The following is a 225,428-nucleotide window of genomic DNA, read 5'->3' as shown; positions in this document are numbered from 1 at the left end:
GTCCGCTGTATAGAAAAGTGTAGTTTCCATAGTTTCCCCACAGCAGCAGACGCACATACATGACGTCCGCTGGCGCATCATAAACACGTCGGATAGTGAAAGTGCAGTCGGATTCTCTAAAGCACCGCAGTCTCTTCTCCTAAATCCTTTTGAATTCTCCTATCCACTATCCCTTAACCCCGTGACGTTTCACTCAGAGGTCAAGGAATAGGAGATAGGGTTAGAATTTAGGAGCTGATTTTTAAACTATCCGAACGCAACCCCGGTGTAGGTACCATATCTGCTCGGGGTACCATCTGCTCGGGTGTATTTCCGTCGCATCCGTAATCTGTCATATCCGTCATATTGTACGGCAACCATAGACTGTATATATGTGCTGAAGCACCCCCCAGGATTGCCAAAGCACCCCCTAAGCACCCCCAAGAAATATGTGTTTTTTTTTTTTTTTCGAAAATTATTATTATTATTTTTATTAAATTAAATTAGAAAAAATTATTGATTACATCAATGCAAATGTGAAACAAACACATTTTTGACCAAAACATAAAGCCAACACAGGTGATATGATTAGGCCAATGGCCAGCACCCATTCGATTTTTGACCTACCCATAGGCTAAATTACTTTGTGACACTTGATTGACTTCCTGTTAGCTAGAGCGCCAAATTATTTGCTAACAGCAAAGTGAAAAATTGATCGTTTTTTAGTCCTTAAACGTCCACGTGTGGACACTCAATCAAAACCACCTGAAAGAGAAAGGGATTCTGCACATAATAGCATAGCCTCGTGAGTACAAGTAGCTTACTTTTGGGTCTCTGTGTTTCATTCAAGCTCTGTGTGTGTGTGTGGCACGAGCCATTTTGTGTGCGGGCGCACCGGTGGGTATCTACTGGAGATCGTTGTGGTTAGCATCTGGTGCTAGCTAGCCAAGCTAACGGGTATAAGGAGCTTTTTCAACAACAAGGTGGAGGGAGAACTCTCTCCTGTCAGACGGAGAGTCTCAGATAACCTCAGCTCAGGTGAAGTAAAGGACTCTCAGTGTTTAGATAGTTAACTTTAGTCTAGTTATCTCATGGGTCTCAAACGGTTTGTTTTAAAAGGGGAGTGATTTGTAAAATATCTATAAAGAAATAGAAAATCTGTTTACAGTTCTGTTTCATATGGGTGTTGTTGAGAGATGTATCCATAGATCTCTTAATGTTGCTCTCAAAGTGCACCAGATTGATGCTTTTAACTTCAATATTTAAAAAAAATCTTCCCGGGAAGCATGCCCTCAGACCCCACTAGAGGAGGTGAGGTCCACCCCCCACCTGTAAAAATAGCACTTTACCCTTGCTTACACCTATATATGCCGTGAGCTGATTATCAAGCCTTCATTGTAACAGTCGCGGGTGCACTGTGTGTGCGTGTGGGGAGTGTTGCAGTAGAACATTCCACTGTAGCGCTGGTGCATTAATGGGAAACCCTTAATCAGAGCCATTTAATAGAAGAGTTACGACATCTCCGTTCACTCCAATGGACCACTTTTTTACAGCAATGGCGGATCGTGGAGCCTCTCAATCGTTCCCCGGAAGTTAGCGCCAAGGCTGGCAGAGCTGTGGAGTTGCAGCATAATAGACCGTTCGTGACGGACTTTTAAAGGTAAGAAGAAGTTTAAAGATTTATATTGCGGATATTATCAGTACATCTGATTCAAATAAACATGTGTATTAAAGGATGTCAGTGGATTATCCCTAAATTAATAGATTTAGGGAACGTTTACAGATAACAGATTAAGCTAGCATACCGAAGCAAGTTAGCAACACACGTTGAACAGCCTTTTAATTGTAAATTCCGTTCTCTCTATGTCATTTCGTCCAACATGTTGAATTAGAGAAGAGGGGCTTCTAAACGGGATTGTATGCGGGGGTGGAGGGAGTTAAATATTAGATAAATATAACTTTGGTGCTTGTAAGAGTGAGTGTTTTTTAGCAGAGCCATATTGTGTCCTTGTGATTCTGTTGATTATTACCTGTCTGTATAATGTTGCAGCCCAGCTGATTTTGGATTGATGGCAAAGGGAGAGGGACTTAAGTGAGAGTGAAAACACAAGGTGAGTTTAATACTACTGTTTTATATAAGTAAACACGTTATCTCCCCAAGGCAATAGGTGTGCTCAGAGCTATTTAATAGAAGAGTTACGACACCGGAAGTCCAAAAACGGTTATCGTCACGTGGTTCATGTAGACGAGGGATCGTTCCCCGGAAGTTCATGGCGGGCAATGTGAATGCATTGATAACAGGAGATAGAACTACGATTTTTGGTAATTATTAGTGAATAAAGGTTTTGATTTGCAATATTTATATACAACAAATCGATATGTGTATGTATTTACATCAATATGTTTTCAAAAATAAAATCGAATTTGCTAATATTAGGATTAGTGTGAACAACTAGTTTACATGTTACTAACAGTGCCTTGGTTAAAGAGCCTGTTGCTGTTTATTTATAGCTTTGAATTCTTTCAAACCAATATTATCTTCTTAAACTTGTATGGTAGTCAGGAGGATCACTTTCTAATGTTTATTGATACATTTAGAGGGAGGGGATCTAAAGTAATGCTTTAAAATTCAGATTGGATTCATTTCTACCATTTTCTTAAATTCATGGTAGTTTCAGTAATCCCCTGGTAATTGAGGACACAAGTTATCTAAATGACTAATGTCGTCTTTATGGCTTTCAGAAAGGACAGGAGACCGACAGGATATGATGATGATGTTAAATGTGTTGTTTTAGGAACATCCATTGCAAATACATGGAATTCAATAAACATTGAATAGCATATCATGCAGTTTGTCGGTGCCTTTTCCTCCGTGTTGTCCTGGTTTGCTGTGCTGCCTCCTAGTCGCCACCATGGTTTGCTGTGCTGCCTGGGGATGCTCAAATCGCTCAGAGAAAGGAGTACGAATGTACGGCTTCCCCACTGACACAGAGCGGAGGAAAAAATGGCTGGCTCAAGTCAGCAGGAGCAATTTCACGACCAACAGCAACAAAATATGTGATTTATATACAAACACTGCATTTGCACTTTTTCACAAAACGAAAACCACACCATTGGGAAAGCTTAATGTTTTGTTTAATACAAAAAAACAGGGAAAGGCTTGAAAAACACTGAGAGTTGAGACTCAGGGTGCAGGGTGAGGGTCTCAGTGCAGGTATTCAGGCTCCATTGAACCCCCCTCTGGTTCTTGTGCTGAGAGAGGGAGTAACAGACAGGAGAAAGGGTTATACACAGCTATATAGCACACCTATTGCCTTGGGGAGATAACGTGTTTACTTATATAAAACAGTAGTATTAAACGTACCTTGTGTTTTCACTCTCACTTAAAGGGAAATGGAAACACTTTTCAAACTGCTTTCCATGCGACAATATTACCATTAGGAAATGTATTTATCTAGTCTATTTCCAATGTAAACGATCGAGATACGCGAATTTACTTTTTGAAATACGTGCCTAATGACCATGGGCGCTTCCATTGCTCCGGGACTTTTCCAGTGACGTCACTGATAGGGTACGGCTTCCTGGGCCAAAGCTCAATAACAAACAACATGGCGTGCAATGCACCAGTAGTTTACATTACAAGAAAACGGTTGTCGTCAGGAGTTTATTGTATTGCCCCAGGCTGCACAAATGGATTTTATACAAAGAAGGAAGAAGTACATTTCCATAGGCTGCCACTAAAGGATGAGAAGCTGCTCAAAGTCCAGTCTGGATGCCTGGTTCAATACAAAACATTGGATTTGAAGCCAGGATCTGTTCCCACAATATTCGATTTCTCAACGTATGCAGTCGGGAACACCGACCGTCCCAGCACGTCGGCCGCGCAAGACAATGACAGTGTCAACAAACGTGAAGTTCGAGCCACCAAACGAGTTGCTTCAGCTGCCGAGAGAGAGGTAAATATTGCAGCACTACCAGATTACTAGCTCACACATGTATTTACTGACACAGTGTGACCTTATTAATTAACGCAATCGCGTCCAAACTAAATGGTAGCTATTATTATGACGCACAATAGAGAATTGGGGGTGTTCTATAGCTCAACTAATTAAACTGGCATACACACGCTCATCTGTCGAAAACAGCCCTAAAAAGGCTAGTATTGCTATTGATGGATGGTATTGCAGGACCCAGAGCGCACGGAGCACAGAGCGGACAGCAGATAACGGAATTGCAGTTGTATTGCTTATAGATTATCAGAACATTTCAAAGGGGACACAACCCCATTGGATATTAACCTATGGATTAACTACATCATCGTTTTTATCGTTGTAATGCCATTGAAGACCAGTTTAGACCAGACAATGAGGAAGGTAAGCCGTTAGCCTGGCGTATGTTAGTACCTAGCGCCACTTGTTTTGATGTACGTTTTTGTGGATAACCTCGCGAGTTTGTATCTTCCAGTGTTGAGGTGGGCACCGTTAGATTCTGTGTCTCCTTGCGATCATAAACGATGTGTTGGATGTGCGGCTAGTTTAAGTAATAAGGGAGCTATCGGTGCAGTAATAGGTTAGCATTTTCGCTCGGGGCTAATTCAGAGGCTCACTGTTAGCATTGTGTTTTTTAATTTTTTTATTCCGGATCGTATGCCACTCTATTCGACCGAATCGGTTCATAAGCATAGGCCATGGGATGCCTGGTAACTGTAGATGCTTCCACATCAATGTCATCTCCCGACGAATAGTCAAATTCATCGTTCAAAACGTCGATCTCATTGCAAAATTCCTCCATCGCTGCCATATCTGCTACGTTGTGTTGACTTTCGGTGGAGCGAAAACACAGCCAGTGACGTCACCATTTGGGACTCCCCTAATGGCGGCGGCCTGGTCCCGGAATTCCCCACCCGGCTGGCGGATAATTAATTTTCTTTTGGCGAGTAATATCATATACAATAAATATTACGATCAATATCCATTGTAAAATGAATAAACTACCGGAATATTATAACTGTAATTGGTGTTTCCTTTCCCCTTTAAGTCCCTCTCCCTTTGCCATCAATCCAGAATCAGCTGAGCTGCAACATTATACAGACAGGTAATAATCAACAGAATCACAAGGACACAATATGGCTCTGCTAAAAACACTCACTCTTACACGCACCAAAGTTATATTTATCTAATATTTAACTCCCTCCACCCCCGCATACAATCCCGTTTAGAAGCCCCTCTTCTCTAATTCAACATGTTGGACCAAATGACATAGAGAGAACGGAATTTACAATTGAAAGGCTGTTCAACGTGTGTTGCTAACTTGCTTCGGTATGCTAGCTTAATCTGTTATCTGTAAACGTTCCCTAAATCTACTAATTTAGGGATAATCCACTGACATCCTTTAATACACATGTTCATTTGAATCAGATGTACTGATAATATCCGCAATATACATCTTTAAACTTCTTCTTACCTTTAAAAGTCCGTCACGAACGGTCTATTATGCAGCAACTCCACAGCTCTGCCAGCCTTGGCGCTAACTTCCGGGGAACGATTGAGAGGCTCCACGATCCGCCATTGCTGTAAAAAAGTGGTCCATTGGAGTGAACGGAGATGTCGTAACTCTTCTATTAAATGGCTCTGGGTGTGCTATATAGGTGTGTATAACCCTTTCTCCTGTCTGTTACTCCCTCTCTCAGCACAAGAACCAGAGGAGGGTTCAATGGAGCCTGTATACCTGCACTGAGACCCTCACCCCGCACCCTGAGTCTCAACTCTCAGTGTTTTTCAAGCCTTTCCCTGTTTTTTTGTATTAAACAAAACATTAAGCTTTCCCAATGGTGTGGTTTTCGTTTTGTGAAAAAGTGCAAATGCAGTGTTTGTATATAAATCACATATTTTGTTGCTGTTGGTCGTGAAATTGCTCCTGCTGACTTGAGCCAGCCATTTTTTCCTCCGCTCTGTGTCAGTGGGAAAGCCGTACATTCGTACTCCTTTCTCTGAGCGATTTGAGCATCCCCATGCAGCACAGCAAACCATGGTGGCGACTAGAAGGCAGCACAGCAAACCAGGACAACACGGAGGAAAAGGCACCGACAAACTGCATGATATGCTATTCAATGTTTATTGAATTCCATGTATTTGCAATGGATGTTCCTATAACAACACATTTAACATCATCATCATATCCTGTCGGTCTCCTGTCCTTTCTGAAAGCCATAAAGACGACATTAGTCATTTAGATAACTTGTGTCCTCAATTACCAGGGGATTACTGAAACTACCATGAATTTAAGAAAATGGTAGAAATGAATCCAATCTGAATTTTAAAGCATTACTTTAGATCCCCTCCCTCTAAATGTATCAATAAACATTAGAAAGTGATCCTCCTGACTACCATACAAGTTTAAGAAGATAATATTGGTTTGAAAGAATTCAAAGCTATAAATAAACAGCAACAGGCTCTTTAACCAAGGCACTGTTAGTAACATGTAAACTAGTTGTTCACACTAATCCTAATATTAGCAAATTCGATTTTATTTTTGAAAACATATTGATGTAAATACATACACATATCGATTTGTTGTATAAATATTGCAAATCAAAACCTTTATTCACTAATAATTACCAAAAATCGTAGTTCTATCTCCTGTTATCAATGCATTCACATTGCCCGCCATGAACTTCCGGGGAACGATCCCTCGTCTACATGAACCACGTGACGATAACCGTTTTTGGACTTCCGGTGTCGTAACTCTTCTATTAAATAGCTCTGCCCTTAATGTTTGAGCACCCTCTATGAAACGTCAAGCTACCCCACAGCACCCCCGAGAGAAAATCTCTGGCGCCACCACTGGTGGGGTCCCAAAACTGACACGGGAAATAGATTTAAAAGAAATTAATAATAATAATATTAATAATAGGAACAGTGAAATACAATAGAAATGAATACTAATTTAAGTACACATTTATGTACTAATTTTTATTTCTTTATCTGTAGCTATTTGTTTGTCAGTATATCTCATTTACTTTCCCTATTCATTTATTTTTTCATATTTTTGCATGTATTTATTTACACATTCACTGTTTATACTTATTCCTGCATTTGGACCTTGTTTATATTTATGTACTTGTGCACATAAATAATGTTTCTAATTATTTACAATTAAAAAATATATATATTCTGCGTTACTTTAGCCAACACTTTTATAAGGCCACTAGATTAGATAATTACGAAATGTGTAGATAGAATACATATCTTTCAGGTTGTTATTTTGTCATTATGTTTAATGTTGTGGTGATTGACATTATTCACCCACGGATCTATGGGTTGGGGTATTGTTCCGCACGGACATTTGAGTGAACCGGACTTCCTGTTTCCGCCGGTCTTCGCTTCCCGGGCATGAAGTTGTTTACATGTGTGTTCAGATGCTAAATAAAAGTATAGCTTGTCACTTTGATACCCCACCTCCGACTCCCGTCTCTCGGCACCACATTGGTGACCCCGACATAAGTCTCGTTGAAGGATCCTAGACTGAACCGAGCATGGCAAGTAATGCCGTTTTTTTCAAACTGCCGGAGTTTTGGGAGACATCTGCGGCTGCATGGTTCGCTCAGGCGGAGGCTCAGTTCGCCCTCCGCGGAGTGACTGACAACGCAGCACGCTATTTTCACGTCGTTTCGGCGCTGGGGAGCTCCACTGCGACCCGGACGGTGGGCTTTATTACATCTCCTCCTGCCCAGGATAAATATGCAGCGTTCAAGGCTTTCCTGCTAAAGACTTTCGAGCTGTCACGGTCGGAACGGGCCCGACGCCTGCTCGCTATTCATAGCCTGGGGGACAACAAGCCTTCTGACCACATGGAGATGATGCTCTGCTTGGTACGGAGGAACCCAATTTTTTGTTCATAGAACAGACAGCGCTCGCTAACACGGCTATTACTGAGCCCCGCGCTTTGGCCGAAGAAGCCGACCGGTTCTTCCTGGCAACCCAGCGTTTTTCCACGGAGGTGCTGGCCCCGACACGCAGCGGCACCTTCCCTGGTACAGGCATGCCACCTAGCAGAAGCTCCGGGGCCGACGTCAGCAACTCCAGCCCTGGCCTGTGTTATTACCATGCACGCTACGGGGCGAAAGCGAAGATGTGCCGTCCTCCCTGCACCTACAAGGTAACGGGAAACGCCAAGGCCTGCGCTCGGTAGTGGCCGCGCGAACCGGCTCCTGTTCATCAGGGACACCCTCTCTGGTCGCAGACTCCTTTGTGACACAGGAGCCCAGCGGAGCGTCCTGCCGGCTACCGTGGAGGACGCTGCCGGTGGACACCATGGCCCACCTTTAACGTCCGCTAACTAGGGATGCCAGAAAATGACCATGATCAAAATCGAACAGCCCTGGCGGGAGAGAAAAAAACGGGCTGTTGTTAACGTCGGTCTGTACAACGGAATTGTGCCAAAACTACGCCAACCGGCTGCGGAGGGAGACTCCCCCCCCCCCCCCCCCCTTCACTGGAGAACTGCGCTAAAACGACACCCCTATTCGCACCTTGATGGCACAAAGACAGTGGACCTGTGCTTCGAGGGTCAGCGGTTTAAGTGGGATTTCGTCACGGCTGACATCTCCTTCGCTCTCCTCGGCGCAGACTTCCTGTGCGCTCACGGACTGCTGGTGGACGTCAAGAACAGCCGCCTGGTGGACGCACTGACGTTTGCGTCGTTCACGTGTACCCGCGGCGAGGCGTCATTCAGCGGGCTCTCCAGCTCACTCTCACAGGGCGACAAGTTCCAGCACCTTCTCAGTGAGTTTCCCGACTTGACGCAGCCCACCTTTTCCGCTGCCACTACCAAACACGGGGTAGAGCACCACATTGACACTGAAGGCCCCCCTGTCTACGCTAGGGCCCGGCGGCTCAACCCTGACATGCTGGCAGTCGCCAAGTCGGAGTTCGTCAACATGGAGCGTTTGGGCATCATCCGCCGCTCAGACAGCCCTTGGGCTTCGCCGCTTCACATGGTCCCTAAATCAGCCGGTGGCTGGCGACCGTGTGGTGACTACCGCCGCCTTAACGACGCCACTACGCCAGACCGCTACCCGGTCCCTCACATCCAGGACTTCTCTGCACACCTGGCGGGAAAGCTGGTTTTCTCCAAGGTGGAACTAGTGCGGGGCTACCACTAGGTTCCGGTGCACCCCTCGGACGTCCCCAAAACTGCGGTAATTACGCCGTTTGGGCTTTTCGAGATCCTGCGTATGCCGTTTGGACTTAAGAACGCAGCTCAGTCCTTTCAGCGGCTGATGGATTCAGCGCTCAGAGACATGCCATTCATCTTCGTCTATTTAGACGACATCCTGGTCGCCAGCTCCTCCTCCGAAGAGCACCAGGCACATCTCCGGGTCCTTTTCGCGAGGCTCAACCAACACGGCCTGATTATCAACCCGGCGAAGTGTCAGTTCGGGTTGTCCTCCATCCATTTCCTCGGGCACCTCATCAGCAAGGATGGGGCCACCCCCTCCCGTCGAAAGTGGAGGCCGTGTCTGCCTTTCCACGACCGCCTACAACTCGGGCAATGTCGACCTCGTAGGTCCGCTTCCCCCCTCTCACGGTTTCACCTACCTGTTTACGATGGTGGACAGGACGACCCGCTGGCCCGAGGCCGTTCGCCTCGCCTCGACATCAGCTTCCGACGTCGCCCGCGCTTTCATCGGCACGTGGGTGGCGCGCTTCGGGACCCCGTCTGACCTCTCCTCTGACCGCGGTTCTCAGTTCACCTCGGAGCTGTGGAACGCTGTTGCTGTGGGTTTGGGGGTCAAGCTGCACCGCACCACCGCATATCACCCCCAGGCTAACGGATTGTGTGAGCGGTTTCACCGGTCCATGAAGGCGTCACTGCGTGCCGGCTTGACAGACGGCAACTGGGTGGATAATCTCCCGTGGGTTATGCTCGGTGTCAGGTGTGCCCCCAAAGAAGACCTGCAGTCCTCGTCGGCGGAGCTCGTCTATGGCCAGACGCTATGGGTCCCCGGGGAATTCATTCCCACCGCCACTGTGCCCTGGTCTGTAGCCGGGCAGCGCTCCTCCCTGCTGGAGAGCGCCGGGACATTCACGCCCGTCCCCACGTCGCAGCACAGCAACCCAGCTTTCTGGGTGTCCCCTGGATTACGGTCGGCAGATTTTGTTTTTATTCGCCACGACGCCCACCGCGGTCCCCTGCGCGGCTGCGCCCCCCTTACGACGGTCCGTTCAGGGCAGTGGCGAGCGGTCAGGGCCCTCTAGGCCCTCTGTGAGGGCCTAAGATATTCTAAAAAATAATATTTAAAAACATTTAAAAAAAAAAAAAATATTATTTTTGTTATATTTTTCATTAGTTTTACCGAAAAAACTTGATTTCATTGTATTTAAAATAACATTTCCAAATAAATAAATCCTTCGAATCTGCCTGTTCAGTTTCTGTTTGAATGTGAAGCGTTAGTTTAACCGTTACATGAAAGAAGCTCGTCTGGCCCTCTCTGCGATTCACAGAGGGCCCGCTATAGTAAACTCAACGAGAGAGTAATGTCAAGTGACAGTCCAATTGATCAATCACATCTCCCCTCTAAATGGGAGGGCTTTATTATCGCGGACTTTATGACACGTTCCGCCCGCTGCGCTTCCAAGTTTATTCATGTGATATATCAACGGGTCAAGCTAGGAATTAGATAATTAGCATACGTTCATTCACGATGGCTCACGTTAGTGATAGTGATGACATCGTTGCGAAACTACTAACCGAGTCTTTTTCAAGAATGAGTTACACGGATAAATTGGAGTTAATTACCAAAGGGCGACCAACACCACAGCTTATTTTGGTTCAAAAAACCAAACGGTTCGAGAGGCATTTTAATATCGGCAATTACGCCAGATACAACTGGATGACCGGATCAACCAGGGAACAAAAGCTGTACTGCTGGGATTGCTTGCTTTTTGGAGCGGACAGTGGGTCATGAGCCAAAGATGGATATTCTGATTTAGGAAGTTTATCCAAATCAGCACATCGCCATCAGAATGCTTCAGGTCACCTCAGAGCTACTATTCGGCTTAAAACATTTGGGGACACCAGGATAGAGATCCAGCTGGATGAGCAACAACGCCGGGGTGTCATCATTCATAATGAAAAGGTGAAGAGGAACCGAGGAATTTTGAAACGCCTCATAAATTGTGTGGTGTACTTGGGCAAGCAGGAGTTGCCGTTCCGAGGTCACAATGAGAGTGTAACTTCATCAAACAAGGGGAATTACATAGAGTTGCTGGATTTAGTGGCAGAATATGACAGCGACCTGCACACACACCTCGCCACATCAACAGTCTTTACCGGCACATCTTCAAGGATTCAGAATGACCTGATCATCGCTGTCGCTACTGTAATGACGGATAGCATGAAAGAGGAGCTGAGGAAGACACCTTTTGTCGCGGTCATGTTGGATGAAACGACAGACATTAGCAACGTGGCGCAGATGTCATATGTGCTTCGATATGTCACTGACGATGGGATAAAAGAGCGTTTCTTCAAGTACAAAGATGTGACAGAGGACAAACGAGCAGAGGCCATAGCTACACGGCTGCTGGAGTTCCTGAGGGAGAGTGGCTGTATTGACAAAGTGGTCGCGCAGTGCTACGATGGAGCAGCTGTTATGGCCTATGGATTGAATGGGGTGCAAGCGAAAATTAAGGAAACAATTCCACAGGCCCTTTTCATTCACTGCTATGTAGGGATGTCCCGATCACCTTTTTTTGCTCCCGATCCGATTCCGATCATTTGATTTTGACAATCTGCCGATACCGATTTTTCCCGATCCGATCTTTATGCAATGCATTAAGAGAAAAAAAAGGTAACAGATAACGGCTGGTCATCCAACGCGATGAATTCAGCTATCTTGGCTGTTATTGTGTTGGCCTTTTCTCTGTTCTGTGGCAGTTTCTCTTTCCTTTTAAAAGTCTCTGAAAGTGTCGGTTGTTTCAGTGCCGTTACCTGAGTGGCCGCTGTGTACTCGCCGTGTTGTTGTTGGTGTTTGTTTCTCAGGTAGCGTATTAGATTGGTCGTGTTGAACGTAGCTCTGTTCTTTCCACCACGCGGAACCTCTGCCTTCCAAACATTGCATCTGGCTGTTACACTGCCTTCGCTTTCAATTTTATAATACTTCCAAACTCCTGACATTTTCTCTGTCCCGACTCCCGAGTCACCAGCTGAATGTAGCCTCTCGTTAGCTTACTGCTACTATTAGACACTGCGCCCACTCTGTTGCCAGATTTCAGAGAAATAAGCAACCAGGTCTGAAAACAAGCCCAAAGAAAGCAACACATACATGATGTTGTGTAATTTTAAACCAAAACTAAGTCCTCAGGATGACTTTAAGACGTGAACATGGTCATTTTTGTTTTGTAACATTAAATAAAATAAAAATATTTTATATAAAAATAAAAATTCCCGATCCATCTCTACTGCTATGCTCACATCTTAAATCTCGTCTTGTCAAAGGGAGCTTCCAAGATAAGAGAGTATAAGGTCTTCTTCTCCCACCTCTCTGGCTTGGCCACCTTTTTCAGCCGCTCAGCAAAGTGCACCAAGCTACTGGATGATATTTGCCAGCATAGGCTTCCACAGGCAGCTCCTACTCGCTGGAGCCTTCATTCTCGCTTGGTGTGCACAGTGGCAGAGAAGACCAGGGAATTGAGAGAGGTAAGATAATAATAACAATGAACGTAATGGAAATATTAACAATAATAAAGAAATGATTTAGTGTTGGAAACTACCCACTCATAAAAACATGAAGGTAAAGAACTATGCTAGTATTACATTAAATGAAAAGCTAATCTTAGTGTTTACTGGAGGTCTATAAGTTGTTTTTTCTAAACTAAGCATTATTCTCATACTAGGTGTTCGAGCACATCGTAGACCATCACACAGAGTTTGATGACGAAACTGTTCATTGCTCTGATGGATACATCACCCTCCTTACCAGCTTCGATTTCAGCTTTTGGTTGAAAACCTTCCACGCTATCTTCTCCTACTCGGATGTTGTTTTTGAAATACTTCAGAACAAAGGTTTTGATATGCAGTTCTGCTTGGCCAGAGTGGATCAGCTACAGCGACAAATTGAACAGGAGAAGGGGAACTTTGACAGCGTCTACGATGAAACCCAGGCTTTGGTTGGCCCTCCGCGCGGCCGTGGAGCTCAAGGAGACGTTCGTGCACAGGACAGGGAGCTCCATTGCAGTGTAATTTACAGCCTGCTAACCCAGATTTCCAACCGCTTCAGTGACCACAAAAAGCTGGAATTCCTGGCCCTTCTGGACCCGCAACAGTTCGGGCATTACTGTAACCATTTCCCAACTGCTGCCTTGAACAGTTTGATGGAGAGCTATGGCGGATATTTCCACCAACCTCGACTGCACACGGAACTCGCCGTGATGTACGGCATGTCTGACATTTTGGGGAAAAGCCCAGCTGACATTCATCAGTTTCTCCTCAAAAAAGGACTGAGTGAAAGCATGAAACAGGTGTACACCCTCTCATGCATCATCCTGACAATACCTGTGTCCACTGCCTCTGTGGAGAGGTCCTTCTCTGCGCTGAAGCGCATAAAAAGCTACTCGAGGTCCACGACTGGGCAAGTCCGACTGTCAGACTTGGCCTTAATTTTGATTGAGAAGGAATTGCTGATTGCTTTAAAAGCAAAGGATCAGCTGCATGACGACGCCATCAAGTTCTTCATCCAAAAGGACAGGAGGATGGACTTCGTGTTTAGGTGATTTGATCATCAAAGGTAAGCCAAAGTGATTTTCAATGTGGGCCGCCGTGCCGACTTAATTGATTTGTAATTGTTACTTGGCTGTGGGTGCTGAAGGATAAAAATAAGGCAAAAGTAACAGTGAATATAAGATATAGTAAATCCTATCATGGAAACGCTAAAAACATTGAGCTGTCTGAGTGGAAAAGTACTGTGTTAAAGTTTACTGCTGAGAAGCCTCAGCAGTTGGCCGGCTACATCCTGTTATCTTCAAGGACTAGAACACCATGTTACGAGTATGTGTGGCCCTGACCTTCAAAAGGCGCAACTGTCTTGTGAGCGAAAACCAGATAAAGCAGGTAATAAAGACACATCGAAATTAGGAAGAGGGAGTAGGGCCCTGGCCCTGACCTTGGCTAAAACTGGGTGTTGCTGGGCAGAAAAGGCAGATTACAGCAAGAGAGAGCACCAAAGGTGGGGGCTTCACAGCAAATACTATAAAGAACAAGATGTATTCAGGATTCGGGGCTCACTTCAACTGGGATCTTACACTGACGAGCTTGTCACGGTGAGAACTCAAGAAGGAGTCCAAGGCGCTTTGTGGTATAGTATCATATTGATGTATCTTTGTTGAACTGTGTAATAAAGTGCTTATTTGAAGAAACAATCCATTGGAGTGCAAAGTCTAGTTTTTGTACAGCTAACAGAGAATAGTGTCGAAGGACACAATTCCTTTTCCCTCAGAACTAAGAACGGTATAGCACAGTGTAAAACTAGGGGAGACCCTAGTATCTAAGGGAAGGTGTAAAACTGGTCGCCGTACCAGTAGCCATAGCACAGTGTAAAACTAGGGGAGACCCTAGTATCTAAGGGAAGGTGTAAAACTGGTCGCCGTACCAGTAGCCATAGCACAGTGTAAAACTAGGGGAGACCCTAGTATCTAAGGAAGGTGTAAAACTGGTCGCCGTACCAGTAACCATAGCACAGTGTAAAACTAGGCGAGGCACTAGTATCTAAGAAAAGGTAGAAGACTAGCAAAAGACGCTAGCAACCAGACAATCTAAGAAAGAAAGGTAAGGAAAAGTAGAAAATGGAAGGCGAATTTGCGAGAGAAGAAGCACTAGGCTTCAAAATCCCAGATGTGCGCCGCGAGGTTTGGAAAGAATGGGTGGAAGAAGGGCAAAAGGAAGTTGAGAAAAAGGATCACAAAAAATGGGAAGGTAGGGTAGCCAGAGTGTACCGAGACATGACAGACAGCGGACTGCTGAAAGCCTTCCGGGAGAAAGAGGTGGATAGTCTAGGTCGTCTATTAGGGGGAAAAAAGTCCAACAGAAATGTTTAAAAAGGGACAAGACAATGTGGAGGAGAGACTGACCAGACATAAAACCATAAAAGTAGGATGGACAGGGCGGTAAAAACACCAGGACCCCCAGGAGGGACCGGTGACATGTTTGACATGTTTGTATAAATCCATCAGCCGACAAGGACAATTTTTTAACATATTTTGGTCTCCCTCCACTGTCATAAGAAGTTGTTATGGTGGACTGTTCCTAAAGGTTTAAAGTGCCCTAAATCCCAGCGACTGATGGATTTATATAAATGTTGGGGAACAGACAGCAGAAAAGTATGACAGTGGTTATGTTACAAATGCTGTATACTGTATAAGTTGATTTCTGAAGGTGAGATCAAAAAAGGGATTAAAGCAAACAGATATTGTTCTAAACTGTATTAAAGTAAACAGGTATTATCTTAAACTGTATATGTATTATTTGGGACTGTTTTTTTAAGTAATCCTATATATATATATAAACCTTCTTACATACACTTTCCCAGACACCCTGACACACACACACACACACACACACACACACACTTTCCCAGATACCCTGACACACATACACTCCCTGACCAAGATATCAACACACATACATACACTTCCTCTTTACCAAATGCACACACATGTCCTTTTCAAGGTTCTTTTTGGGGCCAATGTTTGATACTAATATATCTGTGTACAATGTTTGATTGTTTGAGAAAGAATAGTTTGTGGGAAACCTTCCCTGAGAAATTAATAATTTGTGTGAAACCTTCCCTGGGAAATTAAAGGAGTTGTATTGATCTGTTTGTTGATTGTTCTGTCTGTTGGTTGTCATTGTTGATTCGTAAAGACCTTGTTTTATGTTGGTAAATGTTTTGGTATACCAATAGTTTGTAAAGAAGCCCCCCTTCTCTTGAAAAGGCTGAGAGCTCCAGCCGGAGCCAGTATTTGTACTTTCGGATTCTGTAGAAGAGTACTCTTTGTTTCAATCAGAAAAAAAGCAAGCTATTCATCACAATTGTATTTTTAGGTTATGAATAAAACAAAAAGTAGTAGCCTAAGTGATAAGCAGGAGGGTTTTTGAACGCTTGTCAGTCAGAAGGAATCTATTAATGTTTATATAACAGGGGAAGCTCATTTGTGGTCAGCTGCCCTCTGTTCTTCAATATTATAAGGACATTAAGAGTAACGACAATATTTGTCGAGTGTATTAATAAATACAAGTGAACACATATTAACCTAGTCAGATAAATAGATACAAAGTCATTCTTGTTTCAAGGAAGCCCCCCTCCTCCTGGAATGCCTGTTCCAGCCGGGGTGTCTGTGAGAGTACCCACACCCCCTCTCCTTCTTTTTTCTCTCTCCTGTTTGCTCTCTTCTTAAATGCATGAAGAAAGAGCGTTGAATTTAAAACAAGGAGTGAATAATCGAGTGGTCTGAAGTTAGAGTGAATAACATTGAAAATTAATAGATCAATGTGGGAGCTGAAGTAGTAGATATTGAAATAAATAAGAAACTATAATTTGCTGTTCCTAGCATAGTTTTTGTAGGATACAGTTACGTCACTTTGTGGTTTTATGAGAGGTTTTGAGAACTGATTGGTACCATTGCATTACATTGTGAATGTCATGGTATTTGTCATTAACTAAGGATTGTACTTAATTATATTTCAAGGAAAAAATTATATTACATACAGTAACGTTAAGGGAAAGTAAAAAGTGGTTCACGTTAAAACAGAGGATTGGTGGCATTTTCAGTTCATTGCTTACTTCCACACGCCTTTTCCCCTCCTTGTCTCTTTCATGACTTTATTTAATGCATTAAAACGATTGTTATCGTAACTTTCCTTGTTTATAGAATTCAAACTCACTGTTCACATTACGGAGTATATTTCCGGAACGGCCTTTCAAAATAAAAGCCACAGGCCGCTGTTCACCAGAGATGCCTTCACAATAAAACAGTAATTAGATTAACAATATATTTAACTTATATTACGTCCTTAAACATTGATTTTAATTCATTACAGCTTTCAAATACGGCGCGGATTGAATACAGTTATTTGTGTATTCTGTTACAACCTCACCATGCTTGTAACACAACTTAGATAAACAATTTGAAAATGAATAGAATTAACCAAGTAGATAAAAGATTAGTATAGTGGTTGGAGGGTGTCTTTGTTTTGCCTATTAACTTAGAACTGAAGTAATAAAGAATAGGCAGACTACTATCATTAGTTTGTTTTAACACTCACATGTTTCAGCATTCCTGACCTCAGCCGTTTTATTTTGCAACCCGTTGGGAGTGAGATTGAAATTGAGTTTTTCTCAGTAGCTGAATGTGATTACAGCAGCATTGGATAGTTCTGCACCACCTTTTGGGTTCTCTGAATCAGTGTGTTGGTGAAGAGTTGCTCACTGCAAACAGAAGAAGTGTGCAAAGAACGCATAGGAGATATTGACATTATGCTTGTGCCTCGTTGTCAAGGCAACAGTGGTGTGAAGAGGTACTGCGGTTTTGGGGGATTTCTGCTGTACAGAGGACAATGTGTGTCTTCCAAGTGATTCCTTCCCTCATCCCAATGCCAGGGAGAGTTTCCTTGGAGCCCACTGACCAGGGCCGGTCCTAGCTTTTTGGGGACCCTGCCACTGACTACAGCTGCATCACTGACTGTGCTCATTATGACAAGATCTTGAGACATGCTTGTCTCAGATGGTTCTGGAGGAATGATGCAATGATTTTACAGCATAATTGTGCAAGAGTTTCCCAGGGGGTGGTGTAGAAACCTTAATGCTTAGTGTTTAGATAAGAGGCTGCTTGTTTAAATGATGGTCTGGAATGCTGAAAAGATTAAAGTTTAATATTCTTGGTTAGCAAGCAGGACATGTCAACGGTCTGCGCCCTGTCATCAGCAGACTATCAACACCCCTTCTTCTTGGATGTTTCTGAAAAAGAAAACACCGTAAACGGCGTACTTTTCCAGAAAAAGGGGGATCAGAGTCCAGGCAGAAAATGTTTGCTGTATGCTAGCGTAGCACTAGATGCAGCAGAGGCAAAAGAACCCCCATGCATCAGACATGCAGCAGGAGTGGCTAGAGTACTAAGGAAAATCCAACACATAGTGATGAGACACCCACTCACAGTGCTCACAAGCCATAGCATTGTAGCCCTAGTCAACTCAGCGGCCTTCACCATGACATCAGCAAGACAGACCAGGTTAGAAAAGTCTCTGACACAGCCACACATAACCTACACACATGAAGGCACCAACATGGCAGACTACTTACCAGGAGAAGGAGTCCCACACAGGTGTGAGGAAAAAGTAGTGCAGGATGTAAAAATACGCCCAGACATGCAGGAAACGCCAGTAACAGGGGCAAGAGACATGTTCACTGACGGATGTTGTTACAGACACCCACAGGACGGCCTAAAAGGGGCCTACGCTGTGGTAGGACGAAGTAATGAGACAGGACTTTTTGAAAACATTGACTGCTTCCCCATCAAAGGAAAAGTGTCAGCTCAACTAGCTGAACTAAAGGGCGTAATCGCCGCTTTGAACCAAGGAATAGATCAAGACATCAATGTGTATACAGACTCAGCATACGTACACGGGGTAGTGCACCACGACCTAAAAAGATGGCTCAGGGCAGGATTCGTAACTAGTACAGGAACACCAGTGAAACACTATCACGAAATCAAGGCGTTAGAGGAGGCTATCATGAAACCCAACAGAGTAGCTGTAATCAAATGCAAAGGACACTCCAAAACCACAGGGTACCTAACCGATGGAAACAATGCCGCCGATCTGGCCGCCAAGCAGGCAGCCGGATACGAAGCCACATTCTCACAAATGGTTGTACGGGCTCCCCAAGAAGGAATACTAGAAGCCAGAACAAATGAGGAGTTGGCTAAAGAACAATCTAAAGCTTCCCCGCAAGAACTAACGGCCTGGAGAAACAAAGGGGCAAGAAAGGGAGCAAATGACATTTGGTAATCCCCAGACGGGAGGCCAGTGATCCCATCAGGGTGGGTAAGAGCTATGATGAAGGAAGCACACTCAATGGCACACGTAGGAAAGAACCAAATGGTTAGGGCCCTGACCCATTGGTGGCACCCTTACCTACCAGATTTAATAGCCAATCATCTTGAAGAATGCAGTATTTGTGGACGCTACAATGTGAGGGCAACCATCAAACCACATGAGGGAAAGTTTCCTGCAGTAACAATGGCAGGGGAGGAGATAGTCATAGACTATACAGACATGATAGACAGACATAGGGGAAAGAGGTACATACTCATGGTTGTGGATGCCTACACAGGGTGGCCAGAAGCCATCCCCTGTGCAAAAGAAGACAGCCAGTCTGTAATCAACTTCCTGGTACAAACCTACATTCCAAGACACGGGTTCCCCAAAAAGATTCGCAGTGACAATGGCAGCCACTTCAAAAATCACGATTTAGCGGTGGTGGAAGCCTCTCTTGGGCTAACCCACAGATTTGGAGCAGTGTATCATCCACAATCACAGGGAAAGGTTGAGAGAATGAACTTAAATCTAAAACAGAAACTAGCAAAGGCGATGGAAGAAACAGGAATGACATGGTTGGAGGCACTACCTCTCGCCCTATTGGCTATCAGGAGTTCCATTTTCAGGACCACTGGGTTCACTCCATATGAAATGACACATGGGCACCAGTTTCCAGGCCCAGGGGCGGGTGCCACGGTTCCACGGTGGGGCACCAGGCCTAATATAAACAACTAAAATGCCTCGTTGCAGAGTTCGCGGACGAATCCACAGCAGCCAGAGCCAAAGGACACACAGAGGAAGCTGAGGGCAGCAGGGACGCTGAATACGTCCGCCTGAAGACGATCAAACCCAAGTGGTGTGCTCCAAGGTTCTCTGAACCACTCAAGGTAACCCAGCGAACAGATCATGCAGTCAGAGTAGACGGAAAAGGAGACACGTGGTACCACTGGAGCAGGTGTGTGGAAGCACCAGCACCTACCAGGACCCTCGCTGACACCATCCAGGACCTAGGCCAACTGAACATCAGGCAAACAACCGAAGCCCCCCAACCCCCAAGTGTGGACATCGACTCCACTTCCGAGGAGGAGGAGACAACAGGAGAACCAACGGCAGCCCAGGAGATAACAACCGGCGAGGAGGCACAACAAGGGACCACTCCCCCAAAGTAGGCGGTACACCACACGCATCACATACACACACCACACAAGAGACACTCACCTACACTGATACACCAAAGAACTTTTACAAGAAAAACAAAGATGAAGAAGAACTCAGGACCTAACCAACACCTCTATTGCTTGGCCTTAACACTTTGTTTTTTCATCATTGTTGGAATGATCATTATCATAGTGGGTGAAAGGGGGAGGCAAATCATTGACCAAAGTAATAATCCAAATTCCCCACAAAATGAAACTACACAAGATACCCTTTCTCCTCCAAAAAACAGCCTAACTAGACACGTCCGCAATGTGGCCGGCACAGTAGATACGGCAAATTTCACCCAATGTAACGAAAGATGCATTAAGACACATCTCGCTGACACTTTGCCTACCCTCGGACTCAAGCACCACTACCCTCATCCCGTACACCAGTTTGTCAAACGAACTCAACCAAAAAGGAGGGTCGTGGGGAAACAAATACCAATGGTACATGACGCTAGACTTTTGGTTCGGAAAAGGCGATCCCAATGAAAGATATAGCTATGGTCGAGCGTGGACCGACTTGGTGGGAGAGACAGGGGCGGATTGGAGTTCATCGTCAACAGGAACAGCGAAAAAAGTAAGGCAAAGAGTACACCTAGCAAAATCCTCATCTGGCCTCATAGTACAGTTAGACTTAACGGGGGTACCCCAACCCAAGAAAGATGAACCCCCTTGCGCATCCTTTTATCTATGGCCCAAGACATCGCCAAGCCCCCATTTCTCTATATACGTATGCATGTCCAGTCGCATTAAAAGACCACAATCTGACATAGTATCCGTCCAAAAGGGGGTGATGATCCACTCCACTAAGGAGTGGACAACTGATCAAGAGTTCCAAGTAGCAACTGGAATCTCGGGACACTCAGCAAACAGCAACAACTGGTTACTGATGGCACAACAAGCCGCGCTAGACACAGGCGATGACTGCCTCGTTTGTATGGGAGCCAGACCCCTGCTCCACATAATTCCTGCCCCGGTAGAACCAATGTGTGCCACTGAAATAATGGGGACAGACAACCCTCAACACAATTGCTCTAAATACGACGTTTACTTCCCTTTAGCCAACGCGGAATTAAAAAAGCCCTTATTCTTTGCAAAAGTTCCAAGGTTGAATTACACCTGTTTCAACACCACAATCAGAAACACTGGGGGGTTCAACAAAACTCTCTGCGACCACATAGTGACACCTACTACACCTGGACGTGGTGTAATCCGAGCAGACATATGGTTCCACTGCGGTGGCAACCAACTCCACGATCGCGTCCCATATAATGCCAGTGGTCTATGTGCACTGGTCACTTTGCTTCTACCAGTGAAGACCTACAAATTAAAAGTAGGGGACATAACAAACCTGGCAGAACAATACCCCTATCATACTACGAACAGAGTCAAACGCGAAGCCATGATTGACCCAGATCCAACGTACATAGACGCAATAGGGGTACCACGGGGCGTACCAAGTGAATACAAAATAGCCGATCAAGTAGCAGATGGCTTCACATCCGTCATCTGCCCCTGGTGTGTCATCAATAAAAACACAGACCGCATCAATTACGTTCATTATAATGTCCAACGCATTAACCTCACACATGTCGGACTCAAGGCAGTTAGTGAGCAATTGAAAGCCACATCACTCATGGCCTATCAAAACAGAATGGCCCTAGACATGCTCCTAGCAGAAAAAGGCGGAGTATGTGCAATGTTCGGAGAGCAATGCTGCACCTTCATTCCCAACAACACCGCTGCAGATGGAACTCTACAAATAGCACTGGACGGTCTGAAAACCCTCAACTCCCGCATGAAAGATCAATCTGGTATCGACGGTAAATGGGACGAATGGATGTCAGTGTTCGGTAAATACAAAACCCTGGTCACCTCAGTATTGGTATCAATGGCCGTGTTTGCAGCAATTTTGACCTTGTGCGGGTGCTGCTGCATCCCATGTATCCGCTCAATGGTGGACAAAATAATTAGTACCGCCATAGCACCTTCTACTCCCCTGGGCCAACAACTCGCCTTGCTATCCTTAGAAAACAACCCAGACATTGAGGAAGGCGAAGAAGAAGCGGCAGCAATGGACACTTTCCCGACAGCACCACCATTACCACAGTATGGCATAATGTGGGAAAGAGAGACAGAAGCCTAAAACAGCTGACATAAATGTACATAAACAATAGCTTTGTTTTGTTGCCCCAATCATTAGAATGGGGCAAAAGGGGGATTGAAGGATAAAAATAAGGCAAAAGTAACAGTGAATATAAGATATAGTAAATCCTATCATGGAAACGCTAAAAACATTGAGCTGTCTGAGTGGAAAAGTACTGTGTTAAAGTTTACTGCTGAGAAGCCTCAGCAGTTGGCTGGCTACATCCTGTTATCTTCAAGGACTAGAACACCATGTTACGAGTATGTGTGGCCCTGACCTTCAAAAGGCGCAACTGTCTTGTGAGCGAAAACCAGATAAAGCAGGTAATAAAGACACATCGAAATTAGGAAGAGGGAGTAGGGCCCTGGCCCTGACCTTGGCTAAAACTGGGTGTTGCTGGGCAGAAAAGGCAGATTACAGCAAGAGAGAGCACCAAAGGTGGGGGCTTCACAGCAAATACTATAAAGAACAAGATGTATTCAGGATTCGGGGCTCACTTCAACTGGGATCTTACACTGACGAGCTTGTTACGGTGAGAACTCAAGAAGGAGTCCAAGGCGCTTTGTGGTATAGTATCAGATTGATGTATCTTTGTTGAACTGTGTAATAAAGTGCTTATTTGAAGAAACAATCCATTGGAGTGCAAAGTCTAGTTTTTGTACAGCTAACAGAGAATAGTGTCGAAGGACACAATTCCTTTTCCCTCAGAACTAAGAACGGTCATCGGCAGATCCGGACGGCGACCCCGCTCTGGCCATATCCAAACTATCTGCGCGGAGGACGAACCTGGTCCGGTAGACTCCAACAGTGCCCTGTCATGATAGGTGTTTATATAAATGGTGTTGTTTTGTGTGGTAGAGGAGGGTCGCTGTCAGGGTTCGAGTATGGGAGCCAATGGGAGCTGAGCTCCCATAAGGAGGGGTCTGAGCTCCCACGGACGCAGTGAAATCATACATCTTTGGGGGTCGCTAATACATTACCAACAATCATTATTTTAATCACAAATAATGCATGTGTCAATGTAAAGAGTATTATTTACGTTAACGAGGTAAATAGGCTAAAAGAAAAACATGTTTTCCAAAAGAACTACGCATCTCTTGAATGACAATATGCCTGCGCTGCACCTCCAAGGTGCGCAATACATTATTGCGCAATCTATGTCTGTCTGTGTGTGTGCTGCGCGAGCCGAGATGATGTGTGTGTGCGTCGTTGAACCTTTTCATATTTAAGTTTGTAGCAAGTAGAAGGCTGCTGCTGTGTGTGTGTGTGTGTGTGTGTGTGTGTGTGTGTGTGTGTGTGTGTGTGTGTGTGTGTGTGTGTGTGTGTGTGTGTGTGTGTGTGTGTGTGTGTGTGTGTGTGTGTGTGTGTGTGTGTGTGTGTGTGTGTGTGTGTGTGTGTGTGTGTGTGTGTGTGTGTGTGTGTGTGTGCGTGTGTGTGTGTGTGTGTGCGTGCGTGTGTGTGCGCGTGTGTGTGCGCGTGTGCGCACGCGTTAATTTTAAAGACCCCCATAGAGCTCAGTTTATAACTCGAACCCTGGTCGCTGTCATTGATGCGTTTTGCACCCCGGGCCGCTGTTTTGATATTCCGCTGAAGAAGTATACTATAGGCTGTGACGTAATAACATTTTTTTTTTTTTCGAGGGAAGAGGGGGGTGGGGTCAGAGGGCCTAGGTAGAAAAGTCACGGCTCGCCACTGGTTCAGGGTCATACGTCACGGGGACAAGAGCCTGGTGGTGGACGTTGGTGGCAGGCCTGAGACTGTGTCCGTTGATCGGATTAAGCCTGCTCACGTGGACATTTCCAGGCTGTTGGAGTTGGCTCTGCCCCCACGTCGGGGCCGCCCTCCCATGGCCCGCCCCCTGTGGGGATGCCCTCACCCTCGTTGGCGCCCCTGCCCTCGCCTGCGGCCCCGCCCTCCTCGGCCCCTGTGGTCCGTACGCGCCGGGGTCGGGTGGTACTTCCTCCCAGGCACGAGGATTTTGACTATGGGTGAATACTGGGGGGGCTTGTGTGGTGATTGACATTATTCACCCACGGATCTATGGGTTGGGGTATTGTTCCGCACGGACATTTGAGTGAGCCGGACTTCCTGTTTCCGCCGGTCTTCGCTTCCCGGGCATGAAGTTGTTTACATGTGTGTTCAGATGCTAAATAAAAGTATAGCTTGTCACTTTGATACCCCGCCTCCGACTCCCGTCTCTCGGCACCACAATATTTTATTTACCTTTTTAGTATTTTTATATAGTATCTGAACTTTGGAGAGGAGTTGGGACACACGACACATCAAATCACATCTACAGATCAAGACGAAGCGAATGGAAGTACTCCCATACTCCTAGCGTGAAAATATTTGTGAAAAACGTGTGCAAAGTCTCAGAAAATCCTAAAAATAAGCTCATATTTGAATTCCCCATACAAAAACACATCATTCAGTAAAAACAAGGCCCCACTGATCATCTACTCTCTGAGACGATTCCAGGGATGCCTGGCTTGAGTTTCTATCACCAGGGAAAGTGGACAAAAGTGCCCGAGATCAGCCTCTTAATTTACCCAGGGCCTAGTGCTTGGTTTTGGGCATGAAAATTCAGGAAACTCGCCTGAGTATTTTATTAAATATCTGAACTTTGGAGAGGAGTTGGGGGACAAACGACACATCAAATCACATCTACAGATCAAGATGAATCGAATGGAAGTACTCCTAGCGTGTGGAAATGTTTGTGAAAAACGTGTGCAAAGTCTCCGAAAACGGAGCAGTGGCTGTGATGATAGCTTTGCGGCTAGCGGTTAGTTGTTATTTTTTATGTTTGAATCTATGGTTTGAATGTTAAAAAATAACAATCGACAGTGTAAACATAATTATGTAAATAACCCAATTTGTGTTCTGTGAAACGGAAAAGGATTTTACATTGTTTTTGTTACTTTTGGTGCAGTGTCTTAAATGTAATTTAGGTTAACTTCCTGTTTGAAGGTGTTGCTATGGAAACAACATGACGGAGAAAAAAGTAATATCTTCTACATATAATAACGGACAAAGCAAAGAATGAAGTGTAGGCTATGTTTAAATGTTCGGAATTTGACCGTGTATGATGGCCCTCTTGAGTTGCCGTACAATATGACGGATGAAGGATGCGACGGAAATACACCCGAGCAGATTTTCTTTTTTTCTTTTTTTTATAAATGTTTTATTGAACATTTTTAAAACATACAAAAGCTCGGTGAGGATATCATCAACTTATCAACATAAGTGCAAGACATTCATTCACAATAAGAGACAAATAATAAATCCAATAAGAGCCAGGGGGAGAGAAAAAAGCATAAAGGCACAAAAACATTTGAGAGGCATTCAGCTTACTTAAAATAATAACCATTTGGAAATGTCATTGCAAATCTTTATAGACATGTTACAAGATTGAATTTTCCTAAGGGACAGAAAAAAGGACTTGAACTCATTTATGAAACAGGGAAAGGAGGGCTTGCCTCCTCTCCATTTACTACAATGTAAATGGTATTTACCAAAAATAATAATTATATTTACCAAATCAGATATGGGAAAATCCAAATTATCAATTATAATATAAAATGTGATATATTTTGAAGGCCGGAATGTTTGTAACAACCAATCTCTCACATTCGACCAAAACAATTTAGAAAAAGGGCATGAGAAAAATAAATGTTCCAACGATTCATCAGATAAATTACAAAAGGAATATGGTTCCACTTCAAATTTAAATCTTGAATTTAAAAAAGTAGAAACCGGGTAGATTTTATGAACAATTTTAAAACGAGTTTCTTTTGCTTTAGGAGAAATAGGCCATTTTATAAAATAAGATAGAGCTTTTTCCATTACAGATAAATTGTCTAAATCGGTCCCTTGTGGAAATAAGCCTCTGTTCAAATTGTGAAAAATGTGGGATTTCAAAGAAGCATTAATAGATTTGTTATTCTTAAGAGTATCGCCAATAAATTCCAAACTAGGTAAAACTGATACAACATTTGAGTACAGTAAAGTATTATGAATCATTTCAATAAGTGGTACAGGAATTGCTTTACAGACTTTGTTATAATCTTTAGCAGTACACATTATATTGTATTTCGTTGAAAAAGCCAAAACATCTAGCAGTTTACCATTGCAATCTAGTAAATCACTAACAAACAAAATACCCCTCTCATGCCAATCACTCCTAAACAAGGATTTTCTGTTTATAATAATCACTCTATTTTTCCATAAAGTAGATCCATGAGGAGACAAATTGTGGGTAAATATCATTTTCCAATAATGAAGTATCTGCTTATGAAAATTTGGTCGGAATCTTATTAACCTCAAAATCACATTTGAAAAGAAAATGAAACCCTCCTAGACATTTAAATATGGCCTTTGGAATATGGAACCACATGGATTCTGGCTGGGACAAAAAACCAACCATTTTTATTTTAATTGTTCCAATCATCGATTCAAAGTCTAAAGCTTTAATTCCGCCTTTATCATATTCTTTAACAAGCTGTGACTTTTTAATGTAGTGAGTTTTATTTCTCCACAAGAATTGGAAAATAATTGAGTTTTTTTTTTTAATATTGGCCGAAGAGACAAAACATGAGTGGCATGGATAAATAAGGTATATATAACTTCTGCTTTAGAACTCTGCCAAAAATAGTAAGATCTCCAACGACTGAGAGATTTCTTCATATCTGTGATACGGTTACAAATATTAAGATCTTCTCTCCTGATATCATTTTTAGATAATGTTATTCCTAAATATTTCACTTCAGGTACCACTCTAATAGAGTCAATAATGGAATCATCACATGAATGGATGGGGAGTAATTCACATTTTGAAAGATTAAGAGATAACCCTGATGCTTTTGAAAAAATTTAAATTGTGTTAAGAGTTTCCTTTACCATGGATTTATTCTTTAGGAAAATGGATGTGTCATCCGCAAATTGACTAATTTTAAATTCTTTGTCAAAGAAGGTAATGCCTAATATTTTCTGATTCTTTATAATAAGCGTTGTTAAAACTTGGGTGGTCAGAATAAATAATTTTGGGGAAATAGGGCATCATACTGAATAAATATTTATTGTGAATGTATGCAAAAATGTATGGCATATGGCTGTCTAACAGAAGTTAAATTCATTTCTCACTTATTCTGACAATGTACTTAACCCCAAATAAAAGAACCCAATAAAAAGAGTTGTTAAATAATAGTGAAGTCACGTTATAATAACAATAACTCATCTCTCTCGAGTTTTCTTTTTGAGCTTTGCCAAAAGCCACTGTGTCAAGTGTCCATCTTGGGTTGCCGTCCGGAGTTGTCCAATATGGCGGACCATCTCGCACATGCGCAGTACCGATCGGGCAGGGGGACGGATCGGGTAGTGACATCCCGAGCAGATATGGTACCGACACCGGGAACTTTTACCCCCATTTTTAGTGCCTGCTAGAGAGGTGGTACTATCCTGGGGGGGAAAAGTACCCCAGTTCTGATTGGCTGGGCGAATTGCAAACCACGCCCCGTAAAACTCTGAAAAGTTTTGTGAAGCCACCATTGTATTTGTAGCATAAGCATTATTAGCATTAGCATTAGCCCCGGGCACCAACGGAGAGAGAATAACTTATGGCAACACAAAAAAAAACATGGGAGCGGTGGAGTGATGAGGAGGTTAGTGATGGCAGTTTGACACTGAAGCTTCGAACGGAGCTTCAACCTTGGACTTCCTATTCCATAGAAGCAGTGCTTCGAAGCTTGCTTCAAATCACGTGACATATGACGTCCGAAGCATGGTCCGAAGCAGCAACTGCTTCAAATCAAGTGACATGTGACGTCCGAAGCAGAAACTGCTTCAAATCACGTGACATGTGACGTCCGAACCAGGTCCGAACCAGCAACTGCTTCATTTCCTGAATGAATCAACTCACTTGTTCACCGTCCAATCAGGTGATTCAATGCACTGCCTCGTCTAGATTCTGACTGGTTGAAACTGTTTGAATTTGAGCGCTTCAACACTTTATAACCGCTCTAAACAATGCGCAATGTGTGGGTTGTTGTCGTAGTTTGCGTTGTTGCTGTTGAGTTGTTGTTGGTATTGCATTTGAATTAGATCATTATAGAGCAAGCCAGGAAGAAATATAGGTCGTTCTGGCTCGGGAAACACTTCGAAATGTGGAGAAGTTGTGAACAAAAAGACAATGAGTAATATAAAAACACTTCAATAGTTTCAGGAATAGATAGCCCAGTGGATAGAGCCGGCGGCCAGGATGCGGCAATGTCCTCCGCGCAGCTGGTTCAAAGCCCGGAACTAAACTTTTAATCATTGCTTTTCAACTTTAATACTTTAATAACTGATAAAAGGCCCTCTCCGCCCAAAAAAATTTCCAGCACTCTCTAGTCTCTTCTCAATAACCCAATACACACAATTATCAATCTTTAATTGCAAATAGAACATGATATTCAGTCTTAGTGTGTGTGTGCATCAAATATTTTTCAAGGCAAAGATACGTTAAACCCACTGCAGCCTTGCACTTCGCCAGGAGAGGTTGCTGTAACTGAAGCTTCGATAAATTAACCTATTTCCGACACAATTGTCCAAGTGGTTCGATGTTTCATTCAAAGCTTCATTTAGCCACCACTAGAGGAGGTGTCGGCGTTCTGGCGATTTACTCGGAAGTCCCGGAGTTGGGGACTGGCTAGAGTAGAAGCTGCCGGGGCCCCTTCTCAGGTCGACTATTTTCATTTCCTAGCTCCTCGGTCTCACCGGAAGTTGATTTGTCTGCGCCATCTTGAGTACCGTCCCATGGCTCTTATTTCTGCCGGAGGACCGAGGATCGAGAATGGAGGAGCGATAACCGAGGAACCACCAGACCATCCTCCGATGAAATCCTCAGATACTGAAGGAGATGTGATTGGATAACTAGTCCGCATTTTCAAATCTCCGCGCGTCCCTAAACAAGCTGATATCTTACAGGAAGGAAATCCAGAGCATACAAGTAACCGTTTAACAATAATCTACTTTAATGGTAATATGACAATGCAATACAATCAAATACAGTACAAATTAAATACAGTACAAATTAAATACAGTACAAATTAAATACAGTTATCTGTGGGATCCCACATTTACCTGATACTCACGTGAGCCAGCCAGAGGAAAGAGAGCGAAAAACAGCGTGCTTCCTGTATTTAATACCTTGCTAACAAAGGGAGGAGTTATCTGATCCTCCCTTCCAGACCTCCGTGATTGGCTGCCCAAATATCATCAACACCTCACATCTTAAGTTTCCCAATCACAGTGGCTCAGCTTCATTATCACAGGGATCTGAGTTGACTGTATGTAAACTCCTCACCTTCCCCCCTCTTCCTTTGTCCTCAAAAACCACATGTTAGCAGGCCCAAAACCCTCACAGTTTTCTACACAAATCATATTCCCCTTTTAAGCTTCTTCACAGTTTTCATGAATACATACAAATATTTCCTTACAATTCCCCCTTTTGCACTCTTAAAAAAGAGTGCAACTTACACAAGGCATTCACATTATAACCTGGGATTCAGACTATTTAAACATTCAGGAATGGCTCCACATATCAACTTCATATGACCGTGTAGAAATACCAAAATATGTAAATAACTCCATACATCAATTACATCACTTAGTAACAACAAAGTTAATAAAAAACCTTCAATCAGAATGATTGAGTACCGCTAATCGTAATAGAAAATCATCTCTCATCAGTGTTTAGAGCCCTTTAAACATTTGGAAACAGCCCTTCATAGCAATTTCTTATGGCAGAATGAGAGGGAGACCAAAAAATGTCAAAAAAAAAAAAAAACTGCATCCTTGTCTGCTGAGTCTCCATACTCGTCCTCTCCCTGACACAGGCCAACAGTGGCAGGAGGGGGAGAAGCAGCTTTTCCCTCAATGGTGGAACTGATTAGTCTGAATGGTTTCATCAGACCCCTCTGAGGGCAGGATGGGCTGGTTACACGCAGCACATTTAGGCGCCAGGACCCTGTGGCAGTCTTTCAGACAGTAGATTTTAAAGTCCTCTTCACAGAAAACCCTTCCTGCGTCATAGTAGAACGCCTTCCCTACTACAGGCGCTGCAGGTGAAGCAGCTGTCATGGTAGAGGCTGCCCACAGCTTGGCAGGCCTGGCTGGCTCCATACACCGTCTTGTTGCACTTAACACACACTCCTGTTTCAGCGGAGAGTGGAGTCCCCTGTGCCATCCTGGCTTGCCGTGTCTTTGTCCCCTCTGATCTGCTGACGGCGGCTTCTGGGCTGCCTGCTAGAGAGATGTCTTCCTTCTCCTCCGGCTTGCTGATGGCGGCTTCCGAGTCGATGCTGAATAGATGTCCTCCCGATCTTCCTTCTCCGGTCCGATGATGATGCCTCCTGGGACGACTGCTGGATGGATGTCCTCGAGGTCCTTCTCCTCCAATCCGCTGATGACAGCATCCGAGTCGACCTCCATGACGAGTGCCAGATCCGTCCTGATGTCATCTAGGGTCCTCGCAGGTGTTTTCCCCGCCGCACACTGGCTCCAGTGGTACCAGTTGTCCCCCTTTCCTTGTAGGCGGACGGCATGGGATGTCCTCTGGGTCACTCGGTCGGGGCCGGAGAGCCTGGGGTTGACAGTCAGCCTCCTGCGTCTCGGGTCCCCCTTTTGGCGTCAACAACCTGTGTGGAGAAATCTGATACAAATCCCTCAAGCCTACGCTCCGGGCTCTGGGGCCCTCGGCTGTTTGACCCACCACTGCGTAGGCCACTTGGAGCCTGTTGGTGGGGTGTCTTAAAACAACAGACGTCTGTGAACAGGTTTTCTAAATTAATTGTGCAGCTTCAGAATCTTAATACTTGGACTGTGCCAACTAAATAAGAACCCCAACATCTTTAGGTAAACTAAATAACATATTTCAATAGCTCTGAATTTCTGACAAGCATCTGTGTTTATCTTTAAATGAAATCCCTGAGATCCCATTAAAAATCTAAATATGATTTGAACTGCTAATGTTTCTGGTAAAGAAACACTAATGTTATGGATTCAAAAACAACCCAAATCACGATACTAACAAAGTGAATGGCTTCCTGGTGATACTGCTTTTACCCGTCAGTGCTTAGATATTATCCCGCTGAATAAATGAATACAGAATTCCAACAAACTGTCATCAAATGTCTTTCTATTATAAATGTAGATGAAATGTATATCCCCATAATGACCTCAACAATAAAGTCTATGGCTCTTACTTCTTTACCAGGCTAGTTACATGATGTTGTCTGTTGAAACATTACTCACAGGTCAGCTTCTCCAGTATTCCATTCTGGACTTACATCTCTCCCAGCAGCCCCTTGGCCACTGATTCTTTATCTGTGTTACCTGCTATAATTCAATCAATATTAGAGACATGTCAACATTCATCAAACAGTGTGTTATCCCCAAATATGGGGCAGGTCAATTCTAAAACTGTCAATCAATGGTCAGATTGAACAATGGAGTTGGGCAGCAGGTTCTTTTCAGTCCCTAAATGAAAAATGTACATTGTGAAGTTTACACTCCCCCTTTTTTACACATTATCTCATGTGTAAACAAAATCGAAGAAAACCTTCAGGTCATAATGAATTATAAGACAATACCAAACATTTTTCCCAAATGTACATCCATAATTTCCCCAGTAAACACTTCAGTGAAATGAAGTGTTTTCTCTCCATCTTTCAGTCCTAAAAGAAACAGAATCTTCATGTTTTAGTTTGAGCTTCACATTCTGCAAACAGCCACCTCCTGTGGGAGTGAAATATCATCAAGCAGATTAGATACGGTTTCCCCTTGTGTGCAATGTTGTGAAATGTGAGGTTTCCTAATTCAGATGTGATTGGATAACTAGTCCGCATTTTCAAATCTCCGCGCGTCCCTAAACAAGCTGATATCTTACAGGAAGGAAATCCAGAGCATACAAGTAACCGTTTAACAATAATCTACTTTAATGGTAATATGACAATGCAATACAATCAAATACAGTACAAATTAAATACAGTACAAATTAAATACAGTTATCTGTGGGATCCCACATTTACCTGATACTCACGTGAGCCAGCCAGAGGAAAGAGAGCGAAAAACAGCGTGCTTCCTGTATTTAATACCTTGCTAACAAAGGGAGGAGTTATCTGATCCTCCCTTCCAGACCTCCGTGATTGGCTGCCCAAATATCATCAACACCTCACATCTTAAGTTTCCCAATCACAGTGGCTCAGCTTCATTATCACAGGGATCTGAGTTGACTGTATGTAAACTCCTCACCTTCCCCCCTCTTCCTTTGTCCTCAAAAACCACATGTTAGCAGGCCCAAAACCCTCACAGTTTTCTACACAAATCATTTTCCCCTTTTAAGCTTCTTCACAGTTTTCATGAATACATACAAATATTTCCTTACAATACTCGCCCCGCCCCCTTACTGTGTATCGCTCACTGATTGGACGATGCAGTGCATGCACTGATCTGAACCTCACGGGAGTCACTCCTCAGTTTATACCGTGTTTTGTTTCAATTCATGTTTCATTTAGTTACAAATATGTGATATATCTGAACAACAAAGTGGTCAAAAATCATTTTATTCATTTATTGGAAACATTTTCATGATCGCTTTTTTCGTTTTACATTTTCATTTATTGTCATTTCCATTCAGTCAATCATTAAGTGCTATTAAAATGTTAATGTGCTACATATCCACACAAACAAACAAAGTGTGCAATCCAATGAATGTTAATCTAACTGGGTTTTGATAGATAATATATCTCTTTTTCTTCTCTCAATTATTTTATTTCTATTGTGCACTCTAATCAATATTAATCAAACTATTGTTCGTTTATACATTTTAAGAATGGCGTTTATCTTTTTTGAGAATGAGTTCTTATTTTATTTAATGTATTTGGGTCTACAACAGATGATACAAATGTTTGTGTCAGTAAATGTGTGGCGGGGGTGTTTGTGAAAACAACGGGGACAGAGCTGCTGTCAGACGACCAGCTGTGCGGCGTCATCACAAACGGACGTCGCCGGAGGAAAGGACGTCCCATTGCTCTTAAAACTCATTTCCCTGATTCTCGTGGTTTCCTTGCGTCCCTCCATGCTTCCTTGGTGGGAGGGACTAGACGCAGGGAAACGACGCCTGTGAGGGAAGCAAGGATTTCATTTAACCGACCTGAGACTCCCAACCATGCTCCCAACAACTTCTACTGAAGCCAGTCCCCAACTCCGGGACTTCCGGCCGGGGACTCCGGGTGGCAGTATAGAGTGGCGAAGTCCCTCCCCTTCCGGTGGACCTCCATGGGACCTTATTTCGAAAAAATTATATATTGAAGTCAATGGAGAGAGAAAGATTATCTTTCGATCCCGTTTGAATTGTGCCACGAATTACACATATGATGTTTGTCAATTTAAAAGATAATTTTGCAAGTCAAAAATAAAATATGTGTCGTAAAACTGTGAAGTAACACATTTGTTTGTGTGAAACGCTCAATGAACTACATCTCTGGTCTCGCAGAACAACACACGTCACCAAGATGGCCGTCACTACTGTCTTGTCAACAAAACGATTGACTACCCTCACTATCACCACAATGAAACACATCCAGAAGAATGTCATGCAAAGCTGCCTGCCTGCCTTCCTTTGATTCTCTCTAAACTGCCTGGTCTTTTTTAATGTTTAATGTCAACCATTTGTGCAGATAGCATTAAGTAGAAAAGATCGGCGATCGCCGATGCTAGCGTTAGCATTTCTCCCCCGGGCTTAAATTGTGTATTATAGAATGATCACACCGGTGACAGTACTCTTCAAAGGGTTCACGAAATATGACTCTTACTGTTTAACATTTTGGGTTACTTAATGTTACTTCATATTAAGGCTAATAAAAATGACAAGGCTGTAATGCTAACTAACGTGCTAGCTACTAGCTAGGTAGCTAACTTGATCCAGCCACTCCTGGTCCTTTCATCAGACGGGAAGCGAAAGAACGAGCAAGACCCATTGCTGGTATGATAACAACCTGGTACTAAGCACACAGGCTTCTTGTTAAAGTTATCTTATCGTAGCCAGCGCCATATAGATAGATTATATATGGCGCTGAATGATCTTCGCTATCTCTTAGTGGAGAAAAACAATTGTGACATCACTTACGCGACTCTGAGATTTGTAGTCTTTCTAGTTGCGTATTTTTCATAGTCTTATATTTCAACAGTTTTACGGCAAACTGTGACTTTTTTGACATGGAAATTATTTTTTAAGATTGACAAACATCATATGTGTAATTCGTGGCACAATTCAAACGGGATCGAAAGATACGTTTTCTCTCTCCATTGACTTCAATACATTATTTTTCCGAAATAAGGTCCCATGGACCGGAAGTAGATGGGCGTGACTTCGCCACTCTATAGAGAGGCGAAGTCACGCCCATCTACTTCCGGCCCATGGGACCCCGGAAGCGAAACATTTACATTGAATTCAATGGGGAGAGAAAACGTATATTTTCATCCCGTTTGAATTGTGCCACGAACTACACATATGATGTTTGTCAATCTTAAACAATAAGTTCCATGTCAAAAAAGTCACATTTTGTCGTAAAACTGTTGAAATATAAGACTATGAAAAATACGCGACTACAAAGACTACAAATCCCAAATCCCATTCTGGCTTAAGTGTAAGTGATGTCACAGGCGATAATGCTCCAAGTGGTTGCGACTCGTAATTAAAGCGAAGAAGAAGAAGAAGATCTCATAATAACTGATTTATTCCCTCCAATAAATAAGAGATTGCTAAAAATAAATTCACTTTTACAAGATGCCTGTGTGCTTTGTACCAGGTTGTAATCACATAAGTGATCATACCACTTTGCTCGTTCTATCGCTTCCCGTCTGATGAAAGGACCAGGAGTCGTTGGATCAGACATATCAGGTAATACACATGTTTTGCATGGAACATAGTCAAGTTAGCTACATAGCTAGTAGCGAGCACGTTAGTTAGCATCACATTACTTAGCCTTGTCATTTGTATTAGCCTTAACATGAAGTAAACCCAAATGTTAAACAGTAAAGAGTAGTCATGAATGATGGTAAGTATTTTGTGAAACATTTGAAGAGGAGCCTATCGCCCCCTCCACCAGGTGCTAAGGGGGCGGGAGGTAGGCTAACGGCATATTAGCATCTGCGATCTTTTCTACTTAATGCTATTACATTACATTACATTGCATTTAGCTGACGCTTTTATCCAAAGCGACTTACAATAAGTACATTCGACCAGGAAGACACAACCTTGAGGAAAACAGAATCATATAAGTACATCAGGTTTCATAGAGCCAATCAGTTCAAATGCTACTCAACTGGCTTTAGATAAGCCAGTCCTTTATTAGTATATAAGTGCTCTGTTAGCAGTTCTTTGTTAGTCATTCTATCGCTCTAAGTGGAGTCGAAAGAGATGAGTTTTCAGTCTGCGCCGGAAGGTGTGTAAGCTTTCTGCCGTCCTGATGTCAATGGGGAGCTCATTCCACCATTTAGGAGCCAGGATAGCAAACCCACGTGTTTGCTATCTGCTCAAATGGTTAACATTGAACATTAAAAGATCAGGCAGTTCAGGGAGAGTCGAAGGAAGGCAGGCAGGCAGCTTTGCATGACATTTATTTATTTATTTATAGAAGGACCATGCATACAAAAACATTAATCTCAGCAAAGAGAAGAGATGCAATATGCCAGATTATAGCTAATAGCTCATTTCCATCTGTGGTCCATTCTTCTGGACGTGTTTCATTGTGATGATAGTGAGTCAATCTGTTTGTTGGGAAGACAGTAGTTGAGTGATTACTGATAGAACATTATTAAAAGAGATAATTATTCAAAGTGTTGTTACTTTAAAGTGTTGTTACTGACCTTTTTCTCTTTTATTTTATTTCCCTCACCTGTAACTGCTGAGACCCTGAGGAACATGCACACTGACCTGCTCTGGCAACCTGATTTCCACTGTACGTAATAGTATTTGGTTATGGTATATTATTTATATACATCAAAGGCACAATGCACCCCCCAGAGACACACATGTATTGAGTGTGATATTTTGCATAGGTCATGTGAAATCATCTTTACGTACTAGAAAACTGTAGGAGCGGCAACTTGTTTTGAAATTGAATTTTTAATATCCGATTATAAAGTTGATCTGTTTTCTTTATTCTTCTCTCTTCCCAGCTCCATCCATCACCATGCTCTGTTCCTGCAGGTCCTGCTTGCTAATCAATGCTCATATTTTTTTACACAATTACAAATAAAGTCAATGTATTGTATGACATGAAGTTGTGTTTCATTCGGAGTCAATAATAAATTCATTCTGCCTTCATCCATTCTGCCTTCAACTGCACAATGATTGTGGACTGCACCGACATCCATGTAGCTGCCCCCCAGTAAGATGAACCAAGCAAAGAGGGTCGCCATCATGCCCAAGGACATCCAGCTGGCCCGCCGCATCCGCAGAGAGAGGGCTTAGACTGACCTGAGACCAGCACACCCAAACACAACGGCTCTTTTAAGAGCCACCTACCGTTTCAAAGAGTTGCAATCCTACGTTATTATAATTATTAAACTGGTTCATGTATCACTTAGTTTACTGAACCGTGATGAATGAAAGAAATGAGTGAGGTAGTGGTTTAAAGAAGTTACAAAGACATTAATATATGAGTAACAGGTCAGTGTAAACACAAGCTTCTGTCAATTATGGATCATTCAAACTATTTATATAAAAATAAAGTTCTAAAACAAGTATTCGGTATATTCCTTGATAGCTTTTGGAGAAGGTTGTTTTTAAGTTTACTAAAATCTATCGTTTCAACTGTTTCACTTTATAAAAAGGAACAGGTGAGTAGAGCATCATTGAGTTTCTTATTCTGTCAGTAAATTATCCAAATGAAATGTTTATCATTATTTTATTCAACCCTAAACAAATTGATTGTACCTTTTTAATAATGACCTTACATGGTCGGCAAAGTTAAATTAACTTCAGAAAATCAAATCTGTTGAGAAAAAACTAATACATGTGTAAGGGACTGAGAGGCAGAGTAGTGGGAGACACCTACATTCCCAATAGGTGGCTCCACCCGCTGCCAATTAACAGTATTGGGAGCAGGTGGGGAGACCTCACACCTGGTGCTAATCACTCCCTCAAGGGAGACAAAAGCACCTAGAGTTGCTCAGTTGTGTGTGGCACATGGAGGGATCAGGAGACTCCCAGACTGAGGAAATAGTTGTAAGCTGGCAAGTCGGTTAGCGGCCCGGCTACGTTAGCCTTTCTATCGTAAAAGGTATTTTTTAGTTGAACAGCAATAAAGCCTCTTTTTTTGATTGGAACACTGCCTCTGTCGTGACTGCTTCACTACCACTTTTCCCTTTATCTTAAAGGCGTAGTTGTAGTTCAGTCCAACGTTTAATTTGGATTCATTTCGCCAACAGGCAACTATTTTCATAAAGAATATATATATTTTTCAAAGTCAACTTTATTGTAAATCTTACTCAGTTTGTGTTTATAGACAGAGATCAAAGACGTTTAAATAAAATTATACAATTTACAGATATGTATACAAATATATATATCCTATATACACCATCATGTATAATGATGGTGTATGATGTAGAAGGGAGTGTGGTAGATAACAAGTAAATATAGAGTTACATACAGATCCATGTTACAGCAAAAGATGGAATAACTAAGAAGCACGCAGTATAATAATAATTACATGCAACAATTAAATAACTGCTCAGCATCTCCACCACAATCCCAATCTGATGTGTCCTGTTTTCCTCCCCTCTGCATAACACCCCATCACACATACGAAACACAACGCAGAGTCTGAGGGTGTTAAGAGTATGTTTATTTAAATCTCCTCCTCTCTACTGGCCAACACAGGGAGCATATGCTGGGTGTAGAATTTTTCCAGGAGGAGGAGATTTCCATGGGGTCTTTGGGGATGAGGATGATGATCGCCTCCTTCGTGGTCCACACAACAAAGTAGCAGAGACTCCGGTCTGTGATGTGCAGCTGGACTGGTGCCAGTATGGGTGATTCTCCTTGAGAATATATGACCCACCCTCCTCACGGAGACAGAAGGATGGTAACTGGACTGCCTCCGCGATGGTCATGTTCATGTCACCAAAATCCTTGAATCTACACACAGCAAATAAACTCAAATGACACAACGAGATGTAAAAGGAGATCACACATACAGTATAGACTATACTGTATAGTCGATATAAAACTGGCCGCTTCAATCTGAAGAGCAACTAAAACAAAACACGGGAGTGTACCTTGTTCTTGTGAACACTAATGTTATCCACAGCACACAGACCACGAAGTTCTTAAGGAGAAAACTAGTTACTAAAACAAAACACGTTAGTGTACCTTGTTAGCTAATGTTAGCTAGCTGACATTAACGTTACACATTGCACTCATATTACTCACCGAAACCATGTAAAGCCGGTCCCGCATGCTGGCTCTTACAGAACCGACTAACTCCCCTTTCGTGTATGTACAGCTCTCAACGTGTCCAGACTTGTAGTGATGTTCACCTCGTTTTATACTTTTATTCTCATTCTGAAAGAAACAGGTGAAATTTGCTAACGTGACGGCCGTCTTTGTGATGGTGACGCGTATTGTGCGAGACCAGAGACCTGTAGTTCACTGAGCGGTTTCACACAAAAAAATGTGTAACTTCACAGTTTTACGACACATTTTTATTTTTTTGACTTGCAAAATATTCTTTAAAATTGACAAACATCATATGTGTCATTCGTGGCACAATTCAAACGGGATCAAAAGATAACCTTTCTCTCTCCATTGACTTCAATGTATAATTTTACGCTTCCGGGGTCCCATGGAGGCTCCCGGAAAGGGAGGGACTTCGCCTCTCTATACGCTGTGAAGTTGTTTGCAGCCTGCCAGTAAACCCAAAGCAGAAGAAGACGAAGTGACGTCAGCGGCTCATTTGCGTAATCTTCCCTCAGGGAAAAGTACTCCGGTGTGAACGCGATTGGTACTTAGTGCCCTGGGGTAATAAGTGCCGGCACTAAGTACTGCAAAGTACGCGGTGTGAACGCGGCTATAGATAAAACACCTCTGAAGCTTGTCTTATAAGCATACTTGCCAACCCTCCCGATTTTCGCGGGAGACTCCCGATTTCATTGCCCTCTCCCGGTTTCCTCCCGGGGTCATATTTCTCCCGCATTTCTCCCGATTTCTGACAAAATCAGATTTACTCAGGACTGTTTCCACTGTGACTTTAATACAGGTACACCATTGTTTGGTTTCCATGGTAGCACGTCTCTTTAGTAGCGCGCGCAACTGAAAGTCTAAGAGGGTGAGGAAGATAGTCACATAAAACAGAACAAGAATCGACAACTCTACCCTCTGCTCACTCCTTTCCTGTAAAATACAGGTCCAGCCCACACATATGCTCCATCAAGGATGGTGCTACAGGTCGCAAGGTAGTGCACTTATAACTAGCATGTTAATGTTAATCTAATACAGCTACGGCGATTCCCCCCCATCCCCCGCGGTGGTTTTGAAATGCTCCCGATTTCTGAGGTCTCAAGGTTGGCAAGTATGCTTATAAGCCTACAACTGAGTTAATTCCCCACTGTTATTGCTGATGTCATTTGTGTGGGGATTTGTATTTTTATGAAATAGAGAATATTGTATTCTAAAATTACATAAATATTGGTTGTCAGATGTTTGAAACATAATTTCGATATTAGACACAAAAAAATATTTGGTTTTCTATAACTGGATTAAATGCATTGCAGTGTAGAGAAGACTATGAAACATTTAGACCATAATTATGAGAGACAGTTACAGATAATATAATGAAACAGCTAAGTTAATGCATAAAAGGTAAAACAGAGAGAACATAATACAGTGTTTGGTTGATGGCAAGTCTTTTATTTCTTAAGTGGATGGGAGAATTTGGATTAAGGACCTTGATACTCTAAAATACCAAGGCATTACTCGGGTTGTTTCCATTTAAAAGTCCCTCCAAATTGTCACAAATCATTATCAACTTCCATTGTCCAATGTATCAGCTGGTCAGCTGCTGATGGGTTAGCAAAAGAACAGACTGACATTGGGGTTTCTTAAAGTGACAGCACTAACACTCAGGACATGCATAGATCTCTACTACAGTTACACGATGCACCAGCAACTGCTTTTTCTCTGTATACGCTACAATCTATGGGGGAAAAACAACTCAGTATAACTGAAAATACAGATACTGTATGTGTTGCCCCTAGTTAATAAATATAAGCAAAATAATAAAAAATATATTTTTTATACATTTTACAGGTAGAGACGGTAACTGTCTCGCTTTTTTCGAGGTAAATAGATTTCTAACTTGTTGGCGTGAGCAGTCTCATTTATTCAATTCTAGATTCCTCTCTTCTGGCAGTTTGGTGAGAATATCCACCCCGTCAGATGTGATGACCACCGTATGCTCAAACTGAGCCGACCTGCATGAATGTCAGTTAAGAAAACACAACATGTGTTAGCTTTAAGAAGAACAATTTGATCTGTGTAAGAGTATGAAACTTGAGATAAGTTGGTTAATTTGGTCAAATACAGAAAAAAACTGTAATGTCAAAAATATTTGTCTTTGTTTTATGTACGTCTGCATCACATAAGAAAAAACGAAATACCTTGAATGTCATGATAACAATAATACTTGTGTAATGTAATAATGATAAGAGTGTGTTCAGATCTTCCTTTCTGCTGAATTGAGTTTACTGCTAAAATACAACATATTGCTTGTTGAGTTCTTAACAATGAAAACACAATTATTTATTTTATTGAATAAATTAAACATTAATCCAATGTACTAATAAATAAGAATAAGAGTTACATGACAACAATTACCAAGGTGGAATATCCCAGTCTTTCTCCATAAGTTGAAGTTGTGATAGATTGTGTATTGTCTTAAGCAGTTCTAGTTTTTAGACTTGTATGTGCTATAATGATGCTAGCTTGGAAACATTTTGGTCAGGAAACTTTTTTTTGCTAAAACACAGAGCCAAAATATAACTAGTTGTGACCATGTACCTTTTATTGTCTGTAGACACTGCGGTCCACTTGTCCCTCAGGATCCTGAACTCTGAAGAGCCCTCCATCAGTATGGGCTCTAAAAAGAAACAGAGGTGTTAATACCACGTTTATACACAGTGGTATCTTAATGTTGAAACAAAAATAAAATAAATAAAGTAACTTGCCTATTGTGAAAGACATCCCTTCATCCATGACCATATCATTGTCGTTTGCTGAAAATAAACAAAAAGATGATTCTCTTAAATGATTAAGAATTACTTTCGGCAACATTGGTATGGTTTCCAGATTAATTTCTATTGTTCCCATTTCAGCTTTTTAATATCCTAGAGTACAAACTAGACAAGTTGTATGAGATGTACAGACTTTTACAGTATTCCATATACATTTTCTCCAGACAGTACATACAACATTTAAAGGAACCCATACAATCCCAAAGCCTATTGACTAAGTCAGAGTATGCATGCACACATGTGATAACATCTCAAGGGTTATTCAAACTCACCATGGTGCCAAATCTCAGGATGGCAATGAAAGTAGGAACCTATTCCATGACCAATGAAATAAGGGCACACACGGAAGCCACTGGCCAGCGCAATTTCACTGCAACAAGAACAAAAAATATCAGCTGGCATATTAAAAACAATGAATGTCATTCATTTTAGTCTGGATTTCTTTGTTTTTAGAGCTCATTTCAGTTTAGTTTCAGCTTTTCAGAAAGGTTTAGTTTAGTCATAGTTGTTTTTTCGAAGGGCCAGGTATAATGTTTAAGAAGTATGTAGCTACAGAATACATGGTTAGAGAACTGTGTAGGAATGGCTTTCATTTCCAAATCTTTTAATTTGGTAATCAACAACCCTTTCACATTAAATCATGATCTTGGTAGTTATTCTACAAGAAAAAACAAGGATTCATACATTTTTAAATATTGCGGCATAGCGCCCTCTCCTGGAATGTTAAAACCTAAATGAATTTATTTCAATTTGTATTGATTTGAATCACCTAATATAGTTTCAGTTTAGTTTATCTTTCTTAAAGGATATGATTTGATTTAGTTGTTGTTACCTGATAGTGTTTCCTATAACACAGAGCTGTGCACCGGGCATGCAGGCAGCGATGGCTTCGTCTCGGCAGCGCCTGGCAGTTTCCACCAATCGCTGCCCGACCTCGTCGACCTGGCCAATCAAGAAGGTCTCTGAGGTGTCACCATGGTAACCATCTAGATACACCTGTAAGAAGCAGGCAGAAGTCAGTGATGTTCTGGTAACGTTTGCAGTAATGTCTTTGAGTTTGATTGTGTGTCTGTTAAGGCATCAACTCACAGTGACATCAACGTTGATGATATCTCCGTCCTCAAGTTCCCGACTGCAGGACACAACCATATAAAAAATTAACGGTGCAAACACAGAAAATGTCTCACATTCTTAATTTTGTACCACATTTGCATTATAATAATTGATATTGGCCGTCACAATAGTACCTCAGCTTATAATATAACATAAATCTTTTTTTTATTAGTTGCCAAAATTAATTTGAATGTGTTCTACTCTTGAGATGAAAAATCATTTTCAAATTCACATAACATTAAACATTTTAGAATCTTTAATACAAATATTGTTCTGTTTATTTAAATAATGTGTGTCATTAATACCTTAATGTATGTGACTCGAGAATAATTTACAGTATATTCAGCTTGCTGAATGTATCAAAATGAAGTATAAATCCCTACTCACTTATTATGATAGTCTCTTAAATAAAAAGGCTCATGGCAAAGGACAAACATTTTTCCTCCATGATGCCCTGAGCATGAAAAGGTTTGGACACCCCTCATCTGAAGGTTGTGATTCACTGTGCTGTTACCTGTCAGGTATCCCGTGGCAGATCACGTTGTTCACAGACGTACAGACTGACTTGGGAAAACCCCCGTATCTCAGAGGGGATGGGTAGGCGTTGTGCTTGATAGTCTCTTGGTGCACAATGAAGTCTATATCATCTGTTGTCATACCTACCTGGAAGTCACAGATCAAAATTGGAACATTGTTTTTGATGTTATAGAGTCATAAACGCCCCCTGTAGTTATAAGGTGCTTACCCTCAAGCTGCAACCAGCTAGTAGCAGTACGTGTCTGGCTAACTGACACGCTCTGGCGAGGCCGTCGATCTGCTCTGGGTCTTTGATTTCTAGGTAGTCTGGCCATTCTGGGACAATCCCACTGGTTACATAGCCAGGCTGCACAATGTGCTACAGTCAGGGAGGGAAAACAGAGTACAAAGGGTGGGGAAATTAAAGGAGTCATTATTTAGAAATACACACCAAATTACAATATGAAGCTGTTGAGCTGACTTAGAAAATCACGAGGTGCCGTACCTTAGGTACTGCATAGGCAGGCCGAACAGTAGCTGGGCGAACTACATTTTGAGAACTTTTCCACTTCCTCCAGAAGAGGTGCCGATGTTGCTGACACAGTAGGGCTGTGGGGGGGCCAGAGCTTCTTAAACGGCAAGCTCTCTGCAGAAAACCACCCAAGCCTGGAAAAAAGGAAAGCAACACAGTGAAGATATACGGGTTCTCTTTCACAAAGCTTTTCTGCAAAAATAAATGGTAGAAGTAGAAATGTTATGATGGGGCTGGGAACCACCTTCACAAATGTTTTTTAATCAATTAAACAACAGTGACAATGTGTGGTCAACCATATCTGATGAGAACATCCTCAAATATGTAAGTACATGGGATGTCCTGGACATTGACCGACAAGGTAAACTCAGTTTGAGTGCAGCAGAAGAAACTTTGTTATATGTTATCCTCCTCATAGAATAAAATAAAATATGTGATGACAAGTCAGGGCTACTGACATTACATGAAGACCACACGCTGCGTGGTTGTATTGTACATGTTTGCATACGTTTCACTGTAAGTGATAGATAATATTGAGTAGATAATGACAATCTTGCAACGGTAATTGTTTGATATGTTTTGCTGTGCACATTATATGCTTTAACAAGTAAGACCTTGTTCACCCTAATGTATTTACTTTTTGTAAAAGAAACTTGGGCCAGTGGTTATTATTCCAGCAAATTAGTGATGGTTGTTATTGGGAGTAATAATAAAGCTATAGTTTACACTTTGCTCAGTGCAATGGAAACTTGGAGGTAAAAGGGTAAATATCATGGTAAACATCCAGTTCACTTGCGCGGGTAAAATAATATGCAACATACACTTTGTGGCCAATGTATAAGGTACTCCTGTACACTGTAATGCAGTCAAAACAACTATTTAACGAAGAAGTGTAATGTATTTTAACACAGAGGTCTTACTCTGTGCGTGTGTGCGCGCGTGTGTGTGTGTGTGTGTGTGTGTGTGTGTGTGTGTGTGTGTGTGTGTGTGTGTGTGTGTGTGTGTGTGTGTGTGTGTGTGTGTGGTGTGTGTGTGTGTGTGTGTGTGTTGTACTGCATGATAATAAGGGGTGTTTCTAATATTCTGACCCCTTGCCCAGTCGGGATACACGGGTTCTTGACGTAACGATAAGTTAGCTAGCAAGCTAACAGTAGTTAAAACACCGCCCCTCTTTGACACAATATTAGAGCTGCTGTCATGTTCTAATGTGTTTGTTAAAGAAGTACTTTATCTATGACTAACGCGAGGACACATGTGGTCCAAGCAGCCGCTGATGTTAGCTGTCTATAGAGTATGGACAGTGATTATTTAGCTCAGTACCTGCCGCTCTTGTTGCTAATCGTGCAGAACAGTGCGCCGCCATGGATTTTTATTGATGGTGGTCACGTGGTACGGAAGTCATGTGACGCACACCGGATACTACCGTTCTTATACATCTATGATACTACCAGGGTTCTCTCTTGCGCCATCCATGTCATGCATTATTAATTTTCCACAGACTTGTTTTCTTTCTTATGATTTTTAACATGTATATATATATATATATATATATATAAAAAAACTTGTAGCTATATCATTTAAATTCTAACCTGTGTTGTTTCTTGTATGGCTTTTTTTCCTCCTTTTTTGTTCAATTTTAAATGTATGTGATGATTTCCCTACGTGTGTTTAACACATCATTATTTTTAACCAATACAGTTTAGAAAAACACTCCCAATCTAAAAATGATGTGCAATGTTTTTTTATGTTTTTTCTCTGCTTGTTTTTCTTTTATTGCCTTGTTTTCATCATGTTTGTTGCTGATTGTTGTTGAAAATCACCAAACGTAATTTGGTTGTATGTGTTAAGTGACAATAAAGTGTCTAATGCAAAGACTGACATCTGCTGCCCCCCATTACTCTTTTATATCCTGTTGAGTATTACTTTTATTTATTGTAAGGCGACCTTGAGTGCCTTGAAAGGCACCTCAAAAATAAAATGTTTAATTATTATTATTATAACTTTGTTTCAATTTGTTCCAGATGATTTCAAAATGTCCATACGAGTAGGGGAGACCAGGGGCCTATACTACGAACCTGGTTCAACCTAACCTGGATATGTTTGAGTTAGCCGGTTGGCCTAATCCAAAACATACACGCTCTCGCTAAACGGTACTACGACGCTGGTTATCAAGTGGATCGCTCAAGCCAGCCGTGTCCTATCTAGTTAGGTGCACGTTCACATGAAAGGGGTGGTATTTGGAGCATTCGACCAATCACAAACATGGAGAAGCGTACTGACAGCGCAGCGTCATACTTCCTGAATGAAAAGTGAACTTTAATACTAGTCAAAAATGAAGAAGTTAAACTTTAAACATCCATGACTTAAACACTTTATCCAGGATAAAAGCCACATAGCTGCACCTGCAAGGTGAATACAGCTGGAAAAAGAAAAAGTGTTTGAATGCGTACATTAACAGGTTTATGATATCACTGCCCCGTCTAAGACACGATCTGACTTTAATTACATTTGTCTCGAGTGTTTCGTCAACTTAATGTGTTGCTTAAAATAATACTTCTGCATACAGTATGTGACACTGTGAGTGTTGCACGGCCAGATACGGCTCAGCTGACTCAGATAAGGAGATATGTGATACATTATGAAGTGATATGCCGCGGACTGTACTTAATGTACTCTGATCCGGTTACTTATGTTGTGGCCGATATTTAAGTAAGCTTTCTTAACGCTAATGTTATAATAGTCAGATTGCTCTGAAGATGGAGGTGATATTCTATTAATGTTCACGTTCACACAGTCGGTGATTTTTGCCGGCCGTCTTTCCTGCGACGGCAGCTTTTCTGTATTTCCTTTCTCCTGTAATATGACTTGATCGCTTTAAACTCCGCACACTGAGCTCTGATTGGTCAGCAGGCAGTGCTTTCACTGAGTTGAGCTCTTAGCCTGCAACCTAACCTGGTCCCGACCAGGTTAGCTGCTTAGCATATATTACCATGGAGATCTAGCCTGCTAAAAAGAGAACCAGCTTCGGATGACCGGAAAGCCGGAGTTTCCCCTGAATTTAGCCGGCTAAGCGAAAATCCTGCTTCGCAGTATACCCCCCAGGGACAGTTGCAACACGGGTCGGTTGTTACAACCAGAGCCCTAGAGAGGGCTCTGGTTGTAACACCTTCAATATCTCCAATCACAAACAAGCTAGACTAGAGTGATGACACTCACTCGGCACATGCGCAGTTAGATGGTAAGATCGCTGAGAAAAAAAGGAGCCACGTTTGAATATATCAGATATCAGCGAAAACGTGTTTCTGAGGTAAAATATTAACTAAAATTATATGATGTATTTTTTGGATACTGTCTTGAGTTCAAATGTCTAGTGTGTGTGTGTGTGTGTGTGTGTGTGTGTGTGTGTGTGTGTGTGTGTGTGTGTGTGTGTGTGTGTGTGTGTGTGTGTGTGTGTGTGTGTGTGTGTGTGTGTGTGTGTGTGTGTGTGTGTGTGTGTGTGTGTGTGTGCACGCGCAACACGTTCTCAGTAGGCTTGTTTGAGACACATTGCGGCTCGCCTCGAAAGTAGACGAGAGTAGCCGATCGCAGCCGGGGGAGGTGTCAAAATGCTCGTCTTAAGTCGGACAGCTCGGACTCGGAGTCGGCTTGACTGGCTGGGTTTGCAATGGCGGAAATTGCGTTGGCGTTTTTTCGTTGCAGATGAAGTGGATGCAATAGAAATCCCACATGTATTGTATGGAGAATGACATGATCTAAAGGGACTGTGATTGAGAGAAAATTAAATATGTGTTTACAATAAACATGAATATGTCATTTGTTTGATTTGCATTAAAAGACAATACCATTTTTGATTTAAATGATAGATTACCTTGTGCATTTGTTGCAGCCCTTGCTTGCTGCATAAGTGCAGCTGCTAAACTGTTATCTGAAAAATAATTTACATAATTTAAAATCATATCCAGATTGTTGGAATGCAATTTAGTTGTTTACTCACCATTTTGTAGTCTTTGGGAAATGTCTTGTGAGACTCTTACAGTGATGTCTCCTGTCCATCACGCAGTGTAAGCACCACAAATTCCATTTTACCCACTGTAGACAAAGGTGATCACTATTGCTTTATATAGGTTTGTTAATTCAGTCATGATGAGGAACCACACCAGTGACTGGGTTCCATAATTAGAAATGCTCCTCCCTCTTAATGTTTGCAAAACTGATAGGTGGACAGGCTACAAATGATCAGTCCCTTCAGATCCGCACACATGAAGCTTCATGAGCATGAATTGAACAGACCTGCTGCTGTGTTAATTCTTTAGCTGCCACTTTAAGCTTTATGACGTGTACAACATGGATGTAATTTGATTTAATCTTGCCATTTTAAATGATGTATTCAATAAATAAGGTTAAACCAAATCATTACATTACAATAGATTTTATTTTAATGATTTGGTTTAACTTAAAGAGAAACTTTATTGTTATTGCACATATTACAGGTACTGAGATAACGAAATGCAGTTTAGCTTCTAACCAGGTGCAACAAGCAGTGAAGTGGAAAGTAATGTACACAATCTACAGAATAACATATAGAATGAATTGAATGATGAATACACAGTGGGGTATGAATACACTAGATATCAGCCTGAGAGCAGTATGAACAGTGGGTATTAATACACTAGATATCAGCCTGAGAGCAGTATGAACAGTGTGTATGAATATGCTAAGATATATAAAGTATGAAAACGGTAAGCAGTATAGTATAAAATATATAGATATTAATTTCATGATGATAAACATTGTGGAACAATGATGAAAAATGGGAATGGATGTGGCGACGTAAAACGGACACAAAACAACAACAAACTTTTGCCAGCCAATGGGAGAGTTTCATCAGCAGCACGTGGTAAAAACCACCAATGAGCGCTCAGCTCGAGATACCAGTGAGCCGTTTCCCATCAAGCATTTCGCTTCCGCAGCTCGTGGAGAGCAACTAGGCTTGTTTGAGACAAGCAAGACCTGCGCAGACCTGCGCAGTTGCGATCAACGTCTTGCTAGTGCGTTGCATGATGGTTAGTCATTTTGTCCGACTTGCTCTGGAGGCCCGCCCACATGAGACTTTGAAATATCGCGGGACAAAGACGCCCGCAGCCTTGAGAGTGAGGCGAGGCGAGTTGGCACAGTTGCTCTCCACGAGCTGCGGAAGCTAAATGCTTGATGGGAAACGGCTCGCTGGTATCTCGAGCTGAGCGCTCATTGGTGGTTTTTACCACGTGCTGCTGATGAAGCTCTCCAATTGGCTGGCAAAAGTTTGTTGTTGTTTTGTGTCCGTTTTACGTCTTTGGGTTTCCTATTTTATTTTGTAAAGTGTTCACCCCCGTTTCCTGCCTGTTTGCTTTCTGTCGGTTTCCCTCTCTGATTACGCAATTGTGTTCACCTGGTACCTATGTGTTTTCTCCTCCCTCCTCACCTGTCTCGTGTTTATGTGATTAGTTCTGGGTGTATTTAAGTTGTGTGTTTTCTGTCTCTCTTTGTCGGGTTGTCTTGTGTATTGGCTTGTCCACGGTGAGTGTTCTGTTCTGTCATTGTCCTTATAGCCTTGAAATAAAGGAATTTCACGTAAATCTGCATGTGGGTCCTACCTGCTTCACACACCGTAACATTACAACCCGACCACAAATGGACCCAGCAGATGATCCATGGGAGGTTGAATTGCAGCATTTAACCTTCTATCTGGCTTGCTGCTTCGATTGGTGGAAGGGAGCGTCCAGTGTTCGGCAGAAGAGGGCCGCTCTGGTAGAGGCGCTCTGGTTGGCAGCAGAGAAACCATGTTTCGTTGAGTTCTTACCTGACTGGATTTTGGACTTCCTTCAAGCATGTGATTCCCGGCCTGCTAGCCCTAGGCATGCTAGCTCCATGTCTCCCAATTCCCAATCTGGCACCATACGCCTTGGTGGGTTCCGCCTGAAGTCAACCCGTGCTTCTGCCCCAGTTCCTGCTCCTGTCCAGGAGTCGTATTCCGGAACTCGTCTGGCTTATGGAGGTCCACGGAGTATTCAGGCGGCTGCTAAGAGGAGTCGTCGCAAGGCCAGGCTAGCAGCCCGAGCCCCAACAGCCATGGTTCCGGCTCCAGTGCCGGCCCCTGCAGCCATGGTTCCAGCCTCAGTCCTGGCCCCAACAGCCATGGTTTCGACTCCAGCCCCTCGTCTCCGGCCGACGCCAGCTCCCCGTGTCCTGTCGGCGTACCGGCCGACTCCAGCACCTCGTCTCCTGCTGGCTCTCCAGCCGACGCCAGCTCCCCGAGTCCTGTCAGCATACCGGCCGACTCCAGCACCTCGTCTCCTGCTGGCTCTCCAGCGACGCCAGCTCCCCGAGTCCTGTCAGCATACCGGCCGACTCCGGCACCTCGTCTCCTGCTGGCTCTCCAGCCGACGCCAGCTCCACGAGTCCAGTCAGCATACCGGCCGACTCCAGCCCCCCGTGTTCTGTTGGCGAACCAACTCTCTCAAGTCACCACTCCAGTTCCCTCTCGAGTCTCCTCTCGAGTCCCCTCTCGAGTCTCCTTTCAAGTCACCCCTCCAGTTCCCTCTCAAGCTACCTCTCAAGTCCCTCCTCTAGTCCCTCCTCTAGTCCCCTCTGGAGTCCCCTCTCCAGTTCCCTCCTTTAGTCCCTCCACTGGTCCCTCCTCGAGTCCCCTCTCTAGTTCGCCTCTCGAGTCCCCTCTCAAGTTCCCTTCTCTAGTCCCTCCTCTAGTCTCTCCTCTAGTCCCCTCTGGAGACCCCTCTCCAGTTCCCTCCTTTAGTCCCTCCTCAAGTCCCCTCTCTAGTTCCCCTCTCGCGTCTCCTCTCGAGTTTCGTTCTCTAGTTCCTCCTCTGGTCCCTTCTGTAGTCCCTTCTCTAGTCCCTTCCCTAGTCCCTCCTCAGGTCACTTTCCTAGTCCCTTCTCTAGTCCCTTCTCTAGTCCCATCTAAAGTCCCTTCTCTAGTCCCATCTAAAGTCCCTACTGAAGTGCTGTTGGAGGTCCCGCAGACTACTCTTCTGCCGGGGGTCTTGCCAACCCCAGGTCCTGTGCCGTTGGAGGTCCCGCAGACTACTCTTCTGCCGGGGGTCCTGCCAACCCCATGTCCTGTGCCGTTGGAGGTCCCGCCGACTGCTCTCCTGCCGGGGGTCCTGCCAACCCTGTGTCCTGTCCCGTTGGAGGTCCCGCCGCCTACTCTCCTCCCGGGGGTCCTGCTAACTCTTAGTCCTGTGCCGTTGGAGGCCCCGCCGACTACTCTCCTGTCGGGGGTCCTGCCAACCCTTTGTCCTGTCCCGTTGGGGGTCCCGCCGTCTACTCTCCTGCCGGGGGTCCTGCCAGCTCCTTGTCCTGTTTCGTTGGAGGTCCCGCCGACTACTCTCCTGCCGGGGGTCCTGCCAACCCTTTGTCCTGTGCCGTTGGAGGCCCCACCGACTCCTCTCCTGCCGGGGGTCCTGCCAACTCTTAGTCCTGTGCCGTTGGAGGCCCCGCCGACTACTCTCCTGCCGGGGGTCCTGCCAACCCTTTGTCCTGTCCCGTTGGGGGTCCCGCCGTCTGCTCTCCTGCCGGGGGTCCTGCCAACCCTTTGTCCTGTGCTGTTGGAAGCCCCGCCGACTGCTCTCCTGCCGGGGGTCCTGCCAATCCCGTGTCCTGGTCCTCTTCCGTGGGGGATCCTGCCGAGGCCTGTCCCACCAGCTCCGACACCGGGTCCTGCCCGGCGTCCGGCACTGTCCCGTCAGCGCCTTCCTGCCCGGCCTGCGGAGCTGTCTGGTCTTCGCCCTCGGGCCCGGCCCCCTGACTCTTCCTGCTGCTGCCTTCGCCCCTCCATGGTCCCCACCTTGGACTCTGTCTTGCCCCCGGGCCGTCCGCCCGAGTCCCCCATTTTGGACTCCGCCTTACCCCCGGGCCGTCCGCCCGAGACCCCTTCCTGGTCCTCTGCCTTGCCCCCGGGCCGTCCGCCCGAATCCCCCTTTTTGGACTCTGCCTTACCCCCATGCCGTCCGCCCGAGACCCCTTCCTGGTCCTCTGCCTTGCCCCCGGGCCGTCCGCCCGAGACCCCTTCCTGGTCCTCTGCCTTGCCCCTGGGGCGGTCAGTTCAGTCCCGTCCTCCTGACCCCCTCCTCCCACCCTGGTGGCTTAGTGATGACCTTATTTATTGAATACATCATTTAAAATGGCAAGATTAAATCAAATTACATCCATGTTGTACACATCATAAAGCTTAAAGTGGCAGCTAAAGAATTAACACAGCAGCAGGTCTGTTCAATTCATGCTCATGAAGCTTCATGTGTGCGGATCTGAAGGGACTGATCATTTGTAGCCTGTCCACCTATCAGTTTTGCAAACATTAAAAGGGAGGAGCATTTCTAATTATGGAACCCAGTCACTGGTGTGGTTCCTCATCATGACTGAATTAACAAACCTATATAAAGCAATAGTGATCACCTTTGTCTACAGTGGGTAAAATGGAATTTGTGGTGCTTACACTGCGTGATGGACAGGAGACATCACTGTAAGAGTCTCACAAGACATTTCCCAAAGACTACAAAATGGTGAGTAAACAACTAAATTGCATTCCAACAATCTGGATATGATTTTAAATTATGTAAATTATTTTTCAGATAACAGTTTAGCAGCTGCACTTATGCAGCAAGCAAGGGCTGCAACAAATGCACAAGGTAATCTATCATTTAAATCAAAAATGGTATTGTCTTTTAATGCAAATCAAACAAATGACATATTCATGTTTATTGTAAACAAATATTTAATTTTCTCTCAATCACAGTCCCTTTAGATCATGTCATTCTCCATACAATACATGTGGGATTTCTATTGCATCCACTTCATCTGCAACGAAAAACGCCAACGCAATTTCCGCCATTGCAAACCCAGCCAGTCAAGCCGACTCTGAGTCCGAGCTGTCCGACTTAAGACGAGCATTTTGACACCTCCCCCGGCTGCGATCGGCTACTCTCGTCTACTTTCGAGGCGAGCCGCAATGTGTCTCAAACAAGCCTACTGTGCCAACTCGCCTCGCCTCGCTCTCAAGGCTGCGGGCGTCTTTGTCCCACGAGATTTCAAAGTCTCATGTGGGCGAGCCTCCAGAGCAAGTCGGACAAAATAGAGGCTTCTCAATACTCAAATTTCCCCTCCTCGACTCCTCGACTCCTCGGTCCTCCGGTAGTGACCCGGAAATGAATTTCAGCGCGCCATTTTGAAGGACGTCTCATTTCTCTAAATGCACACCGAGGACCGAGGATCGAGCATCGAGGAGGCTCTCTGGAGGAGCTATAACCGAGGATACACTGATGGTTCCTCCACGGCTCCTCCGCGGATGCATTTCCGGGAACGGTGGAGGCGTGACGCACGGCCGGACTTATCTCAGCCAATGACAGCTCTGCATGCATCCCCTGGATATTATTTGAGAACCTGCTCTCATCGCAACGCGATGTTTACAGTGAGAACAGCTGTGAGGTCCTGCAGAAAGCAGAGCAGTGTGTAAAATATATATCACTCAGTATAACAGGCCTACTCTCTTTATTTGCTTTAGTTTAGTAGATATCTACAAAGAGTCCATATTTTTCTAAAACCATTTAGTGCTTCACATAATAAAATACACAACGGCTGTAGCCTGATTATGCTTTAGCAGCTGTAGGTGTGTGTGGTACAGTATGTAGGTGTGTGTTGTACAGTGTGTAGGTGTGTGTTGTACAGTGTGTAGGTGTGTGTTGTACAGTGTGTAGGTGCGTGTGTTGTACAGTGTGTAGGTGTGTGTGTTGTACAGTGTGTAGGTGTGTGTTGTACAGTGCGCAGATGCCGCGGACAGACGGGTCTCAGTTGGTTTGATGTCCTTACTTTTAATACTTGCAAATACAACTTTTGGCCCGTAATTTCAATTCCCCATTTCAGCGACCAGAGAGAGGGGGGGGGGGGGGCGTATATCCAGTCTCTGACTGTGTTACGTTATTATGAGAGTGCTCTCATACTTTAAATTGTATATATTTATATAAATATATTTGTGTGTGTCCGCATCTGTAGCCTGTTGTCTCATTATACCGCACTCTCAATGAATTCAAATAAAATATGTGGGGGAACAATGTTCAGCTGATCTAACAGAGATTATAAAATATGACAAAACACTCGACAGCTGTTGCCACGTCATAATGAACGGACGTCGCTTTAATATGACCGCTCAGAGGAGAGGAGTTCTCATTTCTTTAAACGTCTGCTACTTCCCCTCCTCTCTCCTCGGTTCCCCTCCTCGGTCCTCCGCTCGCATCTCCTGTGGGCGGGTCTAAGTCTCGAGGAGGGGAGTCGAGGAGGGGAGTCGAGGAGGGGAAATTTGAGTATTGAGAAGCCTCTAATGACTAACCATCATGCAACTCACTAGCAAGACGTTGATCGCAACTGCGCAGGTCTGCGCAGGTTTTGCTTGTCTCAAACAAGCCTAGTCCCATCCCGTCACATGTTGATGGACGGTCAGGGCCCCTCCCCGTCGCTATATTACGTACAGGGTACCCCTTTCCCGTCATTTTCTACGGGCAGGGCGTCCCATAGACCTTCATTGCGGACACAGCGGACCCCTTGCCGTCAGGCTTCTACGGGCAGGGCGTCCCATGGACCTTCATAATGCCTATTTTAAGGTTCATTTGGCCATTAAAATGCGTTTTGATCTCATTTTATGCGAGTAATGAGTTTTTATTTCTGATTATTTGTGCAGTGCAGTACACATGTACATGATGTTTAGTTTGCTAGTTATGACGAAGATTACTTCATGAATGTGTACACATTCATGGTTGCTAAGGTGGTTGCTATGGACGCTGCAACAGCTCCCAGACCACGTGATCAACAACAATGGCCGACCCTTCGTGTTATTCCCCGGTGGAAAATGCCTATTTTAAGGTTCATTTGGCCATTAAAATGCGTTTTGATGTCATTGTATGCGAGTAATGAGTTTTTATTTCTGATTATTTGTGCAGTACATGTACATGATGTTTAGTTTGCTAGTTATGACGAACATTACCTTACGTCTGTGAGGAAAATACATGGGGCTCAGAGCCTCGTATTTTTTAAATCTTTTTTTCCTTCTAATTTGTTATTCTTTTCAAAATAACACACTGTTATTTACTCACCAATAACACACAATTATCCTTGCTTTTATTTATTGGTTTAATTCCATAATCTCGGTCTTTTTTGGTGTCCGTCAGGAACTGAATTTCAAAATAAAAATAACCGGAAACAGACGTAGGCCTATAAGGGACAGTTCGAGCATCATTGCGATTGTCAAAATGTTTGAGTTTAGGATGGCCGAAGACACTACACTACCCAGAATCCCCAGCTATCGTTTAGGACTACTGTCCCCGTGATTACTTTTCAAGGTCTGGGATTGGATGTTGGAGTGGCAGTGCGCCAAGGTTACAGCGTCAAACAGCTGTTTGAAATGGAACGAAACCACGCCAGACTATCCAAAACTGGAATCGAACGCCCCCCAGAACTACACACTACACTATTGTGTTTCGCAAAATGTTCTATGGGACGTCTCTACTGAACGTTTTCGTTTTTCCCAAAATTAGAAGTTGCCAGTATTAAACACATTGGTGTTATCAAATGTAAAACATATAATTAATAAATGGGTAAAAATCGCTGTCCATAATGCGCAGCATCAATATACATCATTGATACTTTGTAATTCTACTCCACTACAATTCAGAGGTTAACCTGGTATTTTTACTCCACTACACTTATTTGAGTTACTTTGCAGATTCTGATTAATGATGTGAAATATAAACAACCCTTAAATCAGACTTTAGTTACACCCGAGTAAAATTCAGGGAAGGTGATTGTCAAGTGCCAACAATCAGGAGAGATATTTGATAGTTGGTGCTTGAGAAGACTAAACATGTATCTGCAATTGACATTAATGGAAACGAGTAATAAAGTATATTAATTACTCGTTATTCTCTACTAATAGTAAATTAAAGACTGTATATTATGGCTATTTTGCACATCCCTTTCAAGATTTCAAGATGTTAAAGGTGTATTGACATATCATTTACACAACTACGGTGTAGTTATGCAATGAATGAAAAACTTGGGTCACAGGTCCCTCAACAGTGCATTACAAGACATCTATCAATATGTGTGTACCTCCACCATTAAACTGTCATATTCTGCACATTTCTTATTCTATCTACATACATAAGAGTATAATCCATATGTATAATATTAGTTAAAATAAGTGCTTCAACATAGTTAACATTGCAGGAAAGCAATATATTAGACGTTAAGTACTTTGTATTTATCTATAGATAGATACCCCCAACGTTTTTTTCTTATTTAAAAGAAGACCTTAATCTGTTATTTAATGTTTAAATAAAGGTTAATTCGTTTTTCTGTTTTGCACCTCCTCCTATTAATATCTTTGTACATCCTGCACTAAACTGTTTTATTGAAGAGATCACTTATAGTATCTTCTTGATTTTTTTATATTCTATATTTCTATCAAAGACCTTCTACTTTCCCCCTATGAAAGTATATGTACTCTTAATATTTTTTTAATCAAATATAACACATAAAAACAATAATTCAATAACGTGCTTTAACCACTAGGCACACAAGGTACACACAGACATTTGTATGTACAACATCTGAAGATGTGTAGTTTTATTCATGCTTTCACATAATTTTACAGCATATTGCTATACTATTTCAGACTCAGTATTTACATTCTCACATTCAAAATTCAATCCAAATCAATAATATCTTAAAAAACTACAAGTCCTTTTATATCAGCTGTGCACCGTTATAGTGTAAATATAATCTATCTATGAATTAGATCAAATGTAAAAGTCAGCCGAATTAGTGTTGATACTGCAAGGAGACGTATTGTGTGAAGAGAAATTGAGAAGTTTTTTAATTGTTGATATATTTATGATCCACGTCAAGTATTCAGTTTCGGCGGCATTTCTTCAGTTTTTCCAAAGGTCTTCTCATCAGGGCGCTATAAATAAAGAACTACGGCAGATCTGTAATATGTAATGCAGCCGAACGTGTATTACAATGCCGTTATGTGATGGCTTTCAAAGAGAAAAGCAAGAGCACTCGGAATTAAGTATTATTTTATTCTTTTCAAATGTTTTCCGGATTTCATATAATATAAACACCAAATCCCAGCATGCATTGCGGCTAAAACCTCCAATCAGCGTAGCTGAGAATCTTGGGTAATCGCTCGAAATGCCCACGTCTGTTTCCGGTTATTTTTATTTTGAAATTCAGTTCCTGACGAACGCCAAAAAAGACCGAGATTATGGAATTAAACCAATAAATAAAAGCAAGTATAATTGTGTGTTATTGGTGAGTAAATAACAGTGTGTTATCTTGAAAAGAATAACAAATTAGAAGGAAAAAAAGATTTAAAAAATACGAGGCTCTGAGCCCCATGTATTTTCCTCACATACGTAAGGTAATCTTCGTCATAACTAGCAAACTAAACATCATGTACATGTACTGCACAAATAATCAGAAATAAAAACGCATTTTAATGGCCAAGTGAACCTTAAAATAGGCATTTTCCACCGGGGAATAACACGAAGGGTCGGCCATTGTTGTTGATCACGTGGTCTGGGAGCTGTTGCAGCGTCCATAGCAACCACCTTAGCAACCATGAATGTGTACACATTCATGAAGTAATCTTCGTCATAACTAGCAAACTAAACATCATGTACATGTACTGCACAAATAATCAGAAATAAAAACTCATTACTCGCATAAAATGAGATCAAAACGCATTTTAATGGCCAAATGAACCTTAAAATAGGCATTATGAAGGTCCATGGGACGCCCTGCCCGTAGAAACCTGACGGGCAAGGGGTCCGCTGTGTCCGCAATGAAGGTCTATGGGACGCCCTGCCCGTAGAAAATGACGGGAAAGGGGTACCCTGTACGTAATATAGCGACGGGGAGGGGCCCTGACCGTCCGTCACATGGGAGTGAGAACGTGTTGGTGACACTGGGGCTGAAGTCGAATAGTCCATTTAGCTTAGGAACCTTCCTAAAGGAGTGAAATGACCCGGAAGTCCCTCAGTGGCAGCCATGATAAGTGCCGTTCGAATTCTCTAGAATGATGAGAATGATAGGAAAGGAGGTTTCAAACTTCCTTTATAACCTCCTTTAGCTTAGGAACCACTGGACCTCCCTAACCGACAGGAGAAGCGAAAATGCTGCCCCACAATGCCTTGCAGCCGCAGCATTTGCCGTCACTCGAGTCTCGGCCGTTCACGGAAACAACCGATTATGACCGAGAAATGATATCATGAAAGTTACGGTGCTTATTAAGCATTTTAAAACATAGGTGGTAAGTTGCCAAAGTGCTTTGTTTTGAACGTTCATCAGTATTATAATCAAAAAGAGAAATATGAACGTTAGTTTTCACTGAAATTATCAAATAAAGTCAACATTTCAGTCTTTACTGAGCTGTGTGGGGTTTGTTCAACTTTTAAAAGATGTTTGAATGGTGATATACACAGTGATAGATGTTAAGGACTAATGTTTATAATAAATACATTTGTATTGATTTTAAGATCTTTAGTTCATACAATCATATGTATTGGGATCATTTGTATTAATGTGGACCGGAGGGAGAGGGTGACGAGCAGAAGTTTCACTTTCCTTTTTTATTTCAATTCCAACTTTGGTAATGAAGAATATGTTTCTCTGTTGTCCACGTTCATAAAGCAAAGCAGCAGCGTCAGAGCACGGTGCAGAGTCTCTAGATGAGTTTACAGTAGTCCCTCGTTCTTATTAAACATCCATGTTGTAGTCCGCTGTATAGAAAACGGTGGTTTCCATAGTTTCCCCACAGCAGCAGACACACACAATGACGTCCGCTGGCGCATCATAAACACGTCGGATAGTGAAAGTGCATTCGGATTCTCTAAAGTACCGCAGTCTCTTCTCCTAAGTCCTTTTGAATTCTCCTGTCCACTATCCCTTAACCCCGTGACGTTTGCCTCAGAGGTCAAGGAATAGACGATAGGGTTAGAATTTAGGAGCTGATCTTTGGACTATTCGACTTCAGCCCCGCATTTGTTTTCGGAAGATATTATGATAGTGACGTTCGTTCCGGTGCACGTCCGACAGCATTTAACACTACATCGAGATTAAGATAATTTATTTTGGGAACACCCGCATATGCTACCTATGGAGTTAGCCAGATGTGTGTAAATTACTGTTCATGGTCATTTGAAGAAAAATGCCGGTGTCGGACAGACACAAACACAGAGCAGAGCGCACACACACACACACACACACACACACACACACACACACACACACACACACACACACACACACACACACACACACACACACACACACACACACACACACACACACACACACACACACACACATCATGCGCCTTGGTGACTGGACATCTCCTTCATAAAACTAATAAAAGGGGGAGTAATCGGGCAGTTCGATGTGTGTAGAGATGTGTGTAGAGCATAGACTGTATATATAAAAGTGTAGAGGTGTGTGTGGTTAAAGGCCCTGACACACCAGGCCGATTTCAGCCGATTTCGGCCGTTTTCGTTAGTCGTTGTTCGTTTATACATTTTAAGAATGGCGTTTATATTTTTTGAGAATGAGTTCTTATTTGATTTAATGTATTGGGGTCTACAACAGATGATACAAATGTTTGTGTCAGTAAATGTGTATACTACTAACAGAGGCGGGGGTGTTTGTGAACACAACGGGGACAGAGCTGCTGTCAGACGATCAGCTGTGCGGCGTCATCACGTGACGCCCCGGAGGAAAGGACGTCCCATTGCTCTTAAAACTAATTTCCCTGCTTCTCGTGGTTTCCTTGGTTGCGTTCCGATAATTCAAAAATCAGCTCCTAAATTCTAACCCTATCTCCTATTCCTTGACCTCTGAGTGAAACGTCACGGGGTTAAGGGATAGTGGATAGGAGAATTCAAAAGGACTTAGGAGAAGAGACTGCGGTACTTTAGAGAATCCGAATGCACTTTCAGTGTTTTTATGATGCGCCAGCGGACGTCATAAATGTGCGTCTACTGCTGTGGGGAAACTATGGAAACTACAGTTTTCTATACAGCGGACTACAACATGGATGTACAATAAGAACGAGGGACTACTGTAAACTCATCTAGAGACTCTGCACCGTGCTCTGATGCTGTTGTTTTATGCTTTATGAACGTGGACAACAGAAAACATATTCTTCATGACCAAAGTTGGAATTGAAATAAAAAAGAAAAGTGAAACTTATGCTCATCACCCTCTCCCTCCGGTCTACATTAATACAAATTATCCCAATACGTATGATTGTTTGAAAATATCTTAAACTAAATACAAATGTATTTATTATAAACATTAGTCCTTAACATCTATCACTGTGTATATCACCATTCAAACATCTTGAGTTGAACAAACTCCACACAGCTCAGTGAAATGTTGACTTTATTTGATCATTTCAGTAAAAACTAACGTTCATATTTCTCTTTTTGATTATAATACTGATGAACGTTCAGAAAAAAGCACTTTGGCAACTTACCACATACGTTTTAAAATGCTTAATAAGCACCGTAACTTTCATGATATCATTTCTCGGTCATAATCGGTTGTTTCCGTGAACGGCCGACTGTTGAGTGACGGCCAATGCTGCAATGCATTGTGGGGCAGCATTTTCTCCTCTCCTTTCGGTTAGGGACGTCCAGAGCTATTTAATAGAAGAGTTACGACACCGGAAGTCCAAAAACGGTTATCGTCACGTGGTTCATGTAGACGAGGGATCGTTCCCCGGAAGTTCATGGCGGGCAATGTGAATGCATTGATAACAGGAGATAGAACTACGATTTTTGTTAATTATTAGTGAATAAAGGTTTTGATTTGCAATATTTATATACAACAAATCGATATGTGTATGTATTTACATCAATATGTTTTCAAAAATAAAATCGAATTTGCTAATATTAAGTGATAATATTAGGATTAGTGTGAACAACTAGTTTACATGTTACTAACAGTGCCTTGGTTAAAGAGCCTGTTGCTGTTTATTTATAGCTTTGAATTCTTTCAAACCAATATTATCTTCTTAAACTTGTATGGTAGTCAGGAGGATCACTTTCTAATGTTTATTGATACATTTAGAGGGAGGGGATCTAAAGTAATGCTTTAAAATTCAGATTAGATTAATTTCTACCATTTTCTTAAATTCATGGTAGTTTCAGTAATCCCCTGGTAATTGAGGACACAAGTTATCTAAATGACTAATGTCGTCTTTATGGCTTTCAGAAAGGACAGGAGACCGACAGGATATGATGATGATGATGATGATGATGATGATGATGATGTTAAATGTGTTGCTTTAGGAACTTCCATTGCAAATACATGGAATTCAATAAACATAGAAGAGCATATCATGCAGTTTGTCGGTGCCTTTTCCTCCGTGTTGTCCTGGTTTGCTGTGCTGCCTCCTAGTCGCCACCATGGTTTGATGTGCTGCCTGGGGATGCTCAAATCTCTCAGAGAAAGGAGTACGAATGTACGGCTTCCCCACTGACACAGAGCGGAGGAAAAAATGGCTGGCTCAAGTCAGCAGGAGCAATTTCACGACCAACAGCAACAAAATATGTGATTTATATACAAACACTGCATTTGCACTTTTTCACAAAACAAAAACCACACCATTGGGAAAGCTTAATGTTTTGTTTAATACAAAAAAACAGGGAAAGGCTTGAAAAACACAGAGTTGAGACTCAGGGTGCAGGGTGAGGGTCTCAGTGCAGGTATTCAGGCTCCATTGAACCCCCCTCTGGTTCTTGTGCTGAGAGAGGGAGCAACAGACAGGAGAAAGGGTTATACACACCTATATAGCACACCTATTGCCTTGGGGAGATAACGTGTTTACTTATATAAAACGGTAGTATTAAACGTACCTTGTGTTTTCACTCTCACTTAAGTCCCTCTCCCTTTGCCATCAATCCAGAATCAGCTGGGCTGCAACATTATACAGACAGGTAATAATCAACAGAATCACAAGGACACAATATGGCTCTGCTAAAAACACTCACTCTTACACGCACCAAAGTTATATTTATCTAATATTTAACTCCCTCCACCCCCGCATACAATCCCGTTTAGAAGCCCCTCTTCTCTAATTCAACATGTTGGACGAAATGACATAGAGAGAACGGAATTTACAATTAAAAGGCTGTTCAACGTGTGTTGCTAACTTGCTTCGGTATGCTAGCTTAATCTGTTATCTGTAAACGTTCCCTAAATCTACTAATTTAGGGATAATCCACTGACATCCTTTAATACACATGTTCATTTGAATCAGATGTACTGATAATATCCGCAATATACATCTTTAAACTTCTTCTTACCTTTAAAAGTCCGTCACGGACGGTCTATTATGCTGCAACTCCACAGCTCTGCCAGCCTTGGCGCTAACTTCCGGGGAACGATTGACAGGATCCACGATCCGCCATTGCTGTAAAAAAGTGGTCCATTGGAGTGAACGGAGATGTCGTAACTCTTCTATTAAATGGCTCTGGGGACGTCCAGTGGTTCCTAAGCTAAAGGAGGTTATAAAGGAAGTTTGAAACCTCGGCTGCAGTCGGATAGTTTAAAAATCAGCTCCTAAGTTCTAACCCTATCGTCTATTCCTTGACCTCTGAGTGAAACGTCACGGGGTTAAGGGATAGTGGATAGGAGAATTCAAAAGGACTTAGGAGAAGAGACTGCGGTACTTTAGAAAATCCGAATGCACTTTCACTATCCGACGTGTTTATGATGCGCCAGCGGACGTCATTGTGTGCGTCTGCTGCTGTGGGGAAACCATGGAAACCACAGTTTTCTATACAGCGGACTACAACATGGATGTTTAATAAGAACGAGGGACTACTGTGAACTCATCTAGAGACTCTGCACCGTGCTCTGATGCTGCTGCTTTGCTTTATGAACGTGGACAACAGAGAAACATATTCTTCATGACCAAAGTTGGAATTGAAATACAAAAGGAAAGTGAAACTTCTGCTCGTCCCCCTCTCCCTCCGGTCCACATTAATACACATGATCCCAATAGGCCTACGTATGATTGTATGAACTAAAGATCTTAAAATCAATACAAATGTATTTATTATAAACGTTAGTCCTTAACATCTATCACTGTGTATATCACCATTCAAACATCTTTTAAAAGTTGAACAAACCCCACACAGCTCAGTAAAGACTGAAATGTTGACTTTATTTCATAACTTCAGTGAAAACTAACGTTCATATTTCTCTTTTTGATTATAATACTGATGAACGTTCAAAACAAAGCACTTTGGCAACTTACCACCTACGTTTTAAAATGCTTAATACGCACCGTAACTTTCATGATATCATTTCTCGGTCATAATCGGTTGTTTCCGTGAACGGCCGACTGTTGAGTGACGGCAAATGCTGCGGCTGCAAGGCATTGTGGGGCAGCATTTTCGCTTCTCCTGTCGGTTAGGGAGGTCCAGTGGTTCCTAAGCTAAAGGAGGTTATAAAGGAAGTTTGAAACCTCCTTTCCTATCATTCTCATCATTCTAGAGAATTCGAACAGCACTTATCATGGCTGCCACTGAGGGACTTCCGGGTCATTTCACTCCTTTAGGAAGGTTCCTAAGCTAAATGGACTATTGGAACGCAACCCTTGTGTCTCTCCATGCTTCCCTGGTGGGAGGGACTAGTCGCAGGGAAACGACGCAAGTGAGGGACGCAAGGAATCCTTTTAACCGAAGTGAGAAGGACCCCTGGTAGTGACCATTGTCCCCCTGCCCGATCGGTACTGCGCATGTGCGAGGTGGTCCGCCATATTGGACAACTCCGGACGGCAACCCAAGATGGACACTTGACACAGTGGCTTTTAGCAAAGCTCAAAAAGAAAAACCGAGAGAGATGAGTTATTGTTATGACAACGTGACTTCACTATTATTTAACAACTCTTTGTATTGGGTTCTTTTATTTGGGGTTAAGTACATTGTCAGAATAAGTGAGAAATGAATTTAACTTCTGTTAGACAGCCATATGCCATACATGTTTGCATACATTCACAGTAAATATTTAGTCAGTATGGCTTCAGCCCACGATCTGCCATTGCTGTAAACAAGTGGTCCATTGGAGTGAACGGAGATGACGTAACTCTCTGGTGCAAGGTATAGTCAGTGACGTCACGTCCTTGACGCACTGCAGACAACATTGCCCTCTGCAGGACACAATGAGCAAGGGCGCACATAATGGTACAACATTTAACAATATCCAAGCAACAGAGCTTCATTTAGCATGATACTTGTGTGGGTTGTACATGAAACCACTTGGTAATATATAAAAATGTATATGTTGAAGCCTGTTATGATCAATTGTGAGTTAAAACTTTATCTAAAAAGTAAAGCTGATGATGGATTACTGTGGTGGAGTTAAAATAACAATAGCCTATTTCTTTTTGAAATGTGATGGAGTAAAAGGATAGTAACTGTGATCATGTTAAGTAGCCCACAACTAACTAAAACGTATAATACTTGAAGGAAAGGTGTAAAATGTTCCCATAAATACCAATATCACACACTACAACACCCCTTTTTGTTAAATACCAACCATGTGTGTATATATATATATATATATATATATATATATAATCCTCAACCCTGAAAAATGCTTGAGGGTGGGATTCATAGAAACATCTTTTGGGGGGGGGGGCATTTTATGACAGGCCTGGCTATCACAATATGCTCCCCCTTGCTATCATACAAAATAAAAGTGTCACATTCATGAAACTTGCTCCATGTATTGGTAGGCTACCAGTCCTAGAACCATACCCTGAAAATTGCTTGATGGTGGGATTCATAGAAACATCTTTTGGGGGGGGGGCATTTTATGACAGGCCAAACAATAGTTGCATTGGTTGAAATGACAGTGGACAGTTAATGATGGTTCCTTCAGGGCATTATGTGCATCCAGGGCACAAGTACGGTTGATCCACTGGAGGCCTTTGTACACATTGGTGGTGGTAACACCGCTGACAAATGTCACAGGAAATCTGAGAAAACAATAAATACTTATAAATAAGGTATGCACATATAGGCGGCGCGTAAGGCTCAGGTTTGGGAAGGCTTTACCTGACGCTGCCCGCCTCCGGCGTCTATAGAAAAGAGATCAACTCAGTGAAAGCACCGCCTGCTGACTAATCAGAGCTCAGTGTGCGGAGTTTAAATCTATCAAGTCATATTACACAATAAAGGAAATACAGTTTAAACTGCTGTATGCAGAGAAGACGCCGACGTGTCGCACTTATCATTCATATCACATTCAATCAGATCATCGATCATATAATATCATAGCCTATATTATCTCCTTATCTGAGTCAGCTGAGCCGTATCTGGCCGTGCAACACTCAGTGTCACATACTGTAGGCCAGGGCTATTCAACTTCATTAGCAAGTGGGCCAAATAGGAAAATCACAGGGGGTTTGTGGGCCACACAATACTTTGTCAAGGAATCACTACAAATAACTCTTGCTTACAGTAGTGTTAATAGATACTAATACATTAAATGAACTAGTCAAGTGCATCCTTTTTTTTTACTTTAATTGTATCAACATAAATCATTACAGAAAGCAACCAGTCCATAAAAAGTAGGAAAGCTTTGGTTACAAGGCTTGACACAAACGTGCAAAATGTTGCATCTTTAAAATTAAGGAGACATGAGGTTTTTTCCCCAACAGTTCCATGTCCACTAATGTACAAAACAAGATGAATATAATACAACAGTATTCATCACATTAACAGTAAGTAGCCCTGTGTATAATATCCTCAACACTTCCAAGCATACATAAGGTGCTTTGAAGACAACACAAGTCCATCAAATGTAATACTAAATGCAAATAGAATAAAACAATAGCCATCAGACTCACAATAACATTCATATCTTGGAAACATTTTTACAATTTTTGAAACAGTAAGTAGGCTTGTTTGAATGACCATAAAAACTGATCTGCATACATACCATGCATCAGACTTCTGTCATGTTTAGCCTGTTTGAGTCAGTGAGAGAAATTACACTGCCTTGATTTAGCTATTTCAGCATAGTTTGGCTCATAAGTAGTAAGAGCAATCCTGAGACACTCATGCAACTTCTCATTGGTCATGGAGCAGCGTGCCCTTGTTTTGATGGCATTCAAATGAGAAAAGCTAGACTCACAAGTATAGGTAGATCCAAACATTGTCAGTATAAGCAAGGCCACCTTCCTCATTGTGGGGTACTGATACTGGCTAACATGGTTAGACCAAAAGTCCACTACACCCTCAGACTGCAGGAGCTGTTTTAAAGCAAAGGAAGACTGCACATCAACCAGCTCCATCTGAAAGAGGCTCTCATCAATGCAAGATATTACCTCTTTTACTTTTACACAGAAGTCTGCATCAGGCTTGATGGAAAACGGGTCACGGGCAAACTGCAATACCTCAATTGGAATGCTGAAGCCTTGGAATCTGTCAGTAAAGTTATCAGTCAATGTTGTCATGAAGTCTGTCATGACTGGCGTTATGTTTGCTCCAGATGATGTGGTCATAAATGCAGGGAGTTTTGGGAAGTGCAGCAGTTTTGTCGTCATTAGGTCTGTTTTGAAGATCGTTAGCTTTGTCTTGAAGGCACAAAGTCTTTCAACCAAATCAGCGATAGACTTTTCGCGACCCTGCAGTTCGCAATTCAAAGTGTTCAAGTGTCCAAAAAAGTCACACAGAAAGTAAACATCTGCCATAAACTGTTCATCTAACATGCGCTCCAAGAGGTTTGGAGCTCGTTTGTAGCTCGTTTGTGCTTACTGTAGGAGCAAACACAGTAGTGGTGGCTTAAAGGAATGGTCCACTCATTAGATAATTAATCAAAACTTCAGTATTTAGTGAAACGTTATGTTTAAACCATACCCTGAAGAAATCAGCGATATTCCCCGGTAAATAATGATTTTATAGCTCTTTTTTATCAAGACCTGTATATTCCGTCTGGCCGCCGCCATGTTTGCCATTTTCAGTAGTCACGTGATGGTCGTGACGTTATCCATGCGTTCACTTTGTCAACACACGGAAACATGGTGGAGTATTTCAGTTCGGACTCGTCAGCAGAGGAACAAGTTTTGACCAATGTGAAGAGATTGGATGGGGGAATTCAGCCATACATATCAGTATGACAATACGACACCCTCTGTCCTAAGACCCTCACATCGTACAAGGAAAAACTTCCGAAGAAAACCCACAGTTTAAAGGGAACATGGGAGAAACCTCAGGGAGAGCAACAGAGGAGGGATCCCTCTCCCAGGACGGACAGACGTGCAATAGATGCCGTGTGTAAATTGAAAAGATAATACATTTGCAACATAGGTAGTCCAAATGTTTGGAAATGCATGTGTGTATAATGGGAAGATGATATAAGATACTATATGTATGCATGTAGTACCACCCTTGCTAGCGATTCCCTCTCTAGTTTAGCATACTCAGCTTCGTTGTCCCTGGCCATAGAATCACGATTTTATGGGGCCGGAAAAAACTGGGGTAAAATACACACTAGCCGGTACTACGCTATATGGAAAGGCCACCAAAAACTGTCCTGGCCTGGACGCTAAAGGACGTTAAAACAGGGCTAGCCGCTGCAATGGAAATGCGCTATAACATACCTTATTCTTACTCCGAGCACTACTTCTGCTCCTCCGTCGCTTCACACTTGCAGAGGGCGATTTCTCAACTGGCCGAACTGGTGTCCTGGTCGGTGATAACATCAGAAAGACCGATGGTACTGCATCTCCATTAAGTAATGGTTGTTCCATAAATCCCATGTTATGTTTTATCATACTCTCAGAGTAGTCGTCCGGAAATTTGAAATGTTCGCTGCATACATGAGCCTGTGAATCTTTCGGTTCTGGCCGGCCACATTTCGCTAGCCACTGCCTCCGAATGTACTTCTTACGCTTACCTTTTGGCAACAGATGGAACCGAGCATTCCGTGGATTGTTCCTATCAGAATTGTGGCAATATTTCGCGATACAGTGAGGCATATTTGAAGAGAGAAACTACAGTAAATAACATGGAGATCAACGTGTCTTCGAAAACCAAACGCATGGTTTACGTCACGTCCGGAAAATGGCAGCGCCCACAGTGTTGATGTTATTTCGGTATATAATCAGTTTAAAATCACTGATAATGTCATCAGATTAAAAAAAAAAAAAGAGAGACTGGCAGAGACTGGTCTGTTTTATCGGATGATAATTATTTAAAAATGAGTGTCATGAGCATACCATTCCTTTAAAGCCCAGCTCTGCTCTGCGCCGTCCGTTAGATGAGCCTGGTCAGATTAATAAGAAAAGGAGTTCAAAACACCGGCATAAAAGTTATAACAATAATCTGATTTTAATGGTAAAAAGACACAATACGAAAATACAGAGTGCCCTGTAACGGAGCACTCCGGGCTCCCCGCTCCACTGCCGTGCGATACAGGTATCGGGACTAGCCAGTCAGCAACAGGGGGCATTTGGCATGAATAAACAACAGTATATATGGACATATTTGGGGCGGAGAGTCACTGCTTATCTTCCACCTGTGTGTGTGTGTGTGTGTGTGTGTGTGTGTGTGTGTGTGTGTGTGTGTGTGTGTGTGTGTGTGTGTGTGTGGTGTGTGTGTGTGTGTGTGTGTGTGTGTGTGTGTGTGTGTGTGTGTGTGTGTGTGTGTGTGTGTGTGTGTGTGTGTGTGTGTGTGTGTGTGTGTGTGTGTGTGTGTGTGTGTGTGTGTGTGTGTGTGTGTGTGTGTGTGTGTGTGTGTGTGTGTGTGTGTGTGTGTGTGTGTGTGTGTGTGTGTGTGTGTGTGTGTGTGTGTGTGTGTGTGTGTGTGTGTGTGTGTGTGTGTGTGTGTGTGTGTGTGTGTGTGTGTGTGTGTGTGTGTGTGTGTGTGTGTGTGTGTGTGTGTGTGTGTGTGTGGCAGGGTATCTGGGTCATTGAGTGTAAGTAAGAAGGTTTATATATATAGGATTACTTTAAAACAGTCCCAAATAATACATGTTCACTTCAATACAGTTCAAGATAATACCTGTTTACTTTAATACAGTTTAGAACAATATCTGTTTGCTTTAATCCCTCTTTTGATCTCACCTTCAGAGATCAACTTATTGACAGCATTTGGAACATAACCACTGTCATTCTTTTCTACTGTCTGTTCCCCAACATGTATATAAATCCATCAGAAGCTGGGATTTAGAGCACTTTTAAACCTTTAGGAACAGTCCACCATAACAACTTCTTATGACAGTGGAGGGAGACCAAAATATGTAAAAAAATGGTCCTTGTCGGCTGAGTCATCGTGCTCGTCCTCCTCCGACGGGTAAGCCAAAAAGGGCATTTGGTACGAAGGGGAAGGGGCAGCTTCTCCCTCAAAAAATGGGTTATTAAACAAAGTTCCTCAAAAAATGGGATATTGAAACAAAGTTCCTCAAAAAATGGGATATTGAAACAAAGTTCCTCAAAAAATGGGGTATTAGAACAAACTCCACACCGGCTATATCAACCTGTTTCAGCGGAGAGTCCCCTGGGCCGTCCTGGCTTGCTGTGTCTTTGTCCCCCCGATCCGCTGACGGCGGCTTCTGGGCTGCCTGCTAGAGAGATGTCTTTCGGATCCTCCGGCCCGCTGATGGCGGCTTCCGGGTCGATGCTGGAGAGATGTCCTCCCGATCCTCCTTCTCCGGCCCGTTGATGGCGCCTCCCGAGTCGACTGCTGGAGAGATGTCTTCACGATCCTCCTTCTCTGGCCCGTTGATGGCGCCTCCCGAGTCGACTGCTGGAGAGATGTCCTCACGATCCTCCTCCGTCGGTCCACTGATGGCTGCTTCCGAGTCGACCTCCTCTGCGAGGGCCACGTCCGTCCTGATGTCGTCCCCAGTCCTAGCAGGTGGTTTCCCCGCCGCACACTGGCACCAGCTGTCCCCCTTTCCTCCTATGCGGCCGGCATGAGAGGTCCGCTGGGTCACTCGGTCGGGGCCGGAGAGCCTGGGGTTGAGCCACTTTGTCCTGATGACCTTCAGCCGGACGAACTCCACTGTGTCGGCCTCCTGGGTCCCCCTTTTGGCGCCAGCAACCTGCGTGGAGCAATCTGATACAAATCCCTCAAGCCTACGGTCAGGGCTCCTGGGCCCTCGGCTGTTTGACCCACCACTGCGTATGAATACAGAATTCCAACAAACTGTCATCAAATGTCTTTCTATTATGAATTTAGATGAAATGTATATCCCCATAATGACCTAAACAATCAAGTATATGGCTTTTACTTCTTTACCAGGCTATTACATGATGTTGTTTAAATTAAATTACTATGTTTTAGCTTAACTGTAATATGTTCTTTCTACATTTCAAACCTCAGTTACTTTAATACCTGTTGAAATATTACAAAATTCTTTCATCATCACAGGTCAACTTCTTCAGTATTCCATTATGGACTTACATCTCTTTGGTAGCCCCTTGGCCACTGATTCTGCATCTGTGTTACCTGTTATAACTCAATCAATATTAGAAACATGTCAACATCCATCAAACCGTATCTTATCCCCAGATATGGAGCAGGTTCATTCTAAAACTGTCAATCAATGGTCAGATTGAAAAATGTAGATTGTGAAGTTTACACTCCCCCTTTTTACACATGAACTCATGTGTAACAAAATCCTGTATGAGAAGAAAATCTTCAGGTCATAATGGATTATAAGAAAATACCAAACATTATTCACAAATTTACATCCATCATTTTCCACAGTAAACACTCCAGTGAAATGAAGTGTTTCTCTCCATCTTTCAGTCCTAAAAGAAACAGAATCTTCATGTTTTAGTTTGAGTTTCACATTCTGCAAACTGCCACCTCCTGTGGGAGTAAAATATCATCAAGTAGATTAGAAACGGGTCACAAATGCGGTTTTCCAATTCTGTGGAATTGTAGGAAACCTCTCGTTGCCCACAGAGCCCCAGAAATAATGTGTTAGTCCAAAAACATGCTTGATTAGTCATTGTTTTAAATCATGCAGTTGCACTGATCACATGCAGACATACACTCACATTCACACTGTCAGGTTGTAAAGTAAAGTTTGGTCAGGTTCACCTCAGAGTCAGTCATTGACAGTGCCTTCTCAAGTCACACTGTCGGTCAGGGTCAAAGGTCAGTTGGTCTCAGTCTTTTTGGCCATGTGTCGTGCTCTGCAGAGACTTTGATATTTCAGCATAGGCCAGTGTCCTTTGTCTACAAAAATCAGTCATATATGGAGCGCCATCATTTATTAATTCACGATTACAACTATAATTGTCCAGATATCTCTAACTTTTCATTGGGACAGCTGTTCCCCACATTTCCTGCAACTTAGTACAAAACTCACTTCCTTATAGTACTACTACTGCAGTTCATTAACACCTAATCTATATTAAAATGTCTAATAGATCAGAAACTTGTGCCTATAATTATTTTCTTGAGTCAAAACATTATCAGGATCTGTAAAGCTCTGCTATGTATTTCATAACTCATTATATTAATTTATCTTCAATTTTGGTCCACTTAAAGAACAATGTTACCCTCTTTAACAGTGTGTGGAACCTTGGGTGTCCGAACATGCAACAATTACTCCCTACTTTATCAAGGATTTAAAAACAGAAGTCATTTCGTATGTCCATCCGAAAGCCCTCCTATGGTAATAATTATGCCACAATGGTGAAACCAGTACCTCAAATTGAAATACTATATTTTGTTTAGAACTAGCTTTCCCTTCAACATGACCTATATAAAGAAATATTTGTCTGATCTTATAGAGCTGTTACTAAAACTCTCCCTTTGAACTGATCAATACTGTAACAAATTAAAACACTACCACATTCACACATGAATAAAAACTCTAAAAGAATCATTTGTAAACATGATGAAAAGATTGAAGAATATGGTTCTACTCTGTACTCCTAACTCCCAAACACCCACTACTTAAAGTCTAGTGCATACTTCCATCATGCCCCCCCACCCCCTTTTTCCATCAGTGTGTTTACCAATTGATTAATTCATGGTTAATACATCTTCTTATCTTCACTTATTTATCAAGTCAATTCAAGTTCTTTAAATTTGGTTCTTTAAAATACATTAGTAGATACCTTGTGGAGTATTCACAATAACTAATCCTCTAGGATATGAAATCCGTTCATCTTTAAGCAGATACTATTTCCTTATTTATCTTTTGTTCATGATAACAATGGTATAACAACCACACGTTTTACCCATAGCTAGTTTCTATAACAAGATTATTATGTGTGACATAATAATCAGATGTCTTGTTTGCTAACCAAGAATATTAAACTTTAATATTTTCAGTATTCCAGACCATCATTTAAACAAGCAGCCTCTTATCTAAAGACTAAGCATTAAGGTTTCTACACCACCCCCTGGGAAACTCTTGCACAATTATGCTGTAAAATCATTGCATCATTCCTTCAGAGTCTGAACAATCTGAGACAAGCATGTCTCAAGATCTTGTCATAATGAGCACAGTCAGTGATGTAGCTGTAGTCAGTGGCAGGGTCCACAAAAAAGCTAGGACCGGCCCTGGTCAGTGGGCTCCAAGGAAACTCTCCCTGGCATTGGGATGAGGGAAGGAATCACTTGGCAGACACACGTTGTCCTCTGTACAGCAGAAATCCCCCAAAACCGCAGTACCTCTTCACACCACTGTTGCCTTAACAACGAGGCACAAGCAAAATGTCAATATCTCCTCAGAGATGCGTTCTTTGCACACTTCTTCTGTTTGCAGTGAGCAACTCTTCACCAACACACTGATTCAGGGAACCCAAACGGTGGTGCACAACTATCCAATGCTGCTGTAATCACATTCAGCTACTGAGAAAAACTCAATTTAAATCTCTCTCCCAACGGGTTGCAAAATAAAACGGCTGAGGTCAGAAATGCTGAAACATGTGAATGTTAAAACAAACTAATGATAGTAGTCTGCCTATTCTTTATTACTTCAGTTCTAAGTTAATAGACAAAACAAAGACACCCTCCTTAACCACTATACTAATCTTTTATCTGTAAGGGATAATGTGCTGCGACGCGGTCATTATGGGGAAAAGAACACCGACAGGCTGATCAGGAGCCCGACGCGAAGCGGAGGGATCAAGATCGGCATGAATTCTGCAGAGTTGCCGTGAAGCCCTTAGTAGGCAGAGTCGGCCACTAACGGCTCAACAGTGACGTCAGTGTTCAACTCCCGCCTTCTCCAGCCTGCTCCAAATAAGGGCAAAGAGGCGGAGCCGAGGCGGGACCTGCTGCCACCCAGCTGGAAGTTCCAGAGCTAGCTGAAGCTACCAAGCTAAGCTAACATGCTCCCCATCTGCACACTGCCGTCGCATTTTACGTTTCTAAGGTAAGCGGCCATGAAACTATTCAGCAAAACTATACATAATAATCTAAGTTATTGAGTTTTTAGCATAATGCTTCAGAATCTTAAAACCCCTTAACGTTTGTATGCAATTGTGCTAAATTCAACTCTGGAATCAAGCAAATATTAATGTGTTTGCATGACATTAGTTATTTGTATTTTGATATCACTTAATTATACGTTTAAGTCAAGCTAAGGTACATGTGATGGTAACTAGTTAGTGCTCTTACCTGTGAGGCCTCCTCCAAACAGCATAATAACCAGACTGTGTCATTCAAACTAAGTACCAGTTCTAGATCCTTGACTTTAGACAAACAATTCAAAAGACAACATGTATTTAAAGACCAATCTTTATTTGAATGTGCCCCTTAACCTGATATATTAGTTATACAGTAATAGTATTGACAATCTAAAAAAACTGAGCAACTCAACAGTCAACTTTATGTTTCTTATTGTCTAAAGCATTTATTATTTTCATTTCCCCCCTCTCATATTCAGTGTGGACGGATTGAGACAGCATGGTGTCCAGAGAGCTGCAGAGACTTCAGGGAGAAACCTCTGTGATGGACGTCCTGTCTGTTGGTTTGGAGAGGACTGAGGGTCTTTCCTCAGCGAGGAGGACCAGGGCTGATGGAGGAGCCCATGCTGGGCAAAGCTGATACCAACTGCACAGGCCTAGTCTGTCACGTTATTTGACTAAATGTGTTTACTTATAAATGTAATAGGTTTACACCTTCTGTCCATATGTGCTTTTTATTTAAAACATTTGATTAACTTTTGGTTCACATTTCAATAAATTGTATTTGTATTTGCATCCTTTTGTCCATTATTCTTACTGAAAATGTTAGATTACACATTCACATCTGACTGAAGATTGGCCCCATTTATTTGTGACGTTGCAAACTCTGCGGTACAAGGCACAAGTGATGTGAAGCTCATAAAGTGAGGCAAATAGAAATAATCAGCTGATGGAGTGTCTCATAACATCAGCTTTTAATGTTCCTCTTGGATGCTCTTCTTGACCCTCAGAGAAGGAGAAAATGTCGTGTCTTTCAGGCATGTCCTTTCCTAACAAAAATGACAGGAAACATAAAACATATTATTGCAGAACAAGTGTGTTATTTATGAAAGCGTTGTGTTTGTGTGTTTAGGGGCTGTAGATATAATTATTTTGTAATGGTTTTTTGTTTTTTTTTAACAGTGAGCAATCAGATTATGAATGAACAGTATGAAGTTCATCAACATTAAAATATATGTTATTATCAAAATAATATTTAACTGTTACAAAACGTAGTGCAACTGTAGAAGCTTGCTCTGTTGTCTCACTGAAAGAATAACTTTTACCACGTTTTTACAGACAATATTGAGAGATAAATAGTAGCAGTTCTCACTATGTGTTAAATATCTTTGCCTTCAATACATTAAATTAGAAAGCTGACAAAGTCATATTGCTAAATATCTAAAATGTAACTTTTTGCATGGAATAAACCCTCAACTTAACTGATGTATAGGTGATCTAGTATTTAGTATTGTTTATTGGAATGTATATCAGTGTATTCAAGTCAATACTTCATTCATTTAAACCAATATCTTTCTTGATTCTTTGTACAGTATGACAAAAGAGTCTTTGTACCTGAGCTGAAGTTCACTGCTGTGAGGAGTCCAGTTCTGTCTCTCACTCTCTGGTCCAGCCTGTCTGCATCACCTGGACACTTTAAACAAACAGATATTATGTAAAGTACCATGTGTACAAACAATATAACTGATTCTCTTCTGAATCATGTTGGATTGTGTATTGTCCGAGTCAGGGTCCTTTTTATTTTACTGTAACTTTGGAAGTTGTGTTACCAATGCTTACTGTTTATTTGATAACCATTTGGTAATGCAATTAATAAAAACAATAAGGTTTGGGTTCGTTCTTCAGATGACTGTGACGTTAACGTGTAAGCTCGATAATGAACTCCAGCTCAACCAACCATATTGTAATATCTAAGTAATCATCTTGAAATATGACATTAATAATTGTAATATACACACATCTTATTGTGAGGTTGATTTCACATACATGACATTAGCTTGTCTACATACTTGAGCATAGCCAATTTAAATTAACATTAGATGCATACAGTTCCACCTACATAATAAAATATCTCTAAGTTACAAGGATGTAACCTTATTTTATCAACCTCAAACAGAAGCCGTTTGTTCAACAGTATTATCCCACTCAACGCTTAACACTTGTCTATTTCGTTTTAACCTTTATATATACAGTCTATGATTTTAACTTGGAGGCTACGATTAGCATCGTTAGCACCGATGTAGCTACCACTAGCTTACATGCTAACCCAAGCCTACATTACGTAGCTGATTAAAATCATTAACACATAAATAAAGCACTCAAATGTTACTTACCGCATTCATGCACCATCTGTTTTAACCGCAGAGCGAGTCACAATAGTCTGATATATAAGCATGAAGAACAAACAGCCACGGCCGGCTACAAGTTGTGTTTCCTGAATGAGCTGAGCAGGCAGAGTCCCTGTAGCTAGCTTCACGGAGCAGCTAGCAGAGAGACAAGAAGCTAACAGCGGCAGGCACTTGACAGAGCCGTCACTCAATGTGACCACGCCCTAATTAATGCAAAAACTTTAAGACCTAATATAAATAAAAGGGTCGCGTTAGAAAACAATTCACTCACAGATCCATAATTATGCAGGTGGAATCTAACTATATCGATAATAAAATGTATGGAGCCAGGGGTAGAAACATGTTTTTTTCTGCTGTAAAGTTGGGCATTTTAACATGGGGGTCTATGGAAATTGCTCCTTTCTGCAGCCATCGCCTATCGGCCAATATATGAACTGCAGTGTGTGGCACTTCCGTATTGGCTTCCCGGCTCTTCCCCAGAGTTTGCCGCTTGGTTGGAACACCTAAATCACTCTTTTTAAATTCTCCTTCCATGATTGACTTCGTATCTATTTATCTGACTAGGTTAATATGTGTTCACTTGTATTTATTAATACACTGGACAAATCTTGTCGTTACTCTTAATGTCCTTATTCTTATTTATTTGAATGTCCTGTTAATTCAGACGTGCACACAGTCTGAATTCAGAGTTTTCAGCGTGAAACAACACAGAATATTGTTACACCCTGTTCGCCACCAGAGGGCAGCAGCTGACCACAAATGAGCTTCCCCTGTCTGATGAAGCTCTCAGCTCTGCAAATCACTATGTCACTTATGCTCTCTTTTCTCAATTATTACACAGATTTGACGTAAAAAATGACACAGAGTTATTCCCTTATACATTCTGTCCGGCTTTTTTTTGTGCGATGTATTATTTCAACAGATAATTCAGGCTTTTGAGAGTGCTTCGACACCTCTCTTTAGAGATGTGACCCTCACATGGAGATTAAACCCAAGCCAAAAAAAATCCTTTATCGTCACGTTTAGCCGTTCAGATCAACCCCACAGCAAGAGTTGCGAGATCGGTCATTTCAAATTGATTTTTGAAAGTTGAGTGTCTCCTCCTGTATATCCACATACAGTGGCGACTGGTCATTAGGGGCAGGTGGGGCACAGCCCCACCTAGTGTCAGCAGAAAGTATTAAAATAATGATTACAACAAAATGCAAAATAAATGAAAAATATATAAAATATATTTTAAGATCATGTTTAATCATCTGATTCGTCTCATTGCTGTTTTAGTCTGTGTTCTTCTAATAGTGTCTACAGTGTGTGCCTATTGAGCTGTTTAGAGCCGTGTGTGACAAAACCTGATCCTGCCCCTCCCTCTGACTGTCTAAGTGAACGGTGACTGCAAAAACTACACTGCGCATGCTCTAGAGTATTTTCCTATTACCTGTGTGTGGCAAAAAATAATGACCATAGGGGCAAAGTGCTGCCCATCCCCACCATACGTCATCTCACATAATTCAAAGCTGATGGCTGTGAGTACGTGTGCCGCGAAAAGTGTGGTGTGTGAAGAGGAGGAGAGAGAGTTGCAGTGAGGCGTCCTAAAACCCGGAAGTAAGCTGCGCATGTCTTCCCTCCACAAAAAAGCAACGAGATTTCTTCCATAGAATTTTAGAAAATAGCTCAAAATAAGATCTGTGGGAAACGTAGCTGTTAGATAAATGTACGTTTTGTTCAGCCGGATAATATCCACATGGTCTACCCTACTTTTATAATTTTCTAATCAAAAATCTATTGATTAGATTAGATTTATGATACACTTTTGAAACTACAAGAAGATAAGGAGGACTTTTACAAAAAAGTAATAGAGATTTTGTCCAGAAGGATAGGCAAATTGACTTAATCTTCAAGTCAAGGTAAGACTGCAATTGTATTGAAAATGGGATCTTACTAAGAGAGAACAATTCAATATTTAAATGATAAAATTACATTTTGTGGGTATCCTTCTGTTGAACTGTCTGTTTAAAAGTAATTGAAGCATCAGACAAAAAAAGCTTTTGAAAATAATATTATATTTTGATTTAATATATTTGTAAACCTGAAGAGTCAGTGCCAGAGCCTCACCAGCCATGAACCTCTCTGCAGAAGCTATATATAGACATCTAAGTTTGTTGTGCCCCACCACTTTTGTACATATAGAAACGCCACTGTCCACATATAATATCGACTTCAGCTTTTTGTCCACAGAATTTTTCCCAGCGAGTCACTCGTGCAGGACTAGACTACCTCACGGAGACCTTGGCTGGTTGACTTTACTCTCTTTTTAGTGAGTTAAGGTACTGGAATGCACCTACCAGCACTCTTACAAACACTTAGTGCCCCTATAGGTCAGGACTGCAATACCTGACTCTTATAGAAACACTTTCTTAAATATAACTCGATGCCTCAGGTCTGAAATGTCCTACCTGACTTCTGAGCACCGACTTTGCTTTAGTGAGCTAAGGTACTGGACTGCAATACCAGACTCTTACACACACTTAGTGCCCTATAGGTCAGGAATGTCCTACCTGACTCTTATAGTCACCTAATGCCCCATAGGTCAGGAATGCCCCACCTGACTCTTATAGACACCTATTGCCCTATAGGTCAGGAATGCCCCACCTGACTCTTATAGACCAACACACTCTCACTCCCTAGGCGTCCAATAGCGACGTTTGGTCAGTGTCCGTAGCGTCCAATTGTGACGCTCCTAGACTCCTTCAGCGTCATAAAAGGACGCAAATAGCTTTCAACTGATTGCAATGTATTCCCATATGCGTCGGGATTTGACGCTCATGGAAGCATGGCATTCGTTTATGTCGGCTGCCCTTAAAGGTAATGTGAGCGTCCATTCCCAGGAGTAAAGGATGGCAGAAGACACTACACTACCCATAATCCCCAGCTATCGTTTGGACTACACCATGTTGCTCTTGACAAACCCCCGTGATAGTCCTCAAGCTCTGTGATTGGAGAGTGGCTTCCGAGGGTTTAAAGCCGATTCTCGACCAGCACTTGAAATGGATGGAACCACGGCAGACTGTCCAACACTGGATTTGAACGGGTCCACCGCGTCCCCCCTCCCCCACCCCGTCCCCAGAACTACACATGCTGGCTATTCTGTTTCGCAACATGTTCTCTATGGCAGGTCTACTGGGAGTTGTAGTTTTAAAAGACGTTTTCGTATTCCCATAATAAGAAGTTGCCAGTATTAAACTGTGTACCATCCCTGGAGGTTTAGGGGACAGGAAACCACTCACATTTAAAACATATAATTAATAAATGGTTGTGCTGAAAATTTGCTTGTGCCCATTATGGGCAGTATTAATATATATACCCACATGCCAGCTAAGGTCAGAAAAGCTTTATTTAACAGCTGGTCTTATGTGTGTGACCCCTGTGATAAAATTACATTACATTAATTGATAAGCCTGAAACATGCACTTGTCAAGGTTCAGAGGCAACATTTTGCAAATATGGCAGTAGCCATCGATAGCTTAAGATAAGATATACTGTATTGATCCCAAGTTGGGAACATTTGCGTTACATCAGCATGTTGTAACAGTTAATGCAGTTGTGTGTTATTTGAAAATCATTTGTAGGTATAATCAAATAAATCTGTTTTTGTTTATATTCAACAATCCTGTGTTCTTTATTTATGATTGTTCATAACCTGACAAGGCCGTGGAGATGAAATATCTACATACATCTTATAGGAGTGTAATACATTATGTATAATATCAGTTAAATAAGTGCTTCAACATAGTTAACATTGCTGGAGGCATGCACAAATATTGATAGATGTCTTGTAATGCACTATTGAGGAACCTGCAACCCCAAGGTTTTATATTCAGTGCAGAACTACACCACCGTTGTGTAGGCCGATATGATATGTCAATAAACCTTAGAAAATCTTCAATCTTGAAAGGGATGTGCAAAATAGTGCATTACATACAGTCTTTAATTAACAATTAGTAGAGAATAACGAGTAATGAATATACTTTATAGGGATCGTATTAATATCTAATAATAAAAATATTGAAATTCAATAACATGCTTTAACCACCAGGTGTCCCTTTATATCATCTGTGCACCTTTATGGTGTAAATACAGCCTATCTACCAATTGGATCAAATATAAAAGTGAGCCGAATTAGTGTTGATACTGCAAGGAGACGTATTGTGGAAAGAAATGTAAGATGTTGTTTAATGGCTGATATATTTATGATCCACGTCACGTTTTCAGTTCCTCATGTTTGTCTTCTCTCAGGGCCTCTATAAATACAGAATTACGGCAGATATTTAATATGTAATGCAGCCGAACCGTGTATTACAATGCCGTTATGTGGATGACTTTCAAAGAGAAAAGCAAGCACACTCGGAATAAGGTATTATTATTATTTTGGTCTGTTTCCGGTATTTGTTAATGACGAAGTGCTCTGAGATGTGAGACTGGAATTGCACAGGGGGGAAATATCGTAGGCTATCTTAGATGCGGATTTTGTTAAACTAATATGTTTAGGCTGTGGACCAACACTATACATTGACGGGGAAGGGGGTAGGGCAATACAGATAACACCATTAAACCAGTTACACAACATAACAGAAATAATATCGATAGCAGCGTCCTAGCAACCCACCTTGGTAACAATGAAAACGTCGCGATTTCCTGAAGTAAATCTTCGTAATAACTAGCAAACTAAAGATCATGTACATCCACTGCACACATAATCAGAAATAACAACTCATATTTCTCGCATAAAATGACATCAAAAACGCATTTTAATGGCCAAACTAACTTTAAAATAGACATTTTCTACGAGAAATAAAAACGAATCTTCGGCCATGTTTTCTTTTTCTGCAGGGAGAAATTTGAAGAATCACGTGACATAGACGCCAGCCATCGGAATGAATGGTGAAAAAAAACGGGGTTTGTCAAACAGAGCACATGGTGTAGGCCACACGATAGCTGGGGATTCTGGGTAGTGTAGTGTAGTGTCTTCTGCCATCCTTTACTCAGAAAACATATTGTTTCTCCGAATCGAAGGGGAAAAATACAAAAGCATTGCACACAATTTAAAACCACTCAATGTTGTGTAATTAACAAGGATAATCTGGTGTTTTTTAGTCGATGAGTAGTGCAGATATCACTGTAGAAATCAATCAACAGTAAGAGGAGAGTACTTACTTCCGGGTGTAAAATTCTCCGTTATCCAATGGAATGGATGCTCACATTGCCTTTAAGGGCAGCCGGCATAAACGAATGCCGTGCTTCCATGAGCGTCAAATCCCGCGCAGATGGGAATACATTGCAATCTGTTGGAAAGCTATTTGCCGTCCCTTTATGACGCTGAAGGAGCCTAGGAGCGTCACAATTGGACGCCACGGACACTGACCAAACGTCGCTATTGGGACGCTTAGGGAGTGAGAATGTGTTGTGATAGACACCTATTGCCCTATAGGTCAGGAATGCCCCACCTGACTCTTATAGGACAACCTATTGCCCTATAGGTCAGGAATGGCCCCACCTGACTCTTATAGACACCTATTGCCCTATAGGTCAGGAATGCCCCACCTGACTCTTATAGACACCTATTGCCCTATAGGTCAGGAATGCCCCCACCTGACTCTTATAGACACCCTATTGCCCTATAGGTCAGGAATGCCCCCACCTGACTCTTATAGAAACACTTTCTACAGTATTGTATTTTTTTACCATGACTAAGAACACTGAGAACGCCGCTGACAACTCTAAAAAATTTGTAGCAAAGCCAATCACAGATTTTGGTAATCAACAGGTATCTGTTTTACCTTTGTATCATGTAGGACACCCTGGTGTAGTTGTCAGTGGTGTCCAGGTGTCCTCCCCTGGACTGAATTTGTCCGCTAGCTGTCGGTGGTCCTCCTGTAGACCAGCACTCATCACGTCGGAGAGTCACCAAATTGTAGGAGCAAACACAGTAGTGGTGGCTTAAGCCCAGCTCTGCTCTGCGCCGTCCGTTAGATGAGCCTGGTCAGATTAATAAGAAAAGGGAGTTCAAAACACCGGCATAAAAGTTATAACAATAATCTGATTTTAATGGTAAAAAGACACAATACGAAAATACAGAGTGCCCTGTAACGGAGCACTCCGGGCTCCCCGCTCCACTGCCGTGTGATACAGGTATCGGGACCAGCCAGTCAGCAACAGGGGGCATTTGGCATGAATAAACAACAGTATATATGGACATATTTGGGGCGGAGAGTCACCGGAGAGTCACCGGACTCTACTCATTTAATTTCCCAGGGAAGGTTTCACACAAACTATTCTTTCTCAAACAATCAAACATTGTACACAGATATATTAGTATCAAACATTGTACACAGATATATTAGTATCAAACATTGTACACAGATATATTAGTATCAAACATTGTACACAGATATATTGGTGCTTGAGATTATATTGGCCCCAAAAAGAACCTTGAAAATGACATGTGTGTGTGTTTGGTAAGAGGAAGTGCGGTGTGCGTGTGTGTGTGTGGTGTGTGTGTGTGTTGTGTGTGTGTGTGTGTGTGTGTGGGTGTGTGTGGTGTGTGTGTGTGTGTGTGTGTGTGTGTGTTTGTGTTGTTGGTATCTGGGTCAGGGAGTGTATGTGTGTGTGGCAGGGTATCTGGGTCATTGAGTGTAAGTAAGAAGGTTTATATATATAGGATTACTTTAAAAACAGTCCCAAATAATACATGTTCACTTCAATACAGTTCAAGATAATACCTGTTTACTTTAATACAGTTTTAGAACAATATCTGTTTGCTTTAATCCTCTTTTGATCTCACCTTCAGAGATCAACTTATTGACAGCATTTGGAACATAACCACTGTCATGTCTTTTCTACTGTCTGTTCAGTATTAGGGTCTGTCAAACGATTAAAAAATGTGAATCAGATTAATCACAGCTTAAAAATAATTATATCATGATTAATCACCCATTCGAACTATGTCCAAAATAGCCAGTTATTTATGTATATTGTTGTGGGAATGGAAAGATAAATGAAAGCAGGCGGATATATCCATTTAAGCATACAGTATGTATGTTTATTATAACATTTGTCTGCGTGTCAAAATGAAAGACAACCCACACACCTATCAATCATCAAACCGTGGGGTCTTAATTCATTACGTGTTGATTTCTATCAACGGGGGAGTACTTCAGGAAAGTCGGACAGAGGGGGGGGGGGCTAGTGGAGTACTTCGGTGGACACAGCGAGTGTGAACGTTGTGATCAGCTGTTTTAGCGCAGTTCTCCAGTGATGGGGGGAGTCTCCCTCCGCAGCCGGTTGGCGTAGTTTTGGAACAGTTACGTTTTTCAGACCGACGTTAACAGCAGCCCTGTCTGTGCACACGGAGACCGACTCTGTCGTCCGGTGATCTAACCGCCTTCTGGAAAAGCTTCACAAGTACGTCGGTACGCAAATGCGCTTTGTGACACAAGTGACGGTACGCATTTCAGATTACGCACATAACCTGCGTACCAGTTATGTGCACCCCTGTACCAGAGCGATATTATTACTATTATATGGCTCTGCCCTGTACTACAGCAAGAGTATTCTCCGTCGGGACTTCCTGCAACAACACCACGCCGTTATCAAAGATGTTCTATTGAGAAGACGATCACTACGTGACAAAAGTTTTCAAAACCGTGGCTACTGAAATCAATCTTACTAACTGCTGTCTGTGCAATTTACTCCGCGCGAGTTGGCAGACTTTATTTTGCTTACTTTAACATCATTTTTCATGGTGGGGCTAAGCCATTTCTTGGTATGGGTGTAGCCTACCCCAGCCATACCCTGGCGCTGCCACTGGTGGCACGTATGTATGGGGCGGGCCATTCTGCACATGCGTTAAATGCGTTAAATATTTTAACGCAATTAATTCAAAAAATTAATTACCGCCGTTAACGCGATAATTTTGACAGCACTAATTAGTATCAAACATTGTACACAGATATATTAGTATCAAACATTGTACACAGATATATTGGTGCTTGAGATTATATTGGCCCCAAAAAGAACCTTGAAAAGGCAACACACTCTCACTCCCTAAGCGTCCAATAGCGACGTTTGGTCAGTGTCCGTGGCGTCCAATTGTGACGCTCCTAGGCTCCTTCAGCGTCATAAAGGGACGCAAATAGCTTTCAACTGATTGCAATGTATTCCCATCTGCGTCTGGATTTGACGCTCATGGAAGCACGGCATTCGTTTATGCCGGCTGCCCTTAAAGGCAATGTGAGCGTCCATTCCCATTGGATAACGGAGAATTGTACACCCGTAAGTATTCCTCTTTTACAGTGATATCTGCACTACTCATCGACTAAAAAACACCAGATTATCCTTGTTAAGTACACAACATTGATTGGTTTAAATTGTGTGCAATGCTTTTGTATTTTCCCCCTTCGAATCGGAGAAACAAATATTTTTTCTGAGTAAAGGATGGCAGAAGACACTACACTACCCAGAATTCCCCGCTATCGTTTGGACTACACCATGTGCTCTGTTGACAAACCCCCGTTTTTTTTTTCACCATTCATTCCGATGGCTGGCGTCTATGTCACATGATCTTCAAATTTCTCCCTGCAGAAAAAGAAACATGGCCGAAATTCGTTTTATTTAAGTTAGTTTGGCCCATTAAAATGCGTTTGATGTCATTTGATGCGAGGAAATATGAGTTGTTATTTCAGATTATGTGTGCAGTGGATTGTACATGATCCTTTAGTTTGCTAGTTATTACGAAGATTACTTCAGGAAATCGCGACGTTTCATTGTTACCAAGGTGGTTGCTAGGGCGCTGCTATATCGATATTATTTCTGTTATTTGTGTAACTGTTTAATGGTGTTATCTTTATTGCTACCCCCTTCCCCGTCAATGATATAGTTGTGGTCCACAGCCTAAACATATTAGTTTAAGCAAAATCCGCATCTAAAGATGAGCCTACGTTATTTCTTCCCCCTGTGCAATTCCCAGTCTCACATCTCACAGCACATCGTCATTAACAAATACCGGAAACAGACCGAAAACATTTTTAAAAAATAATAATAATACTTTATTCCGAGTGTGCTTGCTTTTCTCTTTGAAAGTCATCACATAACGGCATTGTAATACACGGTTCGGCTGCATTACATATTACATATCTGCCGTAGTTCTGTATTTATAGAGCCCTGATGAGAAGACAAACATGAGGAACTGAAAACGTGACGTGGATCATAAATATATCAGCCATTAAACAACATCTTACATTTCTTTTCACACAATACGTCTCCTTGCAGTATCAACACTATTCGGCTCACTTTTATATTTGATCCAATTGGTAGATAGGCTGTATTTACACCATAAAGGTGCACAGCTGATATAAAGGGACACCTGGTGGTTAAAGCATGTTATTGAATTTAATTATTTTTATTATTAGATATTAATACGATCCCTATAAAGTATGTTCATTACTCGTTATTCTCTACTAATAGTTAATTAAAGACTGTATGTCATGGACTATTTGCACATCCCTTTCAAGATTTCATGATTTTCTAAGGTTTATTGACATATCATAGGCCTAACACAACTGGTGTAGTTCTGCACTGAATGAAAAAACTTGGGTTGCAGGTTCCTCAATAGTGCATTACAAGGACATCTATCAATATTTGTGCTACCTCCAGCAATGTTAACTATGTTGAATCACTTACTTAATTGATATTATACATAATGTATTATACTCTTATAAGATGTATGTACAGGGCTGGACTGGGACAGCAAATCGGGCCCTGGCATTTAGACCCAGACCGGCCCAAATCCCATAAAACAAACAAATAGTAGCGGTTTATTGACAAGAAGAATAACTCAGTATAATTTAAAAAAAACGCTATTATTATCCTTTTTACGTACCAGGGGCAAACTAAACTAATACATACAACAAGTATGTGTAACTATCAATCATTAGAAAATTAAGACCTTCAAACCTCCTCACAAAGCGAACAGTGACCGAGCACTAATAGGGGGGTCTGATGGTGGTGGAGGCGGGGAGGGAGCGGATCAACTCAACATTGTAAATAACCAACAAAAGACGATCACCGGTTCATCTTGTTTTTGGCTTGAGAATAGTTTGGGCAGCGTGAGAGCGGTGAGATTGAGAGTGAAAGCGTGTGTCACACGCCAGATGCGTGAGAGTTGGCAACCCTGGATTACCTGCTGCAGGTGGGGCCGACCAGTTATACAAGAGGGAGACAATAGCTGTACTTATTTTTTTAATGAGCCACATGCCATGATGCACCAACTTCAGACTTCCTCACAGAGCCACTCCTCCAACACACACGAACATGACCAATGAGGGCACAAGAAAATGGTGGAATGAGCTCCCCATTGAAATCAGGACAGCAGAAAGCTTACACATCTTCCCAGACTGAAAACTCATCTCTTTCGACTCCACTTCGAGCGATAGAATTATTAACAAAGCACTTATATACTAATAAAGGGTTGGCTTATCTAAAGCCAGTTGAGTAGCACTTGACATGCTTGGCTCTATGAAACCTGATGTACTTATATGATTCTGTTTTCCTCAAGGTTGTGTCTTCTTTGTCGAATGTACTTATTGTAAGTCGCTTTGGATAAAAGCCTCAGCTAAATGCAATGTAATGTAATGTCTGTAAGAAAGTTTTAAAAAATAACCCCTTAAATGATGACTTCTAGTTAATTAAGGGGGGGGCCCTATAGTGCCCTGCCTCCCCTTTCTATGACAACACGATAGAGATAGGACCAGATGAGTCTACAGGATGAGTCGACGGCATCTTTTCTTGGCTCGTTTCTCCCACAGATCGACCCTCTGATATGACTCCCTGATAACACTGCTATGTCATTGATTAGGGTTGAAAAGTGCTCCACATTCGATGACATTTTGGGTAGTTTCAGCCAGGACAAGATTAAGAACATGAGCATAGCACCACACATGGACATGAGTGGGTGACTGGGAGGTCATCAGTGCAGAAAATCCTTTGTACCGGCCTTGCATATTGGATGCTCCATCTGTTGCATTACCTATACACACATGCCCTTGTCCAGTTTCAGATGCATGAAGTATTGTCCGGTGGATGCATGGCACTTCACTAAAGCCACAAGCCTCTCTTGCACAGTCTCATTGACATATTTTAAGATTACTGAACACTGATCCTGAGAAGTTCTGTCTTGTGTTGTGTCCAGCTGAACAGAAGACATCCCGGCCTTCTGGACATCACTGGAGATACTTTCTTTGATTAGACTACTAACAGTTTCTATGATGGAGTTAACAGTAGTTTTGGAGAGTAGGGGGATGAGAGACCCTCTACCTTTTGTTCCACTGGATTGGTGCAATTTCTTGCTCTTCTCTACGCAATCATCCAGATGCTCTTTTAAGCAGATATCATACTTTCCTAATAAAAGGATGAGCTCCAAAATGTTACCGTGGTCCACGGTGTTGTCAGCTAGCATATATGCTCCCTCATTCTCTACCTGCTTGCACTTTCACCACACGCTCCAAAACCTGACGTCTCTTTCGGACTTGTTCCCTCTGAGCAGACATCTGACTGCCAGCAAACATGCTTTCGATGTCTGCTTTAGAGCACCGTAAGAAAAAAGCTTCAGCACAGGTTGAATGTGTAATGCTCTTTCCGTGCTCCTCTGTACGCTGGTGTGGTGCCTCCAATCTGACATTCCAGTTATAAATGTGCCAGTGTCAGTCCTCTTCCCAAATGCCAGACATACAAAACAAAACAACATATGACGTCCCTTGCAATATGACGCCACTTTCTGCTGGTGCCATCTTTACAGGTGAATACCGTCTGCACAACTGGATTTCTGGTATGTTGTTGTGGGTGCTGTTCTAAAAACATCTGTAACATAGATGGCTCGGGGCGGGGAAAGTAATCTATGTCCTCCTGCTCTTTGCTCTCCTCACTCTCCTCCTCTGGGGATGCTACCTGGCTCAACACGATGATACAGAATGAATGGATTCCCTGATAGAGGTCCATACAAATAGGCATTGACATAACAATACCACACAATTAATGGTCAAAACTACATGTGTGCCTCCATTTTTTATCTATTTCTATATTATTCATTCTATATATTGTCAATCAAAACTACCACAACAAGCTGACTATAAACATTTTCTTCAGGTCCCAAAAGACCACTGTTGCCCTTATAACCAAATAAGTAAATACACTAAACGAAACAAGCTGCCAGCTGACAGTAATTGTTCATGAATGTTGGTTAACTTTCAATGAGACAACGTATCAGAGTCCCATTAAGCTATATTTTAACTTGCCAGGGAAGACCTAAAAAAGCCAGCTTACTAGCTTGTAGGCTAACGAATGTTTCTCTTATAATATTTGTCTTATTAGTGCTTCATCAAGGGGATATTAATGGGTTCCAGAACTACAGAGTATCATAACCTTAATAATAATCTTTTCCTAATTTTCTTAGCTTCTGCTTACCGCCAGTTCTCCTCGCTCTCCCCACTCGCGCTGATCTCTCTCCCTCTCATCATCTTCCTCACCACCAATATCGGCCACGGGTTAGAAGAAGATGGACCTGCACCTGTACTAAACATGTCGGTTATTTTGACACAAGCGGCAGCATCAGCACGAAGGGCCTGCTTTTTTCTTGCCCGCAATTGTTCTGCTCTCCCTTTTCGCTTGGCCTTCGCCATTTCTAACTCGAACTTTTTTTTTTCTCGAAAAAAAAGGCAGTTTGGCTTCAACGGCCGGCTCACCTCCTGGGGGCGTGATTTAATGATGCACACCGAGCAGCCCAAAGGGGGAGGTGATTAAAGATTTGATTGGGCCGGCCCAGTGTCAATTACTAAAAACATTTAAACAGAGGGCCAATATACCCGTCTTATGGGCCGGGACTTCAGGAAGAAAAAAAAAAAATGACGTGTCGGCCCAAAAGGCACGTCGGCCCACCGGGAAAATGCCCGGTATGCCAGATGGCCAGTCCACCCCTGTGTATGTAGATATTTCATCTCCGGCCTTGTCAGGTATTGAACAATCAATAAATAAAGAACACAGAATTGTTGAATATAAAACACAGAATTTGTGTGATTATACTAAATGATTTTCAAATAAACACAACTGCATATTTAACTGTTACACATGCTGATGTAACGCAAATGTTCCAACTTGGGATCAATAATGTATATCTTATCTTAAGCTGATCGATGGCAACTGCCATATTTGCAAAATGTGCCTCTGAACCTTGACAAATGCATGTTTCAGGCTTATCAATTAATGTAATGTAATGTTATCACAGGGGTCACACACATAAGACCAGCTGTTAAATAAAGCTCTTCTGACCTTAGCTGGCATGTGGGTATATATATTAATACTGCCCATAATGGGCACAAGCAATTTTCACCCATTTATTAATTATATGTTTTAAATGTGAGTGTTTCCTGTCCCCTAAACCTTCTTATTATGGGAAATACGAAAACGTCTTTTAAAACTACAACTCCCAGTAGAGACGTGCCATAGAGAACATGTTGCGAAACAGAATAGCCAGCATGTGTAGTTCTGGGGACGGGGTGGGGGAGGGGGGACGCGGTGGACCCGTTCAAATCCAGTTTTGGACAGTCTGCCGTGGTTCCATCCCATTTCAAGTGCTGTTCGAGAATCGGCTTAACCCTCGGAGCACACTCTCCAATCACAGAGCTTGAGGACTATCACGGGGTTTGTCAAACAGAGCACATGGTGTAGTCCAAACGACAGCTGGGGATTCTGGGTAGTGTAGTGTCTTCTGCCATCCTTTACTCCTGGGAATGGACGCTCACATTACCTTTAAGGGCAGCCGACACAAACGAATGCGTGCTTCCATGAGCGTCAAATCCCGACGCAGATGGGAATACATTGCAATCAGTTGAAAGCTATTTGCGTCCCTTTATGACGCTGAAGGAGCCTAGGAGCGTCACAATTGGACGCCACGGACACTGACCAAACGTCGCTATTGGACGCTTAGGGAGTGAGAGTGTTTATTTATATAGCCCAATATCACAAATGTATGTGTGAGTGTGTTGCGAAAAGGACATGTGTGTGTGTTTGGTAAGAGGAAGTGTGTGTGTGTGTGTGTGTGTGTGTGTGTGTGTGTGTGTGGTGTGTTGTGTGTGTGTGTGTGTGTGTGTGTGTGTGTGTGTGTGTGTGTGTGTGTGTGTGTGTGTGTGTGTGTGTGTGTGTGTGTGGGTGTGTGTGTGTGTGTGTGTGTGTGTGTGTGTGTGTGTGTCTGAGTCAGGGAGTGTATGTGTGTGTGGCAGGGTGTCTGGGTCATGGAGTGTAAGTAAGAAGGTTTATATATATAGGATTACTTTAAAACAGTCCCAAATAATACATGTTCACTTCAATACAGTTCAAGATAATACCTGTTTACTTGAATACAGTTTAGAACAATATCTGTTTGCTTTATTACTCGTGCAAAGGAAAGACACAATCTCCTGGCGGAGTTCACAGTAACGATCCAGGACCTTTCCTTTGCTGAGCCATCGGACATCGTTATGGACGAGTAAGTCCGTGTGTTCAGCAAATGTGTCAGCAAGCAGCTGACGGAACAGGCGGTGTTGTAGGCTGGAGGTTGAGCGAATGAAATTCACAATGTTCATGACAGTGTCCATGGTGTTTTTCAAATCACCACTGAGCTTTGCACACAACACAGATTGATGAATAATACAGTGTAAATACTGCATGTGTGGGGCTATGGCAGATAGACGCGCCACCAGCCCCTGCACTCTGCCGATCATAGCTGGAGCGCCATCAGTGACCAACAGGCACACTTTTTTAAACTCCAGTAGACGTTCGTTAAAAAACGAGACTATCTTTTGAAAGATAACCTCACCTGTAATGTGTCCCTCCAATGGAATAATCCCCAGAAGTTCTTCCCTAAAGCGAACTACATCGAAAAACCTCACATAGATGCACAGCTGGGCCATGTCAGTACAGTCAGTTGATTCGTCCACAGCGATTGATATAAACTCTGCTTTTCGAAGGTTTTCCAAAAGCTTCCCCGACACATCCTTTGCAAGTAGTTCCACTGTGCGAAGTGTTGTTGTGTCTGAGAGAGGTACTTTTTTAATGGCTGAAGTGACGCTGTCTTTACTTTTTGGTCAATAACCACTTCATCGATGACAGCAAGCATGCTATCTTTAACGGTCTCCGCGTCGGTAAAGGGCCTCTTCTGTCTGGTGTCCAGGCTACTCGCAGGGATGCGATCGTAGCTCTCTCTTGTTCCGTGCAAAAGCGACTAAAAGCCACTTGACTCCGTTCAAATTATGCTAGCAGTCCCTGTACTTTCCTTCTCCGTTCCTCTGAGCCCACGGGAAAACTGGCAGAAAACGACTCGTGATTTGAGTTGTAGTCTCGCTTTACGTTGTATTCTTTCATCACGGATATACTTTCGTTGCAAAATAGACACACCGGTTTATTACTTGTTGCGGCTGGCAAAGTATACATATTTGTCAGTCCATTCATTCTGGAATTGGCGATTTTCCGAATCAACTTTAAGTTTCTTGGGCTTGGAGGGCACAGGAGGGCGCCGGAGGGCCGCTAGTTGAATAGGCCTTTAAAGTTCATATTTGTCTAATATTAGTTTACTTTTCATTAAGGAAGTATGACGCTGCGCTGTCAGTACACTTGTCCCTGTTTGTGATTGGTCAAATGTTGCTAACCCCACCCCTTTCACGTGAACGCGCTCTCAGCTGGTGAGAGAAGCCCTGGCTTGATTTACCAAGTTGATAGTAGGCTTGTTTGAGACAAGCAAGACCTGCGCAGACCTGCGCAGTTGCGATCAACGTCTTGCTAGTGCGTTGCATGATGGTTAGTCATTTTGTCCGACTTGCTCTGGAGGCTCGCCCACATGAGACTTTGAAATCTTGCGGGACAAAGACGCCCGCAGCCTTTAGAGCGAGGCGAGGCGAGTTGGCGCAGTTGCTCTCCACGAGCTGCGGAAGCGAAATGCTTGATGGGAAACGGCTCGCTGGTATCTCGAGCTGAGCGCTCATTGGTGGTTTTTACCACGTGCTGCTGATGAAGCTCTCCAATTGGCTGGCAAAAGTTTGTTGTTGTTTTGTGTCAGTTTTACGTCACCACATCCATTCCCATTTTTCATCATTGTTCCACAATGTTTATCATCATGAAATTAATATCTATATATTTTATACTATACTGCTACCGTTTTCATACTTTATATATCTTAGCATATTCATACACACTGTTCATACTGCTCACAGGCTGATATCTAGTGTATTCATACCCCACTGTTTATTCATCATTCAATTCATTCTATATTTTATTCTGTAGATTGTGTGCATTACTTTCCACTTCACTGCTTGTTGCACCTGGTTAGAAGCTAAACTGCATTTCGTTGTCTCAGTACCTGTAATATGTGCAATAACAATAAAGTTTCTCTTTAAGTTAAACCAAATCATTAAAATAAAATCTATTGTAATGTAATGATTTGGTTTAACCTTATTTATTGAATACATCATTTAAAATGGCAAGATTAAATCAAATTACATCCATGTTGTACACATCATAAAGCTTAAAGTGGCAGCTAAAGAATTAACACAGCAGCAGGTCTGTTCAATTCATGCTCATTAAGCGTCATGTGTGCGGATCTGTAGCCTGTCCACCTATCAGTTTTGCAAACATTAAGAGGGAGGAGCATTTCTAATTATGGAACCCAGTCACCCAGTGTGGTTCATCATCATGTCATTCTCCATACAATACATGTGGGATTTCTATTGCATCCACTTCATCTGCAACGAAAAACGCCAACGCAATTTCCGCCATTGCAAACCCAGCCAGTCAAGCCGACTCCGAGTCCGAGCTGTCCGACTTAAAGGGAAATGGAAACACTTTTCAAACTGCTTTCCATGCGACAATATTACCATTAGGAAATGTATTTATCTAGTCTATTTCCAATGTAAACGATCGAGATACGCGAATTTACTTTTTGAAATACGTGCCTAATGACCATGGGCGCTTCCATTGCTCCGGGACTTTTCCAGTGACGTCACTGATTGGGTACGGCTTCCTGGGCCAAAGCTCAATAACAAACAACATGGCGTGCAATGCACCAGTAGTTTACATTACAAGAAAACGGTCGTCGTCAGGAGTTTATTGTATTGCCCCAGGCTGCACAAATGGATTTTATACAAAGAAGGAAGAAGTACATTTCCATAGGCTGCCACTAAAGGATGAGAAGCTGCTCAAAGTCCAGTCTGGATGCCTGGTTCAATACAAAACATTGGATTTGAAGCCAGGATCTGTTCCCACAATATTCGATTTCTCAACGTATGCAGTCGGGAACACCGACCGTCCCAGCACGTCGGCCGCGCAAGACAATGACAGTGTCAACAAACGTGAAGTTCGAGCCACCAAACGAGTTGCTTCAGCTGCCGAGAGAGAGGTAAATATTGCAGCACTACCAGATTACTAGCTCACACATGTATTTACTGACACAGTGTGACCTTATTAATTAACGCAATCGCGTCCAAACTAAATGGTAGCTATTATTATGACGCACAATAGAGAATTGGGGGTGTTCTATAGCTCAACTAATTAAACTGGCATACACACGCTCATCTGTCGAAAACAGCCCTAAAAAGGCTAGTATTGCTATTGATGGATGGTATTGCAGGACCCAGAGCGCACGGAGCACAGAGCGGACAGCAGATAACGGAATTGCAGTTGTATTGCTTATAGATTATCAGAACATTTCAAAGGGGACACAGCCCCATTGGATATTAAACTATGGATTAACTACATCATCGTTTTTATCGTTGTAATGCCATTGAAGACCAGTTTAGACCAGACAATGAGGAAGGTAAGCCGTTAGCCTGGCGTATGTTAGTACCTAGCGCCACTTGTTTTGATGTACGTTTTTGTGGATAACCTCGCGAGTTTGTATCTTCCAGTGTTGAGGTGGGCACCGTTAGATTCTGTGTCTCCTTGCGATCATAAACGATGTGTTGGATGTGCGGCTAGGATAAGTAATAAGGGAGCTATCGGTGCAGTAATAGGTTAGCATTTTCGCTCGGGGCTAATTCAGAGGCTCACTGTTAGCATTGTGTTTTTTTTATTTTTTTTATTCCGGATCGTATGCCACTCTATTCGACCGAATCGGTTCATAAGCATAGGCCATGGGATGCCTGGTAACTGTAGATGCTTCCACATCAATGTCATCTCCCGACGAATAGTCAAATTCATCGTTCAAAACGTTGATCTCATTGCAAAATTCCTCCATCGCTGCCATATCTGCTACGTTGTGTTGACTTTCGGTGGAGCGAAAACACAGCCAGTGACGTCACCATTTGGGACTCCCCTAATGGCGGCGGCCTGGTCCCGGAATTCCGCACCCGGCCAGCGGATAATTAATTTTCTTTTGGCGAGTAATATCATATACAATAAATATTACGATCAATATCCATTGTAAAATGAATAAACTACCGGAATATTATAACTGTAATTGGTGTTTCCTTTCCCCTTTAAGACGAGCTTTTTGACACCTCCCCCGACTGCGATCGGCTACTCTCGTCTACTTTCGAGGCGAGCCGCAATGTGTCTCAAACAAGCCTACTAACCAGCGTCGAGATCTCGTTTGTTAGGGTTAGTTTAGATAACTCAAACATATCCAGGGTTTGAACTGGCTTCGTAGTACAGGGCACAGGTGGCTGCATAGCAGTGCTAATGTCAAAGACACAAACATTATACATTATATTTTTATTTTACCAGGATGCAGTGACACAAATATTTGGGAAGGCTTAGCCTTCCCTAGCCTACAGCACCCGCCGCCCCTGGGTATGCATTATTTTTATGATAATAGAATATCTCTAATGTATTTCCCACTAACATTCTAACCATTCCTTCAATTATCGAAATCTTTCAAAAACATAAATGTTGTGTTATGAGAAACAAATACATTTTCAACAAAATGTATGGAAAAACAAGCAAAACATTAATCCTTTATCAGTTAATGCTGAAGATGCCAAATATAGTAGCAATTACCAACGCAAATGTTATGTTGATAAAGTCTGGAAACATATTTCTGCTAATTTTCTTTATTTGTAATGTGCAATAGGAAATTACCCAATGTTCTTCATCCTGCTCCTCCATCCCGCAGTAAAAGCAAAGCCTGCTTAGATCATCTGTTGAGACAAAAAGTAATCAATATCTTCAGATAAACCACATTGCAGATTTGGGGTCAAGGTGACCCATTCCAATTTTTGACTAAAAGGTCAATTATATAAGGACACATTTCTTGTGGTCTTTTATTATTTTGTGTGAAGAAAAGGCAACACACACACAAACACATAGATTTTCTAAATTATTAAATCTGAGCACAGAGGAGCCATCTGCTCCTTCTTTCACACTCTCCTTACCGTCTGTAGAATGGGAACCTGCACAATGTCATTACAAAACATCCAAAAACTTCTTGGTTTTATTTCTGACTCGGATGATAAACCAGGCCTGTCATAAAATGCACCCCCCCCCCCCCAACAAAAAAGATGTTTCTATGAATCCCACCCTCAAGCATTTTTCAGGGTATGGTTCTAGGACTGTTACCAATAAATGGAGCAAGTTTCATGAATGTGAAACTTTTATTTTGTATGCATAGCGTATATATAATAATATGCTGACAAAGACTATGTAACATTTGTAAACATATATTTTGATTATTAGATGACAACTATGTAAGATTAAACAATATATTTTAAAGCACGTTTATACAGACAGGACGTAACAATAATGATAAAAAAAAAGATTAAAAAAAACAAAAACTGAAAAGGAAGTGACGAATGAATTTCGACACCTCAAATACGGAGCGAAAAGTTAGCTACCACTAAACAACTCAGTCTGAAAATTACCATAAATAAAAACCCTGAACGTTTACTTTTCGTTTTAAACATCATTTTAAGGTGTAAACGTGTCATTTAGAGGTGTAAACGTGTCATTTAGAAATGCGCGTTCCCGTGACAAGGGTACCGCCGTTTGGCCACAACGAATATTCTCATCAGACTCCGGCGCACTTCCTGGGGGCTTGGGCTCGCTCTCTCCGGCTCACTCACTGTACGTGACGTCAGACCAACATGGCGGCCAAGGTGACTTCGGCATCGCTCTCTTGGCGATTTTCGACCCTCTACTCTAACATGTCTGCATGTCTTCTGTTGGTTTTCGTGTGTAGGACTTATGACAGACATTCTCCCTGGTGCTGTCCGGGCAGGGGGTCTGTGGGGCGGTGGGCTCTGAGGCTGCTGTAGCATCACTGGGCTAGCTGCCGCCCGGCATTAGATAATGCTAAACAGCTATTTCTATCGTGATAAAAGCCACTAACGCGAGCTGGAGTCGCATCTTTACGTAGCAGCCGACGTTTCGTCCTTTTACCCTCGTCCTCTCGCTTTTTGCAGATGTAAAGCTTAACATGTCATTGCCACGGTGTGTGTCCTCTTGATATGAGAGTCGTTTGTGTTTGCTAGCCGGCTACCCAGCTGTGATTTTCGTGTGGTCTTTTGTAGCAGTTTGGCTGATGGGTTATTGTGTATTTTTAGCTGTATAAACGTGCTTAACTTGAGGATGTGGCAGGTATGACTCGTGTTTGCCTGTCGCGTATTTCTCCTTCACAGCAGTGGACATGTAAAAGAGACATTTACCCAGAGCAGCCCGCTTGTTTGGCTTCATGTTGTGACCCACACAACGCCTGCACCTTTATTTGGACATGTACAAATCTGAATTGCACAACAGTTTTATAATTGTATTTCAATGTGCATTGTTGTAGGTGCAATCTACCAAGCGCGGGGACCCAGCTGAGCTGAAATCAATCTTCCAGAAGGTACGGTTTGCTCATATTACATCACAACACAACCCGCCTTAAATGTCACTTAATGAATGTTACTTTGTGTCATTGATAATAATGTGTGTGCACAGCATATACATATGTCAGCTGTATTTGTGAAACAGTGTAGAAAATAGCTCCACAGGACTGTTTGAGGAATGAGCATACGTTTGTCATGGGGTTTGAATTACAGCATTAGCCACAGTTAAAAGTCCAGAACAGACTCCTGTTGTTACATTATAGCAAAACTGACTGTAACTGAATAGATTGTCTGTGGTTATATTCATCAGTTAACCTACAAATATTGTGTTTTTGACACAAGTTTAAAGCCTAAACACGACCGTGGTTCACAATTGTTGAGTCAGCAACAACTGTTGTGAATGGAGCTGTTTTTTTCAGTGTTGAAAGAGAAGTGATGCTTCTCTCAGTCTAAATCTGCTATAATTGTCATGACAAGTTCAGGGATTGTTTTCGAGGGTTTTCAAGTCAGTGTTTTCCATGATAGCGTTGGTAGTCAGTAGAGCATTAGACTTTTAATCTGAGGATCCAGAGTTCAAGTCCCTATTTAGGCATACTTGTCTGTTTTTGTTTCACTACCTGCAGTGCAGCACAAGAAAGGGCCTGAATGTCCTTTTACTTAACAGAGCACAGTGTCACATCAGTGGTAGTGTTATGTATGTCAAAACATTTGGAGTCACAGTAAAGGGTGATGCATGTCATAGGATACGAAAGACTGACCTATGTGAGAGCATGCAATGTGTAATAGGAGTGGATCTGGGTAACCTTCACCTTACTTCACTGTGTCCTGCATGCTGAGAGTGCGTGATCCACTGTGTGGTAGCCGTGCGGGCCAGCAGTTGTCAAATATCTCTAGCTAAAAACATTAGTGCACGTGTTGCTACTCATGCATGTGCATGTGGGCCATTCTGACATGTCACGCTGAATGACATGAATGACCTTGGTTATTCAGGTGCAGTGTGAATCACCAGCAAAGTTCAGTTGGAAGACCTATGACAGTGCTGAGGATTTTGTGAGCCACTGACCTAATAATAGTCTTATTTGAACACTTATGTTAATAATTTCCACCTGTAACAAGGTCAAATTAGCATTTTAAAAAAGAAGTCAGTTTATCATAATGAAACATGCACCGTATTATAATGTTGTATAATCTTTACACAGCTTGTAGCACAACAGGTTATTAGCTAGGGAGCTGTTAACAAAGCTGCTACAGCTAATACCAAGTCACTCTGTTGAGATGGATTAACTCCCAAGTTCTGTAAATGCTGCTCACAATTTTCATATGTTACTAACAGGAAGTGTAAAGGCACTGTAGATTATATAAATCGTTTTCTATTTGTGTATAAGGAACACTTTTTGTACTTGTTCCCAAAAAATATCAGAGACGGTTAAGTTAATGTAGGCTTAAGGGAAAATAGTTGAGTGTCGGTGTTGATTTGATTTTCCCGGGTTCCCCCACAGTATGCCAGTGTTGCGGACAAGGATGGAGAGAGGTTCATGACCTCAGGAGACTTTGTCCAGAGGTATATAGGACTCCACACGCAGATCCACCACAACCCCAAAACTGTGCAGCTCATCGCTGCTGTCGCTGACACCACAAAGGACGGGTAGGCACCCACACACACCCACTGCATGAACACACATACAGCTTATCTTTAGTAATTGACAGTTTATTGAGCCCTGTCTGATCTGTACTTGCAATTATTGCTACCAACTGATCAGATAACACTCCTAATAACTCCTGGCTCCCAGACTGTTTGAGCATGTGGTTATCAGTGCACAATTTACCAACACTCTACTGACCGAGGTAATTACTGTTTTTACTAGAGCCAGGACTCAATTAAAAAAATGAATCTAATTAATTAGAGGCTTTGTAATTAATTAATTGAAATTAATCGCATTTTTAATCAAATATACATATTTGACCTGAGAACAGTGAGAAGCAATTTTCACATGGATTTTACTCCAAGTGGTCTACAGTCCAAGTGCATGACATTAAGGATGTTGGGAGATGGCCCTGTGGGCCATCTAAGCTAATTTACAGATGGCCCTGAGCCCAATAGAGATTGCCCTGAAAAATGCACGCGGACGAAATGGCACGAAGGGTTTGGGAAGGGAAGCAAATTTTGATTTTTGCAGGTCTTAGATGCTGTCTGGTGCATTCTCTAGACTGATATATTGTACAATTTCAATTTTATTCTTCATTTCACTTGTTTGTTTGTTCTTGTTTGTGTTTGCTTGCTTGCATGCCCTGCATAGCTATAAGAAATACTTAAGTTGTTGGTCAAAACACTTTCCATCTGATGAAGGCAAATGCCTTCCCAGATGGAAAAAAGTAGAAAACATTACATTCAGTTATAACTCCCAAAACAAACATTATTTACACTATTATGGCCCCCGTGAAAAATGTTTGTAATGTTAACTACTGTAAGTTGGTCGAACGAATGCCTCCTCATCCGGAAGCTGACCGAGCAGCAGTCGAGAGGAGCCGAGCGCATCCGCGAAGCACACGTCAGAGTTCCCGTTAGCCGGCAAATCTTAATATCTTCGGTCAAAATAATTTCCCTTTAGAGCAATACCGCTTCAGTTGCGCCACTTATGTGACAGACAAGAAGAGTATGTGACAGACAAGAATAGTCAACTCTAATGTCTAACACTTAATGTGGAGAAAGAGATGTCCTGGATGGGTTGATTGTGCGTTGATCTGTTGGTAATGCCTCGGGGTTCCGGTGGGCATGTAAACAAATGCATAATGCTGCGCTATACTTTGTGGCCTCATCCAGTTGCATAGCGACATTTATTGTGTAGTTGTCTTTTAATAAGCAGGTAGTCATATCATTAGCTAGAACTAGCTGGATCTGATCGATAGGGACATAAACGCGAGTGAAGTCTAATCTGACGGGAGAGAGAGATCAGCTGCTGCTGACGAGTGGAGACTCGACACGCAGCTCTGCATAACCACATGCAGCGGTGAGCGGAACAAAACACACACTTCAGGTTAGAATATCACACGTAGCTATTTTAATTACCTCTCAAACTACCTAAACTAGTTATAGATATGTTTAGTTTTACTGTCGGGTCACTCATTACTGGATCCGCGAGCTGCATGATACTGGCATAATAGATTGCCCGATCGGGCAACCAGCAGGTGAGGCTTCATTGCCCGAGCTAAATACTATATGGCCCCGGGCCATCGGGCAGTCCTTAATGTCGAGCCCTCGAGTGCAATCCAGTGAGCCAGGGAGTTGGTTATTTTCTCAGACGTGGACTTACTTATCCTGGCCCTGAAACCAGTCATCTGGTTGAGTGTGGGTTGGGTCAGGGTGTGGTTCCTTGCACTCGGAGTCGGGCTAACGTCCACGCTAGCTGCTACATGCTTTGCATTTAGGTGATACTTTAGGCTTGATGTGCTGCGGTGATATGCAAATTCTTTTTTGCATAATTTGCACACAACCGTGCTCTTATCGACGCTTCCATCCGTCCGTTTTTTAAAACAAAATTTCCCATCCACGGGGCCGACCAAAGCGGTCTCATCAGCTTGTTCGTTCATGTTTGACTATTGTTCACCGTGGTTTGTTGTTGTTTGAAGTCCCATGCTGAAGTCATGAACGTTAGTTGGTGCTCCAGTATAATCGGTACGCCTGAAACTCATCCAGTGAGAAACGTTCCGCTGTGCAAAAATAAGTGCGATTAAAATGCGTTAATTTTTGTGTAATTACTTAACGCGTTAAAGTCCCGGCCCTAGTTTTTACACATAAATGAACATCTTTTTATCTTCCAGCTGTTTCTCTATGGCCTTTTAGTTAACGCTATAGCATGTTACTGTATATGTTGCACATCAACATATGCTTTATGCTTAATTCGCATGATTTATGTGAATTATGCCCTTTTTAAGCAATACTGCATGACGTTTTTGATGCATATGTTTAACAATATTTATTTTTCTCCTTAAACACACATATCAGGCTGATCTCGTTCCAGGAGTTTCTGGCATTTGAATCGGTGTTGTGTGCGCCTGACGCCCTCTTCATCGTAGCCTTCCAGCTCTTTGACAAGAATGGAACTGGAAACATTTCCTTCGGTACGAGCAACATGAACAAACCTCTGTATACTCTATTATGGAGTTGAATTGCAGAGGCACTGTTGTGATGCAGTGCTTTATCATTACAGCATTTTCCATGTTTCCCTGCAGTGCAATGTTGAGAAAGAATTTCCTAATGTGACATCGCTAATCAGATTACTACTCAGTCGTGGACTTACATAATAGCTCTCATGCTCCTTTTTGTTAATTCCCTCAACCTTTATTTACTTATTTACATTACATTAAAATACTGCTTTTTTGTATATACGTTTGTGCCGCAGATAACGCACGGGACATCTTCAGCCAGACCACAGTGCACCACCACATTCCCTTTAACTGGGACTGTGAGTTCATCCGTCTGCACTTCGGCCACGACCGCAAGAAACGCCTCAGCTACCTGGAGTTCACTCAGTTCCTGCAGGTGTGCAGATGATACACATTGTTTCCCCACGTTTTCACTTTGATCCTTCTTCCTCGAGACAGATACACTCAGCCTTGTGGTGTCATGTTTGTAGGAGCTGCAGTTGGAGCATGCACGCCAAGCGTTCGCCCAGAAGGACAACGGGAAGAACGGCGTCATCTCCGCCATGGACTTCAGTGATATTATGGCCACCATCAGACACCACGTGCTCACACCGTTTGTGGAGGAAAACCTCGTCTCTGTGAGTGTGTCTGTGTGCATGGAAACAACAGTCATTGGTAGTGTTTTGACTGTGGCCAAGGAAAACAATCAGTTTTTATTAACTTATATTATTTGTTTTAGATAACCTAAGCTTTGACTTATTTAAATTACTTGCTATAGCTGGAAGCTCATTCATTTCTTTGCATTGTTCTAAGATTTTACTAAATGTACTAATCTCATTTTTTTGTATGAGCAAACTGTTCAAATTAAACTTTAAAAAAAGTACCTGGTCACAGGCTATTGGCAGTAAGACTCGCCCTGACCTGTGGGTTATAAAAGTGTACACACTCAGCACAGGTAAATCCTTTTTCCCTTTGCAACTGGGATTATTAGTCTTAGAGGATAATACTGCCTATTTTCAACTTGGGCCCGCTGCATTTCAAGTTTACATAATCTTTCAGGCTAAGCTGACGCTTTTTGCTATATTCGTTCCCATGTTCCCTTAATTATAAGCATGAGATACATTATTATAGCACATGTTGTCATTAAAAGATATAGTACAATATGATAACTAAAATAAAGGAGTTAAGATACTTGGATACTTGGCCCTTCTCAAGAAAAGAGAATTCTACGGTACAGCTTAAATTGATCAAAAGAAATAACATTTTTAAAGTAAAACCTATATGTGATATGCCTTTCTTCTACCAGGCTGCAGGTGGCAGCACTTCCCACCTGGTCAGTTTCTCTTACTTCAATGCCTTCAACTCCCTTCTGAACAACATGGAGATGATTCGTAAGATCTACAGCACGCTGGCTGGCACGCGAAAGGACACGCTCGTGACCAAAGGTGCCCACATTGTTACTTTGTTTTTATATTGCATCTTTGACTTTCAGCTACAGATGTTGCATGAGAGTGACTGGAATGTCCAACCAAAGTCATTTTCTCTCATTCCATGTCTCTGCAGAGGAGTTTGTTCATGCTGCCAACCGCTTCGGTCAGATCACTCCGATGGAGATTGACATCCTGTACCAGCTGTCAGCCCTGCACTCCCCCTCTGGGTAAACACTCTCTCTGAGACTGTGATCAAATAAAAGTGTCGCTCTTAAAATGCTCTGTACTAAAGTGACAAATACTGACAATATTGAGATATGTTCGATGTAAATAACGGGGGAACTATACATCTGTCTCCCAGGCGCCTGAATCTCACTGACATCGAGAGGATAGCTCCGTTGGAGGAAGGATGTCTGCCCTACCACCTGGCTGAAACCCAAAAACAGGTAGGATGACAGAAAAGGTATAATTGACATCATTATAATCTTATTTCAAAATGTACATTTCTAATTCCATATGTGAATTTGCGTCAGACCCACGGGGACAGCTCCAGGCCGGTGTATCTGCAGGTCGCTGAGTCTGCCTACCGGTTCGGCCTGGGCGCCATCGCTGGAGGTCAGTTCTCCTCAGGCACAGCAACACTTGACATATATAACTTTATGTATATTGGGTCTTGCTAAGTCTGAATTGGGTCACACAGCTACGGGAGCCACGGCCGTGTACCCCATCGACCTGGTGAAGACTCGGATGCAGAACCAGAGGTCCACAGGCTCCTTTGTTGGAGAGCTGATGTACAAGAACAGCTTCGACTGCGCTAAGAAGGTGCTGCGCTACGAGGGCTTCTTCGGCTTCTATAGAGGTAGGCCAGCTGCAGTCTTACACCAGGGATTTGTTAGTTTTTTGTTCCGTCTTCTTAGACTCCTGTCCTTAATACTGTTGTTATTGTTTCATGTCATTCCTTCTTTGAACCTTTTTTATAATGACATTTATTCAAGGATTGAGAAAGCCTTCAGTAGGTATTCGAGTGTGCTTCTGCCTTTTTTATTTATTTAAAATATTCATTTGATCAGTTGAAGCATTTTAATTTAGTTAACATTGAATGAGGCAAATAGAAGACTGTTTTGACATCAAACAGACAACTATTTGGAAATTGATTGTTAGCCACTTTGAAAATGCACACGCATCTGGCTCTATGAATTTGCAGAATTTGCTCCAGTCACAATAACATGCCTCTTTGGTGCCAACCACCTTGAAGCTTTTCTACACAGTATTGCACTTTTGAAATAACAAGCTGAATCATAATCAGTGTGTGTGAGTTTATTATGGTATATATTTGGTTAGGAAGAATCATACAAATGTTTTGTTGTGACATTTTTATGTCATTAAGCTCCCTTATCTTTCACATCCTTTTTCATTTCTTCCTGATACCCCCTCTTTGCGCCTGTTGGCTTAGTAACACTAATGAAATGAGATTCTTATGTCACTCATATCCCACGATGCTCCACAGGTCTGGTCCCTCAGCTTATAGGCGTAGCACCTGAGAAGGCTATCAAACTCACCGTGAGTATCTCCCCTCTCATACACAAACCACTCATCATTACACACTTTGTCATGTGCCATTTGTAATACCGTGATGTATTTTACGGGAGCTTCTGCACATCAATGTTAATAATATAAGCGTACACATCACATTACATGAACACAGGGTTCGTACGGGTGCTTGAAATCCTTGAAAATGCTTGAAATTTGACGTGGTGTTTTCAAGGTTGGGAAAGTGCTTGAATTTTGGGGATGGTGCTTGAAATTGGGATAAAGTGCTTGAAAATGTAAATGCTTTACTTTTACAAAAAATTGCTGTCTGACTGAATAGTTCGCTTTTTAGATTAAAAGAAAAGAATTGCTTCTCTTCTACATAAAACAGCTCCGCTGCGGCCTTCCCGCGCTATGCGCGAGACCTGTAAGTGTTTTTGTTACGTGTGACCTGGGCATTCTGATGAGAGTGATAGATGACTGTGTGCCAGGAGGTTGCCGTTTCAACGAGCGTTGGCTAGCAGAAGACAAATACAAGCCATGGCTAAGACGAGGGTCAAGCCCACGAGTAGCCTCCTGCAAAGTTTGCAAAAATAAGGATGCGAGAGTCTGCGCTGACGAGCCACATGAAAGGTACGCCGTAGTAGAGCATTTTAGATTAGGCTAACGTTGCATGTTACGTTTGTTTAAGCTAACGTTAGCGAGCTGAATAGCGAACTCCATGAGGGATAATAATAATTGCAGGGGACAATCATTTCAGAGGAGCGTACCTATGGTATGTGCGTTACAGTCGCCATCGTGTGGTGTTCAGAGGATGAAGCACTCACGGCACTTCGTGTTATAGTCACGAAATATAATCTATTGATTCGACAGAGCGATTTTGAAAGCAATGTATTTCTACTGGTAGTATGTTTCGTGCCTAAACCAAATGTGACTTGCTCTATCGAAATCAGTCACATTGACCCGAAGACACATTTTCGTTTGTATTACTGGTCTCGGGGAAGCTCGCGAGTGTGTTTGTGTATGTTTGCGTTTGTGTACCGGGGAAACACTCACAAGAAACACCGGCTGTTGCTATGCTTGCTGTGACGTTACATTAGTCCGTTCTCTGCTTGTAATTATGCCGAAGCTTCAAAGTTGTATTTATCATCTGAGTTTGCCGAAACAAGTTTAATATTCTGAAAGCCAAGACTTTGTTTATTTGAAAACATGAAAACAAACTGTCTTTTATATAAAATTGAAGTATTATACAATTAAAACTACATTTTGCTTTAATCCCATGTAATTGTAGAATGAACACAGTCTTCCTTTGCAGATGTATAAGTCAGGAGTCTTGAGTAACAACATGACCTAATATATATATATATAAATCATTGTACACATTAGTACATATTATTTTCCACTTGTTACCATTGTGAGTCTATTTGTATGCAGCTCTGCGTGATTTTGTGGCTACAATTCAGGCTAATACACTACCAGAGATGGATAAGTACTCAGATGTTGTACTTGAGTAAAAGTAGAAGTACTCAGATCTTGTACTTGTGTAAAAGTAGAAGTACTCAGATCTTGTACTTGAGTAAAAGTAGAAGTACTCAGATCTTGTACTTGAGTAAAAGTAGAAGTACTCAGATCTTGTACTTGAGTAAAAGTAGAAGTACTCAGATCTTGTACTTAGTAAAAGTAGAAGTACCAGAGTGTAGGAATACTCTGTTACAGTAAAAGTCCTGCATTCAAAATGTTCCTCAAGTGAAAATAGAAAAGTATTCTCATCTAAATATAGTGAAAGACAGTAAAAGTAGTCGTTGTGCAGATTGGTCCATCTCAGAATAATATATATGATATGTTTTATAATGATTGATCATGAAAGTGTTCTCAGAGCTGGTGAAGGTGCAGCTAGTTTGAATGGCTTTGTATACTGCAGGGTAGCTTGTGGATTTACTCCAGGTGGAACTAAAGTCTGATTCAACACTTGATTAGATTTACCATCATTCATCTGTGAAGTAACTAAAGGGATTAAATACATGTAGTGGAGGAAAGTACACCATGTACCTCTGAACTGTTGTGCAGTAGAAGTACACCATGTACCTCTGAACTGTAGAGGAGTATAAGTACACCATGTACCTCTGAACTGTAGAGGAGTAGAAGTACACCATGTACCTCTGACTTGCGTTCACTACCAACAATTAATCAATAATGTATTGAAAAGTTATTTGGCTGATTGTTGTATATTGGCTCAGACAGGTTATATGGGAGGCCCAGTCTACGTACAGATCACTAATTTTGAAATATTAAACTTAGTTTTCTTTTCTTTAATTTTTCATCTTCGTGTAGAATGCTATCACGAAACACACATTTGGTTGTTTATCGCATAAAGAATATCTGATTTAATGTGAGGTAGGGAAATAATCATTTGAGTATGTGTATATAAATATGTAATTTACAACAGCTGTAAGATGCTTGAAAAGCTGGAAAATGCACCTTGAAAATGCTTGAAAAGTGCTTGAATTTGACTTTTGAAAAGGTGTAAGAACCCTGTGAACAGGAGGGATTTGAGATGTGGATGAAAGAAACCACATTCAAATGTCACAAAGTCAAGATAACTGATGGATGTTCAGTATTTTCTTAATCGTCTCTGTTTGTGTCCCTCAGGTGAACGACCTTGTCAGAGACAAGTTCACCGGCAATGACAACTCTATTCCTCTTCTTGCGGAGATCATATCTGGAGCTTGTGTAAGTACCAGGTCCAAATCACTTTCCTGCTCCACCTGTTTGCGAATGCATTAAATAAACAATAGACGAGAAGAAGAGATTCTCTGAGGGCTTGTGACTGATTTGTTGTAAAGGCTGTTGAAAAGTAACTCCTGCATGACGAGTGAGTTTATATGTTGTAATAACTAGCTTGGAGAGTTCCATTACTAACACAGGACTGCGATGCTACATCACATCCGGGATTAAATTGCCATTGTCCAATGCAACATGTTTTCTGTTTCTGTTTTGATAGCGTTGTTCTGCCTTACAAACACATTGGCCCAGCACACCTTACCCTCCGAGGAAATGGCAAAGTAAATGAATGATGGATTCATGTTTTATTTTTGATATGTTTCATGAGCAAGACTTGGCCTGATCCCTCAGCAGTGTGCATGTGTGACCTCAGTCATCTTTTTGAATGGAAATATGTGGTCAAGCCCTTCTCCCTCTCCATGTCTCCAGGCTGGAGGCTCTCAGGTGATCTTCACCAACCCTCTCGAGATTGTGAAGATTCGTCTGCAGGTGGCAGGCGAGATCACCACTGGACCCCGAGTCAGCGCTCTCAACGTGATCCGTGACCTGGGCTTCTTCGGCCTCTACAAGGTAATGTCATCTTCTCTCAGGCTGCCCAATGATGCGTGCGCAGGTAGTGGTTAGCATTGTCTTTGTATGAAAAAGGTCCTTATTTTTAAAGTCGACTCTCAAGTCTCATACATGTGTCTGTCTAGGGTGCTAAAGCATGTTTCATGAGAGACATCCCCTTCTCTGCGATCTACTTCCCTGCGTACGCCCACCTCAAGACTCAGTTTGCTGATGAGCAAGGCAGGCTGGGCGCTCTGCAGCTTCTCACTGCCGGAGCCATTGCAGGTAACTTCAGATTATGACCCAGAGCAGCAGAGGCCTTCAGTCTGCGCTGTATCTGCACTGTATTTACTAAATACTGCCAAAGAGAGATTACAAAATACCGTTTCAATTATCAGGATTTCGTTGTTTATTTTGTCAAGAAGTCATTAAGCCATTTCCTGTATCTTTTGTAGATAGAAAAATATCGATTGACCCATTTCCGTTTAAGATGGCCATGCACACATCATGTAAAAGATACAAATTGAGGACTAGCCTATTGTCGTTTCATTGATAATAGTGAAAGCATTGTTTGGCAAATGCTCAATATTAACAATCTACATTCCTTGATTATGTCATTCTTTATGTAGTCTGCCTGTCAATCGTTTTCAGGCACATGGACTGGCACCATTTTATTTCAGATACCCTGTTATTGATTATAACGGACTCATGGAGACAACACTTTACACAGGTAAACATGCATCATCTGACTTCTTTGTAACTCTATTTCCCAGGTATCCCTGCAGCCTCCCTGGTGACGCCTGCTGATGTCATCAAGACCCGTCTGCAGGTGGCAGCGAGGGCAGGACAGACCACCTACACGGGGGTCATCGACTGCTTCAGGAAGATTATGCAAGAGGAGGGCTTCAGGGCTTTGTGGAAGGGAGCTGGAGGTGTGTGTTTGTGTACACCCGCAAAACACAGTGTTTGTGTGTGTCCAGATATTTATTTGCATGTACACTGTGTTAAATTGTCTCTGTGTTTCCTCCAGCTCGTATGTGCCGGTCGTCTCCTCAATTCGGCGTGACTCTGGTGACCTATGAGCTCCTGCAGCAGTGGTTCTACGTCGACTTTGGAGGACAGTAAGTGGACTTTTTAGATAAAAGGAAATTGAGCAGTTAAGTAACTACCGTGGGCTTTTTTTTTTACCAACGTGGAAGGTGGTCGGGGAAGCACATGAGGATGCATCAGCAGTATAGAATTACAGAACATCTGGTTTTAGATGCAGGAAATGCAGTTTAGTGCCTTTTTTAGTTTTTATGATTATCAGAATATCTTGTATTTTTGCCAGGATAATAGTTTCAATACATTTTCAAATGATGCCTAAATACTCGATAATAAATGTAACTATGAAGATTAAAAGCAACATTTGAACTCATCACTTCCTCTCTGCAGTCGTCCCGCGGGATCTCAGCCCAAGTCTCGCATCTCAGAGCTTCCTCCCATCAACGCCGACCACGTGGGGGGCTACCGCCTGGCCGCTGCTACCTTTGCAGGGGTGGAGAACAAATTTGGCCTTCACCTACCCAAGTTCAAGTCCTCCGGGGTGGTGTCCATCCACCACCCAGAGCCTGTCGCTGCCACGCCAGCCTCGGACCCTTAGAGGTCTGAACCTCCACGTCATTCTGCCATCCCTCCTCCTCCAGGAGCCAGACACTCGCATAGATACACACACAGTTTAGACACACTGCACACGTAGGGGCATTTGAGTTAGGAACAAAGCAACAGCAGGGTGAAGGTGCGCTCGACTGGCTGCTGCTGTGGAGTGCTGTCTGTGTTGTCTTCAGTGGCTGCTCGCTCCTGGCCTCTCCATCTTTTGTGTTCTCCTCTCCAGCTTTCATATGAAACTGCACTCCTCTCTTTCTCATGAGTACCTGATTTGATTTATATTCAGTTTCTGTCTGATACTCAGTGCGACTCTCTTATTGGACAGCGGGCATAGCAAATATTAGATTGGTCGCCATGGTGTGCGGGGCTTCACTCTCGATTGGTCCTCCCACATGAGGTGACATACTGTACATATTGTATAACTGTCCCGAGACAACGTAATGACGGGAAGGAAGAAAGTTACAAGTTCCGTGAGGTTCAGTTGGGATCATTATACAGTGACTGTAATGTTAGGACGATGTGGGGCCTTCCTGATCTCTGAGAATCACTTACTGATGTACAGCACTTTTCAATTAAATATTTTCTTGTTAAAACAAGAATCATGAGAAGAGAATTAGATATATCGCATTCAACCATTGTATTTTATTGAAATAAATCATCCATATGGTTTTAATTTTAACAATATGTCTTGAGTTTTATTCCAATGGAAAAGTGCAACCATTAACTGTATCAGGAACAGTTAGAAGGGTAAGAATACAGTACAATTAGTCATTGCACAATACTGATCTTGTTCATGGTTTATCAAATATGGTTGCTACAGTGCATTTTTATTTATTTAGCTCATTTTAAACATTAGAGAAAGCGTATGAAGCTGACATGTATACCAGCCTGCTGCATCCTGGAAGGAATTAAACATTGGATGGAAAATACAAATCAATTCATGGTCAGGGTTAAACATTTTCAACCTCAGCTTTACAACTTGATTGAAACCTTAACGTAGTTTATTTGGATCCTCATAAAGAGGACAGTCAGGAAACTGTTTCAACTACAATTACAGAGTATAAAACAATAACCTTTGGTACAGAAATCACTTTGAACTGTACTACTGTCAATAAATTCAAGGCAAGTTTAGGAACAGATGTTGCCTAGCAGAAAGCTTGTAGTGCTAATCTTAGGAATGTACTACTCAAGCTTTAAGTACAAAGCAGCATTTGTTAAACAAACATATTTAAATAAGTGCAACCACCAGAATAAATATTAAATATTGTAGTGGTTGAAATGTAATAATGGCACACTTCTGCACAGGCCAGAGTGCCTGAGTCAGTTAGCACGTTAGCTGATCTAGTCGTCATATTCAAGTGCTGCTGAGGATAAAGAGGTCTGATAATGACATGTCAGCTGTTCTTTGTTTGCTCTGCAGAAACACTTTGCCAGCCGTGTGCAAAAGCGTGTCCGGGAAAAACATTAAAACATGTAAAAACACTCAAATGGTAATAAAAGGTGCAGGTACAAAGGTTTGCATATTTAAAAAAAGGACTGAGTTTGCTGAGGCCTCAGGAGAAGAGCAGAGTCTGCAGCCCTGAGGGTTTCCTCAAAGCTAGAAGTCCCATCTATGCTGAAAATCACTGTATTCCTGTCAGTTAAACTTTCAACCACTTCCCAGTGGGATCTGTTCTACTGCTGCTCCGAGTGACATTCTTTGTCCCTACCGTTGTACTCTAATACACATTTAAAAACACATCTAAAACTTGTCTGAGGCTGTCTTTTCTATTCATTCTAGCTCTGCAAATCTCCTCAGGCCCATTCATGTAGTAGTAGGTGGAAAAGCTGGAAGCCAGAGAGTGGAGAGCGCGGCTCCTCTGGCAGTGTAGTGTACTGGAGGGAAACTTATGAGCGTTTGTATCATCAGGCGTTGGCCAGTTCCTCAGCCTCATCTCGGTTCTCGTTGATCTCAGCCAGCGTCCTGACGAAGCGCGTCCACTCATCAGCCTTAGGCACGCAGATTTGCTGCAGAGAAAAGAATGGACCAGGCATTTAATAAGCAGTTTAAGGTTTAAACCTGTAAGTAAATTCCATATTGAAATAACCAAAGCATCATAGTAACATGAGCAGCCTCTCACCTCCCCTACGTCGTACACCTGCACCTGTCCGTCAGAGTCCCCGGTGGCGATCTCTTTGCCAGAGGGAGCCCACCTCACACGGTTCAGGGCTGGAGCCCCCTCCACATACACACTGGCGGTGGGAACCTAAAAAACACACACCAGCATACAAATTGCCGATTTACAGATGAGCTGTTTCCCATTCTGAAACCACCACATATTCATGTTTATGAAGTATAATATTAGGAATGAAAGCCAATAATACTGTTATTTTTATGTAGGATATATGTTTATTCAATTGAGGCGAAAAAATAAATAACCCTCAGTAATCCAGCATTTTTCGGTTTGCAGAGATAATGCCAAGTTATGCTAATACCCTGCTGGCTTCAGCTGAATAGTAACTTGAGTGTTACTATTGGAATTGTATAAATCTTATCCTCTTTTTATTATTTTTAATTTATATATTTGTTTATGTTATGACAGTTTTCCTAAAATTGTTTCTGATTCTCTGACTATCCGCAATAAAGTGAAAGTGAAAAAGCGCACTTCCAAAATGAAACTTGTACTTTGAAGGGTGACATTTCAGTTCTAGGTTTCAGTGTATTGTGTGTGTGCATACTTCTGTGTCATTGTTGAGGTTCCACAGGTCCAGACGTCCAGCCAGGTCCACACAGGCGAACAGAGCCGGGTGTGTTGGAGACCACATGGCATCATAGACATAGTCACAACTGTCCTCAAACGAGTACAACGGACGGGTACTCTGTGCAGAAGAACAGAGGGGGAAAGGGATTTATGATAAGAAACAAGACAAATACTGCATCTTATAGTGTAACAGCTTGTCTTTGACTGTAAATGTCTCACCTTGGTGCTCCAGAGTTTGACGGTCCAGTCAAAAGAGGAGGAGATGAAGAGATGAGAGAAGTCGACGGGCCCTCCGGCGCTGTGGCAGCTCAGACCGGTTACCGGACCATGATGGCCCTCAAACACCTCAGTAATACCCGCCTTACTGTAACACACACACACACACACACACACACACACACACACACACACACACACACACACACACACACACACACACACACACACACACACACACACACACACACACACACACACACACACACACACACACACACACACACACACACACACACACACACACACAAATAAATTACTCTGAGGGCTCTCCACTAACTAATACCTTGTTTCCCCGCAAGGCTTTTCCAGCACTTGTTGGAAGTGTTGCTGCATGCTGGTTGTGAACCAGACATAAATGTGTGCTTTGGTGCTAATGAAGGCAGAGGTCAAAGGTCAGGTCACACACCTCCCGTGGCGACAGGCTGTGTACACCGAGCCATCCTCGCTCCCCACCACAAAGTTGTTCACGTCTCCCAGAGGGAACGCCATGGAGGTAACGGCCACCGCTTTGCTCTGTTTGAAAACCAGCTCCAGGCTGTCCTGCAGGGAGAACAACACAGTCTCTGACATCTGATACTAGTAAAGGAAGCCTGTGCATCATGCATTCAAGTGTAATGTACCTGTGGCTGGGAGAGCATGTCCAGGCTCCAGGAGCACATTTTTCCGTCAGTGGAAATGCTGATCAGGTTGTTAGCGTTTTGGGTTCCGACCACATTCACACAGTAGACTGGGTGCTGAGAGAAGAGCACAGGCAGAGGAGTTAGACAACTGACACTTCATGTAAGAAAAACATGGCTGTAAAACGAAACCTAATATAAACAGTTGTGTTGATCATATTAGATGAACTCAACTTAAGAGTGTCTGTAGAACAAAGGTGTGTAAGCTCCAGCGCCTTACTGTGTGTGCAGCTGCAGACAGGGGAGTTCTCTGAACGGGGGTGCGCTTGTTGCTCCTGTTGTCCCATAAGACAATCTGTCCGGAGTACGTCCCACCCACCACCAGGTTGGGGTGGAACTTTGCGAAACCGGCTGACATCACCTCTGACTAGAGGAAGAAAAATAAAAAACAGCTTAAATATATCAGCGAAATATTTGTTCTGTCTTAAAAGGTCACCTATTATGCAAAGTGCACTTTTTCATGTCTTTTATATTTAAATATATATTTCCTTTTTTATTCCACGGACCCAGAATCAGCACTTCTCTAACAGGGCTGAAGGGGTGTGAGGCACAGCTAGAAAGGTGATGGTTTGGTATTATGAGCAAAACACTTCATAGACATGTTTTTTATATATCTGAGACCTATAATATATTCCTAAAGATAGTATAATAGGAGACCATTAAGCCTAAAACAATTTGTAATGTGAATTCTTCTTGAAATAATGATTTTAAGCCTGTTGTTTGTAGCGAAATTCCATGTGAATACTTTCCTCACCTGGCAGTGAAAGATGTACTCTGGTGTTTCCTTCTTGTACTTCAAGTTCCAGACCAGAGCCACTCCATCAGGCTCATGGGGGGAATCCTCGTTGTTGTTATACGAGGCCACCAGCAGCTCTGGATACTACGAGGACGAAATTAGACAATTATAAAGTCAGTGAAGCAAGGAAACACTTATTTAAGAGTCACAAATGAATGACCATATTGATCTGTTTGGATGAAAAACAAACCGACCTGAGGGGACCAGTCCAGACAGGTGACCACTCTGTTTTTAGTCCAGCGCTCATCTGCAAACTGCCTGTTCAGAACCAGCTTAGCCCCTGCCTGCAAGTCACTGAGATGAAAAACATTACAAATGATCAACCCTGTCTCTCCCCCTATCTGTGATTGAACCCAACGTTTATTGAGAGCCTCACCCCTCCTTATCCTCTAGATCTCTGCCGCTGTAGTCGAAGCAGACGTCCACGTGCTCAGCCAGAGCTCTCTCCACAATCCTGCTGCCCCGCTCGAAGAACGCCAGGAAGTCTTCACAGTGCAGGACCTGCAGCTTTTCTTCCTCCGTCAGCTCTTTGGGACCGTCTATACACAAATAATTCAATACAGAGAACAAATACATTACCAGAAAAGATCTCGCTTACTGGTATCAAAATTCTGGATGGATAGAAATGTGCTAAAGTACTGGTAGGAGTAAGAAAATGAAGAGTTGAGACTATTTCCTTACCGTCCTCCTGCCCTTCACCGTCATCTTTCTCCTCCTGGGCATCATCTGCTGTAGGAGGAGCAGTCATCTCCTCATCCTCTTCCTCATCTGACAACAGATGTTGGTTTTATTTCGTTTGTATTCAGTTTTAAATAGGCCAAGGTAAAACGTTTGGATGTTTTTGTACCTGCTTTTTGATCAGAGTGTGTCAGTGCCTCAGTGGCTGTCTGTGTTTCTTTGCAGTACGACACCATTTCCTTCGGTGCAAAGTCCACCTGGGTCAGTTTGGACATGCCCAGCCTCACAGCTCCACGTCTACACACACATATCATGGAGGAAATAAGCACACGCATACACAGGTTTGCAAAATCAGGTCGATTTTGATGCAAATTGTACACGTAAAGACATAAATAATGATGCGCAGACATAATACAAACACATTGAGACAAATCTAAAATGAAACCACAAAAAATGTAATCAAGTTGGAAGACAAGGAGAGAGGAGGAGCAGTACCCCATGAGCTCAGAGTCGGAGTGCAGTTGCAGAGTAGAGGGGTCAGGATCCCAATGCAATGTCCTAATACAGCCAAACCACCAGACGGTGTTAGTAAGAGAAAGACAGGACAGACGGAAAGAAAAAAGGAAAACAGAGAGGATGAAACCAAACACAAAAGACAGGCAAAAGGTAAGCCAATAAAGATGTGAGAGGTGAGAGAGGAGGAGAGACAGAGAGAGAAGGAGGGCGTGTTAATTTGAGAAACATCAGCGTGCCGGTGAAAAGGCAAAAAGGAGACAGGTCAGAAATCATTAAGTATTTTTAACATATCAATACACACACACACAATTACCATGCAGGTACAACCTACAAAAGTTACCTAAAACAACCGATCCCCATCACTCTCTGTCACACACACACATACACACACATGCACAACACACACACACACACACACACACACACACACACACACACACACACACACACACACACACACACACACACACACACACACACATACACACACCTTGGTCCTGCGTTTCCATCCCCAGAATCCTGGCTTCCTGCATCGCTGCCCACTGATTTGTTGGAGGGAGACATGGGGGCGGGGACTAGGTAGTGAAACAGACACGTATCCTCTGTTACTACCCTCAGGGGCTGAGCTGCGAGTGTGTGTGCATGGTAGTAAGTCAATGAGTGAGTGAGGAAGTGAGTGAGGGACAAAGGGAGTGAGGCATGGAAGAGGTGCGTGAATGAGTGTGTGAGTTTGCATGCAGTAAGGAGGACAACACAAAAGGACAAAGGGGAGAGAAGAGAGAATGAAAATAAATAGCAGGCAGGTTTTTTAGGTGTCATGCACAAACAGTAAACAACACGTACAAATGTTCAGATGTTGTGTGAGGTGGGGAGAGGGGGGGGGGGTGTGGCAGTGACAGAAAACCAAGCCAAACCACAAAGTTAGAGGTGACTTTTTTTATAAACACTGCGATTGCAAGCTGACATTCAGAAAACGATGGGACATAAGTGAGGGCGAAAGATAGAAGATAGAAGCGTGCAGGCGTCTCTCACCGTGGGAAATGTCCGGGGTGATGCCGACGCTCTGCAGCAGCATCTCCGCCTCCCTCCTCTTCCTCTCCAGGTCAGAGTCGTCATGGCCGCCCGCCTCCCCTCCACGCTTCGATTCGCCCTGCAGAGCACAGAACGAGCTGGAAACTGAGCAGCAGCCCCGCAGGTCGTTCAGTGATTCATGAAATAAGAAGTGTTTACAGCACAGTTTCTACCACTTACATCCTTCCTTTTCTTCTCCTCTTCTTTTCTCTTCTTCTCCTCTCGAATTTGGGCGATCCGCTGCTTCTTCCTCTCCAGCTCAGCCTTCAGCTCACTCTTGTCAGACATGCTGCAGGAGAAAGAGACAGATTGTTTTGTTTTTTTTGCCATTTTTGTATACTTATTTGAGAGAGGACAATGTAGAAATGGATAAGAGAGAGGGGCATGACTTCAGATGTATTTTAGAGCAGAAATGAATAGATGATAAATTGACTTTTCAATTGATTTAATATTTTTTAAATGTTGATTTTTTAGTGATTTTTAGGCAAATTATATGTTTTCGGCTCCCATATCTTAAAAATGCAGTGATTTTCTTTCCCATACATAGTAGAGCTACATATATTTGATTGATGTATGAAAACAAACTAAGAATTAAATTGTATAGACGAAACGATTAATAGATTAATAGAGACATTTGATGCAATTGTTTCTTAATCATCATTCTTAAAACTCCATTTGCTTTGACATTTAAATCAAGTACATAGAAGGACGTTTTGGATTGCTTCCATAAGGAACAACAGCTGATACAAATCATTTCAATTAGGTGGGTGCTTGAGTGAGAAAGATACAGATTATGTGTAATTCATTAAACATAGCATCAGAATACCAGTTGCTACAGCATTCAGACTACACACATCAGCGCTGCAGTGTCCTGATTCTGTTTAAAGCAGCAGATCTCAGTAGCCCTGGGCCGGTCATACCCATGACATGTGAACACCACCCAGCTGTTGATAACAATGTTCTCTCTATGAGCTTTCTCCATGATGACAGAGCTCATCATGGATGACTGGGAGGGTGTATTAGTCAAAGAATTAGGCAAGATTATTATAAATCCACTTATAATTACCAAAAGTATATTAGTGTATTAACTTGACTCTTATCTTATAAACATATTCAAAGTCAGCTAGCAATAATCATCAGTGACCCATACAACCTTTTTGAGTTTTGTTCTCAATGTTCTTACACAGTTAATACAGCTAGCTAGGAACAAGGAAAACCAAACTGGATATACATTTAACGAATATATATCTACATATAAGAAGCAACACACGACCAACAATTAACACTTAAAGTATGTGCATGTATTCATATTGTAAATACATTTTGAATAATGAATATTGACGGTGACAGATCACAGTTCTTTAAAGCTATTTTAAAAAATTAGAATTGTTTAACTTTAGAATTATAATATATATTGGGAGTGGATGTGTTATTGTCAGAGTTAACAAGCAGTAATATGACATTACACACAAATAAAAGCAACCAGTGGTTCTTTACACAATCATATCCTAATTCTATTATTAAAGATGTGTGTCCAGTGAAGATGGACAACAAAGATGCCATTGTGTCAATTTTATCTTGTATTTTTAATAATTAATTGTTTTTTTGGTGAACGCTTTGTGTTAAGAAACCGTCCTTCTCAGTCGAGTATTTGTCCAACATTTTATAATCTGATTAACGGCTGCAGTCACCATGGAGAGCTAACTGCTAGTGTGCTAATCTCCATGGCAGCCGGCGGGCCTACTGTCACAATAAGTGGAATATAACGGTAGCCTCGCGAACCAACGCCCGAGCCTTTCCGCTTCACCGTGCCGCTCACTGACCCGCAAAGAGCAAACACAGTTATGAATATATGATAAAATACCTGATATCAGATGTTAGATTTTAGCAGACAGATGACAATATAATCCGATTTTGTGTTCGTTAATTCTGAAGAGAAGGGATGGTGGAAAGACTGATGATGCTGGAAGAGAGAGGGCAGCGGCGGCCTTCTTCTTCTGTGGTTGCGGAACAGAGCACAGTGTTACAGTGTTACCGCCTACTAGCGGCCACACTTATATTTCCCTGAACGATTCGTTCTTAACCATAGACTGTTCTTAACACTGTGGGTTTTGTTCACAGCTGTTAAAAGGATACTGTTTGTTGCCTGCAGTGGTGAAGAAGTATTCAGATCCTTTATTTAAGTACAAATTAATAATGCTACATACATGCTTACATACATTTTACTTTTTAGTTCTGTTTTATTTTTCTGTTTTGATATGTTTCTATTTTATGTTTGTTTATGTCCTACTCTTTTTCATGTTAACATTATGTGCAATGCCTTGTTTGCTGCCTGCTGTGACACGCTTTTTTTTAATCAGTAAAGTATATCTAATCTAATCTGATCTAATTTTAGGTTACAATTAAAAGTCCAGTATTACATTTTCAACAGTAGGATTGTGAAGTTCATTCATACAATTTTCAGGTGTCATGTTCTTTGCACAACAATTACAGAGAAACCGTTTTTGTCAAATTACTAGATCATGTTCATTTAATATATAATACAAATATCCTGCAAGCAAAAGCAAAATGAGAATCTGAGACATTAAATACTTAAACATGATACAGCTAAAATATACACATAAATAAAATGTATACATTTGTAGTAGAAGTAATGAATTAAAGCAGGAATGTTGTATGCAAATGTAGGTCTTAATCCATATTCAGAAGTGATTCAAGTATGCGTAAACAGTGTTAAAACAGTAAGTAAAGCTGGTGTCAGGATAATGGTAAAAAGATAGGAAGATTGAAGTTGATGTGTATCAAGAGAAAAATAGAAAAGAGAAGCATAGGGTAAGTATAAATACTGCAGAATGTCAGTCACATTAAAAAAAACGTATACTGGATTTGTAATACTGATATAAATCATATATTACATATGGATATCTGAAATGGAGCTGATTGTGTCTTACTGTATGGTTGTTAATGTGGAAATTGCAGCAGGGAATTTGCAGATGTTCTTGTGAAAGTGCCATGCAAATACACAAAATACCACAATGACATATAAAAACACACATATTTATTACCATAAGTCAATCATTTTGTATTATTATTTATTTTATTCATTCCATTATTTCCATACAAAAGCATGTTGTGCATATTTCATGAAAACCCATACAAATTAACCATTGTATGGGTTAAACAGTATGTAGAAAAATGCACTTATTAACATACTGTTCAATAATATTTGTACACATCTGTCCTGTGAAATTGTATTATTTGCATGATTTGAACTTAACCCTTTTTATCCACATATATTTGTTTTGGATTTGCTCACAGTCTTGCCTTGGTTTGGTTTGGCGATTTCATTTTGTACCCTGGATAGAAAACTATCATATCTTAAGCACTTTGTTTTTACTCTGGTTCGGGAGCTGGTTCGGCATACAGGATGGGGTCATAAAGGTCACGCTTGAAATCATAGGGGTCAAAAGCAGGGGCTTCCTCGGTGGCTGGAGCTTCAGGGATGGGTTCCTCGACTTTAGCTTCCTCCTTTGTCTCTGCTTTCTCTTCAACAGGTGCCGCTGCGACTGTTTCCTGGATCGGGCGGGGAGGGTGATCGATGAGGCAGTCAGGGTCCCAGTACGGATCGCAGTCATACTCCATACCTTTAACAGTGACCTCAGGAGTAGGGGGAGGCGGGACAACTTTTTTGGGAGTAGGGGGAGGTGGGGGTGGTTTGGCAGGAGCAGCAGCTTTTATCTCTGCCACTGTTATGGGCCTGCAGGCGGGGTTAGCTCGTGGGTCGCACAGTACTGGAACAGCCCCCGTTGGCAGGTAGACGATCGCAGGATTGCACAGGGGGTCTTTGGGGTTACACAGATAGATCGTTGGAGCATTCTCCAGAGGGTCTGGTGTTGGACCAGGGGTAGTGGGGGGTAGGGGAGGTAGAGTGGTAGTAGTTGGTGGTGCGGTGGTGGTCAGCACACCCACGACACTTTGGTAACTGGAGGCATCTGGGCCGTAGGTCAGCTCCAAGTGACGCATCTGCTGATACAGCATCCGGATCCTGTCGATCTCATACAGCTGAACACAGAAACATATGAGATTTTTGGTTAAATACTGTAACACAAGTAGTCCCACCACCACTACCATAATCATTTACAATCAATCCTACTTACTCCTTCAGTGTGTCCAATGCTGTTGTAGAAGCGGTAGTAGGACTGGAAATCAGGAGTGCCTTTGTACCACTTTGGCTCAACGTTCCTCTTTGGGCGAGAGTTAGTCAGGAAATCATGTGCCTGGGCAGAGTCAATGTTAACATTACCTATGGAAAAACACAGATTCAGGAATTAAATGGGGAAATAGTTTTTGTTTAATCAATATCTATATTTATTTTGTATTTATCTAAGAGTCAGCAGAGGCATTTTAATTCCTTAACTGTTAGTATAAGTATTAATCTAGAAATACTACAAACTCAACTCACTTTTTTAATAGTTTACAAGTTAAGAATTTATGAAGAAAGTTAGTTTTAGGTATAATATCACTGAAATCATAGTGCTCTTTAATGTATTACATTTCTGTCTTGAAATATCTTAACTTTAGTACAGGTACTGCTCAGCTCTTAAGATCATTGAATTATAAGTTAAAATTGTGATACGAACCTTTGCAAGAAAATACCTTATTCACTATCTATTATATATATGTATATGAATACTTTCTAATTAACCATATGACCTTTATGATAGCATTACAATCTGAAATAAAGTAACACATTAAATACCTCCAGGGTTCTTTAATTTCATCAGAGATGTTGCTTCTAGCAAACCTGGAGAGAGTAGAGAATATATTAGACACCCCAAACTCAGTACTTCCCTCTGCAAGACGTTACACAGCAACCAACGGAGAAATTATTCAAGAAGTCAAGGTCAGATGAAAGTAGAATGATGTCATGCACAAACCTGGCATTAACAACACGTAGCATAGCGCCCTCAACGAGGACACCTGGGAAATCATCCTCAGCATCTGCAGTTGAAATGTCATGCAAAAACATTATTTTACATTCAGTCTTACATCACTGCTATAATACACGTCTATTTCATAAGTATAGCAGATACATGCATATTGAAAGCACAACAAATGTTGAAAATAAAACAAGAAAATATGCAAGGACACTTTCAACAATTATGAAGATACCCTGCTGGCAAAATAGAAAACCAGATTCCAATTGTTTTGTATTTAAGTAACTAACTAGTATCTTTCAAACATTTGGCAGGGGCAATGTGCACAAAAAGCGTCAAATGCGAAGCAAATGCTACTTCGTCTTACTTTTAAACTTGACCTATAAGACTGAGAAAGAAAACGTAACGTAGGCTACTCACCTGATGGTGCATCTCCCCAGTCCAGTTCTCATGTGCTGCACAACATAACTGTTCATAAGTACTGCTCTTAATACTGGGGCCTTTCCATTGGCCACTGAGCTGCAAGTTAGCCTAACTCCACCCTCATGCCGTTTCTGTTGAGACGTGGAAGATCTCATTAGTACACTGAGTGTGCACCAGCAGTAAAAGACCAACTTCAAACAAAATGGGTCTCCTTGTAAAGCCACAGGAAATGGTCCTGCAACTAACTGCAACTGCAACTAACTGCTCCTGCTTGGGCACCTATGGGTGCCCAAGCAGTTTCTCAGCTCTTTCTATGGGGTCATAGTCGTGGATGAAGCCATCAGTGGATGTAGAATGTATTCATAAAAAACAATACATTTTCCTAAATCTATAGCTGCCAAACACCCAAACAATATTTTGTTTTATGGCCAAAATATGCAAATCATGGCGACATGCACCCCTCTTACTGTACCCTAATTCTTGACAAAACATGCCTGGAAGGTAAAAATTAACCCTCTGTCCAAAACAGCTGGATATGTCCTTTTAACTTGCTGTTGGCCAGTCAAAAAATAGAGGGTGAGCCAAGTTACCTGCTGTTTAAGTCCCCAAAAAATATGCAAGAATGACGGGCTAGCTTCGTTCAAACACCACTGTAACGCAACCTGGGAAATTGTTGTTTAGGGACTTCAAACGAGCACTTTTATTAGTTTCCGCATTAATACACAAAATTCTGAATGCCTAAATAGAAAATACACATACATGCACAACAAAGGTTAAGAATATTATTATTATCATGTACTATTTGGTTAAATATTTAGAACATATAAAACATTTTTGGGTTATTTTGCACTTGTTTTTAACTCTTTGTCCATCCCGTCTCAATTGGGAACACAATGTTAAAGGTGGGGTAGGTAATTTTGAAGAAACCAGCTCGAGTGCGCTAGAATTTAAAAATACACAACCGGAAAAAATCGGCCACTTCCTTACAGAGCCCCTCCTCCAACACACACATGACCAATGAGGGCACGAGATAAGTTTGTGCACAGATAGAAGGCTGACAGGCAGGTAGGCCATCCAGTTATTTTAGCCGGGCCGGCTAAAATGATTGGTCGTGCTTTTTACAGTACTACGGCTTCAGATGTCATGACAGATGACATTTTTTTATGGATTTGTTGTCAAAGCACTTAAGATATTCATTGCTACCGGGATGTTAAGAGCATTCCATGGAATATAACAAAAAGTGTATCTCGAGCCGGTTTCTCAAACTTACCTACCCCACCTTTAAGAAACAAATTATATATTTTAAATGTTTACTTAAGGACGGAAGTGTGGATTCAGTTGTCAAACTATGCAAGTGATAACAAATAATGTGGCCATGTGATATAAAAAACCCCACATTTAATATTTCTTAAAGCACTTCGGGATTTGAAGTCAAATATGAAGTGCTTTATAAATGAAACACATTATTATTATTATTATTATTATTAAAGTCTGAACGGGCTACATTTAGTGAAGACTTATGGTAGGAAACAGTGTTGTATAACCCATTAGAGTCAAATGCTGTGTGTAAGTGTGTTTGTTTTGGCCTTCCCACCGGCTACAAAATGCCATGGAGTGTCATGACATGGAGTCAGACCAAACACCTCCCTCAGAGCAGCCACATACTTGTTTTTAGCTGGCTTCAATGCATTTATTGGTTATCTTTTGACTATCCACATGTTCCTCGGGGCTCACCTGCCTGCTCAGTGTTTTTCATTTCAACAGTGAAGCTAATTCTATCCTTTAAACCAGCAGGCAAGGCTGCGATCAAAGAGAGCAAGAAGGAGACAGGGAGTCTATGTGGGCTTTGCCAGGTGGCTAATGGTGAACATCATCTGGTAATTGCTCTGCACGCAAAAATGTGAGCGTCAGGGTACCTGTTACTTTTAAATGATATACATTTATTTTACCTGTACGCTGGGACAAACAGCCGGCTAACAAAATAAATCAACTTATTTTACAGAAGGCTTTAGAAGGGCAAACATAAAATGCCCCTATAGGAATCTGATACTATCTTTTCAATTTTTGCAGGCTTGTCAGCCTTACACTTTTATATTATTTCTATTGGCTGTATTTAATCATTACATTAAGCCACTACTTGTCAATGGATAAGAGCACATCTGGATTTGTATTGTTGTAGCTTGACAATTGTGGAGATAAAAATCACCAAATAATAAACATCATACTGCAATATCTCTAAATGTTAACCATAAATGTTACAAAGCATTTACAATGTTCCATACCCTTCATTCCATTGCCATGCTTGGGCCATATTTCCACTATGCATGTTCAAGGTGCTGCTCCATATTCCTGTTGTTAACCATGCTACATTGCAGGTATTTTGGATTCAACTTTCTCTCTTGCTTGCTGAAGAAGAAAATGTGCAGGTCTGGAGTCAACTGGGCAGAAAACAAAGTTGTCAGTTACGGCTAGCCCTAAATTGGTCCTTTCTTGGACCACAAGATTAAGTAATGGAATAAGCCTAAGCTAAGCCTCATGTCAACACCACTCTTCGTCAGTGGTGGAAGAAGTATTCCGATTCTTAATTTAAATAAAAGTATTAACAACCCCCTCCCCACATACACAAACACACCCATCTAGCACCAGACACTTTTCTACTACACTGCTATGGACAGTCCGTTACACTACTGTACATATTTGTAGTGTTCTAATATATTCATCCTCATCCGTTTTGAAGTGAATGTTATTTTGTAAATGTTGACGGTTGTGCCTTTTATTTATGCCTCTTAATTTGTGCATATGCATATGTGTGTCTATGTTTGATAATGTATATATATATATATATATATATATATATATGAAAATGGTTGTACAGGTATGAATAAATGTATATCAATCAATCAATGTTTATTTATATAGCCCAATATCACAAATGTTACATTTGTCTCAGTGGTCTTCACAGTGTGTACAGAATATCAGTATGACAATACGACACCCTCTGTCCTTACTTAGACCCTCACATCGTACAAGGAAAAACTTCCAGAGAAAACCCACAGTTTAAAGGGAAAATGGGAGAAACCTCAGGGAGAGCAACAGAGGAGGGATCCCTCTCCCAGGACGGACAGACGTGCAATGTATATATACCTATGATATATACACATATGTATTGTATATATGTATATTTTTTTATACATTTTTATCTTTACTCCTCGGGATTGTGAGAAACAGCATCTTGATCACCCTGTCTGCCTCATAAACAGAAGATTGACAATAAAGTTGACTTTGACTGTGAAAATATTCACATTATTGTAAGTAAAATTCTGGCATACAAAACCATACTTAGAGATATAAAACTAGACAAATTCAGCTTAACTGAAAGCTGTAATAGTATTAATAAGAAACAAAGCACATTTGGTTCTTTCACCCTTTGCTCTTACTGCTGCCTGTTGCCATACCTGAACTCCTTAATATTAAGTGTTGAAGACACAGACAGATGTGTGCTGCCCCCAAGTGGCTTACTTGTTGCATGTTTCAAATCAGCTGAATATACAACCTTTTAGTAAATAGCAGTATCAGGGGAAGTTCAGTGGACACAGGTAAAGCTAATATCACATTAGCTGTTACATGAATTATCAAAGAAGAGAACCTAAAGGGGATATACAGATATAGATTTGGGGGGATTTAACTGTTTCCAGTGCCAGAGACTAATGTTGAGCGTCAGTGGAGGGAAAAGTACTCAGATCTTGTACTTAAGTAAAAGCACCATAGTGTAGGAATACTCTGTTACAAGCAAAAGTCCTGCAATCATAGTGTGACTCAAGAAAAATGAGTCACACTAAATTCGAATTTAAGTATTTTATATATCATTAATCCAAATCTGCAAAGTAACTAAAGGTCCTAATTAAAAGTATTGGAGTAAAAGAACACTGAATTGTAGTGGAGTAGAAGTACAAAGTAGCATAAAATGGAAATTATCAAGTAAAGTACAAGTCCCTCAAAATTGTACTCAAGTACAGTACTTGAGTAAAAATACTTACTTCCCTGGTCTGTTGAGTGTAAAGGGATCAAAATCATTATTAAATGGGCATGCAGGTATTTAGTGAAACTGTGCAGTTTTCGATGCTTTATCTAACTGAAGGCCCGCAGTGTCAGACTTTTAAAAACATTATGATATAAATGTTTCTTATGTAGAACTGATTTTTTTTTTAATACTGGTGTGTGTTCAAAACTATAATTAATTTACTGGTAATGTACGACATATTTGGTTGCCAACCGGCAATATACCTGAAGAAAAGAAGAAGTTCCTGGGTTGTTGACCTGTCAGCGTTGTAGTGCAAGCTGTCACTGGCACTGCTGATAACTTGTCTGACTCTGTCCAACCGGTAACGTTAGATGCAGTTTTTGCCTGCAACACAGCGAGTTCCGGGGCGTTGAATTGACAGATTTATCGTACTTCCCGTTGTTGCTGGGGTCAGCTAACCGGCGAGCTAACGGCTAAAGTTAGCTCACAGTCGAATCAGCTTAACAGCTAGCTTGCTAGCTAGCATTCGACGGTAGATAGCCAGATAGCCGCGTCAGCTAGCTTTTTTGCAGTTAGCTAGCTAGCCTGCTGGCAGTAGGAGTCTAGGAAGCCGCCCACTCCTACTAGCAGCATTCCGGACGAAAGCGTACACAAGTAAGTAAGCGGAAACCTTAACAAGATGTTTAACGTTAGCTAATATTGCTATCTGGGTTTACTTAGCATATTGATTTTAAGGATTTTTGCCAGAGGAGAAAGCGTCCAGTAAGCCAGTGTTTGACAGTTGAGCTGCACAACCTGTGTGGCCAGTCAACTTGTCTGTCAGCTGTTTTAGTCACTGATGTAAACGGTGTCATTAGTCTAATAATGCATACTGTGTATTATGCTAACTCGAATACGTTTTGGCATGCCTGTATGACGTTATCCAAGCGACATATTAAACTAAGTAGGAAAGCAGACAAGGGGAACATTGTGTGAAATACAGCTGAAGCCTGTGTCCGGGAACTATCAGGCCTAAGAGCGAAATGGGCCCTTGATTTCTGAATTTTAACTCGACCAAAAGCACGATAACATAATAATAGTGACTTTTTAATGGATCTCCCAGTCCACAATGTCAAAAGAAAATAGGTTAAAAATGATTTTGATCATCGATTAATCAATTGAGTATTTTATAAAGCTACATGTAGAAACATTTCTGGTTCCAACTTCCAACTAGAAGCTGGTCCAAGGATTTGCATGGTTGCAAACATAATTTGTGGGGGTTTTAGTCTGTTGCTCGATCTATATGAGCATTTTAAAAACTTCATCTGGGGCTCTGGGGAATTCTGACAAGCAGCTTCACTATTTCTATATTTCTGTTGAATTACTGGAGACATTATTTAACATTTTCATCTGTAATGCCAATTGTGTTAGTAACATCCCTGAATGAACTTCAAGCTACACTAAATGGCAATCTAATTAATTGCATTGTCATACTAAGGTTGCAGGGGCTATCATTGACCTCTGCTGCAGAGAAAAATCACTGCACTGTGCTTTGGTTGCTCTCTTATTATAGCAGCCTGTTTCAGTTATGTTGACACTTGCTGTTCATGTAAATCTCCTTCGAAAGTGTGTGAAAGTCCTGCAGGCTTCTCGCTCTCCGGGCTCAGCTGTTGCCAAGATAAAGAGGCAGACGCTTGTTGTGCAAGAGCCCTGTGTGGGATCAGGTAGCTGTCACTGATAAGATCATGCACAGCCACGTCTATCACACATTTCACTGAGTCACACTTTCATAACTAACCCTATGGTTCATCCAAGGGTTGTGGAGCAAGTTAAAGGGATAGTGCAGGTTTTAAAAGTCGGTGTGTGTATGAGGGTCGTGTCTATAGTGTTGCCTACATTAGATGGCGGGAGAAGCATTTAAACGTGCACACATGGAAGCCAAGCAACCTTTCCTGTGGGCAGGGGCAGCACCAAAACAGATTTTAGCCACCTAAAAACAATGATATAAGTCCAAGTGTGCGTTATATTTAGAATATTTTTGTCCAGTCAGCAATTTGCATGTTCTGTCAGGTAAAATTAAGCTTTTTGTCAAAGGAATGGTAGCTTTAAAGAGAATCTAAATAGCTTCAGTTCCCTTATCTTCAGTGCCGGTGCTCCTGACTCTGGATAATAAATCTCACGCAACCCCCGCAAACAAATCCGACTTATTCCTTTAAAGAAGTGATGAGGCGAGACACTGAATGGGTCCCTCCCTTTAATGAGCTGAGGCTTTATTTATGCTTGATGGAATGAGTGGAATGTTGCAGAGCCCACAGGATCTCTGGTGTTAGGACATCAGCAGAGTTTCTATTGTTTCACTCAATAAGACGTACAGGTGGATGTCACATCATCTTCGTGGCTGGGATCTCTGAAGGTATTTCCATCTCGGTTTTAGCTGTAATAAAACAGGTCCTAGTTCTGTTATAGCAGGACAGCTATGGGCTCATTTAAGAGACTTACTTACACTCGGCTAGGTTTCTTTATCTTCTGGTTTCAGCTTCTTTAATGTGGGAAGTGACTGCTTTTACCTCTGGGTTTTCATGTGTTGTATTGAAGTTTACCTACTGTTTCCTGTTTTTTATTCAGCTAACAATTCAAGGAATAATTGAAAAATGTATCTTAAGCAATAGGCTTTACTTATTTTTTTCCAGGCCTATTTTATAATATCTACAGATAACCAGGATGTTGATCTCTTTGAAATCGTTTACTCTGTCTTATCGCATGCCTTTTTTTTACCTTCGATGCCACTTTTGCTGTAACACCGCTGCGGGACTGATAATGGAAAATATATACTTTCAGAACAAAATGTTGAAACAGGTGGTGTTTGTTTTTTTGAATTCCAGTTGACCTTCCTATGTGACACTCCGCTTGTTTTATCCAATGCTTCCTGGTGGTTGATCAAGCCGAGGCACACACTGAGTTCTCCCTCTGTTACTGGGTCAAGGTTGACTCCGTATTTGTCATCGGCCATTAATCACTGGTCCTGAATGCTATATATACTATATTTATATATGATTGAGTTCCTGTCCAGCATGTGGAAACATTATCCTGAGTAAAACTGCAGCGTCTGCATCTCGAAGGTGTCAAAGCAGCACGGCGCGTGTTAAGTAAGCTCTGATTTAATTGCGTTTGTCTTGACATTTGACACAGATGGAGGCCCAAAGCTCCAGCGACATGCTGCTGTCCAGAAAGAGGAGGAGAGAGAGCTCCACCCGGGACACAGAGGAGGCGGAGAGGCTTGTGAAAGTCCCCAGATGTACTGTGGTGAGTCAGCTGTGTTCTTTGGCTGTCATTGAGCAGCGTGTTGTTGTCCAGCAGTTTCTATTGGCTCTGTGTAGCCAACTATGACTGTCTCTCTCTCTCAATATATATATGTGTGTGTATGCATCGCTCAACTTACTAGAAGAATGTTGAAAAATGAAATTCACATTCAGTATATTAAAACATTCTTACTGTATCTGCTATGTGTGGCCTGTGTCACACGTTCTATAACACTAACAGCATTTATTCCCAAATCAAATTGTTCCAGGAAAGGATATTACAAAATCATTACGCGACCATTTTCCTTATACCAACAAGGGAAGAGAAAATTAATCACCAAGGTGTCTTGTTATAATTTTTGTGTGAATAAATAATAAAGTTACTTAATCGCTGACATATTCCACTCATTTTGATTCGGGTCTTTTAGGGATTGAAGCACCCTGCGCCTTTTGCAGATGAGCTGGAGCCAGTGACTAAAAAGCCCTACGTGAGGGTCAACATGGAGGAGGCGAAGAGGGGGACACATCGTGAGTCTTATTCCTCAGTCTGTCGGTTAATATGTCTACTTATTGCCTCCTGATCCTTTGACCTTTTCCCACCAATATCAGTACACAACCTCTCAATATTGAATATAGTCATACCAGTGGCGAGCCGTGACTTTTTATTGCCCGGACACACCAATCTGACAACAAAGAACTGACGCAGACGGACCCCGACTGTTGCGTCGCCTCGCGTCTCTGCGTCTTGGCCATGTGTCGCACTGGAATACACCGCAAAGACTTCAGCCGACGGCCAAGAAGCACGTACGAACTGCGCATGCGTGAGTGGCAATAGCTCTCCTTACCAGCAGGCGGCGGTAGTGTGTATTCGTCATTCAAAAGAGGCAACAACCGGAAGACAGACTGCGTGATAACCGAGAGAAGAAGAACAGACTGCGTGATATAAACAAACAAAAAATAGCGTGTGCGTTCCATTTTCACTCTACAACGAGAAGCTCATGGGGCTTTCCCGAACCTGTGTCGAGTTTGTTTGGGTCCCTCACTTCCGTTCTCTTCTCATGCACTGATTCACTAGCTGAACAGCCAATCAAAGTGATTTATTTTGCCGACTGCCTTTGGCCGACTTTTTTCGGCCGAAAAGGCGTAGGCCCAGCTGAAAAGCCCCGACGGTGCGGGACACACCAATCTGAGTAGGGCGTGTCGACGCTCATCGTCGGCCTGACGCCGATAATCGGCCTGACGCCGATAATCGGCCTGGTGTGTCTGTGCCTTTTATACCTAGGCCCTCTGACCCACCTTCCCTTGGAAAAAAAGAAGAGTTATTACGTCACAGCGTATACTTCAGCGGAATATCAAAACAGCGGCCTGGGGTGCAAAACGCATCAATGACAGCGACCCTCTACCACACAGAACAACACCATTTATATAAACACCTATCATGACAGGGAACCCACAGCCAAGTAGCAATTACAAATGAATGAAGTCGGCACGGCGGCCCGCATTGAAAATGACTTAGGCCTACCTTTGATGATCAAATCACTGAAACACAAAGTCCATCCTCCTGTCCTTTTGGATGAAGCACTTGATGGCGGGTCATGCAGCTGATCCTTTGCCACTCCAGTTTATCATTGTAACTCAATCTTGAAAATGACTCGGTTAATAATTTGGCAACGATGTCATCACTATCACTGAAGTGAGCCATCATGAACAAACTTATGCTAATCATAAATCTATCGATTAGATTTATGATTCGAAAATAATAAAAGTAGGGTAGACATGTGGATATTATCCGGCTGAACAAAACGTGCATTTATCTAACGGGTTCGTTTTCCACAGACCTTATTTCGAGCTATTTTCCAAAACCTTATGGAGAAATCCCATTGCTCTTTTGTCGAGGGAATCCGAGCGAAGCCTACTTCCGGGTTTTAGAACCCGTCACTGCACCACTTGCATAGACTTCACAGGGGGCGGAACTTGTCATAAAGTCCGCGAAAATAAAGCCCACCCATTTAGAGAGAAGATATGATTGGTCAATTGTACTGTCATTTGACATTACTCTCTCGTTGAGCTACTGTAGCGGGCCCTCTGTGAATGTACAGCAGGACCACAAATCAGCTCCTATCTTCACAGTAACTCGCAGAGACGACCAAAGGAGCTTCTTTCATGTAACCCTTCACATTCCAACAGAAACTGAACAGGCAGATTCGAATTTTAATTAAAAAAAAAAACCAAAAAAATATTTTAAATGTTTTCAAATATTGTTTTTTTAGAATATCTTAGGCCCTCAGAGAGGGTCTAGAGGGCCCTGACGGCTCGCCACTGAGTCATACATATAAAAAGTGCTTTATCCCTCTGTACAGAATAATAACTCTTGCATCTCTTGTCTCTGTCCAGCTGACAGACCGGTGCGGGTGTATGCAGATGGTATCTTCGATGTTTTCCACTCGGGCCACGCCAGAGCACTCATGCAGGCTAAGTGCCTCTTCCCCAACACACACCTCATCGTAGGAGGTAAGTCTTTGTCTGTGAATAAGTGTGTCCATTCAGGCTTTCACAGCAGCAGACCTTTTATTAGCTGCTTCTTTGTGTGTAAAACAAAAAAAAGGGAAACTATTGAGACAGTTCCAGTTCAGTCTGACAAAGCCAGGAAAAGATAAACTGATAATTAATAATGCAAGAAAACGAACATTAACTGATACATTGTGAGATATTACTAAATGTTGCTAGGTCTATTTGTGATGATCGAATCATGGTTAAGGACATTTCCAACAATAATTTCTATGTCTCTTTCTCTTCAAAGTGTGCAGTGATGACCTGACCCACACATACAAGGGCTTCACAGTGATGAATGAGGATGAGCGATACGATGCCATCAGTCACTGCCGCTACGTGGATGAAGTGGTGCGGAACGCTCCCTGGACGCTGACGCCGGAGTTCCTGGCAAAACATCGCGTGAGTGGATGAAACGGAGGAACATCAAGACAAAACAACACATTTACAGAATGGTTTATTGGTTGGTTTATACATCAAACATCTTTAGTTGAGAGATTGAGAATGAGTTGGCAAGCCACCATTCTGATCCTCTGTAACTTCTCCCTCCCATTTCTTTGTGTGTCCGTACACTTTGTAGACTGCTGTGTTGATGTGTGTTGTAATGACTCCTCCAGATTGACTTTGTGGCCCACGACGACATCCCATACTCCTCTGCAGGCAGTGATGACGTGTACAAACACATCAAAGAAGCTGGTGAGTGGAAAGAAACCAAGAGTGGGGTGTGGTAGCATGTCATTACTGTAAAAGACACAGTTCACTACTTTTACTGTGTTACTGTTGTCTAATAAAATGGATCATGGATTAGTGGAAACTAGTGCAGCATAAAGTCATTAACTAGTGTCGCTGGAATACCATATAGAGGTGTAGTAATACCTTGCTGTTAAATACCACATTTTATTAATACTGGTACTTTAGTGTGTGTGTGTGTGTGTGTGTGTGTGTGTGTGTGTGTGTGTGTGTGTGTGTGTGTGTGTGTGTGTGTGTGTGTGTGTGTGTGTGTGTGTGTGTGTGTGTGTGTGTGTGTGTGTGTGTGTGTGTGTGTGTGTGTGGGTGTGTGTGTGTGTGTGTGTGTGTGTGTGTGTGGTGTGTGTGTGTGTGTGTGTGTGTGTGTGTGTGTGTGTGTGTGTGTGTGTGTGTGTGTGTGTGTGTGTGTGTGTGTGTGTGTGTGTGTGTGTGTGTGTGGCCAGCGGCTTATCAACAGTAGCATAGCAGAGGCTTGTGATCCACCATAAGGTTATAAAAAGACACATAGGCCTTGTAGTCTGAACTAGACAGCAAACTCTTAATTGCTCCAACATTGTTAACTACAGCGCAGCCTCAGAGCCATATTTGTGTTCACAGCGTCACTGCCTCAGAGGAAACTGAAATTCCCTCAGATCATTCCACTGAGAGGAAGCTCAACAGAATAGACCCCTGCAGGGATTTAACCCGAGAAATGCGAAGGTGATCCTTATTAATAGTTTAGATAAAAGAATATATATATATAAACACTATGATACAATAATTCACTCCTGTGGTTCTGTGGCTTCTTTTCACTTTCCACTGCCCTGCATTGACGAAAAATCTGAATTTGAAGTACCTTGTTCTCTCATCTATTATTCCTGATTATTCAGCATCGATATCTTATAGGCAGGTTATGTAATCATTGGTATAGTGACAACACTGTATGCAGTAATAAGAACACAGATCCATGCGTTCAGACACATACAGTAAAGCGTATAAGGCAGGGGTGTCGAACTCAATTTCATCGCGTGCCACATTGGCATTAAGGTTGCACTCAAAGGGCCGGTTGTAACTTTAAGAATATATAAATATGCATTTATAAATATATAATATATATACATATAAAATAATGTATTATATTACATTATTGCCTCTGCATTGAATTATTATCAGATAGGGTAATAACTTCATAATAAACTACGTATGAAAGCAGAAGTCTTGGGCAAATAATTGCAAGTCTCTTCAGTGGGCATGTCACAAAACGAGATGCATTGTGGGACATGTAGTTTATGGACAACGTGCTTCTGTAATGGCTTGAAGCTTGCCGACGGGCATGTCTGAAACTCGACCAACAACCAATCACATGAATCTCCCGTCCCTGACACACAAGCAGCGGTTTGATTGGCTAGAGCTTGTACTGGCATATGATTCGATTGGCTGACGCTTCTGCCGAGGCTTCAAAAGTTGAACATTGCTCAACTTTTGCAGTGAGCAACGCCCGCAACGCTCCGCGTCGCTTCCCACAATGCAGTTCGGCGAAAAGTGACGTCACCCAATTCAAAGTGAATGATGAAGCGTCAACGCACGCCGCTGTGTCTAACCGTATAATAAACGTATTATATCCTTTGCACGCTCTTGCGGGCCACATAGGGCCTTGAGTTTGACACCCCTGAAGGGGAAGGTTAATTCCTACATCTGTATCTGGTGAGTGCTGACCTTCTCCTCCCCCGCTCCCCTCCCCCCTCCACAGGGATGTTCGCTCCCACCCAGCGGACAGAGGGCATCTCCACCTCTGACATCATCACACGCATAGTGCGAGACTACGATGTGTACGTGAGACGCAACCTGCAGCGAGGATACACGGCGAAGGAGCTCAACGTCAGCTTCATAAACGTACGACAGCTAGCTTCAGTTCAGTCATAAGTAATTAGTCATTCGCATCTTTCTTTTTTGATCTAACCTTTGTTGTCCCACCCATCATCAGGAGAAGAAGTACCACCTGCAGGAGCGCGTGGACAAAGTGAAGAGGAAGGTGCGTGACGTGGAGGAGAAGAGCAAAGAGTTTGTCCAGAAGGTGGAGGAGAAGAGCATCGACCTGATCCAGAAGTGGGAGGAGAAATCCAGAGAATTCATCGGCAACTTCCTGCAGATGTTCGGCCCCGAGGGCGCTCTGGTGAGGATGCTGGTTCAGTCTCTAATCGTTGTTTAACCAGGCAGCAACACATCCTTCTTCACACCGTCACACTGGTCACTGCTGCTCTGCCTGGGACATCTAGTAGAAATGTAATGACGGTCACCTCGGTTACACACATGTAATAACATACCAAAGAGCACCTCATCCTTTTGCTACTTAATAATAGTAAATACACAGAAAGCATTCATTATTTCAGTAAATGTATTGGACTTCTTTTCATTTGCTGTCCATTTTAAAATGGCATACACATGTCCATAACCTTAAAAGCTTTGGTATGCTTACAGAACCTGCTACTATTCTATTCAGACTTGTGTTACATCATACACTTCAATTCGATTACATTGAATGCCACTAACCCAACATTTAAGAAGGGTTGGTTCACTCCACTTGTATTCCTACATTCAAATAGTTAGCACTACGATTCCTTTTGTACAATTGCAAACAGGAAAACCCAAAAGCCCATTTAACAGTTAGAAACAAGTCAGGGAAGAGGAGAGGTGAATATTGCTACTTTGCAATGTCAACTTTTGTATACATTATTTTAATAAGTATGAACCCAAGAATTCATAATGCGTTTCTGTCCCCAAAGATGTCTGTGACGTCCATTTGTTTTACTCAGAGATGGAGTATACTGGAATCCTGGACTCGGACTCGAGTGCCGATTTTTGGGACTCGTGACTCGACTCGGACTTGCGCACTGATTGACGCGACTTGGACTTGTGAATTCTCGCGCACGATGACTTGGACTCGGACTCGTGAATCTTCCCCCCCACAATGACTCGGACTCGAGCAAGTTTTCTCTGGAGTCTGATGTCCTCTATCCTGGCGTACTGGGCCCCGCTATTCCAGTCTAAAGATGTCTAGAGACACCCCCCGCAGCGTGCTGTATGCTTTCACACATTCTGCTTCCACATTGGAAAAGAGCAGCGCAAAATGATCGTTATGTGGAAACAATATTGAAGAGAAGGCTCCGTAACACATTACACTAAGGATCGAGTTCAGACATATAGGCTGTCTTGAACACTATCATCAGAGTAACATGATCTAATCAATAAATAAAGATTCAGCATAACACAAAAGCACATGGCTACTTAACATGCAGAATGACATCATTTTGCATACTAAGTAGCCATGTGCTTTCTGTGGCTAAATCTTTATCAGTAAACCGATTTAACCAGTAAAAGTTCCTTCAAAATAAGAGTCCCGATCTTATTACTATCAAAATAAAAGTGCCAAACGAAAATACATACAAATATTATCACTTCTCTAAAAGGTAACTCATTTTAAATATAGTTAGACATATTAAAGGTAATTTACAATAATAATAATATTATTAATATTAATATTAGTAACAAGCTTTATATTTGTATAGCACCTATTACAAGAATTGTAGCCAAACTCGCTTCGGTTCAATAGACAGATTAGTATGACAGGATAAAAGCAATGTAGAGGAGCAGCTACATTTCAACACGAAGATTAATACATGAAGACTTGTGACTCGGCCTTCACTTGGACTCTTCTTAGGTGACTCAGACTTGAACACAGGTAATTCGGACTCGACTCGGACACTCCTTGGGTGACTTGGACTCGAAGAGTGGTGACTCGAGAGTGACTTGGACTCGTGAATTGGTGACTTGACTACAACACTGGTTTTACAATACATTTATTTCTTTGTAGTTTAGAAAGACAGACGGCTACATTAGCGTACGGGAAAACAGCTAGAGTGGTGAATAAAATGTTGCTGAATGAAATAGGACTAACTAAACAGTAAAGCCTCAGAACCGCTCTCTGTCTGTTTGAAGCACAGTTTGTAATCCTGAATCCATCCCATCCACATGTTTCAGACCTCCTAACGTTCCCCCCCCCCCCCACAGAAGCACATGCTGAAGGAGGGGAAGGGTCGCATGCTGCAGGCCATCAGCCCGAGGCAGAGCCCCAACAGCTCCCCCTCCCGAGAGGAGCGCTCCCCCTCTCCCACCTTCCGCCTCCCCTTCTTCACCAAGACCTCCCCTCCTCCCTCGCCTCCCCCCCACCACAGCGGCGCCCGCGGATACCTCGTCAGCGAGGACGACGATGACGAAGACGACGAGAGCTAGAGCACACCTGGATCCATCGCTGTCGCCGGGGGTTACCGTCAGACGCTAAGGCTGTCGACTCACATGGTTTTCATCGAGCTCCTGCTTCCATTTTTTTTTTTTCTGTTTATGATTTTTACATTTTTAGCACTTCAGTGTAACCATACTAGCAAGTTCCTCCACAGCTTTTGTTTTAAAACAGACATTGTTATCCTCTTTGTTTCTGTGTATTGGTCAGTAAACTGTACCACTAGTCATTCATGTTCTTTGAATATTAGTTTGATTTATCTCCGTCACTTTTCATGTTGAGTTAATCAGTCTCTCACCAGCACTTAGGGATATTTTCAGGGGTGCACTCTTCCATATACTGACAGGTTCTTAAAGGTTGGCGTTGTGAAGTAGAGGTTTGTGTTTTCGTCATGGCTTTAGCGGGAGGTATACTTTCGGTATTTCGCTGGAGTGGCACGTGTAGTTTGTTGTGGGAGCGGTGAACTGAGATGTTTAAACGTGTCCTGGAAGTCTTTCAGAGCAGGTCAGGAAACTGGACAATTGAATGATGTGGGGCAGTTTATAATCTGCTCATACTAACAAGAACATGACTTTAAACTAACAGGAAAACTCCAGATGATGTCAGATCTGAACCTGGGAGTGGAGTTTCACTAAACAGCAGCTTTGCAAGTTTGTCTGCCTGCCTTGGGGGTCTGCGTGTATGTGCATGTGATGTTTCTGAGTGCAAGTCGGCATGTTCGCACGCCTGTTGACAGATCTGGGTTCAGCTTTGACTTTTACTGCATACAGTAATACCTTTTTCTTTTATGACAAGAATCAGTCTTTGGAAGACTAGTTTTAAACTGGACGCCTTTCTCGCAACAACGACCCATTTAAATGTCGATGTAGAAATACTTATTTTTGTAGATTTCATCCGTCTTTATCCTCTGTACAGATAATAAGCTTAATCATTTCTGTTTAGAATCGCTTTCACAGTTTGAGCCAGGCTGGAGTTATGTTATGGTTTGCTTTGTTTGACTGCATCCCCTGGGCCTGTAATCATTCAAATTGGATACACACAATAGAAAGTTATCAGAACTGTCTCAATTCCTTACTTCTCTTGATGGATACGATCTGAGGTTAGTTGGAGTTAGAAGCACACTTTTATGAGACACACACGGCAAAATATAAAACTGTCTTAAACATTGAGCTTTTTTCACCAATCTGCAGGACTTCTGCTGGTGTTGAGGGTTCGGGATCCTGTACTCAAAACTCCCGATCAACGTTTATGTAGCTACCTCCTTCTGCCCTGAACTGATTTAGTTTCCTGAGATGAGCACAAAGTTTGAACATTTTGTTTTTTGTTCTGAGCCGTTCGCCGCACTGAAACAAGGTGACCGAGTCCCTCCGGCCTGGGTGTGCTTTTCCTTCATTAATGCGTGTGTTGTCTCCTATATAACTGAAATATAAAACATCACAGCTGATCTGAAGATGTAATGCAATACTGTGAGATGACTAATATAAATGTTGGCAGATGTCAGATTGATCTGTGCTAGGCTTGGTTTCCCAAAAAGAACTTACAATGAAATCAATCTTCGCTGCAGCCTCTATTCTTCAGGGTGTGATTCAGATTTCAAGGTTGGAACAATAACTCATGATTCCCATCGCTATTAATTCCTACTTTTTGGAATTGAGAGCAAATCCAGCTGTAATTTGTGCTAAGCTACTTTTGGGAACCCTCGCCTCGATTCTTGTGGAATCTGTTCCTTTAAATCTGTGTGAACTTCTCAGTCAGCATGTCCGGGAGTCAGGTGGCAAAAAGATTTAGGGCAAGCCGATAACTGTCACTACTGCTAGATACAAATGTAAATGTTTTAAACCGCAGTTTAATCATGTATCATTTTACTTTTTTGTTTTTAGTCCTGGATGTAGAGGAAAGGCGAGACAGGAAAAGTGTATTAAACATGTTGGCTAAAGCATTTCTGGACTGAGACGTTTCTTTTTGTTGTGGGTTGCCGGGGTTTTCACCCGGGTGCCAATAGCATCAGACTTAAAAGATGTGTATATATTATTTCCAAAAGAATCAACAGTTTACATATTTTATTTTTCAATACTAAATCAGTTGATTCTTTCCTACCAAATATATTTGTTTAAACATGATTTAATGCATGGTGAAAATCTTTCACATATCAAAACAGGCTATATCAAATGGACATTCTCTACGTTGTAAACGTGTCTCGAGGACAAATTGTGGTTCCCAACCTGGGGGGCGCCAGGCCTCAGATGATTTGAGGCCAAATATGATATTTAGAAAAAAAAAAAGTAATTTTTTTTACATAGAATTGTAACGCAATACATGATTGTCTCTACATTAGAATACAAAGTCAAGTTAGTAGCTATTATAGGCATAAAAACAGACATTTATAATTCTTTCTTTAATATAAATGTTTCTTCTGCGCGTAAAGTGTCCAAACCAGGCTTGTCTGGATAAGCGCATTTTTAAAACAGTCATTGTCCATGCCAGTTTCAGTTGGATTATTTGTCACAGTTGCTCCGATCAGATCGGTCTCCTCCATTTTGTAGATTTACGATTTTTGAATCCTCTGCAAAATCCGGTTTACTTTGAGCATGTGTTTAATCCCTTTGTGAATTGTTGCCACTTCCGCGCCGTCCTTTAATTTCTTCACACAGCGGGAATCCAAATGAATTAATCCTGAGTCCAATAAGCATCAAAGTCACTCCAATAGTGCTCCTTTATTACGCTTTCATCCTCCTTTAACAAAATACTTCACATTCTTCCAGTTTGTGAGAGTAGTTGTAGCATTTGAGACTTTTAAACTTTAATAACCGCTGTTTGGGAAGGTTGGGAACCACTGCTCTACAATACAACTTTAAATAATTGTAGCCCAACATTAACACAGAAAAGAAGCAAAGTTGGTTACATAGTCAGATTTTATTGGACAGAACGGTTACCAGGGCTACAAACACGAAGAGGCAGACAGTGACGAGGAGGACCACCAGGGGGAGACCTCACCCCGCTGCGCACACACTGATTTCCCCCAAACACATATTTGAATCAAACCAGTGTGACAAAGTAGATCTCAGGACGTTGGGGTCACAGACTAGCTTATCGGGAGCTGTTCAGACCGCAAAACTGGAATGATCCCTTTTTCTTTAATGTTGCTCACTAGTATTGGAAAAATAGCAAGGGGGGAAAAAACAATACACTCTCCAGAAAGTACAAAAACAGTTCAGCCACCATCAATTCATTGTCTTTTTGAAACATCCCTAAGAGACTTTGAAATGAGACTTTTGATCCAAATTGACTAAATAACACAGATCAATATCAATCAGTCCACAATACACAATCAGTCAATGCATCTGGACCTTAAAGGGTAGACTCTACTAAGACAGAAGTTCATATCCAGGGACTATCGGGACTCATTTAAACCACAAAAGCTACCAATCATCTTACCGGGGATTCCCTCTAGGACTTCTAAAGTAACTGGAGAGTAGATAGTGGAATAAACACAAGAGAGCGACCCTGAGGGACACCCAGAGGTGCCTCAGTCCCCTCCCCCTGGTCCCCACCTCATCACGTCTTGTTTCTTTCGGACACCAGTTGGTTTACCGGTTTTTACTCACCACTACAAGATATATACGGTACAATGGTTCACATATCTGTGCAGTATATCATTTACTTCTCTTTTTTTCCATACGATGTCAATTCAATCTCCAACACCTAGTTAGGAAGGGGTGAGAAGGTGGGGGTGGTGCATGAGAGGAGGAGCTATAAGGATTGTAGGGAGAAGAGAGACAAAGTAGGAAGGGGCAGGAGAAAAAAATCTTTAACAGGATGTAGGGTGGGTGGGGTGGTAGCAGTGGTCAGATCACTGCGAGGGGGGGGGGGGGGGGGGGGGGGCTTTAGCAGCGGGTTTCGTAGATGCCGGAGCGGCCGATGTAGCGCACCCATTTGATGACGTCGTGGTCACTGTAGTTGAGCTTGGACTCGAACACCTTCAAGTAGCGCACCTTCAGACCAGAGGGAGCGAAGGGAACCTGCAGGACCAGAAGAGGGAGGTTAGGAAGACGCGTCGGGGCATGCTGGGAGATGTAGGCCACACGGGTTGTTACTGTGGCTGTGAGGATTAAGCAGGAAGTGTGTATGAGGTAACAGTAATTCCATGTTTGGTTGCCAACGCTGTACACAGTTCAGCTACCCAACAAGATAGCTCATATTTAAATCAGGGAGTAAATTAGTTCCTAGTTTATGGATGCGATTCGGGATTATTTTCAGTCATATCATTGATTGTTTGGTCTTTAAAACTATGAAAAATCTCTTTCAGCAGAGCACTAAATGTCAACTCTAAATATATTGAGTTTACCGCCATGAGTAATAAAGAACAATATTCACATTTAGGAAGCTGAGAAACAGAGAATTTTAATATATTTATTCCTCGCAAGATTACAAAAATCTATCAAAAATATTTGCCGAAGCATACACTAAAGCTCTGCAAGTTATTGGGAAGACGTGTAACGAATGACTTCAGTATCAGATTTACAAACTATATGTAACAGAGAGGAAGACTGTAAAAACGATGTATGTGTTCTGACCTCAAAGTTCATAGAGATGGGAGGCCTGGCCCATTTCTTCTTATCGTTGGTCGGCAGCAGCTCGATCTCAGCACTGATCTGAGACTCCTTCATCCCAGCCATGCGTTTGATCCTACACACACACACACACACACACACACTAGATTAGTGTACAGATCTCAGCAACAAGGAACCCCATTTTGAAACCCTCACAAGAGTAAATAAGTACAACAGTTGTGCAAAGTGAATAGGACTGTCCGAGTGGTTAAACAAGCAAACGGCACAGAGCAGCTGTGAATCATTAACCTGACGGAGCATAAAACAGCGTTGGGTATCTCGTGGATTTACGGTCAGAGGGACTACTCACTTCCAGACAATGGCGTTCTCGCTGGCCTTGTACTTCGCTTTTCCCTTCATACAAATCACCTGCACGCCGCTGGTGTTGAGGGGCGTGGGGATACGCACCTGAGGAGGTTATAATAAGGAGAGATAAACATTTAAAGGAGACATGTCATGCTTTTCCGGTTATTACCCGTCCCCTTGTGTGTTATGTCTGCAGAGTCAAAACCCCTCAAAGTACACCCTGTAAAACTCTAACACAGAAAATACCTCCCCAAAATGCCTCGTTGGAGATTTCTCATTTACTTCCTGGTTACTCTGACATGGGGATACTCAGTAGCCACGCCCAGAGCTATGGGCGTGAAATGTGTGTTTCGTGATAGCATTCTACACGAGTATGAACAATTAAAGAAAAGAAAACCAAGTTTAATATTTCAAAATTAGTGATCTGTACGTAGACTGGGCCTCCCATATAACCTGGCTGAGCCGATATACAACAATCAGCCAAATAACTTTTCAATACATTATTGATTACTATTTTGAGGTACTTTTAGGTTGGCAGTAAACATAAGTCTGAGGTAGATGGTGCACTTTTCCTCCACTACATGTATTTAATACCTTTAGTTACTTTACAGATGTGGATGAATGATGTGAAATCTAATCAAGTGTTGAATCAGACTGTAGTTCCACCTGGAGTAAATCTACCAGCTACCCTGCAGTCTACAAAGTCATTCAAACTAGCTGCACCTTCACCAGCTTTGAGAACACTTTCATGATCAATCATTATAAAACATATCATATATATTATTCTGAAATGGACCAATCTGCACAACGACTACTTTTACTGTCGCTACTTTCACTATATTTTGATGAGAATACTTTTCTACTTTTACTTGAGGAACATTTTGAATGCAGGACTTTTACTGTAACAGAGTATTCCTACACTCTGGTACAAGATCTGAGTACTTATAATTTCACTACAAGATCTGAGTACTTGTACTCAAGCACAAGGTCTGAGTACTTATTCCACCTCTAGTAGTGTATTAGTCTGAATTATAGCCACAAAATCAAGCAGAGCTGCATAAAAATCGACTCACAATGGTAACAAGTGGAAAATAATATTTACAAATGTGCACAATGATTTTAGGTAATGTTGACTCCTCAAGACACCCGACTTATACATCTGCAAAGGAAGACTGTGTTCATTCTACAATTACATGGGATTGAAACAAAATGTAGTTTTACTTGTATAATACTTCAATTTTATATAAAAGACAGTTTGTTTTCATCCGTTTTCAAATAAACAAAGTCTTGGCTTTCAGAATATTAAATTTGTTTCGGCAAACTCAGATGATAAATACAACTTTGAAGCTTCGGCATAATTACAAGCAGTGAACGGACTAATGTAACGTCACAGCAAGCATAACAACAGCCGGTGTTTCTTGTGAGTGTTTCCCCGGTACACAAACGCAAACATACACAAACACACTCGCGAGCTTCCCCAAGACCAGTAATACAAACGAAAATGTGTCTTCGGGTCAATCTGACTGATTTCGATAGAGCAAGTCACATTTGGTTTAGGCACGAAACATACTACCAGTAGAAATACATTGCTTTCAAAATCGCTCTGTCGAATCAATAGATTATATTTCGTGACTATAACACGAAATGCCGTGAGTGCTTCATCCTCTGAACACCAGTGATGGGAATTCCGGCTCTTCTTGGTGAGCCGGATCATTTGGCTCGGCTCACCAAGAAGAGCCGGCTCTTTAGTTTACCACATATTATACCTTTTAATTCAATCAAATGTAGCCCTGTTTTGACTAATGATTTATATGTGTACACATATATCACTTAAATTATTCAATACATCCTTTGTACTGAAGTATTCAAAAGTAAAAATTACATGTTTAATATAAATGATTTGCTGTGGTCAATTGTTTTCATTGCATTTACAGACCGTGTAACTCTCTGATACCACCCAATGAATGCATTGACTTGCTTGTAGAACCACGCTACACAAAACAGATGGCAACACCTATAAAAACTATTTTAAAGAAAAGGGGCTACTGTATCGACCTATATAAAGTATATAAATATAGTTTTTTTATATAAAAAAAATATAGAAGACTATATAGACCAAAAAGATCCTGCATTTTAGCCATGCCTCATTTCGCTCCATTTGCTCTTTCCAGCGCTGTTTTTGCAGGGGGCTGATTCTGTGAGCTGCAGCTGACCACGCCCCCCTGCAGGAGAGGGGAGCGTGCTTTGAGATCAGCTGCTGGGCTGTCAGAAGAGGGGGCGAAAAAGAGATCTCCGTCCTCCGTGTTTTATTCTTATAGAAGTAAGAAGAGAAGTAATGGGGCAGAAACCCTCCTTTTTACGCAGCGGTCCAGACATAGACATCAAACGGCGACACATATTCAGTTGCCAGTTACTTTAGCATTAGGGCAGGGATATCTTTCAAGGTTTGACATAATGAATTGTGCTACTTTTAAAGCAAGCAACGATGTTTTCAAATCTGTAATCAAAAAGCTCCTCAAAAACACTATCGAAGCAGTTCCTGCCGTTGTTACGTTAGTTCAAACAGTAACAACGGACTACCTTTCTTAGCGGATGCATGTCAATTTAAATCAATACATAAAACTATTTTTTAAATCAATAAAATCATTTTCTAAATCCATAAAAGCATTTCAATTAATATTGGGAGTCATGTCGTTACTTTGTTGAGAATGTGGCCGTGTAATAAGCGGGATAATGTGCACATTGCATAATGTGCCTTCAAGCCGATCTAGATCCCTCCGCAAAAAAAAAAACCCGGCTCGTTTGTCCCGGGCAATTATTATTATCCCTCAATCGAGTTCGCTATTCAACTAGCAAATGTTAGCTTAAACAAACGTAACATGCAACGTTAGCCTAATCTAAAATGCTCTACTACGGCATACCTTTCATGTGGCTCGTCAGCGCAGACTCTCGCATCATTATGTTTGCAAACTTTGCAGGAGGCTACGTGGGCTTGACCCTCGTCTTAGCCATGGCTTGTATTTGTCTTCTGCTAGCCAACGCTCGTTGAAACGGCAACCTCCTGGCACACAGTCATCTATCACTCATCAGAATGCCCAGGTCACACAAACACTTGCAGGTCTCGCGCATAGCGCGGGAAGGCCGCAGCGGAGCTGTTTTATGTAGAAGCGAAGCAATTATTTTCTTTTAATCTGAAAAGCGAACTATTCAGTCAGACAGCAATTTATTGTAAAAGTAAAGCATTTACATTTTCAAGCACTTTATCCCAATTTCAAGCACCATCCCCAAAATTCAAGCACTTTCCCAACCTTGAAAACACCACGTCAAATTTCAAGCATTTTCAAGGATTTCAAGCACCCGTACGAACCCTGAAAATTGCACAGTATAAATCTATTTTAGTAGACCTCAACAATGGAATTATGATCAGTGGAAATTGGACCTGTGTTTGATAGGGTTAGTGTTTATCAGCACGTGACTTTGATAAGAGCTCACCTCAATCTTTTGGGCCAGCAGCGAGGGTTTGAAGTTGGACTTGATGACCACCTTAACCTCCAGTTTAGTGCGGCCGACCTCCCTGACCAGAGGAATAACTCGGAACGGCAGGATGATGTCTTTAGTGGTGCGATACCTGCCAGAAGAGGGGCAAAAGCAAGGATTTCCTCAAGTTGTTTCAGTGTTCATTAATGCCTCTGTCGTTCATTTGTCCAAACAACAAATATTGAAAGACAGAAGGCACCATGTATGCTTTCAATAAGGTTTCTCACTCGTGCCCATTAGACAGCCTGATAAGAGACAGAAGGGTTTAAACTAGGGCTGTCAAGTTAACGCGTTAATAACGCAAACAAAAATTAACGCCACTAATTATTTTAACGCGATTAACGCATGTGTATTTTTTTCCTCGGCCGCCCCGTAGTTTCAGAGCGCATCGAGTTTATAATACCATCTACAAGCTGATGCTGCTGACAGCCCCGCTCCTGCCGCCCGCTTGTGGCAGACCACACTTCCACGCTCACCGGCAGGCACCGACTGGCCATCGGGAGGGTGTGTGTGGCCCAAGCGAGCGAGAGAGAGAACTTACGTGCATTACCGTACCGCAGTGTGAACGCGGCTATTGTTGTTGTTAGCATCTGGTGCTAGCTAGCTGCGCTAACGGATATAAGGAGCCGTTTAAATGAAAACAGAGGAGCGCTCTATCCACACAACTGCGCCGAGCACTTGACTTTAAGCAGGCAGCCAGACATTGTAGGAGAAGTCAGCACACTCATGATTGCAGCAACATGATTGCAGCTCCCGTTCGAGCATATGCCTTGAGTTGCACACACACACACACACACACACACACACACACACACACACACACACACACACACACACACACACACACACACACACACACACACACACACACACACACACACACACACACACACACACACACACACACACTATTCAGAGGTTGTTGTGTTTAATATGCATGAGAATATTTGTCATTGTTCAAATGATAATAAACATTAGCATAAAGCATATTTGTCCACTCATGTTGATAAGAGTATTAAAAACTTGAAAAATATTCCTCTAAGGTACATTTAGAACAGATAAAAAATGTGCGATTAATTTGCGATTAATCGCGATTAACTATGGACAATCATGCGATTAAATATTTTAATCGACTGACAGCCCTAGTTTAAACATATTCCAATCCACTGACCTCATGAGCTCGTACTCTCCATCGGGGGGGATGAAGCTGATGCTACGCTCCGAGTCGAACTTACTGAGGCGCACACACTGGTGGAAGGTGCAGTCGTCGATGGCTATGGACTGCTTCCCGCTGCTGCAAGACAAAAACACATCAGAGACACAAGGAGACACAAGTTCACTTGTTTTAAATGATTTAATCAAAATGTATGAAACTACTTCTCTCCCTAAATTGATATCAATAGTGAGAACACCATGAGCAGAACAAGGACAGAGAAGATAACTGCTAGTATCAGGACATGAAGACCTGGTGGTTAATGACACTTTAGAGCAATAAAACACCACAGACCCAGTTAGATGTAAGGTGGGGTAATACATACACAAACATACACCAACTATTGCAAAGAATAGGGACAGAGCCAGCATGTCCAAATACTTAACATGGAGTGTTTGATTTGTAATGAGTGCATGAGACGATTCTTAGGCCCAATTCCAATCCACCCCCTACACACACACTACCCCCACACCCCCCCCCCACACACACACACACGGTCCGCCACATTAAGTGCTGTTCCAAGGCTATCAAGCCCTCAAACAGCGAGTCTGCATCGGTGCTGACTTCACGTGCTGCCCTACCTGACCGGACTCAACGCAGTGTGTGTCCGTCATGAAACACGCTGTTTACAAACAGTTCCTGCAAACATCCACTGATAAACTGCGATGTTAACAACCTCATGATAACCTCATATGTTTTTAACTTGGGACCATAGCTGTGTTTAGTCATACCTATGCATTTTATTATAAAGTTGTGTATATTTACAGACCGTTGCAAAAACTAATACGCTTATAAACATCAGGTTTAAAACTAAAAGAGCTTTACAAAAAAGTAACACAATTAAAGATGTTTGGAGTTTTATTTTAGTTATTAATTAAAAACGTTGTCCAAGAGATGCTGATTTGAAACTGGAATTGGGCCTTAATGTGCTTCAACAACACAGGTGAGTGAGTGAGTGAGTGAGTGAGTGAGTGAGTGAGTGAGTGAGTGAGTGAGTGTGTAGCAGAAGGTGAGGACACTTGTCAGTACAGTACCTTCCTCCCCCTAAATCACTGAGGTACAGCACATAGAAAAGAAAGAGAGGGAAAGAAAGGAGGGACGCATCCAAAGGAAAGAAAAATGAAAAATAAATTGTAAAAGCTGTCTTGTTGCAAACAGCAGGACAGACAACACTCATAATTCAGACAGGGCTTAAACGGACGAGGTGGTCTCTTACATTTTGACTTAACAGTGAATATACATGTTCAAGCTTAAAAAGGTAACATTCTTAAAGAAACGGAATTTGCAAATTATCCAAATGATTTTCAGCCTTGCCTTTAAAAGTATAGTTGATTTGATATAAACATTTTGCCGTCTGCTTGATGCTTCACTGACCTCTTCCCTGTGTCCTCCGTTGTGCCTCCCTTGCCCTGCTTGTCGATGACAATCTTGTCGTTCATGCCAAATTTGCACTCGGGCATCCCGCTCAGGTAGCTCTTCATCACCACTCGGCCCGACACGTGGGCGCTCAGGACCTGGCCTGGAAAGGAGGGGGAGTAATGTGAGTCTCAAACTGGACACACCACAACATCTGTTTTTTCTCCATTTGGTTGTTAAACTCTAATTCTCTTAGCTCTCTTTTAAAGACTCAACATTATTTCACAGCATTAATAACACAGGAAACAACCATTTGCTATGTAAAGATATAGTGGAGTCATGTTCTAGTCTCGGACCCCCTGTGTTTATTGTAATTTAAACCAGGGTTTCCGCTAGGATTTTTTCTCGCCGGTCAAATGTCCGGGCAGAATTAATTTTACCGGACTAATTTGAAACTTACCGGTCATATTTCAATAATAATAATAATAGTTGTGTAACAGAGTTTCCGTTAGCATGTAATTACCGGATTATGAGCAGATATGCTTCAGTTTAAAACTCAGTTCACGGGGCTCATTTTTATATTGCTTCAGTTTATAATCGTAACAGATCGAAAAATTCAGATTCATTTTTCAATAAATGATTCCACAAACAACAAACAACATAATTATTACATTCAAACAAACTACTTGTAGTAGATAACGTACATTATTCAGAAGTTTACATCAACTTTGAATAATAACACGGGAGAAACGGATCCTCTCTCTCTCTTGACAGCACGTCAGTTTCTCATGCAGCTCCTGCAGCTCGCTAAACAGAGGGCGGGGCTTCAGGTGATTATGCAGAGCTGCGTGTCTCGGTCAGACTCAGCAGCCGATCTGATCTCTCTCTCGTCCGGTTATACTTCACTCGCGTTTATGTCCATATCGATCAGATCCAGCTCTCCTGATCGGCCTTTATAGAGAGCACCGATCAAACTATTAAGAGTGAACCTATGTTGCAAATGTATTATCTTTTCAATTTACACACGGCATCTATTGCACGTCTGTCCGTCCTGAGAGAGGGATCCCTCCTCTGTTGCTCTCCCTGAGGTTTCTCCCATTTTTCCCTTTAAACTGGGTTTTCTTTGGAAGTTTTTCCTTGTACGATGTGAGGGTCTAAGGACAGAGGGTGTCGTATTGTCATACTGATATTCTGTACACACTGTGAAGACCACTGAGACAAATGTAACATTTGTGATATTGGGCTATATAAATAAACATTGATTGATTGATTGAATATTGGCCGATAATGACCGGCGGCCGATCGATCGGAGCCTCCCTAATTATTACCAGACATTTTGACCGTCAGGTTTTGAATTTACCGGTTTTTTATAAATTTTACCAGCTAAAAACCGGTAATTACCAGCTAACGGAAACCCTGATTCAAACGTCTCTATGCTTTAAACAAACGGCTTGTTGCTCATGTATGTTTGTGCGTTAGAGTCCGTATGCATGTCCCATTGTCCCACTGGCTGCTAATGGACTCCGCTCAGCGCTGCTCTCACACGGTGCTTACAGCCAATCATTTTGTCCTGACCAACAGCGTGTAGCGGCAAACGGAACGCCCAGTCTACAGTTTCCCCTTTAAGGGTAACACTGTTAGCACTGTTGCTGCGGTTAGCACTGTTAGCGGCTAGCCTCCTGCTCGGCTGTCAGTATGTTCATAGCGGTCAGTATGCAATCATTCTGCTCTGACTTTCAATTTGAGAGCCTTTAAAGTGAAATGAATGAAGATTGTGAGATACAATCAAAAGACTCATAAACCTAATAATTGGATTTTCTTGTGAACTGTGATCGTTCATAGAGTCTGAGAAATATTGATAAATTAATGTCTTACGTATAACATCAAAGTCAAATAATAAATACACTACAGTGGCATTAAAACACAGACACAGCAAACTACTGTCCGCAGTTGTTCTGAATGATAGTTTCAATAAATAATGCATGCTCAGCAGTTTACAGACCTTGTGGTGACATGAGCAGGTTGACGCTCTCCAGGACGTCCAGGAAGAGCTCATTGCGGCGATACTTGATGCCTTCCCGACGCCAGCCGATCTGCCCCGTCACCTGGCTGGTGATCTGAGACTGCTCCTCCTTTGTCTGGGAGACAGGGAGAGAAACTGTAGCACCACTAACAACAGCAGACCGCCGACAGACAGGGGGGGGGGGGGGGGGGGGGAGATGAAAGAGGATCATTTGCACTAGAGAGAGACAAACAAAGGTGACATGGTTCTACATGTGGATACAAATAATTTCCTTAGAACGTCGGGTCTTACCTGGTGCTGAATGATGCAGAGTTGAGGATTACAAACAAGGAGAGAAAAATAAAAATAAAATGTAAATACAAAATATCACTAATTGTATTGCAACATTACACATTCCCTCTAATCGCTTCCTGTCGTTTTGTGTCTATAGCATTACATCACACCACTGTAGACACTGCAATACAAATGTGTAATGTCTATGCCTAATCCAGATCAAGAAAATAGGCTCTGGACATCCCCATTACATATTTATCATCCGTCTATCACTCGTGATTCTCCAGGTCTTGGGTTACATTTAGAGGCGTTTATAATATTTAGTCTACCCTCACCGATATAAGCACATCAATCTGACTGTGATGCAATAAAGTCCAACTGCACCACAAACAACAGCCACTAAAACGCCCATTTATCTTAATAGACACCTGTTTCAACATAAACTGACTTTAAAACCTTCATGACTGTAACAGTTTGAGACTGCCCTGGTCTCACTGACCTGTCCCTTAATGCCCTGCTGGGTGATGAAGGTCTTCAGAGCTCCAGTCTCTGAGTTCTGGGGGTATCCAAAGTCCAGGATCTCTGTGTGAACACAAACAGATAAACTGTCGGTTAGAGATAAGGTGGGTTTGGACTCTAGGGCACGCAGCAGTGGAAAGAACCAGTGTTGACCGAGTTTGACATTATACGTTTCATATAATGTCAAACAGGTCACTTTGAATTTGGTTTGTCACCATGCCAGAAATGATTTGGACAGTCATATCTCCTTCACTAATATCCATGTAATATTGCTATGAAACCCTCTCAACCAAACTGTATTTTTTCAAGTTTCTTACTGCATTGAACACATCATGACAGCTTTAGAATTGAACTTTGCATAATACACATTTATACTGAATGCACCTTTTATGGAGCCTCTGTTCACACGCGCCTGACAGCTAACAGTTATTGTTCACTTGCTTTCCTGCTGCAGATTTCAACACAAATGTGCTTTTAATAATGTAGCATTATAAATGGAAAATGAGTGTGCTTTTCTTCGATGAAACCAATAGAGTGTACTGCTTCCCAAACACATTTTCCATCGTCCCCGGGAGGTTGGGACACCATTGGAGACGAGGCTAGGCGGTACTACAGTTCAGTATTTTAGCACCAAAGGTACTGAAGTATCAGTTATAATGGTATCCCTACTATTACAAAAATACTATGTAGAATAATAGTTTGATTATATAAGATCCAGAGATGCCCAGTTCCCTGATTTACTTGATTATATTTAGGAGAACATTATTGATTCTACACAAACAGAGTTTTCGTGTCCTACCATCCAGCAGCTCGTAGATGAGCACAAAGTTGTTCTTGATGTTCTCCTCGCTGATCTTGCCAAAGTAGGCCGTCATGACATCACACATCTTGTAAAGGAACTCGAACACCATGGCGGCGTTGACATTCTGCTTGGTGACGGCCGCCAACCAGATGTTTGAGCGTTTAACATGGAAGAAGCTGGTGCGGGCGATGTTGGTCACCGGGGATCGAACCTGCTGCCGGGCGTGAATCACGTTCACACGGAACGCATCGACCGCGTTACGCCTGAGATCGGGATAAAAGAGAAATAGAGACAGAGGAAAAGAAAGACAGCGATTGAATTGGGAGAATTGTTTCAGGCTTTTCCATAACAGACCGTTGTTAACACCACCCCACCCTGTGAGAATATTTGCCGAGTTTAATATCCAGTTCTGCACTGGACTCAAAAGATATAATCCCTTCAGACCTCAACAGCATATCCACCCATCACGAGGAATATAACGTAATCAAAACTTTTCCCAACCAACGGGGAGAAGGTACCTTGAGTTTGTGCGCTTAGAAAAAAGGAGCGTTGTTTTGTGTAAATGCAGATAATTACCAGGAGGGAGAGGGAAGAGTTTAGGAGGACACCCGGGCAACATAATACTTAAATTATATAGACTCCAAAGAGATGTTTTCACCATATACTGTCAAAAACTGAATTTTACATTATTTTTTCTCTATTTTAATTAAATGTAATACTCTGCTAATACTGAAAAGTCAGTGAGATCAAATGTACCTTAGTGCTACAATGCTTTAGGGAAACACAGCCTTTCCTAATGGGGATTTATAAACAACGGGGTCTAGAGCAGAGGATGCAGCACGATCTGACAGGAAGACCAAAACCTCCTGAGGTGTAAACTGACTCAAACGTATCTTATATTCAAGACTACCATTTGATATGCTCTAAAATGAAAAGAATGAAACAAATCATGAAACTTCTACATACCGAAACAGTTTTCCAATTTGTTTGTGAAAGTTCACAGCAGAATCAAAGGTGGTACAAACTACATTAACCGTCATACCCCATGCTCAGATAACATGCTTAGGTACTGAGGTAAATCGACTTGTGGGTATCAATAATACTTATAATACTTCAGTAATACACTGAATGGCTGTGGCAGTGGCTGGATGTGTGGCTGCTGCACTTCAGTATCTGGTGGTTTATTTACCACTGCAATGTCATGACGGGTGACTCATGCTCAGAGGAAGTATCAGGAAGTTGTCTGTGGAATCAATGAGCATGCAGTTAGGGGTTTCAGGGGGTTATTGATCGGTGGCCATGAGCGGGGAAGGGGTCATGCTTGATAGGCTCGAGCATCTCTTACCTATTCCTACAGGGGCCAAGATGGACAGATGGAGGAAAATGGTGATACAGAGGATAGAGAGGAAACAAGGATGAAGTAAAAGGAGAGGAGAGAGACAAAAATGCACAAGAGACATTTTCGTGCATCGTGTACACAGACAGAGTGGGTAACATGGTGTTTATTATGATGCCATCATTGTAACTGAACATGTTGGGAACGAGTCACCAGCACAACCTATTGCTCTTTCATCTACTGTAGCCTGACAACAGTATGGCAAGTGCATATTGATTCACTGTATGACTCCATAACCGCTTATTTTACTTCAAGTGGATACATTTTAGCTTCAGCTCACTTGCAATATTAAAACAAGTGCGATTATAGATTTCAACACAACATTTTGTCCATACACCGCGGCAACATAAACAGTCTGGTTTACTCTGTGTGTTGCGGCAACAGGGCGGATCACCATTAGCAAATGATGCCGTGGGAACATGGTGGAGACAAAACCTGGATTTCCAGGTTTTCTACTGAACATAATAAGAAAACTCTATTGCTGTTATCTTTATTTTTAGTGAGTGCTGCAGGAATTACGCCTTAAACCTGGACTCAAGTTAGCATTTTTATTTTAAATTGGTTTTGGTTAAATAAATACCAGAAACAAGGTCACTGGTTAACATAATTAAAAGGAGTTTCACATTTTTGTGCTAAAACATAAAGTATGTCAGTGAATACTGTTAACTTTTGAACTGATACGCGTCTTTAAAAAGGGCTAAATGAGACTTCAGAGATTGTTCTTTTGTTGTTTATAGTACAATGCTAACTTCCCTGTTGGCCTCCAAAAATACGTCATATCTGCAGCACTATGGAAATTCCACAAAATGACAGTTTTCCTTTTTTCATTACTTCACAAAATAAACTGTGGTTATCAGGGCATGAATATTGTTTTGGTTCCTTTAATACCTATCAGTGACATTCTGTAGTATGCATTGTGCAGTGTCTGAAGAAGCAGAGGCGAGCAGCTGCATATTATCTGTGCTACCACTGGACTGATAAAGCAGCCACCATTATTTTACAGATTGCTGCATCGAAACAGGACAAAATATGAAAGGGATTGTAGCAGAAGTAAACCTGCGAGTCAAAAAAACTGCAAACAGAATATTTAATAGGGTCTTGGTTAGTGAAGTATATACTACTCTGTTTGTTCCCATATTCATAGGCTTCTTAGCACCTCTAACCCTACAACTAAGGCAACACATAATTCAAGGAATGACCATTTTCAAATGCTTTAGAGCCTATCATAGTTGACTATATTACCTTGATGCTACACTGACTTGTAGGAGGAAGAATGGCATCCGTCAGTTCCTCTCTGTGCCTCGATTGGCAGTGTTTGCACTATGTATCTTTGCAGAGCAGGCCGACAAATCACGATGTGTGAGAGAGCGTAAGTGGAATAGGGATGCAACAACTAATCGACTTAATCGGTTAAAATCGATTACCAAATTAGTTGCCAACTAATTCAGTCGTCGATTCGTTGGTGACGTCATCACGTGTGTTTTACGCGCCGTTAAGCTCCAACGTTATTGGTCTTTTTATCGGTACTGGAGACATTTAAAAAAAGATATGTCATGTATTATTGCTACAAAAACATTATATCGCAGTCTTAGTTTCGCCAACTCGTTTCTAATATGCAAAAAGACAAACAAATGCGTCTATGATGTATTTTCGATCAGACAATATCTCTCTCCCCCGTCTGCGTGCGAGGGGGCGGGGCAGTTTACACACACGCAGCTGCTACATGCAGCAACACACTGCGGAGAGAACGCGCTCCGCGGTGTGGTTAAACCATAGACTGGGTTAAACTAAGGATAGAGGGTGTCCTTTTTTCTCATACTGATATTCTGAACAATCTGTTGTATTTGCTGTAAAGTGTCTCTACTGTAGGCTATTTTTATTATATGTACAGTACTTTGGCTCGACCAAAAATCGTTTATAAATGTGCTATATAAATAAAACTTGATTTGTTTTGATAAACTTTACCTGTCTCAATGTGGACAATGCTCGTTGCCAAAAGTGCAATTAAGAGTTTAGCATGTAAGGGCGGTAACACGAGCAATTTGTCTAAACACTTAGCCAAAGTGCACCACATTCAGACGGAGGAATGCACCGGGTTCGACTGTCTTTCTAGTAGCTCTGCAGCCACATCCACGAGTAACGTTTCCACGTCAGGTGTTATGTATGCTAGCAGCAACACACAGAGTTAACTACATTATACAAACATGGGTTAATGATTAGAGGTAACCGAGTTATTTATTTTGTTAAAGTTTCAGCTATTCTGTTTACAATTATGTCAGATTATTTAATACGATTTGTTAAAACACTGTCGTTTATTTTTGATGTGAAATATTATTTAATTTATTTAAATAAAAAGCAATGTTAATTTTGTTCAAAATGTGTTTAGTTAATTTAATAATATATGTATTTTTGAATCAAGTATTCATATTTATTGTGTTCATTGTTAGTTTCCACATGCCTAAAACAACCTCAAGCTAAATCTAAAAGTTGATGGTTAAATAAGAGCGTTTGAGAAATTGTGCAAGGCATACAGTAATAATCGATTAATCGTTTCGTTAATCGATAGATTAATCGATTATCAAATTAGTCCTTTGTTGCAGCCCTAAAGTGGAATGATTTTTGGGGAAATTAGTTTTCTTTTGTCGTGTCCTCCATCTTTTCCTGATGGACAGAACGTTTTTCCTGCTGCTAAGTAATGCCAACTGAACTATTAGCTGCAAAAAGCTAATTAGCTGTTAGCTCAGGTAGCCGTGCTGCCCAGACTGGGAGCACTGGGCGAGTGTTGATGTTTACATGGCTAGCACAGGAGTTTTGGTCTGCTGCGTAGAGAAGGTTTTCAGGCTCAGGGCAGGGAGATGCTGCTAAGCTGCGCTGCCTGTATTGTGCAAGAACAGGAGCCGGGCGGTCAACAATACCAGGTTAGTCATATTAGCTGGCTTGATAAGTCTTATGTTTGTGCACTTGATGTTTGGCTGTTAGAAAGATCCTCAATTAGATTTCTGGATCATTCATAACATAAGTAACCATCTTCATAACAAATGCATCGTTCTGTCAATATGTCTCAGAGGTATACGTTAAAATGCAGTCTGAAACTGTGGGGACCCTAAATCACAAAAATACTAAGTATGACATGTTGGCTTAAAGGTCTACATACACAAATAACCTACTGACCTGCACAGCTGCTGTGTACCTACATATCTGACACCATGTGCCCTCTGTACCTTGCCGACCCTCACGGTGTAAATCTACATGGCACTGGAATGGTGTCTGCTCTGGAGACACCTGCCCTCAAATCAATCAATGAATGCGATTTAAATAAAACAAAGTGACAATTGGGTGTATGCATGGGGAAATGTCCAATACAGGTGAATCACATCAAACATGTGTCACAAAGAAACAAACAAATAAGGTAGAGGAAAGGAAGAAAGACAAACAGTAAATAAGAAAGATATTCACATTCTTTAGCTTATACAGAACGTCTGGCCATTACATACTCATATGAATCGGCCATGTTTTAGTCGCACATATTCAAAACAATATATTTTTCATCAGAAATAAAATGTCAGCATCTTTGGATAGGCTCCTGTCTCAGCCCGTTCAGTTGTTAGTTTGAATCTCTTTTTAGTTCAACATTTAAAATGAGCCAAGGATTATTCATTGTCAGCCATTTTAACACTCCTTTTCCCGAACCAGGCAACTATTTACTTCGCATCCCTCCATGCAAAATCTAAGAAATTATTTTATTTAAGGTGTGGAAAGATGATTGTATCTTAGTACCATTTTGATACAAATACAAAACTTGTGTCTTGTACCGCCACTTACGTTACAATTTTGAATAAAAACAACAATATTTTTAACTGATTGTGCATTTCAATACCTTTGTCTTATTGTGGTTATTTCTCATAGTCCCTTGTGTTTTTTATTCATTTATGGGGAGAATACCTGCGTCATTTATTCTGGTTGTTTTACTTGTAAATAAATACTACATATTCTAATCATAGCAAACTGTGTTTTTTCTCGAAGGGCTAGTAATACTGTCCTAAATGTAATCCTGGCTTGCGTTATTTTTACCACATTTCCGAGGAGATAACAAAACAAACGACACCTATATCAACTACTAAACTAGGAAGAGCTACATAATCCTCTTTAATCCACCCCTGCTCATTCAAGCACTTCTCTTTGAAGTGAAGTCCCCCAAAATGTAGGATACATATTAGAGCAGTTTTGCTCCTGTGAAACATACCCAATGTCGTCTCGGTAGACCCGGGAGATGAGGACCTCCCCCTTGTGGTTGTAGATGAACAATCCCCCGATCATTTTGGCTGCTTCTCAGTCCCAACTGGCCATGGTGAAACCAAACCCCGCATGAGAAGAGCGAGAGACTGCAGGAAGGAAACAGGGAAAGAGAAAAAAGGGATGTTTAAGAAGGGAAAGCAGTGAAAAGTGAGGGAGTGACCAACAGTACAGGGAAACACTTGTCCCTCACATCCACTTTTCCTGTCTCTCTTTCTCTCTCTCTCTCTCACGCACACACATCACTCTATTGCCAATTGAATATACCCTGCAGCTGCCCCACTGTGGCGACTCATTTTAGCTGTGTGCATGTGCATACACACATCATCAATCCCTTTGATAAAGGCTGAGGAGACTCCACTACCACCACCCACACTACAGTCAAATCCTCGTTTCTGTACAAAGTAAGATTAACAGCAGATTAGCAGCCACCAGTTTGGAGCAGGATGTCACAAAGTAGCCAGCTACAAATCTGTTGCTCTTACTGGGTTGCCTTTTACTAGCAGGTGTAAATCTGGCATCTCAAGTAAGATTACATTTAAAGAAACCTTCATTCATCTAATTTAGAGGCAGTGCAGCTGTTGTAGTAGCTTGCTTGTGTCTAAGACAAATACAATCATAGCAGTTTCTTCTAATTCAAGAATGAAGCTTCTGGAAACCAGGAGATGAAGGACATGCTTGAAATTCCTCGAAGACAGAGGCCAGATAACTTACACACACGGTGGACAGAGAAAGTATACAACACAACCATGTCCAAGATAATAATGTCACCATAAAGACTTGACCGGGTCGTGACCGAATAATTCGTGCACAAGACATGAGCGGTTTTAATCGCACTTTTATTGGTCGAAGTCAAGATGTCTGCTCACTCGGGCCATTTCCTAACGTTCATACATTTTTCATATTTTCTAATGTCTCGTCGACGGATGGGGGACAACGTTTGCTTGTACCACTTGGTTTTAAGATTTCTTAAGAGGCTACAATACTGATGGAGACTTGACCTTCAGCTCAAAGTGATGGAGAATAGACCAAGTGAGAGGTAGTTAGCAAATGTAGCTTACGATAGTTGGCGGTGGTGTTCAGCGAAGCAGCGTTGAGCCGTGCGGAATTTTAAATGGACTTCCGGTGAAGAAAACCAGACCTGTTGACCATTTCATACGCAATACTATTAATTAACGACAACATACACATTACAAATATAAACGTATAACACCGACTGTTCACAAATACATCAACCCGTTAAGAGAGTACATACATTGTATACCGTGTGCCTTTATATTTAGTAGAAAAGAAGCCTCTAGTCGGTTAGCATAGTAGCTGCCGCTGCTAGCTTGACGTTAGCTAACAGAGCGGCAGCTAACAATGCTAATGCTAGCATCGAACGCGATTGTAACAGTTTCCCCGGCTTCCAGAAACGTTTATTTCGCTACAGTTGATCATTTTTGACGAGAAACGTGTTACCGTCTCGACTATGTTGAACTTACCCCAGTTCTCTCACGAACGCCACCAGTCTTTCGCTCCCCGTTTGTCCTCGGATATAGCTTCTGCCAGGTTCCAGTCGCTTCCCAGTTCACACACCCGCTAATTCCGCTCCTTCCTCCCGGTTCTCTGATAGCTGTCAGCTGACCCGCCGTCTTTACGCACAGCCGTTCCGTTGTGACAGGAAAAGGCGCGGCTGGAGCGATGTGTAAACCGCACCCAGGCCCTGTTATGATAAACTACACTGGCTACTGGTCAATTATTTGTTTCAGGGTTATGTTTGTGTAACTATACAGTGCAGCACGAGGGGCTTGCCCTCTTTTGAAAATGGACTTTCCGGAGAATGTTGGCACAAATACAACTTGTTTCATTAAATGTTGAGTATTGGGTTGCCAACTTTGGGTACCTGGCTGGAGTGAGATTTTGATATCATGGGTTTAATTACACATTATGCGCACGAAATTACTGCTATCGTGTCAGCAGCGGGACTTTAGCATATATATAGGATATATATACAATATATACAACAATATTGGACACAGACTATAAAGGGCACAAAGTTTCATTCACTAATGAAAGTCAAACACATGTTTGTTTCCACTATTTTATTGTGTGTCTGATAAGCAATTAATTGACTTATATAAATAAAAATGTACTCGATAAATTTCCATTTACATGAGGATGTGACTAGCAGTTTGAAATGATGTACTTGAATTATTATTATATATTATCATTATGTCAGGGGTCTAAAATGGTCATACAACGGTGCCGACAATATTATCGTTTATCGCAATAATTTCTGGGAAAATGTATCAAACACAATTAATTATCGTGAGAGGCCTATATATGAAACACGCACACACAAACAAATCTACAGATTTACTCCAAACTGCCAAACATATTAATGAACACACTCTATTTTGGCCTAGTAGAACAATAATCAGCAGACTTTGACTTTTTTATCATTTCTACTGGATCTTAGATCTGCGCTTGCGCAATATGGGTCGGCAGTTGCGAGAGAGTATTGTTGGGTAATCTGGTACACAACCCTTGACAGTGAAACGCCACGCGTGAGGTTTAGATTATTTCCCTGTCTCAATCCAAATTGAACTGTATGAAATAAAAAGGCACATTTGTCTTGTAGTAAATAAAAAGGGCAACCTGGACTGGAGCCAATCCTTCAATTTCCCCACAGGTGAAAGAGTTGACATGCTGAAAATCCAACCCCTGCAGGGGGGTCTGGGGGGATTCTCCCCCACGTGATTTTTTTAAATACTAACATAAAATACACATTCTGGTACTCTCTTGAGAAGAAAAATAAATAAATATATTACTACATGACATATTTAAAAAAATGAATGTCATTTTAGTTTTTTGTTACTTTGTTCTGAAAACTGAACCTGCCGCTCCTCACAGAGAGAAGAGGGAAGAGGCTGTGTGAATTACTTTACATTGTGGATAGCGGCCCCCATTGTTCTGTGTGTGAAAATGAAAGACAGCCCACACACCTATCAATCATCAAACCGTGGAGTCTTATTTCATTACGTGTTGATTTATATCAACACGTAATGTTGTATCGACGTATAGAGATGTACTACAGCAAAAGTATTCTCCGTGGGGACTTCCTGCAACAACACCACGCCGTTATCTTGATTCTGATTGGCCAGAAGACATTATCAAAGATGTCCTATTGAGAAGACGATCACTACCTGACAAAAGTTTTCAAAACCGTTTATAGTCTTCGGTATTCTTGTTTCTGGAGCGAGAATAGTTTGGGCAGCGTGAGAGCGTGAGATTGAGAGTGAAAGCGTGTGTCACACGCCAGATGCGTGAGAGTTGGCAACCCTAACACAGTGAGTGAGTGGTATTCATGTAGTCTATCCTAAACTCCCACCTTCTGTGAATAGGTGCAATAATCCTAATTTCCTTGAATGCAAAAATAAAATGTGTTTATCCTTAAAACTAGGTTGTGTGGGTGGTCTTGGTGAATCCTGTCCTGCAGAGTCCATCTGATTCAACACTTCTTTATTTTTTTTGTCCAAGTTGAATTAAACTATCTCTCTACAGGAGTTTCCCCCCCCTTCTATAACCACAGGGACATTTTTGCCTAGGGGCATTTAGTTCTAAAGCCAGTCTAAATGTACACAGACAAGGCTGATCACTTGCACACAACACCCCCCCACACACACACACCCACACATCTGTGCACCAGATTGCCTAACCTTCACATTCCTAATCTTGGACAGTCTGGAATCCACTGCCTTTGAATGCAAACATGACCCCGGTTAACTTGAACAAAAAAAAAACACAGGATTGAAAAATACTGCTGAACAAGCATATGCGCACACACACTCAAATAAAAACACAACAACGAAGCAAAGTTAAGTCATAAAACTATATTTATAAATAAAAAGAATTTTTTCCTTGATAAAAGAGTAGTGTGAAAGACATGGTAAGAAATATTTCCCGACTATACATTATCACAAGACAGAGTCTTAAAATGCTCTGGTTGACAGATGAAAATGCAGCTGTGTAGTGTAAAAATTACTCTTTAAACTGAATGCTCATGTTTAGATTGTAAAATGAAACTAGTTGTGACCAACTACGTATATAATAAAACAAATGCATTCTTACAGTTAGAAGGACTTCGGTTCTTTTGCACTACATACACATGTATCCATTTATTTCTCTCTTAAGTCAAGCAAACATTTTAAAAGTCTGAATAAGGTTAACAGTTAGTGTTCATCTGAGCTTTTTTTTCTTTGTTAGGAGGTCAGCAGGGGTATATTGAAAGAACGGAAGGAGGGAAGAAGCTTCTTTCTTGCAGTTTTTGACGTGTACAGGGGTGGGGGAGGACAGAGTGTGTTAGATAAGGGAGGCAGGAAGAGTGAAGAGAACAAATGAAAAACATCCATGTAGAAAACGCTGAGTCATTTTCCCCAGCTGTCCAATTCCACCGCCTCCCTTCCTCTCTTGCTCTTTGTCCTAACGCAAACTCTTCCCCCACTGAAGAGGGGTAACTCAGAAAGGCGCTTTGGTTCCATCTTGAGCGAGGGGGCTTCTTCACTGAAGAAAGTATTGTCACTACTACTAGGAAGAAAAGCACAAGGGAGGAGGAACATTTTCTCTCAACATACACAACAGTGTTGGTTCCACTTCTGCTTTTAGGAGAGTGGAATCAAGGCCTAGGGTTACAGCTTTTGCAATCTTCCCTCCCTCCGGTTCTTCCCAGTCTCATAATGACACGGGAAAGCCCAATCTGCTACTTGTGTTATCGACCTACAACCTTCGTTACATCACATCAACAAAGAATTCTCCGGCATTGCCCACCGCCATGCGCAGAGACTGGCGTGAGGCAGTGAGCTCAGGGGGCACGGTGGTGAGCTCTCTGCCTGGAGGGGCGCCAGGTGCAGATGTAGAGAGATGTGGGGGCTGGGGGGGCAGCCCGGGGGGGCCGTAGACAAGGCCCTGAGCGTAGGCTATTGAGTGGGAGTTGGCACTGCGGTGGCTGACAGAGCTACGGATGCTGCGCTCACTAGGGGGGGCCACTGAGCGCTCGCTGGGAGCTCGGTGGCTCCTGATCTCATTTTCACTGCCACTGCCGTTGGACTTCTTCCCCTCATTCTTACTGCAGTTAGAGCCGCTGCTTCCTGTAGAAACAAGAAAGAATATTAATAATATTAGTGTGTAACTAACTGACACTTTGCATTTATTTTAAAGCAGAGTGACCTACATGAGCCTCTCACCCACCCGTGACCCAGTTAGTGGGAGACTCTCAGGAGAGATGCATGACTAATGCAGACACGCTCACCAAGCATTCACTGCCTTTCAGAGGCCAAACAGCCCGGCCATTACTGAAGGCAATTCAATGTTTTCATTTTATTACCACAAAATAGCCTGCTTGCTTTAGAGGGAAGTTCTGTAGGCTGATTAATTTAAAACCATAACCATGTCTACGCTAAAAGGAACCTTCTAACATTATAAGAAGCATGCTTGTTGTCATCAAACCCACATAGGTATGAAAATATATTTGATCTAACATCTTTAGATAGGGTGTTTTGGAATCAGCTTAGCCCAGACTATGAGGACTAGAGAAAGATTCCATAAAAAGCAATTACATTTACAGTATATCAACTCTAATATGTTGTACCCTGTTTCTAAGCGTGTTAAACACACAAATAAAACATGTAAATAAGGCTGCTTTGGAGCCGTTTGATGACATATTTGTTCACGCTTGAAAGGGCTCTTTGAAGAAAGCTAATTTAAACAAGCCGACAGACCTATAACTCTTTAGAAAGTGTGGAGATAGAATTTATGTTGATTTTCTCATCTGGCTTTGGATAAAACGGTAAACAACATCTCAAAACAGGGTATATGCAGGAATCCTGAAGTCAAATTTAACACCTTTTAAGACCTTTTTTAAGACCCTTTCCATACTTTTTTAAGACCCTTTCCATACTTTTTTAAGACCTCATCGCCACTTCGAGTTCTAACCGGTTACATTGGTGACACACTTTACCTCACATTTACTATATACAATATTGATTGTCCTTCCTCCTTATCTTCCAACCATTTGGACGCAAACTTGCATTTCCCCATAACGATGTTGTTTAACAACCGGCTATCAGTCAGTGAGCGTGCGATGTCCTGTTCAGATGACGTCAAATCCAACGGGATGCCATAAATAAACTACACAGAATCACACTACACACCTACGCAATGATTACATTCAGGCAGACTGTAGAATACAACCTCTTTGGAGAATTTATATACTTAATGAAAACAAGCTACAAAGTGTAATACCTTGGAAAATACCATTTAATACTTTTTAATAGCCTTAATTTTCACTAAATTCATTTATCAACTTTTAATACTTTTTAAGACCCCACGGACACCCGGCAAAATGAAACTCTGCCAAAGTGTATGCTTCTGTAGACTTGAAAAGGGATTCAATAAATATTGTAATATTGAATTTTAAAAGCTCAAGGACGAGGATATCTTTGAAACCAAGCTGCACAACATAGTGTTTGCAGAACATCGATTGAATAATTGGGAAGAGGAATTTCCAGGCAGTGCCTACAGACATTTTTATAAATGTTTCCAACATGAAACTGACATGGTTTCGACCTCACGGCTGGTGCTGTTTGATGAGAAGGAGCAAAATACAAACTTTAAAAAACAGACAAGTTTTAAGTCTATAGGGGGTGACTGTTTTGATATGGCATTTGTTTTCTATTCCACCAATTCTCACTGATCTGTTCTTTATTCAATGTTGAATGTTCGTTACTCACCGCTGTGCTGGCTTCCTGCGCTGCCGGCGCCGGGTCCACCATGGAGGGGCTGCTGCATGTCGTACGGGTGTGGGATGGGGAACTGATAGGGCAGAGTCATGGGCCAGGGGGCCGCCCCGGGATGAGGCAGAGGGGGGAGAGTGTCCTGATCTGAAGCACCCCCACTTGAACCATCATGGTCGTGCAGAGAAAGATGGGTCATGTCTAGGGGAGAAGAAGGAAAAAAACAGATTTCGTTTTCCACAGTGATACACAGTGATTATTGGTGCTATAGGTTTAGCTTAGCGTCCACTTACTGCCACAGAGGTCCCCGAAGACGTAGTAGCACTGTTCAGAGAAGGTGATCTTGTTGACGGTGTGTCGGATGAAGCCGGCCTTCAGCAGGTTGCTGCCGTATTTACGGGATTCTCTGCGATCTGAGAAACCTTCTACATGATGGAAGAGCCAGTCCACCACATCAGAGCCTGAGTACACAAAGACACACACGTTTTAGGTACCGTTTCTTTTACTCATCACATTGGAAACATTTCCTGATATAAAAATAATATTATTTGAATCAGCTAGGTTTATGTGACCCTTTTCTGTCTACGATTGAAATTGAACTGTTTAGGTTAGCAATGAAGCCGTATCAGAAAACACTTATTTTATGATATTCAACTTTATATAAGATAAAATCAGTAAATCTTGATATCAAAGAGGTTGAAAAGAGCATTCTCTGCCATTTTTGCAACTTTTTTCACAACAATAGGAGATATTTTTTTCTCAAGTTATCATTGCAGATCAACATTATTTGGATGGTGATTGTTCATTCTGAATTCATACAACAGGCTTTCACTGAGGCACACCATTTCTAAAAACGGAACAAAGCAAATAAAGATCAGAGTTTGGTGTGCATGCACCATGAAGTCAATAACAAATGCTGGATCATGCCCTTTGCTTTAACAGACATACCGATGAAGGCGTTAGCGATGGTTATCTTGAGCCACATCCTGTCCCGCACCTCCAGACCTGACTCTGGACAGGCCATGGCCTTAGCAACTGTTGCCATGTCGCTGTGGATTGAGAGGTGGAAGTCATCGAATCCTGGGAAAGAAGGACACCATTGAGTGAAAACAAATCAAACTCCCACACATTTTTGTTTTGTTTTCCGTAAACTTAGTGAAAGCCCAGCCACAGGCTGTAAGCGTATCTCTGACAACACCAGAAATTATTTGGAATATGCCTCATAATATTTAGCTTCCTGTGGTTTGGACTGCAATGCGACCCTTGTTATTTCTCGATCATGAATCAGACCGATTAGGCTGGATCTTTGTCTGAGTAAGACTTCAACTGAGCAGGCCTTCACAAAACTCCAAGAAAAGTCTGATCATAATAAATGATATGTTTCTCCGTAAAACACTACCAGACTGAACATCTTTTTGGATTTTTGTTTTACATTTGGCAGTTTAATATTGTATGCATATAGATTTTCACATTTTAAATAACTTGTAAACAAGCAGAAGTGAACAAAGGAATACATTTATAAATCTTCAAATTCTTATAAACATTTCAACACACCAATACTATTTGCTATTGGTTGGAATATCCACATAAACTGGACTTCCCTTTGATGTTTTAGAATAATGCCGTGTTGTCCATGACAGATTTCTCCCTGTATGATTGTTGAACACTGGTGTAAAACATGTAGAAAGAAGGCTTAAAACTTGCACACTGTTAAAATTGCAGACATTCTTTTCTCCTTATTAACGTCTCTTTAGTTAAACTTAAAAAACCTCCTGGTTTTATCCAAAGTAAATGAAAAATGAAGCAAAAAAACATAAATTGTAGCCATAAATGTGATAATGTGAAACGTATGTTCAATCTGAGGGGGGAAATGACAAAAAATGTAAATCATGAGGATTATGTCAAGAAAGTGTGTTGTGCGAGGAAAGATTTTTCTCCAGAAAGAAAGAATAAACTCCCTATCCTTCCAAAGATTACACGGAAGATGATAGTTGTGAGTTAGTTTTCTCAAGAGTTATTGAGCAGATGGAAGTTGTGAGGCTGAACTCAGTCAAATCTGGAGCAGAGAGAAGTTGCAGGAATGCAGAGAGTGGGCAGGGACTTTACACAGAAACCCTCTCTCAGAAAGATACTGCTATTACTTGGGAGATTGGAAAGGGGGAACTCTTACTAACTATATATGTTGCCTTGTATCAGATGTACTGTGAATAATGAATTATCTATATCAAAAACACAACAGAAAACATGCTGTAGAACTGTCTCTTTAAAAATAATAATAATAACACAAATTAAAAACATTAAGGAATGTGATAAAAAAAAAACTACCTAGAAACAAAATACAATATAATGTATTATAAGAGCAAAGTATTTTTCTTAAGGAATACGTTTGTAGTTGATAAGCCCTACAAAGTGGCGGGGGGGGGGTGTGACTCACTCTCAGTCTCAGGGATGGAGCTGCTGATGGAGGAGCTGGTGGAGGTGACGGTGCTCATGGAGGGGCTCATGCCATACGCAGGGTAAACCCCCGTCATGGCCGCCGTGTGGGACACCCACGCTGCTGGATCAATGGGCCGGATCGGCTCACCTGTTTAATACAATGTAGGGTTAGCAGTTAGCTAAAACAATTTGTCTGCATGTAGTTATTTGATTGAAATTAAAAGAGAAAAAGAGAGACGAACACTCACTCCTCGGCAGAGCGAAGCAGCCCCGGGGGTTTGGGTCCCAGCACTTGGCCACAGTGAGAGTTATGGGGCTGGAGGTAAACACAGACACAGAATGTCATCAGCTTCAACTTTATTAGGATTTAGTCATGTCCTTGTTTTGCACCTGGGTTTCTACAGATTTCTACGCTAGTATGTATTAATGTTTTCCAGATAGCTGCTTACCCTGGCTTATGCACTATATCCCTCAGTACTCGCACTGCGTCGTCATTGCTCATGTTCTCGAAATTAATTTCATTCACCTGCAGGAAAAAAAAGCAATTTAAACATATATTTGCAGTTTCTCATAACATGTATTATGAGAAACTAAAGATTGACCTTTCACTAAACTGATGTATTTGTTTACAAGAGGTATAAACGATTGACAGAGTTACCATTATTCCATTAAATTCCACTACACAAAGCCATTAGTGTTCAACATGGCGTAACATATTAGAATTTGGAAGAGGCTTTGAAATAATGAAAAAGTAAAATTACCATTAGAGCCATAAACACAGCTGACTGACTTAGGCTCACACAGTATATTATAATAAGATTGAGATTACATAGGTGGGAGTGAGACGGAAAATGATGGGAATATTGTTGATATACTGCCACATGCATTAATTGTGTTAATCAAAGATGAGATATTTTTTTAATCATACACACGTGTGTATCTGAATTAAAAACACTTGAATTGGTCTCACATTACGAAGTGTTTTCAGTTCACTGCAGGCAATGGGACTGAACCCAAACACAGCATCACAGCCCCTACCCACACACACTTTCCTGGTTCATGTCCCAGGTATGCAGAGACACACATTTTCCATCCTCTTTGTCTGTGTGTCTCTCTCACTCATTCTTACACACACACACACACGCCGACACACACCTGCAACAGCATGTCCCCGGGCTCTATGCGTCCGTCTGCAGCCACGGCTCCTCCCTTCATGATGGAGCCGATGTAGATTCCTCCATCTCCCCTTTCATTACTCTGACCCACAATACTGATGCCCAGGAAGTTGTACTTCTCTGTGAAAAGGAGAGAGAGACAGAGAAAGTGTATTCAAGAATGAAGTGAAGCAGTGGTCAAACCAGTAAATGAGCATATTTTCCTGTCTTGTCCTTACACATCCAATGTGTGATTGTATAGGGAGGCTTTATTAAAAAAGGGAACACTATTCATCCCAGCAAATGAAAGTAGCATTGCGTGCGCATCTCCCACGTGTCTTACCCATGTTGAGCGTGACAGTGATGATGTTCAGAGACATAGTGGAGTCTGTGATGCTGCTGAATGAGGAAGACTGGATGGAAGAAAGGTGACATTTGGGAAGAAAGAAAAATATGAGAAGAAGAATGAAAGTCACAAACTACAACACATTTTCCTCCAAGTGTGTTCTCTCACCCTGTCTATATTGGAGGCCTTGGGTTTCCGCCGGCGACGGCGATGTCGCCTCATTAGACGAGAGGAGCTCTGCTCAGTGGAGCTGCTAAACCTGAACACAATACGGTATCTTTTAAAACACTATACAAATATATTGAGGGCTTTAATATGAGACTAAATATAATCTTCATTACTAAATAACTGTATAAATGATACCATATAAATTCAGTTAAAAGTGTAACTCTACCTGAATTAAGCTAATAAAAAACAAAAACCTAGCACATCAAATTGTGAATACAAATACCTTTAAGGTAACATAAGCTTTTTTTCCTTATAGCGTATTCTTTCATTTAAATGGTCTAGTCTAAATATCGCATTAAAGCCTTAAGTTACCTACATAATAAAAGCCCTTTAAAACACAGTTTCCATCATAAGCTTTGCTTCCTAGGAGTCACTTCTAAACACTTCTTCTGTTTCTTAAAAAACAGCCTCCGACTTCATTTAGAAGTTATGACCTGAGACTTATACCAATAAAGCTGTAATCCAGATCGACAGGGAAAAACATCCTGGTAGATGCCTAAGGACTGAGAGCAGCAGAGTCTGTAAAGTGGGTTGCAGATATTTCTACGACTCCAGGAGGAGAACCTGGGGGGCTCACCACAAAAACCACCAGACAATTAGACTGTGCTAATCTCAGCCAAAACCCATCATCCGTAACTCCAGATACATGCCTCGAGCCAAAAGGCCTTTTCCTCACTGGAAACTGCGCTCATGAGACTTTTGAACATCTGACCTGCTGGTTGCATCATCATCCTCCGAATCAAAACAGGAAGTAGACTCCAGCTCGCTGCTCATGAAGGATGAGCAGCTGTCGTACTCGGGTCCGCCGCGTCCCATCGAACGTGACGGGAAGCCGTTTTGCCTTCCACCTGCAGCGAGAGAGCGGGAAATATAGGTGCTTTGTTACGTTAGATAAAAGCCTTGAGTCAATCTGTCAGGAGTCAGAATCTACTCTTTGACTTATTGCCTACCTTTTCTCAGTTAACAAAATTACTCTCTTGAATCCTTGCCTGTTACTGATAGATAAATATCTAATGAATTCATGAAAGTCAAGGGTAAACTATTGTGACATTTTGAAATATTCTTTGCAGCTTATTCATAAGATCAACCGAAGAGCAGCATCATGTCACAATTGTCTTTTTCTTTTTTTAATCAAACCTCTGCACACGCCTTTCATGCCTACTCATTTATAGAATATGTGATAGTTGCAGGCTAGCTTTAAATGTGTGGCACCCATCAAATAAATATCTTTGCCTTGTTGTGAGATACATAGAGTGCAATGACGAAAAGGAAAACCCTATGTGGCAAACATCTCTCTGACCTTGTTCGTTGGAGTGTTTTCGCCGCGGCCTCTCCCTCTCTCTCCGCTGCGACACCATGGAGCCGGTCTCTGTGTCGTTGTCCAAACTGTCCCGAGCACTCGCTGCTTTCCCACTGCAGACAGAGACAGTATTTAAAAGAGATAGAATTACACTGCATTACCAAGTTAGTTAAGCTCATTTAGCCGCTTAATGTTGAGAGTAAATGCTTCTTGTTATAATCACATTACAATCTGTGTTTACCATACAGCCTTCTCTTGCTCAGTGTAGTTGAGGCTGCGCTCTGTTGTTGGCAGGAATTATGGTTTTTAAATTTGTGTTAGACTAGTAAACGGGTTTCGTCTCAAAAAACATCTACCAAGATGTTAAAAACACCCTTAATAAACAGGCTTTTATATGAACTACCCTGACCAGCAGACTGTAAAAATGTAATCTGCTCTTAATTTGATCTCTGTTTTGTTGGTGTGGTTAGTCGTATCTGTGCATCTCATATTTGACCTTTTTTCCGTACCTTTTATCATTTTTGCTGCTTTTGGGTTTCATTGTATTTGAAGCAAAACATATCAGTAAAGTTATTACCATTTATTTGTATCATCAGGTGTGGTATACACACACTTTAAACGTTGCTTTTACTCGCAGTTTATACAAAAAAATATTCAAGGACTGTACTATATCCTTTTTAACAAATATGTTAAAGAACCAAAGCCTGGCAACACAAAGCTTGAACACAGAATGCAGATAACCTAATAATCTAAGCATTTGAGAAAAAGTAGATTTGATTTCCTCCTGAGCCGTCACAAGGTGTCATACTTTTCCTATTCAGTTTGCTGTTTCCTCTCAGTGGTTATTAGGAGTCATTCAAGACACACGCACAGAGTACACATGGCACGCACCCACAGTCACACATTACAAAATAACTCTATTGCACAATAAAATAAATACACAAAGTATTTTCCGTATATACTGACTGATAAGAGGGTGGTCTCGAGTCTCCGATGCCCCCGGTCCTCTCCAAAGGCGGTGCTGCCTCCGTGCTGTCGGCCACTGATCCTGCGTCTGTGTTGGCCCCGTCTCCAGAGACCAGCTGTCAACCAAGCAACCAGAGTGGGGTCAGTCAGAGGAATGAGACAAACACTCAGACGAAAGTATTTACTGAAAGACACGGAGCAAGTGGGCAGCAGACCCCTGTCACAGCACTCCTGTGTTTACACTACTCTGTACTCAAGGGCTGGGTGGTATATCCTGTTTTATCGTCACTGCCTTTAGGCTTGGCAGCAGAAAGGATTGTTATAGACTACAATGTCTCATTAAAAGAAAAAATCTATTTGTCTTCCACACATTTTCTTGCTGAAAGAAAGAGTCTGTGCAAAGTCATTGTTTGTCTACCCGACAGAGTTGCCTAGGTCACCAAAGTGTGGGAAGAATGGATCTATTGGGCCATTACTGTCTTTTCTTTTACTTTCAGCACTTTATAGTCAAAGTTATTTGTGATCACACAATATAGTTTTTTGACTTTCTGCAACAGATTTTTTGGAAACTTGGAGGTTGTCCATATTAGAAATAAAGCATGTACTTGCTTGATTTGCAAGAAAAACAAGCTTAAGAGCAAACAATTGTATAATGGGAAACCAATATTAGCTTAACATTAATGTCATAGTTGGGCTATTTATGACTATAATTCTCCACTGCTTTAACAACTACATTGCATCTGTTGTATAATGAGGAGCAAAACAGCTGTTGGGAATAGAGACCAGTGCAAATAACCTGCTTGTACTTTACACTAGGGTTTATCAAATGTATCTTCATCTTCAGCATTAATACTTCATTAGGACTTTGGAAGTTAGAGAATTGTGAAAAGAGCCCAGGGTTTTTGTTTCTCCAACCACAAATCAAAAACTGAAATTTATTTTTCAGTTCACTAATCAATACATCAAGGAGAAAAAGTTAATCAAAATCACATTGAGAAGCTTGAGCCATGAAACAATGTATTTTTACAATTAATAAATCATTTCAGCTCTACCATACAAGAAAGAGAGATTCAACTTTTTTAAATGAAGACCTAATAACACGATGAACATGAGCCCGACAACTAATTGTATGTACCATTTCATCCAGTTTACTGTGTTTGTATAGGTTTAAAGGTAGTTAACAGTACTACTGGCTGGTTAAGATGCAATAACAGAAAGTTTAAATAATATGGTGATAGACAAAATCTTGTTGCCAGCTGACATTAATATACAACCGAGCAGACTGAGGGTGCTGGCCTGTTGATGTGATGATAGCAAGCCAGGCCCCTCGGACCCCAGAGGACTATCAATCATGTCATTGAAACAACAGATGAACACTGGGGACAAACAAATGGACACACTGCCACAAAGATAACGTTTCATTATACATGGAACATTTCACCAAGCCGAGAGATAACAAACATATTCAAACACGCACGCACAAAAAGAGAAACGGGCAACCAAACCACTAAATCAAATGAGAACAACCACAATAAAAGGACGCATTAGAACAAGCACGATGGATTATGCATGCAAACAACCAGCAATAACACTTTGTTGATGACTCTAAAATAAAACCTATAATCATAACCACACTGTAGTAAATTAACACACATCAAGAAACAGAGCACTCTTTCTCTCAACACCCTGTGAGATTCAATCTTCTTGTTAGAGGACATGCAGTGAGGCTCTTTGTTACCGGGTATTTTCCTGCTATCCTGTGATTTCACTTGCTCTTAACCTAATTTCAATGTCGAGGGGAGAGGAAGGGAGCAAGAGATGTCTTGTGTTGTGGAGACAGGAGAATTTTGCCTCATTATAGAGCCTCTAAATGCATGCAAGTACATGTATGTGTTGCGTGTGTCAGGACTTAAAGGAAATTACTTTAAAACTATTGTAGCTTAGTTTCTGAAAACAAGTTAAAAAACAAGAGGAGAGCAGAAGGGCAGGGTGTTTGAATGAGTCTGTTCCTCCCAGGATCATTATGTGATAATGATATTATCGGGCAGATGCATAGGGCATCTCCCAGGAGACGGAGTATGATCGAGGTTACAGAGCAACAGATGGGAATCATTGTTATACATGCACGCACACAAAGTCAGCCACTTTAACTCCCAAATACAGTGAACACAGAAAATAAAAAAGTTAATCAACTCAGAAAAATACCCCATGATTTATTTTGAACCTACCCATGACACCACACGTCCGTTAAAACAGGGCAGCTTAGCGTTGTCGTCGGATATTTCCTCCTTTACCACCCTGTAAAGAGAACAAAGCTTGGTTTCAGCAAAACACAAAAGCACTCTCAGGGCAATAAACATGAGGCTGGAGATGGGCAATGCTTCAGTCAGGATGCAAACAGGCAACTGAAACAACAAATGCGGATTTTATTAGTGCCCTTACTACACTGTTGTTGCCAACTACCAGCCAGCTAGAACATTTACTGTAGAAAACATCCGTTCCGAATATTGGGTAATAAGGGTCGGTCAACAATTCAAGTTGTACTTTACAAATTCAAGCAAAGACGAACTTGCTCCTTGATGCTTTGTAGCTGGCATATAAGAACATATTTAAGGGAGTCAAGAAAGCATAAAGGTAACCTTAATGAAAGCTTCCTTAGAGTTTGAAATCAACTTGTTTCAACCTTACATAGAAGGACTGTATGTCTTTACATCAAAGGCTGCGTAAAAGGGAAAAGTTCTTGGCTCTGAAATTAACAAGTCAAATAAAGATATATTTCCCTTGGCAAACACGGTTCTGCCTGTGTTTTTAACCAGTTCCACTGAAGGAGTTTCCAGCTAACTTCAATCAATCTTCAGCATACTTTTGTGACAACTAGGAAGAATCTAAAACAAATGTATTTATTTTATAGAGCATCAGACTGCTGGTGATGTTAAGATTAGCTATGCCTTTCTGAGAAGGAATAGTGATGGTCAGTCAGGCTTTTGTCCTAGAGTCTGGGTAAATATGGATTCCAGTCTCTATTCCAGTCCAGCAGGTTGCTTAATCTATACCAGCTTTTGGTGAAAAGGTTTTACAGAATATACCTTCTTTCTTCACAACACGAATAGCTGTGGTTCCTTTCAAAACATGCCTGTCCCACTTGCAAATGTTAAGAAGTTGTTGCCCCACCCTAGTTTGAGTTAAGCCAAAAACAACTTTGGAAACCTGGCTGAAATGTTTTAAAAATACTACATTTCTACCCCATTTTAACTCTGTAGAAGGCACTAGCTGGAGGAACATAAAACGTCTGCAGTGCTTTCGAGCCTTGTTTGAACACAAAAGAACATACTCATAAAGCTGCCAGGGTGATGAACAGGGCATTCCTGTGTCCAACTCTGCATTCCTCGGGCTAATAGACAACAACAGCAGGGGCCTGCTGGGCTCACTGACTGAGACCGTTTACATTCTGACATTAGCCTGTTAGCACAAACCATACATTAGCCCCCAGCTGACAGTCAATAACAGCTTATTGTCAGTGTTGTCAAATAACTCCTGTTCCCACTTTACATTAGACACGTTTGTGTGTCATTCGGGACTTTCCCTAGTGTTCGTGAAACTGACAAATACCAAACTTGGTCAGAGAAAGTCAAGGCACAAAACGCATAAGCTAGCCACACAGGCAATGTAAACAAACGGCGTCGGGACGCTGAACAGACCTGCTAACGCTGCTAGCAGCTAACAAAGGAACTGCAATGCACGTAGCTAATGATCCACAGTCAGGTAACCAGAAACTGGTGACAAGCCAGCTGGCAGAGGTATCACGTAAACGAGCTGCGTTTACGTAGTTAACCCAAGCAGTTGTGCTGATTCAATGTTAAACACATAAACCCTTACCCGAAGTCATCGTCCATAGATTTGAAGAAGAATTTGTAATTTGGTTTCTTGAGGACATTTTTGAAGTCTGCGAGAGTGACTTTGTCCGCCGGCACCGACAGTTTCACCAGATACGGTGTCTCCTGGTCGTCGAGGTGGTAGATAATTTTGGTCTCCCCCATCTCGGACTGCGGCTAAGGCGAGGCAGGCAGGGTGCATCAAGCCGAGGGCCTGGCAGGCTCCCTCTCGGGCCCCGACTCCCCGTGGCGCTGGCGGCGGCTGTGCCCTAGTCCTCCCGGCTCTCCCTGGCTGACCGACTCGCTGCGTAGCCCTGGTTCTCTCGTTTTACGCCAGCTCGCTAACGTTGCGCCTGCTTTTCGATTCAAAAAAGCACCTTGCTCCTCCACAAATAGTCCTAACTCTGTCCGAGGATTGAATCGCGTAACTTCTCGTTTGTATTAAACTTCCAATGCGCCTCTGAAAGCTTAGAAATAACTGAAAACCAGTTTGAAAACGCAGTCAAGATAAACAATCTCTGAAGGGTTGGTTTTCTCTTCTTGCTAGCTACCAAGCTCGGTACTTTGTTGCACACGAAACTGCAGGAAATCTTCCAAGCCCGTCTCGGAGGGGCGCCCTCCGCAGGAGAGGAGGAGGAGGTGATTCCTGCTGCAGTGCATGAGTCAACAGAGGCGGTCAGACAAGGGCACAGGGCTCCTGCAGCCGGGGGGGGCATCCCTACCAGTGACAGTAAAGCATGTGATGTGGCGGAGTTGTGTAGCTCGGAGCTTTGCTAATATGACAAATGATGCAGAGAAGAAGTCGCTAGGCCCCAAACATTGTAATTGTCTCTCTATATATATTTTCCTAGAATGCAGCGGAAAAAATAAATGGAAAATGTTTATTCCTTTTACGACTTGGGTTGTCCTCAAAATCATAGCATTTCAGGAGTAACTGACATGAATAATGTAAATATGCCCATTCATTTTAAGAAAGACTAATAAATAAAACATACAGGTGGAAAACCTACACAAATAATTGCCTATTTTTCAGTACAGACTTTCTGAAGTAAGCAGGGTTCTTGTCAGCAGAAGTAACAGCTTTGTTGGTGTCTGGTTTAGTAATTTAAGTCTGATTGAGCAATTTTCTATCATATTTGGCACTAAGCTTATTTTCCCAATCAGTGATATTAAGCTTATAATGTATTAGTTATATCAGAATCAACATGCAAACAATTATACAAGCTTGCCAATTCATCTTCCATTATCTTATATCTGGAAGATGCAACATTTATTTCCCTTCAATCACAAAGCCCTTTCAACAGGGCTTATCATTGAAATTATGAAACTGTAGTATCACTGTGTTTAAGCCTCTCATACAGAACACTCTTGAATCAAATGTGAATATGTACAGCGACTGCAGTTTATTGGACTAAATTAATTTTGATTTGAAATGACAGACAACACAAAGCCAAGAGTAAATACACCACATCTCTCAATGGAAAGTAAATGAAAGTTTTGTCAAAGAATCAATACATGGTGTACAAAATGGAGAGTCTGAAATAGATATGATGCATCTGTGGTTTTGCTGAGAATTAAACATTACTGGTATCATCCTCCACATTATCATTATCAATATCATCATCATAACAATCTACTTAAATCCTGCCCCTGCAGTAGGACTTGACAATATAATATTTTTACGTACAAATACAAAAAAGGGGGAAATGTAGTTTGGTCTCTTTCTTCTCTTCTTTTTAAATAAGCTCTGAATAGTGCTGGGCAGCAGAGTGGCGTCATGTTTTAGTCATCAAGAAAGTCATCATCGAGGTTAACGTCTGTGGTGTCGATGTCGTAGATCTCCATGTTGTCCAGGTCCTCTTCCAGCTCGTCAAGATTCTACATAACGACACACACAAGAGACATTTCATAAGAACTCTTCGTCTCTTAAATGTTCCAGTTATTTATTTTTAATATGTCTTTGAATTTAAGATTTTATGTGAACCAATTTAAAGGGTATTTTGTAGATGAAAAACTGCCTAAATCTTTTTTTTCTTTTTTAAAATGAAGAAGAATGGCATATTGTTTAAACTGCCATAAACAATATTTGATTTACTTTGTATTAACTCTGATTAAGTATCAGTAACTATTGTATGAACAATACAAATCTTACTGAATATATTTTCCCATGGTGAGATACAAACATTAATCAAAAGATAAAAATAAAGGAAGAAAGACAAAAGAGACCAACCTCCTTTTGTGACTGTGATATTTCCTCCTTCTCTTCTTCTTCCTCTTCCTCCTCCTCCTCTTCCTCTTCCTCCTCTTCTTTGTCAACTGCTGTAGGAGCAGCAGGTTCTGGCTGTGAAGACATCACAGCTGCTACTGCTGCAGCGACAGGGGCGGCTGCCACTGACTCCTCACTGTCCTGTGTCTGAGGAAAGAGTGAGTGGAATAAAGTTTGACTGAAAGTTTGAATATAGCTCATCTTTTCAAAAGAAATGTTGAAACTTTTTGTAATTCCATTCTTAATGATTACAAAAGCTAAAGCTAAAGCATGTGAGGTCTGGTGCTAAAGGCTTTAACTGGTGTGTAATCAGGTTACTATTAAATAAAATATCACTCATAAGAAAATGTTGGACAATGAAGACCTTGGGGATTGCAGGAATGAAGGTTCCTTTGGGTTCGTATCCCTGAGCCTCCTCAAGAATATTCCTGTCTTCGTTGAGCTGAAAAATGTTTGAAGTTTTTTTTTTTAAATGCAAGAGGGATGATTGAGATACTTATTGAAACATTGCCTGGACACAACATATCTATTCCATTTGTCAACTTAAAACGTGTGCAACTCACTGTGACGAGAGGGAAATCCTTGGCAGGCCTAGTGGTGCCCAGGCAGGACTCTCTGAGGTAATGCTCAGCTGCAAAGGCTTCTCTCAGCCCGGGGAACAGATTCTCATACTCTGTGGGGTCGGCTAGGGACTCAGCCGCCTGTAATTCAGATGTAATACAGTGTGTCAACGTCAAACATAAACATCTAGATATTCAAATACCTTTTTTCTCTTTTCCTCTAAGAATCTATGATCCTGTCAATTGTATTACAATGTTCCTACCTCAATTTGTGATTTCTTAAGTTCTTTATTCTATCAGTATTTTTCAAAATTCTGTGAAACAGAACTGACCTTCTGGTTGATCTTAGCCAGATTCTCCCTCCACAATTTGACCACACGTGACACCTGACTGGGCAGGTAGGTGCGAGCCAGGAAAGCAGCTTCAGGCAGTCGGTTAGTCCTGATCAGGAGCTCCAAACACTGATCCAGGCTGTGGAGAAAAGAGTAACACAGATACCATACATTTAACATCATGAATACATTTATTTCACCTCATTTCTCCACCACTGTGACATTGTTCTGGTACTTACTTCCCCTGCAGGAAGTAGGTCATGAAGGCCACATTGTTCTTGCCGTCCTTCTCTGCCCCCTCAGCCAGCTTGCCGACCATGGTGGCGTTACCGGAGGCGGTGGCGAGGAGCAGCAGGCCTCCGTAATCCTGGGCGTGGTGCAGGCACTCCTGGGCCAGGCCGAATTGGCACTTACTGATAGCCAGCTCTGCTAACTGCTTCCACTTCTGCTCTGACTGCAGGGGTTAAAATGACAAATATTAGAAATGTAGTGGGCAGAGAAGAAGAAAATAAAATTACAACAACTGCAAACTCTTGGGAGTCATTGTGAATGGTCAGTAATATTTTAGAAGCTGTGAAGATTTGACATGTTATAAAGTATGCTCTTACCTCTGCCTCCACAGCCAGCTGGTAGGCGATCTTCAACTCTCCCAGCTGCAACGCCAGTTCAAACCTGTGCTCTGAGTCTGTGGACACAGCCAGCGCCTGCTGCTTGAAGCCCTGAAAAGACAAAGAAACAAACATCAGCATCCTACAGGCAAAAACAATACCATCTATTTTTTGTTATTATTTAGAATTAGGGATGCTCCGATCGATCGGCCGCCGATCGTTATCGGCCGATCGATCGGTGCTCTCTATAAAGGCCGATCACATGACGTACATGACACTTTTCTCTGTGCGCGGCAAAACAAGCTCGCCAAAATGGCTTCACCGGTCTGGCAGTATTTTAAGGTGTCAGAAAAAGACAATAAAATAGCGGTATACAACGTGTGTGAAGCAGAAATCCTGCAGCTCCACCCGCTGTGATGGACCGGTGAGCGGAGCAACACACACTAAGAGTTAGACCTAACACACTTAGCTATTTTATCTACCTCTGGAACTAGCTAAACTAGTTATAAATATATGTATTCTTCACTGTCGGGTCACTCATTACTGGATCAGTGAGCTGCATGAGATACTGACAGGAGAGGGAGAGGGGGGGGGAGAAAGGAAAAGAGAGCGCTTCCACTCATTTCTCCCGTGCTATTATCCAAAGTTAATGTAAACTTGAATAATGTACTTCATTTGAATGTAATAATGATGTTGGTTGTTGTTTGTGGAAGCGCCAGTGAATGAGCCCCATTAACTGAGTTTTAAACATCACTTTAAATGGAAGATCCCCATAGGCCCCGCCCACTCGATCGGCCGATACTGATTCCGGCGATCGGCCACAAAATTGAATAGAAGAAAATAGAATATCACAGTTCTTTACCTGTTTCTCCAGGAAATGGGCCACCCTGGTCCTCTGCTCTTTAGGAATCGTGGGAAGCACCTTGTCAGCCATTCCAAAGTCCCTCCTCATCACGGCAGTCTGGTACTCCAGGACGGAGACCAGCAGGGAGTAAGTGACAATGTTGAGCTCCTTGTCTCCCAGGTACAGACGGTCATCTTTAGGTATGTAACCCAGCAGGTACATGGTTCTGTAGGGAGAGAAGATAATAGGTGTAAAGATGAAGAATCCTTCACAGCAATCAAACAAATAAATGTATGTATTGTATGTGTACCTGTCCAGATGAGCAATAGTGACGATCTCTCCTCCTACATAGTAGTTGAGTCGGTTCACAGAGCTGGTGTAGATGAAGCAGTCTCCAACCCAGAGTCCAGTCTTCACAATCTCCTGGATCTCTCCCTGGACCTGGACATAAGAAACACCAAAAAGATGTAAGGTATAGTTTTAAATTGAAGAACACATTTTTTCTAGTGACATAGCGCTGGGATACTCAATAATATTTGTAGCAATGAAAGTTAAAACAACCAACCTCAAAGGCATCTTCAATACCATCCTCGGTCACTCCTTCATTGTTTTCTTGAGAAGCGGCTACTTTTTCGGACATATAACGCAGAATGAAGAAGGACTCCTCAGTAGCGATGCAGACCAGTTCACCAGAGTCGGACCAGAAGATCTGGGTAAAATATTAAAAAAAGTAAGAATAGAAACCAAACACTAAAATGTTATCACTATGAAATTGGTAAATGACTTCCAATGACAACATTTATATCAAACAGAGATCAAGACTTGAAATACAAAATGAGTCAGTCTTACGTGTTTGGGCTGGATCTCGATACGGCGGACCAGCTCTGTGTTCTCCCAGTCATAAAATGCCAGGCCATTCACTGACCTCACCCCAAGCAAGAAACCTCCATAGATCCCTGCAGGGGACAATGGGAACACATCCAGGGAGTCAGACCGTGGGAACAATCCACTTCCTGAACCAAAGGCTACTATAAAGCACTGTTAACGTTACCTTCAGCTCCAAAGTCAGGCTTGAAAGATTTCTTCTCTTTGAAGTTTTTGAAGATTTTGACGATACTGTTGCTTTCCCTGATGGCATACTCAGATGAGTCATGTGCCCAGACAAACTCCTGCGCTGAGCCGAAGCTCTTGTTCCTCAAAGCCATGGCAGTATAGATGATGTACTCTCCATCTCCACACACCACAACAAACCTGGTGCACAGAAAAATGCATAAATGACTGACAGATATCATATTGAAAAAAATTCACCTCTAATCTGGCTAACGAAGATGGTGACATGTTTGTGAAATAAGAATAACCAGTTAGAGGGCCTGGGTGAGTGTATGCGTACCTTCCGTTGGGGTTATGCTGGATGGTTTGAGGGTAAATCTCACAGCTGCCCATGTCTTTGACAGCCAGAGGCAGCCTCTCGCCGTCCTTGATCTCAGCATCACCCATGGCTTTAAGGTTAGCTTGCTGTACTTCACTGTGTTTAGCCCAGATGATTTTTCCGTTGGTGTCCATAGACATAGCCGGCTCCTCCCGACCCACCTATACAACAGAGGGAGACAGATCACAAATATTTTAGGTTTGGATACAACTATAATATATTTAATCTGGATGTCTTTTATAGATAAACTCTCTTAAGCCACTTTCTCCACAACTATTTCCCCCCTTTTTTAGCAGTATTGTATATACAGTTACGTTTATTTTAGGGCTGTCAAACGATTACAATTTTTAATCAGATTAATCACAGCTTAAAAATTAATTAATCATGATTAATCACCATTCGAACTATGTCCAAAATATGCCATTTATTTATGTATATTGTTGGGAATGGAAAGATAAATGAAAGAAGGCGGATATATCCATTTAACATACAGTATCTATGTTTATTATAAAAAAATTCTGCATGTCAAAATGAAAGACAACCCACACATCTATCAATCATCAAACCGTGGGGTCTTAATTCATTATGTGTTGATTTCTATCAACGGGGAGTACTTCAGGAAAGTCGACGGGGGGGGGGGCTAGTGGAGTACTTCGTGACCATAGAGTGTGAACGTTGTGATCAGCTGTTTTAGCGCAGTTCTCCAGTGAAGGGGGGAGTCTCCCTCCGCAGCCGGTTGGTGTAGTTTTGGCACAGTTCCGTTGTACAGACCGACGTTAACAGCAGCCTGTCTGTGCACACGGAGACCGACTCTGTCGTCCGGTGATCTAACCGCCTTCTGGAAAAGCTTCACAAGTACGTCGGTACGCAAATGCGCTTTGTGACACAAGTGACGGTACGCATTTCAGATTACGCACATAACCTGCGTACCAGTTATGTGCACCCCTGTACCAGAGCCATATTATTACTATTATATGGCTCTGCCCTGTACTACAGCAAAAGTAATCTCCGTCGGGACTTCCTGCAACAACACCACGCCGTTATCAAAGATGTTCTATTGAGAAGACGATCACTACGTGACAAAAGTTTTCAAAACCGTGGCTACTGAAATCAATCTTACTAACTGCTGTCTGTGCAATTTACTCCGCGCGAGTTGGCAGACTTTATTTTGCTTACTTTAACATCATTTCTCATGGTGGGGCTAAGCCATTTCTTGGTATGGGTGTAGCCTACCCCAGCCATACCCTGGCGCTGCCACTGGTGGCACGTATGGGGCGGGCCATTCTGCACATGCGTTAAATGCGTTAAATATTTTAACGCAATTAATTCAAAAAATTAATTACCGCCGTTAACGCGATAATTTTGACAGCACTAGTTTATTTACAATCAAAGTACTTTTAAAAATAACTATCTCTTCCGTTCACCTTGATGATGATGCTGCCTTCATCGTAGCCCAGTGCCACATTGTTGGAGCCCCTGAGGCCGCACACACACCACACTCTCTCCATGCCATAGTTGAGAGTGCTCTCCAGGCGGTAAGTGCTTGAGTGCCAGATGCGAACGGTACCTACAGAGGAAAGAGGTAAAGTAGCATAAAGAAATGATCAATGAGGCCACTGGGTGAAATGCATTCTTGAGGTTTTTTTTCCTATAGAGGTGAGGATGAATATGTTTCCTGCTCACCGTCCTCTGATCCAGTGATGATGATGGGCAGCTCGGGGTGGAAGCTGACACAAGAGACGTTCTGGGCGTGGCCCTCCAGTGTCTGAACACAGGTCTTGTTCTGCAACATACAGAGGAAGACTGTTAAAGAGGTACACAATGCCACAGGATGCTCATAGGAAGGACAGAGCAGAATAATGAGGAAAAACGACATGCTTTAAAGAACAATCAACTATTTGAGTAAGCTTTAATTGTTTGTAAAGCTATGTATTTAACACATGTAATACAAGACAGCAGGAAATTAACCTGTTCTTATGATATTAGATTTGATTCAACATATATAATTGCACTGTGTACTATTTATAATATACTAGAATGTGAAATCAAAATGAAGGTGTATTAATACACTAGATATATAGCAGTGAATAAAATAAGGAAAACATTTTCTAACCTGGTAGTCCCAGATCTTTACTTGGCGGTCATCAGCCCCTGAGATAAGGTAAGGCTTGTCTCCTCCACTGTAGTAGTCAATACAATTGACTCCTTTCTCGTGACCCTCCAGGGTGAAGTTAGGAGACGAAGAGCCTAGCTGCCAAACCTTAAAAAACCCAGAGGAACCAGAATCACTCGATGCACCTTAGACACAGACCTTTAAATATATGTTTATTTAAAAAGGCAAGGATGTCTTTTTAATGTATTGTCATTAAAAAAGTTGCAAGACCGCAGTAGAATCTGCAGTACTAACTCAACGACAAGATACATTTAGCAGCAGTAAATGTGACAACAGCAAGTGGCCCTACTTTAATGGTCCTGTCCAGAGAGGCGCTGGCAAACTGGTTGTTGTCCTTGGGGTTGATGACAATCTGCATGACATAGTGAGTGTGCCCCTCAAACACCTGGCTGCAAGACCACTTCTTCTCCCAGTCCCATAGCTTGATCAACATGTCATCTGCAAAGAAATAGAAAATACATTCATGATGTTTTGCACACACAATGCAAATACAATTGAAGACCCTAGTGTTCAATGCCTTTGCATTTTAAGTGTATCAATGTACTTAGTTTACAAGCGTACCACTGCTGGTGAGGATATAGGGCTGGGTCGGATGGACAGCAATGCAACGGATGTAGTCAGAGTGGGCCTCAAACATGTGGACACGCTCCAGGGTGTTGTAGTTGAACACTCGGATCTGCATGTCATCCTGCGCGGGGAGAAAAAAAACATTGAATCATAGCAGTATACGCAGTGCAAGTTCATTAAAAAATGATATACAAAAGACCAAAATATATGTTCTAACAAATCCAATTGGTATATGCTGTTGTATAGTAGGGTATCTGTACATTCCAACTGTGACCAGTGTTGGGCAAGTTACTTCCAAAATGTAATATATTACATATATCTTTTGAAAGTAATAAGTTACATTACAATATTACTGTCTCTGAAATGTAATGAGTTACACTACTTAGTTACTTTTAAGTTACTTTCACCAAAATAACCGCAAAAGAATGGCTAGGTATTTTAAATGCTAAAATGTAGTTTAGTGCAGCTCATTATAAATCCAGTGAAGGGCGATGTGGTATAGCATAACAACTGTGTAGGCCCTTAAGGCTACTAACACCTTGTATTACACGGCTTAGTTGAATACTCAATTCTGATTGTAAATTCTTAACATGTGACACGTTGTTAATCCAGTACAGACCGCCGTCAAGGACTATAATGAAGGTTGCTAAGGAGGATCAAGAAAGAGAAAGGAAAAGAGGTTAAAAGACGGAGCGCTGGACGTCAGATAAATCACCAGAAGAAGGCAGAGAGGAAGTAAACAATAACAGGACACGGAATGGGCTCTGTATTTTGTTTAGTATGTGGCCGTGTACAGGCCCGGTTCCAGAACAAAATGACTCAGGGTGCCTCTGAGATTACAGGGGGCGCAGCAGTAGTAGGTTTACATGAGCAATAGTGGCCGGCAACAGCAATGAAAAATAGCATTGATGGTCCTCAATGAACAGATTATGGCATTTGTTATGTTTTGAAACCAAGCAAGTGAGAACATTTCAAGTGAGTTAAAAGTGCAATCCTGAAATATTTCATATAGTCCAAAGTGGACAATGGCAAGGAAAAGCACAAAAGCTTCAAAGCTACTGATAAAAGAAATGAGAACATATTGTAAATCAAGGCAAATATTATTTGAACCAGCTCATGGTTTGAAATGGCAAACATTGAAAAGCAAAAGTATTATTAAAACCATGTAGCCTACTAAATCATCACCTTGGTCCCATCATATACTCTGGGAAGAGAGTATTTACTGTGCTTGAAAACTGGTATCACATCATCATGTGAGGTTGACTTTGTGACCTGGAGATCATTTCAGCTGCAACATTAGCTTGTTGATAAGCTTGGGATATGAGATAGTTTTGTAGGCATTCGTGGTGAAGGCATCCGTGCTATTGTATGCATTATTTTTGATACAACATTTCTACAGGCATGGCAGAATATGGCACTATTTTCACATGAATATTCTAGCCCTTGTCTATTTGTATACCACGATGAGCTGCAAAATGACCGCCTTACCCCACTGTACAGGCGGGTACTTGTTTAGATATACCTGGGCAGGCTCTGTTTTGCCGTGGTATCCTGGCACCTGCGGGCCGCAGAGGGGCGGCGTAGTTTCCGGCGACAACGACTGCTGCTCCGGGGGCGAGAGTCAGGCGGGAGTAAGCTAGTGTCCACAACGGAGGTTAACGTGATGTCCCCATCTGACCTGTTTCTACGGTCTGCAGTAGATGCAGTGTTGCTGGCGTTTAGTGATGGTTGCTTTAACCATTTTCGTATAAATGATTATCCACAGATGTGTGTCACTGCTGTGGAAGCACTTTGGAAATGATGCACGCACAGCGGAGCAGGTCACGCGCACCTGACACAATTTGTTGTTTGTATTTTTCACTCCGTTCTCTTTTTTGAATAGAGGGTGCATAACATTCAACTGCCCCGAAGATCCCGACGCGAAGCCTGAAGGGTAAACACACCAGGTTTACTAATCTACCCGCACAATTTGTCTGGTGTCCGAATGTCTCGCTATGTTAGTACATTCTTAAAAAACAAAACACCATTTAATTTCGGGTTAAAATGTGTTGTAACTGCGTTACTGAGCATTGTAACGGTCTGGTAATATATTACCCATATTTCATAAGTAATCAGTTACATACATTACTTCGTTACAGCAAAAAGTAATATATTACTGTAACTCCGTTACTTTTGTAACGCGTTACACCCAACACTGACTGTGACACACACACACAATTAAATATATGTAAAGGTTTACTGTTAAGACGTTGCACATGCCCACATAAAAAAAGACGCGTAAACAACACTAAATTAAACCTCTGCGAGATAATACTGTCAGGTTTATACAAAAATGCTGTTGTTATAGACGACAGCTGTGAGAGTTGGGAAAACAAACAATGGATGTAACTCACTGCTCCTGTGATGACCCAGTGCTTCCTTGCCACAAACTTAGAAGCTCGGACAGGGAGGTCACATACTTCAAACGTCTTGACAAGAGTCTGGGGGAAAAGAAAATTACTGAATTGGGTTGCATCATCATCATCCTCATCATAATGCCCTTGTGTGTATTTTAAGTCAGTATATAAGTATAAAATGACATATTTATGCAGTTTGGTTGTGTAGTCATTACTGTTTCTATACTGTGTTACTGATCATACCTGTGTTTCGTGGTTCCACACACAGACACTGCCGTTGTACAGACTGGCCAGCATCCATGGCTCAGTTGGGTGAAGGTCCACACTCTTCACCCTGTCTGACCTGGCTGTCAGCCTCCGCTTAATATCCAGCCGCAGAGGCTGAAAAAAAACATAGGAGATCGGTGTCTTTTCTATGCCGTTTATACTCAACACTTCATGGGCATTTCATTATCTGTTAAAAACTGCTCAGCGTTCGAGAAAACACCAATAATTAAAGGTAACGTAATAAAGCCAACGTAACCGTTAGCATGCTAACATAACATTTAGCCTCGTATATTGTAATGATACCAACATTTTTTAACGTATGCATCATGTAGGAGTTCTTTCGACAACTGATTCAAATTAACTGTTAACAAAAAATAAATCTTCCAAACAGCCATCATCCTAGATATTAACATCCGTTAGCTACAAGCTTTCAGGCTAACTCAAGCTAGTTAGCCGTTAAGCTATTTACAATAGTGCATTATTATTTGACAGTTTCACGGTCCTTTTAAAAAATATACCAGGACCCGTGGAAGACCTGTATGAAACAACATGCTGGTAACTATTTTAAATATCTCTTACCATGTTTTATCCCCTTTGTGTCACAATAAAATAAGATAAATTAGTTGAAAACGGGGTCCAAATGTTGCGACTTCAGTGAACGGAGCACTGGATACTGACGTGGAACTTCCTGAATCTCAATCTCGCGTGAGTTGCGCTCTGGAAGTGGTGACGTGCACGAAGGTCTGCTGGAGCAGCTGACACCACACCGTCCGTTAACGTCCACAAATAATAAAGTGAGAATAAACGTGCCCTACTTTGAAGAGATTCTGGGTCTTTTCCACATTTCATAACATATTGCTAACCGATTTTAACTATGATATACCGGTAGAAGGTATCGATGCTTCAATTGTTACTACTTTATCGTGAATAAGGTTAAAAATATAATTGTATACCCTCCCTCCTCCCACCTAATTTCATATTGACAGAGTTGTAGTGTCTGATGCTTAGATCTCTGTTTTGTGTTATATTATTATTAGATGTCTTCTTAAAGGATACCACAATTTTTTTCCAGCAGATGGCGATATAAGCATTTGGTTTTAAAAGGCCCCTGTGGAGGATGTGTTTTATAAAATGTGTAAAACAGTGTTAATATTATAATAACCCTTCTTAACGTGAGCTTATTAGTCTTTTGTGCAGGATGTGCACACTCCCTAAAGAAGAGGTATTTTATGTTTTTATAGTTATTATCAAGTGTTGAACAGGGAACAAAAAGATGTGTTGATACACTTTCAGGCACCTTATGTGAGGTGAAATGTTTACTGTTAAGCCCCAAAGCCCCCCTCGGCAGGTCCCCTTTTGTTATCACGACACTGGCCCTTTCTCATTTCTCTAACTCCACTCCTCGACTCCTATCCTCGAGACTTAGTCCCGCCCACAGGAGATGCGAGCGGAGGAGCCGAGGAGGGGAACCGAAGAGAGAGGAGGGGAAGCAGCAGGCGGTTAGAGAAATGAGAACTCCTCTCCTCCGGTCATTTTAAAGAGACGTCCATTAATGATGACAGGAGGCACAGCAGCCCTCTGTCTGATGGACAGATGTGTTCATGACGACTTATATATTTACTTTGATTCATTCACAGTGCGGTATGATGAGACAATAACAGGCTACAGATGCGGACACACACACAATTGTAAATATATACAATTTCAGAATCAAACAGAGCACTCATAATAACGTAACACTATCAGAGACTGGATATATCCCCCCCCCACCTCTCCCCTCTCTGGTCGCTACAATGAGGAAAATAAATTACGGGCCAAAAGTTTTATTTACAAGTATTACAAGTAAGCAGAGGACACCAAACCAACTGAGACCTGTCTGTCCGCTGCATCTACACACACACTGTACCACACACACCTACACATAATCAGGCTACAGCTGTTGTGTATTTTATATTGTGAAGCACTGAATGGTTTTAGAAGAAATATCGACTCTTTGTTTGTAGATATCTACTAAACTAAAGCAAATAAAGAGAGTAGGCCTGTTATACTGAGTGATATATATTATACACACTGCTCTGCTTTCTGAAAGGACCTCACAGCTGTTCTCACTGTAAACATCGCCGCGATGAAAGCAGTTTCTAAAATAATATCCAGGAGATGCATGCAGAGCTGTCATTGGCTGAGATAAGGCTGGCCGTGCGTCACGACTCTTTGAAACATCTCTGTTCCCGGAAATGCATCCGCGAAGGAGCCGTGGAGGACCCATCAGTGTATCCTCGGTTATAGCTCCTCCAGAGAGGCTCCTCGATGCTCGATGCTCGGTGCTCGGTCCTCGACGTGCATTTAGAGAAATTAGATGTTCTTCAACATGGCGCGCTAAAATTCATTTCCGGGTCACTACCGGAGGACCGAGGAGGGGGATTTGATGAAATGAGAAAATTGGGTGGGCCCAGGCTCACCCAGTTTACTCATTGGCCCACCCTCAGAATGCTTCGGTGTCATTAAAAAAAAAAACTTTTAATTTTTAATTTTTTTTAATTATTTTATTATTATTATAAAAAAATGTATTCACCCATTGAGAATATCCAATAATTCAAAGTGAACAAATATCGAGTTTAATTAATGTTGTATGTGCTTTATCCTCTGAACCAAACTCATTTACGGTAAAAACTGATTGTTGGTTCCGGCTTGCGCCATAATAACGTGAGAGAGGCAGAGAGCTGCCTGCAAAATAAATGATGGCTCAAAGTTCACTAATGAACTTTTTTTTTTTTTTTTAAAAAGCCAGACTCCAAGAAGAGCCCCCACTGCCCTCATCTAGCATCATTTTCTGATAACGATGAAATAGCCCCGCCTCCCTCTCCCCACCTCTCCTGCTGCTAGGCTGTCAGAAGAAAAAAAATGTTAACGGAAACTCTGCCGCACGGTTCCCTCGTCCCTTGGAAGAGGCGGAGAGGTGGGTGTTTTTCATCTGCTGGTGGACAGTCCGGAGAGATATACACAGGGTTGGGTTGTAACGGAATACATGTAACGGCGTTACGTAATCAGAATACAAAAACCAAGTGTATTCAGCTCGCGTTACATTTGAAAAACGAGTAATCTGATTACAGTTACTTTCGTAAACCTGAAGTGAATACATTTTGGAATACTTATTGGAATTATTGGTGGAAAAGTTTCCTCACAAAATGTAATATTCATTACTGGCAGAACTGTGTGCACACTGCACGGCGCTGCAGCATGTCTGTGAGCGAGAGAGATGCAGGTGTCTGTGAGTGAATGGCCTGCTACTGTTGAATGCATGGGGCAAGTGACTGGAAAAAGTTTTAAAAGTTATTACATCGTTTAAGATAATAATAAATAATAATGATAATTCATTCTATTTAGGGGCGCCTTTCAAAGCACCCAAGGACATCTTACAATTCATAACATATTCCAAGGAAAGGTTTAAGACAGTACAAAGAATGCAGTCCAGGTGATGTTTTGTATGTGTGGTGCAGATGAGAGAGCTGTCCAGAATTACACCAAGATGTTGTGTTTGAGTTCTTGATAAGCCATTAAAACAGTAAGGTATATATGTCTCCTGTTCACCAAAACATACCAATCTGTTATGGAAAAAGAAAGTATTCTAAAAGTAATCTGCCACCAGTACCGGCGGGGATTGTTGTTAGCTTAGAAGAAAAATCTGGCCCACTCTATTTTTTACAGGCCCACCCTAAAGTACATTTCTGCCTACGCTACTGGTGTAACGCGTTACAAAGTAACAAAGTAACGCGTTACTGTAATAATACTACTTTTGTCGGTAACGGAGTAGTGTAGCGCGCTACTTTTATAATTCAGTAATCACACGACAGTTACTAACATTGCCCCGACACGCGTTACTTCGTTACTTACTAAAATTAGTCATAATCAAACCTCAACAAACACCTGCAAAGAACACATGCTAAGGTGAAGCTAACGCACAGCTATTTGTTGTTTGTTTATATCACGGAGTCTGTTCTTCTTCTCTGTTTTCCGGTTGTTGCCTGTTTTGAATGACGAATACACACTACCGCCGCCTGCTGGTAAGGAGAGTTATTGCCACTCACGCATGCACAGTTCGTACGTGCTCGGCTGAAGTCTTTGCGGTGTCTGGTTCCAGTGCAACACATGGCCAACACGCAGGAGAACATGCCGACGCAACAGCGTGAGCAGAGATAGACTGCGCAAAATATACAGATAGCAGGAGACAGAGGACAGCCACGGTCAGATAGGAAAACATTCAGGATCTGGATCAGTCTTATGCGACAATGTAAACTGAACTAAAGAGAACATTTGAAACTTTAGCAGTCTGCGTGATCTGCCTGCAGGGAGGGGTGGGCCGGCCCTGCGAGTAAAGTAACGAAGAGAGTAACGAAGTAGTGTAATATATCACTTTTTTAAAAAGTAATATGTAATATGTAATATATTACTTTTTTTTAGTAACGACCCCATCTCTGGTCTCAGGGCATCTTAATATTTAAGAACCTATTAATGTGTTATACCAGATTAACGGGAATAATCTCAGCTAACTGACGATACAAACCATTTTTACCAAAACAAAACACAAGTCTCATAAGAAGCATCTAAATGACCCCTGAGCGAAAAATGCTAACGCACTTTGGCACATAACTAAAGATAAAGATACCCTTATTAGCCTACTTATCGTAGCTGCACATACAAGATATCCAATTAAAGCTGAGGTTCCACAGATTATATAGGTATAGTATCATCACTGAGCGAACCAAACTTGACAGGGGAAGCAAACACAGACATCACAACACGTACCTTTACGGAGCTTTTACGGGAGATCGTCTCACCGTAGCTGTCAATCTGATCAAAAGACGTGTTCAATGGCATTACAACGAGAAAAAACGTGGCTGAATCAGTTAATCCATAGGTTGATAATGTTTCTGTCGATTTGAAAAAATTATTTATAATCCATAATTCCATTTTAATGTAAAAATCGGAGAGTAAAAGTTAGCTGCTAATGGTAGCCACCAGAGTTATCACAGCTTCCGGTTTTGGCTATGCGTCACTCTCACACTCACACATTACCAAGAGTTATTATTATTATTATTATTTGGAGTATGTGGGAGTTCCCCTCGATTCCATTGGCTCTGACGGTTAGAAAGAGATGTCAATCATCAAAATCGACCAAGGGGGGCCAGAGATATGGAAAATCCACCCAAATGACCCCAGAAGTGGTTTTTTTTTGTTGCTAAATCTCTCTATAAAGGTCAAATTTCACTTGTTTTGCATCAATCTTGATACAGGGTACTTATTATATGTTGTACTTTGGATTCCTAAAGCTTTTAGTCTACCATCCCATCATTCAAGGGTGGTTTTCACTATAAGTATTTTTGGACGGACACAATAATTTAATTTTTTTTACTGTATTCAATCTAAATTTACTTTAAAATAAAAACATCTATATTGATTCTGACACTTCTACATCCAACTCACAGATGTAGCTTGCTTTGAGAATAAATATTATTAACTTAACCCTTTTAGAAGGGAAGATATGGTCATTTGTATTTTAAATGTGATGCTTTCCCCTTAAATGTCATTTTCGAGCCTGAGACCTGAAAAACAGGCTCGGGGCTTAACAGGTTTTAAAAAAGAAGCGCTACATATTCTGACCCATTGTAAACATCTAAATTCATTATAAAATCTGTTTGTCTCTATTAATACACACCACCTCATGTCTGAGAAGCACTTGTATTCATTTTGTTCATACGTTTGGGAACACATGTTATTGAGGAGTATGTGCAAATACAAAAAACCGAGATGTTTATGTTTTTCTCTTGAACACCTGCACACAAACTACATCTTCACACGTCAGCTCCTGTGGGAGGAAAGAAGGATAATTAGAGAAAAATGAGAGCAATAACAGTGTCCTCATCATACTCAATAATCACATTCTGCTGTGCAATACATCCTACTAATACAACATATTTCTCATCATCAGGGCGTGTTCTGGTTCAAATAATTCAGCAGAAATCTAATTATCATGACAGATACTGTCAACCCACCAGGAAGAGTTTGTCTCCTTCGATCCAGTGTTTCCAGCCACGGTTAGCCTTCTCTCCTTTCTGCGTGCACACCAGCTTGTCCCCCTCCCAGGTCACAAGACACTACAAGAAGTCACAAAGTGCATTTATTAAATACTTTAATTTAATATTTAATGCACATTCAAAAGTAAATAACAGTGTAGTAAAACAAAAAAAATTCCCCTGTCACTATAATAAATCCTCTTTGAATTCCATCACTACCTTTACCACAAACATGCTCAATGTTCTGACTTAAAGGTTACTGCCACCACGAAGATTGTGGACCATTTACAAGACAATTTAGGCTTGCTTTCATCCCGTTGTGTAATTAGCACGGGATGAAACAAGTGCTAAGTGTAGACTTATTAAAGTTGCTCTTATTTTGGCATACAAATGTATTAAATGTTTCAGTCGCTATGTCTTTAAGTAGACTTATAAGTGAATATTACTATTAAGCTGATAATGTCTCAAAATAGTAGGATACTATTAACAAATAACCTTAATTCATTATTAGTTATTTTACTCGCCTCTAAAATGTGATGCTTTCCCTTTAAAGTTATTTCACAAGTCTTATTACATTTAATTTAGCTCTTTAAACAACATCTTCTTCTTACTTGCAGCTTGATAATCAATGCAAATATGTCTGCAAGTAACTGAAGCACCATTAGCACGTCATTTTGTGGAACAAAGCTATTGGATGTCATAATGAGAGCCCCCCCTCTCTTTCCTTGACTTGATAATACACACAGAGACCAACCATTGCCCTGCACACACTTACATAACATGTTCTCACTGTCTGAAAAGCAACCAGGCAATATGAAAAACATCGACTCATCAGATAAACTATCACTGACTTTTTTTTCACTTCAAGGACTCCATCTGAGAGGTCAACCCACCTTGATGTTTCGGTTGTCTAGTCCCTTGGTGTGCTCGTCAAACTCTACCCCTACAGTGAAGGAGAGTTCATAATTCCTGAAGGTGCTCAGCGTTTTGACGGTAAACTTGTCTTCATCTTGGGATATAACTTTGGTCTGAGACAGGGAGATGGCAATTTTCCTTGTAGCAAAGTCAATGTCTGGAGCCAGAATAAAGAGAGTGAATTAAGACATCTTTCCAGAGGAGACAGATTATAGTAGTGCATACATTATATTTTACAGGGATGCAATATTGAGGGCATTTTAGCAGTTGACATCATACAAGTGTTTACATAAGAATATGGGGTGAAATAACCTTAGAATAACTTCTTTGATTTAGCCACAGAATACATTGAACTGTACAAAAAAAACAATATTTACAGATGCATGGGAGTGGATACATATGTCTCTTCTGCTGCTCAACCAGTAACATCACTTAACATATCACTAAGACATCCCAGACCTAAATCAAACATTTCTTACCCAACACTTTCAAATACTCCTCAAATATGTCATTGTTCTCCAGTATCCATTTCCCACTGAAGTCTGCAGGCATGATGGCAGCTGGTGACGCTGATGTGTGTGTAGACTTTAGACAGTGTATAGAGGGGAAAGGTGCAGGGTGTCCTCCTGCTTTTATACAATCAGGGGGAATGAGGGCAGATAACTATTGATAAGTGGGTTTATGGTTTGAACAGGATTGGCAGTGGTAGTTGTTTTTGGAGCGGGAGGGGGGGGACTCACCTTTCTCTTCCCGTCTTTACATGGTCATTGGAGGGGCTTGCGATAGGCATTTATGTGGGTGCACACACACACACACACACACACACACACACACACACACACACACACACACACACACACACACACACACACACACACACACACACACACACACACACACACACACACACACACACACACACACACACACACACACACACACACACACACACACACACACACACACACACACACACACACACACACACACACACACGCAGACCGCCCTGATGTTTCAGTGTACAATGTACAGACGGAGACGTTTTTTTGTAACATCTGCCAACAGTGTGCACTCTTTATTTGTTCTTCTCTTAGGCATGTACAAATGCTGATCCAGAATACCTAGAAATGTGACCAAAGAGGTAACTGGAGTTCAACTAGTTTAGAAAAAAGTCAAGCATTTGTGACTTATGTGAAATAATTCAATGAATGCATTGATTGTGAATAATAATTTCTTTCTGTTATGTTTTTTTTTTAAAGTTTAAAGTTATAATCCTTGTGATTTTCATTTTATCAAACTCAAATTTTGATACAATTTATGTTGGCAAATAAACTGATAGGCATGAAATGGTCACACACTCACTATACAACTTTCTATATGGTACTATGCATTGTCAGTGGTGCAACCCCTAACATATTCACAGAAATACACCCAGTTACCACAGGTGTCACTAATTCAACCAGGACTAAAGTCTTTACTTAAAACACTGGACACACGACTTCACCATCCATTCTCTCGGTACAATATGATATGTGTCCAGAATGATTTGTTTTGCAAGTTTGTTGTGAGTTCACATAATCATGTGCGGTCCTAAACTGTAAAAAGCTAAACACCATATTAAAGGTGAGTGTTGGAGAAAATACTGTTGTCTCTGTTGTCTCTTTGGGTTTATTTTAATGCACTGATATCATGTGTGAGTCTGAACTGTGTACGACCTTGCAACTGCCTCTTCTTGTGATAGGAGGAGGCAGGGCATTTCAGGTTGTTGATCTTTATGAGGAGACAGACACATACTTGTTGTCTCCTACATATCTAATTTCTATGAGGCGTGAAGGAAGTCCAGAAGACGTCGCAGATGACCCGACGCTTTTCCGACACCCGCGGCTGATATTAGCGCCACCTCGATTTACGACTTTGTTGTTATCTCCTGTATTTTGGACTATATAAGCCTGATGTTTTTCCTGCTCCGTTGAGCAACATACCCCATGTGTGTGAGTTAAACCATATCCTGTAGGCCTATGTGATTTAACTCTGCTCCTTCTTGCAAGAATAAATTAGTACCTGATTATTGATTCTCAACCTGGTGTCGAGTGATATTTTCCTAACAGTGAGCACGGTTAAGCTTTCAGCAGATTAATGTCAAAACTGTTTCACAGTGTAAAGTGAAGGTTAAACAGCCAAAAGAAACACATTTTCTAGCATATTATGTGGAACTTTAAAATTGAGCATGGCTTGAAATCCTCTCCTGTCTGTTGATTGCTGATCAAAATATGAGTTGAGTAACTGACCTTCCTCCAGACCAGAGTTGCACTCAGTAGAAATGTTTTATTGAGAACAAATGCAAATGGAGATTTCAGCCTGACGTCAGACTCTGTTTGGACAACCTCCCTGAGACCATCATTTTTTTTTAACCAGCCATAGCCAGAGCAGAGATCAATAATATGAAGGGCCGTGTAGGCCAAAATTCAAACTCACCTCAAACACACACTACTGAAAACATCTGGCCTTGCACACACACTACTGAAATACGCTCACATTCACTACTGAACACCTCACACACACACTACTGAAAATTAACCTCACACACACACAACTGAAAATTAACCCCACACACACTATTGAAATACTTTCACATTCACTAGTGAACACCTCGCATATACACAACTGAAAATTAAACCTCATACATGCAACTATAAATTAACCTCACACACCCACACCCCCCCCCCCACACACACACACACACACACTCCTGAAAATCATTTTACTGAAAGGTTCTCAGTAGAGAATGTGCATGTGTTTCACCTATGTGTGTGTGAGGGGATTCTTGCTGTAACGGAAGTCATTGTAATGTAACGGAAGTCATTGTAATGTAACGGAAGTCATTGTAATGTAACGGAAGTCATTGTAATGAAACGGAAGTCATTGTAATGAAACGGAAGTACTAAACTGCTAGTGGTCTCTTTGCTCGCCCCGTTAGCTTCATTAGCTCCAGGCTGCTACTCGGACATGTTTGTTGTTTTGATGCCTGGTGGAGTATTCTTAATTGAAATATCGCACTTATCTTGTGGCTCAGCGGTTCAAACGGACCGTCCATGAATGCAGTTTATTCGGTAAGTGAAATTCAAGCACTTTATTTCTTACTTGTCTTTTTATTCAGCTAACGAAAAGAAAGAAAGACCTCTCCGCCTCAGTCCTATCCAGCCAAACCCACAGACAGGACATCCGTCACGATGAGGTTTCTCTCAAAGTCTCTGCACGCTGTCTCAATTGATCCACACTGTGAATATGAGAGGGGAAAACGTGTGTCATAAATGCTTTAGACAATAAGAAATATGAAGTTAACTGTACGGAATGGCTCATTCTTTTTTAAATAGACAAAACTATTACTGTATGGAAGCCCATTTCCGCCACTTGAAAAAAATAAAATCCCCATGAAAAGTCATGAGATAAAAAAGTCGAAATAATGAGATAAAGTCATAATTATGAGATAAGAAAGTCGAAATAATGAGATAAAAAGTCATAATAATGAGATAAAAAGTCATAATAATGAGATAAAGTCATAATTATGAGATAAAAAGTCATAATTATGAGATAAGAAAGTCGAAATAATGAGATAAAAAGTCATAATAATGAGATAAAAAGTCATAATAATGAGATAAAAAGTCATAATAATGAGATAAAGTCATAATTATGAGATAAAAAGTCATAATAATGAGATAAAAAGTCATAATTATGAGATAAAAAGTCATAATTATGAGATAAGAAGTGCGCATGCGCTGCAGTGGCGCTGTCTTTAAAAGGTCCCTTCATCACCTTGCTGCTCTCCACCATGCAAACAGCATCTAGTCCTAAATAAGGTAACTATTACAGGTGACTTTTGTAAATGTTAGATGTTACATATAGCCTATATTGCAGCTAAACTACAACAATGCAGTTCATAGCTTTGACATTACCTGTTATGAACTATAATATATATGCCTATAGTTTTGTGGTAACGTTCACGCCACTAATGACAATAGTGTAGGCATACTGCTGCTGTGAGTTGCTCTAACTCTATACATATATATATATATATATAGGCATATATATTATATTCATAACAGGTAATGTCAAAGCTATAAACTGCATTGTTGTAGTTTAGCTGCAATATAGGCTATATGTAACATCTAACATTTACAAAAGTCACCTGTAATAGTTACCTTATTTAGGACTAGATGCTGTTTGCATGGTGGAGAGCAGATGAAGGGACCTTTGAAGACAGCGCCACTGCAGCGCATGCGCATTTCTTATCTCATAATTATGACTTTTTATCTCATTATTATGACTTTTTATCTCATAATTATGACTTTTTATCTCATTATTTCAACTTTCTTATCTCATTATGACTTTTTATCTCATAATTATGACTTTTTATCTCATTATTTCGACTTTCTTATCTCATAATTATGACTTTTTATCTCATTATTTCGACTTTTTTATCTCATAATGACTTTTCATGGGGATTTTATTTTTTTCAAGTGGCGGAAATGGGCTTCCATATTACTGTATTTCAATATCTCACGTGTGAAAGTTTAATTTAAACGAAGAAGAGGCCCCAAAAATAAAGATTGGTATATCAATAAATGTAGTAGATTTTGTCTTTTTAATTGTTTAAAGTAGATAGAACTGGTAAGAGTTTGAATACAGTCTGGTTGTGGAGGAGGCACACAAGTAAGAGCACTAACTAGCTACCATCACATGTAACTAAGCTTGACTTGAATTTATTAAAAGTATAATTAAGTAACAGCAACAAATCAATAACTACAAATGTGAATCTTTGCTGGATCCACTGTTGAATTTACCACATATTGTATATTTTAGAAACCTGAAGGCATTTATAGATTTGTATGCAAGTAATATCCCAAAACTCAATACCTTAGATTATTATTGAAAGTTTTGCTGAATAGTTTCATGTTCACTTACCTTAAGCAACGTAAAACGTGCAGACCGGGAGCAACAGATGTAGGTTAGCCGGCTAGCTGGAGTACATAGGTTAGTCTTATATTTACTTAACTAACTAATGCTAACATATCTGTCGGCTAGAAGTACACAGCTTAATCAACCATATTTAACTGGCCATTGAAGTAATTGATATTTCAGGCTGAGAGGACCTCAGCCTGAAATATCAATTACTTCAATAAATGTTAAAACAAAAAAAGGAAACGTTCTGGCTCAATTAGCTTGTTAGCTTATTGCAGCTGTACATGTTACTAGCGGGTTACTTGCTAGGCCACCTCACGAGCTGCGCCAGGTGATGTAAACAAGAAAACCTCGATAGACCAGACCATAGATATATATAAACACTAGATGGCTCACACACGCTGCTGGCCAATGGAGACCGACGTTGCCACTTGGCCGCCATCTTGCTACAGGCAGTGCTCTCATTCATAACATTATGGTTTACTATTTAAATAACCATAGCTTGCTCAATTTTCAATCGATTTTCAAACGGTTTGGTTTTTTATAAACATCAAAGATGTAGTTATGATACTGCATACTTATAATCATGGACTTTCATATGAAAATAACATTAATCAGATAAAGCAATAGCTATACACACACAAGGTATTTATATTAAATATTTGCCGGTGTATATATTTCCATTTATTTTATTATATTGTCAATATTTAAAATAAATTATAAATAAATTATAAAATTAAAATACATTTATATTTTATATATAAAAATCGGTCTCATGTTACCACTCTGTAAACCAAGAGTTGTTAATTGAGCAATGCCTTAGCTTGAAGAACAGGGACACAACTAATGACAATAGCATATGTTGGTATATTATTTAGATATTCACACCTTTATCAGAAGAACCAAACCAACATAAAATGTGCTCACAGACAGGCCAGTTCTGTCTAATTTATCACAATTATTTTTGACATGAGATCTTCATATCATCCTAGTTTTGTATTTAGTTTCTAGATTTTTAAACAAATCCAGAACCTTTGAAATATGTTATTGAAAAAATACCAAGAATAATATAAACTGTACCATATGTCCTTCTGTAGTCCATTTGTGGTTTGTCTTGACTCACCCCGGCTGATATATCACAAAATCCACTGTTTAAATTGTTCCCTATATTGCCCCTATGCCCCTGTAAGGTGTCCTTGGGTGTTATGAAAGGCGGCCCCCCAACATAAATGTATTATTATTATTAAGAAGAACAACTTGGTGTGGTGTGGAGGGGATGTAGGAAGCAGGAGCAGGTGGGGAGAGATGGGGCTTCAAGGTTCAAGGTTATTTGTTTTAAATGTGTCTTGCACACAATAAAATAAAATACAGTATACCACAAAACCAATAAGACACACAGTGACACATGGCACACTAACAATCAATCATCGTCCAGCCTCAGCTTTGGTATTCTTTCACAACCATGTTATGGGTTTATTAGACTGAGCAAACATAAACATATGTGGTGTTCCCACGGGTTCTTGTTTGCAGACAACGGCGATTGGAGCATCCATAGGCTGCACAAAAGTCCGGCATAGTCAGGTACTTCTGTAAATACAAAGCCAGCTAATTCCTGTATCATAATGCAAGATGTTTTTAACAAGCCAAACCACTTGGAAGAAATCATGTGTAACTTAAGTTGTGTTGAAAAGAAAGAGCAGTTCTGCCTCTCCCACTGGTGTAAAGTTGCTGGGTGAACTTTGTAATACTAGGTCTCACTGACAGCCTCTTGTTATTAGCCAGCTAATAAATACAACCACATGACATACACAAAGAAAAGCTGCAATTTCAACATGTCCAAGCATCCTGTATCATAGCCATGCTAATAATGTTTATAATAAACCAAACCGTTTGTAAATCAGTCAAGATTTCAGCGAGTTAAGAGTATTTTTGTGCAGATCACTCACCTTACAACAGCTACCATAACGCGAATCAGAGTAACTGTTGACTGTAGCAAGATGGCGGCCAGTCAGCTACGCTGGAAAATCTCCCATGAGCCATCTAGTGTTTATATATATCTATGGACCAGACCGTCTCAGTTTGTAGACCGCTCGGCCCGGGGTCCAGCCTACGCCTGCGGCGCCGTTTCTCTATAAATCCATGCTGAATACAACCTTCTGTTTTCGTTCTTCTTCTTCTTTAATGGCGACTTGCAACCAGACGAGCATTATCGCCACCTACTGTATCACTGCAGCATTGTTCTTTGTGAGTTCCGTTTCATTACAATGACTTCCGTTACAGCAAGAATCCCCCTCTCACACACATAGGTGAAACACATGCACATTCCCTACTAACAACCTTTCAGTAAAATGTTTTCAGTTGCGTGTATGTGAGGTTAATTTTCAGTAGTGTGTGTGCGAGGTGTTCAGTAATGAATGTGAGAGGATTTCAATAGTGTGTGTATGGGGTTAATTTTCAGTAGTGTGTGTGTGAGGTTAATTTTCAGTTGTGTGTGTGTGTGTGTGAGGTTAATTTTCAGTAATATGTGTGAGGCTTAATTTTCAGTAGTGTGTGAGGTGTTCAGTAGTGAATGTGAGAGTATTTCAGTGTGCAAGGCCAGAGGTTTTCAGTAGTGTGTGTGCGAGGTGAGTTTGAATGTTGGCCTACACGGCCCCTCATACAATAACAGCCCCCTGTGGAACCATACATAATCAGAGCCTGCCGGTAGATGCAGGGATTGGCAGGATGTGAATGCACAAAAAGCGGCAGGACGCTGAACCGCAGAGCGAGCAACAGCAGCAAAGAATGAGCAAGTGAGTTGGACAGCTGACTGCCCAATTGCTAATGGCAATGCACAGAGTGAGTTGACAGATTAGCTGATTCAGAGCACAGCGGGGCTCGAGTTGTCTGGCCACAGCTCCGCGGGCTTCACTTCACTCACTGAAACTCTCAAGCAGAGGCCATAATAAGCCTTGTGCAAGTCTGTAAAAGCATTTTTAGATCAAAAGAGCTACCACAGCTGATGTGTTGGCCTGAGAAACTTGGATTAATGATAAGCAATCATTTATGTTTTAAATGACTGAACTACCAAACGAATACATTCCAAATCTAACAAGTTTAATTAACAAAATAAATGGCAGTCGCACTCAGACAAATACAACTGACATAATTAAGCATTGTTTACTTTATTGATTGATTCATTTTACTATATTGGCACATTCCCAAAGGAACTGGGAGGGATAAATACACATAATTACATATATATCCATTCTGGAGACTAAGCATCAGTAGTGAAGAAGTTTACAGCCCTCAAAAACACTCAGATTTGTATTTTTGCCACCCAAAGCAATTTTTAAGGGAACTAAAATGGGATTCAATGCCATCCATCACTTTAGGTCATTTCAGATTATGTTTCACCTCCAGTAGCAGTATGCATGCAGCCAACACTTCTAAACTGTTAATAAAAAGAGCTCCCACCCTGAGACAGATATAGAGTATTGCATGTTGTGATGGTACATGATACATAATGCCACAGCCCCTCTGAATTTGCTTTGGAAAAGTAGTTATGATGGAATATAACTGTGTGTTTCATGACATTTTCAATATAGGAAAACACATGGATAGATGGACATTATGAGGAGATGTAGGATTGGATGTCAGAGGCATGGGATGTTTCTGGTGTGTCTGTTTAGGCCCATGTCAACAGGGGGCGCCATCCTGTTCAGTTAGGACTTCTTGAACACCTGCTGACTAACAACTCCACCGGCTCTCAGCTCCTGCAGGTAACAACAGACAATACATTTGTTTTAGATATTTTTAGATCTGACTCAGAATGTAATATTGACTAATGAAAATGACCAGGAGAATTATAGATCTTAAGCCCTACTGTCTACTGTATTTCTTACAATCACAGACAAACATTTGACTAACATAGCAACATTAATTATTAACATTATTTGCAGGTCTCCCTTGAAAAAAAGATCATTGATCTCAATGGGATTTTACCTGGATAAATAAAGGTATTGAATTGAATTGAATTACATAATAATAATAATAATAATGCATTTTATTTATATAGCGCTTTTCACAACTCAAAGACGCTTTACAGTATGAGGGAGGGTAGACAAACAAGGACAGGCAAACAAGTAAGTATGGTAAAATAAAAAAAATAAAAAGGCAGTCAAGAGGAAGTTGATTGAGACGGGGGGTGGTAGATAGATAGTAGGTTAGGTTACTAGATAGATGGTAGGTTCTGAGGATATGTTAATTATTAGTATATTATTCAAGAGGTCATTCACAGTTCAGTATTCAGTTTAATTAAGGGGGATTTTAAAGGGCAGCAACAGTTTGATAGAATACTTTCTACCATCCAAATTGAAAAGAGTTTTCTGCCACCGGAGGCCACTGTTGCACAACATTCATAACACTCTGCCAGCTCTAGGAAACCTCCAACTAATATCTAATTTCATGCCAGCTGATTGAAAACATCTGTTGGCATAGTTTATACCAGATCATTTGGCAGATCATTTTTTGCCTAGTTTTGATAGCAGTAATCACACAGAGGGTAATCTGATAATGCTGAGCTAATGAAAATGGTAATGTGCTAGCCATTACTTTAAAGTCTTTTCAGATGCTAATGCTTTCATTACATGCCTCACTGTGAATTTAGGAGGAGAGAAAGTTATTGAAGTTCTTCTAACAGAAATTAGATTGGAAAGTCAAGATAATAACGTGGCTGTTATGTGCTTAAGAATTAGAATATACAAGTGAGTTTTTCCTCTTTAAACAGTTACTTTAGGGGTAAACATATATGATTGACTTGGCAGTATCATAAATATGCAGTTCACACAATAAATTGCACTGCTGGAGCTTGTGGGCTAATTCAAGAGTCACACATTAAATGCACCGCACATAGTGTGCTAAGAGGCATTTTGGATTTGGATTAAAGTGTCCAAATTGCATAAATTATTATTCATGGCAGAAGCTGATGTTTTCTTACCAGATGAAGCTCATCTCCATCCACCCAGTGGGTCCAGCCTCTCCCTTCTATCTCCCCCTTCTGCACACACACCAGCTTGTCTCCATCCCAAGAGATGGTGGTCTGCATGAGGCCAGGAGGAAAATGGGATTATAGCACATCATGCACTAGTGTAGACGTTTTTCAAATCAATGTAGATGCATGCACATATAGAGGTATGTTAAACATTTCCCCATAAATAATGATTCCGATAGAATCTGCAAATACAGACACACATGACCCTTTTCTCTCAGCCACCCTCCAAACAGCTTTTCTATAATCAGCATATAAAAAAGCTTTTCAAGGGGGACCCCAGATAATCTTTGATCCTATTCAGTATTCAGGGACATAATTTGATTAAAAGAACTTGAGTTTCTACTTATTTCTCTTTCTCTCTCTCTCACTTTCTTTTCCCGACACCGGTCTCACAGCAGTTCATTCACATTGAGTGTGAGAAGTTTAAAGAAAGTTTTGTAAGTAGACAGGGTTTTGTATACAGTCTCACTACACCATATGCTCATTACAGTCTGAAGGTGTGCCAAACAGAACTGTTAGTTTATATGCACACAGGATTTGCACTAAGACGATATCGGAAAGGTTCAATAGGTTTCTCAAAAGTGTGATACAGCACATTAATTAACATTTATAATAAACCCCTTCTGGTTACATTGTCTACACATTCTCACCATGCATTTCCTGTCATCCACTCCAGACAGATCCTCCTCAAACTCCTTGCCCACATGGAAGTCCATGTTGTAGTTTTTGAATGTGCTGAGGGTTTTGATGACTATGTGGTCCCCATCGTGGGAAATGTCCTTATCAGGCTTCAACAAGGTGGCGATTTTCCTGACGGCAACATTTACATCTGCAACAGGTTCCAGAGAAGGGCGAGAAAATCAGTCAGAAACATGAGAAACTCTCTCTCTCTGTTGAGTTGTATTTTTTTTTAATAAACAATGATTTTGTATTCTATAGTTTTTATATAAAAGTAATTGGAAGATATTAAGTATGTCAACAAATGTGGATTTCTGTCATTAATGTACTACATCGTGCAATAGCTGCAATCTCGCTTAACTAAAGTTGAAATAGTAGTATTTATAGGTTTACAATAACTACTTTGCTATTAAAAGCTCCTGTGATGAAACATTTCCCCCCTTGCCTCTCTCTTTAGTAGGCCTGTCCTCCACTCTCCCCTGCTGCAAACTCACCAAGAGCCTTCAGGTAGTCCTCGAAGTTATCGCTGGAGATCATTTTCCAATATCCGTTCAAATCGACTGGCATGTTGGCGGTTGCTGCTCTCTTTACTCCCAGTGAATGATGAAGAGGTCTGCTGTGGACAGCTACTTGCTCCAGAGTGCAGAACCTGCTGTCAAAAGCCTCAATTTGAACCAAATTCACTTTAATCCGATTACCTCCCACTCCCCCTCCACGTAACACTCAATCCTCACCACGCTATTCCAGCATGCATACATAATGCGGAGTAGCTTTATGTTAGAGAGTGCTTATAGGGAGTTCCACGTGTAGCAGCTTTGGCATAGTTCTGTTGTATAAGATTAGTAATATCTTATAATCAATCAGAGTAATAATCAACATACAGGGCAAAAACCAATCAGCCTAATGGAGTGAAATCATACAAAGTTCTATTACGTATCAGCAAGTGGATGTAAAGCACACAGTGTGAATAATATGCAGCAAAATACAAAAGCAGAACCACCTGAGCTTAAAAGGATCCAACTGAAACAATGAAATGTAGCACAATAGGGACTGTCACCACTTTTGTTTCGCCTAAACAACTAAATTAATTTGATAATCTCTTTTAAAAGGCTAGCTGCAGCAAACAAACTCTCTAAAACCTTTGCTGACTGGGACACAGACAAAGACACAGACAAAGACACACCACCGCTCAACGGATGCCAGTCAGTATCAGTCACAGTGGCGCTTTCAGCCATTGGCCTCAATGAAAAAACACCTTCTGTAGCTGAGCAACTGTCAGGATTACTTTAAATCGTTTGGTGGAAGAAAAAAAACACAGGCTCACAGACGCAGTGTGTGGATGATAATTGGGGAACTGAATAGCTTTGGAGGCTGCTGCAGAGTAGAAACACTAACAATGATCTTTATATGTGAGCAAATTTAAAACAGCATCTAGTATTCTTCAATTAAAAACGTACACATGGGGCGCTTTGGTAGCCTTGGGATTAAGATGCACACAATCTAATATACATAAAATATACACAACAAACACGGCTGCATTTCAAGAGCAGATCCTTAGGTTTTCAGATATAAGGCCCAAATAATGTTTACATAAATATAAGATTTTAGTATTTCTCCAGGATAATCACACATTTATGAAACAAAATTCACACCATTGTGTCAGTTTTAAAAACAACTTTGACACATTTAAATGGATTTTGCACCTCAAACTATTAAATGGATTTCGCACCTTGAACTATATTCCACAACCATTGTCTATTGTGAAATTATTTCCCATGTTGGCTGCTTTTAAGAAAAGAAGGAACATCAATTGTTTGTTCTTGTGAAAATCAATTGTTTATTAGCTCTTATTGTAAAATGGAAAGCCTGTCACTGTTTAAATAACGGTTTATAATTGTATCTCTAAAAGGATCGGATAAGTTGTATTTTTATACATATATTAGGTATTTGGGTTGTTAAGGGGATGTGGACTCATTACCTTATTATGTCTTAAATGCTGAGAGCTGCAACGGAAAAAAACCAGTCAGACTTAAATACTTTAAATATATAGTATTTTATTTAAATGTATCCAACTCTGCAATGGTGTGATATGTAAAACTACAAGTACACTACAAAAACTACAAATGTTTATGTATTCGCAACACTCCAAGTGTATGATTGAAAACACACCACAGCACTGTGAAAATGTTCTTACTAACAACAAGTGATGCCTGGAAAAACACATTTGGGCCATTGTGTGTCTCTTAGCAGGATGTGCAGAGCTCTATCACTCTGCAGTCCAGTGGAAGTTAGCCGAGCGTCCAGTCCCTCAAGAGAAGCACTGATCTGTGAGTGAGTTCACACTTCAAGGCCTTCATGCTCAGCTATCAGTCATCCAGACTCTTCCCTGGCTGTGTTGCCTGTTTGGCGAGCGGCCTCAGCACTGTGCCCTTATTTCTCCTCTCGCTGTCCTCTGTGTAGAGGTTGTGCTGGTGAATATATTCTATCACAGAGTCTGGGATCAAGTATTTCACGCTCAGGCCCCGTCTCAGAGCCCGGCGGACCTCGGTAGCGCTCGTCTCGTTCCTCACCCATTCCCTCACCAGGAAAATGTTATGACTGTGGCGCGAGAGAGTGTCTGACGCGGCCACGGCTTGCTCGGGATGAAGCCCCCCCCGACTGACGCAGATGAGTCCGAAATGTCCCGCCACCTCCTCAACGTGGTCGTCCAGCCACAGGTCAGGGACCTGGAAAGTGTCGAGGAAATCAGCTCCACACAGAAGCTTCAACTGGGGACAGGGGCCTGAAGGGAGAGGGCGGATAAATGGTGACTGATATTTATCATAAAAATAAAATTATAAAACATAGCATGGAATAAAGTTCAGAAAAAAAAGTTGATACGCAATGAGGGGCCAAAGGTACTTCTCAAATATGTATACATATACATACTGTATAATGGCAAAGAGTTACATATTCCTCAGATCGTGCTGGTTTTTAATTCATGGAAATATTTCAGTTGGTGTTTGCCAACTTCACAATGAAACTACAAAAGTTGGCAATCCTATAATTCTCCTCAAAGGGATCTCAAACTGGAATAATTAGTGATTTTAATATCAAGGAAAAAGTTGTATTTGAGTCTTGACCTGACATGACTAGATCTGATTAACTAGTTGTAAAGACATACATTACTTAAATATCTATGGGGCTGAAGGCTAAAGCATGGTGGTTTTTGTTTAGAAGACAAAACTAAAATCATAATATTTTTTGATAGATGTTTTCATGGTTGTTTAGTTGTTGGATGTTGTTCCTGAACACTAATTGTATGGGCTAGTTGCACAAGATGGCGTCTATCAACTTCCGGCGGCTGGGTGTGCGGTTGTAAACTTCCGGTCTACAGTAGAGCGGTAGAGGGAAGAGTGATAGATAGCGTATAGATATTATATAGGCACTATTTTACACTCGATGTCTCCAAGACCTACCGAAGGTTAACATCAGTGATGTACATCGGCTGGTACAAGCGGCAGGCTCAGCCCCGAGGAGCAAAACAGAAAAGGGGTTCAAGATGTAGCTACATATCCAGCTACGTCGATAATTATGAAGGTAAGTGATAAACAAAGCTGTAGTTACTGGCTAACTTTGACAAATTGACAGTCTTGATACAGTTTAAAGCGTTTTAATGATGTACTATAAAGTTTTTTTGGATAACATGAATGATATCCAATTCCCCACAGTTTCAAACAAAGATCTACCTTCAGGGAGAGTGAGCATCAGGGCTAGCTGTTACAGGTCCATGAGAAAGCATGAAAAGCCTCACGATCTCAGAGTAGGGAGGAAAATAAAAAGTGTTAATCGGTTCAAAGCCTCAATCAAGTTCATGTTCTGGGGTTTTGATGTGGCAAGAGTAGGTAACCTGTGATTTAGGATTCAAATAAGCCCAGCTAGCTGACGTGTTGCAACAGATTACATAGTGACAATACATTTGCTCACATCAACTGGTAGCTATGTGTGTGTAGCATGAAGGGGCTACAGATTTATTTTCGTTTTGTAACCCTCTCGTGTAAAATGATAAATACATTAGCTAAACCCAAACTTAGCTTTCATCAAAGATTCTTAATGAGAGGTTGAAAACCGTCTCTGGTTTCATGGAACCCCCAGAAACTGGTTGTGACGGCTGCTGTTCTTTACTGAATGGTTAGTATAATCAGGGGTGCACATAACTTTTTTGCCCTGGTTCTCAAAGGAGCACCTGGAGATGTTGCTTGGTGCGCATCCTTAAAATGAAATAAACCGTAACTTTTGAGGGGTCTTGACTTTATGTGCCAGACACACGGCACTGAACACACGTGCAGAGGTGAACACAGAACACACATGCAGAGGTGAACACAAGACAACATTAGCACGACCAGTAATCCTACAAGCTGTCATCACTACCCTCCTGACTGTTCTCCTCACTGTCTTCCTCTCAGACATGGTAGCTGATGATAGGCCTACTTCTTTCTCTTTGGTTGAGTCTGCGTGGATGTAATCAAATAACTATGTGAACATAACCAATAACCTACCATAGCCAATAACAAATGAATGTAACTTATTTTATTTATGTTGTTCATTCATATCTTATTTTACCTTAACATTTATTTATTTATGCATTTTTGTTATCTCCAGTTTTAAAGGATATTTTTGGTTACTGTCTTATAGTATACATTGGAATGATTTCAAACCTGTTTATCCCAATAATTATAAAGGAGTGCCTTGGAAATATGTGTTTACATAAATTGTGACCAAACTGTTTGAATTTAGACTGTGTGAACTATCTAAACACTCATAGTGCTTTACCTCACTGAGCTGTAGTATCAGCCTCTCAGTCTGACTGGAGAGGACTCTCCCTCCACATCATTGTAGAAACATCTTCTTCTTCTTACATCCGTTAGAGCAGCTAGCACCAGATTCTAATAACAACAGCGCCGGTACCGGGCGGTGCGCCCTTCTCTCTCTCCCTCGCTCACTCGCACGTTGGCTGTGAGCTGCGGGTGCCAGATAAGCCAACATCCCCCATTTTCATCACTTACAACGCCCATCGTACAGGGCAAATGAAACGTGTAACCGGGGTGAAAAGGGTGTTACATTTACTTAATTATGAATGTTGTTACATCAAGACCGAAAATTAGGATGAGCACCAACGGTCAAAAATGTTTTTTTCCCTCCCAGAACTGCCAGCGCAGCGCCTCCCTCTCCTCTGGCGCCCTAGGCGAACATCTATAACGCCAGTGCTACGTGCCGACCCTGAGTTCATATGCAACTCGCAAATATCTCTCCTCTCTTTTCTCTTCTCTCTCTCCCTCTCTCAATTTTGGTACGCAAATGCGCCTTTTTTCAAATGACCCGGTGCTCTTTTTTTGGCGGAGGTGCGCATGCGCACCAGTTATGTGCAGCCCTGAGTATAATCCATGTAGGGTCCAATTATTTGTATTGGCCAATGTTAGGTAAGTGCTGGTTTTGTACCCTACATCTATGTTAAGCTGTTCAACGTTCTACTAACACTATTTTATGTAGTTATAATATAAGATAATACATTGAGAGAGCTGAGGCTATACAAGCGTATCTGTTTGAATGTCCTTAAATTACAGTATTCCAAACAGCAGAACTTCTGTGTATGTGATGTGACTGACAACCTGACATGGTTTAGCCTTTTCCCACACCTATTACTTGCCTGATCAGCCTGCTCTTAGCTTTCTCATGTGTCTGTGTTGTATTGAAGCAGTGTCCTAAATGTAAAATGACTGACATTTTGTTTTAAGAACTGTTCACCTGTGGAGATTGCAGTGGCAAAGTGTTCCTGTGTAGCTGGAACAGCACTCTGCAACCACAATGTTGCACTGCTGTTCCAGACCGCACACTACTCCACACTCAACCTGGCTGCTGTACCCCCTGTCCTCAGCTGCACTGAAACAGAGCAGCGATGGCACAAGCCAAGAACCATGGTAAGTACAGTATGTGTTCACAACCAATCCACGGTTTAATGAGTATTTCCTTTGTGCCAAGAGCTGATTTAGTATGTTGCATCAACGACCTTTTCAATTAATTTGACAATTCTTTTGTGTAATTAATAGGGTGTGAAACCAGGCAGAGTGAGTGACATGGTGTTAATTTCCACTAAGCCAAAGCCGTTTACAGTTGCTGACGGTGTAAGGTAATATCTATTGTCCTAAGTAATTGTATGTAGCCTGCTACAACTTTTTGATTGTTGTCTGAGTGTGAAATTGTTCTTAAAGTCCTAATTATCATATAAACATGTTCAAAGGAGTACACGTTAGGCCGTGCAGGGGGAGCTGCCAGACCCAGATGTCCTCAAAGTCAGCGAGGCATACAAGGACCTCTCAGCAGACATCGCACCACGAAAAAAAAACGAATGGCTCACTACTCAACTCAACGACTAACACTCTTTCAGAGGATATGTTGGAAATGCACACATCATATATATTGTTCATCTGTTATATAAACTAGCATTACTTAAATATGCAGAGACTAATTTAAATATGTATTTTTCCCCCCGATATAACATCAACCTATGTTTTGTAAAAGTTTATTAAATTAATCTGTAAAATGTTATCATATTGTGGATTTATTAAATTATGTATTTTCCTTTGTTATTTATGTGTGCGTTTGTTTTGAGGATATAATTCATTAGTACCTAAACATAGTATGGTATAACTGCTTTTTGTAAAGAAATACACAATTGGTTTGGGAGCAAGAAATCTTTTAATCGTTGTTGCCCAGGCTTGCCGAAATGAATGGAAACTTATCTCCCGATTATAGCATTGTGTAATTTGCTGCTGTTAAATACCGTCAAACTATGTGCTTTATGTGCAATATATACTTTATATACATATGCCATCTTTAATAACTGTAATATATATATATACCGGGCTGCTAAATCCTAAGAACTGCTACAGGATTTGTAGATTTGATTTGTTTTTTATCTGTATTTTTGAAAATTATGTAACTTTTTATCTTTTTTTTAGCATATTGTTTATTATATTATAACTTAGTACTTTTTAACGCATGTAAGATATTCAACACTAAGCTGTCTGTGGGTCTGTCCTGCTTCAACGCTGCAAATTTCCCCTCTGTGGGACTAATAAAGGTATTCTGATAACGGGACGAATTTGTACAAAGGGGCACACAGCAATGTAGTGCCCACTTTCTTACACGCTGGAAGGCCAATCGCTTTTCTTTACCCCAAAATCCGCTCATTCTTGCTCTCGGTGTGACATAACTGTCAAGCTGTCAAAACTCTGTACTCAAACCGGAAGTACCCAGCCGCCGGAAGTTGATAGACGCCATCTTGTGCACAGAGCCTATTGCTTTCAGTTACACAATACACATGCACAAAAGTTTTCAAAGTATTAAACCTATCCCTAATACTCTCTAATCACTGTTGGTCAGGAGCACAGGCCCATTATGTTGTATTGACGCAAATCCTTAACCCCAACTCTGTAGAGGGCTTGGTAAAGACGTGATGAAGGAATATACTCAAAAAAATCAGGCACTGTGTGTTTGGTAATTTGGAAGAATGTCATTTTTATGTAGGCCTAAAGAGGCTACAACCACTCAGTGACAGTGAATCTGTGAGGCTGTGCTTCGACACAAAGGGATGTGTTCATCCTCATGGGAAATCATGAAATACGTTTACATTTACTCTGACCAAAATGGTGAACTAATCAAACATTTCCATCTCAATAATAAGAGAAATAACACCCAACGCCACAGATTAAAACCAGATATATAATATAATGCCGGGAACCGACAGAGGTCAAAGGGTTTCTGAGCTGATCGCAAGTTCACAACAGTGAGAGGTTCTTACTTGAGAGGGGAGAGGGGTTTCCACTGGAGTCTTTGTGCTCTCCTGTGCTCCGCTCATACTCCTTCAAGATACGGCCACAATGATACCTGCATGACAAGCAAAGATTACGATTAATGTCTTTGGTAATGGTAATACATCGATTTTCCTTACTAATATTGAGTATTTATTTCTTCATCTTGTCACCAGTAGCTAGTCAAGTATTAAAACATAATTTGCCTTATTCTTTTCATTAATGGACAACATTTTAATATAAACATCATGCATAGAAATCTTTATCAAACTGAACTGAATAATTAAAGGGAAAAAGTTGATGCTTTAACTTTTAAAAATAGAAATAAAACTATTTTTCAAGTTAAGCCTCTTAAAGGTGTTCTAGAAGGTGTGTGTGTGTGTGTGTGTGTGTGTGTGTGTGTGTGTGTGTGTGTGTGTGTGTGTGCATGTGCGTGCGTGTGTGTGTGTGTGTGTGTGTGTGTGTGTGTGTGTGTGTGTGTGTGTGTGTGTGTGTGTGTGTGTGTGTGTGTGTGAGAGGACTTGTGACATGGATAACAACAGGCCACTTCATGGCTTGATCAGCACCCTTGTTGCGCAAACACTCATGAGGGGATTTGTAAGAAATCCGAAGCAGGAGAGAGGGAGAATTAATAAAGCGGAAGAAGTACAATGATGCAAGTGTAAGAGACCTTTCTAAAAATAAGCCTGACTAATGATTACGTTTGTGCAGTAATACAGAATAAGGTCAAACAAATCCATTACATCATTCATTCCCTTTCAGAGCTGCAACGGTTAGTTAGCATTTTTATGCAGAAAATGCTGTTTTCAGTCTTTCATGTTCTGCTTGTCTGTTTAATATATACATCTGAATGTCTTATTGGGTTTGGACTGACAAAACAATACCTTTTAAGAAATCCTCTCGGACTTTGAGTAACTTGGATGACCTTATTTCACTTTATTATGACATTTCTTAGATTTAATCGATTAATCTAGGAAATAATCTGCAGATGAATCGATATTGAAAATAATCGATAGCTGCAGCCCTATTCGCTTGGGCTGGATTCTTGAAAAGAACCAGCTGCAAATACCTTCCACATTTCTGCATAGTAACCTGGGACATACCTTATTCATAGCACCTATGCCTGTCTCTTTTCGCACATACTCATGTCGAAAGTAGCCATTTGCAATTACAGCATCCCATCTCTGCCAGTGAATTTAACAGCAGGTGCCCCTTATTTCACCTCATGAAAAACAGTCTAGTCTGGCAGGCCTACAAGAGACCACAACCTGGCAACACACTGCTGTATATGTAGTTAAGGTTGACAAGGAGCAGGGCGAGCGGAGGAGCAACTCTGTTAACTGAAACTTGATGATGTCAGCGAAGAAAACTATAACAGAGGTAACAGATGAGAGTAAAGCTAATAGAAGCAATTATCAGCTACTGGGTGGTGGATATAAACTGGAAATAAGATGTGCTTGGTTCTGTCAACACAAAAACACAGTACGGGACACTTATTTTATTATTAATGAAAGGTCTTAATGTGTTGACTAGCTGCACACACCATTTCATCTTAAAATGACATGCAGGCTGACATTATCCTACAAATGTGTGCATGTAACTTTTAATAAATGAAGCGAAGTGAACTCTAATGTTGCTATAAACTTGTTTTACACCTCATGGTGACCACGGTCTCTGTCCAGTCTGCCTGCTGGCTCTCCCATTCATCAACCGTGACCCAGTCGGAGCTCTGCAGCGCCAGCTTTGCCATGGCGATACGGTGCTGAGCCAGAACCAGGCCTTGCTTTCCGTAGCCATCACTGACTGGAGACACGATGCCACCCACCACCTGGTACTGGCCTGAAGGGAGAGAGGAAGATGAATACAGTGTTATCTGGACCATGACAGTCGATACAGACCCAGCATATAAATCAGTAGACAAAGACCTGTGAGATACTCAGGTTAATATTATTAGTGTTTCTTCAGATCTCACATTTGAAGACACATGCTATGATTGATGCATTTAAAACAGGGAACAATGTCATTACTTACAGCTCGTACTGTGTAATCGATTTGAAACTCCTTTAACCATTGAGTTGTCTTAAGGGTAAATAACCCCGATGATATGTTGTAATTAACATTACAGAAAATATCAATTGAAAGCTGTACACCAGGGTTAGGGTTATTGTTGACCCGGCAATTCCCAATGTTGGAATAGATTCAAAAGATTTGTTTTGTACAAAATTATCTTTTATACTTTCTATTTATTGGTGATGTTTATACACCTTGCAGGTGGAGACTGAAAAGCGAATTGATAGGAAAAGGTAAACAATACTTAATTCATAACAATATACGTTTCTTTGTTCCCCAAAAGAACAAGGACTCTTGTTGTTTCCCTTTACTTTTCCTAAACTGTGAAAAGGGAAAACCCAGCTATTACCAAAGTGGGCCATAAATGACAGGTTGTTTCTCCATACTACATAGATTTAGGGTTTTACATTGAATTAAGCTGCTTTATTTCAGGGATTTAGCAGAGGTCTGCCAAATCTGACCCTTTAATCAAAATAAGTATACATATGTTACATGTTTGGACAACCCAAGCGGAAATTAGTAAAAAATCAAAATGCAATGGGGAATAGAGAAGCTAATTGTGTTAAATCTAGTGTTTATAAAAAAAGTGTCTAAAACTGATGTTTTTGCACCTGCATCACAAGAACAGTACTTTTCCTATTGTTACACTCAAACTAGTCAGCTGATCTTATAGGTGAGGGGTCGGAGGGAAATGGCAAGAGCATTATTCTCAGTTCCTGCCCACTGCAATGCTACACAGTGCATAGTTACACAAAGCATCTTAAGAGTGGGAGCCGACTCAGGACCAGTGTATTACTGTTCAGGTATAATGATGTCGTTGTGAACATGTGACCGTGCCGGTACTCTTATTCAGAGCAGCTTTGGACCTGGGTTTATATAAAGGAGACCCCCCCCCCCCTCCGGCGCGTTATAATGTCCGTCTGTTCACTGAACAACTTCATCTTCACCTGGTGCACTTGTCATTTCAACGTTAAAAACAATAAAACGGCATGAATTGCTTCGTCGCATTCATCTAGATCCTCTGTCTCGTGCCAGTTAACTAGCGGGCCTTCTAGAGTATCCTGGAACCGAGGGAAACTCTGAAAGAATACGCCCATTGGCTACAAATCAATATATGATTGGTTGATCAAACTGTCAGTCCAAACGTACGCTCTCATTCAGTGCAACGGCCAGGGCATTCTATCAAGGATGTAGAATACCTTGGTTGAAGGATATTCTACCCAGAGACCCAGAACAAGATCTGATTGGTTGCTTTCTTTTCTAACACAAAACCACTGAAATGCGTAGTGCATGGTCCGAGAAGGACAAACAAATCAACGTAACACTGTAATATTACAGACCAACAACACAGATACCATTCTCATTTATTCATTTTATATACATTTTATTTATATAATTAAATCGATGTTTTGTTTGTTTTATCTGAGTGTTCCAGGGTATTCTCTGAATACCTTGAAGTCCCTGACGGTTCGCCACTGATATATATAAATATTATTATTCATACTTGATTCAAACACAAATATGTTGGGTGTTTAAAGCTGCACAACAAGCTGAAAAACAAAGCCCTGTCATTGCCCTATATGCCTAATGTGCTAGCAAATGCAAAAACCACTGCAGCAGTTAAGAAGGCCCAGCAGCGACTACACTTCCTGAGGGTGCTTCGGAGAAACCGACTGAACAAGAAGCTGCTGGTGTCCTTCTACCGGGCGACCATCGAGAGCGTGCTGTCATACTCCATCTCTGGGTGGTATGCAGGATGCTCAGCTGCGGACAAGAAAGCCCTGCAGAGAGTGATCAGGATGGCAGAGAAAGCCATCAGCTGCCCCCTGCCCTCTCTGGAACACATCTCCACCTCCCGCTGCCTTAGCAGAGCTTACAAAATGATAAAGGACAGCTCTCACCCAGCTCTCACCCAGGTCACAGACAGTTCTCTCTCCTGCCTTCTGGGAGGAGATACAGGAGCTTCAAGTCACGGACAAACAGACTCAAAAACAGTTTCTACCCCTGGGCCGTCAGGCTGCTCAACCACCACACATAATGCAATAACTGTAACCATTCTCACACATACACACACTTTTAAATGCACTTTATATACTATTTTTTATATCAATATTTTTAACTATTTATTCCCCGTATGATTGTATGTTGTCTGTCCTATTGCCGTGTTTTTTAGTGTTATGTATTTGTTTGTATTTTTTGCACACCGGGACAGAGTTGCACTCTGAATCTCGTTATACTCTGTGTATAATGACAATAAAAGGCTTTAACTTTAACTTTTAACTTTAAATAACCTACTTTCACATAAGGAAGGCAAAGAGCAAGATTAACATTCCTTTAGAGTTTGTTTATGGCAAGTTTAATCTCTCTTGAGCTTTCAGATTTAACCAACTCCTGAGACAAACTCTGCATTGTTAGCTTTCTTATCCCGCTAGTGTCTTAGTGTCTGACTTTGTATATCTGGTGCTTATTTAGACCACTCAGACAGAAGGTTTATCTGGGCTTGTTAGCTGAAAACAGCTGCCTGCTGCTGCTGCTGGAAGCAAGGCTGATGAAAGTGAGGACACTGAACCAAACAGTAGCAGGCCATAAAATAAAAATAATGATGTGACTCTAAAAAAACCTAGGAGCTGTTGGCTCATAATTCTGTGTTAGTTCAATACACACAGTCATTTAATTTATTGTAAACATAAAGAATATTAATTGGTGGACATTACCCAGAAGCTCCTTTGGCCCTGAGGGTTTTCAGATACAAAAAGTCAAATAAACCAGACAATATAAAACCATACCTGTGCTGTGCATGTGGTCTCTGGCCAGCTCAAATAGCCTCATGTGCTGGTTGGTGATGGGATTAAAGGAGCCACAGGCTAGCAGGACCAGTGGAATACGGCAGGTGGCCATCTTGGTTTACCCCCCTCACACAACAGTCATCAAACCTTGGCTGGAAGCAGAAGAAAGAGTTATTAACATTGAGGGATTAAGACGATGAGATGCAAAGGGGAGAAGACGGAAGGAAGCTAGCATGAGTTTGTGTTCTGTAGACCAGGGGTTCCCAACCTTTTTTCCCAAGATCCCCCCCCAAATGACTCCTGTTGGAAGTTGGGTAATTAAAGTTTCAAAGTCCCAAAAATGCTACAACTACTGTCACAAACTGGATGAATGTGAAGTATTTTGTTAAAGGAGGATGAAAGCGTAATTAAGGAGCACTATTGGAGTGACTTTGATGGTTATTGGACTCAGGATTAATTCATTTGGATTCCCGCTGTATGAAGAAATTAAAGGACGGCGCGGAAGTGGAAACAATTCACAAAGGGATTAAACTGTTTAAAACACATGCTCAAAGTTAGCCGGATTTTGCCGATGTGTTTATGTGGATTCAAAAGTCATAAATAATCTACAAAATGGAGGAGAACGATCTGATCGGAGCAACTGTGACAAATAATCCAACTGAAACCGGCATGGACAATGACTGTTTTAAAAATGTGCTTATCCAGAAAAGCCTGGTTTGGACACTTTACGGGCAGAAGAAACATTTATATTAAAGAAAGAATTATACATTTCTGTCTTTTTATGCCTTTATTAGCTACTAACTTGATTTTTTATTAAAATTAAATAATCAATTATTTTATTGTAATGTAGAGACAAGGCTTTTAGCGACAATCATGTTTTTTGCGTTATTATATGTAAAAAAAAAGAAAAAGTCTAAATATGATATTTGGCCTCAAATCATCTGAGGCCTGGCGCACCCCCTGCGATCTGTGGTGCACCCCCAAGGGGAGCGCGCCCCCCAGGTTGGGAACCACTGCTGTTGACTGTATGTATCTACAAGTTATGTTCTACTTTTAAGTACTCCTGCTGCTGTTACATTCTGCAGAGGTTCCCTTAGTTCACCACAATAACCTATTTGTCATTTGGTGGGAGTTTTTTAATCACAAGGCACCTTACGATGTATGAGTACTGTTAGTATAGGTGGCCCAAGTGAGCAATGACCCATAGCATGGCTATTCTGTGCCCATTTATCATTGGGACACAAAAAGCAGTGAGTAACACTGGCAAAAATAAATCTGGCTGCTTTTTTTTCTGGAGTCATGTACTGCAGGAGCAGAACAACTACAGGGGCATTTCATTTTAATGTGTACATCAATGTGTAAAAACACCTAATTAATATCAGACCCTGTCCACACATCAGCTGGAAAGATTTCCATCTGATCTCCGTTAGTGCCCCCCTCATGTAGCTTTAAACATGGAAATTGTTAGTAAACTAGTTACCGTTATGTACAATGTATAATGCCCTAAAACACTTTTATATAGTGTCATCCTGTGTGATCACACACTATAATAAAGCTAACAACAGTAACAACAGTCAGGTAACAACAGTAATTTATGTTTCCTCTTATGTATGTATGTAATTTATGTGTGTGCTCTTGTTTTTGTGCCGGTTATGCTCTATTATACACTCTTTTTTCAACAATTGGATTTGACATCCTGTCTTAACAGTGTCAAAGTATTGCTTTGGTTTTACTTTTCACCAAGTGTTTCTTGCTTTAGAAGTGCGATACACAGCAAATGTATTTATAAATGTACTTATTTGTTGATTAATACAAAGGTTCATATTGATTTGCACTAGGAGCACAGGTCTACTGTATGCAGTGGGTGTTTTAGATAAGGAAGCCATAACTTTACTTATGTTTACTTTAGGCTTATAGACAGTATGTTTTTACCTTATGTGACTACACAGCAAATGGTCAATAATGAATTCAGTTTTTCAGGGGTTAGGGGTTAATTGCTTTTGAATGTACATCATGATTAACTTCCTGTAGGATCCTGATAGTTAGATCGGGGCATGTGACAGGAGCATACAGCATGCAGCAGACCAGAGACTGTCGTCTACCGCAGTTCAGCTATAAGGCTTTACGCTTTTAGAAAAATAAAAAAGGAGTTGCTGTGGATTTTTGCAGCTGTGACATTGCAATTTAAGTCAGAGGACAGCACACACTTACTCGTTGACATTGACATTGAAAAGCAGCTAACATTGATTAGCCCAGCAGAACATAAATATTGCTAAGCGACAAACACACATTCGGGTGAATGAATGAACGAGAGTGAAAAGTGGTCGCTTCAAACTGTGATAAAACAAAAACACAATACCATGTCCAGGCAGGAATAATAGATCATTTGTTTACCTTCGTATCATTACTGTTTGGTAAGTGTGTCACACTCTTTCCCCTCCCCGTTCTGAGGAGCTGTTACTCGATGGTTCCGCAGAGAGAAACTGGCTGAAGTGCGACCCCTGGCGGAGGAAGGGAACACAATGGCGCAAAGCGACGGAGCTATCCATGGTACTGACATACTGGCAAGTGTTTTTAATTACACAAAATAGATACTTGTTTGAAACCAACAATAAGTATGTTACTGAATTTATTTTAATACATTGTTGTTCATTGGGTGAGCGCATTGTCTTCCCAGAATAAACCTACTGTAATAATAAACTGACCTTTAAAGCGATGCAGCTTCAAACACCTACATTCTCCTGGTAACCTTTCATTCCATTGTTGTTAACTGCTTGTCAAATGGTGAGGAAAAGCGTTGTTAAACACTAATTGACTATCAGACAATAGCTGTATAGACAGTGGCTTTTCATGCTTTGTTGCCCAGGGACAAGAATAACATTAAAAAGAATGCAAAGGTTAAAATAAAAGCCATGTTTTTTCACAGACTGTCGATATACAGTATAACCCTTCACTAGAAGATACTGTTTACTCCACCTAAGCATTGCACATTATGAATGCGAAAACAACCTGTTTCATTGTATAGTTAACGCTATTAGTGCTCAGCCAATGAACTCTTTGAAGCCTTCTGATTGTTGGTTATTTAATGAATTCTCAAGACTTTAAGGTAAGAATGTGTCTGTCTTTGTGAAGAAACAAATACTGTCATATATCTGGGCGAAAAGCTGTTATTGTCTCGCCTGCTCAGTCTGTATCAGATAAAATGAACAAATCCTTTCACACCAGGAGAGAGGGGTTTGTCTCACCCAATAATCTAACAGTGATTTATTTTGGGCAGGAGCATGAAGGAACATTTTATGGTTTGGATTGTTTTGGAGTGTAATATTGATATATACCTTGGTTAATTTGGAGGAGGGTTATTGCTTGAACTATCCAATATCTCAGGGTTAAAATGTGCTTTTTCAAAGTTCAAAGTGTTTTCGAGTAGCTTGAGAATACAGGTGCTATACATGGAGACTCAAAGAAGCAGCTTGTGGAATATGTGGAAAACATTTACAACAACAGAACACAAAGTTCTTCCGTGATGCAACAGTGAAATGTTCCGTCTGTCCTCTGTCCTGAATGTTTGCTAAGCTGATTGCTTGGTAGCAGGAAAATCTGCTCAATACACCATCTTTCTCCCGTCACTGCTCTGCTGTAACTTAGCTGGCAATACCCATGGAAACAGCCAATTGGGAGTATGTGTGTGTAAGTGACTGTGTGTGCCTGTAAATGTGGTCCTGCATGTGTTTGTCTGCATGTGTTTGTCTGCATGTGTGTGTGTCTTTTCTTTGTTATCCTCTTAACTCACTTGAGGTCTGCCCTCTCTCTCTCTCTCTCTCTCTCTCTCTCTCTCTCTCTCTCTCTCTCTCTCTCTCTCTCTCTCTCTCTCTCTCTTTAATCCCCAGAACACACACCCACACCCTACAGAGGAAGAAGCATGGGGGAATAATTGAAGAATATACGGCCGTTAGAAAAAAAACAGTGATTCTGCCACAGGGTGAAAACTGAAAGACTCAAATCTGTGAGGGGGAGTATAGCTGCGCTTTTCAGGCTCTTGTTAGGAGGATACAGCTGGGAAAACATCATACTGTAGCAGCTGCTTCATTAGATTATGAAATAATTATCACTGAGAGAAAATGAAAACAATCCACGGTTCAAGTTTCTCCTTAATTAAAGAGAAACCTTTTTTTTCATTTCCCAAATGTAGCCTCACTTTCACAGGCACTTAGTGGAGGGAAACAGCTAATAAACTGAACACTAGAATGACCAGCAGAATGAAATCAGCAACGTGTTGCAAAAACATCAAAAGTAAATATTCAGTAGGAAGTATTAGGCATTGCTCTTTGATTGAATGGCCAAGATAAATAGGTTGGAAAATACTGATTAAGAAGCTGTTCCATGTGTTCTAATAATTGTGTGTGTGCTTAAGGTGTTGTTATCCTCTAGTTCCAATAATAAAGTAATCATTGCTTTATTTTATAGGATAGCTTTTTCAGCCATGCCTAGCCATAGCTTGGGGTTTATTGAATTGATTGAAAAGCTGTATTCTTGTAGAGAAATGCAATCACTGACAGCACATTCTCAGTTTCAGCTGCCCTTCCTGGGGCGTCAAAATCAATCCTTTCCCCTCTTAACACCAAACACAAATTCACACTCATCTCAGACAGATCCCCTCCCTGTACTCCTTCCAATATCTCTCTTGCTTCTTCTCTAGCTCTCATTTACTGCCATGCCCATGTTAAGATTGCAAAACAAGGACATATTTTGCCTGAAAGGGCAATGTTTTTATTTATTTTTATTTTGAAAACCAAAAACCGGAAACTGTGTTGTATCGACGATGGTAAACGTGTTTCCCTCTCGTTCTGCTCACAACACCCAGTGGCTCTCTCTCTACCTGTCCCTCGCGCACCCGAACAGTTGAAAACATCCTCGCGCTCGGGAGAGGATCTAGGATTTGGAACGAGAAGAGGAAGGGAGACATCACACACTCTGCTCCACCACCATGCAGATACTTGAGCTGCCTTTTGTGCTGTTATGCCTCATCTGGGGCCACTCCGGCGCTCTCGGCGGAAAAGGTAGGAACATGAGAAAGAAAAAGATGAACAAAAAAATAATTTGTCTTCGAAATGTTTGACTGCGTTTTCGCGTTTGAGTTGCACAAGTTGGAAAGGTGGCACTTACCGTCCGTCCAACAACTTCATCGCCATTTAGGTGTTTTGTTTCTTTCTAGTTAAGTTTTCCATAATATTCAGTAGCTTGCTCTCGTGCATCAATGCGTAGTTACTCAAAGTTAAAGCAAAGATGGACAGGGCAATTAGAGGGACAGGTGTTCAGCTGGGTGGGAAGTTGGAGCTTGTTATAACGCTACGTAGTTTCACTGTAATGTGTTATGATTGATGAATGATCACCAAGAGGCTAATATACAAATAAAGAATAATTAAAATGACAAATTAGTAGATTACTTTTTAACCCATTTCTGTTCCCTACAACCCAAGATAACGTCGTATGCTCCTAAATGTATTAAAATGTGACATTACATAAGACAACTAAAAGCAGCAGGTACTCACAAATGTCCAATTTAAACTGTTGTTATTTTACTTGAAAAATTACAAATTATATCACATTGTTCAGCTCCGATAATAGCATGATACTTAATATAGAACAATTTATTGGCTCAATCGTAATACCATCACCCCTAGAGGTTACTAGGAAACTATTCTTTACATAATTATGACTTGGCAACTTATAGCATGCCCCAGTTGCTCTTGAAGATTAACACTATTAACATGACACTTATTGAGGATATCAGAGGTTTATGTTCCTGGTCATGACCGTCTGGTTGGCCAGTGATCTGGAGATGATTTCTAACTAAGATAATCGATGAGTGCTCGGAGAGGGCAGGGTGGAGCACTAAATCACATCCTCACCCTGTGATGCTCTCAAACATCACTTTCCCGTCGCGCTCTCTCTCTGCTCTCCCGCTCTCACACACACACACACACACACACACACACACACACACACACACACACACACACACACACACACACACACACACACACACACACACACACACACACACACACACACACACACACACACACACACACACACCCACACACACACACACACACACACACACACACACACACACACACACCACACACACACACACACACACACACACACACACACACACACACACACACACACCTGCCTGGTGTTGCCTATGAAGGGCAGTTTACAGTGGTATTAATTGGGTCTCTGGAGTGAGAGCGCGGGGCTGACTGGCTGTCTGCGCTTAACCAAAATAATTTCCCCTGTTTATGAAAGACCTCCATATGGCCGGGAGCCAGAGGGAAGGCTAAGTAGGTTTAGACACTAAGTTTACAGAGAAGAGCCTGTTTTGTGAAGTGTGAACGCAGCTTTGATTGCTTCAGACAGTTGTCATCAGCTATGCAATGCGTAATCTGCTTGTCTCAAGGCCGAGTATATTGTTATCAAACTAGAGCTGCAATGATTACTCGATGGGCAGAAAATATTGCCTACTATTTTAATAATTAATAATTGTTCATGAAATATTGTGGAAAATGCTGTTTTCAGCCATATTACATTGAAGGTCTTTAGGTTTTGGACAGACAGAAAGAAAACATCCCTATACCAAATATGTTATGGAATGGATGCATTTGATTTAATCATTATTGTCAGGAATGATAGTAATTTAATAAGATTTGATAAACCTGTGTATTGTTAAGTAAAGCCACTTCCTCTTCGCATTCAAAAAGAGGAATAGAGGCCATGGATGTGTGTTGACTGTATAACAAAGACACACAGTGCATTTTTGATTTTGCATTTACAAGCTCTACAAGCTCAGCAGAATACAGTACGTACACGAGACAAAGGCTTGCCGCTGAATACCTTTACATAAGTCAGGAAATGGACCTGAGCAGATGAATGCGACACAAAACAAGAGGATTTGAAAGGGAAAAATGGAAAACAAGATGACATTTATTGGTGTCTTTCAACAGAGCCGTCTAGCTGCATTATCCTCGCTGGAACATAAATCGTGAAGGCGATGTGGAACGCAGCAACATAACTCAGGTTTTCCTCGTCGGTGCAATGACTGTGAAACAATGTCTGGCAGGAACGTCCGGGCCCGTCCTGTCACTCCTTTCCTCTTACTATAATGTATGCCCTTTTTTCTCTTTTCTTTTCTCCCATGTTTCTCTCTCTCCCCGTTGACTCTCCCATTGTTGTTGCTTTGCTCTGTTGGGCTGATGCTATTCAGAGGGCAAATGTCAGAGGAAGAGGATCGAGAGAGAGGCGGGAGCAACCTTATTCTGATTTCCAGAGCTGCTTCTCTTTCCCTCTCCACTCTGCCCTGGATTCTATTCCAAAGTTGTATGGGCTTAAGTGAGTTGTATACATGGTGAGGCGGTCCTCTTTCTGTCTGTCTTTGCCTCATCTGGAGAGTGTCACATTCCCACTCCATCCCAGGTACCCTCTATTACCAACACCTTCCTCCGTCCCATTTATATTCTCTGCCTTTCCCTGTCCAGATGTTCTCCTAATTTCACTCCCATTGTTCCTTTTCTCCCTCCAAACTCCCTCCATCGCAAACCTTCTCCTGTACTTTCTCTAGTTTATTTTTTAAATCTCTAATGCCTCACAGAGTAGAACAACATGCACGTTTGTGAAATGTTAAAATGTCTGCCTGAATGTGGGCAATTGTGTTGAAAAAGACTGAGCACTCTTGTGCTTTGTGCTGACGAGTGTGGAGGAATTTCAGGTCTGTGTGCTGCTGGGCGTATATGCAAATGAGGGTAGAGATGCAAATTATTGTCCTAATTTGGATGTTAATTACTCAGTACGGCTAATTATAATATGTCTGATGAGGCGTAAGGTGGAGGAGAGGAGCAAATGGAAAGGCTGCCACAGGATGATGTATGTGGGGATGAGAGAATGTGTGTGTGTGTAAGAGTGAGAGAGGTGTTTATGAGTGTGTTGTGTGTATGCCAGTATCACAGCAGCTGGTCCAATGGCTCCGTTGGGGCCTTTTGGTCAGCACTGCTCAATATGTGGTGGATAAACATTGCATGCAGTGCTGACTTCCGAGAGATCACACACACACACACACACACACACACACACACACACACACACACACACACACAACACACACACACACACACACACACACACACACACACACACACACACACAACACACACACACACACACACACACACACACACACACACACACACACACACACACACACACACACACACACACACACACACACACACACACACACACACACACACACACACACACACACACACACACAGTCTCGTACTGATGCCGTTCGGACACTTCTGTATTTTAAACTATCCGAGTAAACACTTGTGTGTCTTACAAAGACACTCACATACTTCCCCTTCAGCAGGTGGCAGGCTGTCAGTGAATGACTGAGCTGGTGCTGTACAGGAGACAGAGGGAGAGTAGAGAACCAGTCATTCCAGAGGATGGAGCATAACATAGGTAGAAAAAGAGAAATATGCTGAGTGTCTTCATCATTTCATCATTACCCTTTTAAATGATTTGTATTTCTTGATTTTCCTCTATATGCTTTAGGAACAGCAAATGACACATCCGGAAAGTTGGAAAGAGAGAATGGGACAGAGAATGATAGAACCCTTCGTAGACCATTACCCTACAAAAACTTAGAGCTGTTGAAGCAACAATAGATATGTTTAACTTGTGAGCGCAATGACCGATTGCACCAAGCTGGACCTGTCGGTTTGTTGTCTGGGAATTGAGACTTCGGAAAGTTGTTAACTTGAAAATCATTCTTTGTATGGTATTTGTGAAGATGACCTAACTAGTGTGTTTGCCGAGGGAGCACAGATAAATAAACCGCTCACTTTAATGTGAACTTTGCTGTTTAAAAAGTCTCACCTTTTCTTTGTATACTTTACTGTCCATGTTGCTGTAAATGCTATGCTCCGTTTATGCCTTTTCAGCGCAACCACTGCTAGGTGCCATCCATGTTGGTTTTGGTCGATATGTGAATCTCGTTGCAGGATTTGCGAGGATTCAAACTGCCTGAACTCAAGCCGTCGTTCTGACCAGGTGTTCTGTATGTTGTCATAAGGTTTAGGCTCTTTCTCACTGAGAATGTTTGAAGAACAGAGCATAGGTGTTGTATTCCATTCAATGACAAAAGGCTTCACTTACGAAATGTTCTTAGCTTTGGCTTTGTTCAGATACAGCAAATGGATTTTCATGATATTAGTGCAGTTGCCTGAGGTGTTACATTTAGTAGTTTCATCAACCTCGCCTGGAAATCTCTATTCCTCACGAGTAAAGTTTAATTCCATTTTTCTCCATGAAGTCCAAAGACTCATTTGTTTACATTTAGCTTGCTTCGTACTGAGATTAGAGTCAACACATTGAAAATAGCCTTTGTGTTGGCAGCAGATCCGAGGGCAAATTACTGCAGATTTTGTGTTTCTTTACTTTCTTCCTTGTACTCATTTGTTGTCTTCATATTAGCATGCAAAAATACAATGTATTTTCAGAGTTGAATAAAGCAATGTTCAGTAGCAGCTATCAGACGCTGTGCCTCTGCTGTGTCCCAGCTGTGTCCCAGCTGTGTCCCATGAGCCAGTGTCATTGCAGTGTTATCTATCGTCTCTATGTACACAGGCCAAGCAATCCTTTATTAAACATAGGCCGCGGTCTGTTGTGCCTCGTGATGAAGCCTGAAGTTATGAAGACATGCACCGCTGCACACACTGTTTTAATTATAATTCCAATAAACATATTAGCCTTCTGTGTATTTGTTAACCTAATAATACATTGTGGTTAACGTTGTAGTGTGTGTGTTCAGCCAAACATAAGAACGCGCACAGTTCCACATACACACACCCCCCTCACACATCGATTGAGTCATCTCCTTCATCTCCTTTCAACTTGTCCTGTGTGGGATTCTTGTAGTCAGTCCAAAGCCTCACTATACAGCTTTGAAATGGCTTTATATTGATTTTCTTTTTGTATCTCCTCCAGTAGCAATCATGAAAGACCATGTCTTTTCCATCATGAGATATGATTCTGGAGATGTTTTACAACCACATGTTTCCGTGTATATTGGAAAGGTATCGGCTACAAGTGAACTACATAGTGTTAGTGTTACATCACCGGCGACGATAAGTCACACACAAGTCTTTTTAGTTTTTCTAGGTAACTCGGTGTGTGACTGAAAAACAAATCACAACAAAACAATATCTTGAGAGAAGGCTGAATGTGTGTGTGTTCACCTTCAATCACGTCCTCATGCATACACAGACTCATGCACCTGGTACCTGGAGCTACAGTCGCTGCTCAGAAAGAAAGGCAATCACAGCAGGGAGGCAACATGAAAGCATGTCCTCCTGAAGAAAGGTTTTAATATTCACAAGTATCAGTCAGAAGT

At 41.5% G+C, this 225,428-nt stretch overlaps 11 protein-coding genes and 2 long non-coding RNA genes across 18 annotated transcripts; 3 read left to right on the top strand and 10 right to left on the bottom strand.

Moving 5' to 3' along the window:
- Window positions 1–40,348: 40,348 nt before the first annotated feature.
- On the bottom strand, window positions 40,349–45,304 carry metap1d (methionyl aminopeptidase type 1D (mitochondrial)). Its single transcript, XM_034104617.1, has 10 exons — window positions 45,233–45,304; window positions 43,886–44,046; window positions 43,610–43,759; window positions 43,379–43,527; window positions 42,841–42,883; window positions 42,584–42,747; window positions 42,024–42,121; window positions 41,686–41,733; window positions 41,519–41,597; window positions 40,349–40,932 (listed from the first exon to the last, which is right to left on the bottom strand). Exons 1-10 carry the CDS (start codon window positions 45,273–45,275, stop codon window positions 40,836–40,838), a joined length of 1,032 nt encoding a protein of 343 aa, XP_033960508.1. The 5' UTR covers window positions 45,276–45,304; the 3' UTR covers window positions 40,349–40,835.
- Window positions 45,305–61,631: 16,327 nt separating this feature from the next.
- Window positions 61,632–63,532, bottom strand: LOC139435574 (uncharacterized). Its single transcript, XR_011644806.1, has 3 exons — window positions 62,326–63,532; window positions 61,876–61,936; window positions 61,632–61,763 (listed from the first exon to the last, which is right to left on the bottom strand). It is a non-coding gene; the product is annotated as an uncharacterized lncRNA (long non-coding RNA).
- Window positions 63,533–73,259: 9,727 nt separating this feature from the next.
- Window positions 73,260–74,207, top strand: LOC139435637 (uncharacterized). Its single transcript, XR_011644855.1, has 2 exons — window positions 73,260–73,378; window positions 73,892–74,207. It is a non-coding gene; the product is annotated as an uncharacterized lncRNA (long non-coding RNA).
- Window positions 74,208–95,769: 21,562 nt separating this feature from the next.
- On the top strand, window positions 95,770–109,455 carry LOC117461772 (electrogenic aspartate/glutamate antiporter SLC25A12, mitochondrial-like). The gene is made up of 18 exons (XM_034103691.2): window positions 95,770–95,982; window positions 96,657–96,710; window positions 98,193–98,338; window positions 100,697–100,812; window positions 101,094–101,233; window positions 101,328–101,474; window positions 102,143–102,281; window positions 102,400–102,493; window positions 102,628–102,712; window positions 102,800–102,881; window positions 102,967–103,125; window positions 103,774–103,826; window positions 106,446–106,526; window positions 107,007–107,147; window positions 107,273–107,411; window positions 107,900–108,058; window positions 108,157–108,247; window positions 108,561–109,455. Exons 1-18 carry the CDS (start codon window positions 95,971–95,973, stop codon window positions 108,766–108,768), a joined length of 2,046 nt encoding a protein of 681 aa, XP_033959582.1. The 5' UTR covers window positions 95,770–95,970; the 3' UTR covers window positions 108,769–109,455.
- Window positions 109,392–117,531, bottom strand: LOC117461773 (dynein, cytoplasmic 1, intermediate chain 2a-like). 4 transcript variants are annotated; one of them, XM_034103692.2, is made up of 17 exons: window positions 117,396–117,531; window positions 115,712–115,820; window positions 115,493–115,610; window positions 114,951–115,086; window positions 114,440–114,502; window positions 114,114–114,241; window positions 113,948–114,034; window positions 113,643–113,805; window positions 113,461–113,560; window positions 113,225–113,350; window positions 112,691–112,837; window positions 112,414–112,527; window positions 112,200–112,333; window positions 111,734–111,878; window positions 111,492–111,632; window positions 110,894–111,019; window positions 109,392–110,780 (listed from the first exon to the last, which is right to left on the bottom strand). In XM_034103692.2, the coding sequence occupies exons 2-17, from the start codon at window positions 115,817–115,819 to the stop codon at window positions 110,679–110,681; spliced, it is 1,938 nt and encodes a 645-aa protein (XP_033959583.1). In that variant the 5' UTR covers window position 115,820; window positions 117,396–117,531; the 3' UTR covers window positions 109,392–110,678. The 4 variants fall into 4 exon arrangements, with proteins under 4 accessions (XP_033959583.1, XP_033959584.1, XP_033959585.1 ...); XM_034103693.2 differs by having other exon boundaries at window positions 114,951–115,035; XM_034103694.2 differs by lacking the exon at window positions 114,440–114,502.
- Window positions 117,532–118,650: 1,119 nt separating this feature from the next.
- On the bottom strand, window positions 118,651–125,255 carry and3 (actinodin3). The gene is made up of 7 exons (XM_034104054.1): window positions 125,176–125,255; window positions 123,174–123,329; window positions 120,889–121,022; window positions 120,469–120,532; window positions 120,291–120,335; window positions 119,689–119,834; window positions 118,651–119,593 (listed from the first exon to the last, which is right to left on the bottom strand). Exons 3-7 carry the CDS (start codon window positions 120,898–120,900, stop codon window positions 118,925–118,927), a joined length of 936 nt encoding a protein of 311 aa, XP_033959945.1. The 5' UTR covers window positions 120,901–121,022; window positions 123,174–123,329; window positions 125,176–125,255; the 3' UTR covers window positions 118,651–118,924.
- A 111-nt stretch (window positions 125,256–125,366) lies between these two features.
- pcyt1aa (phosphate cytidylyltransferase 1A, choline a) lies at window positions 125,367–137,702 on the top strand. 2 transcript variants are annotated; one of them, XM_034104050.2, is made up of 9 exons: window positions 125,367–125,566; window positions 128,081–128,194; window positions 128,619–128,718; window positions 130,585–130,701; window positions 130,991–131,142; window positions 131,358–131,436; window positions 133,217–133,359; window positions 133,451–133,639; window positions 135,535–137,702. In XM_034104050.2, the coding sequence occupies exons 2-9, from the start codon at window positions 128,081–128,083 to the stop codon at window positions 135,754–135,756; spliced, it is 1,116 nt and encodes a 371-aa protein (XP_033959941.1). In that variant the 5' UTR covers window positions 125,367–125,566; the 3' UTR covers window positions 135,757–137,702. The 2 variants fall into 2 exon arrangements, with proteins under 2 accessions (XP_033959941.1, XP_033959942.1); XM_034104051.2 differs by lacking the exon at window positions 125,367–125,566 and adding an exon at window positions 127,183–127,304.
- A 955-nt stretch (window positions 137,703–138,657) lies between these two features.
- Window positions 138,658–157,803, bottom strand: LOC117462134 (AP-2 complex subunit mu-A). The gene is made up of 13 exons (XM_034104219.2): window positions 157,576–157,803; window positions 156,042–156,180; window positions 150,400–150,665; window positions 149,581–149,663; window positions 149,100–149,105; window positions 148,788–148,923; window positions 146,804–146,948; window positions 146,464–146,481; window positions 145,388–145,510; window positions 144,172–144,307; window positions 140,684–140,781; window positions 140,338–140,449; window positions 138,658–139,782 (listed from the first exon to the last, which is right to left on the bottom strand). Exons 2-13 carry the CDS (start codon window positions 156,113–156,115, stop codon window positions 139,648–139,650), a joined length of 1,332 nt encoding a protein of 443 aa, XP_033960110.1. The 5' UTR covers window positions 156,116–156,180; window positions 157,576–157,803; the 3' UTR covers window positions 138,658–139,647.
- Window positions 157,804–159,946: 2,143 nt separating this feature from the next.
- On the bottom strand, window positions 159,947–173,787 carry LOC117462283 (segment polarity protein dishevelled homolog DVL-3). The gene is made up of 15 exons (XM_034104439.2): window positions 173,171–173,787; window positions 171,523–171,592; window positions 169,295–169,410; window positions 168,329–168,441; window positions 167,741–167,876; window positions 166,969–167,059; window positions 166,798–166,867; window positions 166,456–166,595; window positions 165,750–165,826; window positions 165,549–165,616; window positions 165,299–165,448; window positions 163,813–163,944; window positions 163,158–163,325; window positions 162,862–163,065; window positions 159,947–161,220 (listed from the first exon to the last, which is right to left on the bottom strand). Exons 1-15 carry the CDS (start codon window positions 173,329–173,331, stop codon window positions 160,862–160,864), a joined length of 2,055 nt encoding a protein of 684 aa, XP_033960330.1. The 5' UTR covers window positions 173,332–173,787; the 3' UTR covers window positions 159,947–160,861.
- Window positions 173,788–174,546: 759 nt separating this feature from the next.
- Window positions 174,547–185,306, bottom strand: copb2 (COPI coat complex subunit beta 2). The gene is made up of 21 exons (XM_034104382.2): window positions 185,188–185,306; window positions 184,585–184,722; window positions 184,339–184,425; window positions 181,940–182,066; window positions 181,668–181,816; window positions 181,319–181,465; window positions 180,889–180,988; window positions 180,630–180,772; window positions 179,167–179,366; window positions 178,828–179,027; window positions 178,626–178,732; window positions 178,342–178,485; window positions 178,087–178,217; window positions 177,795–178,002; window positions 176,933–177,043; window positions 176,564–176,778; window positions 176,325–176,463; window positions 175,996–176,133; window positions 175,797–175,874; window positions 175,397–175,579; window positions 174,547–175,044 (listed from the first exon to the last, which is right to left on the bottom strand). Exons 1-21 carry the CDS (start codon window positions 185,188–185,190, stop codon window positions 174,949–174,951), a joined length of 2,844 nt encoding a protein of 947 aa, XP_033960273.1. The 5' UTR covers window positions 185,191–185,306; the 3' UTR covers window positions 174,547–174,948.
- A 5,063-nt stretch (window positions 185,307–190,369) lies between these two features.
- Window positions 190,370–192,395, bottom strand: rbp2b (retinol binding protein 2b, cellular). Of its 2 annotated transcripts, none has more exons than XM_034104384.1 (5): window positions 192,335–192,395; window positions 192,074–192,220; window positions 191,573–191,751; window positions 190,659–190,760; window positions 190,370–190,471 (listed from the first exon to the last, which is right to left on the bottom strand). In XM_034104384.1, exons 2-5 carry the CDS (start codon window positions 192,144–192,146, stop codon window positions 190,418–190,420), a joined length of 408 nt encoding a protein of 135 aa, XP_033960275.1. In that variant the 5' UTR covers window positions 192,147–192,220; window positions 192,335–192,395; the 3' UTR covers window positions 190,370–190,417. The 2 variants fall into 2 exon arrangements, with proteins under 2 accessions (XP_033960275.1, XP_033960274.1); XM_034104383.1 differs by having other exon boundaries at window positions 192,074–192,257; window positions 192,335–192,391.
- A 7,321-nt stretch (window positions 192,396–199,716) lies between these two features.
- rbp1.1 (retinol binding protein 1, cellular, tandem duplicate 1) lies at window positions 199,717–202,910 on the bottom strand. The gene is made up of 4 exons (XM_034105270.1): window positions 202,758–202,910; window positions 202,236–202,414; window positions 201,532–201,633; window positions 199,717–200,308 (listed from the first exon to the last, which is right to left on the bottom strand). Exons 1-4 carry the CDS (start codon window positions 202,828–202,830, stop codon window positions 200,258–200,260), a joined length of 405 nt encoding a protein of 134 aa, XP_033961161.1. The 5' UTR covers window positions 202,831–202,910; the 3' UTR covers window positions 199,717–200,257.
- Window positions 202,911–204,306: 1,396 nt separating this feature from the next.
- On the bottom strand, window positions 204,307–217,457 carry nmnat3 (nicotinamide nucleotide adenylyltransferase 3). Its single transcript, XM_034105269.1, has 5 exons — window positions 217,364–217,457; window positions 214,970–215,121; window positions 211,769–211,952; window positions 210,104–210,189; window positions 204,307–205,045 (listed from the first exon to the last, which is right to left on the bottom strand). Exons 2-5 carry the CDS (start codon window positions 215,079–215,081, stop codon window positions 204,630–204,632), a joined length of 798 nt encoding a protein of 265 aa, XP_033961160.1. The 5' UTR covers window positions 215,082–215,121; window positions 217,364–217,457; the 3' UTR covers window positions 204,307–204,629.
- Window positions 217,458–225,428: the final 7,971 nt, after the last annotated feature.

The sequence above is a fragment of the Pseudochaenichthys georgianus genome, chromosome 17, assembly GCF_902827115.2.
Source record: "Pseudochaenichthys georgianus chromosome 17, fPseGeo1.2, whole genome shotgun sequence".
Lineage (NCBI taxonomy): Eukaryota > Metazoa > Chordata > Actinopteri > Perciformes > Channichthyidae > Pseudochaenichthys > Pseudochaenichthys georgianus.
The sequence above is the reverse complement of the archived record's forward strand: the minus strand, read 5'-3'. Positions and strand labels throughout refer to the sequence as shown.

Coding starts and splice junctions, on each gene's coding strand:
- rbp2b (XM_034104384.1), bottom strand. CDS start 192,146: ATGCCTGCAGACTTCAGTGGGAAATGGATACTGGAGAACAATGACATA. Junction 190,761..191,572: donor TAGACAACCGAAACATCAAG/GTGGGTTGACCT, acceptor GACTTCTTGTAG/TGTCTTGTGACCTGGGAGGG. Junction 190,472..190,658: donor AAGGAGACAAACTCTTCCTG/GTGGGTTGACAG, acceptor TTCCTCCCACAG/GAGCTGACGTGTGAAGATGT.
- and3 (XM_034104054.1), bottom strand. Junction 119,835..120,290: donor GAAATTAAAGAACCCTGGAG/GTATTTAATGTG, acceptor GTTTTTCCATAG/GTAATGTTAACATTGACTCT. Junction 119,594..119,688: donor GCATTGGACACACTGAAGGA/GTAAGTAGGATT, acceptor TTCTGTGTTCAG/CTGTATGAGATCGACAGGAT.
- LOC117461772 (XM_034103691.2), top strand. Junction 98,339..100,696: donor GCTGACACCACAAAGGACGG/GTAGGCACCCAC, acceptor CACACATATCAG/GCTGATCTCGTTCCAGGAGT. Junction 102,882..102,966: donor CCTGGGCGCCATCGCTGGAG/GTCAGTTCTCCT, acceptor TGGGTCACACAG/CTACGGGAGCCACGGCCGTG.
- LOC117462283 (XM_034104439.2), bottom strand. CDS start 173,331: ATGGGGGAGACCAAAATTATCTACCACCTCGACGACCAGGAGACACCG. Junction 167,060..167,740: donor GATGATGATGCAACCAGCAG/GTCAGATGTTCA, acceptor TATTGTGTTCAG/GTTTAGCAGCTCCACTGAGC. Junction 166,596..166,797: donor CACTGTCACGCTCAACATGG/GTAAGACACGTG, acceptor TCCTTTTCACAG/AGAAGTACAACTTCCTGGGC.
- metap1d (XM_034104617.1), bottom strand. CDS start 45,275: ATGGCGGCGCACTGTTCTGCACGATTAGCAACAAGAGCGGCAG. Junction 44,047..45,232: donor ATTAGCAACAAGAGCGGCAG/GTACTGAGCTAA, acceptor CCTTTTTTCCAG/GCTTGGGTGGTTTTCTGCAG. Junction 41,734..42,023: donor TCCTGAGATTTGGCACCATG/GTGAGTTTGAAT, acceptor GTTTATTTTCAG/CAAACGACAATGATATGGTC.
- pcyt1aa (XM_034104050.2), top strand. CDS start 128,081: ATGGAGGCCCAAAGCTCCAGCGACATGCTGCTGTCCAGAAAGAGGAGG. Junction 128,195..128,618: donor AAGTCCCCAGATGTACTGTG/GTGAGTCAGCTG, acceptor CGGGTCTTTTAG/GGATTGAAGCACCCTGCGCC. Junction 130,702..130,990: donor CACACACCTCATCGTAGGAG/GTAAGTCTTTGT, acceptor TTCTCTTCAAAG/TGTGCAGTGATGACCTGACC.
- rbp1.1 (XM_034105270.1), bottom strand. CDS start 202,830: ATGCCAGTCGATTTGAACGGATATTGGAAAATGATCTCCAGCGATAAC. Junction 201,634..202,235: donor TGGATGACAGGAAATGCATG/GTGAGAATGTGT, acceptor GGCCTCATGCAG/ACCACCATCTCTTGGGATGG. Junction 200,309..201,531: donor ATGGAGATGAGCTTCATCTG/GTAAGAAAACAT, acceptor TGTTACCTGCAG/GAGCTGAGAGCCGGTGGAGT.
- LOC117462134 (XM_034104219.2), bottom strand. CDS start 156,115: ATGATCGGGGGATTGTTCATCTACAACCACAAGGGGGAGGTCCTCATC. Junction 150,666..156,041: donor GTCTACCGAGACGACATTGG/GTATGTTTCACA, acceptor TCCCGATCTCAG/GCGTAACGCGGTCGATGCGT. Junction 140,782..144,171: donor TGCTGGCCCAAAAGATTGAG/GTGAGCTCTTAT, acceptor TAACCTCCTCAG/GTGCGTATCCCCACGCCCCT.
- LOC117461773 (XM_034103692.2), bottom strand. CDS start 115,819: ATGTCTGACAAGAGTGAGCTGAAGGCTGAGCTGGAGAGGAAGAAGCAG. Junction 115,087..115,492: donor CACCCCGGACATTTCCCACG/GTGAGAGACGCC, acceptor ACACACTCGCAG/CTCAGCCCCTGAGGGTAGTA. Junction 111,020..111,491: donor ACCTCAACAATGACACAGAA/GTATGCACACAC, acceptor TGTGTTTTTTAG/GTTCCCACCGCCAGTGTGTA.
- nmnat3 (XM_034105269.1), bottom strand. CDS start 215,081: ATGGCCACCTGCCGTATTCCACTGGTCCTGCTAGCCTGTGGCTCCTTT. Junction 211,953..214,969: donor AGACCACATGCACAGCACAG/GTATGGTTTTAT, acceptor CTCTCCCTTCAG/GCCAGTACCAGGTGGTGGGT. Junction 210,190..211,768: donor GAGACCGTGGTCACCATGAG/GTGTAAAACAAG, acceptor CTTGTCATGCAG/GTATCATTGTGGCCGTATCT.
- copb2 (XM_034104382.2), bottom strand. Junction 182,067..184,338: donor ACTGGGTCATCACAGGAGCA/GTGAGTTACATC, acceptor CTCCCCGCGCAG/GATGACATGCAGATCCGAGT. Junction 178,003..178,086: donor ACTATTGCTCATCTGGACAG/GTACACATACAA, acceptor CTCTCCCTACAG/AACCATGTACCTGCTGGGTT.